General features: G+C 47.9%; 5 protein-coding genes across 7 annotated transcripts; 2 read left to right on the top strand and 3 right to left on the bottom strand.

The window, feature by feature from the left end:
• Positions 1-40318: 40318 nt before the first annotated feature.
• On the bottom strand, positions 40319-53259 carry LOC104348024 (lysosomal amino acid transporter 1 homolog). Its single transcript, XM_009953207.2, has 7 exons — positions 52922-53259; positions 51533-51662; positions 50354-50444; positions 48439-48563; positions 47435-47530; positions 46274-46459; positions 40319-40420 (listed from the first exon to the last, which is right to left on the bottom strand). Exons 1-7 carry the CDS (start codon positions 53257-53259, stop codon positions 40319-40321), a joined length of 1068 nt encoding a protein of 355 aa, XP_009951509.2.
• Positions 53260-69572: 16313 nt separating this feature from the next.
• Positions 69573-157513, top strand: VEPH1 (ventricular zone expressed PH domain containing 1). Of its 3 annotated transcripts, XM_086468201.1 has the most exons (15): positions 69573-69601; positions 72163-72233; positions 78395-78462; positions 80434-80649; positions 85068-85242; positions 99087-99253; positions 100784-100993; positions 109293-109513; positions 115769-115978; positions 116878-117272; positions 132998-133137; positions 136696-136830; positions 142109-142226; positions 153046-153182; positions 157277-157513. In XM_086468201.1, exons 1-15 carry the CDS (start codon positions 69573-69575, stop codon positions 157511-157513), a joined length of 2529 nt encoding a protein of 842 aa, XP_086324327.1. The 3 variants fall into 3 exon arrangements, with proteins under 3 accessions (XP_086324327.1, XP_086324328.1, XP_086324329.1); XM_086468202.1 differs by lacking the exons at positions 69573-69601; positions 72163-72233; positions 136696-136830 and having other exon boundaries at positions 78325-78462; XM_086468203.1 differs by lacking the exons at positions 69573-69601; positions 72163-72233; positions 115769-115978 and having other exon boundaries at positions 78325-78462.
• Positions 89756-94532, bottom strand: PTX3 (pentraxin 3). The gene is made up of 3 exons (XM_009957188.2): positions 94385-94532; positions 93451-93984; positions 89756-90369 (listed from the first exon to the last, which is right to left on the bottom strand). Exons 1-3 carry the CDS (start codon positions 94530-94532, stop codon positions 89756-89758), a joined length of 1296 nt encoding a protein of 431 aa, XP_009955490.2.
• A 26036-nt stretch (positions 157514-183549) lies between the features above and the next one.
• CCNL1 (cyclin L1) lies at positions 183550-197479 on the top strand. The gene is made up of 11 exons (XM_086467602.1): positions 183550-183843; positions 184070-184144; positions 184388-184497; positions 190748-190868; positions 191297-191361; positions 192692-192791; positions 192921-193025; positions 193302-193443; positions 194929-195040; positions 195188-195286; positions 196701-197479. Exons 1-11 carry the CDS (start codon positions 183550-183552, stop codon positions 197047-197049), a joined length of 1572 nt encoding a protein of 523 aa, XP_086323728.1. The 3' UTR covers positions 197050-197479.
• A 23213-nt stretch (positions 197480-220692) lies between these two features.
• On the bottom strand, positions 220693-282476 carry LEKR1 (leucine, glutamate and lysine rich 1). The gene is made up of 17 exons (XM_086468618.1): positions 282405-282476; positions 280822-280910; positions 280389-280470; positions 277259-277366; positions 276367-276461; positions 275809-275864; positions 269562-269778; positions 257541-257660; positions 256694-256869; positions 253149-253334; positions 234705-234786; positions 232812-232889; positions 232361-232564; positions 230486-230579; positions 225114-225266; positions 223779-224078; positions 220693-221103 (listed from the first exon to the last, which is right to left on the bottom strand). Exons 1-17 carry the CDS (start codon positions 282474-282476, stop codon positions 220693-220695), a joined length of 2523 nt encoding a protein of 840 aa, XP_086324744.1.
• Between the last annotated feature and the right edge of the window lie 2956 nt (positions 282477-285432).

Below are 285432 nucleotides of genomic sequence, written 5' to 3' on the forward strand. Positions count from 1 at the left end.
TTCTCATCACCTGGCGGTTACTGGATAGCACAGAAATTAAGCTTGGGTGCTTTTTTCTTTGCCACATGTAAAACTGCTCCACATTTTTTTCCCCTTAGAGCAGTCCCCAACGCTTGCACTTGTGGAAGGGTGCCCCGTCTTTGCCGTCCCTCCCTGAGGCCGTGAAAGGGGGGGGGGGGGGGGGGGGGGCAGCAGATCATCCCTCCCCCAGCCTGGGGAAAGAGCCAGCACAGGGAATTGCAGAGACTTCTAGCGAACCCTTGATGTGATACAGAATGATCGTAGCCCAGAAAATTCATAACCTACTGCTAAGAAGGGATAGAGAGGAAAAAAAAGGTACTATAGGCAGCTGCAAACCGTTTTTGCCTGCAGATCCTCCAGAGTGTGCAAGTCTTTGGGCCTTGTCTGACGAGAAAAATAATTAAGTAAATGGATATTAGGTAAAATGTACCCTGGTTTTACCAGGAAGAGAGGTATTCACTCTCACCCGACACATACCTTTCTTGGTGAGATAAGTGGTTTGCCCAACAAGGAAAATGGGGTAAGTGTAACCTAGTCCACACCTCCATGCCGCATTTGATGTGGTGCCACAGAAGAGCTTGGTTAAACCAGAGGATGAAGACCCCCATCGGGAGGAAGACCTTCACCAGGAGGACCTGGCTGGGCTGGAGGAGGGGAGTGTCACAGTATGACTCCTGGGCAAACTAGGTGAGAAGGTGCATGAAGGCCCAACACCATGACCACAAGGTGGCCGTGGGCCACCAGCCTGGTGTGGCCACGAAGGGAAGCAAGTGGGCTTCCAGGTGGCTCCCCAGGGACACATCCAGCCCTGTTGCAGGACCTGCATGCAGCGGTGGCAAGCCCTGCTCAGACAGGCATCGCTTTCAAGAGATGTCATCTCCGCCTGGCCAGCCGCGGTGGAGGAGGAGGAGGCACGAAGACCTGGGCATGGGCAAGAACCCAGGGAGGCCACGCTGGCTGTGCAACCCCACCAAGACAAGGAGCAATGCAGGCTGAAGGACGTCGCTGGCCCAAGAACAAAACGCCTACGAACCCTCTGAGAGGTAATTGGCTTTGAAACGGGGTTTCAGGTTTTCTGTTTTCTGCGATGAGAAGAATGACGCTCTGCGGCAGCCGCACAAACACGTGCGTGCGCGGGGGAGCGCAGGAGGAGGAAAGGAAAGCAGCCGTAGGGGGGTTGGATTGGTCTTGTCAAATTTATGGAAGGGATTATATCCTGCGGTTGCCTATGTACATACCATTTTCTTCCCCTGAACTCCAACTGAAATCCCTTAAGTAGAAATTGTATGCCCCTTTCTGGCTCCCACTGCAAATTAAATCAAATACTCGGACAATTAGTACAATCGTCATGTCAAGGGAACTGCCTCAAGATACAGTAAACGCACTGTACACTGAGAGAACGTTTGAGATATCTAAAAAATCTTTATAGTCAAGATATTTTACACTAAGCCACATTGATTTCCCGTCAATTTTTTTATATCAGTGTATGTAATACTGGTTCAGCAAAAAATACAATAAACACTAGAAGCGATATATCCAAATGGCATATAGCAGACATTTTGCAGTAACTCAGTTCATAGCCTCATCATAAATAAATCAAAATGAAAACAAAAGCCAGCACATAAATCCCATGTACAACCTACACCCTCACTGAGATGTAAAATACAGGGGGAAAATACAGCCGGACGGTGCAGGGCGTTCCGGCCGGGGAAGCTGCACATCTGGCAGCCTGGACCGTGGCTCTCCTTGCTTATCTGAGAATTTGCTCTTCTCCTTTCGCTAAATTTTGCAAACAATATTACAGCGTTTCATCTGTCAGTCCTAATACTGAAAGACCATACTAGCCGCCATGTTACCTGGTTCCTGTCTCCTGAAAACTTTGATGAGACCAGGCAGAAATAGCTCCAAAAAGCCACGTAATCATTTCGCGCTCTAAGCCTGGCTTTGGGGAAATGGGCAGAAGGAGCCGTGAAGGAGGAACGGGAGGGCTGGAAATTAAAAATACCTAGTGAAGCGGTAAAAATAAGGAGGAGGTAATGGAAGGGGTGGGGAAGCAAAGGAAAAAACGGACAAATGCTTGAACTGGGCTGAATGAAGAGCGGCGGCTGCTTGGTGCTGTTCACCTTGCTCAGAAGGGGGTAATTTATTAATTGGGATTGATACTCAGCGAACCCTGCAGGAGAGATGCTGCTGCGGCAGAGGAGCCCTGTCCCCGCGGCGGGGATGCCGGCTGGCAGCACACCTCCTAGGCTTCCCAGCCAATGCCATCCCCCTATTTTAAAGTAAGGTTCTTCTGGAGAGCTGCAGAAATACAGGACAAGACTAAAATTGTCTGCAAAACGGCTAAGGTGTTTCCAGGAGGAAACTTTTCTGACGTTAATCCAACTTAAAGGAATGGCACCTGCCTATCCGAGGGCAGAGCTGGGCCCGTGTGTGTCACCATCAGTGAAGGTCGGGCTCGGGGACAGAAAAAATAGTTTCTTTTTTTTGAGAGGACACTTAACGGGTGTTGTATAACATTCTTTCACATTTTTGCAAATACATCACATTTCAGTATATATACATGTGTGTGTGTGTGTGAATACGATGAGAAGCAGCACTGGATTTCAGGAGCAGGTGTGGTGGCCGGTCACACATCGTGTCTTATCAAGGCTCTGCGGAAGGTTTATGTTTCGCAGTATGATTAGTACCTCAGCCTCTTCCCCACTGATGCGTTTATGTCTCATTTACCTGGGGCTCTCCATCCCCTCTCCGCCTGATCTAACACTGCTGCTTTTTGGTGTGTGAGCACATAAAACCTCCACATCACAAGAAAGGAGAATTGCCATTTATCGGTATTTTCAGTGCAACGGTATCTTAATTTTGAAATCTATACTTAGCTACTTAATTAATGCCATGGTGGTATATTTTGGCTGAGTGAGTTTAAAGCCTTCATACTCAGTGTTTCATGCAATCTCTTGTAATATTTAAGACGTTGCAGAGGCATCCTTGTGGCAGATAGTGGAGCTCCTACAGTTCTCCGCAGCTGTGCGTGGAAGTTACTTTTTACAATCGATTTTTTAGTTAATTTAAAACAGCAAGACAAACAGCCTGTGCACTAAATTCAGTATAAGGGTGCATACTTTAAAATGGGGTTAATGCAATTTTAACTAGAGATGTTTCTTCAGTCTGCCTGTAGGAAAAAAAAATAAAGTCAATCCTAACCGAATTGGAGGCCACAAACTAACTTCCATGTTCACTGCTTGCTACGAGGAGCCCAGGAGGCTGTATTTACAAACAGAATTTGGAGCAGGGAGCCCAATAAGCCTGTTGCATATCAAGCAGTTTTAATTTTTGCTACTTGAAAAAGCCCGACGGCTGAGGTGCTCCCGTGGATTCGGGGGGCGGGGGGGGATGACAGCCAAAGCCGGCTGCTAGTTCAGGGGCTATGATTATGGACAGCAGTGCCGATAACCCCCCGAGACTCCCTAAAAGCCCCCTGGAAGTGCAAAAGATTATTAGTATCAGATCAATGCTCGTATATCTCCTCCGTGCCGTGTTTATTGTGCAGCTGCTGCTGCGGTGCCCGTGGGAATCAGGTACCAGATCAGCGGGTCAATCCTGCCCACCCGGCGCCGCCACCCCCTCTCAGCGAGCATCGCTCCCCAGGCTCAGCCCACACCTCAGGGGGGGGTCTGAGCAGGGCTTTGCACCCCGAGCCACACGCCGGGAGCCAGGACACTGGGCTGGTTGTGGGGCCACAACCCCCCCTTTGAGGGTTTGCAGCTCTGTGGCGAGGGCAGGGGCGGGATGGGGAAATCGAGTATTTTCTTTCCCAGCTCTCCAGAACGTAGGAAGTTTCTCGCTGAGTGTTTTATCCTTGCCTGCAAGTAGGGAGGCTTAATCCTCTTTGCATCCCCCAGATGTTACTGCGGCAGGGAAGCAGCAGCAGGGCTGCCGGGCACCGGGCGCGGGCGGCTGCCGCTGGGTTTATTTCCCCAGCAAAATAAACCCAAACGCAGATTACAGGTATATCGCGTGAAAAGCCAAGTCCAAGAGGCAAAACTTTCCACCTCATTATAGCCCCACTTCCAGACGTTACGTTTCAGTTTGTGGAGCAAGAAGTGGGACAAGGTTTCTCCTTTTCTCTGGAGGAGAGCAGGGCCGGCAGCGCCGCAGCCCGGCTTTTCTCTGGTAATGAGGAGCAGCGGCACCGCGCCGCGTCCATCAAACTGCTTTGTGAAATGCAACTCACAATGTCAGCGCAAAAAAACCAACCGGCTAGGAAAAAAAAAAAGAAAGGGAAAAAAAAAAAAAGAAAAAGAATAAAAATCATATTAGTGCTGGAAATTCAACTTTCTACTTTCCTTCCTATACCAGAATTTAATAAAGCCCTGCCCGGTCCCAGCGCCGCTGAAAGCTCCGCAAGCCCCAAGCAAGCAATCTCGCGGGTGACCGCACCGCACAGATGCCACATCAAGTCTTTATTAAACCCAGTCCTAGGGAAAAAAAGTGTATTTCTGCAAAACTGAGCAACCAAACAGGAGGCTCAGAAGCAACAAACAAAACCCCTCCAGAGATGACCGGCTTCTTTAGCGAGTCACATCCGCTTACAGGCAACTTAGAGGGGAAGAGAGGAGTCGCTCAGGCTGGAGGTGGCAGCAGCAGCAGCGGCAGCTGAAGGTTAGGCGAGGCAGCTCTGGCCAGCTGTGGTGGTGGTTTGGGGGTGGAATTGGGAAAAGCAACCAAAACCCAGAGACCACTGCAACAGGGTGGATGTCAGCAATGCCAAAATTCACCTTTAAAGATAAGCCGCTCCCCTCCTTCTTCCTCTTTTGGGGAATTCATCGTGGGTTTGTTGTTTTTTTTTTTTTTACTTTGTGATTTAAACCAGTCCAGGCATTTATGAGGGTTTAATGAGAGAAGTGCCACCGGCAGCCCTGCCCTGATGTGCTGGGCTGAGGGCAAGGGGCTGCTGCTGCAGAGCCCCCCCCAAGCCCTGAAGAGGAGCCTGGCAGAAGGGTCCCTTTGCTGGGTGCCCCTATGCAGCACATCACCCCACGGGAGGCTGCGAGCAGCATCAGTGCTGTCTGTTTGACTTGTCCACGTTCACAAAGTTGGAGCATGAAGCAGCAGGAGGATTCTGGAGCCCAGAGGCAGGTTGCACCCACTGTTTGCTCTTCCCCGCTGCAAAATACGCAGCCACAGGCAGAATTGTCCAAATGGGGTAGCCCAGAGGTGCTGCGCGGTGGCCTTGGCCTCGGCATTGCCTGGGATCCCCACGCTCGGGGTGCCTTGGGCTAGAGCAGGCTGGGGTTTGAGACTGGATTTGGATTTAGCTTGGGTTGAGGTTCAAGTTTGGTTTGGGGTTTGGTTTTGGGGAGGGGTTTGGATGTGTTAGGTTTGGTGTTGGGGTTGGGTTGGGGCTTGGGCCGGGGTTGGGTTGGGTTGAGGTTCAGATTTGGGTTTGAGTTCATGTTTGGGTTCTGGTCCAAGTTCAGGTTTGGGTTGGGGTTGGGGTCAGGTTCAGGTTTGGGTTGAGCTGGGGTTTGGTTTTGAGTTCATGTTTGGGTTTTGGTTTGAGTTCAGGTTCAGGTTCAGGTTCGGATTTGGGTTCATGCTTGGGTTTGGGCTGGCTTTGGTTTTGGGTTTAGATTTGCTTTTGGGTTTGAGTTCATGTTCAGTTTTTGGTTCCTGTTCATGTCCATGTTCCAGTCCAAGTTTGAGTTTGGGTTCAGGTTTGGGATACGGGTCCGGGCCCCTCCCCAGAGCTGCCCCCAGCCAAGGAGGATCTGAAGCGCAGAGCGATGGCGAGGAGCAGGCTGCACTAGCCGAGGGGCTGGGAATCCAAAATCTTATTAGGATGAAAGGTGTTTGCTATCAGAGCAGAACTTTCCCAGGGCACTTCTGAAGCGGTGCCTGTAGGAAGATGAGTTTTCTAAATGACTTTTCTAACTTCTTTTTTGGCTCACATTGGTAATTGGTTCATTTCCAGGTACTAGCAAGAATGTAAATATGGAATGAATCAACTTTTTCCACATTTTCTTTAGCAGCCCTTTTATGAAGAACAGATTTTCCACAGAGGAAATTAAAAAGTACATAAAACTGAGAAACCATGGTGTTGTTGAGAACAGCATCAGCTTTCAATGTCACTTTATAACTGGCAGCACACACTGTATTCGAATGGCATTAATATAAAGTACAAAGTTTGTTTCAATTAGCTTCGTTTTTCTTTCAGAAAAGGAATTATCATAAATCCCTGAAATAACATTTGTCCAAAAGAGATGTGTATCATTACTTTAGAAATCTTTTATGTCTGTTTTTAAATTACACTTCCTTGTAAAAATGACTATACATTGATTTAATAAATAGACTTGATTTGTGTATATTGCTTAAATTAAAAAAAGACGCTACATAACTCCGATTTCCTGTACAAGACTGTCAAATAGTTTTTCTGCAGTAAATTCAGCGGGAAGGCTCTTGCCGTGTTGTTCTGCGTACGGGCACGCTAGTGAAGGAGAAAGAAGAGGTTGCATTAGCATTTGGTTCGCATTTCTTTCTGGGCAGAATTCCTTTGAACAACTTCTAATACAATCTTCCTCCTCCGTGCGTCTGTAAACCTGTGAGGCCGCGGGACGCGGGCAGCTCGGAGAGCGGAGCTGAGGGTGAGGATGGCTGGATTGCCATCCCAGCCCCGTGCTTGGACCCTGGAGGGTCCTTCTGCTTCAGCCTGGGGCTGCACCTACACCCTGGGAACATGTATACATCTGCGTGTATACACGTATAGAGACGTGTGTGTGGGTAGACGTGTGTGCAGAGGGGGAAGGAAGAGGTGGTTTATACACGTCTGCATACACACAAGTATACATACGTGTATATACATGCATACACACACACGTATGTGTGATGCATATAGATTTATACACCTAAACCCAGTCCTTTTCTCTCTTACTCTCTTTGCTCCATGTGCAGAGGTGAGGCTCCGGGGAACTGGAGGTCTCCCCTGCCCTCTGTAGCCCCTCCACTGTCCCAAACGAACGTCAGCCGGTTCTCTGGAAAGCTTCCCTGGCTCAGTCTGCTCGCTGCTGAAGAAGCAGTTATCCACGCACGGGTCCCCAAGCTGCCTGCCAGCGAGTGCCCGGACACTGCAGCACTCCTCCTTCACACTGCTGCTCTTAAGCTTTCCCAAACGTCCCAGTTGGATGAATTTTAGGGTGGTTTTTTCACCACGGCACACCACATCCCCTAATGCTTCAGGTGCTCCGCGCACCTCTTGGCAAATCCTGGGGAGGAAGGGATGCTCCGTACTGCCTCAGGGCTGGTGGATATTCCTCCCTGCGCCAGGGGAAGCGGGATGACGGCGACAGATTGCCAGCGCTGAGCTCGGGACGGTGGCAGCGATGCACAGCCACTGCTCAGCACTGCCAGAGGGCAGGGAGCTGATCTGGGGAAAGCTCTCAACCAAACGTGTCCCACACTCAGCATCCTCCAGATACCTTTGAAGTTTGGAGGAACTTGGACCCAAACCTCATAAAAACCCTTATAAAACATTATAAACCTCATAAACTTTATGAGTTGCACGTGAGTCCACCCCAAAGGTGGTGTTCGCTTCCAGGGCAGTTTTCGGCGTCCTGTGGTCGCTCTGGGTGAGGGACCTGACCTGTCCTTGCTGAGGAAAGGGCACATGGGGCTGCCCCTGCCCCAGCACCCACCAAAGGGGTGATCGCAAACGGGGCCCAAGCTCCGGCTCCAGAAAAGGCCCAGGGAAGCGCTGAGACAGGAGAGACGGGGCACGAACCATGGGGTCAGGGCTCGGTATTGCCTCTCCCCTGGTCTGTGAAGTCACACTCATGAGCATCACCAAAGCAAAGGAGGGATATGAAAATCCAGGTACTTTTGTGCACCCGTAAAAGCAGCACGTTCTCAAGAGATGCTCCATAAATTTTAATCAACGTGACAGCTAGGTGCCTTGCGTGACAGCCAGTACGCACCTACAAAAGCATCTTGTCTCGTGACCGTTTGTACTGAAATCCAGGCTAATCCCAGCAGTTTATTTACATTAGCATCTAAAAATATTTGTCCTCTCCTTGCCAACATGACACATGCCTTGGCTCTCCGTGTCTCAACAACAAAGGTTTTCTGAACCACACAAGCTGCATCATAGTTAATATGTACGGCTCATCATTGCATCATGCAATGCAAATTGCAGGACATGCTGCTTTATCAGCTAAGCCGTATTTTAATGTTACTGTCACATTAAATATTTGTTGCTTCGAGTCAGTAAATGACAGAGTCATAAAGTGCGGTGATAGCCAGCATCTTAAGTGTTTTTGAAGCCTAATGTGGATCGTGATATTGAAAATAAACCACACACATTTAGCACTAATTATATGCAAGCTGTGATAACAGATTTATTTTACAAGTGCTGAACTGTGATCCACAGCTGTAATAACAAGCTGGGAAAAAAAACGGACAAGATGAGTAAGCATGGAGTCGTGAAGGTGAACTTTTGCTTGGCACTGGTTTGGGTAGTTTGGGGGCAGTTCCTGGGGTTTTAGGCCTCGTGAAGTGATTAAGGAGCAAGAGGCTCCTAACACGGAAGGTCAAAAATGTGATGGGGTATCAGCTGTGCCTCACAGCTACGTTGGGCACGATTAAGCCGATGAATCTACAAAGTCATTCAAACGGCTCGTATCGCACATGGGTTAATATGGGATCAGTGAAATGCTAGCCACCGATGCTCAAAAATGTCCTTTTCTAAGAGTCTCTGTTCTCTGGTTCCACGTGGGTCCTCGGGGCTCAACGCCTGCAGCAGGATAAAACAGGTCCATGTGCCGGGAGAGCGGGCCATCTCTCTGGTGTTTTACAGCATCTTTCGAGCTGTCTGCCTCACCCCGCACCTCTGGGGCTGGGCAGGCAGTTAACGTATTGCCTAAGAGAGGGCGTGTTTCTTCTGAAATATGCCACTGCAGGCATTTTTACCTCTTTATTGGAACTGAATTGTTGAAGCTTTAAGCCACGAAGCTGGAAATAGTATTCCTGTAAGGGTATAAACAAAAATAGCTTTCCTTTGGACTCCGTGTCTGGGATAAAGTTGCAGCATATTTCAACAGTTAAAGGTCATTTTTATGTAGGCTCATTATGTCCATTTTGGTGCTGCACTGTGGGCAGCTTCGATAGGAAACGCACCCTCCGAAAGTGGTGCCCGTTGCATCTAAAACATCTGATACACTTTCATGGTTTTGTTTCACACGAAACAAACACAGGTACTAATTTCTGGCGCGCCTGACATGAACAGAAAATATATGTGTTGTGGGAAGGAGATTTAATCACGCTGTTGTGTTGGTGACAGCACTGGTGGCTCCCAGCTCCTCGCTACAGCTTTGGTGAAGATGCACACCAGGCTGATGGAGAGCGTGGTTTTAATTAAAATACCATGAAGGTCTATAGATGCAGCTGACAACAGATATAATTTATCTTGTCAGCTCTCTCCACATCAGAAGCGTATTCTTTGAAGTAATAGTAATAATAATAATAACAAAACTCATCCCTGGCTACAACGTGAAGCAAGCTCTTGCCGCTCCTCTGCCTGCACCTGCCTGCTGGGTCGCTGTCAGCCGGTGCCAGGGGCGGTGATCACCTCACACATCCACCTTTCCCGGGGAAGGGAAGGCAGGAAAGGTCATCGCTGGGAAAGCTGGAGGAGCAGTGCCCAAGCCTGGCAATTTCAGGGACCGGTGAAGTTGGTGCTCACCAGCTGCCCCCAACCCGGCGATGGTCCAGGCTGGTCCCATTGCTGTGCATAAGCCCATGGTGTCTGGGGATGGAGCTCCCAGCGAGGCTGAACGTGGGGCTGGGTACCAGCCTCGTGCCCTGCCAGGCTGGAGCCCTCTCCCACAGCCCACGCCGGGGGGAGGCGATGCAGGAAAAGATGCAGTTTTGCCCCGATGAAGCAGTTTTGCCCTTGCCAACAGAAGGTGGGTACAGAGAGCCAGGGAGGGTTTCAGCCGGCGGCAGCGGCCAAATCAGCCGACCCAATAATGACGCAGCAGAGCCGTGGTGGCCGCGCTGGACCTGCTCCAAAGCCGGCTCAGGTTCCTTCTGCCGATGAGACAGACGCCGTGCGTTTCCCCATCATAGGACCGTGCATCTGTGCAGGGAGCCCAACATCGTCGTGCCCGAAGGGAAAGGCAGAACCGGCCCTCCCAGAAGACCTGAGCAGAAACGCACCGTGTAAAACCTAACGCTGACACTGCTCGTTAGTGTTGGTTTCTGTGAAACGCTAACCCTGCTGCCAGCCCCCGGCGTGCCCGCCGTGTGTCCCCCAGCCGCCTCTCCCGGGGAGACACGGACGTATTTCTGCTCCAGGAAAAATTGACTTTCCCAGGCATTTTGTGGCTTTTTTTCAGGAGACCATCCCATATTCCCTCGGCACACGCTCGCCATCCTGGATCGTCCTGCCCCGCACCGAGGTGCTCTGCAGCTCCTGGGGAAAAAGAGCGATAATTGTACGTTTGCTGGGAGTTACACAGGACAAAGACAATTGTAGCGTGAAGCAGATCTGATCCTGTTTCCTTCCATTCCCCGAATTCTATTTCCTATTTTACTTTTCCGTATCATTCCAAGTATGTCGCATACATAAAGTATTGCACGCGGTGTGGCAAACGAACAGCAAACGGGCCCCCCCTGTCACCCCCCTCCGTCTGGGAGTAAAATGAAAATCTCACAAAGGTATCTCTAAAACCCAACCACTTGTTTTCGTTTTCTCTTCCTTTACAGTGGAAAAAGATAAACACCTCCCCTTCGGTAGTGCCTCCAGAAAGTTTTAGAATTAAAATGCGGATCGAACTTTCAGATTTCGTTTCCAGCGGGAGCAGGAGGAGGAGCCCTGCGGGGTGCCTGGGCTGTGTTTCACACGGGCTTTTCCATAAACACCCCAGCGACGCCAGGCTGCGGCAGCTCCAGCCCGTTCCCCCCTTTCTCTGCCTCCATCGCCTCCTCCCCACCCCGAGCGCCCCGATCGCAATTATCATGCAAACCAGCACCTCGCGGCCTCGTTAATGCCTTTCAAACCTGAAGTTCCTTGAAGTTCTGAGGATTTTAAAATACTGACACCCATTAGCAGGGCGCTTCCCTGCCACACAAATGCACGTTCCGTACTTGAACGTGCTGGAAACAACAGCAGGCGCCGCGTCAGGAGTGTTTACAAGGCTGTTGTGAAAAACGCCGCTGCGCTAATATATGCCTGTTCCTTAAATTCTGTTAGCAGTTGTAAGACAGTCGGATCCCACCCATGGGAGCGTGTGCCCTCATGAAACACAATTACAATGAGAATATCTCATTATCTCATTGGCTTTAGATTACTCTTCTGTTACCATGGTTTCAAATACACAGAGGAGCCTGAAACTAAGAGCGCTGCTAACAAAGAACATCTCCTTGTACAATGACATCAGATCGTGTTAGACAGAATAGACTTAATTAAATACCCCCCGACGTAGGGCAAAATATAGAAGTTGTGGATACTTTTAAAAACGGCATCTTCCGGGTGTTTTGCGCGGCTGGAAAGCTCTGCCAAGGACCAACCCGGTGGTTCCTGACGGTACCGTGGAACAGCAAACACCCAAACATAGTTATGGCGATAAAATCGTTAATAAAATGATCTCTCTCCCAACCCTGAAGCCCTCCCACACCGCTCCATGCCCCTTCCCCTCTGGCTGACCGTGGCACCGTCCCACTCTGTGTGCGTGATGCTGAGTGACTTTGGGTGGCGCTCAGGAAAGGATGGCAGGACGCGAGTGCCACCGACCTGGTGAGGCTCTGCGCCGCCCCAGCCCCATGCTCCGTTGACCTTCTTCCCCCTCGGTTTGGCCCCAGCAGCGATTTGGTCCCCGGGGAAGGGCAGAGATGCGTGGTGCTCAGACCCCCCGGCCAGCCGGTCCCACCACCCATGTGGCTCGGCTTCGGGTTTCCAGCAGCGTCATTAAAAATTCCACAAATCATTTATTTACCCTGGAGTATATCCGGTGACATAATGTGACAATAATGACATCCCTAGTGGTGCTAATTGATTTTGTCCTGGTAGAGAAGGTAATTTGGCGTCCACGGCAGCTTCTAGATCACGGACTTACGGGTTGTCTTCCTAGGTAATATTACTGTTAATGAAGAGAAAACATGCTTTCCTCTTTAAAAGACAGTATGCTAATTATGACAGACAATAGAGAGTCAGGGGTCATTTATTATTTTTAAACAGAGAGTTAATGCTAAATGACTGGCATGGAAGTGCAAAACGATGGTAAATTAATAAGTGCATTTCCTAGCTCATAAAATCCAATGTCGCTATTAAATAAAAAGAAGAGCATTCATGAAATATTCTAACCGTCTGAGTACTTGAAGGTGTGAATAATTAACAGCCAGGAGTTAACATCCACGAGCTTGTAAGAGGTCTGATTAAAAGCAGTGTTCATCATCCACCAAACTATCACAGCTCATTGGGTCAACATCTCCTAATTAATGATTTCTTATTAGAGAGATAAAACCTATTTTCTCAGGATAATTATTTGTAAAAAGGAAGGACTGTTTTCAATGCAATGTCTAGAATAATTAAAACTCATTTAATGGGAATGAGACTTGCTGGGTTTCTAAAGGAGAGGTTGGTGTGGGCGCCAGTGGCCACTGCGTGACACCACCGGGTGTTAGTAAGGTCCCTAGGCAGAGGGTTCATCTAGAGTCTCCTACTCAGAGACGACCTTTGCTAAAACCCAACCCCAAAAGTTCATATTTTCAACTTCCCTGGAAAATACCACCATGGCAGCACCCAAGTCAGCAACCAGCTGATGCTGCAGAAATCTCTCATCTGGTCTCCCTCTATGGGTGACCCAAACCTAGACCCCGGGAAGGGTGAGGACACCCACTGCAGAGCAGGAGAAAGGCTCTCCTGCCATTTGGGTTCAGTCCCCGGTTTCTCTCCCAGCCATCTGACGACGGCATCTGGTGGAGATACGTGTCCTCCACCACGACGCAACATGGGGAGCTGCTCTTTGGCAAGGGGTTGTGGATTCGCGTCCTGAGAAGCAGCGTGGAAAGCTGCCAGCCAGGTCCCACTGCAAGGCAGGGGCTGGGGTGAATGAAATGGATGTTCAGGGGATGCAAAGGGGAGGTCATACGTTGTGGTGCCATCCTCTGGTTCCTCTTATTTAAGTTGCCATCACAAAAACACGCTCCTCGAGAGCCTCTCTCGAAAGCACGGTACTGAGTATGAGGTTAGAGCAGGATTTTTGGGCAACCCAGATTTCAGCAGTAACCGAATACACGCAGACTTGTCTCCTTTGCTATATGCATGTAATTTCAATTGGTATTAATAAAGTATTAGCTGAATTCAGTGGAAGGGAGCTGACCTTTATTGCTCTTTGTTGGAAAACTTTAAAAAATTCATTATAGGCCATCATCGGAGATGTCACTCTAACCTTCATCTAACTCTGCCTCTCCTGTTCCCATCTCATCTTGGCTTGTGTTTTATGTGCAAAACCATAGCTCACCTGGTGCTGCCAGCTCCAGACCTTGCACAATCAGGGGTCCAGCTAGCCCACATTCACAAGATTGATTTTTTTTTAGCTAAAGTAGTTTGAAACCCAAAATGTCCTTATTTTTTTATTTTAACTTTAGAAGACTTCTGAGGCACTTCTTTTACCATTTTACAGCTTTTCCTCATAGGAATGAAGGATACTATTTTGATCTGTTTTGACCTCAAGAGCTGAATTTGTATATTCACTTGCCTCCAGCGTAAATTGGCATCACTTAAAACTTGAGATCACCACCGAGGTGCAGTTTTCTTGACTTCTACTCCTTGCGCAGCTACATTTACATGAATAATTTATTTTAAAATATAGTATTGTTAAATGACTTCAGAAATGGGCTTAGTGTTTGGGACTTGTGTTTAAAGCTAGCCATTGTAACACTGTACAATGTCCCCTTGATAAAGAAACAGACCGTTTGGGTTTTTTTTAATGAAGAAAATATCCCTGGAAGGGTGAAGACAATACCCCATAAATTAGGAGCATCAATCAGTGGGTTACTGCAAACCACGTCAATCTGCATGTTGAAGCGCACGAGAAAATACTATTTTAGTGCGTTAAAAATCCTAATTAATCCTACAGGTTGAGTAAATAGGACCCTCGCAGAAAAGGATGACTATGTCCTATCTAACTCCCTCCCAGGGTTATAGGGCGATTGTAATCCTATAAATAACTAACTTGGAGAGACAGATTGAGACTGGTGCCGACAATTCTGCCCCCCCTGCGAAAGGGGAGACATCGCTGGGGTTGTAAAGGTGCTGCAGGGGCCAACCAAAAAGAGTCTCTGTTTTGGGACATGAATTATGAAGCAAGCTGGAGACACCCATGTCTGGTTAATCTAACAAAAGGGAGAGTAAAAGGGTAATCTCTGAGAGATGCGGAGTGTCCTGAAAGGGAGAGAATTAATGCGGATGGGATGTCAAAGACGGTTAATAATTTAAAAGCCGTAGGTAATGGGCTGGCAGTATTTTCTGGGGGTAGATCAGCTGATACGGGTGTCGCAGGAGCAGCCTGGGCTTTTGAAGGAGTTGGCCTCGCTTGTGGGCTTTGCTTTGCTTTCTCATTTTCTCGGAGATAGGGGTTAGTGCTGGAAGTGGGAAGAGATGCCCAGTTCCAGTGCTTCCAGGCGCGTACCGCACCCATCGTTCCCAGTGCCTGGAGTTTTCCCCACCGTTTCCATCGATGAGCACGGCATGGTGGCTCCACAAAACGTGTCTGCTCCAGGGAGGTCGTGGCTGGGAGGAATAAATAGCGCTGTTCTCCAAAACGAGCCTGCATCCATTGGGCTGGGCAAGCAAATCGGAACAGGGCAAGCTGCTGCCTGCACGGCCACGGGAGCCTGGGCATTGTGACCTTGGGGAGGTCCACCTTGCGGGACCGGGGGAGGAAAACCAAGAAGATTTCACCAGGGGAGCGCCTGCACCGGTCGGTGGCTTTTGCTGTGACCTCAAAACCATGGACCTGGTCATTCAGGTCTGAACACCCCCCCCAGGGGAAGGGAGGTGCTGGTTTCATTGTGGTCGTGGTGCCACTTAAACACAATGAAGAACTCCGATGACAGCACGGTCCCCAAGGTTTGGGGGTTTTGTTTTTAATTTACTTTTTAAACACCAATTTCTAAGCAGTGACCTTCATAAAAAGCCTCTCCTGGTGCTCATTTGCATTTAAAGAAGAGAATTTCAAGCTCTTAAAACTCCAAATTCTGCATGGAGTAGGGGCTGATGAATCAATATTTACACTAGATTCATTTTGGTGACTAAGTGGTATTTTAGCTCTTGTCATAATGAAGGAGCACTGCGCATGCTGCCTTGCTGTTTTTGACTTGCTCTAATGATCTGGAGGTGTGGCTACGCTTTAATGATATGCTTTAATAATTTATCAATAGAGTTTGTAAGTGCTAATTTGCACTTTTAGGTGCATATTCTCCTTTTGAAGCCGTCGTGCAACCCCCTATTAATGTTAATGGGAATTGTGCTCGCATTAAAAGGAGATTATACCCCTTAGGTGTTTAACATCTGACTTATCTAGGTCTTAAATTGCATTGCTGAATGTCACTTCTTTCATTTATCAAGATGGCTTTTTGTTGCGCTGTCACCACACGAGTGCAAAGGCAAAGACTGCTTCAAGCGAGAAAAAAAAATTGGGAAGTGGTAAGTCAGCGCACCAGCCTTGACTTCTTAGTCTTGGGCTCAAATCTCTTTTCAGCACAAGGTGACGCGAGGCTGGCAACAGATCAGCTCCGTTTAGATGTTCGCCACCAAAGGAGATGGCATAATTCAGCACGGTGGCCACATGGCCACGGGAGCTACTGAGATGTATGCAGGAGGTTAATTTATGCCCAGGAAAAAGTAGAAGACCAACAGTCTGGAAGATGGATTTCCTCCACTGGCAAAGTGTTTAAGAGAGACTCTAATCACTTCTGGGGGCAATTTTTGCGATAGCATCAAATACCGGCTTTTGTGAATTGACATCTAATTAACGGGAAGTAGGTGAAGGCCCATATTTATCTCCTGACTTAACAAATCACTTAAGCAGAAATTTAAATCCTATTTACTGCGCTGAAATTAATTGGGTTAAACTACACATTTAAAGATCAGCGCAGCAAGTGTTCACCTCTTAACCCTTTACTAAGCCCACCCCTACCAATAACCAGGATTTTGGAAGACAAAGTGAGAAATGGGGAGTTATTTGGGAGCGAGAGCTAGGCAGTCTGATTTGCACAGGGATGCATTAGCTGATGCAGAGAGGAGTATGCAGTCCATAGGGGAGAGGACTCATTAGTTACTCATCTTCCTCAGAAATATGTAGTCAGGGCTGGTCCCAGCTCTACTGCTAACCCACATCACCCTGCTGCCATCTTCAGATTCACTCTTAATTCTTTTGGTGGTTTTTGTGGGGGAGATAATGATATTTTAAAGCAGATTTGGTGTGAGCACAGTGATTGCTCACCCGCCGCCTCGCGAGGGCAGGGCTCAGCAGAGCATCCCAGCTCGCCTGCCGCCTCCTTCCGAAGACCCCATCGTGCATTCAGCTCACATAGCACGTTAAAGCAAATGAACACACGTGAGAAATCCAAATGTGCTACAGAAAAAGCTCTTCACAGCTCAGTGTTGCCCAGCCGGCAGGCATGGGGCAGGGGACCCCCCCCGGTGGGCGCATCTTGGGGATGGGGCTGCAGAGGGTAGTTCCAATGTGCCCCCGCGAGCACCCTCCTTTGGGTCTCTCTGTTCACCAAGATCTTTTTTTTTCCCCAAAAGCTGATGGGTGGACAATTGGGCAGTCCCGGGACAGCACATTTGACCTGCACGTACTCTCCTAACCTGAAGGCAGAGCTTCATGCCTTGCGCGGATGGAAAGATGGCAAAAGGCAAGATGTTTCTGCTATAGATGTGGTGGCTTGTTTTGAGATCTGGGTGCCGCTCACAGGCCTCACGAACAAGCTACAGGGCCGAGCCTTTCTTGAGCTAGATTTTGTGTAGCACCCTATTTCATGAGCGGCATCACTCACATCCAGCCCCTGGGGCTGCTCAGCATCTCTCTTGTGGACACAGCGTTGTTTCAAGCCCGCTGGATCGCGCCCTTTGGGATGCAAATATAAAAATATTTACATTTTGGTAGTAGATTAGTGTGGGTACAGAAAGTACTGATAGTGTGGTTCTTGACTAAGACCATCCATGAGGCAGAAGAGCACGGGTGCAAGAGTCCTCCTTTCAGCTGGAAAAAGCAGGTGGGAGGTCTGCTTTTGTTATTTGGGATCTACGATGAGGGCTGTGACAACCCTAAGAAGATCCATCGGATGCTGGAAACAGCTCGATAAACAGGGTGTTTCACAGGTGAGGCCATGGCTGGTGACCTGTGCAGCTGGGAGAGCAGATGCAGAAGGATGAGGGTCAGTGATGCTCAAGGGTCTTGCAGCTTGAAGTCACCAGCATCTGCCTCTGTGTGTTGAGTGTTTGGAAGAAAAAGAGGGACAAAGGTGCCTTTCCCATGTCAGAGAGGTAATGGATGAGGAGTAAGATCCATTAGCACGTGGAGAGATTTAATTTTGCCAGAAAAGCAGAGAATAATGAAGTAGTTGTGTCACTTCTGGATCAGGCACCGTGTTCTGTGGCCCCACAGTGGATGCTGCCAGGAATGTAAGCAGTTTCCTTGGCCAAGTGCTGTTTCCCTTCAAGAACGTGTTGATAAGAGGGTGAGATGACAAACCCAAGCTCGCAGACCAAAAGAGCCGCTGGCAGGTTGACAGAGGCTACTTTGATGAATTCATGAGTGTATGAAGCAGGAAAAGCACCCGTTTCCTACGGTGAGGAGTGCCAGAGTCACAGGGTGACCCACCTCTGTTGCAGAAATCACCAGATTTAGGATTTTAGGATTCTGCTTGGAAATAGCCTTACTTTTTCCATCTTGATTTGAATATCAAGAGTTCTAATTAGTGGATATTAGTAGGAGAGACTAATGATTATATTGGGAAAATAAGTCTAAAATGGAATAAATGATCAAATATAAAATAAAATCTGTATTGCCAATGCTGCTAGCATACCCCTGTAAAGTCCCAGACCTAAGGTATTCATTAACCAACGATCTGTTAGTGGGTAGACACAAGGACAATGTGTTGCAGTCCAAGATGTCTGCTAGACAGGATTTATGATGGTGCCCACTGTGTATAACCTTTGAATCGTGACCAAAGCAGGCACAAGCCAAGAGCTTACGAGCCAAGGACATGTTCCTTGACCATACATGGTCCATTCGAGGAGTGGTCGAGATCTCCGACTCACGGACCCCTCACCCAAATTACACCCCCTGCTCACAAGGGAACAACAGAAGACCACGACAGAGGCTGCGCACGCTGATTTGCATCAGAAGCAAGGAAAGAAGAACCAATCAATGAGAGGATGATAATGAATATGCATCGTGTAGACTGAACAAGTATGAATTTAATGTATAAATATCTGCTGATTGCAACGTGCAGGCGGGCATCTTTGGGAAGGATCCCATGTCCCCAGTGCACATTGTTGATAAAGGACGTCTCTACTGATCTAACTTTGTCTAGACAAGTTTTTCTGACCACTGCAGATTTGCAACCCCTCTACCTACCCAACCCCAGAAACCTCCCGGTGCGCTACAGGGATGGAACAGCACTGGCTGGCCGCGGAGCGTGTCCTGCGGTGGAGCGGGATGATTTTGTATAACGCAGGTGTTTGGTATCCATCGGCATAACTTTCTACGCTCGTCTACACACCGGCTAAAACATATAATGAACGCCCTGCATGTTGTTGTGGTTTAACCCCAGCTGGCAACTAGCAGCACACAAGCAAGGCGAAACCAGGCATTCATCCCCCACTTCCCATCGGCAGGCAGGTCTTCCTCCATCCCCAGGAAAGCAGGGCTCCACCACACGTAACTGTTAGCTGGGAAGACAAATGTCGCCACTCCGAACGTGTCCCCCCCTTTCCTTCTTCTTCCCCCAGCTTTATATGCCCACCATGATGTCACACGGTCTGGGATATCCCTCTGGTCAGTTGGGGTCAGCTGTCCCGGCTGTGTCCCCTCCCAACGCCTTGTGCACCCCCAGCCTTCTCACCGGTGGGGTGAGGAGCAAAAAAAGCAAGCAGTGCTCAGCAATAACTGAAATGTCCCTGTGTTACCAACACCGTTTTCATCCCAAATCCAAACCACAGCCCCGTACGAGGTGCTATGAAGAAAAGTAACTCTACCCCAGCCGAAACGAGCGCGCAGGTTAATCACGAGAGAGACAGAGCAGTCAGAACGTGCCAGCTGATGAATTATGCATTTTTCCCCACCTGGGAGTTAATATTTACCGTATCTTGCTGAAATCCATTAGGAAGAACAAACATTGTATTTGTCTGACAAGCTGCAAAACCATTCCTTTGCAGTTTTGCCCGTGAGGAGAAGGTACAAGGGCCGCCGCTGGGGTGAGCCGGGCTCCGAACCGTGTCGTGCCTCGGTGCAATAACCTCCGGAGGTGGAGGCTGAGCTCTGGTCGCAGGTGCACAGCACCAGCCTCCTGGAAAACCCTCGGCTGTGGGATCTCTCGGAGATAACTCTAACTACAGCCCGAGGGGCAGGGAGGAGGCTGAACTTCTGCGCCAGCAGCACAGGGCTCAGCCCGGTGTTGGTGCACCCTGAGCACCTTGGTTTCCAGCAATCCTTTCGTGGTCACCGATGCTCGCCGTCTGTCCCGTCGCCCTCCGCGCTTTTCCATCTTCTGCTGCTTTCTCTTTGTGATGGCTTTGAAAGTAATGTCTCTTTTTAAAAAAAAAAAAAAATTAAATAAATCATTAGAGAAACTCCTTTAAGGTAAATTTTCATTTCCCTGGGGGATGTAAGAGATGTGCAGCGGATGGCTCGGTCCTCCAAACCGCTTGTGCGAGTGCGTTGCTCACTTGGAACCAGAAAGGACTACTCCCCCGAGGAAAATCCGTCACCTAACGCAGAAGCACGTGCAGACTCAGCGGTGACCGCTTTGCACAGACAGGTGACCACCTGGGGCAGAACGGACGTGGTGTTACTGACCCATCTCTCCGGCATCAGGAGGTGATTCTTTGCTTATTTTCACCCCATCTCGCCAAACACCCCCGCGGAGTTTGCTCAAGTCGCTTCGGAACGCAGAAGCAGACACGTGGCGCTGAAGGACCTCACCCCTGAGGCCGGTTCCTTCCTAAGGGATGACAACCAGGAGGTGCATTTATAGAACCAACGCTCTTCAGTATTTGCTACCGAGCCCACGGGCCGCCCGAGGAGGAGTGGGGAGGGACAAGCACACTCTTGTCAGGGTACCCCCAGCATCTCCAGCAACCCCAGCACCCCAATACCCCCAGCACCTCCAGCTCCACCAGCACCTCCAGGACCCCCAGCACCCCCAACACTCCAGTACCTCCAGCACTCCCAGCACCCCTAGCACTCCATTACACCCAACACCTCCAGCACCCCAGTACCCCAACACCACCAGCACCTCCAGCACCTCAGCCCTGCCAGCACCCCATTACCCCCAACACCCCCAGCACCCCAGTACTCCCAACACCACCAGCACCTCCAGCACCTCCAGCACCACCAGCACCCCCAGCAGCTCAGCCCTGCCAGCCCCCCAGTACCCCCAGCACCCAAGGTGGTTGATGCCTGTGGCCGGGCGGGTAGAAGCCTGGGCTGGGAGCCCCAACACCGCTCTCAGAGCCTCCTGCGCAAGCAAAGGACCAGTTTGAGAAGGGAAAGCAGACAAATTGTATTTTTAAAGAAATCGATGATGGGAGGCAGAGGAAGGAGAGGACCAAGCTTCTAAGGAGAGGAGCATATTTCATCTCTGCTCCCCATCCCAGTCCCTGCAGGACCCACGCCGGCTGTGGCTTCCGACAAACCGGCGGTTTCAATCGCAGCTGCGCCGCCTCTGCCGGCACCGCGTTTGAAGATGTCATGGGAGAACGGGGCTCTCTGTGAAGCCCGAGTTTCAAGAAAATAGACTGTTCCCTGCCCCTGTTCAGAGACGAGCTCTTTAAAGCCTTCAGAAACTCCACCAAAACGGCATCGCTCCCCTTCCCGAGAGCGCCGACGTCCCGCTGCACCACGGCTGCTCTCACCTGCCTGGCTTTATGCTTCAGCAGAGAAAGAGAGCGGTTGTGGGGAGGCTCAAGAGCCTGTAGGAGCACTTAAAGAAGCCTTTTCTTGCTTTCTTCCTATTTAAATGAATAAGAAGAAAACAAAAAGAGAACTTCTTTCCTTTTTTTCCAATAACATATTTAAAGCAATTGCAGTATTTTCTGCAAAAGCAGAAACTCCAGCATCCCCCAGGGTCTCCTCCCGCCCACCGAGGCAAACCCTGGGCAGGTCTATGCTGGGCTATACGGGGTTTTTTCCCGTGGGCTGATCAGGCAGGTTGGGCAGGGGGTGAGAAACCATCACAGGAGTTGCCCTGACCCGCAGCCAGCCCTGGCAAGGGGCATCTCCCGCAGCACCCACGCTACCCCCACACGGCAGGGCGACAAGGCACTTCTCCCACTCTGATCTTACCAGCACAAAACCTCATTTGATTTATTTTTTTTTTAAAGAGAAAGGACGGTAAAAGAAATTATTTACAAAGCTCATTAGGGTGAAAATTTAAATAGGTGTTTGCTCTCAGACTCTCCTTCGGGGAGATCACAGGAGCCTCCAAGTGTCGGTGGCAAGCGCGAAGCTACACGTCCCCACACCCCACGCCGTGTCATTTGTCTCTTTCCTAATGACTCCAAAATATCCAACACTTCCCCATGCAGAAAGCTTTTGCCGCACTGATTAACTTCCAGGGAGGGGGAGCCAGCTGATGGGGCTGCTTTTGCAGCTCTGGCCCACGGCTGCGGGCTCAGGCTGCGTGCTGTCAGCCAGCCCGCAGGGCAGCTCCTGGGTGGAAGCTGCCCAGGGAGATATTCTTTGGCTTAACTTTGGTCTTACTTTGGCTCAAGTGTTTACAATGGGAAAAAGGAAGGAGTTTTATGGAACTCAAACGAAGGACACTTCGCGTCAAACTTCCTAAAGAAAGCGAATGCAAATTTTGCTGGCAAATTCACTATTCATTAATATTTTTTTGCTATTCATTAATTTTTGCCTGCATGCCTGTACGACACTGGTGAGTAAAGGGTGTTTAATGTCACCTAATGAAGTTACACAAGAGGCAATAGCTGCCCCCAGCACTTCAGAAGACGACAGCGGTGCCGGGGTTCACAGGCTCTGTTTCCCCACCAGGGCGAGCACAGCCGCCACCGATGGGGACAAGGACAAAGGTGCCACATCCTTCCCACTCCTTTATTTCCCCACTCCCTGTCAGTCCAGTGCCCACAGATTTTTTTACACGAAGATCTCAGCAGTGGAAAAAACTTTAGCAAAGGGCTATGGTTAAAGGCTACTGAAGCTTGACTGAAATAATCTCTCATGCAGCCCAGGGAGGCTCTGTGGTGATGTGATGAGGAAAGAAAGCAGGAAAACTCCTTCCTGAATGCCAGGGATGTCCCATAACTGAGGTGGGGGTCTGTATATTGACAATGGTTTCAATAATCATCAACATTGAACCTCTCTGTGCTGTGGCTTGTGGAGATTTGAAACCGAGTAAGAGAACAGTGGGGAAAATCGCTGATAGTCCCACATTGCTGTGCAGAGGGAAATGTTTAAAACCTCACCCCAGCCCTAGGCTTCTGGAAGAGCTGATGGGTTTGTTCTGTTGGCACAGGTTGGTTTGGGGAGTTTATAATTTTCTTCTTATTTTCTTTGCTTTTAATCCAGACGTCGTACCTTGCGCTTCTTTCCCCGGGGCCAGGAGCACTTGCTGGGGGTTGCAGCATCCCGTGGCTGGTGTCGCACCATACTCACAGGTTTAGGACAGCTCCTGGTGGAGATGGGCTCGGAGCTGGTATTTGGAGCTACTCAGTATTCAGTGGCACGACTTACCTAATGCACGTGGATTTAATTCATTTCTGACTGATCCCATAATTACAAAATTTGTTTAAAGCTGTTATATTATCTCCTTATTTGACACAATATGGCACAATTTTGTTATAGTATTGAAAACCAAATAAGACAACTGCAGCTGGTAGCATTTCAAAGAAATATTCCCTTTAAGATGAAATCAATCCTGTTTCAAGTTTATTCCCTTGCTTTATGATCGAGGCTCTAGGGGTGTATTTTGCTGAAAAATGTCTTTTTGATTTTTCAGAAATTCTTTAGATTAATATGCAGCTGTCATTGCAAGGCAAATCCAGACCCGCTTTCATGTGCCTCCTCTCTCCCCAGGCTGCGGCGAGTGCCTACCCCTGCCAGGGAGGCAGCCGCTGTGCCGGCGGGCAGCACCGGCCACGGCCACCCCGTCCCCCACGCTCCTCTCGCCCCCCGTGCCCAGCAATCCCCCCGGTTCGTGCTCACCACCCGTTTTTAAAGCAGGCTTAAAGTCCGACCCCGTAACAATATAAAGGGAGTTTTGGTCCTTTGTGTTTCCCTCGGCGCGCCTTTTGAAAAGTTGTTTGACTTGCAGATCATGTCGAATAAACTTTCTAAGGGGATACTTTCGGGTAAATAGACGCTGAAGGCCGTAAGTGAAGTTTAAATATTTATATCGATATTTAACCATTTCTTCTTCCTTCAGTCAGCACGGCTGGGCGGACACATCCAACCCCCCTCCCTGTTTGCTTCAACCAGCTCCGGCGCACGGAGCTGCCCGCCCGGCTGCAGCGCCGGCAGGGATGGACAGCAGGCGTTGCTCCGCCGTGGGGCTCCGTCCTCTTCTCCAGCCGCTTCACCCAGCACTAGCAACTCTTCGCCAGCTGCCCGTTGGCAGGACATCCCCCAGCACCCACAGGGAGTTCAAGCTGATGGTGCACGGAACCTCTGGCTGCTGCTCTGCCAGCGCCGGCAGCAGCATCCGTTGCCTCTCGCCAGCGAGCGGGGAAGGGTTTGGGCAGCCGAGGAAGGTTTTTATTGCTGGTGATGGGAACGCCGATCCGACACGGTGGTGCGGTGGCGACACTCGGTCGCTCAGGGTGTTGTTACTGCATTAGTCCGGATGGTTAAAGGGTGGATGTGTATTCCTTTAGTCAGGTGAGAGGGAAAGTCACCTCCCAGGTAGCTCCGTTAAAGCAAATTATCAGCCAAAACCCACCAGGGAGGTGCTCGTGGCGGCCGGGGAACACCCCCGTGTGCCCTCCACAGCCGTCCAACTCCTGAGAATTCATCTTAGCCTTTTAAAATTTATGCCAGAATAGAATTTATCAATCAAGCAAGTCCAAATGCAGTCCCGTGTGCTGGTTTGTGGCCAGATCTCATCTCCCACGCCAACGAGGTTTGTGGCAAAGGCACTACGTATAAAACCGTATTAGTCAGTAGCAGAACTGATAAAAACCTGCAAAATGGGGTTCTGGTGCATCACAGAGATTATTTTAAGAAAAGACATATAAAGTAGTGCCACTGTTTTCATGAAAAGGCCTTTGACTTCTCCACGGTAAGATCCTCCCCGTCCACCACTGCCCTCCCTGCTCAGTGAGCCACTACCCAGAGATGCCACATGCACGGCCCGTCCGCTCCGGGCACTTAATGACTTGTTAATGAAGTTCTTATGCAAATGAGGCACCAAGCGCCCCTTCCACCCGTGACGGCAGCGGGGCGCAGGGTTGGCCTGGGGACCCGCGTGCTGCGAGGAGCAGGAGTGGATCCCAGGCAGCAGGAGCGGATCCCGGGCAGCAGGAGCAATGTGCCAAATCACCCCGCGCAGGTTCCCATGCGATTTTGCCAGAGATTAATAAAAACTATTATTTGGAAGAGCTTTTGCATATTTTATTTTCATATTGAAACCACAGCATTCCAAATCAGGCGTTTCTGCTGTTTCAAAGAATGAGAAGCGCTGTTAGGGAATAATACATTAATAGCTGAAATGCTACACACACTTGCTTTACTAAGGCTGTTTCTGCACTAGTTGAATAATTCTGTTGATTCCTCCACTTTAACATAAAATTTGCGTTTGAACTGCTTTCTCAGAAGCCTTCTGCCACAGCTGGAGTTATAGGATGAGTCAAAACAAGGATATCTGAACACAGAGAGCGCAGGAGCGGGAGCATTGTGCGCAGAAGTGCTCGTCTCTCCCTAAAATTTGTCTCGTCGTTTCTTTGTACTCTGTTTGATTTCCCTTTTCCCATATTTCCTTCATATTTCTGTTTTCCTTCAGGGCAACTGCAAAGAGCTCGGCTGGGACAGGGTTTGTATCAAGTATCAGGAGCCCAAGTTTAGCACGGCTGGAAAATGCAAAAAAGCCACTCGCTCCTTCTGAAAGCAAATATCAGCCGCGTGCGCAATCAAGCGCTGAGGAATTTTGAAAAAAAACCTTATCAACAAAATTTCTTGACGAGTCTGAACCTGGCTGCTCAAAAACAAGGGGTGGACGGACAGATCTTGGCTCAGACCCACCTTCCTCGCAGCTCTGCGTTTGGGCACGGTTCTGGGTTGCCCCGCAGAGCAGGGAGTCTGCACCAGCGTGAATGCTGCAGTCCTGGCCACAGGTGCTTTATCTTTGTGTCTCCTGTGCAAAGACATCATATCCCAGCCAGATTTACAGCTGTGGCCCTCTGAGCCCCCAGAGCCACAGTCCTGAGGAGTGGCAAAAATAAAGGTAAACCCTCTCCTAAACGTATTTCCAGCTGCGTCCTCCACCCTGAGCAAAGCCCAAGTACCCTTGTATCGTACCCAAGCTTGGGACCCAAGTACCAAGAGACCTCATCGCTCTCTACGACTACCTGAAAGGAGGTTGTAGTGAGGTGGGGTCGGTCTCTGCTCCCAAGTAACAAGGAATAGGACAAGAGGAAATGGCCTCAAGTGGTGCCAGGGGGCGATTTAGATTGGACATGAGGAAAAATTTCTTTACCAACAGAGTGGTCAAGCACTGGAACAGGCTGCCCAGGGAGGCGGTGGAGTCACCGTCCTTGGAGGTGTTCAAAAAACGTGTAGACACGGCACTTGGGGACGTGGCTTAGTGGGCACGGGGGTGTTGGGGTGACGGTTGGACCTGATGGTCTCAGAGGTTCCAACCCAATGATTCTGTGATTCTACCCAAACCCCAAGCTCCTGCTGTAGGAGGGAGGGACCGAGGGAGCGCCATACCCCAACAGCAGCACCACCAGCATGACGAGAAACAACGATTCCCAGAGATGCTGGAAATTTATTAAAGACCCCAAAATTATATATATATATATTTTTTTTTTTTTTTAAGCATTGAATCGTTTTTCCTTTCCAGGACAATGTCACAGGAAATTTCTTAGTGGAAGACACCACACATAAGGGGTATGAGCATACATTCACACCACCGACACTTTTTCCCTGCCTGACGTGTGGTGTTTTATATCAGCAAACATTCAGAAGGAGAAAGGGTGAGAGGAGCTTTGGGGTGCCCACTTGTGGTAATTAAGCACAGACTAACTGAAACTTAATAAAAAGAAATTAAAACGACTGTTTCCTGCGTCAGCATCACACATTGCACATCAGCCTCTGGGGAGCCCTGGTCTACACCCTGGGGCTGGATCCTGAGCGGGGCACTGCACCCCCCGCACCCCCAGCGCTGCTCACCACTACTGTAAAGGTCTTGGAGGACAATTCTGAGAGGAGCTGGATCTTTTCCAAAGGAATTTCCAAAACTCCTCCTCCTCCATGTGTTTTGTTGACTGTGGTCTCATTATTTAAAGTGATTTATGATGAATTTTGGCAGATGCTCCTCTCTCAGCAACACTTTCTAAAGATTTAATAATTACTCGCAAGACAAACCTCGCTTCCAACAGCCGTGGAAGTTCGCTTGTGCCGCGAACGGGGGCGTGCCGCGACCCCTCTCCTCCGGCTGACAGCTGCGGATCACTGCACTGCTTCACATCACATCACCATTTTGAGTAAAAAAAAGTGCAATTTGCAGTAAATGCATATTTGGAGTGCTCCTGAGGTGGGGTATCCGTAAGTGTAAAGGCTTTCTTTCTGAAACACTCGGAGGATGCCGGTCAGGAGGCAGCGAAGCTTCCCAGCCGGGGAGGAAGCCCTGGCAAACCAAACTCGGTTCACAGTAGGACTAATTTGGGGTGCGGCTATCGGTGGAGAACTGATTGCGTAATTATTTACCGCGCAGCGACACCACGAGCAGCGTTTCAGCGCTCGTGTGCTGATCGCCTGCGTTCCCGCCGGCGCGGGCGCAGCTTTTGTTTGCTGCCGGGGCCGCGGGAGCGCTGGTGATTTACACATGTTTCGGATGAAGGGTAGTCACGTGCATCTTGTGCTTACAACGTTTTACATTACTCTAGATTATACATCTGTCATGTTAGTTATTAAGTCGCAGCGGATTACATCGCATTACCGCTTAACAGGGAGATGCATTGCAGAGCAGGGCAGTGCCGCGCCTGCTCCAGCAAAGGACCTTTTTTCCCCCCATATTTCTCCAGGAAGATCACACATTGTAATCGCTGTATACAGTACACCATGTAAAATGATCCCCATTTATTTCGTACAATAGATACTGCGCCGTTTAATTAATTTAGACTAAAGAGGAATGATCAGCATTCACTAACAACTTTACCTTTGGGACCGTGAATGAAAAACCCGCGTTCTGCACAGCGGCCAGAGCCAGGAGAGCGCTCCTGGAGAGAAGGTTTGTGCAGAGAGAACGGCCCCTGCGCCCCGGGTTTTCCCCCCAAATATATAATGAATTTATAAAATTGATCTAGTGCATCTAGCGGCCACGAAAGCTACAGCGCCGCGTGGTACAGAAGACTGACCCACTGAAGAGATGCCAACGATTTAAGGAAACCACGCGCGACCACAGCTGCGCGTGTGGGAACCAGCCTGACCAGCGGCAGAACCAGTACCGGCACCGCTGCTTCCTTTTCCTCATATTTGTACTTTTTTAGGGTTTTTTGTTGTTGTTCTTAAGCAAAGCATGATAGGAAAGCACAAAGGTACACCTTGAAGGATGAGGGTTGCGGTGCACGGCGCACCACACCAGCGACTGCCTGAAGTGGTGATGCTGTCTTTTAGCATTCCGGTCCCTGCAGAATCCATTTCTATATTATGGAGATTTCTGCAGATCTTAGGCCATGAGTATTGAACAGTCCTCACCTCTCACAGCTTCTCATTGACCCAGAGTACAATACAGGCTTTTTTGAACATAAAAGCATCATTGACAACCCCTATATTACTCCCAGATACTGTTTACCCATGTGCTAGAGGAGGCTTTTAAACTTGCCGCTAATTAGGAGTACATTACCGAGGCCAAGCCTTCAGTCAGCTGTCACAGCTCCTTGGTCATCACTTCTCTTGGAGACAATCCCTCAGTCATGGGTTTGGTGAGGGCTGAGGCGGCAGCCTCTGCTTTGCTGTTTAGTCTGCCCTGCCCGACGCGAAGGAGGTGACACCACCACGACCGCAAACCCTCAGCAGACCTTATACCTCGCTCTAAGTTTTTCCTCTCACATTTATAGCTCCGTGCATTTCCCACAAGCCCTGTCTTCAGCACACATCAAGGGAACTATCTGAATCACGAGGAGCAGCGCTCCTCACTCCACAACAATTTTTCTTCTTGGGAGAGACGGCGTGCGCCGGAGGCCTGGGTTAAACTCCACGATGGTCCTCAGTAAATTAGCTGTGGAAAAGTCTTTCATTGCAGCCTTTAGCAGTTGGAGTATTAAAATATAACCACACAGCTTTCATTGGATGTAATAAAAGATTCTCATCTGTATTACTGGGTTCGATAGAAGCGGTTTGCCTCTCAAATGTATTATAGTTCATTTCATATTTAGTGATACGGTAATAGCTTAAACTGTGCGTTGAGGTCAAGGACAGACATTGATCCATCTAAACAAATACTGCTATTAATTAGAGGGGGCCTTGCACTGGAATACCTGGCCTGCGTGGGACACCTCAGACACCCCCGAAGAACGGGCATTGGCAGTTATCTTCCCGATGGCTCTGCTGCTCAAACCCTTTGCTCTGAACCACAGCTCGTGCGTGGCCCCCCCAGCGTTGTCCATCCGTGCCGTGGGGCTGGGGCTGCCCTGTGGTGTTGGCCCCATGCAGGCAAGGGATGGCTCCTGCCCCAGAGCCCACAATGGACCAAGGGTAACAACCCCAAGGACAACCTCAAGGATCTTCTCAGCGCCTTCGCTCCACTTCCCATCAATCCTCTTCCCATATCTTTTCCTTCTTTCCTTTCAAAAGCTATTGCCTAGCCAATTCCTTTTAAGTGAAGAAGATTTTACAAAGTCTCATGGGCCGTTTCCCATGTCTACAAACGTTTTATAACTCAGGCAATATGGCCAAAGCACTCGCTTGTCTCGTCTCCAAGACCTCAAACATAACAAAACCTCTCCCCTAAATCCTCACTCCCAAGTGCCCACTCATTGCCTTGCTACCACCAGATCACCCTAATGAAGTCAATGAGTTTATACGAGCAATGCTAAGCTGTCAAGAAAAGTCTTTCTGTATTAGAGCAGTGATTTTATTAAAACATTTCAAGCAAAAAGAAGCAAAGAAACAGATCTGGGGAGAAAAAAAGTCACGGACAAGAGATGGTGGAAAGTCTTGCAGTATCAGAGACCGCAGCTGCAAAGACCAGGGGCACAAGGGAAGTCTTGGCGAGGTCTGCTCTTGACCTAAAGGTGTTTGCCTATGAGCAACAGGCTCCTGAAAGGTTTTGCTGCTCCCAGCATCGTTTGCAAACAGTTTTCTCTGACACACACGTGGAGCTGTGGGCAAATGATCTCCTGCACTGCGAGCTCCCAGCCTTCTTCTACCCAAATCCACTTGCGAGAGCAAAACCTTGCCCAACGGGAATCTCTTGGTGCTTTCCCGTGTGGTTTCAGGGGAGCTTTGGGGCTGGGAGGCTGCGGGGAAAGCACTCACCTCCAGCAGCTGCCCTGGCCATGCTGCTGGTGCTGCTGGTGCTGCTGGTGCTGCCCGCGGTGGCGAGGCGGGCGTGCGAAGGCTGAGCGTATCCCCAGGTGGAAAAACCTGACACAAACACAAAGCAAAGGCGGGATAAACCAAACCCGCTGCTGAGAAGTTGCAGGGGTTATCCATCATTGTCAAGGCTCCCTTTGCAGCATAAGCCATCAGAGCAATTCAGAGCACTGGCAGTTATAGCTGTTGCTGTATCTTAAGGATATCCTTTTCAGAAGACACCAGTAACAACAACAGCAAGACCACAACAGTCCCTCTTTTTAAGGGTCTCATCATGCTGAAAACTTCCTTGGGTTTGTGACAGCACTTTTACATAAAGATAAAAGAATTCAGAGTTTCCCGGTGATATGGTACCAAAAATCACATTAGCAGATAGTTGAGCAAGAAGATCAACATTTAATATGCCCGCACCATATACCTGTTTTTAAGTACAAGATGGAATATTGAATAAAGACGGCTCAAAATAAAACCTGTCTCCAGCTCTGTGCTTGGGGCATCTTCACGCAGCGGTAGTAGCCGCCAGGATTGCGTTATATTTGTGGTCGGTTGCATCGAGTTCCAAAGCAGAACTAAAACAATTTGTCTCTTGCAGGTTAGGGGATTGAACCGATGCATCTTGGCGTGGGGAAGACTAGGAGAAAAGACACGCCTCAAAGCTTAATGCACCTGGAATATGTATTAGCATCTATTCTAAACTGAACGCTGTGTGAGTGCAGCAGTTGGAGTCGGCACCGAAGACCTGTAGACCTTGGTGCAACGCAGGACACCCCCCCCCCAAGTCCCTTCAGCTCACACCATTTCTGAATTGAGAACACCAGCGATCTGGGCTCAAATAAATCTCACTTTCTTTGGCTAAGGCGGGGATTTTACGCAGGACGCGGCCGGGCTGCGCTGTTTGGGCAGTGGGCGCCGGCCGAGCACGGCCTCATCTTGCCGTGAGATGCTCTGCCGGACGGCGAGCTCTTTGGCAGGGAGGGCGGCAGACGACAGCGCTCGTGCTGCGGGTTGTCGTCGCTCCGAGCAGCAAGATTTGGAGTTTAGCAGCACCTAGATCCATACTGCGGTACCCGGGCAGCACGGTAGGAATCTGTGAGCGCCTCTGCCTGCCTGCCCTGCCTGCTGTGTCCCTGCCGTGGCAGCTCCGGGAAAAGGCAGCAAAAACAGGCATGGGAGAGCTACACGCACAAGAAATGTGTGGGTTTCCATCAGTATCCTTTTTTGGGGGGGTCTTTCGTAGCAGTAGCAGCAGCAGCAGCTCGACATCCAAGCATTTTATTGCAAACGTTTGGCTGAGACGCCTCTCCAGGACAAGCCGTGGCTCCTGTCCCACTGCCGGCCAGCTCAGCTGCTCTGAGGTCGCACTTTGCGGAAGGTGCCGCAGTTTTATAGGCACAAATGGGCAAAAGATGTTGGTTTCCTTTGGAGAGGCTTTACCCCGTCCCGTCCCTCCAGCCCCCCGGGCAGGAGCGCTGCCTGCTCCCCGGTGCCGCCCACCGTCCCGCAGCAGGTCCCCACAGCCCCACCAGGAGCAGCACGGAGGACATTATCCACCAGGAGAGAGGGTGAAGCATCCACATTTGCGCAGGGAGAGAAGGCAATAAATAACAAATGAGATTTGATTATTTAACGTAATATTACTTCCAATGTAAAACTGAATTATGCTGCACGCAACAATAAATCATAACTTTACATTTCACCAGCGCAGAGCCAGTTCTGAACTGCGACACCTGGGGCTCAGGCTGAGCCTTTCAGCTTTTGGGGATAGCTGGACCCCGAGCTTCATCTCCAGCAGATGAGATGAAAAACCTGAGCCTGATTATCATGGAAGTACCTGCGTGCAGGAAGAAGACTCACCAGTCCATGGCAACACGCAAGCCTTCCGATGGGTTGGGAACAATTTATTTGAAGCAATAGCAGAGCAAAGTCAAAAAGCCCTAAGCTTGGGAATTTGAACGGGTTTCCTACTCCCATTGCAGCAGCACATGAAGGTACCAGTCAGTGATATGTGTGGGACCAGCACCATGGGCTGTCCTCCTGGGGAGCAGCATCTCCCTGCAGCCAGGGCTGGGGGAAAACTCCCCGTTTTCCTTCACAGGGCAGGTGTCAGATCCACGAGGAGCCAGGGCACGGGGTGGGATTGAGGGCAAAGTGCAGATTAGGTGGATAAGATCAGCACTGACTTTTTTGCAGAGCCTCCCGCAGCCCCAGGGCATGACCGTCTCTCCCCTCTCCCATGCGGAGACTGGCTCCTCAGGAAGATTTGGGTAATGAGGGCTTAAAAACCCTGCGGCATCATTCCTTCGGCGTTTCTATGAACAAGCACGCAGTTTGCAAAACAAGAAGAGTTTTGCAAATATACGGTCACCCCAGCTCTGGGGAACACACCCATCATGTCAAATACCCGACACAGCCCACGTCACGTTGTCGGTGGCATCCGTGGAACCAAAGAGCAACCTGGCCTGAGGCAGGGAGAGCTGCCAGATCCGTGCACCTCGGTCGCTGTGCCCTGGCCGGAGGCTGCCGGAGCTCTGCCGACGGGAGGGTGGCTGCTGCGTGTCTGCTCCCACCTGGGAAAGGCACACCGGGATCTACAGCCAGGTCACATTTTGCTTTTAAGTGTTGCGTGATTTTTAAGCACCTGTTTGGCATTTTGGCCAAACCAGGTGAAAAGAGGCAGTTTGCTAAAAAAAAACCCCAGCAATTCCCTGTGCCCGGCTTGCACTGCAAATGGCAAAGTGAGAAAAAAAAAAACATGGACAGAGGCTTGGGCACGCTCGGAAAGTGAGGAGCTGCCAAAAATCAAAGCAAAGGACCAAATCAGAGGCAGTGCTTCAGCTCGGCTCTTACAGCTCTGTGACTTTTGTTCCAGATTTACACCCCGGGAGCAAAGAGAGATCAGCCGGGGCGCTCGCAGGGCACTTTGTTGCAGGGTCCCTCCTCGGGGCCGGGGGATGCAGCCCCTCAGGGCCCCGCAGGGTTTGGGGTTTCACGGCTCGGCAGCACTGGAACGGCAACTGCTCCATCTGGTGGGAACGGCTCCGTCTGGGTTGGGACCGCGTGGACTTGCAGCTTCATCCCACCGAGCAGGCGGCCGTGCCCCGGCCAGCCCCGGCCCGCTGCGGGGCTCCCAGCTCTCTGCCACGGCACGACCATCGCCCGCTCGAGGCAGCAGGTCCCCTGACCTGATGCAGCAAGAACGGCCGATGGAAACGTCCTTGTTGATAAAGGAGATGCGTAAAAGAGGAGCGGAGCGCCGAGGATGGACCAGGGGTGAAACATCCACCCGGCAGTTGTGCTCACACACTCCGAAGGGGGAATGGAAGGCGATGTGCTGGAAAGCGGTGCCTCTTCCGCTGAGAACCCCAATGTCGAAGGGCTGCACCCAAGGGTGCTTGAAGAGCAAGGCCGGCACCCAACCAGTACAACCGCAGCCGCCAGCCGGGTCAGCCCCGCGAGACGGGCGCGCAGCTTCAGCGACCACATCCCCGGCGCGAGGGGGAGTCGCTGTGGGCACCTCTCCTTAAATAAACCCGGGGCTGGGCTGGGGCCGGGCTGGGGCTGGCTTCCTTCTGGTTTTAAGCCTACGACGTTACAAAGGTTTAAAAGGAGGTTTCAGGGGAGCGCGGCTCAACCCCGCGTCGCAGCACAGGGCAGGGAGGGAGCGCGCAGCCCGGGTCGGGATCTGCTTGTGTTTGCTGGTTTCCTAAACCTTAATATTTAGGAAAGAGACAACGAGCAAAGATAAAAGTGGAAGGCTCTGCTCTGCCTACAGCTCTGGTTCAACAACGTAACCCAGTTGTGAAGCGGTGGGGTGGTCTGGCTGAGCGGAGCGAGGTGGGCTCACAGCTCGGCAGCAGCTCTGCCCTTGCAGCTACCAGTAACTCAACAGCCCGTTACCATTTCATCCTACATCAAGCATTCCTTGCTTCTTCACTCTAAATATATAAACAAGACAGGACTGCAGCACCCTAGGACTTGTAGAAAGCTTCCAGCTTTCATACTTTAAAAAAAAAACAGACACAGAAATGCAGAAAAAAATTCTTGTTCACAATTTAAACTTCCCTTCCGGATGAGATTTTGCTTGCTCGCAACCCAGGGAGAGCGCTGAGAGACTGCAGGACTCATCTCCAAATTAATAATCATAGACATGCTTAGACATGATTGACTCCCTATTTGTCCAGGGCCAACTCAAACACTACGAAAGGGGTCAAAACGTCGAGCTGTGGGTCCTTAGGTGTGTGATGGGAGAGGTGCCCTGAGCCCAGCCCCGCTGGCCCCGTGGCTAAGAGCTCACAGCGGGTTTCTGAGCTAGCCAACACGCCTGGTGTGCTGTATGGAGACCCGCAAACAAGCAGAGGTGCTGGAAGAAGAGGGGAAGAAATACTCGCCTGCTTTCTAAGCGTGGCACTTTTGTACCTCAGCAAACTGGCGTAATTACAACTGGCAGTCCTTATTTTAAAATATGGGCGTTTCTCTGCTGGAAATGCTATCCTCCACTATTTCCTTGCTCTGAAAGCTGCAAGTGTCAATACATCAGCACTGAAAGCTGCTGAGTGCCTAGCAATAAGGCAATATCATTTCCAAAAGTGAGTGACCACCAGGCTGCCGTTAGCTCTGCCAGCGCAGAGGGAGAGACGGCTTTTTGCAACTTTGATTTACTGGCAATTGTTGGAAAAGAAGCAAGCAAGAAATGAAAACCCAATATTTCCATTACAGTTTACTTAATAAAAAAATATTGTAGGGAAGTCAGACATCATAAAATGCCCATCTTCTCTCTATATTTACAGGATCATACAGTAACTGGAGCCAGACCAGTCATCAATTTAAAAAAGCCCTTTGCAATTGAAGGCACAGACAAGTGAGCGTTCACCATCCCCGTAGCAAACCAGCAGCCACCCTTCACCAGAGCACCCCGCACACGGCCGGGCTGTATTACAGCAGAGGGTGGGGTGCAAAGTACCGACAAAAGGCTGCTCGCAGAGAGCTCCAGAGCAGGACACTGTTTCCAAGAAGCTGGTTTTGAACACTGAGCAATTTCTCCCCCAACGTGCTCGAGAATTCTTCTGCACCGTCCATTCTCCCCGCTTGCAAAACACCTCCTCCCGTTGATATGGAGGATATTTTTAACACCAAGCTCCCGTGTTACGGCCAATCCGTCAGGCAGCAAGTGGCAAAAGAAGATCAATTCTGACTAGGTGGATTCTCACCCCCCCTTCACACACACCTGCCTCTCCTCTCCCCCAGCATTACAACCCTTTCCTTGGCTTCTTCTGGTCCTTCCCATCATCTTCACTTACTACTGGTCCTGCAAAAGTCTTCGCTTTTGCTGTGGATACCATGACCTCAGTGCTAGGGGACAGTCCTGGAGAAGAGGGACAGCAGAGGACCATGTCACCCTGCCCAACCGCTCTGCTCCAGCATCCCCCCTCACACCACCCACACCAGGTGCTCTGCTCCACGGGCTGTGTTGCTTTGGGGAGTTCCCAGCCTGCCCTGAACCTGCACTGGTTTCAGCTCAGTGTCCTACCTCCTGCTGAGCCAATACTCCCTAAGGAGACAGCATTAGTCTCTGCAAGATGCCTGGCCCATGGGCTGGTGGGTTTAGGGCTACCTTGGGTCCATCTACACTCCACCTCAGATGCTAGGGCTTTGCTCAGGCTGTGGCCCCTGTAAGTAGCTCAGGCAGCTCCATATATTCAGCTTCACCAGCACAAATGAGTCATTTCGTGTACGAGTCACTGCAAGAACTTCCTTGAAGAGGAGAAAGTTCAGGCTGCTGCTGAAGGAAATGCAAAGAGAGCCACCGAGGTTGCACTGAGAAATAAAGGCTCGTTTCCCGGTGAGGGCCATTCCCTCTGGGTGTGTTAAGACCCTGGAAGACACCCTTCAGCTGAACTATGGCTTGGGCTCCAAGCAGGAGCGGGGACAAGCCTGTGGCCCACTAGCAAGTCAGACAAAACGATGCAATGCTTCTTTCTCCCTGAAGTCTGCAACCTGTCCTCCAAAGACATTTAAAGATCAAATGTGCTGTTACAATAGGTGCTAATTTTGGGGCACGTGATGCTCATGAAGAGCAGTAACTGGTACCTGCCTGAACCTCCACGTAGCAGCGAGAAGCTTCAGGGAGCAGGAGGGGCGCTGCTGTAAAGCCAAACCAGCACTTCTGCCGGAGCCAACCGGCGTTTCTTATTTCTCGGTCGATAGTTTCATCTATTTTAATGATTATCAATACTGATGTTGAGTGTAATCACCTTGTCTGTTACAATTGCTAGAATCCAAAAGTCAACTTGATTTTAATGGTTTATCATTAGGAGTATTATTTAGTCGGATTAAACCCATCTTAATTTCTCCGCAGCCATCATTTAAAAGCTGTTTGGAGCACATCATGGCGACCCCCCTCATCACAATATGAATCAATGCCCCATCTCTGTACCATATATTTTCAGCAGCACCTAGCAAGCAGCTACATGGACAGACACAAAAGTACTACATGCTATTAATATTCACGAATCGTCCCTACATCACTAAAATTTCCTTGAAACGCACCACAGCAGTGGTTGGATGCACCTCTCCTGGTGGTGATGGAGCCCATTAACCCCCAACTGTCGTGAGAATGGCTGGGAAATGCTCACGAACCAGGATTTGGAAGAGAAGCTGGAGCAGCCCTTGCTGCAGTACTGAGGAGCGTTCAGGGGACGACGGATCTTGCCTGGGCTCGCTTTGGGAAGCAGGTAGAGGCAGCATGGACGGCACGGACCTGCGATGCCCTGGCTCGGTGTCATGGCATCAGCTCAGTGCGGTCGTTGGCCCAAGCATTTTCCATGTCTTTTCTGTGTTATCCATTAAGTTGTCTTCGTTGTCTGCTACCTGAGTACTAATAAATGTCATTTGAAGGGACCCAAGCCCAGTTTCTTCAGGTTCCCTCAGTTAAAGCTTTGGTTAACTTAACCTGCAGCGTCTTACACACGGTGCCGCACAGATGTTTAACTCTTAAACATCCATAAACTTAAACCATCATGGATACGGTCCGTCACGCAAAGAGGCAGCGGCAAAGCAAGCGCCGCGAGGCACAGCTGCTGGTTTTCTCCAGCACAAACTCTGTTCGCAAAATGCTATTTCACATCCACAATAACTGCTGCTGCCACAAATAAAGGTTTTTCTCTCGCTTCTCTGTGGTTATGGAGGAAGAAGTGAGCAAACCGTGATGGAGTAATTAGAACAAGGCGGCTGTTGCCCAGTCTTGGATATTCTTGTCTGAGAATGTTGTATCTACAGCTAAAGTGGTGACCTTGCACGGGCTTGGTCGTAGCATTGACGGCACACGGACACACGTTGGCTTCTGCTCTTTGAACTTGAGAAGCAGCTTGTTTTTCTTGTTGAGCTTTTGGCACAGTACAACAACCTCCCTCGCATGGCATTGTACTAAAAACCTGGCGGGAGCATCTTTTGTTGCTCCCACAAGATGCTGCAGACCTTCAGAGCTGGTTAGTAGGATACGGGGAAGGAGATCCTGGAGCAGCCAACAGCAGTAGCTTTTGCTCCATGCTTCTTACTAGATGAACCGACTTTCTTTCTTTCAGACTCGTAACAAATGTTTTGTCTTGTGTTATACAAGAATACAAGCATGAATTTAGAAATAACTTAAATTCCAAGAGACAGTCAGAAGTGGGGAATTAAGTCCATATTTTTCTTAGTGAAATAAGTGATCAAAACCGATGTGCAACGGCCAGGAGTAACTTCATTCCTAGAGGAACCTACTGTGGGTGACGAAGAACTGTGTTACCTAAATTATTTTATTAATTTGTTTAAAAATAAAGCCCTGAAGCCATTTTAGATGTTTCCTTTAGTTAATGAGATTTCCATGATAGTTAACAAAAATAAAATTAGAGAACAATGCTGTTAATCTTGGATTACATGCGGCACGAGGGAAGAATTAGTAGCATAAAGCGAGAAGATTAAGACACTTTGCTTTCCAAGAAAGTAGCTGTGACAGAAGCTACGTGCCTTGTTTTCCTGAGATTAACAAAGAGGTGATCAGCATCTGCCTTTTAGTCTCTAACCCGGTATATTTGGGCACAGCTCTACCTTCTCCTTCTGACAGGGTCTGGTTCTGAGAAAGTAATTATGGGCTGAGCAAAGGGATGAGAAAGACTTTACATCCTAACAGGCGATAGGAAGCACCAGGGACAACTGTATGTATTGGATCAGCTCTTGCAGTCAAAGAGCTACTTGGAAATAACGTTTCCCCAAGTATTAGTATTCACCTAACCCATATACTAAATAGTACCTACATATGAACTACCAACAAATGATTATCATTGCTTCACATTTAAAAAGTTAAATTGTTTTCCATTAAAAGTCTCAGATTAAATCACAATAACTTTATATACCTCATATTTGGCTGTTCTAACAAACAGCAGTACGAAACAGGGATAAACAGCCATCCCGAAATAGGATTGCATAAGTGAGGAAATCATCTCTGAAGAAATGATGTAAGAACAAATTCTAAGTGCATTAAAAAGTGACAAGTCATGGTTTCAATCACCAGCCAGGCAAGGGCGTGACAATCTCACGTGTCCAGCCCGTAAACCCGCGGGTACGACAAGTTGCATTCCGATTTACGTGCTGGTGAACTGCTCGTTCCCCCCTGCCCGCTTCACAAACCAGGCGGACAAAGCAGCCGGCTCCGCTCGGCAGCTCTCGCGCCGGCGCCCCGCACGGCTCGAAACCATTTCGGAAGCGCTCGGCTTCCCGCGGCGCGGCTCTCCGATTCCCTCTTCCTCAGGCGGCCCTGCCTGAGCCGCCACCGCCGAGGCGGGGATGCCAAGCAGCGTTTTGGGCGGGTGACAGGACCGTAAGGCACCGGGGACTCACGGAGCCGCCAGAATGGGTTTGTCCTTCCACGGCACCTGGTGCCACCAGCACCCAACCCACCACCTCACCGTCGGTCATCGCGTGATGGGACCCAACTCGTTTCCAGCAAGAACACAGAATTCACAGTAAGCTACTGCTGCAACAGAAGCTGGAATCAAATTCCTATATACAGCAGCAAGGGCGAGGTTGCCCCCGACCCCTCCAAAACCGTCCCCCAACCCTCTTGCGTGGGGTTTTGGCAGGGGTGCGTGAAGTCCTGTGTAAGTTCAGAGAGAAAAAGGCTTAATTTTCAGTGAGCACTTGTGGCAACAGTTTAGGTATGACCCGTTGCACTCCGTTTCTTTTAGTATTTAAAAATAAATCAGTTTTTATTATTTAAAAACAAAGCTTAAATCATGTCCCTTTAACAATTACCTGAAATCCAAGGGAAGGGGCTTCACAATAAGCCCACAAATGTATAAAATGCTCTTATCGACCTTTTAAAAAAACCAGCCCTTTCGTCCACAAACTTATTTTGTGAATTCTTATACACATCTTCAATGGAACAGTAACAAGAAGTTAATTCTTTGAGATAATTTTATTAAAGTTGTCTTCGAACACAACATAGTTCTGCAAAACATCTCCAACGGCAAGGTCCAGCCTCCTCAGCTCCTCATTTTTTTTCCCCCCAGGGTACTTACCTAAACCAGAAGCTCGCAAAGAAAACGCGTGTTGCACAAAAACGTTGTGTGGGGTACGTGATGCCACGCAGGAATTACAGTCCTTGGAACACACAGGTATTGATGTATAAATGCTTTAACTCTTAAACCACAGTGATACGCTGCAATGAGCTGTACATCACGCTCCCACCAGGACTCTGCTTTTGCATCCATAACAGACCCTCTGCACTGAAATTATACTGAATTATAGGATGTTTCTTTTTCTGATACATCCAAAATTGCGTTTGGAGGAAAAAAAAAAGGCCGAATCTCATCCTGCAATGCAACGGGACCGAGCAGCCCGTAACTCCAGGCTGGGTCCAAGGCACCGGGGTAAATCGCATCCGTTGCTGTTAGACCAGCCACACCACTGGTAACCAGATGCACGTGTTCATCTAAAAATAAAGAGTCCTGCCAGGATAGGCACTGTATCACATGTCAAATAAATATCTCTACAGCACCTATTGCTGCGACTCTGTATCACACTTTGGGGAGAAACAGCTAAAATCAGCAAAAAAAAATTGTATCTATCCTGAAACAAGACAGTAAATATTAAATGTTTTATTATTGGCACATGATTTGCAAATAAGTAATGACAAGTTGATGACAAAATAAATAATAAAGAATAAGGAATAGCTTTGGTACTTAAGCAACTGCAATCTTAACTGTTTGTCAAAGTCACCCAAGAGCAAACTCCAAGGGAAACGGGCCGAAGCCAGCCCGGCACTAGGCAGTCTCCTCCTCCACCAGCAACGGTTCTGCTTCCAGCGCCGCTAAACCAGGTTGTCTTTCCTCGTGCTGACGATACAGGACGAATTGCACAGTCACCTGTTATTTTGGGGTAAGGACGTAGCTAACCAGGATACAGAGGTAGCACTTGCAGTACTCACTTTCAATTAAAACCAAAATAAGCTGTGCAGAACAAAAGCAGCCATCCACTTCCTTCTGGCACAGACTCTGCATACCACAGTCCGCAGAGGAAAGCTTAAAACTTGCTTTATCTAATTCATGTACTGTAGTGTAAGCATTATCCATTTATTTAATCCCGACTGTGGAATTCTCTCCATTACCATATAACCTTTCCCAAATCCTACTTAACGCTCATTTTCCGTACTTCTTCACGGCAAAAAGTTTACTCGTATTCCACTCGCAACACTAGAAAAGGGAACACGCGGAAAAATTCCGACTCAAAACTTCAGACCCTCTTGGTTAGATGGTTCAAATACACACAAAAATACCCTTTACGACCTTTGCGAGGGTCCCAAGCGGGAAATTCATTGGTCGCAGGGGAGGAACAAGGTTCATCTAGGAACAGCGTGGAGTCAAACCTACTGCCCCATGCTACTCCAGCCGCAGGGGTCTGAGCGCTGCGGGCTGGGCTGAGGGCGCGTGCCGGTGAGGAGGGGAAGTTCTTCCAAACCTTTCTTAGCCATAGATCAGAAAACAACATTCTCGTTTCCTGCAGAATTCCAGGTGGTTTGTTATTCACAGGCCCTGACGCGCAGACACCACCATGACTCAATATTTAATGCTGTTTTCAGCACAGAATTGTGCAACTAGACATAATTACTTATTTCTACTGCAAACCAGACCACGGGAAATACTGCTAGTGTAAAAAGATATGTACGCACTTACTTAAATATGTACTTGTCCCTTTTCCTGATGGTGCCAGATCTTAAACAAAATTATTGACTTTGAGCATAGATAACCTTAAAAAAACCATCAGGGGTGTGCATCTAGAACGGACAGGAGATGCCCTACCCTTCAGAATTTGTGCTAGAGTGGGGTTTTACACCCGAGCACTGAACTTGATACACAAAGATACCATCCTAAGCCACAAAGATATTGTACAAACTTGTCCAGCTCTGTCCTTACGTATTCTTGTCTGTTCTATTCTCAGAACAGAGTAAAGATTTCCGACCCGCAGCAAATCGACATGGAAACGACGTGAGATGCAGAGCAGCCAGTACCCGAAGCCTGTCTCCACCACAGCAAACCGCCACCAGCCAGCAAAGTGGCTCCTACATTTTTCACTCACTTTGGGCACTTTTTTTTTTTGTCCCCCTTTTGCTAAAAGATGGAGCGATTTCAGCTAAGCCCAGATTACTTGCTACCCAGCTTTGATGACGGAAGTTAGAAGAAGGACATTAGATGGGTGGAAGCTGGCGTAGTAGATGAGGTCAAGTTGGGAGCCTCCAACATCAGGATCTGCAGGTTTCAAGGTATGTGGTGGAGAAAGAAGCGGCCATCTGCACACCTAGCTACCTTGTACAAAGTCCAGTGAATGCTCATGTCACTGCAGGTTTCACAGAGCCTGGATCAGCACTACTGTTAGACGTAAAATCCCATTTTAAAAATGAAATAGTTTCTCTGAGAGGAAATTTGACATAGAGAATTCTACCCGAAACACTGAATTGAGCTATTTAACTGAAATAATCAGTTAGAATAACTTGGCTGGTTGTGAGGAGTTTGAGGCTAATGTATGTAATTATTTATAAAAATTAGGAGAGGGGAAAAAAAAACAAAAGAAAAGCTTTCTGGGAGGCCTGGATGAATGGAGAGGAAATTCTCTACATCCTAGGCAGAGCCCCAAGAATTATCCCACCTTCCCAAAGCTTTCCAGCGTCCCACCTCTGAGGCCCCTCAACTAAAGACTAGACAGGATTTCCTTCAGAGACAGCAGGTCAGCACTCGTTTTTTAGTATTTCTATAGTATTATGTGGGGAATGCTTTCTTCTTAGAGCTTGCCAAATTAGTTTTATAGCATATATAGCTACCACTTAAATTTCTTGCCTTTTTCTTTTTTTCTAGGCCTTATGTACTTGCAGCTCCCCAAGTCTTAATAGTGGCACTGGTGGAAAAAGACACTGTGAATTGGGAACCAAACCATACTGTGGGCTTGGGGCACATCCCTCTTAGCCACCAAGCCAGCAACAGAGCTTTTAAGGAGGAATAAACGATAAACACAAGTTATGTGGAGCTTATCAAACAGTATTTCCAGAATATGTTTTTGTAGCGTATGTACTCAGCTGCTCATATTTTTTAAAAAGAAATGCTAAACGGCCAAGACCACTTAATACAGAAACTAACTTGCTGCTCAAGCCTGACTTTCTGGAGGAAACTTTTAGACTTCAGCATGCAGACAGCCCAAAGTGGAGGAGACAACCAAACGGTCTTCTCAGAGTAAAGTTTATGGCAGTCACTGAGCTACAGTGTCAAATATGTTTCATTAACTTAAACAATTTAATGACAATTCAAAAACCGAAACAGTTTTGAGACAAAAGCGGGCATTTAGAGGAGTGCAGAGAAGTTGTATGTTTGGCTGGGAAACTCTCCCGGCTGAATGGTCAGGTCAGACTTACATTCTCTGCGCAGTGTAATTAAGTTACAAAGCGTGATGTTTTGTAGAGGTATATAATGGACTCCAAGGTTGCCCTGCCAATCACAAAAGGGGCACAAGAAGGGTCTGTGTACAACAGCTTGGCTGTTGCTGGATTTACTTTGGCCAGCTAGTAACAACCTGGCTCCACTTAATGAAAAGAAGCACATGTGGAGGATCTGAACACAGTTCTCTGACAATAGGGTGATGTCAAATAATAATAATAAAAAAAAAAAAAGGGCAAAAATCTTGGTAAAGGGCTTTGTCTGAACTAAACACACAGCAGAGTTGTTTGGTTTCGGTGGGAGCAGGGGAGGAAGGAAGCGGGGTGAAAGAGGGCAGCAGACTTACAGAAAAGGATAAAGTTTTCTGGAAAAACTGGCGCTAGATTCAGTCTCTGAGAAACTCAGTGACGGCTGCTGCTACACTCTAAGGGCACAACCGCTCATCAGCCGGCTTCAAAAGCTGTGGTATTGCATCCTCGTGTGCTGGTGCAGCTTTGAGTAAGCATGCACGTAAAACGAAGCTCTAAGAAGGTCCACCATGGAACCCCACAGCAGGCAAACCTGGAGCGAGCGTCTCTGACTGACCAGGCACCCGGCCAGGCCCGTTTAAACCCTGAGCTCCGCGGTTGCTTGAGAAAACCCAACCACCTTCCACTGCAAAGCATCAGCTGGAAGGAAACATGTACTGGAAAAGAAAATCGTGTCCCATTTATGATTCAAACGTACAGTGCTCTGAAACTCCTCTTAAAACGAAAAGGATTCAATTCATACTACACAAGCAACTGGACGCTTCCATTATTTACCGAAAATAACTGGCTTATTGTGCAACCAAATAACTTTAACTGCAGACACCAAAGACACAGGATGACCGTGTTACCCTGTTAAACCAAGCTGAAACAACTCCAGGGTAATCCTGCACTAGGTAACGCTGGAGCTGCTATTCCAGCCATGACCAGGAGTCCATTTGTTTCTAAAAATAGTCGGTGCCAGCCGTGTCAGATGGAAGCAAAAGAATACTGCAGCAGACACAGAGTAAGTGAACCCTTAATCCTGGCTTGGACCTTGAGAAATGAGAGTTTATTTTCCACCTAATGAAACTCTGGATGCTATCAGGAATCAAGTCTACTAGAATTAGGCAATTTCTGCAACGACTCCTCAAAACAGAGACAGTCTGTTACAGAAATGATCAATTATGAAACACCTCCCTCTTAGAAATTACGACTTTTTGGTTCAATTCCTCTGTTTTGCAAAACCCAGGCGATCCCGTTCTTCGTTTTCTGGTCTAACATGACATATCAGTTTGTCAGATTTTATTTTCTTGCTTGGCAAGAGACAGTAACGAAGCTCTCTCTTTAAAAGCACTGACTTCCTTACCTTCAGGGCTTCTCAAAGCAGGAGGTCTGCTTTTGTTTTCTCTTGATTACAAATACTTCATACATTTTCAGCTAACACTATATACTTGACTAGATTCCTATAAGCTCCTCAATCTGATTTGGAAGCATCTGGTTTCGATATAATTTGGACTGGAGGACTATTAGCAAGATTGGATTCAGACTCCAATCAAGACAGAACCCAGAAATGAATGTCATGTGCACGTTGGCCCTGCAATCCTGGGGCCGGGCTCGGCGAGGGGGGAGGCGTGGGGCCAATATAAAAGTTCCTTTTCAGAGCACATCACAGACAGGCATCCACAAATATGCAGACGATGCACCGTAAGGGTCATCAAGATCAAGTTCTAGGGTTTTTTTTGGGTAAATAAATACTGTCTGGCTTATGTTTCCAGCTGGGGGAGGAAGAAAGAGTCACTATTTGTTCGTGGAACAAGAGGCCTGAGTGCTCGGCCCAGCCACAGGGGCCAGCAACCCCGAATCCCTACAGGCTGCCCCGGCAAAAGAAACTGCACAGGTAAAACTCCCATTTATTTCAAAATGGGCCACGGACCACAGTTCAGCCCTGGGGTGCTGTGGTCCCAGGAGGCAGCACGTTTCACTACACTGCCCGCTCCCCTCGCCGTGGTGGAGGTGCGAGAGGCGCCGACGGCTGCTCTGAAGGGCAGCGTGACTTCACAGCCCGGCCCGCGGCCGGGGTCGGCTGTCCCATCGCTCGCCTAATTGGAGTGGCTTATGAAATGACTTTAATCAGAAAGACAAGGCCGATGCCTGGGAATCATGACTTCTGGAGCCGTTCCAGGTAAATCTGGTAAAGAACTTCCTTTTAATATGGAACGGATTAACACAATGTGCTTCAGCACGGCCCTGAAATCACTCTTCATTTTATCCTGTTTTATAGTTTGAGCTCATGGAGCTAAGTACCAAGATGTTTTCAGGTACAAACCTAGAAGTCTTACTTCAGGAAAAATCAGCAAATCTCCTCTTTACACTCTTCTAAGTGAAAATACCAGCTATAGTAACAAGACAGGTGACTGTAAACCTATAGCGAACAGTAAGACAAGTACCACCACATCACAGCTCACTAGGCTTTTAAAGCAAAAGCACAGTATTACTTTAAACGTTTTGCTTTCGATTTCTTGACCACGAAATGCTAATGCTCAATCTAGCAAAATCAGGACTAACAACAACTAACGTACTGTGGCCATCCTAGGTATGTCCCCTGAATATAAGAATAAAAAAACGACAGTGTTTTAAGTTTGCTCAGGACTTCCAAGAAACTGGCATCCTGATCCAGATAACTGCATAGCTGGTTAGCCCTTCGCACGGCTCAACGAGCACAGCTGCCGATTTTCAGAAGCACTCGGTGTCTAAACGCATCTGATTTTGCCCCGAATTACGCAGTTAAGGGTACCTGCAACATTTCTTTGTTAAGTGCTATTTTCTGAAACGAAGGGTGCCAAAACCTCACTCTTTGTCTCTGACCTTAACGCAATCTTGCACTAACACTTACAATTTAACAAAATTCTCAAAGCTATAATTCTGTATTTGCATTTCAAAAACAAGCAGGTTTGGGGGTTTATTGTGTTTGTGGTTGTTTTGGGTTTGTTACATTTATCAGACAGGAAACCCAAGAAAAACAGCACAATCCCCCCCAACTTTTAGCATACGACAAGATATAAATTAACCTGTGCAATGTAGCTTTAACGTAGGTATTTTCTATAAACTTGCTATTCTTATCAAGAAATACTATTACAAAAAGCATAGAAGTTACTGTTCAGGAAGAAGATTTTATGATCGGGTTAGAATCAGAAAAAAAATTGGATTAAAAAAGAAATTCACTTAATTTCTGATCTACTTATTAACAAGCCTATCCTGAGAGAGTCTAGCTGTAGCAGCAAAAGGATACAAAAATGTCTAGAAACAAAACTCCAAAGCTCCCAATGAGCCACGGAAGATGGTGTAAAAAGTAGAGGGCCCGGAAGGATTCGGTAGCTGGCATCTTGAAAACAAGGCTCAGTCCATAGGTGCAGTTTCCCATCATGGCTAATGCAAACAGCAGGTAAGAGCTGCCTTCTGTCGATCTTCTTCGGAACTAAACACAAAGAAGTTTTTACAAATACAAGGAAATGTTAAAACACGTATCACAGCAGCCAGCTACAGATAATTTTGGCATTTTGTACTATCACACATCCAAAGACTTTCAGTCATTCTTGTCCATCTCGTCCTGGACTCTAAATCCTACAACCTCAGTACTTTCAGCACGTTTCACTGAAAACTACAGAAATTGCTGCAGTTCTTAGAAGCAGCTCTGGTTAATGTCATTTTTATGTAAAGTGCAAAAGCAGCAAAGATAATCTGCTTTCAAATGGTATTTAGTTCTTAAGAAATCCGTTGCTCTGTTTAGTGGACCTTTTTGAAAATATTGTGGTATTCCAGCTGCGAAGGAAAAGGTAGAGGGGGAATATAAATAGGCTTGGAAATGAACTAATCGTTTCCATCATCAATTAAAATGCCTGTATTCAATTGACAGTGTAAAACCTTCTGGTCTGGTGTTGTGTTCGTTTTGGTTGGTTTTTTTTTTTTTAAATACACTGATAGTGAAGAGGCTGCGAAAAAGAAAAAGTCAGTAATGGCATCTTTGTGAAAAGGGGCTAAAATTCTAAACTAATTTTCCTCTAATTCTAACTTTTGATCCCACGGTTGGTTACTTAAGGTAGAATAGTTTGGAGAAAGAAAAGGGGAGATATCACTTGCTCATGACAGTGATCACCCCGAGCATGTTTCTGCTCGCATCTGATAAATCCAACTGCAAACGCTTCCTCTTCCTCTGCCAAATCAAACCTCTTCCATCAATCAAAGACCATAATTTTCCTAAAATTCCCACCATCCTCCTCTGAATGGGAAAAAAACAACAAACCCTTTTTTTTCTTTATTGTTTTAGACAGTCACAAAAGCAAAGTAGGCTTTTGAGTTCAAGAGGGCTCACTGTTAGGGAGACTCCAACATCTAAAGCAACAGAGAGTGTTCTGTAAAATACACAAGTATACTTATCCAAAAAGCTACTCACATTTTTATACAGCTGAGGAAATCTACTTCCCAAGTAAAACACACAGGATATATAGCCACAAATGAAACCTGACATTTCAATCATATCCAGAGAGTTCTGAAAAAGAAAGGTACATACATTTTGGCAAGAATGCTTTCAGGCATTTCAGAGGATTAAACTGAGAGTCCACTGGCTGATTTTTTTGGACAGAACTCCTTTCAAAGCAGTCCAGTGCTGCTCTTCAAATGACCAAAGAGGGCTAGAAGGGGTTTAATCTTTATCTGACAACAATGCACACTGCTGCGTCATAGCCATGACCAGGATCAAAACCAGGGCTGGGCTTTAGGATACGACACTAATATCAATCCAGTCCTCCTGCTAAAAAACCCTGGGCACAACAATTCAAACCCAAACTAAGAAGTGTAGCTAGGGCCACTAAAAAAACGAATCATCCTGTCTGGAGGAAGCAAAATACTCGTTTTTCACAGCTCAACGGTTTTCTCTCTCTCGCTGTGTTTTCAAAACTAGCTGCTTCCCCGCTGGGCAATGTTGCTGGACTACAATTATTTTACTGGTGTTAGTATGAAGGCCACCAAATTGCGAGGAGAGCCTGTGAACTTTCCTGCTGAAACGACAGCAGCAGCCGGTACAATTGCAACCTTCCACTTCCATTGATTTCACTTGCGGCTGTGCAGTCTCCACACGGATGCCTACAGTGTTTAACACAAGCAGGAACACAACACGCATACACGGTATTTCGCAGAGCGGCACATCCTAACGACCCAAGGGACAGAATAAGCCTGAAACACAGGATGCTGCCAAAAGAAGCAATTTTGTAACTTTTTTTTTTTTTTTTATTTTGGGATGTACGGTCCATAGTTAAAACATCCACGTAACGCCACAGTTATGGTTTCTGAATCATTGTCAGAAACATCATCCCAATTTCTTTAAAGCTCAGAGTACACAATCTTTTCAAGAGACTTTTGGGTGGGTTTTGTTCGGAACGGCAGCAGGTAAGAACTTACATTATTTCTTCCCATTACTGTACTCTGGTCTTGGTTTCTCAGCAACAGCTGACAGAGGAAAATAACACACAGCGCTACGCACACCATGATCCAGGTTACACAGAAATTCTTCAGGCTTTTGCTGCCTAGAATGACATACAAACAAATTAGCTGAAAAACACCATCTGCTGTTGATTTGAGGTTACTTTTTGTTTGCAATATAAGCATGTAAATTTAAAGGCACAATTACATATATCTTTTTCTTGGCAGCAATGTAAGTCCACCCCTTTCTTCCGGGCTCTGTGCCCACCCCTGCTCACTGTCAGAGTTGTGCTGTGTCTTTGTGCAACAACTGAGGGTAGCAGTGCAGGAACAGGAGGGGAACTTGTAAATGGGCATTGCTACCGAGAGAAAATGTTCATGGTCAGCTTCTGTCCTGTATTAACTCCTAATAGTTTATGATTAAATAACAGCTGATAAACAGAAAACTGCTAAGTAAATAGGATGTAACGGTTTATTTCAACATACCTGGATTAAAAACTGCAAGAGCAAGGATAATTGAAGTTTAAATGAACAAAAATTATATTTAAGATGAATAGGTAACCTAAGTGCCGTGCCGGACCAGTCTCTACGTCCTTGGTCAGCCAGATACCAAGCCTTACCGCGAGTCACGTATTCAAAGGCACAGGCTCCATCTAGCAAGACACCTACAAGACAACCCGAAAACAGCAGGCAATCCCCCAGAACTCTGGAGCTACGCTGCCTTCGGCACCTCCAGGACGCCGGCGAAGCCCCGCAGCCGCTGTCAGCAGCGGCCCAAACGGCTGGGCGGCACTAGCAAGCCCGCCCTGAAGACCCGTAGCCTAAATAACGCAGCCTCAGCAGCGCTCTTCCACAGGCTGCCCCGCGAGCCGCAAAACGGACCAACTTCCCTCGGAAAAGCCCTCCGCCGCTGCGGCTTGAATCGCGGTGCCGATCCTCCCTCTCCAGCTGCGCAAACCACGGAGCTGAAACAGGCCCTGGCAGTTAGAGCGCGCAACAGCCTGTGTTTGTTTTCAAGAGTAGGCAGCAGGAAGGAAATATCTTCAGCACTGACCTATCTCCAGGTTTATTATCGGTTCCATATTGAGTGGATCTGCCTTATCCCTACTCAGGCTGCCGGGCAGGCATCTGTTTCACTTCAGCTTTTTGTTACCTCTGCTGTACCATGGGTTTTCTTTTGATTTTTTTTTTTTAGATGGATGAGTTAATGTTTTTGATTTGATACCATGTGAACAGAGGTTTCTGTCTTCCATTTCAGTCAAAACAGTAGCCCATCGGTAGGCTGAACACCACCACCACCGCCAGGGTTTTAGGAAGCACAACTCAAGTAATTTCATTCCCCTTGAGTACGTTTTTCAACGGCATGGATTGAAACAGAACACATGAAGATGTCAAGATATTTTATGCTCTACGCAAATAAAGTCCAGTTTCAATCAACACGGAGGAAACTAACTGAACCACGTGAAAAATAATGCTTGCTTTCAGCTTACACATGTATCTAGATAGCCGTAAGCAGAGAGTAAAACCACGGAGTAAGTTAAAATATGGAATGAGATTCTGCAAAACTATTGCATTTTGAAAGTACTACATGGAAAATATTTTATGTTATAAAATATCCAGATATTATGTGGATTATAATGTTTTATATTATAAAATATTCAGATATTATGTGGATAAGGAAAGAGAAAGGCAGAAAGGATGAGAAAACAAAGGGCAGGATTTTCACAAAAGCCTGAGAAAACTGGAAGGAACAGGGCTAACAACTTCAACCAGAATCTGTGCACTCTATTTTTCAATCCCTCTGAAAAAAAAACCTATTTAAACGCTGTAGAAAATACCAAAGCAAAGAGTGTGCAACATTATGGAGAACACTTTAATTGCTGAAAAACCTTACTTTTTGTCATCTTCTCATTCTTGAGCTTATAGTAGACAAATTGTGAAATCATAATTATATCCATGTTAACATAAAAAATGGCAGTGACAACCTGAAAGAGAAGACACATTTGCTTGTTCAGTATACAAATAGTTCAAAATACCTTCACTGCGCGGAAATTTTCCTTCATAATCTTAACGTGAAAGAAAAACACCAAAGCACTGCCAAAAAACCCAACCAAAAAAGCGCGTTTCCAGCACAAAACAAGTCAGACCACTGCAGATGAATGCGGTGCCAACCTTACGCAAGAAGGGACTTGCTGCCACAACCACCGCAGCCGGGCATTTTCCAGCCTGCCTAGCACCAATTCCTTCCTGCCCAGAAGCTCAAGTCTGCTCCACCTACTTTCCCAGCACTTCGGAAGCTCCCAGTCTTACTCAGGGCCTCTTATCCCAGTCAGAGAAAACCAACGTTCTCTCTTCCCCTTTTCAGAACGGGGAGATGGAACAGTTGGCACCACACGTTACGTTGTGAAAGAGAAGACAACTCTGTCTGCCCTTGGGTCCATCTCCAGCTGGTAAAAACTTCTGCAGGCAGCGGTTTATTTTTGACTCTTTTAACTAAGAGTCAAACAAAAACCGCAGGTAAGAAAGTTTCAGACACAATCAACGTATCGCTGAAAACGACTGTTCCTTTCAGAGGAAGCCCTCCCCTGAATGAAGAAAATATATTTTCAAATTAGTCAGACATTGACAGCTTTGAACTAGTATTTCCCTGTTAACGAACAGTTTTCTTAACAAAAAAAAAACCGCAAGGGAAAGTTTAAAGAGTAGCTGCCCCCAAACAACTTGATCTATTACAAGCTAAAAAACACAACTTCCTTCCAGCCCTATTTGCTCGGCAAGCTTTAAAGGTGAAGCTCAAACGAAAATTTCCCACTTTGTTCATCATTGAGTAGCACCCAGTGAGTCTCTCTGAATGCTAATTTCAAGCGTGAAACGGTTCCTATGACACATAACAGTATCAATGTAAATATTTGGGAAATTATGACTTGTTTTGTAGATGGTAGATCAGTGAACAGAATACAAAACTCTTTTCTTTCCCAGTACGTACTTTGCTATGCAACATTAAGTTATCCTAGAGTTCAGAGAGGCGGTTTGACAAGGACAAACCAAAAACGTAGGAATATTGACAGATTACCTGAATTGGCAGCTGATTCGTTAAATAGCAGCCTAGGAAATTTGCAAGATCTCCAGCTATCCAACACAGCAGAAAGCCCAAAGACAGCGCTTGATCCACTCTTCCACTCTGACAGGCGACGCAAATTTGACTGGCACAAATTCCAGAAGTAATGGTAAAATAGCGTAAGCAAAAAATGTTTAATAAGCTCGGAAGCACATTTTTCAAAATCTGAATCAAGAAAGATTAAAATTCTGACCACAAGAGACCTATCACAGCAATACCCCACTTACCTTTTGAAGAAGAACTCGGTATGACTATAGCTCACCATGTCTTACTCTAACATAACAAAAGGCTCAAATCACAACCTCATTACCGCTTGCATGTGCTTCTTTGTTGTGGCCTGCACTGAAAAACCATTTTCTGGACACCAGAACTATGCCTTAAGCATTTACATTCATCTGCTGTAAGTATCGCGCTTTAGAACACTGAAGGAAGAAAAGCACTAGAATTAACGTAAAACGTCTAAGAACGAACAAAGCTTCTAAAAGAGTTGACAACTACACTTACGCCTCGACATCGGAGAGCCCTTACCCAGATTCACAACGCGGACTACCAGTCAATCCCAAACGTGAGCCCACTAGCCACACCTCGATGAACTAACATGCTCACTAACATGGCAGTTTTAACGCAAAGCCCCCTTTCAACTGGCATTTCAACTAACATTTCTGAAGCTCATCAGCTTCCTAAGAGTGGTTTTATTTGGCTTGATTTCCACAGCCCTTTTACGAGATCAGTAAGTTATAGCCCCCTTACAGGGACAGGCTTTGGAGTCAATCCCATTTTGTTTCAGGCATTTTCACCTGCTGGGAGCATTTCTACTTTTCCTTTGTCATCTCCTACCCACCGATTTGAAACCTGAACCCAAGGCCAGCGACGAAACGGCAACGGATTTAGCACTAACTCATGCGCCGCTTCTGACCTCTCCCCAAATCCAAACGTCACCGGCAGAGGCCAGCCCAACAGCACCGGTGACATCACGTGTGGTTTAAATAAACCCCGGGCCAGCTCCTGCCCCAAGTGTGCCTGCGCGTGCACACGCGTCTCAGGGTGCAGAAGATGAGAGAGAAGAGGTGATTTATCCTCATTTGCTGTAAGTGGCAGAGATTAGTGTCAAGTCAGTACAACGGAACAGCACATCAAGCTCATTTGTCAACCACCAAATACTTTTGCAAACATGAACATCATCCTTCTCTGGCATATTGCATCTGTATTATGCAGATAGAGAAACATATCCAAGATAAAATTGAAAAAAAAAAAAAAAAAAAAAAAAAGGGCAGCTTTTGAAAAAGGCTTCAGGCAAGATTACTCATGTTTGAATCTGAGGACTGCTTAAGACTTTAAACTTACGGTAGCGCAGCAAACAGAAAACAGACAATGGAAATCAGTCCTATGACAACGCTCCAATACTCCCACGCATTCTCGACACATTCTTCTAGGAGATGCCAAATCCAGGGTGTTCCATTTAAGCACAATCTCCTATTCTCTACCGGGGAGATATTGAAAGCATGTGTGTACAGCCGAGAAGCCATCATTCCTGGACCGAGATTCAATTTCAGAAGTTTATTTCTGCCTCCGTTTTTACCCCATGCAAATCCGCAAATCCGTTTACCAATGCTGAATATCCTCTGTGAAAAGACCTCTGCATCCAGACGGATGCTTGATAGCACAGTTATTTCCAATCCCATAAACGAACCTGCCAAATTCAAAGAAATAAATATAGCCTGTGTGAATAAGACATTAAACGCACAATGCCTGCTTATGTTCATTGCTTACAGAAGAGAAGTTGGACTTCCAAGAAAGAAAAACACTCTGTAGTCCGTTGCATTCATTTGCTCTTGACAAATATGCAACACTCCAGATATCGCTACAGCACTGTAGTCTGAGGGTGTGTTAGACTGAGACTGCCAGTGACACTGAGGTGTCAGCAATCTGCTACGGGGTAAAGTAAACCAAGCAATTTATTTGCACTTCAGACCAAAGCTCCCGTTTTCACGTTCAGCATCACGCCAACAAAGTAACAGGACCTTCCTTAGGGGTACCAGCCCAGATTCTGAACACTCTACTCACACTTGCAAAACACAAATGTAACGTTGCTTTCTATGCAACTAATTTCAGGATAAGGTTATGAAAAAAAGTCACTGATGGCTCAGGTTCCAGATGAGCTCTAAGGTCTACTCACACCTGGCTAGCCCGTCAGACCAACTGGTGATTCAACCCAGCATCAAACAGTTTGCGCTATTCAATACCCCAGAGGAAAGACGGAAAGCCTAAGAAACTCGCAGAAGGCAAATGTAGGGTATTCCCACCCCCAAAATCCCCAGAACAAAACAAAATAGTACAATAGGGCTTAAATCTTGAAGCAAGGGAGGGTCGGTTTGACCTTTAAAAGTATTTTCTTGTGGCCAGTCATAATAATTCTGGATATTTTTTGTTCCTGCTGAAATATCCATCCCGTTTGAAAGCTCAATACTTACTTAGAAGGCTAACCACTACAAAACTGAAGAAAATTTTAACAAAAATGCAGAATTATCTATTATGATTCCTCGAAACCTCCTGCTGACAAAACCCAGCCGATATCCTACTCATTCTGATGACAATTTAAGTCCTCTGAAGGTTAATAATTCCCCATACAAAGGAGTCTAAAATCAACTAAAGAAAAAAGCCAGAGCAAATGCACTGTTTAAAAAGAAACCCCAACAAAATAATTACTATACTAGTAGGTTCACCCGTTTAGCATTTAAAGCCAGAGGTAGAAAATTTTTAAGACCATTTGGAACATCGCAGATGCACAGCAAATTCAGGGAACGGGAAGATGTAACAGTGAGGTACGAAAGCATCCCTCTAGAAGTGAACAAAGTTATGCAGTATCTCGCAGAGAACTGTCCCCAAAAGCCTGACGTTCGTGGCTGGGATTTTTGACGTTCCTCACTCCACGCGCAGGGGGACAGGGCTTGGAAGGGCGGACAGTATACCCTTTCTGCAACGTTACAGGTTGGAGCCACCCTCGTTATGCACCAAACTACTTTTACATCTTGATAAAGTCTCACAAAGTTTGTTTTCCTAGAGCGTGGCTCGCTGTAAAGTTAGGACTCACTTCGCTCGTCATCGAGAAAACTGCTTTTTCTTTTCATGAGGCTTCAGGTACCGGCGGCATTAAATGCTGGAAGAAGTTTTCTGCAGAAACTGGCTGCCTCTCAAGAGAGCTGTCATCATTGGACCTAAACCAATTAAATGATAAAAAAAGAACATGTATTCACACGCTGAGAATTCACCTTAGCCTATTAGATATTTTCAGCTTATTCAGCTTATACTGGTGAAGTTATTAAGACTTTGTGGCCATCTTGGAAAATAATTTTTAAAGTTTAAAAAAAAAGTCGCAAGTAATGTTTCATGTAAGCTGTCCTATTCTGGTACTCTGCAGCTGAGCAGGGTTTTACCATCCACTAAAAAGGGAGAAACGTCAAAGCACACATACTGCTGATGAGGCAGGTTTTACCCATGAATTTCCAACCATTCGTAAACATTGTAACAAAAATCTTAGCCATTTTATTAAGCTTCATCCCAAAATGCCCATTTCCAGATAAACAAAATACATCAGATGTAAAAAAAAAAAAAAAAAAGAAAAAAAAAAGACTGAATATGGTATTTTATAACTATGTCTGAAAAATCAGGCTTAACGTGGTATTTAAACCCATGTCGGAATATTGTAACTGCAGCTGGACTCACGCGTGCAAACGCTCTCTTGTAAGACCAAGGACCATGTGGCAGCAAGTCTAAACAAGGCAATTCAGACTCAACCACCTGATCTCACGCTGCACCCTGCTCCAAAACCCTGCAGTTACTACGGAAAACCAAACAGTTTAAAAAGTGGTAGGAATTAGACAGGCCACTTACACTTCCCAGATGACTGAAGGCTTGAGCTTTGGCCTCCTGCCACGCAACACGCTTAACACATTTAGAGCACGTGGGTACTCTTGGGGTGCTGTTACTTAACTTTTTTGTAGCAGAATAACGTTTGTGTTGCCAGTCCTCGTGACTGTATTTTTAATCTTACAATAACTGCTATTTTTCTTAAATCCCCAGCAAAACACACTGTCCCAGCAGAGCCTGATCACCAAAACCAGCATTTCCACCCGCGGCTAGAACAACTGGATGCCGCCAACTAAACGGGTCGGCTACAAAACCTGAACTCCTGCTGCCACTGCTGGGAGGGCAAAAGGCAACGGGGTCAGGGTCTGATCGTCAGTTATTTTCACTCCTGGGCGGCCTGTGCCATATCAGGATAGACCCGTCACCGAACAAGCTACCTCTTCTGACACTGAAGTACTTCATAACTACACTTGCAGCTCAAAATAACAATTATGTTTGAGCTAGACCAATACAGATGGTTCCCTCCCCCGATATGTACAGTCTTGCACTGAGATTTGAATTTTCCACAATGTTTAAAAAAGAAACCTTTCACCCTTTCACTTTTCTTCTGTTGCATTAAATGCCTTCCACCTGAGAAGAGGATGAGGAGACTGCTATGACATTTCTTCCTGTAGAATTTAAGGTGCCAATGATGAGAAGAGAATATTAAAAGGTGATTTATGCTCCTATAACAATTCCTTGTCTGTAACCTCATGTTCTTTCTTAGATTATTGCCCAAATACTAGTTACTACCATTTGGAAAAGTTACAGTAAAGGTATTATTTTCACAGAACAGTTAACTTGGAACCCTGACGTTGTATCTCTCTGGAAAGGTTTAGTGTTTTTCTAGCTAGAAATAAAAACTGTTATGGTGTAAGATATCTAGTAATAAGGAATCAGTAGCTTGAGACTCCTGTTCGGGCACTCCTTTTCTTATTTTAGTACCTTATTCTGGATGCAAACAGAAGCAGTCAATGGTTTCAAAGTGAAACCCACTTCATGAAGAATAGCTTTCACAGCGCAGATGCAGAAAAGCAAGCTTCCCCTGGAACTTGGGAGACTGGCCACAGATTCTCTGCCTCTCCAGCTGCCGAGCTGCCGCGAACATCCACGCGTTCTGGCTGCAGCGTGTTCCTGGATGTCAAATAACGAGACATTGGTAGTAATGTGTAAAGATGTCAGATGTGCGTGTTTGGCAGATTTGCGAGTTCTCCAAACAGCAGCTTAGGACAGCTTGAAATCCAAAAGGATGTTCGGTTGTATTCATAATTCAATTACTCCTTGGGGAAAAGAAAAGAGAAAAGTGGAGCTAAGCTAAGGAGTGATTCAGGGCTTCTTCAAATACTTCCCGGTATCAGCCCGGTCATCGTGTTCTGTCTGCAGTTATTCTCTAAACACATTTTTACACGCTCCCGGTTGCAAATGCTCCTCTAATTCAGAGCTGAGGGTAAAGCATGACCAGGAAACCAAGCCCAGGTCTCACAGAACACTTCCAGATTAGCTTATATATATAAACCCCCCCCCCCCCAACCCCAGGGGGCACCTTCCTCAGGAGAGCCCCGCAGGCACCCGGGGAGCCCCGTCCCTTGCGGGAAGGCGGCTCCCAGGGGCGGCCGCTGCTTGTGGCCTCCTGCGGACCCCGGGTGCCCCGGCGGGCCTGGCCCCCCCCCCCCCGCACCCCAGGCGGGGACAGCACTCGGGTCATCAGCGGAGAAACGGGAAGGGCCACACGAAAGGCTCCGTAACTCCGAATGGCGTTAAGAAAGGGCAGCGGCTCTCCGGCTCCGCGGCCAAGGGGGCTCGGCACGGAGGGGGCTCGGCCCCGGGAGACCCCGGCGGGCCTGTCTGGGGAGGCGAAGACACGCACCCGAGCGCGGCAGGCACCGACCTGGCGAGGGGCTCCTGCTGCTGCTGCTGCTGCTGCTGCTCCTGCTGCTCCGGGGATCCGGCTGGGCGCGGCGGGCCCGCCCGCCCGGCACCGCGCACCTCGCCCCGCGCCGCCGCCGCCACCGGAGGGCGGTTTCGCCGCACGGAAGAACCTGCGGGCAAAGCGGGGAGGGGGGGGACACACACACACGACATAGGACCTGCAGCGCCCTCAGCCACCCCTCCTCCAGCACCCACCCCGGGAAGACGGGAGGGAGACGGGGCCGCGCCGCCCGCCCGCCCGCGCTGCCGCCGCCCGGCCCGGCCCGTCCCCTCCCCTTCGCCCGGCGCCGCCATGAGCCGCCGCAGCGGCGGGGCCGGGGCGCCCCCTGCGGGCGGGTGGCGGTGGCGGGGCCCGGGCGCGGAGCGGCCTCCCGCCGGCCGCAGCTCGCCCTGAGGCAGCGGATGAGGGGGAAGGTGCCGGCGGGGTGTGAGGAAACTGAGGCTGAAGGAGGCTCCGGGTCGCCAGGAGGGGACGTCCAGAGGCGTGCTGGTGGGGCAAACCTCGGTCACCTCCCTGGTGGAAGGCCGGGGGAGCTGCTCACACGGCGGGCGAGGCGCTTGCGGCGGCGCTTACGCTGACAAAGCGTGGGATTTGGAAGAGCCGGGCAGTTCTGTCGGTGGTGCTGCCCCTCTTTTATGCAAAAGCATCGCTTTCAGGCCTCCGAAAGCGTGAGCAGAGCGGCCGTGCGGAGAAACACCGAGGTTTGGTGTGGAAACTCATTCGTTCGCCACAGGGTGGAAGGCGATGTGCCCTTTGCCAGGCCGGCCTCTGCTCTGGGCGCCTCAGAAACACCACGGAGACCTTTCCACGGCGCCGTTAGCGCCCGCGGGACTTGCCGAGCTTTGGCAGCTCTTAAACGGCACCTTTTAACGTGCTCGGTAATGGCGGTCAGTGGTCCGCCGTACGGAAGAGTCTAATGCACAGTCCTGGGATCCTTGTAGGACATGTTCTTCTGGACATGAATATTTTAAAATATTTTTATAGGAAAGAGTGTTGTATAATTTACTGACTTTTTAATCTAATTTTACTTTTTATTCTCATAATTTCTGTAGTTACTGCAGCCTAGCTAATTAACACAGGGTTGGGCGAATGATTAAAGGAAGGCTCCGGGTATCTGCATTGTTCTAGTTTAATTGCTGCTTAAGCGATGATTCAGTGTTGCTTTTGGCAGTTGAGCGGCGTTTGTCTGGCCCTGTGAAATTCCCTGTTTGCGTCCACGAGTCTTGCCCGTTGCGGATGGGCAGAAGCGTGTGGATGTGGGGGGGGGGTTTATCAGCACACGGAGCTGGGGAAGGAACAGGTTTTGTTATGTGCCTGACGGTGGTTTGGCTGAGGTGCTCGGGTGGTGCCTGTCGTTACGGAGCCTGCTGGAGTCCCCTCGCCTGTGTAGGCAAGAGTGGGGTCTGGTGGCTGGGGCAGAGCAGGAGAAGAGGGGAGCGGGCTGGAAGGAGCCGCCTGCAGGACTGCAGAGGACTCATCTCCCACACCTCCCCAGTGCCTAAAGAAAAGCCCTCTTGGTGTAAGCAACCCATGCAACACCTAACGCAGAACGGGCTGTGAACCTGAAGCCTGCAAGGGCGGTGACTGGAGAGACCGTGCAGGCGGCTGGTGAGGACAAAATAATCCGCAAATGCTCCTCATAACGATTTGTGAAGGGGAGCAAAGTTTGAGCGAAGGGGTGGTGGAACCTGGAGAGTGTTTGTGCTCTGAGGGCGCTGACAGGCCTTGCTGCCTGTGCTGAGATGTCTCTCTGCTCATGGCTCGCCTCGCTTTAGGATAGCAAGTAAGAGGGTTTGAGTATTTTTATTGCCAAGGTCGAAACCCCACATATCATTAAATACACGAACGTAAGTCTGCTCATGATTAGATACAATTTGCTGCCCTCAAATGAGTTAATACATTTAAAAATACATAACACTAATCGTAACGAAAAAGGAGTAAAGTAGCAATTAATATGTGGGGAAATGCTGTAAAGGTACCTCCAAAATCCTTCCAGAGACTGGAAAACATTTGCAGCAAGAGAGGTTGAAATTCTTTGGTTTATCCAGGCCAGTGGCTGTCTCCGTTCCTGTCATGAACGCATCTTCTGTGTCACGAACTGCCTTTTATGACATCCACTTTAAAAAAAAAAGTGAGTAAAGAGAGGATAATGTGCTGAAAGACAGCCAATTATTTCATAAATGTAAACTACATTAAAAAGTGGTGTACAACATTATATATTTATGGATACAATTTTGTTCTGCTGTCACATAACAAAATGAATAATACATTAGCCCAAGAACTTGTCATTAAGTGAATTTCTTTGTTGCCTTGCCATTAAAATAAAAAAGTCCTTGGTCTGTATATATGCATGACATTAACCCTTTTCTGGGAGCATACCGTAGGGTGGGTGAAGGTGCTGTTAGACTGCAAATTTGAAGTAGATTTTGTATTTTTTTATGGTGAAATAATGCTAACAAAATTTGTCAGAGAGATTTGAAGACACTCAGGACTGCTTGACAGGTTTTTTTTCTGTTAATGTGATGTGATAAATGGGACTGAGATTGGGTATTATTTAGACAAGAGAATGCTGTTCTTTTTTACCCTCTCTATTGTCAGAATGTTATTAAGGTAACCAGTCGGAAAGAGTTTCTTTGCAAGAATTAATGAGAATATGGAATTGGGGAAGATTTATTTAAGCATCAGAAAATTTCCAGGTAGGGCTGACAGTTCTGTTTGATCAGTTTTGCCTCTGGAATACCAGTCCTTTTTTGCTTGTAAGTCACGGTGTATTACAATACCAATCTCACACTTGGGTCTGTCTTGTCGTAACGAGGTTGAGTCCGGTTGTGACAGCCATGACTTTTCTCGGTAGCGCCTGATTGTATTGTTCTAAAGCCCGATTCTCGAAAGTAGGGAGTGAAACGATTTGAAAACAACGTGTGGAAAGCTGAACCAGCGTCTGCAGAAGTTTGTGGGAACAGAGGACTTCCAGTGGCCCGTGAGCCTGCCACGTGCCCTTGCAGCAGAGGCAGACGACAGCACACCTCAGGCAGAGCACTGCTCGAGGGAGGAGATCTTTCCTCTGCTCAGCACCGGTGAGACACGTCTGGAGAAATCCAGGGACGTGCTGAAGCGAGTCCAGTGAAGAGCCATGAAGAAGATTAGGGGGTGGGAGCATCTGGTACAGAGGGAGAGGCTGAGAAAGCTGAGCTGGAAAAGCGAAGGCTCGGGGAGATCTTATCACTGTATCCAGACACCTGATGGGGAGGAGTGAAGCCAGACTCCTCTCAGCAGGGTGGTGACGGGACAGAAGGCAGTGAGCACCAGCACAAACACAGGCAATTCCAGTTAAATGGAAGGAAAAACTTTTTTACTGTGGGGTAGGTCAAGCACTGGAACAGGTTGGCCAGAAGGGGCTGTGCACTCTCCGTCCTTGGAGATGTTCCAAGTCCAACTGGAGGTGGCCCTGACCAACCTGCTCTGGCTCACCCTGCTTTGAGCAGGGGGGGTGGACTTGACGATCACTGGAGGTGGCTTCCAGTCTCGGCCATGCTGTGGTTCTCTGACTCCGTGAAATGGGGCAACGAATGATTGAAAAGAACGAGGCTGTTACTCGTATGGTTAAAGTTAAGTTCAAGCAGCTGTTGATTTAGTGTCTGGTACCTCCTAACAACGCCTCCAGAGTTCACGGTACCTACTTCTAGTTTGTAGGGCTTTCAGGTTTTTTCCATCTCTTTTCTTTCTTTAATTCTTGTCCTTCCAAGAAGAGAGAGGAACATCTATTTACAGTCTGATGAGGAAGACTAAAGGGGCAATCTAACTTGACTATTAGGAGAAAATTACCTTTACGGTTAAAGTCAGTTAGACTCAATGTGGGAATTTCAGGCCCCAGCCTAAATTCTTGTCTAGTCCCATGAGTCCTGCCGAGGGAAAAAAATTTAAAAATACAGTTAGATGGTGATGTAACTTTTTTGGTGTTGAGCCCTCTGGGTGTTCTGCAGAGTTCTCCATGTACAAGATGAGTTTGCACCTTTCAAAAGTAAGATTAAATTTATCTGAAATACCATTTATCTCAGAACGCGTTAATCTGATTTTTTTTTTTTTTCTGTTTTCTTCTTTTCTCCCTAATGTAATTGACAGCAAAATTGAATCGGTTTGCTACTGCGTTGGACTTGAAAGGTGAACACTGAATTTTCTATTGCTTGATTTTAATGCAATGTGTACACCTCGCTTTTTGATAAATTCAGACCTGCTGGGGAAAAACGGAGAACCGCATTTTGGACACAAAGGATCAGATGTTGGCTTATGTTGCAAAGGCTGTTGGTTTAAATGTTTATTTTATGAGGGAAAAATGGTTTTTCTGCAATACGTTTTGAAAATTCAGGGAGTCGGTTTCACAGTGGAGCCCCTGCTGTCGGCTGTGTGCCTTGTCTGTGCAGCAGGAGGTTCTCAGGCTAGGGGGAATGCTTAAGGAAAAAGACAACAGGTATAGCAGTACTGCCCCAAAAACCCCCAAGCTCACAAATAAACCCAAACTAACAAAAAAAAAACCCATACAAGGAAACTTGGTAAGGCAAATTTTCCTCAGGCCACGGCCTGAGGTTAAGCCAAATCACTTGGCCAGGCAAGTCACTTAACAAAGCGAGGTCATTTAAACACTTAATATAACTTTTCCTCAAGTAGATAAAGACAAATTTTACTTAGAATTAGAATGTGGTGGGTTGGAAGGGACCTCTAAAGGCTGTCTAGCCCAATCCCCCTACAATAGGCAGGGACATCTCTAACTAGGTCAGCTTGCTCAGAGCCCCGCCAAGCCTGACCTCGACCTTAGCTGTAGGTTCCTGCAAAGTTCGTTTCAGTTTCTGTAACTCCTGTGTGTTTATCTCAAAACGTGTGTGAAATCGCCAGATGTGGCAGGAATCGGTGTGAGAAGCTCACAAAAGTTACAGGTCTGGGGGAGGGCTGGGTTGCCCGGCTGATTGAAAAAGGGGCCACTAGGGAAACGATCAAACCTCACAGGTAATTTGGGGGGAGTACTGGGGACTTTCTGGGGAGGGGACTCTTGCAAGGCCAGCTACATCTAGACAACTGTAATACCGTATCAAACTGAGTTTACCTGGATAGTGGTAATGGAGATACTAGTTCTGTGTGCGGAGAGGCAAACCCAAAGGAGAGGAAGGGAGGTGAAGAGGATGGCCGAAAAACAGGAGAGGGGGCTGATAAAACGTGCTGGCTCGGGGGTGCCTGTCGGCAGCCTTGTGCTTGACCACCGCCGCTGGTGCAGGACAACAAACCAAACTGGTTGTTCTGACCGTGCTGCAGGAGCCGAAGCTGCTTTTGTGGCCAGGGAGGCTTCAGCTGGGTGTGCTGGGTGGAGAGACAGGCGGCTAGAGCACCCTGGTACCCTCCTGGTGTCCAGGCCAGACCGGCTGCTCCCTGGTGGCAAAAGCACCCTATGGAAATGGGCTGGGAAATTCCAGAAAAGAGAGTCCAGAGGGAGATTCAGCAAGGATGGGGAAAAAAAAGCAAGAAAATAGGAGAAGAGTGAGAAGCTGTGAAAGAGATGTGTGCTCCAAAAGGGGGTGTTTGAGAGAACAAAGAATCATAAAGTCAAACACCGTGACGAAACAGTCATCTGTTGTCCTCTGTTTCTAACGGAGTAGGGAGAAGTCTTTGGCTACTGGGTAAGTTCCTAATTATGAAGTGTTGAAAAGCTTCGCTTCGGGAGGCAAGATCAGAACAAACGTCAGGTGTGCCTGGACCTGACAGCTCTTGCCTCAGCGTAAGGAGGGAGGTCAGAAAATCTCTTGAGGATTTCCCAATCCTATATTTCTATGGTTTCATGCTCACTTATTTACATAGAGGCTTTCTTCTACAAATCTAGCAAGCAAAACCTTGTCCTGGAAAGCCGTTTGCACCAGCCCTATGGGTGCTGATATTAATTAATTTAAATAATTTGTCCCATGAGGTGCTGCCTCCCTTTTTATTTTTCTGCTGTCTGGTTTCCTTAAGCCTGCAAATAACTGCCGCTCTGGTTGAGCTCTGATGCCATTGTTGAAATTCGAGTTTCTGGTGGAAGTCCTGTTCCTCCTGTTTGTCTTTCAAAGCATTGTGCTCGTCTGTGAGGTACAGTGTTAACACTGGTTAAGCTCATTAAGCATCTGAACAGATGTTTTAGGTTTTTTTAAATACTGGCTTTTGCTGTGGTATCTATCCATGGCCAAGAGGAGAACCAATGCAGAAGGAAGGTGTGAGCACCTTGTGTCGCCTGTACTGCTTCTCTTTCTTGTAAGTTAGCATAAATGCCTGTATTAATTCTGAATGTGGATCTATGGTACGGATTATCTGGTTTCATTAGTAGCTTCAGAGGGTAGGTGTTTAATATTAATAATCACTGTTAGCCTATAGACTTAATTAGGATGAGAAACAGCTGGATGCTGTGCAGAACCAGCCTCGGCTCCAGACGCGTGTCTCTGCAGCAGGCGTGCCCTGATTGCTGAGCTCTTAACTCACGGCAGCTGAGGACAGCACGTCCTCAGGGTTACTTGTCAATACTGCTTTTCCGTCCTGCTTCTGGGACCCTTTTAAAGGCTCCTGGCTCTTCACCAGGAGTGTGAGCACCTATTGGAACAGTCCCTTGTGGTCAGGCAGGTTTTTTTTCTGCGTGGGAGTAGCTGCCTGTGCTCTCCTAGGGTAAGTTTTCTCGATCCGTGCTCTCAGGGACAGAATACAAGGGTTACTTGGGCTGTTATGAACAGTTTAATTCATTTGCCCTGGCTATCCTTAAAAAAAAAAACCCTTTTGCTTAAGCCAGAGGCAGATTTCAACCCGTTTGGGTATTGCAAAGTAGGAAAAAACATACAGAAATCGAAGAAGTGAAAAATACAGCAGAACTGTTAAAGTGCTCCTCAACTTGCAGAGCTTGTAACTCCAGTGGCACAAATCCAGCACTCGATACGCTGCTTGGTGCAGTATATAAAAGCTCAGCAGTGGAGTTATGCGGCTCAATTAGCACAGTTCATAAACTATGCGACTCAATTAAGAAAGCCCTGTATGTGGGAGACAAAGTGAATGGAAATAGATGCCTGAAGTAATAAAATATGCAGTTCAATTGGAAAATGATGCCAGTGGTTAACGAAAATGTTATCTGATATGCAAAATGTGAATGTGAGAGTGTGTGTGCATATGTGAAAAAGCGATGGAGTGTGTTTGCAGCTTGTCCATCACCGCAAGGGAGGCTGTGGAGCGCCTGGAGGACTGTCAGGTGGACCCGCAGTGACACTTGTTTGTTGCCTGTGAGTATTTTGGAACCGTCTCCGAAAGAGCAGCGGCTGTAAAGAAATGACTACGCAAACTTCTCCTGTTTCTGCTATACTTTATCAAGGAGAGGGCACCTAGATGCACAGCAGATGTTGCCTTTTGTGATGCAGATGAGCCTTTTGGAGCAGCGCAGCTGATAATGAGCTCTGTGTATTGTTACGAGATGGGGCTGCCAGGCAGTAACCACCTACCAACCTGACTAAGGAACAGCTACAGTGCTGAGGCAGGGTCTCGCTCCTCTGAGACAATGGGTCAGATCCTATAGTTTTTGGACTCCACTCGGGGAAAGCCTCTTTTAATTTCAAGAGGAGCTTTGGCTTTGTCTGGCGCCCAGGATGTGGCCTTCAGAAGTAAACAGCTATTCTGAAAGTGTCAAACAAGATTGCTGTGCTTCGCCGGTAATTGGAGTATAAGCAATACTTAGTACGGAAAGAAAAGCCGAGAGCAGTTAGAAAATAGCTTTTATAATTAGTATGGAGTTTGAAAGAAATATTAGGTTGACATCTAACGGTTTTTATTTGGCAGGACAGTTTACAATCCTGAATAATCCACTTAGCGCATGAAACTATGCAAGTACACTAAATACTGGGCTGCTGCCAAATGCGTGGCCCAGAAATGCGTCTTGTTACCTGGTCCCATATAGAAACCAAGGATTGCTTCATAAATGTCTTTGTCATTATCCAGTTCTTTGTCTGGGACAACAAATGGGCACAAGGTGACGTCAGGAAATACCTACTGGGCAAGCAAAAGGCTATAGGTCCTTGTAATGACAGCAAGAGTCTCTCCATTAATTTCAGTGGCCGTTTGAGAGGCTCTGTTATTTCTGGGGGGAAATTTTTCGTCCTCACAGGAATGGAAAGACCAGGATGTGTTATCTGAAGGGAAAAAAAAAACCCTATCAAATTGGATATCTCATACCATAGCAGAGGAAACACTGCATCCAGTTCTACAATTCTTGGATGAAGTTCCTAATATGTATGTAAAAGGCGTAGCTGTGAATTAGTGAACTGTGCGGCTTGTGATAGGTAAAGAACTTGCTTACACGGGAAACACTTTCATGGCCTTCAAGGTATTTGTGTCCTTGCTGATTCCATCAGAATCGGAGGAATGTTGCCAGGTTTTAAAAGTACGAGTGGATTAGGGGAACGTTCATCAGTGCCTTGCTTGGCAAGGCTTTGAGAGGCACCAGTGCACGTGTTTAAAGGGCAGTAATAGGTAGTGCCCCATCCTCTGCTGGGTCTGTCCTCTGGGAATGCCACCCCCAGTGACTGACCACCAGGTCCTACAACACAGAGCACAACTTTGCTGCGTGAACTCGTTATTTATCGCAACGCGGACTTCAACTTCAAAATCAGGTAATTATTAGTCAGACATGTAAATCATTTGGAGGTTATGATCTGTGATTTCTGTACTGTTCTCCTTGGTTTTCCATGGCTGACTCTTGGCGTACAACAGATTTTTGGCATTGAGACAGACTGCAGGAACGTAAACCTGTTTTTCCCATTAGCCTTTTATGTTAGTAGGTTGGGAGGGGGTTGGATTTTTATGAAGACCCTAAATTAAAGAGACTCCAGCCTGACTGTGAAATTAATAGAGCTATCAAAAAACCCACTGTCATTATACAACAATTGTTAATTATTTACAAGCAAACTTCTGCACGAACAGTATTGTAGCTATCAGCGTTGTCGTTATTAAAATTAAAATGCTTTGTCTGGGTAGAAGATAACATGACTCATTTAGGCTAAATGCAATGAATATGGAATATTCCGTTTCTCTTCACCAATTAGTCAGAGAGAGAACAATAGCATGTCTCTTTCCTAACAAGATGTTTATTTTAAAAAGTCTAACAAAATAAATATTTTCAGGGCCTTGTTTAAAAAGGACACAAATTCATCAGAGCTGTTATAAAAGTAAAACCCCAAGTTTGTTCTAGGATGTGAAAAACTGTTTTCACAAAGTAAATTCTCCTTTTTCACAGAGTGAAATGTACGTGAAAACCTTCTTGCCTTATTATCACAATATCTTGTTTTGCCTTATTATCACAATATCTCATTTGCTATGTGCACTATATGCTTTAGAGTTGTGAGTTGCCCCAGTGTTCTTTGCTCTCTCTGGTTTCATTTGTCTTTCCAAGCATATCCTGGTCCGGTGGTAATTCCTTGGTTCTCTGTGTAGTTGATTACTGTTTTTATAAACAGCAGGAGGAAAATCAGAGAACTTCTAAGACGACTGCGCTGGGTGCTTGAGTCGGTCTTCCTGCTCTGTTCTTTCACGTGCCACCTTGCATTAGCTAAGATTTCATTGTCTTAGTGACATTAATGGTTTATAGCAATGAATCCATCAATGAAAAAGCAGAAGCCAAAGAATTAAGGTATGACTATGTCAGGGTTGTAAAGGGTGATGCTAGCATGGCAAACCTCTGCAGGGAGCGTACAGATTGGAAGGGATCAAAGTGCTTAGCTGGGAAAGGGCCACGTCACTGTCTTTCTCCATGGTAATGCCATCAGTCTTCCTCACAAAGCTTGTTTGGGTCTCTCTCACCGGTCCTTACTTTGCTGCCTTATGTTCCCCAGCCTGCTGTCTGTCTTGGTTTTCTCATTGACTGGACAGATGATTTTGGGAGCAGAGTGCATTAACGTTAGAATAAGAGGAACCCCTTTCTACTGCCCACCTCACGACCTTAAGAGAACGTGTTGTCTGAGAAGACAGTCAACACTGGTCTTATCCTTTCAGCATAGTTATCAGAAAAGCTTTTCCATGTGAATCTTCTGAGGACTGTCATTAGCTACAACTGTAGTTGTCTTTGAGTAAGTATGAAACCAGCTTGTGTTTCTACTTTTCCTTCCACATAAAAAATCAGAAGATTGTCAGACGCTAGGGGGAAATCACAGAGTCACAGAATGTCAGGGGTTGGAAGGGACCTCTGCAGATCACCTCGTCCAACCCCCCTGCCAGAGCAGGGTCACCCAGAGCAGGTCACACAGGAACGCATCCAGGCGGGTTTTGAGTATCTCCGGGAAAGGAGGCTCCACAGCCTCCCTGGGCAGCCTGTCCCAGGGCTCTGCCACCCGTAATGGAAAGACGTTTTTCCTCATGTTGAGGCAGAACTTTCTGTGCTCCAGTTTGTGCCCGCTGCCCCTTGTCCTGTCACTGGGCACCACTGAAGAGAGCCTGGCCTCGTCCTCTTGACACCCGCCCTTTGGATGTATATAAGCATTGATAAGGTCCCCTCTCGGTCTTCTCCTCTCCAGGCTAAACAGACCCAGGTCTCTCAGCCTCTCCTCATAAAAGAGATGCTCCAATAACCAAATGTAACTTTGATTGCCATTAGAAGTCAAAAGCAGGCTCGCAGTGAGTGAAGGAATTAACCTCTTAATGCCTACTGTACAATGACATAAGTAGTTATTGGAAGCAGAAGTAAAATCCAAGACCCCCGTTTATGCTCTCCTAGTTAGACCATGCTGCCTTTTGAAACTTCTATTTGTAAAAAATCTCGTTTAGAAAATTATCTTGCAAATCTCTTACGGTCTCGTAGAGGTAGGAGCGAAGCAAGCTGTGTTCTTCATGTCCATGCTAAGTTAAAAAGCAGATGTAGAGAACTCTCAATTGCATTTTATTTAAAAAACAACAGCTGACTTAACATCATTAAAAGTATGTGTTCACCCATCATTAGTTTTGTATTTGGTTGTAGAGGCCATGGTGGCATGAACAGGAGCAAACCACCTATTTGGAGGATTTGCCATCAAAATTGAGGCCTCATGACTGAATGCATGTTCTATGGAGCAGACTTCTTAAAATTGTATAATTTATAAATCCTTTCTGTATTGCAAAAGGACAAAAGCACTAACAAGAGTGGTACAAACACGCCTCCACGTTATCTTTGGGCAAACAGCCTTTCTTTTCTTCCAGCAGCTGGCTAAGAGTGCTTGACCTTACAGTTTACTGTTCTGAGAGCTGGTTCATTTGCTATTACTTTGGCCGTTACTAGAAAAATGTCAGTGCTGGGACACTCCCAGTGTGGATTTGCTCCTATGCTCTCCCAGGAGAGGAGGACATAGCCAGTATCAGTTCCATCAAGATCCTTCGGGTCTGTGCATAGGGTAGGCTTTAATTACAGTTGATTCGCTGGGAATCTGGAAGAGGAAAAGTATACAGACGTGCTTAACGTGGAAGGAAAGCGTGTTCAGAATGCCGCTGGAATGATTTAGAAATCATTTCTACGGCTGCCAAGCTTTGGAGGTGTTCAGGTAGGTCCTGGGCGCTCGTTTCACCTGGGCAGTTACACTCTGTAAGAGCTGGCTGAAGTTCTACAATTTGGTGAGATGCAACGGGTGTCAGCTGAAAGGACATGCTTCATCTGGTGTCCTACTCTTTCCTGATTTTTCTTTCGGCTAATGTTCCTCCAAAGACACTGAAAGGGTCCAGCCTTCTCACCAACTTCTAAGAGGCCCCATAAGTAATATTAACTTCTACAATTTCCTTGTTACTCTTAAGCAAGTTATTAATTAACTGAATGTAACCACTGGCTGTTGATAAATCCTTTTAACTAATCCAAATTCCATATCAAGCTCAGAGCATTTTCACTCAAGCAGCTGCTGAAGTTAAGCTTTGTGAAGAATTAGTTCTGATCTGTTTTTGAGTGCCAGAGTTAGGGAAAATGGAGAGAAGATATTTGTTTGCTTGATTCCACATGACAACTCCGGGGTAACTGAATAGACTGTACGGTTGGTTTGACAAGGCTGTGCACCGAGCCAGCAGCCTCGCATACCAGAGACAGGGGGATGGAAGGGGGACTGACAACTGTAGTGGATTTTTTCAGGATTTCTCTGAAGAGCGACAGTTTGCCTTCAATTATTAATGTTTTTCAGAGGTTTCTCTTCTGAGAGGTATGAATAACTAACTTAAATATGCATTCATGTAACATTTTCAATAATGAATAAATGACTGCATGGAAAGAAGTTGAGGAGCAGATCCAAATATTAAATAATGGAAGAGGTTTTCGAGGGTGTAGGAAATGTAGTCTTTAATAGCGTGACTGTTACCGGGTTTTCTGTGAACTCAGGACCTGTGCTTGTTACGTGCCTAAATGTCCGACAGTGATGTTTTTGTGAAAGACGTTGTAAGTTAGCGTGAAGTGCCACGGAGGGGAAAAGCAGCGCCTGCGTGTTGTGCTGTGTGACAGCACGTCCGTTGATCCTGCAGCGCTCTCAACTCGGCCGGCGTTTCGCTTTCCTCCCCGTGCTCAGGAGGCACTTTGTGCCCAGAGCTGTAGAATTACCGCCTGACGTGAGGGGAACTTTGCAAATGCAGGCTAGGGAAGCTGTTGGCCCTGTGAAAACATGCGCTGGGGAGAAACTGGAGTGGATTGCCAGGTACCTGGGAGGAACCTTAGGGCGTTCAATGGTTGTGGGGTGACTGCTGCTTCGGGAGACTTTGGGGGACAGTGACGTTGCATTGGTTGATGGCTCTAGTCCAGTTTGCACTTCCAGAGTGGCATTCTTCGAGACCCTATCCTTTAGTCCCTCATGCTCTGTTCCATGAAGCCTCTCACTCTCTTTAGACAGAAATACGTATTTATACATCTTGTAAAACTTTATAACAAATCCTTTTTCTGTAATTTCACTACAATCTTGAAAACTTGTCGGAGGTATGAAAGCTCGTTAAGCAACACTTGAAAATGAGGAGCTTTTTACAGCATCACCATGACCATGAATGTATTGGTATTTGTTAGACGAAGCAATTTATTCCGTATTAGCAGTGTGATGTTTATTTTAGCATAATATTTTAATACCATGAAGATATTTGGAGATGGAATTCTTACAAATCTGTCTTACTGAAGTTAAAAAAAAAAGGCTAAGTCTTATGAAGTGTTATATATAGTTGGTGTGTTCTAAAACAGCAGCCAAATACAAACCTTTGTGATTTCTTATATTCTGAAAATTGTAGAAAATGGTCTCGACAGCACATTAGTTATCAAGTAGACAGATATAGATATATATATATATAAAAAAAATTGGTCAAGTTTATAAACTGTTTGCAGAAGTAGCACTTAGCACGTTTGTGAGTATGTTCTTACCGCTCTGCATCAGTTGGGTTCTGCACGGTTTGTGCAGCCAAAATTGCCTCGGAGATCTGTGTTAACTGGTTCACTTAAAGCAGCACCTGACCTATAAAACCTACTGGTTAAGCCAGTTTATCGCAGGGGAGAATGTTTACAAGCTGGTTTGCACATCTAGGAAGAACACTGAACTTGCTTCAAACTGAGGACTGTAGCGTAGCCCTGCAGGTCTGGTAGGAGAGCTGGATCTTAAGAGGCTGTATGATTCCTCTGATTATTTTGCAGTTGCCTCCAATAAGAATACTGCTTCCTTGTGTGTAAGAGCTGGATGTTGAGAGCAAGTCAGTTCACAGCTCCCAGGACTGCAGCAAGGTGTTTCATTAGCAAAAAACCGTTTTTAACCCGAGCCTAATTAGTAGACTTCATAATTTATTGTTTCATCATCTGGTTGAGCATCCATGGGGTTTCTAGACGACATGAAGTGTGGAAACCTGTCATGACAGAAAAAACCAGAGAGGCTTGTAGGAAACAATGGTTGTCTTGTGGGAAGAGTTTAAATATATGCAGCTGATCCCATGGGAACTGCTGTAGTCTATTCACCCTGTGTGAAAATGATGCTCTTTCAATATAATCTTTAATCCTTTTCTTTCACTGAAAAATGTGAGGACTTTATTTAAAAGTTTTGAAAGAGTGCTCTATTTTAGTGAGTAAATGCTTTTCAAACATAAAAATAAATCAAATTCTTAGTTAACAGGGAAGGGAAAAGTTCTCTGAAATATCTTGCAATATTCTGTCCATAAATCGCGTATGTGAATGTTCTTGGGAAAGTTTCAGGCTGAAAATAACCAGGAAATGTGTCCAGGCTTTCTTTTTGTCCTGGATGGGCACATGTGGGGAAGGAAGTATCCAGCAGTCTTGGAGATATTACAAACTTCTGTAACTGTTTGAGACCTACTTTTTCTAATTAGATAAAACAGATTTTTCCTGTGAGATGGGGGGAAGGGTTTCAAGAGAAGGGAATCCTATCATATGCACAGAATAAAAGTTTGCTTTGAAGATGATTCTAGTCTTCCTCCTATTCATAGAAAAGTAAACTAAATATGCAGTTGTTGAAAACATTTGTCCCCACCCCCAGAGAGAATGGAAATCTAAACCTCGCTTTTTCCAATCCATGCGTGTGTGAATAACATCACAAACTCCCACAGGGTTTAGCAGAGCTGCTGTCCCGTTTGTTTTTAGTGGGACCATGTCCTAAATATTAAACCCTGTTTGATGAAATACACCGTTGTACTCCTGGAGGTATCGTGTGGCGTGTATTTTATAGTCTGCACACAGAGTGCTGAAAAGGCAGAGGGTTATTAATACTATTTTGCTTTTGCTTTCCTATAGCGTCTTTCATCCAAGACATCCAGAGCACTTCATACAATCCAGTGTATTAAGCATGGCTACACGTCTGCGAGGTAAGGAAATTGATTTTTTTTTTTTTTCCTTTTTATAGATAAAGTAGTCAAAGCATTGGGCCGTGATTTGCCCAAGAACACTGTGGTATAGCAAGATCTGTGGCCTCCCAGTCCTTTTACACAAGTCTCTCTATTTAAGGGGAATTCTCAGATCACCTTCCTCTCAGGTATTACAAGGATGTGTAATTTACTTGACACTTAAATCGAAGTTACTTTGTTGAACCGGGTGCTCAGTTTATACCTTTTAGATTTCCTTCTTTAATATCTCAGAAAATGCACGTTACATCTGATTATGGCAGAGCTTTGGTGCCTGGGGTAGCTTGGTCCTTCAGCACAGAGCAAGAAACACCAGCTGGATGTGCTGCCGCTGGGAGCTGGGCGGCAGGGTTTGAGGAGAACCGTGCGTGGTGCCCGTGGCAAACCGAGTGTTACGGAGGGGAGTGAGGTTTGGGAAGTGCTGAGTGAATCTTTGGTTCCCTGGGGAGCCCTGGCTGCTCGCTGGGTTTGGAGTATCACCTGTCCTCGGTGCGGCTCCAGCGAGGGGATGGTTTGTACTCGCAGCCCGTGGTCTCTTGATGTGTTCAACTGCAACTGGCCGGTGGCTTTGAGAGCCTGCAGGGACTATCCCTGGTGGCGGTGCGTTACGGGTTTTGCTGCGGGGGTGAGTTAGCTCAGGACTTACTGCTGTGCCTGCTTAACCTACCTCTGAAATGCAGCGTCATGTAAGTTCACGTACAAGATTGGTTTTAGTTGCCTCTTGCTTTGCAGTGAGCGGACTGTGAGATGCTACAAGGTTCACTTGACATGAAATCTAGGTGGCCTGCATTTCCTAAAATTCCTTAGATATTCGTGAGGGCTTTCTTGGTTTATGTTGCTTAACATGGAACTAGATTAACAATATTATTGCACAGTTCTTTGAAAGTTGTGCTTTTGTTTTTGGTGGGATAGCACCATCTGGTAAAATCAAGCAACCATACTTAAAGTCTCTTGAAAGTTAAAGAAATTATTCTAATTTCTTGTAGAATTTCCCTCACTGTAAATTTAAACATTTTTATCCTCTCCCCTTCCTCTTTGATTTAAAAGAATTTTTTTTTTTTTTTTTGTCCTTCTAATGTCATTCTGCAGAATCCGAGTTCCTGATAAAACTGTAAGACTCAGTCTTTTAGCTCAAAGTTCAATTGGCTTTTGGATGCCCTTAGGTCCAACTGCCCTTTTACATGGAACTTTTATTGTTAATCTTCTATTATTGGGGGAATTATTTTGCAAACAGACCAATTCAATTGCTTCAAGCTCTGAAACCTGTCAGGCTAGCTTTTATTCTGATTGCTTCTGATAAGGAGCTTTGGTAAGAATGCTGTGCCTCCAGCAAGTTAAGAGACTCACCTTGGAGGGGAACAGCTTCAAGGTCCCAGGGAACGTATGGTTCTTTCAGCCTGTCATGAAAAGCAAAACTAGGTGTTGAAAATCAGAATCAAAACTTTGAATTAGAGGTAGGACTGCGCCATGAACCGGTGGAAATGGCCTGTGTTATGAGCTGAGTCTTTTTTTTCTTTTTTTCTCCCCCCCCGCATAATGATGAGTTGAAGTTTGTCACAAGAGCTGGAGACCCGGCTTTGTTTCCTGCGTTTGGACTGTAGGAAGGTACAGACCCCTGCTGTGAACCCCCCCAGACGCTGTGCCCACAGGGGGTGCACATACTTTGGCAAGACCCTTTGCCTCTTTTTTCCATTGCTCCTGCGTGTGGGACACAAATAGAAGTCTGGTCTGTCTCAGATGCTGATCTGACAGATACAGTAGTTTCTGCCCTGCCTGAATGAGAACACACTGATAGGTGATGTGGTGTCAAGGTGATGAGGCATCTCGGGAACCATACTCTGAAGCAATTTTATTGTCCAACTTGAGCCTTTATAAAAAAGAAATTTAAAAAAAAAAAAAGATATTTTGGAGGGCATATGTATTATGTTTTTCCTTTCCCTTAGTGCCAGCTACTTACTTGTAGGACACAGTATAATCTTGTAGTGAGCTAGGAGATGCTTAAAGGACAATTTTCTCCTTTTAAGACCTATGCAAGAAAAGTACTTTCAGCACTGTTACATAAGGTAAATATTAAGAAGATTTGCTATAATTCCATTTCAAAGCGCTTATAGTAAGTAAATATTTTTTCTGCATTGTCCTTAGCACTGTCTATAAAACTTACACAAAACGTGCCTGCTCACCAGGTAGAGAACAGGGCCTTTCTGAGAACCCCCTATTCAGCAGAAGCACATCAAGCGGAGTATCGTTTGCAAAAGGCCAAGAAGGGGCTGCTGTGTTTTGGGGCAGCTGATCGACGGGAGGGTTCAAGTGGATCTTCGTTCCTAAAGCATTTGTCTAAATTATGTGTGCAGGGTTTGTGCTACTTACGAAAGTAATGTTAAAAGCCAAAGTTTTTTTGTGCTCATGTAAAGTGTTACAGAGCAAGAGCGTTTTATTCCTTCGGACGGAAAATCTCTTCTGGAGCAAGTCTGTTCACTTGTCCTTTTTCTCTCAAACACTGTAAGCTTACTGAGGTGGGGTTTTTTCCCTGCCTTCTTCCCAGGGAAGGATAGCTTTCCACTAACACAGAGAGGTCTGTTTTCTCTATTAAAAACAACTGCCCTCAAGTGGAGCAGGCTTTGTATTTTGTCCTAGGAACAGAGCGTTTCATTCAGAGATAAGGCCTCTCTGCATTTAGGTTCCTGTAGTCACCTGACGGAGCCCTTGGTAACTTTTAGGCTGCTTTAGTCTGCATTCCTGAAATGCCTTCCTGCTGGCACGGCCGCTAACAGCTTCAGGTTCACTGCTTGCCACCCGGCTTTCCGCTTGCTGTGCCCTCCGATGCTGCCTGGGGTAGCAGGAGAGCAAAGCAAATGCTCAGGCGTTGTTTCCAAGAACACCAGCCTTGCACCTGTAACCCTCATTGGGGATGTCGTCGTGGAATCGTGAACAGGTAAAAAAAAAAAAAAACCAAACCCAACAGTTTGTGTCTGTGGCTTTTTGAACTTTTAGTTTTGAATTTGAGAGTTGCTGAGTACGGGTGTGATGGGCCCAATCTCTGTGCTTACACCATCCCCTTCAGTTCGGTGACGGGTGATTTGTGCCATGGCGATTGTCAGGAGGATCTAGCCCGTTGTGCTTCGGGGTTTGCAATCTTATTAGCTCCTTTCTGCTTCTGTCTAGTTGCAGATACTCAAACTGAAAGTCCTGTGTAATGATATTGATAGGTTTGGGAAAATTAAGAAAACCTTACAATCAGGCTTATGGCAGAACAAGTGCGAGGTACTATCTATGCTATTAAAATAGAGGTTGTTTCACTGTGTTATTGCCAGGAGGATCTCAGTGTTTTGCATTGGTTTTGCCCCTTATTTGCCACTTTGTGTATTTTTGTTTCCTGAAAAATAGCATAAAATAAGAGTAACAGGGGTTAAGGATACTCTGTACGACGAATAATAAACGATCTAGTTTGTGACAACGTAGTGCTTTGCTCATCACCTCAAGAGAAGAACCAAGAGGAGCTGGCTGTGAATCCACATGGGCCATCTGGAAGACGTGCTTGGTTGATCTCTTCCTAGCCTCAAAATCAGTAAATAATCTGTGTTAGATGAGTAAGTGAAGACAGAGGGAAAGTTTTCGTTTGTGACATAATGTTTGCATTTTAATACATGTTCTCATGTCAGGCTACGCCTGGGTGAGACAGACATCCGCACAGATCTGCAGGCAGGCCGCCACGTGCTGCAGCGGGCAGGAGCGCCCTGCCTGCCCCGCTTGGCACGTGCCGCCGGGGTGACCGTGGCTGCGCGCTCTGCAGCAGGTTCCTCCAATGCCAGCCTGCGTGGGGGTGGTGGTGTCCGAGTCCTTCACTCCTCACGCTTACCCAGCCCCTTCGTCGCTCTGTCCAGATGACAAATAGCCTGTTTTGACAAGATTCCCGTTCCTCCTATGTTGTACTTCAGCTAATGTATGTGAAATCTCAGACACTTCTCTTTCCTCTACATAAAGCTTCGGGAAATGTTACTCCTTGGAAATGCAGACTGGGTCATTTAGGTGATGTGCACAGACAAAGGCAGACTGATCCAGTTCTAGCAGCTGCTTTTCCAGTGTAGCATTTGAAGATAACTTAAACTCTTTAATTAACAAGTATCATATTTAGTGCATGCCTACCTTAATGTCATAGTTTTGTCAGCTAGACAGTCAGGTATGTGTTGTATTCCTACAGAGACAGCTGCTAGTGGCTAACCTCAAACTTTGTTGTATACTTAAATGTAAAGGACATACACACACATATATATACACATACACGTACATTATATGTATGCCCTGTATGTTTAGGTATGTTTACTTCAATTCAGAAAGACATTTTGATTCACAAACGGGCAGCCCGCTTCACAGTTTCTCTGAATGATGCTGTGTTTACCTCCACGCGCTTCACTATGGAGAAAATATTGATGAACTGGAAGGAGTTGGTGTTGAAGGAGTGAGAGTGATCACTTGTGTACTAAAAGGTGGCCAACACAGATGCAGTCAAAGTGAAAGGGAGCTTGAGGTGACCATCGAGCAGAGCGTGTTTGGTGTGAGGTCACTGAGCTACACGGCAGCTTCCCGGCGCACAGAGGCATTCCCGTTGATAACCTCCCCTTCCACGTGCATCTGAGCTTACCCAGAGCCATGGCACTGTGTGTCTTTGTGTCCCCTTTGCCTGGAAGAAGCTCAGTGTGCTTCTGGCCAGCGTGGCTGCTATGAGTGCCGGTGAACGTGCTCTGGGTGGGTTCACCCCTTTCTCAGTCGGGTGTCAAACAGCAGGCTCTTCTACCACCCCGCTTCCCTCGCAGCTCTGCCTGAAGCGCTAGAAGTTGTGGCTTGCTGGGTTTATTTGTCATCGTGAATAGCGTTGCTGGGAAAGGATGGAAGGACTGCAGTAGGATTGGGGCCTGAGGGAGGAGGGACTGCCCTTGTCCTGCTCCTACTGGTGGGGCCATCATGGAGACCCTTGGAAGACTCAAGGGCAGACGTTTTCTGCCTGCATGGGTTCATCCCTGCCTTGGTGAAGTCCAAGGAGGGTGTCCAAGCCCTGTGGGATGTTCTGGGCTTGAAGGATCCTGTGCAGTTGGTCACTTTCTCATGTGCACTGAGGTTGGCCATGAAGACCCTCACTTCAAAGGTGTATGAGCAGAGGGACCCATGAGCACCAGGCAAGTCCTACAGTCTTGGAATAACAAATAGCGCTTCTGAAATGTGGAAAAAACCAAACTTCTCCTATAATTAAGGCAAATGTCTCCTCTGCAGATGCTTTAAACACCAAAGTTTTGGGGCACAAGTGCAGGACTGTCCTCTCTCACGAGTGTGTGCGTGGTGCCGATCCCGGCCCCACTTGGCTCGGCTTCTGTTAAATTCCCCGGCCAAGGAGAAGTGAGTAGTTTCAGCTCAGCTGAGTGTTTGTTTTGCATGATTTGAAAAGACTGCAGGGATCGTTTTGGCAACAAAACCGACTGTTTTTCTAAACAAAAATATTTATCTTCTCGATCTTGCTAATAGTGTATTTCTGGAGTCAAGACACATCGACCCAGAAAACAAACAAAGCCCCTTCACCCGCCTCCTCTATCTCTGCTCTGCTCCTGACCACAGAAAGGTGGTTTGTAATCCTTACCGGTTAGTCCAGTCACCAGCCTGCTCAGATGATATGCATTGAAATGAACGAGCTTGGATTTATTTGTTAAAAGTTACGTATTGTTTAGCTAATTTTAAGCTATTTAGTGTTGGAGGGCAAAAGGTCCTTCAACGTGCAGTTTGCTTAAGGACATCCCTTGGATCAGGGGATGCTGGATGCTGCTTGCTTACACTGTGTATAAACCTTTGCTAAGCTGGAATATGACAGTCAATGCATTTGCTAGTTTTTCCCTTGATTTTTTTTTTTTTTCCTTTTAGGTTGGAGCCAAGGAAGTCTTGGAATATGCCCTAGATTTATTCTTCGTATTAAATTGACAGCTAGTCCACAGGGTTGTTGCTCTGCCCTCATCTGAGTCGTTCATGCACACGGTGCATGCAGAGGTCTGGCTGAGTGGCAGCGGGCGCAGCCATGCATCATCTGTTTGGGCTGGTTTTGGCACAAAAGGACCTTTCACGTGCAGGGGACCTTTTCTCCTTAGAGGATGTTGAAATCGAAGGAAGCCTCTCAGAAGCTCTCGAACAAATAAGAATAATTAGTTCATCTGTGGTAAGTGAAACGCTGTCCTTAATTTTTCATGAGATTCAATGTATTGTGTAAATAAAATATTAAAGACGGGGACATACACAATTTAACTTTTTCTAAGAAACTCAAGAATGGCAAGCAAAGCATGAAGTTTATCAATGTGGTAACCGAATCCAGTTCCCACTAGCTGGAGTTCCTTTAAAGATAATGTTTATTAAACAGTAATTTAAGGCATATTAAGGATTAGCAGGAGGTTACACTGCGTGTATAGTGTGTATTCTGCTTGCAGCAGAAAGTGTTCTGAATGGTGGCAGGCTCGTGGATTTTGGTAAACTCTTTACAAGTGCTGTCCAAACAAAAAACAACTCCTGCTTCCAGCCTGCTGAAGGGAAGGGAAAATCTTTTTGGAGCCTTAGGATATTCAGTTAGCGACAGGTAACTGTTCTCACAACGGCACTTTTGTGACACTTCGTGTAACATGTGACTGTAGAAATCCGTTTTGGCAGCGTGCAAACCTCTGACTCTCAGAGCATTGATCACGGCGTTACCGGTTGAAACAAGGACTGACTCGTCCATCAGGACAATCACTGTACACCAGCTCTTCTCTTTGGTCATTTCTTTGACAGCAATTTGATCTGCACAGATCATGAATCAAGTTATTTTGGCCCTTGCCTCTGCTGTTTGGGGTGTAGTTTGACTCGCCTAACTGCAGATTATCAGGAGTTTTACACAAATTCCCCCTAATATACTTTCTGAGAGAAAATGCCTGAATTGTCTGTTTATAAAAATATTTTGTAGCAGAGTCTGCATTAAGCAGCTGAAGCATCTGCAGAGCCACCCCCTGCCTCCCAGCTGCTCCGTGGCCATTCCCACCAGAGGGCTCTGGAGATCGGGGACCTGCTCCAGCGCTGCCCCGATCCTGCTGTCAGAGCAGGCGGGGGTTGACCCACGGTTTTCCCCAAACATGAGGGATTTCGCGGCAGTGCAGACAGGACCGCTCTGCTCTCCATGTCCACCCACAGCCAGCGACCGTGACTCTCTCCAGGGCTTTGCTCTTGAGCTGTCCCAGCCAGCGGCTGTTAGCTTCTTTTCTCCTCTATCAATACATAACCTGATACAAAAGAAAAAGTGTGTTTTCTTGTTAGAATAAGCACGTGGATTTTTCTGTCACGCCAAGCAAAGCTTGCAGAGGGCTAGCTGTGAATAAAGGCGGAGAATTGCTTTGAGATGGACCCAAACGTCGTGGCTTCTCTCTGGGACGCGCTGTCGTACCACGCTGCAGCGCGGAGCCCCTGGAGCTAACGCTGGAGCTGCACTTCTGCAAGCTGGTGCTGAACTTGGCTCCAGCCCGTTAAACATGTACATGCTTTAGCTAGCCAAACCAATGAGTTTTGATTAATGCTTCAGTCTGTCTTTCATCTTCGTTATTTTTTAGGGTGGAACAGCATAGGTTGGGCTGAGGGACGGTGATTGTGGTGGCATCTGTGTCAGTGATGACGGGGGATTACAGGGTTTTGTGCTGAAGCCTATTTAATTAACTTTTATTCGTGTTGCATTGATACTAATTGAAACTAACGGTGTTTACATCAGGGACTCGATGTGATGTGAAATATCGGGCACCTTGGCTATGTCTGTTGTGGATGTGACAATTCCAGTTTTAGTTTTAGGGCAGTTATGGGAGAAGAGGCCTGTGCGACTGGTTCTAAGGTGTGCGGCTGCAATCCCCGGTCAAGAAGGCCACACTTCAAGACATGTTCCTAAACATCATTTGACAACATAATCCAATACCTTTACAGTAATGGAAAGACTTAAAACAGTGAATTGTCTATAGGATGACTAATTTCTGTGTTTAATCACACAAAACTTTTGTTGTAAAGGTGGAAGTGAGAAAATGGACACCGGACAGTCACAAAAACTTCACATCTTCAGGTTAGTTTTGTGGGGTCCTTGAAAAGGATGGTCCTTCATTGGCAAATATCTTTTCATTTGAACCAGGACTACCAGACCAATGATAATGACCAGGCTGTGGTGGAAATCTGCATCACTCGCATCACCACTGCCATCAGGGAGACGGCGTCCATAGAAAAGCACGGGAAAGCCCTCGTAGCTCTCTGGGAGTCCTGTCTAGAGCACAACCTGAAGCCTTCTGGAAAAGATGAGGACACTCCACATGCAAAAATTGCATCTGATATCATGAGCTGTATCTTGCAGGTGAGACTGAGCTGAAAGCAAGGGAGAGTAACGGAGTGGGTCTTCGGTTTATCTTTAAGAATGCGGTTGTAGCTTCTGTTTTCTGAGGCTGCATTTGTTTAAAACCAAGAATATGACCTCAAATGTTAACGTATGTTATTACATGTATATGGCATCCATTGCAGTGAATCAAAAGTTTTGGCAGCTTCCTTATCTTTGTAAGTGTCTTGACTGTTCAGTGCCACATTTCATTAATTCTCCATGAATTCTAAATATTTGCATTTCACGTAAGTATTGAAGTGGGAAACGTGGGACTATAATTTTCTGTGGTTACAGAAAGATTCATTTGAAAGCAGAGGGAAGAGGTTATTCTTTCGAATCGTTCTGGAAGGCAGCAAAATGCCAAAGAGGTTTTAATGACATGAAATTTAGGTCTTTTAGATATGCTGTCAGTAAGGAGGGTCTGCTTTAACATTTTGATTGTAAAAGCTGAGTCCAGATACAACACAGAAAACTGACTCCTGGACTAAAATCTGATGGCTGCTAATCTAAATAGAGGGCTAGGAAGAAGTTGGGCTCTGGCCAGGAGTGTTGGAATAATTTCTTAGAAAATTTTACTAAACGTTGGGGACAGCAACAAGATCGAAATGGTATTTAGGTCCCAAAAACATTTGCTAAAAGAACAGCTGAAATTGAGTCCTATTCGAATTCAGTAGTTTATGAACTATCAATCCCCAAGACTAAGAAGATGAAGTCTCAGTACATAACAGCCTTTTTGGGATAGGAGTGGGTTTTTCCAAGGCTTTCTAAGAAAGTGAGCTGAGGGTGAAAAGCCATTTAAAGGGAGGGGAAGGGGGGGAATCTGGTATTAAATCAGGGTGAGTTTGGGGGTGAGGGTTGGTTTTGTTTGTTTGTGTTTTGTGGGGGTTTTTTTTAGCCGTGACTGCAGGCAATATCATTCCTTGTTGGGAAAGGAGTATGATACACTGGAGAGACCCACAGAGAAACCTATGTGCGAGTTATCCAAACGGAAGCAGAAGTCAGGGCTGTTTCCTGCAACAACGGTGCAATTCATGGGGACCAGCTCCACGATTTCTCCATTTCTCACAAGAAATGTTTCTCAAGAAACAGTTGCTATGAAGTGCCTTTCTACGCAGACTGTCCTGGGGTGATGTTTGCAGTACATCTGCTGTTCCATTGTTGCTTTCTTTGCCTCTTAAGTCAGATGTGAGGGTTTTTTTTTTTTTGTTCTTTCATCATAAAAATTCAAGCTACAGTGGCACAAGTATGTCACTGTCCCATGGAAGGTACTGCTTAGCCCCTTGTAGGGTATATGGCTCATAAACTTATTGAGATTCCTCCTTCAGTTTGGCTGAAAGTGTTTAAAGTCCAAAAGAAACAAAGAATTTCAGAAAAAATAACGTCAATTCTGCTCTTGCCTCAATGAAATTTTACTTTATAATTCTTTAGTGTGGTCGGTTCTGTTTACCCCCAGTCTGTCACTCTGAAGATGCACAAAAAAAATGTATTACAGCAAAATATTAGAAGAAGGAAAAAGCTCCTTTTCTAAAGCCCAGGTTTTTGTTGATTTTGGTTTGGGAAGCATAGAGGTTTATTCTAGCCGTACATTTGGTCAAGACCCTGGATGAGGCTCAGCAAGATTTCTACTGTGCTACACTGGCTGTTACTGCAGGGCACAGTAACACACCCTGTGAAGGTCAGTGGTGTATCGGGGGCTTGCGTCCCCTCTGCCTTTCTCTGGGGATGACTGGTTTTGGCAGGATCCACGCTTTCTGATAGCCAACACCTTGCTGGAGGTGTTGGTTATCCCCTCTGTGTCTCGTGTCCCTGGAGGTGAGACAGTAACTGGATTTGGATACCGGTAGCAGCACATCTTAACCTTCCAGACAAGAGGCTGTACACAGAAAATTTATATTTTGTCTTTGCTGTACCTTAGAAATTATATTTCATAAGATTGCTAAAGTATGCAATGGCTTGTGTAAGCTTTCAGTTTGTGCTGTTGGCAACTGTGTGCCTAACTCAAGCTAGCTCATATGCAAATGCTTTGGGGATTGGGCTGTGTTGCAGATTTCCTCAGAAAGGAGTTCATTGAAATGAAATGAGAGAGTTGTAAAAGTACAGTTATTGCTCCCTGAAACAGAGCTATTATCAGCAAGTTCCTTTGCATAAAAAAAAAGAAAGAGGCATAAAATGAGTTTTTATACAGTACGTGAGGGATAGTTGAAGTAGTAATGAATATCTGACAGCTGGGTTGAATCTCACAGCGTGTTTCTGTTGATATTAGCAGCAGGGAGGTCCCCTCAGTTTGCAAACATCACTATATCATATTATTGAAATCTGGTTTTCATTATCACCCTCACATTTTCATAAGTATGCATTCACGCTCTGATATTTATCATGGAACAAATGGAGCCTTTCGTCTTTCATATGAATTCAAACCTTTTCTCAACTAAGTATTTTATCTCTGCTGTGGGGAAAAAAACAGAGTTGTTCTTTGGAATTTTCTTAGGTCTTTTTAATCCTTGTCAGAGGTCCAAACCTTATCTTCCCATTCTTTCTGCGTGGAGTCCTAGAGTATAATTTGGAGGCCAAATGTGGCCCCTACTTGGTAGTGCCTCTCGGGCAAATATAATGAGGCATTACGTTGATTTAAACGTGCTGCTGCATAAAGCTCCATTCATTTTAAGGGCTTTTCTCATTAAAGATACAGCTTTTGGTCCTATGGCAGTTGTCACGATGACCTACCTTGACACCTAGGAGTTGCTGCAGCCCCTTTTTCCTCGGGGGCCAGCAGAAAGGGACTGTCCCGGAGCTGCTGCAGCGCCCCACTGCTTGGCAGGTCTCTGTGGCAAGGAAAGACCCTCGTAGCCGCTTAAACTTGGCTCTTTTGTAGTGGTTGAGTACCATGATGCAGCCTTAAATAGGGTCAGTCCTGCTCTCCGTGAGGCTGTTGGCAAAGGCAGTTACTGCTCACGGAGGCAGAGCTGGCCTAGGAGGCAACGTAGCAGGGTATATGGAATAACAGATTTGGGTTTTCTCAGGTTTAAATTTAATTTTTCAGTGCTGCTCCGAAATGAGCATGTGTTAAGCCTGGGCTGCCTTTCTTTGCGCTATTTCGTTGCTTTCTGAAACATCTGGGTTCCAGTGGTTGCCTGTGATTTCAGATGCTAATTAAATATAATCATATTGCAGGATTATTTTCAAAAACAATGAGGTACTGTATTTTCAAAGAGATGCTCAAAACTGAGTGAAGAGGAGAGAAAAGCACTGATTAAGGAGGCTCCAGAGAGATTGTAGATCCTCAGTTACACAGGAACGTATCCTGCTAGTTTCGGGGGCAGTGACGTGTGGGAACTTAACGGGCAATAGGTGTGTATAGCCTCTGCATGAATTGCACGTACACAAATAGTTGCAGAAAAGCTTTTCTGACCTTAATGTCAAAACCTAAGCATAGATCCAGATACCCCTGAGCTGAAGCTTGGTGCCATTTTGAGAACAGAAGTCTAAAAAATTTCGGTTGACCCTGGTGTTCAAAGAAACTGGCTGGAGTTTAAAGAAGGAGACCTTGATTGTTACAGGAAAACTGATGATCAGCGCTAAAGCTATTATCCTGTGAGCAACTCTCCCAGTACACTTACTCACGTGGACTCTTTTTCTTCATTTGACCAGTTTGCCTTTGATTTAGCCCCAGCGGCTTAGCATTTCTGGGAAGAGAGGAGTCCTTTCTTTGCGTGGTCTCTGCCAGCACAAAGATAGGCCAAAACTCAGAGGAGTAGCACACCTCAGTTTAGATGAGGGAAGCCGTGACTTGTGCTGGGGAAGATTTACCTGGGCTTGAAACTGTTCCCCTGAGTCTTGACGGTGCCTGGACGCTGGGCTGCCCTGCCCGGGGGGGTCATGGGCGCGGGGCAGGTCGCTGCGACGCAGGAACGAACGGCAGCAGTGCCTCTCTTGCTGCAGGGAGCAGTATTTACCCGTCAGCGGCACGAGCGACTGCTCCGAGGTGTTTCCTATGCTTTGGGATGAAAATTACCTGCTCTGTGGGGATGGTGGGTGCAGCTTCTGGTCTCTTCTTCGAGAGTAACCAAACACAAAACGTCTCGTTAGGAAAGTTACAGCAGTTAACGTTTAACTAGTGCACTTCATATCATGTTTTCTCCTCCTCTTGCAGAAGACAAAAATAGGAGCATTATTAGTGTTTCCTGGGGCAGTAGTTTTAATTTTCTTTACTTGCTCTTTCCTTGAAGTCTGCCTTCAGTGCTGTTACCAAAACATAACCTTTCTTGACATGTGTTTTGCTTCACAACCCCCCCCCAATGTTTTGATTTTTGCTTTTCTACTCTGATCGGCGTGAGACTTTATTTTAATCATTTTTTTTCCAAATGCTTGTTTTTCAGTGCTTTTTCATGTTTTTACAGAATTACAATCGTCCTCCAGTAATGGCCTTAGCTGTTCCAGTGGCAGTGAAATTTCTTCAGAGGGGCAATAAGGAACTGTGCAGAAACATGTCGAGTTACCTGTCCTTGGCTGCCATCGCTAAAGCAGATCTGCTGGCCGATCACACAGACGCCATTGTCAGAAGTGTGCTTCAAGGTAGGAACACGCCGAGGCTTTGGATCTGGTCCTGTGCCGTGCCCACCGTCAGATTAGTTAGGCTGTGTTAGGCATATATGCAAACAAACATGTTATACATAAAAACACGTATGAGGCATGTATGTATAAAGCAGGCACATGGACATATCTATAAATATGTGATAAAACATGTTAGAGACAATCTAATAACAGACTATATCAAGGAAGACCCTTCAAGAATATGTGAATTTGCTGAACCTGGACGACTACAGAAGTTCTGTTATGGATTGGATGACCCATAGGGCAGGAAATAGATCTACACTTGTTGGTGTACCGTGCTAATGGACGTCAAATTATAAGCCATGATATGAGACATTAGTTACTGGGCTCTTATCCTTTCTATTAGCGTCCTTGGCAATACTCCAAAATACAAATGGGGGTGAAATTAATCCCATTCTGTGGCAAAATAGTCAGATGTAAGATACAAAAGCTCTGTAGTCGTTCTTTAATTTTGCCTACATTATTAGCTTTACGTAGAATACTGTTGCTAAACTCTGTACGTTTTACTTCTGTGGTTTAAAAAGCCCAAAATATTCATTCCTCTACAAAAGGAAGTCCAATTGAGTTGAAGTAGGAAAGTTCCCAGTATTTGTTGCAATACAGTGCTACTGCAATAGTAAAACTACTGTTTGTTTTTCTTCAAGTATGGGTAATAGCAATAATTAGCGATTAAACTGTTTCAAGAACATTGTTATGAAGATGTTAAGCCCTCCAATTAAATATGTGCATTCTGTATTTATTGAATATAACCGGAGTGTATTATAGCAGGATAGCTAAGCTAGAAAGTAATTTTGTCCTTAAGACTTTATGGTAAGAGCTTGCATCTTTCTGTCTGCTTTGTTTAAGGACAAATGTGTGATAGACACGATAAATTCCTATGAGCTATGTGATAATACTAATTGAGCAGAGTCCAAGAACAGAACATCACTAACAGCTTACGAAGCCACGTGGATAATTCTTTTATAATTCTTGTGACATTAGTATTTATGTGTTGACATTGTGCATTATCACGTGTAACTCAGCGCTATTACTAGGAAGAAACAGAATGAAACAGGTTTGATGGTATAGTCATAGGTTTGGGAAAAGTGATACACAACTGAAGGTTTCATCATGACTGTGCCTGCTCAGTTTTGTGTATTTATGTTGTTCTACCAGCAGATGTTGCTGTGGACATCAGGTTTGGAAATTTCAGACTGGAAGAAGGCAGTCTGAATTGGCAAAGTGCTTTGTTTTGCGTAGTGGCTTGGCTGCGCTGTACATAATTCGTATTTCAGGCATGAAAAGGTTGGTTTGCAGCAGGCTAAGAACCGCGCTTAAAGACTGAGTGTTTGCTGAAGGGAGAAGGGAAGCAAGAGGATAAGCTGCTAAGGATGAATTTACAAAGCATCGTGCAGACAAAGGGCCTTGTTCTGGTGCTGCACAGACAGGGCTCAGCCTAATGGCACCAGCGAGACTGATAGTAGACTTTGGCCCGTTGCCTGCGAGTGTTTGAGACTAACTGGATTTTTTTGATTACTTGGGGCAACTGTTTGGCTGCATAATCAGTTTCTTATCTTATTAGCTAAAAAAGAGCTCTTTAGAAAGAGTGTTTAACTACTCTGTTCCAGTTAGTGTGAACTCAGCTTTCAAACATGCAGATGTCCGTACCATGCCCGCGATGCTGACAGCCCTGTGCTGGCACCTTCCCTCAGCAGAAGGGATCAGGCAGTTTTATTCCCCAGGGGACAGCAGCAAAACTACCCTGCAGTCACTGCCATAATCTGAGTGTCCCACGGCTGCTCCACCTTCCAGAGGAGCTCAGGCAAGGGATGTGGATGTGGCGTTCAGCAGAGGCTTGTTAGAGAGCCGAACTGGGCTCAGCAGCGTACTCCAGGCATGCGTGTCTTGCGCCTGCTCCTTCGTTTCTGTGCTTGCAGTGCAAGAGCTGGGGTCACAGTGGCTTTTTTTTCTTTCTGTATTTGGAGCCCAAGCTCCCCCAAAATACTATTTACTTGGTGTTTTCCAAACAGGCAAAGGAGCTGTTGAAAAAGCAAAAATATAGTTAAGGTAGGAAGGAGAGAGAGAGAAGCCTACGCTGATGGAGGTGACTTGTGGTGTGGGCAGGAGGCGACTAGACTGTGGGAAAGCTTTGCTAGGCCACAGAAGTGATAAGGGAAGGGCAAAGCAGTTGGGAAGAGGTGAGTTTTCCAGCTGAGTCAGTCAGAACGAAAAGACTGGGTTTGCATTTGGTCATCTGCCAAACCAGAACAGAGATAGGAAAAGGCTACTTTCAAGATCAAGCATTTCAGGTATCAGGTACAGTGAGAAGAATAACCAGGAAGGACTTCTGGTAAAGTTTTTGAGGATTTTGCTTTTTCTGCTGTGTTTCATGGACATCTGTTTTCATTTAACGGAGGGCACTGTATGGAAAGAGGATTTGAGAGCGGTTTTGCCCTTGCACAATGTTGGGACCTCAAGTGTTTCTTTTGGTAACTCTGAAGATCTGTTTTCTGGCCGACAGCAGATGAACGGAGGTAATCTTTCAGTGTCCTGTAGTTAAGGTTATTTGCAGATACTTAGGAAGGGATTTTTGTTATTCTTACTACTAAGCATTTGTAACTTAGATACATTTTTATTGCAGGGTAATAGGAGAAAATTCAGAAATTGGAGCATTTTTACCTTAAATAAACAGTGGTGTCAAAACTTTGGAGCAGGTCATGTAACTTTAGGCATGAAGCACAAGCCCCCTGGGTGGCCTAGTGAAGTAGAAATTACCTTGTCATAGCTTTTTCTTACTACTTTTGTTTTGTGGAAGGAAGGATCTGGTAGCTACGTCGTGTTCGGGAATAGGCATAGCAGCAACATGTCAAGAAACTTTTCAAAGCGCGTCCTTAGGACATCTGTAGAGAATGAGAAAGACAGAGAAACATGTGAATAGAGCAGAAGGGTGGACTGCTTCCAGTGGAAATAAGAATTGCTTTGAATAAGACATTCTCTGCAATAACTTATTCAGAGGCTTCAACAGGTAGTGAATAATTGTTCTTGTCATAAATGGTTACATAGCCAGCGAATTACTATTCATCATTGTCTACTTCTGCTCTGTTTCCCACGCCCAAATCACCACCAGTGTCTCAGCTCTCTACATCTGCTGCTTATGCACCATATTGAGCCCCATGTTTTTATTGGATTTTGGATAAGCTTGTGAACGCGACAGAAGAAGAGAAACCGCTGCCACCAAATACTCATCAGTTCTGCCTTGCACAAACCTCCCGTTAGCATCAAATAAGTTGGTTGCTTTGGATATCTAAGTGTGTCCTAAAACTGAGTGCGCCCTTCTCAGCTGGGCAGCATTATGCACGGGGCACTGATGGATTTTTCTTTGGGGGTATCTCAAACCATATCTTTCCTTCAGCCTCCAGGAGCCGTGCTAGCACAGCCTCAGGACAACGCACATGTGTCAGGATGTCGAAGCATCGCTTCTGTACAAGCGACCACATCCACGTGGGAGAACTCCTGGAGTGGCAGATCCTTGCAGGCATCAGCATTCACAAGAGGGATTGTTACCGTGACAGGCCTTTAAAGCTGTCTTTTGGCTAAGGCTTGGGTTTCAGCCCTCTGAGGGTCTCTCTGTTTGTACGAGATGTTGATATTTATGTTCTTTTTCTATTAGCAGCTAAAACTGCATGGTTCTAAACATGGAAAAATTCCCAGTTGGTACTTACTTTCAGAGTTTCAGTTCACAAGAAGCGTTGAAAGTTTTGGTTTAGTAAAGTATCTTTATTTACAGAACAACTTTACAAAAATAATTTCAATAAAATAATTACAAAGTCAATTTACAATATAATACAGCTGCATCTTCTCCAAATGTAACATCAGATTATGATGGGGAATATTATTTTTATATGTTAGATCAATCTGTGGCATAAATAACGCTTTAAACAAGGAGCTAGTTTTGTTACAGTCTACAAATTACTAACAAGGATTAATAAACAACACATTTCTTGGCTTATGTGGTTCCTCTGTACAATTCACATTAGCACTATAAAAACCCATGACTGGAGGAGCCTGGAAGATGCACAGCCTCACGTCTGTTCTGCAGAGACTGGTCAGCCCGGTGTGTTCGCCTCAGGAGGGATGCCAGGAGCACCGTTCGGCTCCAAAATGTCCACCGTGACGCTCACTTTTATACATCAGAAAACACCGCGCGAGAGAGACGGCAGTCGTCTGACCTCAGGAACAGCTTTCCCAGCGTCATGCCTTGATGTGGGGTTGGTTTGGTTTGGGGTTTGTTTTTTTTTTTTTTTCCGTGTTTTGCCAAAACAGCAGGCAGAGATCAAATCCCGTCTCCCCAGGACCGTGTTCTGTAAACTTGCAACGCGAATCTTCCTTGGGAATTTGAGCAACACGGGCTCCTACGGCTCTGTTTACTTGTACGTGTTGGCGTTCAGCTCTTCATGAAATACGTTCTCTGCTTCAGAAACTAGCTTGGCAGGATTTAAGAAACGTACTGGGCTCCTCCATATGGCAAAACTTCTGTGACTCCCCACCCGATGATGTTTCCCCTGATACTGCACGCGTCTTCACCGCTCTGCGCTGCTATCTCTTTGGCGCTGAGCACTCGGTCCCACATGTTAAAGCCAGTTAATCTTCCAGAGAAGGCTAGAGCTTCATCAAATCCACCTCCAATGCAGCAGCCGTTCTTTTCTTGACCGATCTGCAAAATTCCTCCATCTGGAATGGTGTGGGCAGTGGCCATGTCCGAGGCGGTGGCTGCGAGCTCTCCCTTCACCCACAGGGATGCAGATCCGTTCCCTGAGCTCCAGGCGCCACAGAGATGGATCCACTTCCTGGGAACAACGACGTTTTTGACAGCTAACTTGTTCTGGTCGCCACCAACAACAAGCACTGCAGACTCCCGGCTGAGATAAAACTGGATTTCGTATGGATTTAACTTGGTTCCGTAGGAGAAGACAATAGTTTTGTCCAAAGCCTCGGTCACCTTGATCCAGATACAAGCAGTGAAGGAGTGAAGGGTCATTCCAGCTGTTGGGTGAACACTCCCAAATATCTTTTTTGAACGCATGGGGAATAGGATTGCTGTTTCACACCCTGAAAAAGTTAAAAAAGAGTGTTAGGCAAATAAAAAATAGCCTCTTTGTACACGCACCGTTAGGACTCACTTGACGTACGCTCACTTCTGGGCTTCCCCAAGGGAGCTGAGAGCTCAGCTCCTCCAGTGGGATGTAGGACGCTTTGAAGAAGCTGTCAGATCCGATGGATGGGTGAACCTCGAATGCTATGGCAATGGGTCTAGGGGCTCGCTGGGCTGCAGGCACGAGGCTCGGCTCTTCCCTCCCTGCAGCAGCGGTGTATTGTACAGTCCTGTGCAAAGCGACATTTAGGTGCAGTGCTGCCTCTCTGCCCCGGTGCTTGCCTTGGGAAGTTGGGCTTCCCCGAGGGCCTGTGTGGGGCAGGTGCCTTCTGCTCTGCTGCGCCTCCTAGGAGACCGTCCCTTTTGCTGGGTCACCCGGAGAAATTAGCACTTTACATCAAGTAATTACGTCGGGTAGCCCTCTCTCCCTTTCCTTTAGGTCTCTTTTAGCCTCCACGGTCTTCCTCAGCGTGGAGTGATGAACGCAGCAGCGTTACGGTGAGGGGAAGGGTTGGGTGATCTATCCAACGGCAGGTTTAGGTACCGCGCCGTTCCCGGGGCAGCAGTGTGAGACAGCGGCTGGGGAACGGAGCTGTGAGGTGGTTGTGTCACGAGGGGTTGTGTCTTGCGGTTGTCCCGGGGGTAACCAGGCAGCAGAGGAGAAGGGGACACGGGCTGCTGAAAAGCAGGCGCAGGGCTCGTTGGCAAAAGCATGCCAAGGCGTGCTTATTTATTTATTATAACGACTCCCTTTGCCGACCCTTCCTCTAGGGCTGTTGGTCAGTGACTTCCACGTGCACTGGTTGAGCACGGGAAATATAGAAGACGACTGATATCTTTAAAACAGTTCATCTCTCATCTCCAATTAATCAGTACGTTGATAATAGGCACTAGATTAGTTAAAACCACTAGCAGAAATCTATGAAACTTGGAAAAACAACTGACGCTCACTAAACCCAAGCCATTTTTGGTATCCTATGTACTGTTCCCTAGTTGCGTATAACTTAATATTCTAGGTGACACGGGGGAAAAAGCAGCCCCCTTCTACAATTAAGCTGGTTCATTTCCTGTTTAAACAAGCTAGAGGATCTAAAATGGCTAAAATGTGTGTGGAAACTTCTGCTTCAGTGAATGAAGGACCCTTTGTGTCCTCCAGGATTGCGATGCTGTGTTATTTCAAAGACTGCTTCCTTTCAGCTTTGAGCAGATTTTACATTTCTTCATTGGCCCTTTCGAGGAGGGGCAGGGTCAGCGACCAACTGTTGGGGATGCTCCTTAAAATGCTACTTAGGAACACTCTTGTGAAAAAGCTTTTAATTAGCAAGCTTTCAGGCTTTATTATCAAGCCCAAACAAAATTAAAACCAGCCTCACTGAAGAACAAAAAGTGTTGTAGAAAGTCCCTCAAGAGCATGGCTGGCAGTAATTCAAGACGTGAGAAATTAAAGTCAGTTGCTAAAAATTCCCTTGAAAAAAAAACATACAGAGAGACTCTGGAAGTACTTAAAATGTATCCTTTAAATTAAAAAATAAGAACACTTTCTACAAAACCATGTAGGAACCAGTAGAAATAATCTGGATTTCCAGTGATGAGACCAAGATCCTTAATGCTGGTCAAGTATTTTACTCTCACCTAGTGCAGAGTAACTGAGTGTGAGGCTGGCCGCGTTACAGGAGGGAGATAAAGAATGAGATCATGCTTTCTGGAAGGCAGGATTCATGTGTTTGGTGAAAAAAGGAATATGCTGTAAGAGCTACCCCCAGCACACAAAGATTACTGAAGTGTTATGATAAATACAGCAGTAAAAGCAATTTACTTATAAACCTGAATCCATGCCTTACATGAGAGGGGAGATTCCTGTTAGATGGTGAAACACTGACGTAAACTGTTGTTATGTTGTGTTTGTACCGCACTAGGCTCGTGTCAGTCGTTGCCTGTGCTTTAGCAGTTACAAGGGGTGCTCCTTCCTGCTCGCCCGTGCAAGAGCTCACGCTGGTGGTGCTGCTAAGGGTTGCTGGCAAGGCTGGTGTAACTGCCCCCCTAACGTCCTATGGGCACACACCCGCGGGATTTGCGTGGGGTTTAAGCTGCAGTAGCTTACACGTGTGGAAAATACGGTTGTGAAAGACAGGCCAACGTTTAGAAGACAGGCAGCGATAGCTATCTGGTAGGCAGAGTTATTTTCCATGTAGTTGTATTGTGCACGTAGCAATTTCGCGCCCACACTTTAAACGGGTGGGGGTCTGCTCTGCCATACCCAAGCTGCACTAGTTGCTTTTGCCTCTAACTTTTGCAGCGCACAGAAAAAAAATGACACGAAATTTGAAATGCGAGCTCATCTTTCTACGGCCACCTCGCTTGCTGACCGATGCAAACATTTTGGAAAGGAACAAAAACCCCCAACAACAATAGCACAGCGTTACTAACGTCTCTGTGCTCGAGGAAACATTCCCTCCTGACAGTTGCATGCAGTGAGTGTCCCCTCCCTGCTGCGGGGAGCGTGCTTAGCTGGTTGACATCAGCAGCGTGTCCTCGGATCTAGCTCTGCTCTTGGGCAGTTGGAGTTGGTGAGGAGAAAATGTTTAGCTTAGGAAGAGGAAGGAGTGGGTACATGCATGAAGGGAACAGGAGAGCTCAGTGCCTAGTGCATACGCGTAGGAGTTACCAGCTGGGAAGGTAAAAGGTGAGGGAAAACAATCAGTATGGTTAAAATACGTTTGCTGCTCTCTTTGCTGCAACTGTTTTGGTCTGGGAGAGCCTGCAGGAGGTGGGATCCTCGCTGGCTTTGCCCTGCGTGAGGACTTTGTTTAAATCCTTCTTTGATCCCACGTTTGGAAAGCTCAGCGCCTCTTTTTCGAGAACAGTTAATGCGTTTCCTCCCTGTCGGTACAGACTGCTCAAAGCTGCGGGGCTGTTCCTAAGATTGCTTTGGAGTCCCCTGCAGAGGAAGGTGCTTAAGAGGGGTGTTTATAGGATGTCTGTGTGGACAGGCCCCCCCAAGAGAGCTCTCCCGTAAAGCATAGCGCACGTGGACTTACCGGCTGGCAGTAGGTGCTGAGCTGCCCATTTCTGCGACGCCTTCAGTTCAGCTCTGGTTTGCTGTAGCTCTTTCCACAGAGAGTTCAAAATGATGTTGTCTCCTCTGGTGGGACTGGATTTGTCCTGCTGAAAAGCTGTCTCCTGAGCCTCCACCTCGGACCTCCTGAGCCAAACGCTCTCCAGCCGGCCGAGCCTGCTGGACACGTTGTGGCTCAGCAGCAGGACGTGCTCGAGAACCTTTCCTTGCTCAGCCTTGTGAAGCCTCTTGGCTTCTTCAGCTCGGTCGCTGCTCCTCACAAGCGCCTGCTCCACCTGCGACACCACGTGGGAGGCGACTTTCTCGACGGCGGCGGCGAAGGTGCCTGCGAGGTTGGTGGTGAACTGGCTCAGCTCTGCTTTCAAGGTCTGCAGGTCCCCCTTCAGGATCTCGTCCATCGCCTGCAGCATCATGTTCTCTTTCATCTGCGAGTTCTCGAGCATGATGAAGAGCTTGTCCCACTCGGTGTGCTCTCGCTGGCAGTCGCACGAAGCAGCTGGAATGGAAGATACAGATGTTGCTATTCCTTTGTACTTACGTTTTTAAACAGGAGGAGGGTTGGACAAAATCTGGCTCCGTGCAAGGCTTACGTGCTCCCTTCTGCCAGTGTTTCCCTCTGTATCAAAACAGAGGAGTAAGGTAGTATGTGTTATAGCAATTCTAAAACTGTCGTCAGCTGTCTTTTGCAGGAAAAATGAAAAATAGAGTATAAAGCAAATTCTAAGGCACACCACCCAAGTGCTTTAGCGTTTGCTGTCCATATTAATCTATTGGTACAAGCACATGCTTCTTCCTCTGGAAAAAAAAAAATTATTGTTTGTAATAATGATTACAAGAGCCAGGCAACAAAGCATGCAATTCTGTACTTAATGCAAATGGAGTTTAAATGTACTTACTCTCCTCAGTACCGAGAACTGGACCTTCAATTTCGTTATCCAGGTTCACATACATGAGATCATAGTCATCATCTTCATCCAGAACAGCAACAGAAGCCCTGAAAACACAGAACAGCGTAAGCAGAGAAAGCATTTCTCGGGGCAGCATTCTCTAGCTGCTTCCTGAAAAGAGCCGGGCTGTCTGGAGCTGAAGCCTGCGTCGGACTTCGGCAGAGACAAGACTGCGAGTGAGACGCAGCGAGCCCCTAATAAACGCTCCGAGCGCCTCGGCTTGAATGAATGAGCGAAGCCAGCGCCAGTGTTGTAATAAGAGCACTTCTGACTGTTGGTTTTGGCCGAGAGGAGAAGGGGGCGTGCAGCTTGCTCAATTCCAGCCTTCCAGGTTTGCACTGGGGGGAGACGTGCTGCCTCGCGGAGGGGAAGAAACAGGGAAAGCTGCTCTTGCGAGCTGCCGCGTCCCCTCCGAGAGCAGAGCGCCGCAACGTGCGGCAACGCGAGGGTGAGCGCGGGGGGTGAAATCCCTTGGAGTTCGCTGCCTACGAGCAGTGGCTGCATCAGTTCTGTCGTTTGGTGTTATTTGTGGAAAGGAGAGTGTTGTCTGCAAGCTCATTTTGTAGTTGGTACGTGCCAGGGCTCTGGAGAGCGGCGGTAGAAAAGTAAACGTACCTGGAGTTGGTTTGGATACGTGGGTATGGTTTAACCTAAATATCATAGCGTTTCTTGATAGTTATGTATAAAAGCTTCTACTATACGCTGACAGTTTACTGCTTTAGGCAATAAAGGAGAACTCATAAAGGCAGCTCGTTAGACTTTCGCTTTTCTAGCCCTAATTACCAACAATGACATCATAACTACGTGGGTAATACGTTACTGCTAGCATCTTGTCCCGGCAGCACGTAGATTAGCAGCTGCCTGATTAGAGTTTGTGGCTCTTAACCTGGAAAAAACAAAACAAGGCACTCTTGGATTAGACATTAATCTAGTGCTAAGTATTATTGGTGTTACTCTGTTTTAAATTCTGGAAAGCTCATCAGTTCAACGGGCCGTTAATTATTTCAGAGATGCGTTGCCAGGTGAGATGAGGGGCAATATGGTACAAATTATATATAGGCTGTGAAATATTCAGAGAATAGCAAAAAAAAAACCCACATAATTGCATCTGACTTGCAATCCACGTTCCCTTTCCACTCGAGTCTGGTTTAGCCTCTTATCGCTGCCCACGGGTGTGTGTAAAGAGGGTCCTGCGCTTCTGCACGGGATGCCTCCCAGCAGCCAGCCTCGCTCGTGCGAACCCGGGCTACCTGTGCGTTGGGCTGCTGGCCACGGCGCTGTTTGGCTTGTTCCTACAGGCCAAACTTTCTCTCGCTGCTTCACCCTGTGTGTATATGGGGTTCCTGCCACCGCGGGGCCTCCAGCTGCTCTCCTGCAAACGATAAATAACAACATCAAAGCAATCTGTTAGAAACCTCAAACGTTTGGCAAAGTAGAGGCGAATGTTTTTGGGGAGGTAGGTACCTACTTTGAGTCTTCCCAGGGGAAAAAAAAACTAGTCCTGGTGCATGGGCTCTTATCTTGGAATACTCAATTTGGAGCGACTGTCAAAGCACCCCTGTAGAGCTTCCAGGGCTCCTTCCGTTACGTTTGCCGCCTGCTACCAGGCTCTTTTTTTTTTTCTTCTTCTTTCTTTCACAAGCTCTCCGTGCTGCTGGGCTGGGCAGAGCAGAGGCTGAGCACGAGGCAACCTTTGCCATTCGTGTGGGCAGGGGGGCACGGCCCAAGTGTGCCCAGGGCTTGGTCCTGGGGTGGCCAGGGCGGGCTGGTCCCATCACAGCACGCGGTGGCGGTCGCTCCCGCTGTACGTGCCTCCTCCCTGCCTGACTTGCAGCCAGCGGTGCAAAGCCACCGAGCGTCCCCAACCCTACGTTCGTTTCTGCCTGAATTGTGTAATTCCCAGTGTGTGGTCTGCCTGGGAAGTCTGAGAAAATCTGATCTGGAAAGCACTGGGGGTAAGGGTGGTAGGGGAAGGAAGAGGGAAAGGAGGTAATTAAGGAGTTGAGTATAATGTTTTGCCATTCTTAGACAGCAAACATACTTTTCAGGCTCTTGGTTTAGACTGAGACAGATGAAGCAAGATGGAAGAAAGGGAATTACTCAGGAAATGGGCACAATATTGCCTCTGACTGCCCGAGCGCTGCGAATCCAGAGGTCGGTGAGCCGCATGTGCGTAAAGCCCTTAGAAACTGAAAAGGTGCGGCCAACAAACGGCAAGAGGCACTCGGAGCTAACTCGAAACGTGAAAATACAAGAAACCAGTGAATTGGGTTGTGCTTCGTGACCTTTCTGAAGTCACACGAAGAACAGACACAAACCGTGGCATCTGCTTGGGTTGTTTACAAGTCCGTATACACGGGTTATTCCATTAAGAGTAATTCCATGACAGTGAGGTCACTTAAATATCACTCCAAAGTGGTGGGGTTGCTTCTAAATTGCCTTTGCTTTTCGTTTCTCTTGGCTAGTGAATATAAACCCAGCAATGTTCGCTGCAGGAAACTGCCCAAAATTGTGTTTGTACAAAGTATTTCTGTTCAGTGAAGTTTCATGGCTGCAGTCCGTCATGTTGCATCATGTCGAATTGCATCGCTCCTCTGTTACATCCAATCCTTCAAATGCTTGTTTTCCCAGACTGAATAATTAGTATCACTTTCCAGATACTTTCCTATCTGTGACATCCCAGCTTAGGCAATTGCATGGCTCGGGTTAGTGGATGTCTTTCCTTGTTTAAAGCTGCTAGGTTTTGTTATTCTCTGCTGAATTCCTTCCCTCTATACTTTTACAGCTGAGAGGAATTTTGCCCATCCAGGAACATGGGAATTCAATCTTTTGCAATTGTTACCATTGCTGAAATTCGACTGGAGCTTCAGGGCTCTGTTTCATATGGACAGAAAAATTCCAGCGGAAACTAAACATGTGCAAGTGCAAAGAAAGGACTTATTTCTGTGAGCACCAGATTATCTGAAGGAGGAAATAATTGTTAGTGTATTCAGTTACACAATTGTTGCACTTCAAACTCAGGTGTGAGTCTAGAGAAGTTGAGGTAAATACATCCTCTCATCATTTTAGTTCTACCTTGGGGCGAACTGGTGCTTTGCATGAATCCTGCGGTACGTTAGCGACACTCAAAAAAAAAAATTTACTCTTTTTTTACAGTCTCACTTGTAACATCAGGAAGAGATTCGCACAAAGAACGGGGCTAGAAAACAGCCAGAACTGAACAGCTTGCGAACTTGTTTAGGGTAATTCATCAACAAATCCCTTTCCTTTGCAACTGGCCGTTGTGCTTTATATAGAGAGCAAAACCAGACAGAAATTCGCCGTGTCCATGGGACCGGAGGTGGGGACTGGACCTTGCCTGTAGCACTGCCGTGGTTGGACGGAGGGCTCAGAGCTGCCTTCGGGGAGAAGCCAACGATTCTTCAAGCAGAATAAATGCTCCGGGATAGGATGCAGGAGTGTGGCTGGCCGAACAGCGCGGAGGCGCTCCTCCAAAGCGCCCCTTCGGGATCGTTACAAGCCGTTCGACTAAAAGTTGTCTGAACCTGCAATGAATTACGTGTTCGTTCCTTGGCTCAGTGATGTTGCAAGACCTAACAGTGTCTTGGGGTGTGTTTTCTGTATCTGGCAAGAGCACGATGTAGTCCAGTCTGAACCCATATATCCCTTTCCTACCATCCATGAAGTGACCTGCTTATCTTCCAAATTTATAAGGCTCAGCTTTAAATGGGAGAAAAAGCAGCAGGCCAGAGGGCTAGTTCCTATTGGAAACCAAATCCAAAGAGACCGTAAGGACTTTCAAGGGTTTACAAAAAGGAGCCATGCCGCATTGCAATAGGCAGATGTTTTCCATATGGTCTTCAAGTGAAACTTAAATATATTGAGGCAGGCATGTACAGCAATGTGAGGTTATATATTTTGGTATGAGCCTGGGCTTCAAGCTGAATTATGCACAGACATCTTAAGAAAATGTGTGAGAGAGGGTTTTACATATCTTTGTCTGCAGTTGACTCTCTCTGGCTCCTTTCTATTCCTGGAAATGGGATCCTTAACTATTTATGTTCAAATTTACTGTCATGCATATTTAGTTCTCTTAATAACCAACTATGCTTTCCATATGCTGCTTATTTAATTTGAAAGGCTGAATCTCAACAAAGGAGAAATACAGCTTTTATGTGCTTTCTGGCCTTCTTTTTCCCTTTTTTTCTTTTCTTTTTTTTTTTTTTCTTTCTTTTTCCCCCTTTTTTTTTTTCGTGGTTAATTTAAATCACACTTGGTTTGGTCCAGGATTCAACAGAGTATCATCCAAATCTGAAAGCTCATTAAGCAGCCTTCTCATGATATTGTACTTGAGAATAAAACGAATTAATAAGATTTTCTTTTTTGTTTGTTTATTTTACACCTCTGCTGTCATACCTCCAACGTTTTGGATGTTTTAAATAACGTTTTAATGTTTTAAATAACCTATTCAGGTTATTTATCGGGCTTCTTGGCGCAGTATGTGGCTTTTCTACAGCATGTTTTACGCCTCCCTGGTTCTGTACTGCCGGTGGATAACAACTGGTGTCTCCAGGCGCGTGCTGGTTTTCTCGGGCTCTGCAGGGTGTGGGCACGCAGCAAGTCACCGGTCTCTCGTTTGCTCTGTTCCCAGGGAACTCGATGCTGCTGCGAGTCCTGCCTGCTCTGTACGAGAAGCAACCGCAGCCGATAAACCTCCGTCTGCGGGAGCTGGTGGCACTGATGGCTCAGCTGGACCCAGCCGAACAACACCACCTCCTCAGGCTCTTCCAGACCGTAGCGCGGAAGAAAGACCTGGGGGTAAAACCGTGTTTGAAAGATCTTTCTGCTCAGTGCTGCACCTTCTTTTGGAGGAGTTTATTCGTTTCAGATGCCTTGGCAAGGTCTCTCCGCTAGCCGCTCTCCAAACAGTGAGGAGTCCCATAACATGCATGACAGTGCTTTCCTATGCTAATTCCCTGTGAATTCTTTAATTCCATTCCAAATTCTCCATCTAATCATAAAGAGAACATAACAATGACTCTGCTGGACCAAAAAGTTTGTGTTAAACCAGAGCTGTTTTCAACTTTTTTGGCTCTTCCTCTGTCAGCTGAGTCTGAATTCCCATAACTGCGTTTCTGTTAGAATATACGAACTCTATTAAATTACATATCAACGAAAATTAAAATGAGTTAGGAACTGATTAGAAGCGAGCTGGAGACTAATTACCTAAGGCAAAACATATCCCGCTTTGGAAATTGCATGTCATTGACAGCACCCAGCGCATTAGAACATGGCATAAAACAACCTGCTTTGTGAATTTATGAAATTTGGAAAAGATCAACGGTAGTTCGTATCTTCCCCCGGCTAGCAAAGGAAACTTTATCCTAATCCACCGTCCCAGATGAAATAGAGCTCCTTTCGGAAGCAAGGGACTCGTCAGCCGGAGGGGGCTGGGGTGCACTGCTGGCTGTTGCGGGGCTGGAGCCGACCCGTCTGAAGTTGTTTTGTATTCTCGTTATTGCTGTTGTTACAGTTTATTAACCCTAACAGTTTATTTGGCCACCCACCTGCAGTATTTTGCCAGAGCGATAGGTATCAACTTGCCAAAACTGATAATCCTCAAAAAAATAGCAGAAGAACGGGTCACTTTATGCCCCATTTCTGGGCTGAAGTGTCTTTCACACAGATGCAACCGTTTCACTGAGTCAGAGGTGTATTCGTGTACATGTGTGTTTATATGAAAAACAACTATGCGGTAGATAGTTGTATACACTGCATCCTGTTTGTAAGATGATTTTAAGGACTACGCCCTCAGCCTCTGGGAAGTTGTGGTGTTACAAGAAATGGCAACTTGCCTGCAGTGGTTTTTTTGAGCAGTGAGGGTCTTGCCTCTTATTTTTGCCTCAGTTCCAGCTATTAACCTTGTCACGTTATTTAGTTTCCAGTGGAAACCAAAAATGTCTACTACTACTTTAATTTACCGTATCATTGGGGAAGGCTCAGTCTTGTGTTGTTTTAATCAATAAAGTACAGGACTGGCCCAGAGCAAGGGAAATATCTGTGAGGGGTTTTTTTGTCTTTTTTAACAACTGTGCGTTTCCTTACTTATATATGCATAACTGCAATATTTCAAGGCTACAGCCTACCCTTATTCCATATGTTGAGATGAACTTCGATCGACCCCAGCGATAGCTCTGTGCAAGGGTCAGCAAAGGTGGAAAACTATTTTACTAAATCGAAGTCCGCTGTTTTATTTTTATCACTCCGATGTACGGTGCCTCTTTTGGTTGTATGTGTGCCCAGTTTAAAAATATATTCACAATTTGTTTCTGTCTGATTGTTTAATAGGTGCTGAAAGAGTGTATACCAGTTCTGTTTGGACACTTGAGAGACCCCAACCATAGTGACATTATTCTAAACATACTTATAGAAATATCCAGCTATGGACCAACAGCCTTAGCCCCTTTTCTTCCGATGCTGAAAGAAATTGGTGAGAGTTTTCCAAGTCTGATCGGGCAAACAGCGAAGATCTTTGGAGCTGTTGGACATATTGATGAGGCAAGTTTAAAAACAAAAGTTGGTTGGTTGGTTGGTTTTGGGGTTGGGTTGTTCAGGTTGCGTTGTTTTTTTTGTTTGTTTTTTCTAAATCTTGTGTAAAGTAATAGATCTAAGTAGTCCTTTCTTCACAAGTAACCAGGCTGCCCTACCAGAACATATTCCTGGTCACAAAACCACAATAGGTCTAGACTGGAATGCCACCAGTGTGGCTAGGAGAGCAAGTAGCACAAAAATCAGATGTGGTGTTTCAGTGGCTGAGACTGCCCTCCGGCCTTGTGACCGAGGAACAGTCAGGTAGTAAAGGGTCGCTGCAGAAATGGGGCTTAGCTTAGCGGGAAAGAAAGAGACTGTCTAGAAGAGATTAATGAGCGTGAAAAAGAGAAATACTTTAATACTTATAACTGTAAAGATAACTGTTTCATTATTATTAACTGTGTGTCTGGTCTGTGCGCATACATGTTCTGTTTATATGAATTTTTATGGAATGGCTAAAACTCCTACTTGATAAAAGCACATTAACTGCCATTATTCCAGGGGCTTGGCTAAGCTAGGTTGCAGTGTACCTAGCCGTGAAACGAAAGGCAGAGAAAAAGAAAAGCATGTTTTGCGCACCCGCCATGCGATATCATATTTTAGACGCATGTAGCCTTCAGGAATGTTGAAATCATGCAGTGAAATATGAACTTCCTCATATAGTGTAATCCAGATATTTTGGCTTTGTAGTTAATTGGATACTTGAGACGAATGTCTTTATAATGAAAACACTCCGTGGTGACACTGGGCTCAAGCCTCACCCCAGGAACATCTTGGTTTGGGATCTGACCCAATGGGAACATTATGCCTAAAAAGGATTTACAGTGACAAGCTCCTAAAAAATGACGGGAGTTTCGTGGCAGCGTAACGAGTTTGCACTGAATGAAGTTTTTGCTTTAGTCGTAACTGTGTGGTCTGGATGTCGGAACGACGCTCACCTAATGCAGGTGCCGTGAGCAGAAACCGTTGGGCAGATCTCAGGTCCTGGAGCCCCCTGCCCTCCCCAAAATACCAGCTCCGAGGAGCAGCCCAAAGATCCCTGTGTCCCCCGCAGTGAGGGATGCTGCTGCTGAAGATCCCATGTTAGCTCTGTCCTGCTGGGACTGGGAAATGCCTTAGACCCCGATGAGACCCTTCTGGCCCTGCTGCTATCCTCAGCTCCTAAAAATCCCACCGGGAGGAGATTACCACCGCGAGCTTGTGAACTACCCGATTGCTCAAGACCTTGGGTGTCCTGAGGACACCGAAGTGTTTAGACTTATGACACATCATGATTTTTAATGGGATTTTATTTTCATTCCCAGCTATGAGCTTACGTGCCTTTCACCACTGTTAATAGATATTTTCATTCCACCTGAAATCGCGGTTCTGTAAAGGCAAAAATAACGTTCTGCTGAACTCAAAGTGTTTCTGGTAAATAATTCAAATTTTTATGGCTGGGACAGAACTCGACTATATAGCAGAAAATGGATGGGATGTTATAAATCTAACCGTTTGCTGAAGTGTGGCACTGAGGCCTGCCATACAGTAACCTGGGTGATTTATTTCAGCAAGGAGCTGAATCCTGCAGTTTCCGTGTCCTTTCAGTGATCCTTGAGGCAAAACTCGCGCTAAGTCAGCCGGAGTTTGGCTGCATAAAGGCTAGAGATTGCGCTCTAGGCTTTGCCTTTGAATCAGACCTTTTGCTTGTCCTTCCTCTGACTCCGCTGGAGGCCAGTTTGGAGGGAGGAGGGGAGAAAAGTGGCACCATTTTGCTGTGCGGGGGAAAATCCTCCATATGTTCATCTTCTGCCTTTAAGATGACAGTTCTTCTATTTACTTGCTTAGATACAGATCACGATGCGCTCTCATCGATGGTAGTGGTCATCAGAGAATCTCCGGAGAGACTTTCCTCTCCAGAGAAAATGGTTTCTTTTGGCCCCTAACCAAAGTTAGTCCCTTGAACCGCGGGAGCGGGTGTTGTTGGGGGGTTAGGCTCTGCGCCCCGTGCTGCAGCTCGCTGGCAGCTGTCGGTGCTTTCGGGCAACGGCTCTGCTCGACGACAAAGGACCCGCGGCGCAGCTTGAAGCTTATCTCCTACCCCGGTGTCGGGCAAAGCCATCGTAGGGCGTCAGGGTGCGTTATGCCCGGTTACGTGTCGCTGAAGGTAAACCAAGACACATGAGGAACACGGGGAAGTTTAAGGGGAAATGTTCCTTGGCAACCTTTTGCGTAGTTCAGAATTGTCTCGTGGTGCTGTGCGCTGAGACGGTTGTGCTGATTTAAGGGGATGCTGTGGAGTGGGGGAGCCTGGGGGGGAAGCAGGGAGAAGCTGCGTGGGGCGTTGGGAAGAGGGTCGGGAGCAGCCCCTTCGCTGGCATGGAGGGGTGTGGTGCAATAAGGGCAAGCCTTTCTCCTTTGGCACTGAGTTTGGAGCGTGCATTGGCTGGGCAACGCATCACTGTGGGTGCAGCACAGGAAAACATACACTTGCCGTTTCTGCTGATCTTGAGCTTTATATTCATTTAAAATGTAATTTATCTTGTATGAATCAAAACCAGATCTGGTTTGGCTTTGTTAATCTTATTTCGGGGCGGGGGGGAGAAGCCAAAATCCCATGGAAGACTGTGAGCTAAATGAGGCTTTCTGTTCTCTCCTCGTTTACTTACATCACCCCAGCAAAATTTACCTTTAGAACAACTGCAGCTGACCACAGATTGTTCTGCGTTTAGTTCTTAAGGGTCAACGTCTCCTAGAAGCTTTACAGGTTATAACTAGCAAATCCTCAAATGAGCACAGCTGGGATCAGAATTTAAGGATTTTAATTCGGATTCTGTATTTTAGCATGTTGGACCAGCTCTTCCCACGTGAGTGTCTCCCCTTTTCTGCTGTGTTCTGCTACTTAATAGGGACTGAATTTATTTTGCCTTTTGTTGTTGTTATTGTTTTACACCAACACCAAGAACAAGCAAGGGCAACTGGACATGTATTTCGTATATTGCCGGAAATTATAGCCTACAGTAAAGTTTACAAATAAATGATTTGCAGAACATTTTCTCCTTCTATTTTTTAATCTGTTGTTTTGTGCGGATACATGTAGCTGCCAAGTGTTACACGCGCAGCCTGGGCAAGCCTACATTGAATAATTAATCTCCAATGTCTCCCTTGTAAGTGTGGGGTAACCAGCACTATGTCCCGTGTCACGTGTCTTATTTCCCTAAGAAGCTGCCAGCTGCTGACTCAGCAGCAGGCTGCATTCCAGCCTGCTCGGCTGCCACGGGCACTGCGGGTTTGCAGAGATGGCACGGGTTTGTCGGGGGCTCTGTGTGAGAGGCAGCCGGGTGACCTTGCGCTAGATAATCAAAAACCTTGACAAAAACAACGCGCAAAGGGTGGCAGAGGTGACTTTTCTAACGATGAACGGCTCCTCTCCTCGCTTGTTTTGCTTCCTGAAAAGACAGCGTGAATAATTCTGAATTGTGGAAGATCTGCCCTGATTGAAATGTCCAAGTAGTTACCAGTGCCCCAGTGACTTGATTTTGTTTCTGCAGTCACCTTTGAGCTCCTGACTTCAGTGGTAGGCTTGCACAACGCTGTCCCCTGGACGCAGGTTACACGCCCTGTGACACCTCAACGCTGGATCTTCTCTGGAGGTTGTCCCCACTCTGTCCTGCCTCCTTTGGGCTGGGCAGCAGGGCTGGGGTGGCAGAAAGAGGCTCTTAATGCTGTGCCTCAAGCCAGGGAGAACGTGTTGGTGTGAAAACAAAGGTAAGCTCTCCAGGTGAGGAGAAGGCCAAGCACCATGTACAGGAGCGTTGGGGCATCCTGAGGAGCAAGTAGGTCTTGAAGCGCTGATGTCCCAGCCCTGCCAGTGAGCCGCCTCTGCCAGCACCGCTGCTCTCTGCTGAAAGACCTGGTGCCTCCTGCCTTTCCTCGGTGGGGAGCAGTGTGTATTCATCACTGTGGCTCTTGAAGGGCTTGGATGTGCTTCCGGCAGTGCCATGCTGCCCGTTTGGTTGTTCCCTCTGGTGTAAATAGTGCAGGAGGAGCCTTAAGATGTGCTTGGGTGGTGGCTGGGCATTGCACGCTGGAGCCAAGGCTAGTCACTGTTTTGGGTGCAAAACTTATGCTAGAGTTGCATAAGAAGTTTCCCATTTTATCCATCGGACACTTTTGTTTCCTGGGGCTTCTGCCTCTTTTGTGATGTGGGGTGCGGTTTGCTGCCCCGCGTTCACGTAGCCAGTCCCCTCTTCCTTCACACATGTTACCACTGATGGTCTTTCTCTCACCTTCTGCTTGTGAGTTCTGTCTCTTTACCCTAAGGATTTTTTATTGTATTTCAGGGAACTTGAGTGCTTTGTGGCCCACAGTTTTGTGGGGGTATGAGGAGCTACTTTGGCAAGACACTCGTTGGCCTGCAATTGCCTGGGCTTGCGTCAGATCGGATGTGGTGACCGAAGGGTCCTTGTGATTCTTGTGTTTAGTAATACAGTGGATCTCTCGTAGTCCTCCTTTTCCCTTGTAAAGGTTTGTTTGCTTTACTTTGGCGGTTCCTTTTGCAGATTTCGCCCCCACCCTACTGCGAGCCAAGAGACAGGTCGTGTCTCTGGGATCTCCCATGCAGATCAGGCTTCTTGAGAGGTAAAAACAATGCCACGGATTTCTCTGATGTATGGGGCATCGCTGGCTGCAATGCAGACAATCAGCCTGCGATAAAATAAGCAGAAACGCATTTGGCATCGTAAAAGCTGGATGGATCTTACAGGCTTCGTATATAACAATGAGCACACCCACAAGAAAGAATTAAAACAATACTCTGATCTCAAAGCGTAACTGCGAAGTTCCAAGCATCGCAGCAGCCAGGTGATTTGTGTAGATCAGGTCCAGGTAGAAACGCGCAAGCAGCGAAATGGTCCCTGTGGGCACACGCACTGCTGATGGTCTGGCCTTGCAGCCCACCGTGGCGATGCCTTCCTGAAAACCTCTGTTGTCACTTCTCCCCCTCTCCCTATTCCTGTAACGGAGCCGTGTTACAGATACGCTGCCAGTTCTTACTTATCGATGTGAACCAGCATCAGCACCCCCTTCCCAGCCAAGCAAAACAAGTGGGAAATGAAACGACAATGGTAACGTTGGAATTTTCTTTATTGGTATTTTATTTCACTGGGAGGTTTACTTGGGGAAAAGAGGTGGCAAGGATTGAGGCTTGGCCCTTCATGGTATAGACTGCAGATATGAGCAGAAAGTCCTTTCTGCTGGCTTCTAGAAGCAACCTCTTGTGCTTTCACTGAACTGCTCTCTCCACCTTGGCAGTTCAGACAGACCCCTGGAGAGATGAGAGGTTTGGCTGAAAAGAGATCTCTTTATTTTAAAGGTTGCCCCCTTGTTTATACACGCCGCTTCTGTTGATGTCGGGGACAGTCTCATGGGTGAAGCTGAAATCAGACCTTGTCCCTTAACCATAAATTTGTGCAAAGCAAAACGCCGTCTTGGGGCATAGGTCAGTGGAACATTTTAACAATTTATTTTCCAGTATGTTTTGAACCAACTGGAAATCCGAGTTACTTCTGAAAGCCTGGTGTTCTCTTTTTGTAGTCTCCTGAGCCTGATTTTAAGATAAAGCAAAACACTTTGCCACACCTCGTTGCTTGTATTTTAGATCTTCACCTACTGGCAGAGGCGATGCCATAAAATGCAAGGGATGCTTATGAAAAAAATACATAAAATAAGCATAGTTAAAATAACAATGGGTTATGTACATCCAAATAGGCTTTCTGAAATTTTTTTGGCTAAAAATTGTGGCAGGGATAATGACTGCTTTCATGTTGAGCTATTTTGCTGTAATTTTGTTTTGTATAACAGTTACATATTATATTACTCAGTAGAGTTTATTGTTCTTTTACCTCACTCCAGGCGAGTAGCAGCATTTCAGCATGGCTGGAGACACTCCAGCTGGATCAAAGTGACATGAAAATGGTCAAAATTTCTCTTCCAGTTACGTCTGCTGCACAGTTTGTTTAGGAAACAAAAATGTGTTTTAAATGTTAATTGAGCCTGTGTTTATCTCTTGGAAGGAGGATCGTCTTCCAAATAAACTGGTGAATATGTACCAAAAAGTCAACCTCTTTCAAGCCATTGAGGAAAAAGCTCGTTCCGTCACACCAGCCCAGCCCATCCGAGGCTGGAGCTGTAGTTTTCCCCCATATGGCTGAGGCGAAGCAATTTGTCTGAAACGCTTCTCTCATTTATCTCTGTCATGGCACGGTGTGGCAGATCCTCTTTTGTTTGAAATAAGTTGACTTTTTTTTTCAAAAAATGTCTTGCTTGTGATGCTCGGGCCATGTTCTGCCAAAGTCCCCCATGTATTTTTATGGCCCAGCTGTATTTGGAATCAAACTTTCAGCAATTTTTTCTCTCCTGTTACAAGGTCCCAGAAGAGAAGAGGCAATAATGCTCTTGCCCCGCGGTGTTTGGAGTATGTGTATGGCACACAACTCCCCCTCCTTTCCTTGGGAAGAAGAGGATTTTTTTATTTTTGCCATTGCTTGCATTTCAGCACAGGCTCCAAAAGCAAAATATCTCCCAATTTCCTTAACAGTGGGTTTCACTGAGCGGAGCCATACCCGGCTACCCCAGCGGAGGATCTGATATGAGCTCCTCAGTTAATTGCTGCTTGCTCTGCTGCTTTCCCCACTTAGATATTTTTAGGACTGTGGAACATGATGCACTTAGGGCAATTAAAACAGAGGCACCCTAATGTGCTTCTTCACCTTCGGGGTTTCTGTTTCATATGTGAATTTGTACACGTGCCTACGGAAATAGCTGCAACTGGAGTCGTGTGCCCTTGCCAAGCAGAGATGATAAAGTATCTTCCCTAGAAAATATTTGCATGTTTAATATTATGATCTGAAACAGCCCCTTTAATCCTGATTTGGGGGGGGGGGGTGTCATCTTGCTGATGAATTGGCGAGATCACATCCCCCTGAAAAATTGGCTAGCAAAACTTTGGCTACGGAGGGCATATCAGGCTTCAGCGCGTCGGTAGTGATGGATACAGCTGCCAGACAGCGCCTTATCGCGTCTGACGAGATCTTAAAACGAAATCTCATTTTAAACTTCTCTTTGTGGCAGTGTTAGCCGTGGGTCTAATCTGAGGGTTGCTCCTAAATGAATTGCTATGAAAGGAGAGAGCCCCTGTGATTTACGAGGTACTTTAACCTCTTGCCATTAGCGAGGAGAGATGCTGATAGTCCCTCCGCTCCTGCCCGCCGCACCTCGCTCCGCTGCCGGCGCCGTGCCGGAGGAGTCCCGCTCGGTCTGGGTAGCACCGGTGACGACAGGCTCTTAGATGACACTGCTAAATATAGCAAATCAGCAACACCCAACCGCTCCAGAAAGGAAGTCCTGATTGGGAAATGTTTTATGATCTGGAAAATAGATCTTCGCTCCTGGCAAAGCATTTGTAACAGCTAACAGCATATGCCGAATTCACTGCAATTGCCCGGTGACCCTTGGTTATTTACAGTTATGGAGCGGAGAGGAGCAGGGACAGAGCACAGGTCTGGACGTCAGCCCGTTCCTACAGCGAAGACACAAAACCGCAGTCGGTCATGGGTCGCCCAGTGCCACAAACCAGTGCAGACGTGAGCCGCGGGGTCTGCTGAGCTGAGCTCTGCCGCGGGCTATAACGTCTTTGTGTCCGTGCCGATGCCTGCGTCAGCTCAGTGTGCGACACGTTGGGTATGGGCGTGAGGAAGAAGAGTCTGGGGTGAAGACCCTGTGAACTGGAGCAGCGCAAGTGCTTGGCCCCTTACAAGAGTGTTTGCCTGCCACAAACAGCACAGAATAAAGCGAAAAAAGGGCACAGAAACTGGATCTAGGGAGGTGAAGTAGCTTGGCCAGGCTCGTAAGGCTTATCAGACGAAAGGGCAGCAGCGAGGTCTGCTGCTGGTGCTCTGGTCGCTGAGCCAGGCTGATCTACCGCCCTAGAGCCACGCAGAGCCCTTCAAAGAGGCTGGAGGGACTCTGACTCTAGGTCTGAGGAGGAGACAAGGTGTAGTGACGTTAGGCCGGGTTAGGTAATGCCAAGAGGAATAAATGGAATGTCAGTAGCACAGAAAAGTGAACTCTGGGTTTGATGCAGCTGCCTTTTCGGTAGTTCTCGTGGGGTAGCCGCTATTGCCCAACGACAACGCTTTAATCAGCAGCATGCGCACAAACCTCCCTTGCACCAGCAAACAATGAATTCCTTTGTTTAAAATTGTTCTTATTTCCTCGTGTCGTCTAGGAGCGAGCCAGAATATGCCTGATGTACTTGGTGAACCAGCTGGCCAACATGGAGCACTCGTTTCACCATATTCTTTTGCTGGAAATTAAGAGTCTCACTGACACCTTCTCGAGCATCTTGGGCACCCAGAGCAGGGATATCTACCGCATGAGCAACAGCTTCACTGCCATAGCCAAGCTCCTCGTCCGACAGCTAGAGAGCGACAACGCGTCCGGAGCTAGGTAAAGCTAGTTTTTGTATGATAAAGCCACAGCCATCTCCACGGCTGTGGGAGGCAGCATAAATTTATATTGAACGTATTCCAGTTGCTCTGAATGAACGATCAGCTGAAAGCAAGATGTACTGCCGTTCCTGCAAGTGGCTACGTTGCCATTTTCACGTTCGTCTTGATATCTGTCTTGTGTCATTCCAGTATACGCTCACTCAGCCTTTGGATTGTGTTATTTACAGGGTGAGGGAAGCATACAAAACAGTTTACAGACACCTGATGGGCAACACCCTTACTTGTAGAAGTAACCTGAGGTATGCCTTTCAAATGCAAGCGTAAGGACGACTGACACTAAAGCAAAATCTGTAATTAAAGGCTGGCGGTAAGAGCTGTAGGTGCTCTGCAGACACCAGCTTCATGCTACCAGGCAGAATGACCTCTGAACATCGTGCAACAGAAATTGCGTCATTTGGCACTGAGCAATAAAGAAGCTGTTCAAGTTTTAGCACTTAAAGCATAGGAAGAAAGCCATGTGTCAGATAAGTAGACGAAGGCAATCTAAAAAGCTTCAGTTAAAAATAAATCGGTGAAGTCAGGCTACACAATTATCATTGAGCTTATGCTGGAAGATAACCGCTGAAGCTGGTGAGAACAATGACTGGCGTAGCTCCCTGATAAAGGTTTGCTAAAGAAAAAAAAAAAAGTCCAAAAAAAATTTCTCAAGCTTCTACAAAAAGGTGTTCTGCTCACTCAGCTTCTTTTAAATGCGGATCCTAAGGTTAAAGCATTGCGAGCCTTGCTGCATTCATCAGAGTACGAAAGTAAGTGTTAATTAAATATATGGTGGTGGTCACTTTTAACTAGGGGGAGACTTATAGTTAGCATCGTGTGTACTGAAATAGGTCAAGAGGGCACAAAGGAACAGTAATTCTTTGAAAAAATTTAACACAGATGTCAGAAAACTCATAACCATGAAGGACAGCCTTGGAGACAGACTTGTAGAGTTGGAGCCAAAACATTGAGGTCATTCGAGAAACAATTAATTGGTATCCTGGAGAGAGTTAAAAATGAAAAAGGAGAGGAACCCTGATATAGTCCCTTGTTTTACAACAAGGCTGTGAGAAACATCCAGACTGCACCTGGTGGCAGAAACCCCAGCTGACATCGAGCCCTCGGCACTTTTATGGAATGTGAAAAAACCCACTTGGAGATAGCAAAGCGCGCATGAAATGGCATACACATTTCAGCTGTGAGGAAGGGTACGCCAGATGGCACTTAGTGAAGGGGACCAGAAGGGTGTCATGTATTCTGGGAGCTGCCGTGAAGCAGGACAGGAATTGAGGCTTCAGTAACAAAGCATAACTATTATTCACACAGCCCATCGTGGTCGCTCGATTTATGGTAGAAAAATTACTTTATTTGCTAAATGTTGTGCTATTCCTATTCTTTATTATCTTCGGTGCTTAACATTTATCTCTAGAGCTGATAAAAAAGTGGTAAAAGCAAGAAAAGGTTTTCATTAAAATGTTGTTGCTGCGTTTCCCCCTTTCTCTCTAAAACTCCCCATTGTTAAGGACTCGCCTTGCCAAGGAGTAGAAGCTTCTTCATCTGCGTGAGTTTGGTCACAGATGCAAAATACTCTTTGGGTGGAGAGTCTGGGGGAGGAGAAGGGAGGGAATGATAATATTTTTCAGTCTCCCATGACCTGGCTGCTTGCAGCTGCCATCATCTTGTGATCTCAACGTGGCTACGGGAGATCACAGTGAAATACTGATTTTTCACAATCATGCTTTTTAGGTATTTGGTTTTACTTTTCAGGCCTGTGTCAAGCAAAGTATTGGCTAAGTCGGACAAGAATAAGTATGGCGCAGCAGTTAAGGCTAAAAATGAGCGTTCTGCACTGATTAAGCAGAATTCCTTCTGACTTGTACTAGCATAAATACCCTCCTAGCTCCAGAGCTGCTGCTGTTACTGAACTGCAGTGGTTTTTATAGAGCAGCAATCCAGAGTATTTATGCTGTGAAAGGAAAACAGGATTTTAAAATGTGTGGCTGGATTATAACCATCCCTTCCAGAATCATGTGTTTACATAAGAATAAACTGATTTCTTCAGAGCGATGGCTGGCTTGGAGTTGTTTGACATAGGGAATTTTACATGCAGTTAGTGAAGAGCGTAATTAAAACCATGCGATGCTCTGTTGCCCCTTACTGTCACAAAATTGCAAGTTATTCAGTCTCAGAGGTGCTTTTTAAGAACATGTACGGCTTTTTAATGGACTGATCCAACCTACAAGTATAGCACGGTCAATTAAAAGAAGGCAAGAAAGGAAAGAAAGAAAATTTGATGACGCTTCCAAGCCCTCGTTCTGGGTAAGAACATAACGTGACAGGCTATACCAGTGCTGGTTGTTTTTGTGTAGTGGCTGGTTGAAATTATCCTTTCTTCTTAAAGGAGAGGACGGGTCTAGCACATGGCATCATTGAGCATTCCTTTATCATTCCTTTGCCTTTCATTTTCCTACAGTATTTGTCCTTCTTTAAATCAGCATTTGTAGTGGTGAAGAGAGGTGTAATAGCATCTAAGACTTTCCTGTGTTGGTAAGGGACAATCGTAGAACCACAGAATGGTTTGGGTTGGAAGGGACCTTGGAGACCACCCAGTTCCAACCCCCTGCCATGGCAGGGACACCTCCCACCAGACCAGGCTGCTCCCAGCCCCATCCAGCCTGGCCTTGAGCCCTGCCAGGGAGGGGGCAGCCACGGCTGCTCTGGGCAGCCTGTGCCAGGGCCTCACCACCCTCACGGGGAAGAATTTCTTCCTCATATCTCATCTCACTCTCCCCTCTTTCAGTTTGAAACCGTTACCCCTCCTCCCATCACCACGTGCCCTTGTAAAGTCACACTACGGTGTGATTTAATTCAGTGCAGGCACCGAGAAGTCTTCTGCACGAAGCATCCACACCCCTTGCCGCTCCGTGTCCTGCCTGTCCCCTCGGAGCAGCGACCCCGCAGGCAGGCCAGCTATTAAACTGTCCTGGGCTCCCCCATTAGCACCCACGAGTGCGGAGGCTGCGAGCGGTGCTGCCTGTGACGTGCCGGAGGATGCAGCCTCCAGCTCCCTCTGGCACCTCAGCCTGGAACGTTATCTGGCTGACGATATCTCTGCGATCGTTCCTAGCAATATTTGGAAGCTCTTGAGGGGCTTCCCAACCGTGAGCCAGAGGTTTTGAGATCACCATTGCTATCAACCCCCTGCCTTCTTCAAACCTGCGTGTCCATGGTATTTGAGGAGGTGATTATGCGTGTACCTTGACGAACCACAAGACCCCCACACTTGATCTACTCGTGTTGCCTCCGTCCACGCAGAGTTGAAGGGCTGGAAGCAATCCCATCTCGAGTGTATTTTTAGCAATTTCTATTTGTGTATGCCCTTTTTCCGATTTTAAGCACCTGACCAGTGATGTTGATAATGGCGCTGGTGGCCTGGAGAAATGGTCTTCAAATCACTACAACACCCTTGCCTTGCTGACCTGTATACTTAGATCTCTTTCTACAGAGAATTTAAAAGCAGCAAAACGATGAGTAGCATGGTACTATCTTTGCAAGGCTGGTCCTTATGATTTCTCAGTAGGTTTGTGCATCCTTTTCCTCTTGAAAACAGGCTGAGCTTTGGCGTCAGCTGCTCCTGCTCCAGCAACCTCAGCAATGTACCGAATGTCTCTTGCCAAGGTTTCAAACAATAGTTTATTTTACTGTTGCTGGAAGGGCAGGCCAGCAGGAAGGCCTGCCAGGCATCCCGTTGGGCGTGGGGTGGAGGCTTCATTGAACATTTCGCTTGGGGGTATGTGCTTTTGGCTTCCTGGGAACTGAGGGGAGCCAAATTAGTACACGTGAGAGCAAGCGGTCCGCTGGGGGCATGCCCGGGACTGGGTGCTCTCCCTCCCTCCCTCCCACAGGGCTTGCAGTTGCTCTGAAATCCCGGGCACCAATGGGGTCAAAACTGAGGTGGTGGCTTGAGGAGCACCAGGCAGCGATGGGCCCTGTACGCGCTGACTTACTGCTGCGTTCCGTGGGGCAAGCAGGATTTGTTAACGTGACTCTTTAGCAGAAGCGTTTTCTTGTATTTCTCTCACAAAGCCATCCGAGCTCAACGGGAGAATGGTGGAACGAAAGGTGCTGGTATAAAAGCCCATTTTTATTTCCTAGCACCATCAAGGCTTGCTTGGGTCTGTCATTCATAAACCCCATCAGTCCATCAATCCCCTCTCTGTAGCCAGAGGGCTTTAGATGTGTTTAGGTATGTTACAGACATTTTTCTTAGCGCTTAGTTCCCACAATGGGAGCAGTGTTGAGAGTTATGTTGGAGTGACAGCTTTCTAATAAATTAAATCTTGTCCCACATCTCCAGAAAGATTTGTTAGTAAAGGTCATACCGAGGTTCTTTATTACAGAAGAATTTTTTTTTTTTTTCAGTGTTCTGCAGTGTTAATATATTATGAGATCCTGCCTACATCAAAAAAAAAAAACAAGACGAAACTTGCCAACTCCCCTGAGAAATATCCTGAACTGCCTTTATCAAAACAAATGAGAGAGTGCATTTTGTGGTGCAGTATTTGTGGCTGGGTTTGGGTTTTTTTGGGTTTTTTGGGTTTTTTTTTAAAATGTGCTTTTTTATTTCTACGATTAGTAATTTGCAGTATTTGTGAGTTTTTAATAGGCTTCCCGACTGTGAGCATGACTTGTTGGGACTCCACTGCTTTGAAACTGCTGTGTTAAAACTCTCATTTGTGGCTTTCCATATCCATATTTTACAGATTGAGCTATTCAGATGTTTGCTAGTCAGGAAAGAAAAAACAACCAAAGAAACGGTCGGAAGCAAAATGAGCTTGTTTTAGAGCTGTGGGTAGGTTTACAGTCAATACTGTCAAACACCCCTTAATTCTCCAAGAGATTTCTGCTTGCCTCTGTACTGCCTTCCTGAATTTTTGGTCCAGTTACCGCACAGTTGCAGGAGTAAGGCGGGAACGTACGAATCCCCAGCAGAAGGCACCTCCCTGAAGAAGGGGGGAAGGAGCAACGGTGCTTTTGCCCCAGCGTGCAGTTGGTCCCCGGGGAAATTCTGTCCTGCTGCTGCTGCAGAAAGGCCAAGCAGCATCTTCAAGGGGGAGCACAGGCACCCAAGGTTTGGGTTTCTGGCAAATGGCCCGATATTCAGCGGAGCTGAGTCTCGCTGGGAGCTGCGCAGGAACCCAGCAATCCCCGTTTTCCGCAGCCCTGGTTTGGGGAAGCCAGCGCTCGGGCTGGACGCCCTGATCTAGGAAACGTGGGTTTGGGCATGGGAACACTTGGGGCAGGGTGGGGGGGACACCAGTGTGCCTCCCCTTGCCCTGGGTTGGCGTGGTGGACCTTGCACACCAGGACCCTGCTGCAGAGGGTTTCTGCTGCGCCCTAGGGCTTTGGCTGGTAGCGATTACTGCCCCTGCGGCAGCACGGCTGGGCCTCCGGTGAAGACAACATTTTTCACTGGTCAGAGGATATTTTGATCGCTAGAAAGCAAATTTTGACCAGCAGCAGCATATTCGACAGCAGATTTCTTTTTGTCCTTTAAGATTAACAGCTTCCCTTCAATTTATTTTAAAATTATCTTTGAATTTTGCTACTAACGTAGCAATCCAAGTTAAAATAAACCGACTTGTCCTGCCGTGCTACAACTCCATTTATACTCCTTAATTTCTCTTTTGCTGAACTTCGGTCACATCGCTTAGCACTTTTCCTGAGCCTGTTTCTGTCCATGTGCTGAGTTTTAAAAGATGTTTTTCTTACTCAGAGCACAGTAATTCAGTAGGAACCGAATGTACTTTTGTCAAACCTTTAAAACCACAGACTTCTATAAACGCTGCAATTAGCTCTGCTTTTGGTTTCTGCAAATAATGCAATAAGCTGCTGTTTAGCAAGCTTGGGAGAATGGTTTGAGTTCCGTTGAGAAACTGGGCTATGGGACTATCGGGAGATGAGCTGCGTTTTGCCTATGCAGATATAGCACAGGCAGTTTGTAACCCAGTGCTGTCAGAGATGCTCCATGTTTCTGATCCGTCTGGCAGAGATGTTGATCTAGAAGGTGTTTCTGAAAATGATTCATGAACCTCTAAGAGAATCTCTGCTGAAATATAACTGTTTTACCAGAGACGTAATATAGGCAGAAATGCAGCATCAGCGTGGCTGTGAACACAGTGTGCCAGAGCTAAACCTCTGCTTTCTACTTCCTTAGGATGGAAAACGATACTGAAACAGAATCTCCTGTGCCACTGGATGATTTAAAATCTGTTATGAATGGAAACGAAGAAGATGAAAAGCTTCAAGTTAAAATACAGGCTTTTGAAGAGAAAATAAACGTCGACAACAGTACTCCTGGCTCAGTGCGGAGATACAGTTTAGGCCAGGTTTCTAAAGAAGAAAGGAAGGATATGAGATTTAACAGGTATGGCTCTGTGAAATGTGTGAGTGGTTTTCATGAATATCAGTTTTCTAATAAAGCTTTATCCCAACATTGAGAGTTTGCTCTGCTTGCATGATACCTATGGGCATCCTAAGTCTCGTTTTAACCAAGTCTCATATCCCTGAATTCAAAGGCTGGATAAAATCTTTCTAAATTATTTATTTAATCACTTCTGTGCCCTAAAACAGCACAAGGGATGGGAAAACATTTGCATACAGATATTGCTAGAAAGGAAGATACAGAGACTTTTCTTGGCTGTTACCGCTAACAACACCTATCAAACGTTTGAATCAAATTTTGCCCCTGTGCTGCGTGAGATGAGTGTGACCCTCCCGGGACCCTGGGTGAGATAAGGGCTCAGACAGCAACGGGCACCCACGGTGTCCTTAGGCTGCCTGTGCTCCGCAGCTTCACAGCAGAGGTCTTCTCTTCCTCCTCCAGTGTTTGCTCTTTCAGTCACTTCGCTCCTATCCTTGTCATACCGCCTACCTTCACCCTCAGCATACAGGTACGGGGCAACGGAGCACCGGAGGTTCAGTTAAGCGGCAGCTGGATGGCATTTTTACGATGTGATCAATAAAGCGTATACTCCAGTCCTGGGGTTAGGGGTTTCTTGCAGATAGGTTGCCTAGCTCCCTCCACAGCATGCAGATTTCGTGATATGTGGGTATTATTGCGTTTCATTTGTTCATTAAAGCTGTGGCTTGAGTTTTGCTTTTGAAATGCCTATTTACCGCAAGATACTTGCCTCTGGCTACGTGAGCGCCACGCTCAGCTCTGAACCAGCTGCACAGAGGTAACTCGGAAGAGCACGTGTTCGGGTGATTTCTGTGCCCTGCCTCTATTCCAAACCATTTTTCCTTTCCTTAATCGCCTGCCAGGTCCAAAAGCCTTGCTCTGCATGCGGTCCGCACGAAGGGGGTAAACTCGGAGAGTGGACAGGACGAGGAGAACGGGGAGATAACTGCTGGTATCTCCTTCACCGAGATCTGCATTAGCCAAGAAAACGGCAGATTGCCTTTTAGCGTGGATACTGAAGCAATGCAACTGGGAAACTCTTTGGTTTCGCACCAAAGTATCGATTACCCGGCATCAGCAAATTTGCCAGAATCTACCGAAGAAAAGGCCCTCGAAGGAAGCGCAGAGGCAGCGACAAGCCCCGTGGAATACCAGGACAAGCTCTACTTGCACTTGAAGGAAAACCTGGGTAAAGTGAAAGCGTATGTCACAGAGATGGGGAGGAAAATTCCTATCCCCGATCAGTGTGTTATTGAAGGTAAGAGGTCTGAGCCTTCCTGGTTACGAGAACTTTAACGCTACGCTGAAACCCTCCCAGGGTTCCAGCTAATGGGTAGCAAAGATGCTCTAGCACGGAGCTCGTGGCTGGGGAGGAACATCGGTTTTCCAAAACCAACGTCATTCACAAATTGCAGCATTTTGAAATCTCCCAGGGCTGCTGTTCTTTTCCTTCAGGGATATAGTGCAGCCCTCACCTACCCCAGACACCCACGAAGGTTAACGCGAGGGCTGCCTTTCGCTGTCATAGGGAACGGACCCCGAGCTCTCTGGAAAAGGGCAGGACTGTCACACTGGGCTGAAGAGCCGTGGCTCTTGGCTAGGGCTGGCTATGCCTCTGGGCACGCCTGCAGGGCAGGCAGGCGAGGGGAATATCGCCCAGCTCCAGGCCGTAAGTTACGGAGGAGCTGCAGGAACAGTCGTGGGGCGTGGAGTGCAACGGAGTGCCATGGGTTGGACTCGGCCACGCAGGCATGTGGGTAAGCACTGCTAATACTTGAGCCTCCTGCTCGGCCTCCTGGGTTGGTCTAGAGCAGATCTGTGTCTCGTCCTCATTATCACGGTATTATTAAATCAGTTGACTTACAAGGTACGCCAGAAATGAAGCAGGTCAGGACCCTCAGGTCAGCACGTTCCCGTCCGGACACAAAGCTCCTTGAAGGCCCAACAGAATGAGACCCTCCGTGCTTCGGGTTGGGTTGGATCCCGTCTCACCGCTTCCCTGGGGTTGTTTAAGGTTTTCTGCTTTCACCAACGGTGGGTACTTGTTTTCAAGAGCGAGACAGCCGGTTTCGTGAGGCTGTGGGGGAGGTGGGCGATACGCTGCAAGATGGGTCTTTGATATTTCTGTTTGAAGTCGATGCTTGAGGTTGGGTTGTGAGCCTCTTGCTTATACGGAGCGGCAGTCGCCTCCTTTAACGTGGATTTGTGTTTGTCTAACCACTTGCTGGTGGCCGTGAGCTGTTTACAGCCCAGCCCTTCAATGGGCCATGTTGATTGCAAAGAGTTGCTGTCTCAGCAAATTGAATTAATTCGCCGTCACTTAAAACATCATCTTCTAATACTATGTAACTTCAGGTCCATCAAATACCAACTTTTGTTGATAAAATATTGGTTTACTTTTTCAGTGGTCAAGAAGTTGAAAAGCAGTTTCCGCTCATCAAAGGGATATAACTATATATACTTTAAAAGCTTGCGTTTCTGAAGAATTTCCTAAATATCTTAAATTCCAGGTTTTCTGTTTGAAATAGTTATTCAGCAGAATTAATGATAAAACTTTTGCTTCATAAACTTACAGTGGAAACATGAGAGCGAACAAGCTGGCTTCTGAAGTGCTGAGTGCTATGACCTTGCATTTGTCAAATACAATACGCTGAATATTTTTAAACGTATTGCTCAGTTTCCTTTCTGAAGTACCTATTATGATATGTTCTAAGCATGTGACTATTTCTAAATTCATTCAAACTATTGTAATTTCCTGAAAACCCTCAGCTAGCATTCTTAGGGAAATTCTTTGAGTAAGGACACATGTGCAGAACAGGAGATTTATGTGACTCATTCTAAAGATGTTGAAGAAATGCAGTCTGGCTCATTACGCAGGGGACAGCTTTGTCAATATTTCAGATATTACATAAACCACTCCATCAAAAACCTTGCAGTTATTGGACTCCTGTGATTCCCGCACACTATGAAGGCCCATTCAAATGTATCTGGTTTACGTTGCAAAGAAGATGTTTAGAAAACGGTTAAAAAGTGTTAGAAAATATTAATATACATAGTTGGCAAACTTTGTGTGGGTTATGTAGGAGTTTGTTGAACTGGAAATTTAATATGTAAAACATGGAAAATACAGAAAGATAGGCAGTTCAGAGCAATCTCCCCTGAAACAAAGAACCTGAAGGAAATAGTGGCAAGATGTGCTGCACTGCAGTGTGCTAATAACGGAGAGTGGGAGTTTCCCCCCACACCCTTGCAATAGTCTTGCCTTTCCTGGGCTTTCAAGTGGCAGCTCACACACAGGTCAACAGAGCGTTGATGTTGGTTGTAAGAATTTTTAAGTAACGATGGGCCAAAGTCCGTTCACGTCCCTTAAACAGAACTCGAACCCTCGCTTGCATTTCTGCTGCTGGGGCTGTCTAACCTTTGGGCAGGCTGTCTGCGAACGTGGTGAATCCCTTCTTGCGCAAAGCAGAGACTGGGTGGCATCCCCAAAAGGATGACATACCGAGGACAGAAGCAGCTTGCGTGCCTTTGGGTGCACAGCCAGATCTGGGGGCACTGATACCCGCGGCAGTAGGAATGAAAGCAAGAGGCTCCTGAAGGTTTTCCAGGTATGGAGTCACTGCCTTGCAGAAAGACATTCAGTTCAGTGCTCAGCAGCCTGTTGGAGCAAATGGACAAGAGAAGAATTATTAGGAAATACAGATACATCAAATGACATCGTTATGTCATTGTCTGCATTCATCGGAGCGTGAATCTTGAAGGACAAAGGAGACTGGTAGCAGCAGGATGAGGGTAATCAGAGACCTCCATATGAAGCAAAATGGATCAGGACTCCACAGTCCAGAAGAAGAGACAGCTGGTAGAGATCTGCAATGTCATGAATGACTGAGAAGATTAGTTGGGAGTGGTGTCTGTCCCAACAGAGGTACCGGAGAACGTGTAACGAAGTTGTCGGGAAGCAAATTCAAAACACACAAAATAGGCACCTCTTAACACATAACTAGATACACGGAATTCAATGGCAGAGCTGATTGCTGCAGTGCATTAAGTATGCTGAAAGGGTACCTGGTTTCAAAAGTGATGAGGTAAACTCATGGATTAGAGCCATTCAAGGGTTATCAAAATAATACTAGCCCTGCCTCTGGAAACGCTGGAGCCACAGATGGAGAGCAGGAGGGAAATGACTGGTGTGTGCTTGCGCTGTTCTTGCGCTCCTCGCTGACAGCTCTTTTGCTTGCCCTTTGCAAGCTAATACCAGGGTAAGGCACTGGTGGGGCTTCCTGACTCGAATCCGAATTACCATTCCGACACCCCCTGAAAGGATGAAAATTGCGAAAATTTAGTTTCTTAACCAAAGTAGGGGAAAACCGAAGGAGGACTTGATAATATTTCTCAGTGATGTGCAAGACAGCTAAGGAAACAGCCCATGCTGGACAAGGCAAGAAATAATGAGCTTAAACATCCATTAAAAAGTTTCCGCTTAAACAGTAGAAAAAGCTCTCCAGCTTGCGCTGGCAGAGGAGGTTGTGGAGGTTAGAAGGATGTTAGAGAAACCCGGAAAGCTGGGCTAGGCCAGGCAAGGCTGCGAGGTTTGGCAGATCTGAAGAAGGGTTGGTGCTCCCTAAAACACTGCCCACACACATCTCTTGATTAAATGTAAGGGTTTACTTCTTCTGAAGCTTGCCTTACCCCGTCAGCCAGCGGTACTGCTAGCACAACCCCCAGTGCCATGGGCACTCTGGGCAAGGGGGCAGATCCGATGACCGCTCCAGGTCGCCTGCGTGCCTTTGGTGGCATCCTCCGCTCCCTAACATGGTCTGTGATTTGCAAATTTTCTTTAGTGCTATCAAGTCAGGCATTTGCCGTGTCAGTCTTAGCCCTCACAAAACAGTTTTGCTTTACAGGGTCTGTTTTGTCAGTCTCCTTGTTGACGTATAAGCTTATTTGAATTACACGAGATGCCAAAATTTATAAAATATTAGCTTAAGTGTCAGATTTTACAGCCATGAAGGGATACAGGTTAAGAACTGTAAGGGTTGCTCCATGATCCATCTGTGACAGTTTGAAGATGCCTCCTATACACATTGAAAAAGTGACATGTCCTCAGCTCTGTTATCTCATTCAGTATTTACTATTTTTGGCTGCTTGTGCTTGAGGCTGAGGAGAGTTCTGAATCGGGCGATGATTCTACAGCAGAAGCAGGGTTAAGACGGGGCTGTTGGCCAGAATGTCTTATACTAAGAAAATGGTCCAGTTGAGGGTGTTTGAAGAACAGGCAGGCTACAACAGCTTACCAGATGCATGCGCGTATGTGCATAAGTGAATCTTTCGGAAGTAGCACTGCCATCAAAGAGGGGATTTAAACTGGGGCAGAAAGAAGGCATCTGAATCCACAAAAATCCATTTGTTTTAGCCCATTTCAGTTCGGGGCTGATGGTCTGCTTCAGCCCCCGCTTGGTTTGAACCACTGTGCCCAGATTCGCATCTCTGCCGTACTTTAAGCAATTTGAGGCATTCTTTCATGTCACGTTTGTCACTTTAATCTTCTTAATCCTGTGGATCTTTTTGTCAAAAACAAAAAAGCCACTATACTCGTCAGGCACTTTAGCTTCCATGGAGCTAAGCAAAGTAGTTTTCATCAGCCCATATTTTTCCAGATGGTTTGTGATCTTGTATCTTATCGGTACCTCCAGGATCTCGCAGATGGCAGTGGCCCAGACTTGTGCATCTACAATTTCCTGAATACTGCCGGGTTTGGTTATTGCTTTTCAGCATATGCTGGGCAGGATTTCTGCTGCCTCGATGGAATTAAGAACAAGAGGCCACGATCAAGATCCCCGTGTTGCATTTGCAGTTTCTCCACTGGCTGCTCTCTGAAAGGTCCTTCAGCCTTTCTGCTTTTCTAGGTCTGGTGGAGAGACAGGGCTGGCGATGGTTCGAGTAGGTTGCTTTGAAAGGCTTTGGGTGAAGGATGGCATTCCCATGTCAGGCAGTATTGGTGTTATGACCCGCCAGAGTTGGCTTCGGGAGTGCCGCAACGTCCAGCTGAGACCAGAGTCCACGCTGGTTTACCTGGTGTAGCCCCGATTACCCCTGCATGCAGCACAGGGCTCTCGAGCAGCTCACAGGCTCCTCCTGCTCTAGCCTTGCTGGTCTCACCTTGAACCCTGCATGTCGGATGATTTTTTGACTTATTCTTGTTTCCAGACGCGTAGGGATGGTGGATCAAATGCACAGCCATGTGTATCCTGCCTCCAGGAGTGGCTGGTGTGTCAGATGGTTCCCAGACACAAGCCTGTACGGCTGCTGGATTTGGTTATAAACCGAGGGCAGATCCTTGTTTTCCATTCTAGTTCTACTTGCTCTTTAGATAACGGGGATGAAAGTGCCACCGTTAGTGCCTACAGCTCAGAGCACTGAGTGTCCAGTGAGCTGTTGGAAAGAAAGCGTTTGATAATATCTGTGTGTAGGGGATGCTGAAGGATTTGCACATCTCCAGCCTGCCTACCCTCCTTTTTTGAAGGGATAGAGCCCAGGGAGATCTCGTGCATCATTCAGTCCTTGGTCCCTGAAGCCACATTCAAACTGCAATACCATCCAACGAACAATATTATAACCATTTTATAGTAGTAAGTCACTCCGGGCTTCTCGGTGCCCTACAGGAGGAAATACAAACAGCAAACATTTTCTGGAATTAGTGACAGAATGCTGAAAGAGGAGGAGGCGGCAGGGGAAACAGGTTGCAGTACGCTGGCCCTAAATCTGGTTGTTATTATGTTTTATGCTGTACCGAGAGATAATCGGTACCATATGATGGTGTAGATGGAAAAGCTCATTGCTCCCCTGCAGTGCTCACCCCTGCACCGGTCTGATAAATTCCAGCATTCCATAAGCCAAACGTTGATTTGGAACAGATGGACCTCGGGTCCTTCAGTGGGATCACAAAGATGCCTAGGCTCAGGCCAGCGTTTCCAGACACCGACTCTGCGGCTAGGCCAAAAAGAAAAAATAAAAATTAGTTGGCATTTTATTCTACAGGACTGGTATTTCAAATGCATCCCAAACGTGAGGGCTGGCAGCGAGAGGGGAAGTGCTAACTCACAGGGTGGCCATCGCGCTTGCAGTGATGTGCGGCGTCGGAAACTCCCAGCGCCGCGGGGAGCACGATGGGAACATGGACACGCTCGGAACTTGCTGCCCTCACGTAGGTGATAACAGCAAATCCCGTGTGCTTCACGCCCAATCTGGGAGCATCAGTTGAAACAGGCTGGTCTCCAGATGCGCTTCACCTGGTAGCTGGGAGATTCCCGGTGGGGTGGTGTTATTGCTTTCCTGGGGAAAAAGCCAAACCGGAGGACTTTGTCTTCTGAGCTTCTGGGTTGGACCAGGACGGACGTAACGGTTCCTCCAGGAGGTGCCTGGGCCGCTGTGCAGGCAGGGTGAGGCAGCAGCCTTCTGCCAGGCCGGGGGTGCTGGGCAGAGGCGGCTGAGGGGTGCGGCTGGGATGCAGAGGAGCCAGGCAGCGGCAGGAGCGGGATGTTTTCCCAGGACCCCCCTTTCCTGCGCAGCCCTGGGGGCTCCTCGCACTTCAGTCCTCGGTACAGGCAGCCTAACACAGGTAAACGCGCCCTTGCTTCTGAAGACGGGACACCGTGGCAGCGGTGGTTTACTCTTGTGCCTTCCCAAGTGACACAAGCTTCTCACCGCCCTGCTGGCAAAGGGAAGGAAGGCAGAGGGTTTACAAAGGTAAGCCGATCGGTGTCTTCTCAAAGGCGGCTTTTGCCACTCAGATTTGGACTCTGTGTATTAAGCGCGTTGTAGTGGCTGTCCAGACCCCGTTATAGTTGTGCCTTCTCCATCCATTTTTGTGTAACTTACTGGAGGTGAGATCTGTTGGGCTGAGTTATGGCACGCATGCAAAGCTGGTAGTGTTAAAAAAAAAAATAAAAAAAAATTAGCATTTCTTGAAGCTGGTTGCTTTAAAAATGACCCTTTTATCCTATAAACATACTTGTTGTTTGCATACTTATTTAGAATCCAAACTGAAGAGATCAGGCAAAGGAAACTGAGGAAGCTGAAAAAGGCTTGAAACTGAAATTTAAAAAGTCATATCCATCTCTTAGTCCCTGGTTTCATGTTTATGGGTGGCTTAGAGTCTTTGGGAAATTTATGAAAATACTTTTACTCCTATTAACAGATTTTACTTAATAGTAAAGGATTACTAATGTAAATCAAATAACACATGGATTGTTCCCAGAACCAGTCGCTCTTTACCTACTTGCCTATGTCCCTCCTGGTTTAGGCCAGCACGTTAAGCTGGAATAAACAACAATTATCAACTCTACTGACATTCCTCTGTTTATGTTTTGTTCTTTTTCTCCAGGCACAATTGCTTAGTAGCGAACTTTAAAACTGCAACTTACATTCTCTTGTTTCCTGTAGGAAAAACAAGTTGTGGCTTATTCTCTTGCTAGAAGTTTCAGACTTGCCACAGATGTGACGAGAAAAGTTTGTTGACTGGAGGAGCATTTCCTTGGGGTCCTGATCAGTCTCTGCCATCTGGGGCATCTGGTGACTATGTGGGGTTGTTTTGTGCCTTGCATTGCCTTTCACACATTCTTCACGTTTTAAAATCCTTTCCTTGTGCTGCTCAGACTCTCCTTCTAAGCCAGGTCAAGGAGGAGAACTCATCCTTGGTGCCTCTTCATGGAGAGGATGTGCCCGAGTGTCACCAGCGCTGCAGGAGAGCAGGATGCAGGCACAGCCGGGTACGATGCCCAGAGGGATGCCGAGATGAGGAGCCGCTTGAGTGGAGGGATGCACAGAGCTCTATAATGTCTTGGCTTAGCTTTGCTCTTAAGCGCTTGTCCAGTAGGGACAATTCACAGTGCTTGGATCAAACGAGCACTTGTCTGTTCGGAGCGTTACCCCAGATGCTGCACGGCTGCTACCGAGATGGAGCAGAGCTATGAACTTTTCTCCTTTGCTGAGGTAACTGAGCTGGTGCTTAGCCTGAACAAAACTCTCAGCAACATCCACAGCCTTCTCACTAATAAACCTGCTCTGCCCCAGAGCTCGCTGGCCTCTCCCCGCGCACGGGGTAGGTCCAGGCTGGCCACCTTTCCCCCTGCGTGTGGGGCCACAGGCTGAGATCCCAAGGGCTGAGAAATTGGTTTCTCTGCCATCACCCACGGGAGTGCTGACAAGACGTACAAAATGGGCTGTAATTCTCAAGTCAGAGCGTGGCTCAGCCGACAGCGGCTCCTGGGTGCACGAGAAGCTCGTCGCTCACGCAGGTCGCGGAGCCAGCAGCAGGGCTACGGGGGTGTCTGGCGTTCAGACCAGGGCGGTGCGTGCGTTTACCCATCACTGCCTATACTGAGTCAGTGCCACAATGGAGACATACCTGGTGTCGTGTCATCTTGCCCCTGAACAGTCCCTTTCCTCCTCGTGAACTATCTTTCAACGTGTTGACACATACAAGGGATTCTCCTGGCCCAAGCAAAATGACTGTATCCATCGCCCACTTCCAAGAGCTCATGCTCTTAAATAGTCATAAGGCAAGTCTGTCCCTGCTTCTTTTTCTTTTCTTTTTCCACAATCAAAGCCTCTATGAGCCCGTAGAAGCATTGTAGAAGTGCTATTAGAGCGATAGATCCGGTGGTTGAAACGGTATTTCCATAAATCCCAATTTAGGTCAGACGGGACAGGTTACTCAGTGAAACAGAAGTTGGCGTAAACGCCCTGCTTCAAATTTGCTTTCCACATTTAGAAGCGACAGTAGTTTTTAAAGTACAAAACTGGTTCTAGAGTCCGTAAATGTGTAGCTTAAATGTGACCAACGTAATAGGCTTAATGTCCTCAGGGAAATCAGTTAATTTTTTCCTTCCTCTCTCCCTCACATACTTTTGACCAATTATTTTAAAGAGTTGCAGATCCATGTTCGCCGTAATTCGGACTTCATTGCTTTAAATCACATCAAAAGGACCTTTAGTCAAGCTTGGATTACCAGCACTCACCAAGACATGCCGTGTGCTGGGGGAGCTGTTGCAGAGCAAGTAGGTTTTGTTGACAGGACTCTCCTGTGTGTTGTATCTTACTGATATCCTAAAAGTTTCTTGGGGATAAATTAATCTCTTCTTAGCAGGCGAAGTCAGGGTGAGTGGTTACGTGTTTCCACACGTGGAAGTACACAGAGATTCAGGGAACTAAGTTGTCTCCACCTTCAGAGGCTGAGACTGGTTTCTCTTCACCTTCAAAGCTTTTTCGCTACCTCAAGCCTGCAAGCGATTTGGTTTTGTTCTTCCTAGCAAAAATTTTTGTATGTTGCCCTTTCCTAGCTAAACCTGCAGACCCGATCCCTGCTCATCCATCAGATCCCCCTCTTTTTGCACTGCCAGGTGCAAACGCGGTGAGCTGTTTTCCCTAGAAATGGCTGCCTTCGGGTCTCACAGGGGTGAATAGGTCTTGCTATGTTGTCTTCTCTCTGCTTTATCTGCTCCGAAATCTGTTGGGACTACACACGGGTGATACTCGGTTCGTAGTGGTTTGTATAACTTGCAATGATGGACTGGGAAAAGGATGCACCACGGCTTCCCAACGGCTCAGCCAATTTATGTACCTGTGTTTTAGGAAAGCCTCAAATGTCCCTCCTTACACTGCATATCATATTGAGTACGTAAGTACCTGCAATTGGTAATCGCTGCAATAATTTTAAAAGCACCTTTTTCATTCTCGGTTAGAGTATGTCAGAGCCCAGGTGTGAACACGGGTGTGTGACACACGTGCTTCGCTCCTAAACGATCCTGCCACGCTTCTAACTTATCCGCAGCACAAGTGACCTGCTGCGATGGACGTTTTGAGGTTTAAATAATGGTTCTTTGGGATCCTTGAACAAGATATTATAAAAGTGCAACATCCTACTGGAAATATCAAAACCCATGGTGAAAGTTATTACTCTGCTACAGTGGGACACAGTGCATAGACTGAATCAAAATCGCTACATGAGCGGGGAAATACTTGTAAAGAGTAATATTGTCACTTCTAGAAACGTGCAATGCTTTGGTTTGGCTTCTTAAAAGTGAAAAAGCAGCACACGAAAGTTAGGGTCTAAGAGCCGCTGGGTTAGGATAACACTTGCCATATATAATACAGACATTTGGGGGGATATTTTGAGCGCCACAGACTCTGATAACCCGTTGAAAAATATTTACAGCATCTGCAATGTTTTCAGATGGGATGTAGTAAGAGAACTCTACTGACGAGGTTACTTTGAGTGAAAGTTTAAACTTATTTTGTTATCACAGTGCTAGAAGGAGAAAGCTGCAGGGGTTAAAGACCTCTCAAAACTTTGGCCGGACACCTGAGCGCCTGTGAGCAGAAGCGTACGTTCCCAGGTGGGAAATGCTCCGGTGGGCAGTACTGCAGGAAGGCGGTGCTTTTAGTTCTGCTCCTTCACCTGCAGTGGATGCTGTCAGATTTTGGAAGGCTGTGCCTCGTCCTACGTGACTATTACAATTCCTATTTTTGGTTAGAGCTCGGTCTCGGTGCGGGAGTTAGCGACACAACAGGCCGCCGGTTGCTCTGCAGTGAGGGTATAGCCAGTGTGCCAGTCTCGCATGCTGTGGGTCAGCCTCTGATGGTGCTAGTCATTAAAATGATTTTATTTTTTTTTTTTCCATTTCAAACATTTTACGAAATGGCACAATGTAAACATTTTTCTGACACGTCGTTCTCCTGAAAATGTGCCCAGCTTCGTTCTGGGCAGCCCCATGTGCCTGGATGATGGCGAGAAGTTCATCTTGCCTTGCCTAGCTATTTACAGGTCTGCCCTCACCATAACAGTGCATTCCCATGGTCCTGGCCTGTTGGTTTGCACTTGAGTGAAATACAGTGTAAGAGTGCTAGATACGGGTCAGGGTCATCTTAGCCTTCATCAGAACAGGTTTATTATTTAAATGCCACTTCCCACTGATGTTGGGATCACTGAGGTTAGCTGTTACGTGTTCAAACTGGTAGTTCACTGCAAACCATTGAAAAACGCACGTGGTAAACTTTGGCTTGTTATCAGACATCGCCAAATTCAGCGTATCAAAGGCAGCAGAAATGGCTATGACTACTCGCTCATCTCATACCAAAGGTTGGAAGATTGTCTGAGTAGGAGGCTTTTTCCAGTTGATATTAACAAACAAATGCCACGTTTTTCCAGGAACTAACTTTTTGCCCAGCCAGCGTGGACTCCAGCACTTGAGCCGACGTTTATTTTGGCATGTATTATCAGCCTCCGTAATTCTTCTCAGTGCCATCCACATTGTCTTGCTAAGCAATTTGTTAGGTTTTTGTGTCTCTCCCTATGTCCTTTGAACTTTTTGGTTCTGCAGCATTCAGGAACTTCCTTCCCAGTCCCATCAAACACAGTCCCACCTCGCACTGGGCACCCTTTCTTAATAGCTGACCAGGGGCTGGTATCCTGGAGCTCGCAGCTACGATGACTTCTGTGGAAGACTGCCCAAATTTAATCAGCTTGGTGTGGTCTTACTGTGGGTGACAAGAAATCCAGCTCTGGACTCTGCTGCCTTGCACGGTTGTTTACCGCACTCCAGTGTTTGCCTGCAGCCTTTAAGCACCTCCCAGTTTTCTTGTCAATTCACGCATTTGTAACTGAAAAAACAACCACCCTGCTCACTGAAGAGGAAGGCCCTGACTTGACTGCTAGCGCCTTTTCACCCTGGCACTACGTGGTTTATGGTCACTTTTAGCTAAAAGTGGTTTCCCATCACGAAGCACTAAACTTTTCCCACACACGGACCGAGGCCAAGCCTCTGCTTCTGGTTGAGTGTGTTGAAGTTAAGGTTTTCTTAGCACCTGTGATGCATGAACCAGGGGTCTTCAGTTTGGACCGTGCTGTTGGAAGAGCATTCTGTCAACAGCCTCCTTGGAGACATCATTTAGTTTTGTGCTTTAATATGTCCCAGGACTTAGGGTTGCTCTAATTAATCCCTTCAGTTTCTCAAACTCCTCCTTTATATTGAACAGGAACACTGGCAGGTTTGGATATGAACGGGTAGGTTTGGGTAATTAGGTTAAACTCAAATTTTCCCCATAGCCACTAATCCAAGAGTAGTGGATTTTATGCCCCATCTTTTTCCTGCTAAGGTGAGCGTGTTCTTACGGGCATGGTGTATCTGTGATCTGCAGCTAAGTTAGATTTCTTTCCAGAACTCTTATCTCAGTTCAGCAGCATTTGCATCTTTGTTGGTTTAACTTTGAGGCCTGGCTTTCTACTGCTGAAAACTTACGGTCATCCGCATGCTTCTAAAATTGTCCTACTGTAGCTCTTAGAGTACGTCTGCGCTCAGGCGACTGACACGCGCCAAACAGCACTTCCACCTTCCCCAGGACTTAGTCAACGTGCACAAATCAGTATCGTCTTTTTCGAAGAGCAGCCTACAAATGCCCAATGCTTGTCAGCAAGCCACCACTTTGTGCAGGTTCTTCCCTTCTTCAAGGCAACGTTCTCCTGTAATAATATATCCATTTTTTCCAGGCCTACCACAGGGAGAAAGAGTGCCATATTTCCTAACGTGTTTGGTATATTTGGTGAGGCCCTGCCTCAGCTCCTCTTTCCATCGCTGTCTCAAAGCAAAGGAAACATCTTCAGAGTTGTCCTCTGCTAAATGCACTCTCTAGAGACAAATACGGATGGGTTTTCTTGTTGGCTGACCCGTGGGTTAGTAGAGCTGGGGCTGGTCTAGGGCCTTCCTCCCATCCTTTTGGAGGGGAGTCATCCGGGTGATGTTTGTAGTCCTGTTCAGCTCAACACCGAGTCGACTTAGTTCAGGAACACCCACTCCAGGAGGAAAGCTCACCGCCTGGGCTGACCCTCTGCCCTCCTAGTGCCTGTGGCTTGTCTTCTGCTTTCACTATCGCTCCTTCTGGCCCCATAGTGGCTTATGCACCTGGCTGAGATGAGCGGTTCATGAACACCCACGGGGTTCCAGATAAGGCAGGCTTCATTTGCTGTGATGTTGCTGATGATACCATGTAAGTGTTCCTCTGAGGAAGGAGTGCTGTTGTCATCCTTTGTTCGGTGGTCGCTACCATCTGGTTGGGTTCTGGTGCTCGCTTCCAAATATTATGCCTTGCTTTGGCTTGTGCGTGTTGCCCCACAGTATGTGTGGTGACTCTACTGGGTTTTGTGAACTCTGACTTTAATCTTCCCGTGCCTTTACATCTCAGATCCCTTCTCCTGTGCTGCAGTGGAGTCTCAATGAGCTCTGCAGACCCAGCTTGACATGGGTGCCTTCCTTCTCTCAGCAAATTTGAACAGCTTTGCCAAAGGATAATAAAGTGGCTTCCACTTGCCAGCTTCTGAAGATTTTTCTCCCAGCCTAACAGCCATCTGGCCTCTCTGCAGCATCTTCAGCAGATTCTAACATCCCAGTTTTGAATTTTCTGTGTTTTCAGTGATGATCAGATCTGTTGCTACTTTTGCTCTAGGGACCCACCCTTTTGTACCTCTGGTACACTCATTCCTCATACCTCGTGGGTTTGTGTGAAACACTGAATTTATTACATTTCTCTCCTATGCCTTCATGTCTTGATTAGATGAAAAATGTTAAAAACGACAAGTATTTCAAGATGGTCTGTTGTTGGACAGAAAGGCTGCCTTCTGATATCAGTCTTCCTTGTTGGTGGCTCTCAGTAGATCCAGAAGGTGATGCTATTTAAACTGCCTCCCGCCAGCCACATTTTTAGAAAGTTACAACTCATTTTTCCAGTTTGGATGTTTTCTTAAAGCATTTCGTTCCTACACCTTCCCTGCACAGTGACTCACCAGGAGAGCACGAGACTCTTGAGTAATGCTCCCTGCTCAGCTGGCCCGTCTCAGCCTTCTCAACTGCGTGATTCATTTCGGAGATGCTGCGCAGCGAGACCTGGCTGGCCGACTCCGCAGGAGCCCACACTGCTCTCTCTTCTCCTTGAAAATGCTTCGGCTTTGACCCTGCAGGTGCTGGCAGGCCAGGACCTCAGGAGACGTGAGCAACGCTGGCTTCGTGCACGGATCAGCCCAGTGGGCTCATCAGCCGCTGCAGGGTGGCTTGTCTGGCTGTCTGGCTTTTCTGCCTTTAGCTAGGAAACAAGTGTGGCAGCAGCAGCTGCTGGGATGGGTTGTTCCCCTCCCCTCCCAAGTTCAGCCCTCCAGCTGGGCGAAGAAGGTGCAGCTCTCCCCTGTGTTTGCACCAAGGTCGTCGTCGAAGGATCTCCGTCTTTTGTTTTCCTTTTTACCTTGCATAGTCATTTGTTCCTGTTCAAAGGGGCCATAAAATGGTACCACTAATTTAAGTTAATAAAGAAGTCTGATTAGGTTATGCCTAACATGCTGTTATCATTAGGAGTAGTCATCCAAAGGCAGAAGATGAGGGTTCGAGGTCAATATTTTTGCAAAAGCAGAATTACGCATCTCAAGGGCTTAATTTCCAGTTCAAACCAGCATGGGAAGTTCAGAGTCAGGTAACATTACGTAGCATATAAGCTTTTGCACTGAGCAGTTGACCCCAAAGGACACTTTCAGACTGCATGTAACCGCTGTGGGATTTTTATTACCAGATGACATGATCGCAGATGGCATAAATGGACGGTATTCGACAGAGCAGCGAGAACGGGAGGTGCTTTGTCTGTCTGTAGTGCCCCGGAGCTGGGACTGTGAGTCAAACTGCGCTTTTGGAGGAAACCTCTGTGTTGAGTGGGTGACACTGAGTCACAGCTGTGAACGGACACATCCCACCTTTCCCAGTGGGTAACTGTCGATGCATTTGCAGCCTCTTGTTCCTCTCCATGTGGTTGTTTTTTGGCTGCAAAGCCTGCGACTGGGCTGGCAGTCGTGGCCCGTGGGCTTTGCCAGTGGCTGCCCTTTGCACTGGCTTGCTGATTTGAGCAAGTCGCTGTGTCACGTTGTCCCCTGCAGTATGGCAGCAGCAGCAATTCCTGTCCCTTGTGCATTGTGCCCCTCAGAGAACGGCTGCAAAAGCTGCAGCTCCCTGGCTTAGCGTGTAAAAATCAGGTGTGAGCAGCAGACTTGTGCATGTGCTGATAAGAAGCGGGGTTTGTAGGACCTGGAGCCCCCAGAAGCCCGGCTGTAGCCAGGGCACCTCTGCACGAGCACCTCCAGGTGGACCTGAGCTCTGGGGCCGGGGCTCCTGGGTGGACGGGGAGAGGGGCTGCAGCTGGGAGCGCCCCCCCGGCACGGGGCAGGAGTGGGGCTCCCGGATCCCTCGCGGGCGCTGTTCTTCAAAACTCTGGGATTTCTGGTGAGGAATTTCTAAAACGGTCTGTGCAGCAAACACGCTACACGCACCGTAGTGTTGTAAATCGATTTGTGGAGCTTCTGGCTCCCGGCGGATCCATCGCGGAGGGGAAGCACCGCAGATTTTGCCAGCGGCCGAACGAGCCCGTTCCTGGCTGGGAGCCGCGCGCTCGCTCCTCCGTCCCTACAGGCACCGGCTTTCCGCTGGGCAAAGTCTCGGCAAGGATCCCACAGCTGTCAGGCCCCCATATGGCCGTTTCCTAATATGGGATGGTTTTTTCCAACAAACTCTTTAAATAAGAAGAAGCGATGCAGAGTTTTGACAGGTCTGTCTGGTTCGATAAGCGAAGCGGCGGTACCCGACGCGTGAGAAGGAACGAGGAAGATAAAACAAGCCTGACTGCACTGCCTTGCGTTTGGGAGTAAATGGTCGCTATGTAAGATTTAAAGCGCTGGGGACTAAATTTCCCTAGTGCTGCCAGACGGTTTGTGTTTAATTTAAGGGCGCAGACACAGCAACGTCCTCCTGAATGTCGCAGGAGTTGCCCCAGACTGAGATACCCCCGTAGGGGAAAAATATGCCCACGCGCTGCTCGATTGCACGTCCCCTGGTAACGGACGGCTAGGTGCCTGCCTTTTACGTGGCTGATTTTAATATTCTGTGTATTTATTTCTAGATACTGTCAGAAGCTGCGTAGCAAAGCTGTTCTTCAGCTGTCCCCTGAAGGGCCGTTACTGCTTGTACAGTAAATCCAGCTTTACCCTCATCAGCCGGCAGCCCCCGCTGTGGATCCACATCATGTTCCTCTTTCAGCAGGTGTGTGCGATACCCGTCACTGGCGCCTCTATATCCTTCACGTTGTACTGGGAACCAGAAAAAAAAGTTTAAATGGTTAATGTTGCTAAATACGCTTCTAATCCACGGTGCTTTGTGACCGTTGTGACTCCTCAGAAAGTCACTATAGTAGGTTGAGGCGATTTTGCAGTTTCTAAGTTTTTATATTTCTATTAAGCGCAACAAATCGAAACTGTCTGGAGAGATTACAAAGTCTGGGGACAAAAAAGTGGGACCAAGCCTTATTGTCCTCGTTCAGGCAAAATTTCCAGTAAGTCCCAGGTGCCTTGCAAGCGAGCAGGAGCTTTGCAGTGGATTTGCAGGAGATGAGAGTCAACCCCGAGGCTGCAGGTGGAGGGCAGAGGTGCAGCACCCCCTTGGGAATTTTACTGCAGAAGTTTTGACTGAGCAGGATTTGCAAAGTGGATCGCTGCTGTTCTCTTACCAACCCTGAAGCTATTTTCCCATGTTTAATAGCGTTTCCAAATACAGCCCAGTATTTGGGTGTATGTGGAACTTCCTAATAGGTTACAAATAGTATGAAATTGTAGGAGAAAACCCTTCATTCATGCTTCAAGGTGAAACAGATGGCTTTTGTGTTAAAATAGTAAGGTTCATTTTCTTAACCTATGTAGAGCCGTTCACCACAGCTCATCCCACCCTAATGTGACCTTAGAAATACGAAGGATTTATCTGAAATTTAAAACATGCACGGCGGGTTGCGCTGTGAATTTAACAGCTCAAATCACTCTTCCCTGTGTTTTCTCCTAGAAATAAATACAAAAAATGTGTTTCAAAAACGCAGGCCAGTAGGAGGTGGTCAGGGAGGGAGGGGATGGTGACAGCAGAGAAAAGGAAGCAAAGAGCAGAGGCAGAAACAGGAATGAGAAGATGAAAGGGGAAAATGAGGGAGGGGAATGACTCTGTAAATGAAAACCTGAAGAAAGAGGTTGAATTTTAACAGGCCCTAGAGAGAATAAATGAATTATGTTAGAAATGTATCATTTCGTTCCCGATGAGAGGAAGTCAGATGTTGAAAAACACGGACAAAAGTACCAGCCTGCGCAGAACCGAGGAAGGAGGAGCGGGAGCAGAGGAGCGGGGTGGCGGAGCTGGCACGCCTCGCTGCGTTCAACACAACGGCCTCTGCGCTGTCTGTGCTTCGGGGTTTGCATCGGTTGCACCGACGATGTAATCACTGATCCACCTTTAGTCCTTAGTGCCTCGCCTTCTCCTGATACATTTTTCATTGGAAAACCTCTCCCTTTAATCCCTTCCCAGATTATTCGGAATTTGGCCCTGCCACCTCCAGCTTTTATCAGGATTATTGAGCTCCGCACAGTCCCCAGCTCACAGGGGCCACATTCCTTCTCTTCCCCACTCCTCTGCTCATTGCCCCCCTTCCCCAGCCCCACGTGCCCCTGTCTATGCTGTAAACACAGCACTTAATATGCTTTTTTTAGGGGGAAAAAAAAAAAAACAACACGGTTCCACTGAGCATTCGAGCCTGCTGTGCAACAGGAGGGTGTTTAATGTCTGATAATTTATCGTTTTCTTTTGTTCGAAATCCTAAAGCTTTTAAGTACTGGATATGTAACTATTCTAAAATTAAATACAGGGCACTAAATTCAGCCCTGGGATAATGTTATTTAAGCCTGTGAAATTGTACAAGAGATAGGTTTGACATAAAATGTATTTATAGCGTGTTAATAACAAGTTAAATGGTGATAAAAATGTAGTTTTCAGCAGATCTGTCAGGGATTCACAGACAGACAACTAATATACAGTTTCTGCAGATTTCAATACTAGTTCCTGTAGTTTTATTCCTTTTTTGGTGGTTGCTCCATGTTCTGTTTGACACTGCGTTCTGCAAAAGTAAAAGCAAGAGAGACTTTTTCTCTCAGGTCTCCAGAACGGGTCCTTAACTTCATGACCCTGCTTCCTATATAATTTTGAAAGTATCAGTGAATAGTTACATCATCTTTTGATGTAACTTGGATGGAAGCTGTGAAATGGCAAATTGTTCGTGTTGGGCAGTAGGGAGGGAAGCGTGTGTCAGCGGAGATCTGAGGAATTGTCTTCCAGTTAAGTGATGATTAACAAAAGGAATAAAATTACAATAAGGGGTGATGTTAGAGAGGTTATTCCACAGACGGGATGCTTAGTTTCACAAATTCATTCATTAAGATCATCCTTTAGCGCTATATGATTTATGGTTTAATTTCCCTCATCAGGCGGGACAGCAGGACCCCGCTGTGGTGGCACCGGCGAGCAAGGGGCTGCCTGACGTGTCCCTTTCTAACACCTTCTCTGTTGCCGCTCGTAAATTTGCCAAACACGAACTACTAGGGCTGCCATTTTCTCGTGCCAGGCGGCTGCGTGGGGCTGACCTCTTCTGCCTTTTAATTTGGGCAAAGTGACCCAGCTGTTCCTGACAGCTTAGCTGGAAAGAATGCGTTGCCTCGGCCACGGTACAAGTCCTGGTTGAGCCTCACTGAAGCGTGTCTGTGTCAGCTGGATGCCAGACACTGGGATTAGGACTGTTGGGCTTCTGCTTAGAAAGAGAAGCAGGAATGTCCATCCAGGAAAGCTCCGTTAAAAGGATGCCGTTCCTATTGCGAAATCAAATTCGTGAAATACGGAAAGCCAGCTCTGCTTGTGCACTCTTCGCTTGGCTCCTGCATGCAAATGCATTTTTTAATTACAAGGTCATGCAGCAGATAGAGCAGAGGCAGGAACGTGGAGCTCTCTCTCGGCTGCAGTAGTGTTCTCGTAGCGTTGGCCTTGTGCGCAGTTTATACGCAAAGAACTTAACGCTGTTGAAGTATTAGAATAACTCCAGGCAGGATAAGGCTGTACCCTCGCTGTCCTTTGCAACAGGGAGCTTTGGAGGCGAGAGCACCCAACCCCACGTTTCATCTTGCTTTGTGAATGTTCAGGGCATGAAAATTCCTGTCCTCTGCAAAATCCGTGTTGAACGCGTTCTCTGGAGTTTTTTCTCCGGCATTTCATCCCCCGCTCTGTCCAGCGCAGTGGCAAACGGGGCGCTGTTACCCTTCCCGGCACGAGGACCGAGAGCTGCAGTCAGGTCCGGATAAGCACGTACAAACCTGCAGCAGTGCGAAGCGCCTCTTCGCGTTAGCTGGTAAATGACGCGTCTTTTCCAAAAGGATGCGTGTCACTGAGGTCTGCACCCGGTCCCCAGAGGCCAGCGCTGCTAACCTTTTGATAAAGTAGCGTTTCAAGACAAAAATGACATGCCAGTTGCTACGCGCGCAGTGGGAGCTGATAGATAATCTTCGGTGAGCCACAGACCTTAACGACATGTCGTGTACAGTAAAAAAAAAAAAAAAGCCCCAAAGGAAATGAAATATCTGAAGATTTATGTAATTGTCTGCATATTGATCCATCGTAACTCCTTATGGAGAAATGAACTAATCCCTGGTTATTGGCATGGCTGTCCCACTGTAAGAACAAGATGCTCTTTGTTAATGGCCCAGTAAAAAGTGCTTGAAATCCTGTTTTCAACGTTTTCTTCAGAGCTTGTTTGCAGAACCTTTGTCTATACAGAGTAGTTCTGTGCAAGTCCTCAAGGCCCTGTGGGAGAAGACACAGCTCAAGGGGACGCACAGTTTTGAAACTGCCATGATCCAGTCTACGTTTCCACACCAAAAGGTAAGCTTTTGCTTTTTCTTCCTCAGAAATAAATAGTAGAAGAACTTTGCCCTGACTTTCAGAACAGCTGTACAAGGGCCTTTACAATAGCTACAGCAAGTCTTTGCTGTGCCTAAATCGTGAAAAACAAACCCCCTTTCCCTGCCCCCTTCCCTTTGCCTTCGCTCCGAGCATTTGCACGTACCGCCACGCCAAGCCCTCTTCTCCTGGATGGCCGTGTGGCAATCCGCAGCGCGTGCCTCTGACCTCCCTTTCACGTGAAGCACTCGGCTTGTGGCGAGGTCGAAAAACGTTCACCAGCCATTACATTTCCAGCCTTCGCAGAGGGTCCACAGTGCGGCTTTGCACTGCGCTTTGAAAGGACTCCAGGCTTGTTCTCCACCCCCTCCTACATGCTTCGTGTGGATTATTCCTGACGTGATGAAAACTAGTGATGCTACATACGGATTTTTTCCTGCTCGCAGTTTCAAACTCAAGACTCAGGTTAGCTGCCGCTATGGACTGTTTGGCAGCCACTTGGAAATCCACCTAGTTAAACACAGGCTTGGATTTTATGAAAATGATCGTTTGCACATGCACCATTAGTTACCCCCATCAGTTTAAAAGATTACCCTTTCAAAGCTGTTTACTGTCTCCAGGATTTCAGCGAATGCTATTTCAAAGCTATTAATCAGGCTTCTTGGAAAAGGACGCTGTAGGATTGTAAAACAAATACCTATTTATTCCTGAACATCTCCATCCAGCTCAGTTGGATGAAATGAATTGTCAAACATGATTTTAAAATACTCTCTCTCAGAATATCGTTAAGCATGAAGATGCCTGACTGAATAAGATTAATTTACTAAGGTTATGGCTGATTTAAAAGCAGGACTTTTGTTAGAAACACCTTCTGAACCCCCAAGATAATGTTGCATTGAAGTAGGAACTCCTGCTGTGGCTTGCAAGAGGAGTCGGGGATCCCCACATCTGAGACCCAGCTTATGGGCCAGTTTGACTTAGACACAGTGGAGCTTGCGCTAAGTATTTTAGCTGCTATTGAAATCCTTGCCTGACTCATCCGAAGGCATTAGAACTGCTTTTCTGTCAATACTGGCTTAACTGGAGTCCGTGGCAAGATCTACGAGTCGAAAGTCGGAGCTGGTGGAGTGTAAAAGAGTTTGGGGTGAATAAAGAGCTTAGGGAAGAGCATCCCTTCACGGGTGGGATTAGATGTAGTGCCGCGTGCACACAAAGTCTACAAACATGTCCAACACCCTCGAAACGTGATTAGTCCCCAGCGCATCAGTGGCCTAATCCTACTACGGCTCAGATACTCGCATTTGGCCTATTTTGGGAACTTTCATCACTCCACGACAGTAACAATATCTCCGAGTTCCCAGACTAGCAGAGCTGGAAAACGAGATGCTGATCTTCACTGATTTCATGAATTAAGCAGTGAACCGAAGCTGGGAAACCCCGGGAGCTGGAGATTGCCTAACAGCCTTCGGAGGGGGAAGACAGTCAGGCAGATGTAACACATCTGAAATGGTGAAAGACTTCAGGAGGCAGCCTTGGTCTCACGCATGCTGCTGATTTACCTTCTCCGTTTTGGGGTTGCTTATTGATACAGAACCTGAGTTTGGGTTTAGTGCGATTTTCATTCAGTTTTCTGAGAAAAGTCCTACTGAGTTTTCTGGGAGCGGGACCTAGCCCCGCCGTAAGGAAGCTTTTACGTTCCCAAAAAATCTAGCTGGTGCATTCCCGGCGTGACCTAGTCCTTACTTTGAAATTTCCGTTTCAGAAGTTCTTCCCATTGCTAATAGAACTTCAAATATTGTGAATAATTTGACAACATTATTGCAGTTGTTAATACTATTCCTCTGCCAGCAGTGCAGGAGGGAAAATTATGGGGGTGTGGTTGTTTCAATAAGCGCAGCGCTTTGAATTTAAAATATTTTGAAATCTGTTGATATAAATGCGGTGTCAGCATCCTCTGTTATATTTTATATGAAGTTTTATGCGTCCTGTGACAGCAACATTTGAAGGCTTTATCGGAGCCGAGGAATTTCTGTGCTGTGAGCGTGCGGGGAAGGTCCGACCCCCAGCAGCCAACGGGAACCACGGCGGAGTCAGGGCTGCGCCACCGCTCTGCAATCGCTCCCCCTTTGCCCGGTGACCCCGGGGCTCATCCAGAGTAAACGAATTTAGCCTGTTTCCCAATATGTGTACTAAAGCATTTTGCAAACCTGGAGAAAAATCGATGACATCAATGACTTATTCCGGAGTAAATTCGGAGAAATAGTCTCGGAGTTCCATCACCGTAAGCAATTCCTGAATTTGGCCCAGGAGGAGTGTGCAAGGAGCTGCAGCAAATACCTGGCTTGCAGAAAGCACGTCGTGTTTCACTGGGCAGCCTGCTCATGCCACAAAAAATATTTATATAACAGGGCTTACGATGTGCCAGAAGTAAAGCGTTTCCAGATGTACATCCTTACAGATTTCCGTTCGGTTGCTTCATAGTTCTTTATCGAAGTACACGCAGGCCCCGTTACAAAAACTAAGCCGGTTCTGAGCTCGTTGCTGAATTCTTTGTGTTGACTCATGCTGTGTCAGAAGAGTGAGGGGGTGACTGCTTTACGAGCCCCATGTGATGCCTTAAGAGAGTCTTTTGTTGCGCAGCTTTGCGAGAGAATAATTAACATTTTTAAGCCATTGTTAGTTCTGTTCTTCCCTTCCTTTTGTTTGCTATCTCAGTTTACGCAGCAGAAAGAAGCGCCACATTTTCACAATGGAGTCGCTGAAGTTTTCAAGATGATGGAGCGCGGGGATGAGCTAAATCTCTCCTCTCCAATTAGGCTTTTCCCCCGCGCCTCCTTTCCTGAAATAAGTGGCTTATTGCGGATTATTTCAAGCGCACTGGGGTGGAGAAGAAAGATCGCCGCGTTGATATTTCAATGGTATTTGTTCTCTTTCAGCCTAGAGGTGGCTTCTTGCAGCCACTAAAAGATTTTTTCACAGGATGGAGAAGCTCCTAGGCTTTCTGTTCAGCGTCATCCACGTGCCTTTATAGTGTCTTGCACAGACCCGCCGAGAGCAGCGCCATCGTTGCTATGTGCCCTCCCAGATGCCGCAGCGGGAGGAGGATCGGGGCACGGTGGGGCAGGGCGTGTTGCTGGCCACGCTCTGCTCTGCTGTCCGCTGCTTGCAGGGACATCGTCCCCTCCACCAGGAGCCCGCAGTAGGGAAGAGACCCCGGGGGGCTGGTGTGGTCTGTCCCTCCTGAGGACTCAGCTCTGCCACCCAGGGAGGATCCGCTTGGGATCCCACGCCCCACATGAAGTACCTGGAGCCTCAGACTGCCAGATCCACCGTCGACCGACCAACGGGAGGAATACGGAGAGAAGCTGCGCAGCACAGCAGCCAGCTCAATTTCTCAAATGTATGAAATTCCTCTTTGGAGGAAAATAAGAACTTCAGCAATGTGTAAAGAGCGGTTACAGAGCAAAATAATCACATTTTACTCACGATCCCCAGTATGAGCCAGTCTGAGGGTGCTGGGGCGGCGCAGAGGTACGGATGCAGCCCTGACGCCAGCGAACGGGCACACGAGGCATACGGAACGGTCCAGCCGAGCGCTACGAGGGAGCCCACCGAGTGCAGGGGACCCCTCTGCTGCAGCCTGGCCGCTCATCTCCCACGCGAGGACGGAGAGAAGAGCTGGGCTGTGGGGCTGCTGCGCCCTGCGGCACCCTCTTGCCAACAAAGCCAACGCGTGTCCGAGACCTTTGTTGTGTGACCATTGGCTTCCCATGCGTTGTGAAGTCCATTTCCCTGCTGGAAAGGGAAGAAAATATTTGACATTTGGAGCTTCTCAGGTGATATGAGTCGTGCTCCCCGTTCCACCTTACCATCCTTCCTTCAGACAGCCTAAAATCCACCGGGAGATGGTCTCCAGCGTGCAGGCACCCAAGAGCCCCCCGTTTAAACTCAACGTTTGGCTCAGCCAAGCTTGTTATCCGGGGTGATGGCCAGAGGTCTGAAGTGGTCCCGGGTGTTTCGGTTCTTGCAAAACCAGCCGTTTCCTGGCCATTTCCCGGGTTGAAAGAGGCTGAGGAGGAGAGATGCCATGCTGGCAGCTCTCCCCAAGCCAGCCAGCCTCCTGCTGCCTCTGCTTCACTAAAGCCTGTCTGAAAAGGCTCGAATCGGACAACTCTGTCCTTTGCACAGCCTCGTTCAGCGCGATGAACCAACGTCCCTGGCAAGGGATGGTATTTTCCCCACCGACTGCGTAAATGGCTGTTTTCTTTGGGCTGCTGCGTGCGGCGTTGCAGAGCTTTGAAGACCGCGTGCAAATAAACAGGAGTGTTCTCGGAGTGGTCCTGGCAATCCCCTTTGTTTTGCAGTAACTTGGTTGCTGTTACTTAACACCAACATTTATTTAAGTGTGAGATCACAATCTGTTTTGAAATTAAATAACGGGGCTAAAATACACTGAATTAATACGGCGTTACTAATCACCTCAAAAGGAGCATCCTCTGGCTTTTCCCATACTTGAAGCCGCAATTAAAATTTCTGTAGGTTTCTTTGAGCAAAGCCAGACATTCAGTTTACTTTGAGGATGCATAATCCTTACTTCCCTGCCTTGTCACTGGCAGAATAACGTCACATTTACCTGGGTGTGTTTTGTTTGTGAGACAAATCAGCCCTGTTGTCGCTCATTTTTTGGAAATATTCAGATTAACATCCACATCAAATATCTGTGCTTCTCACAGGCAGCTGGGTTCAGAGCCTCTCTTCTTTCTTTCGAAAAGAAAAAGATAAAAATAAAGTGGTCCCCAGCCACTAATTGTTGCTCTGATGGGGGATCCAGTTGGAAAGGAGGAGGCTCCCAGCACTGCAGCGCGTTCGCAGAGACCACTGCCTCCTGGATCATTGAAAAAAAAAAAACCTGAGAGAAGGCTGGAGGTAATCAAGGCGGTTCAGCTGGTGGGAACCGTGCTGGGCAGGACTGCCGAGCACGCTGCTGGCAGCAGTGTTGGAGAGGCAAAAAACATCCCAGAGCAGTCCTCTGCCTCCTGCAGACTAAAATATAATTTATATATTAGCTGCTACTGATGATAAAGAGATACGTCCTGCTTAGCGCCTTCGCCCCGGCAGGCTGTTTGCCTGCAGGAGACGTACGGAAAAGGACGCTCGTCGGCACCCGCCGGGCACCCCTCTGTGATTTCGGTTTACGAGCTGTTAACCGTGCAGCGGTTCACCTCGTGAGTGAGTTTGGTTTTTCTCATTATTGGCCTAGGACCTGGACCACGTGCAGATGCACCTGGAAGAAGTGAGGTTCTTTGATTTATTCGGCTACAGCGAGGAAGCGGGAACTTGGCAGTGCTTCATGTGCAACAACCCTGAAAAGGCAGCGGGTAAGTGGTCCGCCTTCGTCGCTGGTGGGCTGCGCGTGGTGGTGGTGGAGTGATGGTGGGTGGAGGCTGGAGCGAAGCTCACAGATAACGCTGGGTCTCTGGTGATGGTGGCAGAGGCTGGGGAAAAGGTTATAGCACCAGTATAGCACAGGTAGTGTCTGTTTTAATTTGAATTCCTCATTAAGCTCCTCTCACCTCAGCATCTCTGGTGAAAGAGTCAAGCCCAAACCCTACTTGGTGTGTGCTTAGAGGGATAGAATCCAAAATTAACTCAGACTCATAAATCTGCCTAACTACTCACCCCTGGGGAGTGGGAAGGATCTGCACCCATCCTGCAGTGTCCAGCTAAGAGAGTTGCATCTGCTGGACCATGTCCCAGGTCCCCTGGAGACTGCACCAGTGCCACAGGTCAGGGGACATTGGCGTAGATACCACACCCGATTCATGTCGCCTTTGTTCGCAGAATTATTTGCTCTAATATAACTCAATCCATAGTACACAGCTTCTTAGGAACAAGGCAGTGCTTAAAAACAGCCACAATACTTCAGCTGCATTAGAAAATGGGGTGGGTGGAAAATACACTTTTTCCCGGGTAAAAGATCCTGGTGACCTTTTTATTCGAAGTTTTCTGATACCCATGTGTTTTAGATCAGTGCACCGAAATTTAGAGGGATGGCCTTTTTCTTAGATGATTTTTGCCACTCTGTAAAACTCGGCACAATTCTCGCCAAGAATTTTGAATATTTTGGCCAAGCCTTTGAATAATTGGCTGTTTCAGCTATTTATTTTAACAGCTAGCATCTCTTTATATTTCATCAACCCTGAATTTAGTAAGTCTTGCAAGACTGGCACAGCCTCTGCTGCGGGCCGGGCTGCCTGTGCTCATTTCATGAGTGTTCGACCGTCTTCCTTCTTCCACAACTCTCGTGGGTCTCAACGACCATAAAAGAAATCACGCTTTGAGCTGAAATTTCATCTCACTACCTTGGTCTTGCTGTGGTTTGTCCATCACATCAGTGACAGATGTATGTCAAGCTACAAGGAAAAGGAGTCTGTCTTACTTAAAATTGTAAAGCTTAATGAAATAGCTTTGTTTTGACTTTTCAAAGACATTTAACTAGTCCAACAAGAGGAGTGTTTGTGGCAAGCTATTGGTGATGCTGGTAGGGCAGCTGTTTTAGAGCCAACAGACCAGATGAAGGTGGCAAAGGCAAACCTTGGGGGTGACGTGAGGCACCGTTTCCTTATTGATGCCGTGAGTTTTGCTGGTGACACTAGTCTGGAGACATCAAAGGAGAGCTGGCGCCTTGCTTCCCTGTTGCTCTCCTGCCAAAGCACCGTGTCCTCCAAGGAGAAGTCGAGGGAGGGCTGAAAGCAGGATGCGGTGCGGGGGGGTCTGTGTGGCACAGCACCTCATCTCTGCTGCCAGGTGTTGGGACCGGGATCCAGACCCCACCAGTACGACCAGGACAGAGCTGGTGTTTTCAAATGGGTCTGAACTCAAGGCAAACGGCCATAAAAGACCGCGACAGCAGGCACCAGTTCCCGGTGAGCTCTTCCGCGCTCTTTGGTGAGCACAAGAAAGCGGGGGCCGCCTCCGTGCCGCTGACGAGAGGCTCTTGAGCCTGTTTGCAGAGCACTTGAAGCGACATCCCGAGCAGGGTGAGCTGTGTGCTCTGCCTGACACGGACGGCCCTCGGGAAGTGGGAGCTCAACGCCTGCCCTGGCGCCCTGCGGCAGGGGGGCCGGCACGCCGCCCCTCGCTGATTCAGCGTCACTTCAGGCTGGCGAAAACTCACGTCACAGCGTCATAGGTTGTAGCTTTGGCGTCGCGATACCCCACAGAGCCGAGGGAGGAAGGCCCCATCGCTCCCAGGGGCTCGCCGTTTCCCCTGGCTGCTGCGACAAGGCACGTGCTGAGCCCGCGTCCCCGCCCCGGGTTGCCCGTTGACACGCCGGGGTCAACGGACGGGACTCGGTGGTTCAAAGCGGTTTCCACCCAGCAGCACAGCAGCTCTGTCCTTCCCAAAGAAGAGCCAAAATCCGCTCTGCGTGGAGATGGGCGAGAGCAGGGGCACTGGGCGAGGCGGGGGCTGCCCTCATCAAGCTCGCCCAGCTTTCTTTTTCTGGACTGTAACTGTCCTTTTTATGAGCCATTACTCCCTTTGTCTCAGTTTAAAGAAAATTTTGTGAGGAAGGCACGCTGTGAATATCGTGATTTCCTTCTCAGCTCTGAAAGCCCGTAGAAGCCCAAGAACATAAAGTATTGAACGGGTCGTATGAAAGCTCCGGCGTAGGAACGGAGTGTGGGAGATAGCGCTCAGTGGAATAACAACCTGCAGGTGAATGACAGATTCGCCTTAGCGGTGGTGAAGTTGAGCTGTGGCAACTGGGAAAAGTCGTACCAGAGTGGGAGACGCTCCAGGGTCTTTGGGTTTATCAGATCTGACAGAAGAAAGGAGACTCCGAGGTCTCCTTGAATTGGTAAGAAATGTAAAGGCTGTAAAACATCTTTTATTTTCATACCACAGTGGGACAGACCATTTGAAACCTCAAATACTTTTGAAAGACAAGAAAGTCATTTCTCCCTCTCAGCAATGCTGTTTAGCAACCAAATTCTTCTTGAAGAAGGAATTCGGAGGCAAATTCTTTTTCTATTATTGTCTTTTGTGTTTGGCTAATGTTGGGTTTTGTTGCATTTTTTGGATGCCGTGTTGCAAGATGCCATTTACCCCCCAGACTTAGGAAAGCATTATGCCTTAAAGCCTCAGAATGCCAGATCCATGATGGTTTTTTCGGATGGAGCTGGGAGGATTTTTTGGAGCTGGGCCACCCTTGGAGGCTGACTTTGTGAGGAGAGAGGCACTTATGCTTAAGCAACGTGGTGGATTATGCTTAGGTGGAGGCAGTTATGCTTAAGCAAAGTGCCAATTAACCCCGAGAAAGTCTGAATACCTCTCATGCATTCTTCTGATTGCAAAGCATTTCTTATACAGCCACATTTTTCCAGAAATGCTGTTAAATCATCCCAAATTCTTTTTTCCTGCCACCCACGAAGAGCATTCCCACAAATCCCACTCGTCTGCTCAACGGCATGATGTGCCCTACGTGTCTCAGAGCTAGGAAAACCAGGTTACACTATTTTTTTTTTCTTTTAAATAATGACCATTCAAGCAGAGATGCAAGGCGTTTGGAATGCTGGTCAACGCAGTGTGTGCCTCTTGTCAGGAAAAGCTGGCCTTTAAGAGCCTCATTTCAACATAACCTCCTGTATTGACAGTTGGCTTCACAAGCTCTTACACACACACACACATACACACACACACACAAAGAATCAGTAAAACCACTTGATAGCCGGAGAGGGAATTGCACTACATTCCCTATTCTGGAAGCTTACAAAGAAATTGCAGTAATCCCTGTGGGCTGCAGAAGAGACATTGTGCCCATGGGCAATGATTCGGGTAAAACTCAGGGGGTTTTTGTGAATTCCTCTTTTAAAAAAGCAATTCACTCAGAATAGCCGACACCATATTAACTTCTGAACACATTTATCTTTTGCTAGCAGTGGTGATTATCCAGTGAACTGAAATGTCCCAGCTATAATGCTTGCTTGAAAATTATAAAAAGTGGCGTTCGGTAATGTGTCCTTTCCAGGTTTTCACCAAAACCAAATGTGATGATTAATGAGAGAGAGGGAATCCATATTCCCTTAGGTTAATTGCATTTATCTTCGTCTGCTTGCCACCCGCACATTCCATTCTTTCAAGTTAAGAGGAGTTTGTTATCACTGAGATCATCCATGATTGGACTGAATTTCTGTGGGTGATTCCATGTTTCATCAAATGCAAGATTTAAGGCTTTGTTTTTTATCCATCTTGAGTTCATCTTGGAAGAGTTTGGAGGGGTTTTTTTACTTTTTCTTCAGTACCCAAACTACTTAATGCTCGAGGCACTGCAGTTCTGCAAAGAAAGCAAGATACAATTAATAGAAAATAATTCCAGTGGACACTTACATCAATGGGTACTATTCAGAGTTAAATTGATTTTGGAGTTGGTGTCTCTGTGTTGAGCTGGTTTAAGAAGCAATGGATATTACAGTAAAGAATTTTTCATTTTGAGTTTGGGTAATATTTTTAGCTTTAATGTCTGTTCTGCAGAAGAAAAGAAGCAATGACAAATATATAGTAAATATAACCTTTTGAATCCTTTAACTCCTTCTTTCAAGCTGAAGATCTCATCACGCATGTCAGCATACCACCCCACAGAGCGATTCCAAACCCAGCGATGATGTGATCACCTCGTTTGACCTTCCATAAAACAACAGTCAAAGAATCTAGTCCAATAATGCTTCTATCAAAGCAATGTTTTCTCTTTGATCTGTATTACTTTTGCATGTTTTTCTAAAGATGTCTAAACCTGATTTTTAAAAGTCAAGTGAAGGAGAACCGTGACATGCCCAAGTTGTTGCTCAGGTTAATTTAACCACGCTGTTAAAATGCGGGTTTATTTCTTGTCTGTAAACACTGCATCATGTTATGCCCTGCCCTGCTATGCAGAAAATCTCTATTTGTAGACTTTGTCATGTCACATCTTGACCTTTGCTTGGGCAAATTAAGGAGAATCACATTCGGGGATGATTCTGTGAGAACACACTGCAGTAGTTCCCCATGATACGAATAACCGTGTGAAAGATCAGTCTTAAATCATTCTTGTATCACTTTTCTGAGGTCTTTTAACTTGTCCTTATTCATGCAAGGTGAAGAAATCAAATCCAGACATGATTTTCCAATACCTAGTGTGTGTGTAAGGACAGCGCTCGCTCCAGTTGGCAGTTGATTGCATTTTTAAAGAAACCTTCGAAATGCGTTAGAAGTGCAGAGGCCTCTTTCCTATAACCCTGCCCTGCCGTGGAAAGCAGTGGGGGCCACCAGCTCCTGAACTGGGTTTTGGGAAGAGTTCAGACCAAAGGGTGAAGCTCTAAATTTCCAAGGAAGTACGGACTTAATCGGGGTGTCCCTTGCTAACAGGGCTCCACGCACTTTGTCCTGCTCTGCACGCAGCAGGTATCGAGCGGCTACAGTGGTGACTGCGCAAAGTCCTCCCCTAAGGGTTGGGACGGGCTCCACCAAGATGTTTGGGGGCTGAAGCTCTTGCCCTGGGAGGAGGGGCTGAGGGGGAAGGGCTGGTGCAGGCAGAGCTGAAGGGGGACTTCACAGTAGTCTGCCCACACCTACAAGGAGGTCACCAAGAAGATAGATCCGGGCTCTTTTCAGTGGTGTGTGACCGGAGGGCAAGAGACAACAGGCCTAAGTTGGAGCAGGAGAGGTTCAGACAGCCTACAAGGGAAAGCTTTCCCACCACGAGGACAATCCAGCATTGGAGCAGCTTGCCTAGAGATGTTGTTGAGATTTTCAAGTCCCGGATGGATAAATCCATGAGCAACCTCGTCTGACCCCACGGGTGACCCTGCTTTAGGCAGGAGCTTGGATGAGAGACCCCTTGAGCTCTCTTCCAGCTGAATTGTTCTGTGATCCTGTGAAGTGAGCCGCAATGAAAATAAGCAAAAGGACTTAGAAAAATATTGGAAAAGAGCTTCATTCTTATCTTGCATGAATCTTTTTCTTCTAATCAGACCCTCAGACATACTGGCATCAGATTCATTATGACGACTTTGGAAGCTGACATCAGAATTCCCCATGGGCTTCTTTGTGGATGTAGATGAGAAGTGCTCTGCTAGCATTGCTTCCAGCCACCCGGTGCTTAAAGAGAGACCAGCGTTTCTTTAGTAAATCCTGGTTTTGGAAGATTTTGGCCATAAAAATCCACTTTAGGCCAAAATTGCGCGTTCACTTCCTTTGTCATGTTGCATTTCTGAACACCAACCATCTCGGTATCTTCTGGTCCCCAAACTTTTTGTGCTTTACACCTTCTTAGTTTGGGTTAAAGCATGTCCCTACTGCACTGGAATCGGTATCAAAGCCATTTCCGAGGGACCAGGAGCCAGGCAGACGCGCAAGACCCAGCCACTGAGCAATTGTTTGTTCACATCAAGTCCTTCTTTTCCTGTATCCAGATGTTTATGCAGCTGAAAGTCACTGGGCACATTACGAATTCTTTATTGTTATCATGTAGGAGTAGAAATTCTTTTCCTGTCCTATCTTTGCTGTTTTTTATCAACCTGAAGTTCTCTCCTTTTTCTTTTACGCACGCTCCAGGAAAGTTTGCTACTTGGTGCTGCTGGTTTGAGTTTCTCAGATTCACAGCTTTTTGCTCGCTGTCTCTCACTGGGTAGACTTTGTCGTAGCGGTTCTGACACTTCATCTTGGGAGACGATATGGAGCCATGCCCTGTTATTATCACCCACAAGCTACTGAGATGGTCATTTCCTGACAGCAAACTGAGTATTCTCATGGTGAGAAAACATCCTCCACCAAGGAAGCGCACGTGTGAATGGCAAATTATGGGACTGACAGGGATATTGCCCTGCACATCGTTAAGTCAGAAATTTGATGGGGCATTTGCACAATAAGCAAGCTATCCGCTTAGATGCTGTTTAAAACTAATTGTAAAAATTTGAAACTTTTAATCTGTTCTCACAAACTGGGCACATTGTAATGCTGGTTGTATAAACAGGGACCAAAGGCACCAGTGGGTGGTACGAGAGCACGAGGACGGGTACTCAGACCTGCTAGACAGCCGCTGGCCCCATGGGACTGTCCTTTTGCTCAGCTCCCAGAGAGAATGACTCTTAAAGATGACCACAATGGGTATCCCAGCAAATCTCAGCTGCAGAAATGCCAGATAATACCTGGGACAGCCTTAGAAAGCTGTTCAAAAAGAAAAACAGCCCTTCTGTTCCCACTACGTTTCCCCCATGAAGCTGCCGTTGGCAGACGGTGTCCCTTCTAAGGGGACATCAGCGCCGTCACAGGCAGAAGTGACCTCACGGTCCTGCTGGGGTGAAAAAGCCAAGACTCAACTCAAGTCCGATGGACTCTTTTTTTTTTTTTTTGCAGAAACAACTTTATCTGAAAAAAAAAAAACACCACCACCTTTTTCCTTGCTCAAAATGGATTACTATTTTCTCCAGCACTTTTTTGTTCAGTGGCATTTGATGATACGTGGTGTGCGTCACGTTACCTGCGTGAGCTGGATTTCAGCTGCTTTCTGCTCCATTTGCACAGGGTTAGTCGTTATTAGGGAGCTTCGCTACAGGGTCTTGTTTCTCTTGTCTAGAGAAATGGGGAGTGTGCCTGTGCAGGGTTGTTTTGCCATGGATTCATTAATTCTACATGTTTTATATGAGTGTAAATTCAGCGTAGACCACATGGCACGAGGCTCCTTCACGAAGGCACCTGCCCTGGACCAGTGCTTCAGAAACCCACGTCAGGGCGGCAGAGGGACGTACGGCCTTCGGGCTGCCCCGCTTTGGGTTTCCCTGCCATAGAGCAGGGAGATTCCCCGTGGCCTTTGCCATCCCCCTCTGCACAGCCCGTTCAGCAGAGGGTTTGAAAAGCCCCACCCCAGCGGCAGTATCCAGCCCCAGATCCATCATTTTGGGTGTTGTCCCTGGGGACACCCCCAGCAGCAGATGAGCGTGCGGAGGCAGGACGGAGGCTGCCAGCAGCCTCCCGCTGCAAAGAGCTATCGCAGAAGCACCACATCACCGCACGTTGTGACGGCCTCATGGCCGAGGAAGACTCGAAATCCCCTCAGGTGAGCATTTTCCTGCTCCCATCTCCAGGATTTTCACATCAACTGAGTATTTATCTGAAAACAGCCCCCACCCCAGCCGCGCTCTTCTGAAAGGCAGCGGAAAAAAGACTGCCCGTTGAGGAAATCTCTAAAATAAGCGAAAACATGTATCCATAGCTGTCCTGACAGCAATATTTAACACAATTGTGAGGTTTTTATGAAGGAGCACACTGTAAAACGTGGCTCTGTGCCGCTAAAGAGTGTGTTGTGGAAGCGGTGCAGCCCCAAACCAGCTTCCCCTGTAAATTTGTGCTATTTTGCAGTGACAAAAATGATGCAGGGAGAAAGCAAGCCTCTGTTTTACTTTGTCCCACGCCAGGCTGGGTGGTGTAACGCATCGGTGCTGGCGTGCAAATATACAGAAAAGAGCTGCTGCGTCGAGCTCGGGATGCAGGGGGCTGCGAGGAGCCGAGCGGCCCGTTTTTATGGTGGATAAATCACAGCTGCGGTTCCCCATTGAAGCTGAAACTTGGCCACCTCCCCCCCTTTTCATTCAGTCCATCTCCTTCCAAAAACTCCCTATCTACAGAGACGGAAATATTTATAGTCTTTCTTGAGGAAATTGCAATAATACGCACTGAAGACCCCCGAAGCCTGCCTCTCTGCCAACATAAACCACGCTGGGGAGAAAATACATTCTTTATCTAAATCTGATGCATTGTATTTGCATTGTTTGGTTTTCCTCTACCAGACGGGAGGTAGTGAAGAGAGGTACGTGCCTAAAAAGCTATAAATCCTTTGAAACCCCGGGTGCTACCTTTGGTGGCTGCGCTTGGCCACCCCACTCACCTCGCGTCCTCAGGATCCCACCAGCCTACTGCGTTTTGGGTTCTGAAAGGCTCACGCACAGATGATGGCAAATACTTTCAAGAAAAGGCATTCCTGGATCAACTTTAATGCTAAGGTATGCGCGTATGGCCAGCCAGAGGATAACTGACCATCTGACAGATGCTGGGAAGGGCTCCAAGTCAAACATCACACCAGAAAACATCCGTTCTCAGGCTGCTTATGCCTTGGACTGGTCTATCTGATCCATCGCGTCCTGGTGTAAAAATAGAAGGGAAAGGAAAAAGAAACCCAGCCGTGGTATGAAAGAATTGTTAAATTGTTTGCTCTGAACGTGAAGGGCGGTGGCTTGAGGTTGCTCTGTGGTCATGGTTTAAAGCCCATGGTGATTCCCCTTGGTTGCTGGGCTTTTCTTGTGCTGGAACATTCCTGTTTGCGTGCAAGGTTTTGGGAACGCTCTTCCAGCTCCCAAAAGCTCGCATGCTTCCACCACTGTGAATGTAGGTCCCAGGTGACCACCACGGTCACAGGGCTGGTGGCAGAGGTGGCCACATCCTTATAAACACGCCGTAAATGAAAGCGCAAGGCTTCCTAATATTCACGCTGTTCTTTGAATTCTGAAATTAATTTCAACTTTAGCAATAATTTTGCACTAAGGGGGGAAAAAAAAAGGTTTTCCTTCCCTGGAGACTTCATTTGTTTTTTACTTTGAAGGGAACCGACTGAAGGAAAATCTATAGTGACAAACATAAGGTATTTTCCTAAGGCAAATTGAACCACGAATGGAAGATGAATGGACTGGGAAGTGGCGGAGCTGAAGGTGAGGCAGCTGAGCGTGCCTGCCCTTCTGCTTCCACGCTGATCGCCGTCATTCCGGGTTTGAGCTCTATACTGTACACTGTGTCTTTTTAATGACATTTTAGATTATTCTTGGGCAACGTGCTGTAGCTCAGGTGACTGGGGGGGACAGAAGCTTTCGTGTCTCTCCCTCTCCTCCTGCCTCGTCTTTGGCTTGGGCAGAGTTACCCACCTTGTATCTGAAGCAGGCTCTCTGCACACGCGTGGCAGAAATGCTGGTTTAGCTCTTACCACCCAGGGTACAGGCGAGGCGGTGTTATTGGCCAACAACACGCTAATAGTTTTAATTTTGCCACAAGACGGTAAAAACATCGATGTCCTCAGTGGGTAACATGATGAGAAGAGTCTGACTGTCCCTGAGGGAGCAGGACAGACACCGGGTCCCTGGGGGCTGAGCTCTGAGTTGCTCTGGCATTTGCAGCGCAGATGTCAAAATAAATTGTGTTATTTTAGAAACGCAGAAGCGATAGAAAACATCACGTTGCCAAGCGGTCAGTGCTGTGAGATTTGCAGGACGTAAATAACTCTGGGTTTGTTGTAAGGATTATTTTGTGCAAAATGGATTGCTAATGTGAAATGCCTTTTGAAACATCCCTGAAGAGACAATAAAGATGTAACAGGGAGTGACCTCTGCAAAATGGAAGGCTAAGTTATTGCTCAAACACTGGAGGAGGGAGGGCTGATCATAAACACATCCCTTTCCCGAGGGAAGAAGGAGTTGTGTCTCGGGAGGGTGAGGAAGGGAAGGGTCATGCCTGGGAGACAAAGCCCTGGGACTCACCAGCCCCTTTCTCAGCAAAAAGTCACGTTTCTGAGCTGAAATTACCTATGAGAGGTTGGCAGTCGTTCCAGTGGGGGGGCGCTCGGTCTCTCAGCCCCACGTGGACACCCCACTTGAGGCTCTTAATTCCTTCTCCCTTGTGCTGCTGCTGCAACGAAGCAAACTACTGCAGTTAATGGAGAGCAATATCCTTAAATATTCCTATCCAAAACACGGCACAGCAGGAATGTAACTGTACTGAGCTCTGTAGCGTGCATTAAAGCCTCAGAGACAATAGAAACGCCTACTTTTAATTGCATGAAATTATAAATGATTATTGCAGGGCTGAGGAACGACTGGGAGGCGTAACGGTGGGGAGAAGTAGGGAATAGAAAGGGAGTAGAAGAAGCGATGGACGGAGGAGCCCGAGCTGTCAGCTCCATCTGCTAGGCCTCCCAAGCAAAACATGACTAAGGGCTGACATGTCTTTCTGCAGTGACAGCTGAACGCTTGCGGTCGGGAGGAATGTGGTCTTGGAGCTGACACAGCTAAAAACTGCAAAAAAAAAACCCCTTCTCCGCATCGCAGCAAAAGCCTGGCTTTCGGCTGAGGCGAAGGGAGGACAGAAATAACCCCCTCGTTGTGTGTTCACCTCCCCAGTTGTAAATCAGGATGGCCAACCTCTGATGGAAGGCAAGCTGAAAGAGAAGCAAGTCCGGTGGAAGTTTATCAAAAGGTGGAAAACGCGCTACTTCACTCTGGCTGGCAACCAGCTGCTTTTTCGGAAAGGCAAATCCGTAAGTCAGAAGACCATCAATTTGATTTCTCTCTTTCCCTCCTCCCCAACACCATTCCCCAGAGGCTTTTACCGCTCAGCTTTGCCCGTGGTCTCTGCGCCGCGTGGCTAACTTCAGCCAAGGGGTTGCTCCCCGGCTTTAGTTCTGTTTTTCTCTCTGGATCAAAAGCGTGAGGTTTTTGAGAGTGCTCGGTGTCAGACTGGCCAACAGGTGGCCAGGGCTCAGCACCGCGACTTGGTCGTCTGTACCCTGCTAGCTGGTGACCTGTGCCTGAGCATCGTCCCCTCTGCCTCGAGGCATCCCAGGGTCACCTCTCGGATACTGCAAAAGCTTCTGCTCCTGAAGGAATTAGAGTGGGTTAAAAAACAGATTCCAGCCTTGACCAGAGATTCTTTATTTCCTTGAATAAACACAAATTCAATAAATTCTGCACAGGTAAACAGATAATCCAAAAAATAACAGCGTCTTCCAACTAAAGCCAAACCTCAATACTCCTGATAAATAATCTTTATTTTTATAGAAACCTAGTAAAGCTCCTTAAGCTTCCTAAATGTCTTCCCGAGCCCTTTCCTATAAGAAATACAACAGGGTGTCCTGCCTAGGAGGAACGTGTGCCCTTCATGGGACAACACAATCCTTCTGAAAGCAAGTAGTTCTGGCAACAGCTCTTTCCTTACTTTCTAGTGGCTTTTTCTGATGTTTTGGTTGAGATTCTGAAGACAGTTTAACCCACACATGTACCATAGCTGCAGCTCAGTACTGGCTGACGCTCGCTTTTGGAAGTGTTAGAATAATTGTCATTTTTTAGTGAGTCGTTTGCCTTGTAGAAATGTATTTAACAGGATGGCGGCTTTAATTAGCTCTCCCAACGAGGCAGGCATCAGGCACATCAGAACACCCTGATTACTCCTGGGATGCGATCGCCTCCTTCGATTCGCATTCTCAGCGCTCCCCCTGTTCCTGAGGGGGACGTACAGCGCGTGGCCGGCGGGGGAAGCTGGCAGCTCAGCTTGTTGAACAGCAGGTTTTGCCCAGCTGCGTCATTCGTATAGATTAACTTTCCCTTTTTAACTGGCAGACTCAAGGCTTCTTTCCTTTTTTTAACGTGGAACACAAATACCTGGACTGGTTCGTCAGCGAAGCAGGCTGGCGTCCAGCCCCCCGGGGACAGCAGCAGGGTTATTGCGCCCGGGTAATCAGGCTTTCGAGCTGGTGCGTTATATCCTGTTACTTCTACATTTTTGGCCTAAACTCGAGAGTCAAGTCCTGCCGTTAACCATTGCTTGGGGTGCAGCCTGGAGCAACCCTGAGCCCACCAGTTTCGGTTGCACGCGCGCCCTGGGCTGACTATTGCAGGCGCCGAACGCGGGATTTTCAGCCCTTTAAGCAGAGCTCGAGGTGTGAAGCCTCACAGAAGTGGTTTGGACAATGAAAGCGTGATTTTTCAGATCCCACGGGAGGTCTGCTCCTGCACACCTCCGGCACCCGGCGGGAGGACCAGCCCCGCACCTCGCTGGCTGGGTGTGGGTACCAAAAGCATTGCAAGATGGAGGGCTACAGGCTGCGGCCGGCTAAAGCCGTGGCAGAGGCTCCTGCCCAGCTGCATCTGGTGCTTGCTTCAGTCTTCGAGGCCGGACGGTGCCTGCCTGGCTGAGCCCAACGGCTCTGCCCCGTCATCTCTGGCGCTGTGGAGCAGGGCTGGGTGCTGCGTGGGTGTTTGGGCTTGACATGCTGCTCGCTTAAAAATACAAACCTCACACAGAGGAGGTATTGTGAGATGGCCAGCTGGCTGTGCCTGCTTATTCCTGGAGCCTCACCATGAACCTTCCCTTCGTCAGAGTAACCACGCGGACAATATTCGCTCTGTGTAAGCAACTGCACGGCCAGTGGGTAAGGGGGAGGCAGGAGAAAACCACGATATAAGAGGTCTGAAAAAGAGCCACATCCTAAACTCCTGGAAACTTGTGGTAAACTCTTTCCACAGAAATGTGCCTAGGGTACAATCAACTTTCTTTAGCAACTTGAGGTCAAAGGCTGTGTGGCAACGAAGGGAGTACCTCATTTTTGCTAGATGGGCTTCTAAGCGTAAGGGTCAGGCTCACGGGGTGCAAAGTTTTGCTTCTCGAGTCTATTGTTGCTTTGCGTTTTCTGTGATAAATTTTTCATCGTGGTTACCCCAGGCCAGGTTTCAGTGCAGAGCCAGCTCGATGCTGTCGATAAACCCTTAATTGGTGCTTGTGGAAGCAGGGGAGGGTGAGCCACTGCTGTGGTCCCGTGGTCGTGCATGGGGAATCAGCGACAGCTCTGGAAACATTTGTTCCCATGTGAAGCTGGAGATGAACCTCATTGTTGATGGGAAGTCATTTGGTCAGAACTGAACATTTGAGAGGGATGTTATCCATTTAAAGAAAACTCCTCAGGTCTGGAATGGGGTCGTTGATAAAAAAAATGAATGAGACAAACAGATAAATGTTCCATCCCAGAATGAGCAACAGCAACACCAGGGGATGGAGCTGTGCTGGGAAGATGACGGCTCTGTGTAGTCGCTGCTGTTTGCAGCCCACGGACCTCCCGTGTCCCAGAGGGGTCTGTCTGCTCACCCAGCCGCTGGCCCTGCCGAGGGATTCATGCCAAGCTCTCTTGCTGGAGAGCGGCTCCAGTCAAGGGATGGAACTCAACACCATTTTGAGTCAGAAAGGAGGGCAATGCCCGGGCATTATGGCACTTCAGGAATGTAGGAGACCTTGACTGCAAATCATACGTATATATGCAACACAGAAGAGCTCCAAAAGCTGGGAAACACATCCTGAGTATTTATTATGGATGTGGAAAAATGGCAGATCAGTGGTAATGGTAGGGGACTATCAAACCCCAGAGAGGAATCACATCCATTGATTGGGCTTGGGACTTCTTTTGGATGGTCTTTTCAGATGAGCTTTTCCTTAGAACAGGAAAACGTTCCTGGTTCTGTCCCAGAAGGACTGAGACATTATTGCAGGAGAAGTCTCCCTGCCCCGTTCTGGTCCTGCGTTTCAGACCTGGCCCACTGGGAAAGCAGATGAAGCTGGGGCAGGCGGAGCAGCTCTGGAGACAGCAGTTCCCACACTGCAGCCTCTCCCGAGTCATGCTCAGCTCCTGCAAGACAATTAACCGCTAATTCTCACTCAGATCAGTCCAGACCTTTCCTGTATGATAGCAGCAGAAAGCTTTCGGAAAATCTGCCTTACTCCTCTTGGTAAAAAGTATAAGAAGCTCAACAGGAGAAGCATAAATATTTTTGAGGAATCAGGGCCTTGGGCTTAAACTTCTCACCTGGAGACCCAATTCGTGTATTTTTTATGAGCTCACAAATCTCTTCTCCTGCAAGAAACTCTCATGGTTTTGTACAACTATCTCTAACGCTCCCTGCATCGTATTTCTCACAATGACTCTAAGATTTCCTAGGTGTACCTACTTTATGCGTTTTCAAACAGAATTGCAACTGAGCTGTCCTGTATTCTCCATCCGCACTGAGCAATGCCATGGTTTCCCTCACATCCCTGGGTCAGACTCAAGGTATCTGTTCTGTTTGCAAAACCAACAAAAGGAGTCGCTGCTTCCATTTTTGGGTGGAGACTCTGAGAAGGGGAACAACTTATCACTGCTCAAGAGAAGAGAGGTGTCTTCAGTCCCCCAGGACTGGCTGATTTTTGTACCTAGGATGCATTTGCCATTGGCACTAGTTGTGCCTGGCACCGTTAACTGAGGGCACTGTCATTAACAGCCAGAGAAAGGAAAATCCACGCCCGTGTTAACACCTGGAACTAAAAAGCACAGATGCTGAGGGGGAAGAGCTCCTGGGTGTGGACCCTCGGCCGATGGGTGCAGTAGACCGTGACAGCTCAGGAAACCCGATGGTGTTCAGTGGGGGAACGTGGCACTGCATGGGAGGGGGGTTTCTACCTCCCCTAAGGCTCTTTTAGGAAGTCCCCATCAGGGCGTTTGCCCGCACGAGCACTGTTTACAAGCCCAGCTCTAGAGACATCAACTGTTGATTAAGATGGTGGAAGCTCTACCAGATGAACTTGGTTCTGTCTGTCTTCCCTGTGTTTCAGAAAGACGACCCCGACGACTGCCCCATTGAGCTCAGCAAGGTGCAGAGCGTCAAAGTGGTGGCAAAGAAGCGCAGGGACCGCAGCCTGCCCCGGGCCTTTGAGATCTTCACCGACAGCAAGACCTACGTTTTCAAGGCCAAAGACGAGAAGAACGCCGAGGAGTGGCTTCAGTGCCTCAACGTCGCCGTCGCGCAGGCTAGAGAGCGGGAGAGCCAAGAGGCCACCACCTACCTGTAGAGCTGCTGGCACCTTCGTGGCCGCGCCAGCAAACCAAACGTGGCTGGGATCGCTCCAGCGCAGAGCATCCCACCGCCAGACCGTGGACCTCTTTTACCTCCAAAAGCTCCTGAACCATGGGAAACTGCGGGGAAGACCACGTGTTAGCGTGGGCCAGGGGGAGCTTTGTGCAGTGCGAGGGGTCTGAGGCATCAATAACGCTACGAGGCGATGGGGTGCCACCACGCGGGAGCTGGGATCGTGGCTGGTGTAGAAGGAGTTTCCATGTCCACGTGTGAAATGCAGGTTTTTTTCCTTCAACCTCAGCCCCTACAAGCCAGGAGACGTGGTTAGAAGCAAACCTGGACCCCTCAGCCTTTGCTTCTGAGATGCACAAGGGCTCGGTGGCTGTAGTAGACACTGCTGAGAGCATTGGAGCGCATACGGACTTTCCGCTTTCCTGAATCACTTTCTGGCTGTAAAAAGTTACTTTTCCTTCTTATTTAATCTCAGTGTACTTTATCCTTTTACTGTTTAGAGGTGTCTGCGGAAAAAAAACAAATTTGCTGCTTCTTTCAGGTTTGAAATTGAGCAATTTTAAATATTTAATACTGCTGGAAAATAATTTTAAATATTTAACTGTTTTGATTTTCCCTCTTTTTCCTGCTTTTTCTCCCCTTTGTAACTGAATGTAACTTTTAAAATTTATTTTCCTTTCTTTTTTTAGTTGTCTTCTCTGCTCTGTAACTTTTCAAAATTCCTCCAAAACTGGAAAATTCCCAGTTTGTTTGATTTTTTTTTTTGTGTCACTCTCGAGTGATTCCAAAGTGGAGGAAGTACTGCAGAAAAGACTGAAAGGAAAAAAGGAAAAGAGGGAGGGGAAAAAAAGAATGTGAAGTCTGCAAGTGAAGAAATTAACTCAGGGATCATTGAAGGCTGAGTAGAAAAAAATATTTGAAATTTTCCAACCTAGAAAAATGTATTTTTTGCAAGAGGTTGTTGCCAAATAGAGGGACTTGAGAGTGGGGGAAAAAATAAGGAAAACAATTAACTGTAATGCTCTTTACTGTGATAGGTATCTTCCACTCAGTAGCAGAGGGAGCCCACAGCTTTTCTGAAAGTTCCCTGCAGAGCATGGCAATATCATTGGCTTTCTGAAATATTCTCTTGTCGACTTTCTGTCGTGTTTGCCGGGTGAGTTTTGGCCGTGGCTTTGCGGCCGGGAGGGCAGCTGGGGCTGGGGAGGGGGACAGCCCTGCTCGGGCGGCTGTGACGGCAGGGACCCGCCGGGGCTCATGGAAAGCACTTGGGGCACAGGGAGCGAGAGGGAGTAAATTTGGATTAAATCCTATTGGGTAAAGCTGGTGCTGGTGAGTCAAGCCTGTCCTCAGCGGTCACCATGAGGTTCGTGTCTCAGGTCACCGCGAGGGTGCAGCTCAAATGCCTGCATCCCTCTGAATTCACCATTTTTCCACCATCCCATGGTCCCAACTCTCTTGATTTCACTGGGGCTGCTCGGCGGCTCTGAAAATGGGGCCAAGGACAGCTGAGAAATGTTCATTCCACCCGCGCTCAACTTCTCTTGCTTTGGGAAAGAGGGGCAGGGCTGGCACCATGGGGCGAGGATGCTCGCGGGCAGGCCAGCTCCCTCGCCGTACCCTCTCCCTGCTGCACTGTGCGCAGGGAGGAGAAGATGGGCATGAAGCTGAGCAAGGGCTGGAAGAGGCGTGGAGGGAGCGGGATCCGAGTGATTTAACCTGATGGTTTGGTGCCGGCTTCCTTGATGCCGATGTTCAGCGGGGTTTACGGCCCAAAGCTTGGAGCCTTGTAGATAAATATTTATCTCTGGCGTTTGATAACTTGCAAGCTCCGAGCGTTGCTGGTGTTTGTCTCGCCGGCTGCCAGAGCTCTGTGATTTGTTACGCTGACAGGTAAGACGCTAGCATTTGGTAATGAGCATTTACTTGAATTAGAATGAGAAAAAAATTAGTTTATGGTACTGTACAAATACCTGAGTTCTGCTGCTGGAGCTGGTGGCTCCAGAGGAGTATTTCTTAACCTGATCCATCAACGCACCATCAAACCTTTTGGGGAGAAACACCATGGACCTTGGAGCAGTACCAGGGCAACGAATTTCCATTTACAGTGAAAATCAGGCTCAACTTTGACAGGCCGTTTGGCTATTTCTGGGTCCCCCTTTTTAGTTGCCTGCACTCGTGGGGATGTCTGTGTTTCTTCGCTTGTTTTTTTTCCCCATTATTTTTAATCATTTCCCGGACCCAACAACAACGTTTATGGAGGCGCTGGGGGACAGTGGTGGACCAGGGAACTGGCAGAAAGACGCTGAGACCTTCTGCGCTGTGGCGCTGCTGTAGCCTCGCACGGGCAGAGTGCGGTGAGTGCAGGGTGGGAAATAAAAATAAACAAGCTCAAAATCGGTTTGGAGCAGGATTAATCTGAGGTGACCGAGCTCTGATGGTGACCTTGGGGTGGCAGGGATGATGTACCTTCCTGGTGCCACCACGCTGCCCGCCCGTAGCCCTGATAGCACTTTCCAAACCATCCCTCCAGCCCGGAGAGGTCCCTGTCCCCTTGCCTGTGCTGCCCAGCTGTCCTCCTCCTCCTCCTCGGCCACCGAGCACCAGCTGGACCAATCCCAAATCACCTCTCTTCCAACTCTCCGCATTTTCCCCAAATCCTCTTTGAGACAGTAAAACAAAACTGGTAATTCCTTCCTTATGTTCTCGCGCTCCTTCCACGACTCCTGCGGGAGTTCATATATGTTTGTTTTCTTTTGCTCGAGGGTCTCCAGTATTTCCTGAGACCTGGTTCCTCCCAACGCTGATGGGCTGGAGCTCTCCTCCAGCCCCGGGGACCTCCTGCCCCGGGGACCTCTCCAGCCCGGGCTCCTAACGCGTGTCGAACAACTGACCTGGCACCCGTGCCCTGGAAGGTCAGCAAGCCCCGGTCTGAAAAGATAATATTTTATTTCCAACATTCCCATGCTGACTGGAGAAGGAAGCGCTGATAGCTCACACCACGCAGCCAGCAGCTGAGAACAAAGCGGTTGCTGAAGCGTTCCTGGATGATGGAAAACCAGGGAGGGCTTTAAAGCCGGCCATAGGTCCGTAGATCTAAAAGATAAATTTGCATTAGCACTAACGATGTCAGAGGGGAAAGAGAAGCCCTCTGTCAGTGGCCCGTGCAATGCCTTAACCAGATCCAGGCTTCCCGATGCTCTCGGCGCTCGGGAGAGACACTGAAATGTTCAAATTCCTGAAAATTCTTTTCACAACTAAAACGGGGAGATGAGCGTTAGATCATAGAATGTAGCAAAGTGACCAGCACGACTTTGTTAAAGCTCAGTTTAGTTACGGAAAATATTGAAAGCCCATCTGGGACCAGTCTATCCAAGCTGACCCCTGCAGAGTCCGGCTTGCCCGGTACAGAGCTCCATCCCACTCCCTGTGGCTTACAGGGAATCGGCATCGTGTGCCCTGTGCCAATAATACATTCTAATAACGTTTACAACATCTATGACACTTCATGCGTCTAAAACACATGAAGTCAAGCCTGACGCTGAAGACCAAAAGCGGGTTTTTTTCGGGAAGGCGTGCGCTTTTCATCCATGACCCTTTATTTACTGTTCTCTCAGTGATGCGGGACTGTTTGTTGGGGGTTGCTCGCGCACGGAGTACGAAGCAGGCTTGATGCAGACAGCCTGCACTCCGGGACATCTCACAGCACGTCAGCAGCGGGGAAGAAGTCCACAGTAAGCTGGGTATTATGTCCACCCAAATAATGCAGGTCTGCAGACCGGACTGCCGCCACCTCTGCTGCCTCTGGAGGCAAACGAAGCCGTGGAGCCAAAGGAAGCCGTGGAGCCAAAGCTCAATTTGAAGGCAGAAGTACAAGGGTAAGAAAAGACATACGATGGGAAATGTCCACAGCCTCTCTGGCAGACGAGGAACGGAGACTTCAGTCATTTAATTTTCAATACCTGGACAAATAAATCCTTAATTTACCCACAAGATGCATCATGGAGTCTAATGGGAATGAAGTTAATTCATAGGCGTGAACTTGTGGATTTATGGTCTTAAGTTCCAGAATTAGACCCTGCACTAAACCCTAAACTCACCCACTGAGGCACATCACTGGAGTGCAAGGATACAGTAAGCTGGCCATTAAAAACTTTTTTTGACAGACGAAATAGTCTGTATTTCCTAACCTTGGTGCCAACTTTCAGCCTGCCACCTATGCATTTCGTCATCAACTTAAGGCACCTGCTTCTCCGTGCGTGTGTACGTACGAGCACGTGTTGTCACCCGCCTGACAGAGCTCAGGGGTGCGCAAATCGGGGCTGAGCATCCACGTCACCGTCAAGTGATTTCCAGGTCCGAGTCTGAAACTCGTGCGTGGGGGCAAACGCAGCTCTGCTTCACCTGCCGTCGCAAGGCTTTGTCATCAGCTGTCACCAGTCACTTACATCCTTCCTGTCAGTCTCAACGTGATTGAAACAATATGGGATGCATAGCTGTGTAGTTAGAGAGACCCCGGGTTCTGTGCCAAAAAATAATTGCATAAAATAAGAAGCTTAGCCACACTTCTCCTGTCTTAAATTAAAACTTGGAATAAAATAAAAGAGAAATTCAGCTGGCGACTTATTCTAGTCATCCTCCTAAAAGGAGGAACACAGAACTCATCACTCTAGTTATGATGAGAGCAGGGAGATTTAAAATAAATAAATAAAAATCCCACTGTTGCAAATTTTCTTCTCAAGCAAATATATAAATAGTTTTTATTTGTTCTTTTCAAAATACCATGTATCGAAAACACTGGATTTAAATAGCTGCTGCCCCCCGAACAGGGAACATGTTGGTAGTTCCTGCTGCGCTGCATTTTCTGGGTTTGTTTGCTCGTCCCTTGCAGGAACCACCCCAGCCCCCCACGGAGACGATGCGAGAGCTCCCCGCGGCCTCGGTGGAGGGTCCCTGGGCACACACACGCGCGTGTGTGTGGCAGCACTCTCGGAAAAAAAAAAAAAAAAAGGGATGCGAACGCCCTCCTGGGCTGCAGCGCCGGGACTCTGCCGAGCGTCCGCTGCTCCCTGCCAGGAAACAATCTGCCTTCGGTCTTGCACAACTTTCGGTACAAAAGATGTCATTGTCTCTCAGTGGGGGGGGTGAGTTCACCTTCACTGAAGAATAATCCTGTTATTCAGCCAGTGTTTGGCGGAGGGAAGGAGCCTTGCTCCTATGGAGAGGGGGACAAGTCCCAACCCCGGCCGCACGGGACCCTAAACCCACCTGGCGCATCGGGTACCACACTCCCCAGGGGCAGCAGCAGTGCCTTTTCCACGGCGTCCGTGAAAGCAGGCAAGCTTTGGGGGGGTCCTGGCTGTGATGCTGGGGCTCAGCCAGCCGGTCCGCCCCCATGACAGCGCGGCATTGACCCCCCCCAGAGCCGTAGCACAAGGTGGCCTGGAGCCCAAGGTGCCAATGGGGAAAGCTCCCAGCCCAAACCAACACCCTCCAGCCCTCTCTGCATTTTGGAGGGACAGACCGAGGTTCAGGAGCTAAACCTGAGCCCACAGCTAGACCACCAGACCAAAACCCCAACCTGAACACGCCTAAGTGCAAGCAATTTCCAAACCTAACCCGAGTTTTAGAGATCTGAGGATGACCTCCCGAGGTCCCTTCCAGCATAACTTCTCTAGGAAACGCAATTCTTCAAAGTATTGGCTCCAGCTTTACACGAACATTTTTATATAAGGAAAATAATCCACTTTTTCCTGGAAGAGTTGATGTCCACCAGGATTTCTGTGCCACATCACACGTATCTTTCAGGAATCCAAGTCTGGGCAAGTGTGTGGCCTCACATTACACTCAAGAACAACTGGTACTTCAGCATCACTTCTTCGCCCGTCTGACGATACGATGACAAAGGGGAACAATCCGATGGTTTTGGCACAGAAGAGCTGGCTCACACCTCGCGGGCCGTAGACCAGCCTCGTCACGCAGCACTTCTGCAGAGAGGACAGGAGCGTGGGCCCCGTCTGTGGGGTAACGTGACATGGGGAGCAACTCTTCTGCTCGCAGGGTGGGAGCTGGCGAAGTCGGAGCAGAGTGGGGTGTCCAGCGGCGGGATGAGCTGGCTTCCAGCTGTGCGCAATGGCAACGGTCTGCAGTTGCTTACAGCGCTGTCCGGTGCAACCCACAGCGGGACCAAAGCCCTGCTGCGAATGGGAGTCGGGCTGGATGACCTCCAGAGGTCCCTTCCAGTACAAATTACTCTAGGATCTATAGCAGAGCAAGAGGATTGCCAAAAATGTATCAGCAGCTACCATCGCTTCTTCTAAAGCAAACTGCAAAGCGCTGCTGCGGCACCGCGTAGCCCCTGGGGCCTTGCTACGCTGCGCGGGTATTCCTCTCGTGATGACTGCTAAGAGAAGACCAAACAAAGAACAGCCTTCTCTGTAAGCAGCGTGGCTAGCGATGAGCTGCTGTGGAAAACTTTCTCATGGGAAAAGTTCTTCCCCCTCCTTCCTTCAAAACCGTGCTGCCATGACCATCTTTCTCCCTGTGCTTGTTTTGGTTACGGCTGTTTGCCTCTCCAAAAGCCCGAGATGAGTTTCTCCTGTGCTGACCCACGCCCCTGTGAGGACTCCCATCATTGAGACATCCATCTGATCGCAAGGATCGACCCGTGCCCTGCCTGGGTCGGAGCAGGGACCCGCACGCGCCCGTCTGCCGGCCGTGCAGGGCTCGGGGCGGCCGCTGCACCTGAGGTGCGCAAAGTGCGGGACCCCTTCTGCTGCTGGCTCCCTTCTCCTTCCCCTCCAGAATAAGTCAATGTAGGTATTACAGACTTGCCTCACGAGTGACACCACTGGTTTCAACAGCTCAGGGGAACATGAAGAGCGAGGTGGTTCCATGGTAAAAGGTTTGTAAGAGAAATACAAAGATTAATGCTATTTAGCCAGGCAAATGACACGTAATCATCGGTTTGTCTAACAAATTTAACTATTTCATCTATTTTTCTGTCGCTCACAAGCAAATCGTTCTTTGTTTCAAATATATTTGTTCTATTATTCCCCGAAAAATTCTTGTATTCCTTCTCGTGAAGTTTTTGCAAATGGCTGTTTCTGATCGCTTGACACCTACGCTGTGCCCGTCAGTTCTTACCGCCCAAGCGGACATTTCTGCGCCCGGACGGCAGGATCGTACCTTCTGGGGTCAGACGACAAACAACAGCGGTCTCCCACAAACCTCCTTATTAAATTGTTGTTTCCTCCCCAGTGCTAAACTGCCTGTGCTTGAAAATTCAAATTAAAATTTTGGACCTTTTTGCTGCGTTTACTAAGTCTCAAGAGGATGGCGTTCTCAAAACCCACGATTTCCAAGGAAGCGCTGGGGGAGCGTGCCGGCAGGGCTGGCTGGGCTGTAAGCTCTCCAAGCCGTTGGGGCCGTTAGTAGCTCTGCTTGACGGTATTTCCTAGAAATATGAACCATAGGTTGTACATCGAAACTGCCTTCCCAGGGCTTGTTTATGAGAGCTGAGCCCAGTTCTGGGAAGTTTTCCAAGGAAATTTTACCCTACAATTCCCTCCCGCCTCCCCGAACAAAGCGTTCCCCAGCGTGTTTGACAGGAACAGAATAAAACAGGCGATAAATGCTTAGGTATTGCACACAGGCATCGCGTGCATTGTGGGTATAAATGGAATAAGCTGGACATTATTTTTCCAGCTTTTCCGATCCCAAGCTCAGCAGCCCATGGGAATAACTTTGCCTGCTTCTTGTTGACAAGTTGTCTAATTCATCTTGATACTGATGACTAATACTCCTCGGGTAAAATCCTCGGCCCCACCGAGGTCAAATGCAAAACTCCTGTTAACTCTAATAGGGCCAGAGCTTTACTCCAACCGTTGCCTGTCGCAGCGGAACCTTCACAGCTTCCTACAACCACTGGACCTGTCCAGCTGCGGAAACACAAACCCTTCCCTCCCCACCGACAATCCTCAGGCACCAGGTTTGCAGCGAGGAGTATTTTGGGGAGGAAAAAAGCTGCTTCTCTCCCTCCTACCAGCACCGAGCATCGCCCGTGGCTCGAGCAATGGGCACGGGGGCTCCCTCGCACCGCGGCTGCCCCGTGGGATGTGGCCACTCTGGAAGGTCGCTTCTCCTGCTTTGGGGCAGTGATGGTACTCCAGCTGGCTTTTCATGCTGAAATGGTAGGAGGAAGCAGGAAATTAATTTTATGGGGTTTGTTTCGGGTTTTTTTTTTCATAGAAATATGGCTGCATGGGTTAGGAAGTATTTATCGTGCACCTGTGAAGGAACTGGACATTGATTAATTAGATGTCAAATTACAGAAACATTGATTTGGCTCAATTATACCATAAATCTCCCTGTTGTCTAATTAGGTGAAGAAAGAAGCAAAACCAGACTTGATTCATTTGACTGCTTCGCTAAAACGACCCAGAGCTTTCTAAATTGTTTGTTTTGGGGTTGGTCGTGTCAGGACCTGGATGTCCCCGGCCAGCCCCACCTGCGACCTGCCCCTGCCCAGGACCCAACCCCAGCCCAGCCCGGGGCCTCTGTCCTGCCCCAGCGATGCTGTAGGAGCCTGTCCCAGTCCCAGCCCCACTGGGGGATCCTCCCAGCCCCACTGGGGGATCCCCCCAGCCCCAGGGAGACCTGATAGGTTCACACAGCTTCAGGATATCAAAAAATTTAGATTTATTTGCTTCTATAAATGTGGATGCTCTAGTATTACTGCCCTGTCCATCTTCTGTCCCTATAAGGCATTCAAAAGGTAATCCTGGCATTTAATGGACGGCAACTTTCAGCACACACTGACATCATTTGGCTTTTTTAGGACAGAAGCACCAATTAGTTTAAGCAATAGCTATGGTTTAAAAGTCAAGTTTTCCCCACCGATCTCTGCCCTCCACCCCTGCCCTTCACTTCTTCTGGCTCCTCCTCAGCCTGGACATGCAATTTCTGTCTGTCTTGCAGATAAACCATGGGGAAACGGGAATCTGAGGGGGTCCTGACAAACCAGGCAACGCTTTTGCTGGCAGTAAGCCTCAGAGAAGATCACTCACTGAGGTCGGTGGCATTGCAGCCCACCGTCACCCCCCGGGTGGTGCCGAGCGGCTGCCTCTTCCCTGATTTCACCGTGCAGTGCGTGGTTAAAGATCATTCAAAAAAGATGAAGACAGAAAGGACGGCAACGCCTCCAGGTTAGGAGAAAAAAAGCCTGTTTTCTAGTTACTGGCAGTTATTCATGGAAAATCTGCGTGTCTGTAAGAGGGTCCTTTGTTTTTCCTTATTTTTTGCAAAGGATCGCTTCGCATGACCACGTAACGCTCTTGTCAATGGCTACAAACCTGCATTGGGTGGGATGACTGTTTAAGAGTAAACAACAGCAGAAGGCCATGTGTCACAAGGTGCAAAACAGATCTGCAAGCAAAGGTCTCTGCCTGGTTGTGGTTTGGGGCTTCCAGCCCAAGGGAAAACATTCGTGGCAAGCGGTGTTGTTTTTTTCCTTTGAAGGACGCAAGTGTGAAGATCCTTTGCTTCAATGCAGGTGGTGTTTAGGCAACGGCAGAATATGTTTTTCCAGCTGTCCGTGACTGTGCCTCAGTTCTGACACGGAGAAGCCACCACCGGGTTTCGGATGGCCCAGCGCCACGCCAAGGGCAGCGCTGAATCCCGGCCATGCGCTCGCACAGCCTGCCAGGCTCCGCTTTCCCATTTGAGGGATCACGAACGCACGTGGTCTCAATTCCGCTCTCTTGTGTTAGATCTTTGTGATGTGTCATTCCTGCTGCTGAAAGAGTTCTGTGTTGGGTTTAATGTGTAGGAGTCCTCCTGTTTTCATTTTCCTCAACTCGTTAACTTTCGTTAAGGCCCGCAGTGCTCTCTGAATGTCGGTGCTACCGATGTTCAATCACCACACGTAGCAGTGATGGGCAAGGCTGTGTGAGTGTCCGGTTCAGCAGCCCAGTACAGCCGCTCTTCTCTTTTGAAGGGAAGAAGTGAATCTAAAATAGATCAGGAATTCAGCAGGAAACAAAAAAAACAAGATCCCTTTCATTCCGGCCGTGTTTTAGCCAACCTGCTGTGGCCACTGGATGAAGTCCCTCTGCATCCCACTGCCCAATCAGCAAGTGATCAGGACCAACATCAGCATCAGAGAAACGGCAGAAGCACATTGTCCACTAACACCTACAAGGTATGTCTTTAAAACATTGACCTCAACCCAAACTACAAAGAATCAAAGGTGCTTTCTGAACACATCCCACGTGTGCACGGGGCTGTGACCGCCACACTGGCTCTGCGCCGGAGGTTGTTCAGGATCGGGTTCATTGTGTTTTCACCACATGCCTTGCAGATCTGGATCTAGCACGATCTGTCTCTAGGATAATGGGGCCCAGCCAGTTCAAGATTTCCATCAGCAGGACAAACAGGACTTCAGAGGAGCTCCACAGTCCTCCTGCTCCATGGCAGGGGGGTCCAGAGACTAGCGCTGGTGGCACTGCACCAGGCAGATGCCTTACATCAATAAAAGAGGCAGATTATGTGTCTAAAATACCACAAGACCTCTGACAGACCTAAATTCTATCCCCAAGGCTCAGGCCTTGAGTACTCTGAAAGACACACATCCATAACCCGAGCACTGGCTTAGCTGTGAACCTCTGACTGTCCCGCCTTCCACACCGCTGAGAGCACTCCCCCAAAACAGGGCTGAGCGCTGAGCCCCAGCAGAGCTCGCTGCCACACCACCAAGGTGTCCTGCTGGGTTTGTACCGAGGTTAGAGCCATTCGAGCCCTGAGATGCTTCGCGGGGCGATGGCCAAAGATTTGGAAGTGCCTTTCTTCCTGCGACGCGGGCGCGGCAAGAAGGGGCTACAGCAGCTGCCTTCATCTCGTTGCATCAGCCAAAGTCATTCGGATGCTGCGAGGACAGGCGGGTGGCAGCATTGCTTAGAGCCCAGTGCAGGGCACCTGCAACCTCCTTGAGCATGTCTGGTAATTTTAGGGGACAAATTACTTCACGCTCTTCACTTTTCCAAACATAATACCGGCCACTTGCTGTTGCTTCTGCTTCTTGACCGAACGGCTGATGCCGACAGACAGGAAAAAAAAAAAAAGATGGATAGGGAGAAACATTTGTCCTGTGCAAAGTTATTCCAGCCAGAACTCATCAATAGCTTGGTAAACACCTCGCAGCCTTCCAGATACTTCTGTGGGTAAACAAAAAGCAGCAAACTGGACAGAAGCCGAGTCTTCCAAACTGTTTTTTGCAAACTCTTTCAGCTCTGTTGAGTGCCTCACATCTGGCTGTATCCCAGTCCATTTAACGATGAAGGGGAACGCATCTGAGAAGCAGTTGCCCTCTTCAAAAAGCTTATTTCTGCTTTTGGGCTTCCCTTTCTGCTATCTATTAGCTCTCCATATTCACAGCAGCTCACTTTCTCACTCGCAGCCTCCCGCTGCTCTGACTGTCTTTGACAAGGGCGTTGCAATGGGGGTGGGGAAGGATGATGGAAAACATGACAGTTTTATCAGCAGCCTGTTGTACAGACTATTATGAAATGAGAAATAAAAGCCACGTGCAAAATATCAGTATTGGTACTAAACTATAAAGCCCATAAGCCTGTTAACTGTAGGGAAGGCTGTGATGGGGTGGATCGATGTCTCAGATGCAAGCCAGCTGCCCAGCATCTTGCCTGACAGCAACCAGTAGCAGATGCTCAACGTAGGAGAAGACAAATATCGAGTGACCCCCCTCTCTGCACCATCCTCTTTGCTATCACCTGGAGACACTTCAGGGACCTCTAACACCTTCTTCCTAATCACTGCATTTAGTAATGGGATTTTGCCCAACCCTTTTCAAAGCCATCCATACTCTTGGCCTCCACAACATCATGTGGCTACGAGTTCCACTGTTTAATTATGTGTTGATCGTTTCAACATCCTCATCTGCAAATCTTCTAATAGCAGCACGAAGGCACTGGAGAGCACTTAAGTAATTCAGTTGCCCAGCACGGAGGTTTCCTGCCTCCTTTTCCTTACACACGAGCCCAGCAGGCACTACGAAAGCTTTTTGGGGTATGCACAGCAAGCGTGGCAGGCAAACGGGAGCTGGTACGTGAGCTCCTTGACTCACCGCAGAAGAGTCGAAGGGAAGGTGACTCTTTAGGCTTATCTGAAATCTGCAGTTGCACCTAAGCACTTAAGCACAACAGGATCTTCAGGACTTTTCTACTGTTTATTTCTTCTGGCCCTTTCAGTCAGAAGCGGCAGTACAGAGCCTCATACCATCCAGTGTGACGGCAAAGTGGACCACAAGTCCATTGAAATATGAGCAAAATAGGTCTTTCCCCCCTCAAAGCAGCTAATGGGCCTTCTAAACTTTCACAGCTCCTGAAGAATTCACCATGTACATCCATCTCAAAATCCTGTCAGCTGCCAGCCTTAGCCAAAGAGCCTCAAGCAGATGAACGGCCGTGAGTGGCATTTGAGGGCTCTGTGTGTGTTATATTTTGCCTCTTCCTTTCAATCTTCCTTCCTTTAAATCTATAGCTCTAATAACGATATAGCAAGACCTTTCTTTCCACTTCTGCATCTACATCAGTCACTTTCTCTAGTTCACTCCTCTTTTCATTTTTCTTGGAAAAAGTTCATCTCTGTTCTTTCCATCTAGAAGATTGGATTGTGATTAATGGAGGCAACGGGAAAGGGAGCACCCGAACACGTGGGATTAAAGTGGGATGTAGCGGTCACCTATTTGCTTCAGGAAAGATCAGGCTTGCCAGAGCAAATCCGCTGGCAGACGCCTATTTATATGCAGACATTGTCTGTTTATTTGGTAGGGAAGGTATTTAGGCCAGATCTTAATGAAGCCGCTGCCACACAGCTTTTCAGAAGGAAGCTACCACCAAGCAGGTAGATGACTGCAAGGGCACCGGCAACAAGCAGACTTCACGCTTGTCTGCAGCGCGGCGTCTTTGGCAGAAGGTCTCACCCATCGATGGCACTTTGTGGGATCCACCAGCCTGCAAGGAGTTCCCACTGTGACAGTGGTTTGAATTTTGCAGCTCCTTTCTACCAACTTTACAGTCTCCACGGGATAAAGTGTCCCCGTGGCGGAGGTTCCCTGCTTCCAGGACCCGAGTTATCTCACGTGTCCCCCAGCACAGCGCTGTGACCGTTATGAAGTGGCAGGAGGTAAGTGAGAGAAAAGAGAGAGAAAAGAGGGAAGGAAGAAGTTTCGCGGACGTTCATGTAATTCTGAATAAGAAAACAACGAGCAAAGTCTCAGCGGGATGCGACTCGATGGAGTGTGTCTCTGCGCGCGTCGTAAATCATCGAGGAGGCACAGGCACCGCTCAGTTACTGACTGCGCACCCGAGGCTGCTGGAGTAACAAGTTGCCTCCTGCAGAGAACGTCACAAACACTACGGATTCACTGCATTTCCCACCGGGCCCGGTAATTTTAGGGAAGGTCTAGATATATGCATGTTGTTTTGATCATTACATTTTGGGTTAACAAATACAGCTTGACATGAAGTCCAAAAATGCCAGAAATGCCTTTTGTCCACCAGTGGATTTCAGCAGCTTGTTAAATGTTAACAGATTGTTTAGGCACGCTAAAATCTGACAGGCCCTGAGAGGGCCCGTTGGAGACATCTTTCATTTATTTGGCCTGATGCGTGAGCTTACGCAGCACACTCTCCCTTAATCATAGCTCCATCCCAGAAATGTGACTTGGGAAAAAAGCCATGGCAAAGCGGTCGGCTGGACTTTGCCAAAACTGTCTGGAAAGTTCCCACTAATGATCGAGCAAACCAGGTTTTCTCACCTCCTAAGGAGCAACTGAACTTGAGGTGGGTACACAGAGGTGAGTGCCTGGGCTCACAGAGCTAAGGGCAAACCGGCTGCCGGGGTTTAGGTAATGAGCTGCAGGTGGCAGAGGGCTACAAAACGGGTGGCTGTGGCAGCTGGGGGCATGGAGGGTGTGAGCAGGGTTTGCCGGTTGCTGATGTGAGAGCGTGGTGGTGTCTCAGGGCTTCCTTGCCTCGTGGTGTGCTGGGCGGTGACATTTCATGCAGGCTGGCAGACCAGAAACGTTCAGGAGGAAAAGTCCACCCAAAAGTACGAGGTTATTGGCTCTAGTCCATGAAGAATTTCCTGGAAGCCGGGTGGTCACCTGAGGAGAGCCATCGTGTGGCCTTCTTTGGTCTTGGACTCTTCAAAAAGAGACCCACTGCTGCAGGGAGCAGGATGCCGAGCAGCACGGATGGTACAGCCGGGCTGGAGTTAGAGGTAAATACCAGAGCTGACCCCCCCTGAGCTGGTCCGGCCAGTCTGGAGTTACAGGGGTAACACCGCAGCTGACCCTGTCCCCTCGCAGGGCTGCACTTGCAGACGCTCTGAGCAGCGCTGGGTGTTGCTGCGGCTGCGCGAGGGGAGCGGGAGAGCGTGCGATGGCTGGTTTTCAGCCGTGCTATGTGCTGAGCTTTGAACGCACGGTGGGTTGTTTCAAAGGAGCAAAGACCATTAGGGGAGGCCTCATCCTGCTCTGGAGTCCCTAGAGGGAAGGAGCAAAGGTTTGGGGGAGCACAGCCTGTGAAATACATCCAATTTGGAAGCCTATCTTGATGTGGTGCGGGCATGGGAGAATCAGAGCTGTCCAGGTACATGGCTTTCAGCTGACTGAATCATTTAGGTCTTCTAATAAGCTCCAATGCAGTGAAAATTATAGTAAGCAGTGAATTTTCTTTTGATCACGATTTATGCAAATAGGCTTAAAAGGGAACAATTGCGTTATGCTGATTGCTTCTGTGGCTTACACTTGTAACACCAAAGCAGACGTCTGGAATTTTTCAAGAGAGCGTAGAATCGGTGTTAAGTCTCGTCCTGCTGCAAAATAAAGTCAAAAGGTCTTTCTTCCAACTCTGCTGGTAATGCTTGCAGGCACAAAAGGGCCACAAAACAAAAATGATCACATTTTGAATCTGATATTATCCATTATAAGGACAGTCCTATTTGCAACTAATGCAGGATAAATGTGGAATTCCCTTCTAAAGATCTCTGAGCTTCCCACCCTCTCCACGTAGCTGGCTCAGCACCTTCTGCCGCCCTCCCTTGCTCAGGTGCAGGATTAGTACTGCAGGATCCACTTGTAACGTCTGTACAAACCTCTATCAAAACTAGTGGAGACAGGCATAAGATGATGGGTGCTATTTTGAATTTTATTTTTTTTCAGTTCAATTCACTTCAAAACTTAGTTTTACCCGAGGTCAAACACAGATGTTCCGAAGTTTTGGTTGGTTTTGTAGTAAAGTGCTGCCTCCTGCTGGGTTAAAGGCCCTATAATGAAGCCTTTCTTCAGTAATTTACTGTATTAAAGTATTTCTTTCAAATGAAGCCTGGGAAAGGGCTTTGCAGAGCTTGCTCCGTTGGCAATGAAACAGGATATCCATTTTGCAAACTATCTAGCACAGAAGAAACCAAAACTTCCTGCGGGCACGAGAGCTGTGGGAGAAAATAGCCTGGTATTTCAAGGCAGTGCGTTTGTTCCCCTGAACGCGCAGGGACACCGTCAGCGGCCACCGACGAGGGGGTAGAGAGCCGGGCTGCTGCTCTGCTGCCTCCCAAACCGCTACGGTTCAGCCCAACCCTCTTTGCTTGCGCCCAGTTTGGTGCAAGTGGAAAGGCGAATCCCTGGGGGAAGGAACGGGGAGCGCCAGCTTTTCCCGCTGCGGCGCTTCGTGCGGAGCCGCTTCCGAGGCGGTCACTGGAGAAGGTGGAAGATGCGCTTGGGAGCAAGTGCAGGGTGTCCCCCCCTGCACTCCCACCCTTCTCTAGTCTTCCTGGCGCAGAGCTGTCCTATGTCTCCGCACCCGTGTCCGCATCAGCGGGCACCTAATGCTCGTAACGGGGAGTGGGCGCTGAGAACTGGTGTTCTCAGTGCACCTTCCAGGGGGCTGAAGTCCCCCTACGCCGACGGCGGGCTCCTGGAGTGCTGCCTCTGGTGCAGCTCCAGCCCAGAGGAAAGAAGGCGAAAACAGAACTTGTCCCCAGCACCTTCTCTAGCAGTGGCCCCGGCTCCAGGGTGCCTGTGCCCCCTTCCCCCCCGCTCAGCCGGGGTGCTTGGGTGCTGCAGGGACTGGCGCTGGGCTGCAGCCCCCTTGGAGCATGTCGGAGTTCCAGACCAGCACCGAGGCCTCTCTGGGCAGTCTTGGGTTTGATATCCAAGTATTATTATTACATATATTTCCCAAACCCTGGTTTTTATTAATTTAAGGAAATGGCATCAAATGATATTGTCAGGCTTTCCAGAAACTAGGTAAGGCTTGGAGCATCTTTAAGAATCTCCTAGTTCAGGCTGTGATCTGTTCCAAAAATAAGTCCCAGATTTATTCAATTATGTTGACTAAAAGGGGAATTATATTAAACAAAAGCCTTACTTTAATTTACAGTACTGTACAGCATGGGGGACCTTGTCTTGTAACGGTAGAGCTCCCTATTTATGTCAATCATTGAACAAGATATGTCCACCTACAGTCATAAGTGACCTGCTAACATGAATTTTCAAATCTTCCCTCATTTCTAATTAACCGGGACTGAAAATGTTCTGGGATGTTGGTATCCCAGTCTACATTTATTTGCCAGCACACCCTGACGACGTGCACCCTGTCCACATTTATACACCAGTTTTCTCAGCACTACGAGGACAGAGAGCTTATTGATGACAGCTACAACTAATGATTTCAAATTACCAGTTTATTTTATTTGCAAATGACTTTTGGTCCATCAGTGGCAATATTGCTGTTGGTTATTTCAGTAAGGAAAATCTTGCCCGCCTTTTATCCATTTAATTTCCTCTCCCTTTGCTAGCGAGGCTCTTGGTATCTCAGCGTCCCTTCTCCGCTTGTTTTGCTGTGCCTGATCCGGGATGACACGCAAATAACCCCCCTAAGGCTTTTCTGCAAAATCGCATCAACCCACTAGATGGCAAACAACCACTTACAAAAGCCCACAGATACACAGTTGTCTTAAACAAACAAAGCCACATCAAATTCACCACTGGTAAACAGCTCAAGGAATTCAATTTCTGCTTATAGTTAACCTCACAGGGTATAGTGAAGCTTGTCCAATAACCACTAGCAAGATATATATTATTAAAACCTCTTTCACATCCTTAGTGAGCTACAACGTGAACTTCCACGTAGCTCAGAGCACGAGCTACGAGGAACAGCAGCCTGCTTAGCATCATCTCCCTCTGCCAGGAGTGCTAAAGATCTCTTTCTAATAAGTCTCCCCTTTATCCAGTGAGTTACTTTTGGCGACATGATATACAGGCTCTAAGAGGCTGTGCTATTTTTCTAAGCTGCCCCGCTATGCCCATAAGGACAGAATTTCACGCTTTACTGCAATTGGTGGGAAATTTGCCACTGACTCAGAGCTCAGCAGAGATTTCACTGAGATGCTGTAGGAGAAATAATGTCCCTGACAGAGAAGCAGAGATGAAGAGGCAAGGACCTGATGGGCCTGATCTTTCTGCTTTGAATCGTTCTCTGGGGAGGAAAAAATAGAATAAAAGACCTCTCGAGGTTAATAAGACATTTAGAAATGCTTTAAAGGCAGAAAAAGCTTGCAAAACCATGAAGAAATGCTTGACGAGCTCACAGGCCATTACAGCAATTCCTGCAGTGAAAGATGACATGTCTAACTCGCCCCCAGCACCTCCGCCGCTCTGCTCCATGCCCTCCTCTGTTCGCCAACTGCTATTTTAATGCTCGGATGCTAGCGGTAATAACAGCTTGTTCAATACTCAAAGTGGCTTTTTCTATTATCTACACAAAGGGCTTCTCCTCAGGCTAATAGAGCCGTGGAAGTTTTTGCTGAAAAAAAAAACCCACAGCCGCAGATCAGGAGAGGGTGTGCAGCCCCTCGGGTAACCCTCGCAGCCCTTTCAGAGAAGTTTTGAACACCCCAAAAGCCCTTTCTGGTCGCTCCTGCGTGCACCCGAGGCCGGGCGTGCAGATAGCGCTGCTGTCGCTCACCTTGCCTTGTACTCCTCTTGTGACGACCCACAGTTCAGTGAACACAAAATACGCAAATGGACGAAGCGGTGAAAGATGTGCTTGATGTTTACACGCGACGAAGCATTTCTGTACTGACTGGATCTTTGTCTGGAGGGGAAACACCTGGTGAAACTGCTGCCTGATCGCAGCTCGATGTTTTCCAGCCTGCGCAGCTGCTCCCGCAGTCTATCAGATAACGTTTGGGGAGACGGCCACCCCCCAGCCCCGTCCCCCGCAGCAGGATGTGGTCCTGCGGCCTCAGAACGCTCGCTGCCGTAGCACGGAGCCTCTCTGGGGCTCGCAAACACGTTCCACAGCCTCGCCGTGCCCCAGGAGCCCGGCCAGGCTGGTGGCAACAGTCGGGCTGGGGAAGTCACCTCCGCCTCCCGCTGCAGAGCGAAGTGGCTGCGGGACGGAGCCGTCTCGCTGCAGCTGGACCAGGGCTGCTCTTGCAATCCGGACGGGCAGAACACGGGACAAAGCTCCCGAGGCTCTGAGCCTGTACGCGTGCCTCTGTCAGGCAGTTCCCAGGTAGAGCCGTTCGCTCTTCAGCAGATTTCACTAGGAAATGCTCGCCGGGGCTCAGGCTGCTGGTTAGGTTGCTGCTTGCATGGCCCAGGAGGAGGACAGCACGTGGGGGACGCTGGGGTTTGCAGCCTCCGAGCGTCGCAGCTCGTAACGATAAAACCAGACGTTGCCCTCGCCGCAGCACGCGGTGGCTTGTACGTACTGGCACGTGTCCCTCGGCTTCCCGGGGCTCTGCTCCACGAGAGCGGGGCAAGCCCTCCCCAGACAAGGTAGCCTCATCTTTCTTTTCCTGTCCTTTAAAGCTGCAGACTCATGATGCAACTCCTAAAAATACTTCAGGCCTCTCCCCATAGTGACAAATATCCTGCTGCATGAACCAGAGCTAAATCGGTCTCTGCCGTGTGCCTTTCAGGATACAGCCTGTTCTTTTCCATCCCCTCGGTGCTTGCTTCTGTTCACACTCTGCCGTGATTTATTCCAGGTGAACGCCGTGACCCTGCACCTCCTACAGCTGCCACCCCGTTCAGCTGCGATGCGTTTGCGAGAACCACCCCTGCACACAAGGGGGGTTGGCGCTGGGGGGCTGCCCGCGGAGGACAAACTCGGGCACATTCCCAGTTCAGGTCTTTCACCATCACGAGGACACAGGGTGCAAGAGGCTCTCGCTGAAGCAAGGGGCTGTGCTGTGAGTGGGGGGAATCTCTCCTGTGCTCAATGTCATGCTCTCCCATTCGCTATTTTCCCAGTTTTCTTACTTCCAGAGATGGAAATACCATCAGACGCACGGTAACCTCCCCGGGACGGATCCGAGGCAGATGTTTGTACAGGCATATCACTTCTTTAAAGTGCGTGGTGACCAGCCTGGTGGGGAGAACATCAAGCCTGGTTGTGCGTGTCCCCTGTCCCCAGAGCTGGCCAGTGGCCAGGGACAGGCTGCCCCGAGGGACAGGGAGAGCAGAGCTCGCTGCCTGCTCCTGCAGTGCTCGCTGCCTGCTCCTGCAGTGCTAGCCGCAGCACACCTCAAAGACATGAAATAGCCTGTTTTTTTCAGGTAATACCCCTCCACGGTTTTGGGTGTTGCCTAATAGTGCTGAGTCAAACCTGAGGAAGAGCAGAAACCGCCTGGCAGCAGGGACATCATCTTACCGCTGTCACGCATTTTGGGTAATTCTCTACACTAGAGCCAAGCAATCGTCGTGCCCTCTCGGATCCGCCTGCCTGCGTTTTACGCCTGACTCCAGCTGCTGGTGGCCACCTGAGGTCCCTGCCATAGACACACATGACCCGTGGAAGACCTAAGCCTGCTAAGCTGCTTGCATCCCGCCTCACAAGAGGCTGAAGCTTGAGTGCGGGGTTTGAAGAACACAAATATTCCAGTTCAGCAGCGTATTTTTACATTCTAGATGACAGCATCCTTGGGGGAAAAAGAAAAAAAAAAAAAAAAAGGTTTTCACATGGGAATAATGTTTTAATCTTTTCTTCATAGAGGCTTAAGCCAGTCACCAGAGTAGCTCCACTGGAGTAAGCAAGAAATGAGTCATGCCAAGAGGAACACCACTGAAACCACCAGAGTGAGAGGTTTAGGGAGTGGAAGGTAAAGAATCAGTTAGGGTGAAACAGAGAAGCACTTCTCTAAAAGGCTGTATTCATGACACTTCTGGTTTCAGACTGCTATTCATGGTACGAACTGCAGGATGTAACTTAACGCTACTGAATTCCTCTTCTCTTTCAAAACCAGTGAGTAAGAGCTTAAAGAAATCACCCTCTGGGAACGATTTCAAATAATCTTCATTGTTCCTCTGAGCTGTTAATTTAGAGTCCAAAATTAGAGTCTCTATAAATCTTTTATAGAAGTACCTAAGTAATTCCTCGTCAAGTCAAAATTGGACAGAGTAAACCACTGTTTCTCCAGCCTGAGTAAATTTCCCTGCCAAGTCTTTTGGTGCCAAACTCTTTATATCAATGGAAGCCCAGTATTCGACCCGTACTGGAAGTGTCCGTGCAATCAGAAGCCCTATTAGAGCTGAAAACGCATGTTTTTACCACCGAGGTGGCAGATAATTCCAGATTCTCAGTTAATTTATCAGATTCATTCAGCATAAAGAAAGGAAGTCAATCTCCCAAATTATTTGACTAAAAAAAAAAAAAATCAACTTTCGAAAATCTCCAAAGTAAAAAACCAGTTGAATGCAATGAGTAAATTGATTTAACCATAATCTCTGTTCTCTTAGCCCGGCCTACTTGCTGTGACAGCAGAAACTTTCAGATACCAGCTCATGTCAAAGCATTTCACTGCCTAATTTCCTACCGTACTGTTTTCTTCCATACTGACATCTGTTATTATTTAAGGAAATTGGATTTTTCTGTCATCACAGATTCTTGTTTTTCCAAACAAATCTTTTCCGTTCCGTTAAGGTAAAGGCACGTTGCAGTTCTTTGCCAAGAACCTGTTCTTGTGTTATTTTTTGTGAAACATTTGCTGACAAACCTGTACAAATCATCGAGGGATTTTAGGCACTGAGGTGGGCTGATCACCCCCTCGGGGAGCGGCTTCGGGATATCCTAAAGCCCCCTTCCCACAAGGCTCACTCGGCAGCTGGTGCTACCTTCTTTTCAGCCCAGCCATCCTCTGCCAACGCAGTTTATCGCTCAGCTTTGGAGTCCGTGACTGCCACCAGAAGCCTGGAAGAAGGAAAAGAGCATCGCCAGAGGATGCAGAAACGCGCCAAGGCAGGGATGCGGGACAGACGCCACCGATTCGGAAGCCGGGCCGCGCTGCTGTAACCCAGCCCCAAGCGCATTCGCTCGCTGGGGTGAGCCAGGAATCCCCAGGGGCCAGCAGTGGGGCTCGGGCTCCGACGGTGCCTCCTGGCAGCCCCGTGCTGCTCGGGGCGGGAGCCTCAGAGCTGCGGGTGCTGCGGTGGGTGAGGCAGAGTGCCTGGGAAAGGCTGGAGGCGGCACGGCGGGGATGCCCAATCTGCGGGGACACCAACGCCGCAAACGCTGTACGGGACCGCAGGCCGGCGTTGTGCGAACCTGTGAGCCCCACGCAGGTATTTCAGCACCCGTTCTAACGCCAGCAGCTATCGGCGTGCGGCTGATTTAAAGAAAGAGCTTCCACGAACCGCACAGTTCCAGGCCAAAGGGCACAAGAGCTCACGCTCGGGACTCAACCAGCCATTCCCCAGCGCCGCTGGTTTCCAGCAGCGTGCTGCGTCCTGGCAGCGAAGGGTGGACTCGTGATGCTGCTTCGTTACCAGGTTCCAGTGGTCTCCTCGGCGCATCTGGGCACGCTGCTGCAGCAAAGGGCCCCGCTCAGGCGGGCACCACCTCCCGCGGGTTGTGTGGCGAAAGAAAACATGAACGTCACGCCGTGTTTACCAGGCTGGAGACATCGGGTTCCAGCTCGCTGGCTACCCCAGGCTCTTTGCACTTGTTTGTAAACACGCTACAGCAAAACTTTCCGGCACAGCCAAGGCTTCCAATTGCGTAACAGCTGATCCGCTTTACTGAATTCAAAAATACAGACACAAAAAAACCACGAAGAATTGGTAAGAATGGTGCAGGCAGGTTGAGCCACCTAAGGAAAGTTCTCCTCAGGTTTTTAAAACGTCAGAGTGTAACCTGGAAAACCAGAGCAAATTAAAATGGGTGTGTGCATGGGGGAAAAAAAAAAAAAAAAGCGGGCAAATTCCACTGCAATGAGTGGCACCTGCTGTTTGCATGACTCGTGTTTTTCTCTTTCCAGCCCATTTTAGACGCGTTGCTAACCTCTATGAAAAGGGAAAGAGCCGTTTGCCTTCTGCATATACCAAGGAACCTCGTATTTTCAACTTCAGAATTACTTGAGGGTTAGAGAACTGAGGCAACCATGGCATTTTTTTTCCCAGTTCCCCGTTTTATTACTATTTCTTTAATCTTCAGTATGTTCAGCGGACTGTAGGTTGCTTTTGCCATTTCAGAGATGCTGAGCGCTAACGTTGTGGGTTCACTGGGCTTTTCTTGGCTGCATGAATGCCACACAGAAGACTGTTGCAGGCTTCTAAAAGGCCAGTGATGTTTGCCGGTTGGTGGTGGGATTTTTTTTATCCATGTAAAGTTGTTTTTTAAAATCTCAGTGACGGCACAGCACACGGTTAAAGGGAGGGAGCTTGTGAAAGGACGAGGGTGAGCACACTAACCCTTCCAACTAACTAGAATCCCTGCCGAGTCATGAACCTGCCAGTACATCACCTCCCAATTACATGTTCTATTTCTATAAAAAGCGCTATTTCAGTGATAGTTACAGACCAGCTCCCAAACCCCAAACTATAAACGGAAAGGAAGGCTAAAACCCGAACGCTGTGTACTGTGGACTCGGCAATCTTTCTAAAAGACTCGCTTGTAAAACTAGGCAAGTTTGACTAATCTTTGTAACCGTGACAAACAAGGTGCCGCACCCAGCCACGCCGCTCTGAGGAAGAGCAGACCGGGCCACGTGCCCCTCAGCCTCCTTCAGCCAGGCCGTCCCTACGAAAGCCTGGCAGACGAGGCTTCTGCACCGAGTTTTCTTGTCCCCTGATTAAAAATCTTGGGTTTGTATCTCTCTACAAACGCTTTTATCTTAGGCTCTCTTAGCACAACAAACCCCGGCAGCAGTGAACCACTCCGACCCTTTGCTCAATTAATTATTAGGCTGCAGCCTGGCCTGGGTCCACAGGCGTTAGGCAACCTCACGTCCTGCAAGCCCTCTGCTCCCATCAGGTTTGCTCATCCTCAAAAGCCAATGGGAAGAAAAAAAAAGAAAAAAAAAGACTTAATCTTCCCTCGGCCCTCTGCTTCACTGCAACCTCACCCTCCCTGCAGAGCGCTCAGCCTGTCCCCCCAAGGTCAAAACCGCGCTGACGAGCCCATCTGACTGTCAGGCGGCCCATGTCCCATGGTGGCTAGCTAAGAGCGAGCACGACCCCTCGAGCACATCCCGGGGCTTTCCTCTTTGAGATATCCCCTGCTACAGCACAGTCACGGTCTCTTTTCTTGATCTGCAGCCCCGTCGCTGTTGGGAGAGTTGCTGCTGGATCACGGATGAGGCCAGTGAGCGGTCAGACGTGCTGGCTTGGGAGAGAGGGGTCACAAGGCATTGCTGGGAAGGTGCGGGACGCCAGGCTGGGAGAGCACGTGGAGAAACCAGCATGCCATGCCCAGGCTGAGGAGGAGAGCTCAGAGGGACCCTTGAGGAGAGCTCAGAGGGACCCTTGAGGAGAGTCGGTCCCTGCTCCAGGCAAGGCCTCGGCCGGCCGGCCCAGCCTTAGCTCCTTCTCCAGGCACAGGGGCCCTGGGGAGGCAGTGACAGGGCCGCGCTGCCGGCGGGAAGGGGAGCCCGATCTCCACAGGACCCCGTCCTGCCCGCCGGGGCCATACCGGCCGCCTTCGCCCGCCCACAGAGCCAGCTCAGCCCCGCGGCTGAGGGGACACCCGAGGACACGGGTGACGGGAGGGCAGCCAGCCACCCCCCCCCCCAACATGGCGGACGGGGGCCGAGAGGGCGCTCTGCCACTCAGGCCGAGCGAGCCAATCAGGTTCCGAAGCTGCCCGCCGGGGCGGGATTTGCCTTTCAGTTAGCGTGCGGTGAACGGCCGCGGGGAGTTAGTCCCGGCCGGGCGGGGGGGGGGGGCGGCCGCGGAGGGATACTTCCGATGGGGCGTGGCGCGGCCGTTCCGAGAAGTGATGTCAAGCAGCGGCGGTTTCCCGGTTGCCGCCTTCCGCGGCGGTGGCGACAGCCGGGAATCGCTGCGGGGCCGCCGCGGTGGTCGGAGGCAGCGGGGCGGCAACACCCCCCCCTTCCCGGGTTTGCGGTGGCCCCACCGGCCTGAGGGCGAACGGCCGTCGCCGGATCGGCACCGCTGTCTCCGAGCGCCGGGGCCGCCTCCCCGCTCTCCTCAGCGAGGGACGGTGAGGGCAGGCCCGTGGGGTCTCTCCCCGAGGGTCCCGGCCCGCAGAGGGCCCGTTTCCAGCCAGCTCCCTCAGGGACGGGGACAGCGGGTGCCGGAGGTGGCGGGCGGCCGAGCTGCCCCTGCCAGAGCAACGCACGGGTTGCTTTTCTTCCGCACGGTTGGGAGCCGTGGAGGGCGGGTGCCCCTGCTGCTGCGTTTGGGCCCTTCGCAGGATCGTGACCCGACGATCCGTGTTTTGTCAGAGTCAATTTTTTTTTCAGGCAGCGCACAAAGTCGCAGTGGAAACACTTAATTAGAGTAACAACGCCCCAGCCCGCTGAAAAGAGGGCTGTTTACCGGTCTCAACCACTCTTACTGGGAATAAACACATCGTCTGCGGCACGTCCAGCGTCAGAAACCAGCGGGGCTATCCCTGGCCTGACGTCACGGAGCTGAGCAGCGGCGCCCTGTGAAAACACCGCACTTCTCGCCAACAAAACCCACCGAGTGTCGATCGTGGCCCAAGGAGCCCCCGATCCTGTGCGTTGCGATGGGCTGGTTATTCCACAGCGAGCAGCTAAACGGGGGGGGGAAAAAACCTCCGGATTCGGTCTTGCACCTCGGGCGACGTGTTCTGCGGGGTCCGAGGAGCCAAGCGCCCGCGGGTGACGCGGGGCGACGCGGTAGCCACTTTACAGACACTGATGTACGATGCTTGAACCATTTATTTTTGTTTTAATTTATTCATAAATGGAGGGGAAGGTACCTGGTGTCCTTCCAGCCTGGAAACCTTCCATCAGCGTGGCACCACCGCCATCCTGTTTATTTCCTTACCCAACTTTACGGGTATTTTCCCCCCGGTGTGACACACACCAACCACCCAAGGCCCTACGGCTGCGCTTGCGTCCGTGCGTTAACCCGCAGGCCCTTTAAAAAGCAGTTTAACCAGAATAATTTCCTTTCCCTCTGCTGCTGTCAAGCGTACAGCGTCGTCAGTTGACTTTTACCGTTGAAAACCCCTTTTTTTCAGTGGATTTTTATCGTTTAAAAACCTTTTTTTCAGTGGAAAGGGTTGTAAGAAAACGGAGTAACGCCACCCGCCGCTCCCCTCCACACCCGGAGCCGGGGCAGCCGCGGCGCAGCCGTGCCCTCACCGCCTTCCCCGCTCCCCAAAGCGGATCTTCAGGCGGGGGGACGCTTCCCCCGGGGCGGCCACCGACCGCCCGGGCCAGGTCCCCGTCCCGCGGACAGACAGCCGGCCGGGACCGCGCCCGCCTCCTTCTGCCGACGGCCGCAGCGATCGCGACGGGGCGGGCCCGGCCGCCGCCCGGGGAACCGCCGGGCTCGGGCTCCAGCGGCGCCGCAGCGATCGTTGGCGGCCCGGGGCGGGGCGCGGGCGGACGGACTTTTTTTTCCCGGCGTGCCGCGCGCAGGCGCCGTTCCGTGCTGCGTCACACGCCGGGCCGCGCTAGTCTGTGCGTGGCCGGCTCCGGGTGCGGACGCGCTCCGCCATCATGGCCTCCACCGCCGCACACCCGGCCCCCCCCGCTGCTACTGCTGCCGCCGCCGCCACTGCCGCCGCTACCGTCGCTGCCCCGCCGGCTCCCGCCGCCCCCCCGGGGATCCTCATCGGCGACCGGCTCTACTCGGAGGTGTCGCTCACCATCGACCACTCGCTCATCCCCGAGGAGCGCCTCTCGCCGACTCCCTCCATGCAGGACGGCCTGGACCTGCAGTGCGAGACCGACCTGCGCATCCTGGGCTGCGAGCTCATCCAGGCGGCCGGCATCCTCCTCCGACTGCCGCAGGTGCGTGAGCGCCCCGGCGCCTTCCCGGGGCGGCCGGGAGGGAGGGCGGGAGGGCGGTTGCCGCCATTGTGGCGCGGCGGGAAGGGCGTGTGAGGCGGCCGCTCGGGGGGGGCGGTGGCGGCGGCGGCGGCGCCAGCTGGTGCCTGACACAAAATGGCGGCGGCGGCGGCTGGGCCCGGTGATTGACTCCCGCTCCTTCTTCTTCCTCCCCGCTTTGCGTTCGTAGGTGGCGATGGCGACGGGGCAGGTGCTGTTTCATCGGTTCTTCTATTCGAAGTCCTTCGTCAAACACAGCTTCGAGGTGAGCGCGGCACACGGCCTGCCGGGGGGGAGGGGGGGTGCGGGTGGAGGGTGAGTGCTCTAGGCGTTGCTCTGGGCGACCGGTGGATTTGGTCACGCAAACAGGCTGCTCTCTTGGAGCCTTTAGGCCACGGGTTTGGGTTTTTGGTGTGGTGTGTTTTTTTTTTTTTTTTCCTTAGCTGTGTAATTCTAGCCTTATCGGGGTTAAAAAGCATTTTCTTACGGAAACGGGGCTTCCTTTCAGATTGTTGCTATGGCCTGCATCAATCTTGCATCCAAAATCGAAGAGGCGCCTCGTCGTATAAGGGATGTGATCAACGTGTTTCATCACTTGCGTCAGTTAAGAGCAAAAAGGTAAGATTAGCTTCGTTACGAACATACGCATCCCTTGTCACTAACGTACGCTGCAGTTTTCAATTCACAGTATTTTTCCAGGCTAAGTTCAACGACCTAAAATTGAGAAGGGAGTGCTCATTGGCTGCTGTGTAGGCAGTACAGTTCAATGCTGACTTCTTCTGCCGTTACTTTTGTTTACTTGGTAGACCCATTTTCGTTATTTACGTAGCTACAAGTCCTGAGTATCAGCTCTAGTTTTAGGTCCGTGGTTGTGGGTTTAGCTCTGTTGCTAATTGATTTTTGATGTCTTGTAGCTCTCGAGAGGTAGTCTTAGGTATGAGTAGCCAATTAGTGGGTTGCTGTATGCTCTCCAGACTTTTAACCACGTTCAGCAGTCTTAATGCTTTTCTCTTGTTAGTGTGTAGCCATCCAGATGCGGTTATGGTGCCAATGAAGTGTCAGTTAATGAAAGATGAAAGCTGAACTTTTCCCAGTGGTAGTAGTACTGCCTTTTAGAAAGTGTCTGGAAAAAAAAAGTGTGGTTTGGCCTACAGTGTTTGCAGCTTTAATGACACCGCTTCGACAAGGAATGTGTAATTGAGTCTTGGAAGCTGAAGGCATCTGTAATTGCAAACAGTGAGACTTGTGTTCTTCATGGTACCGTGTGCTTGTGTCGGTGAAGTTGGAGTGTAAGCTTACCTGATCTGTGTGCAGGTCTGGGTAACTGTCGGCTGAGTTGTAGAGCTGTTCTCAGCTGCGAGTGCCTAATACCGCTTTTTTTGTGTGTAAAGCGATGTATGTGTCCGTGTGTAAAGCAGATTAACTTGAGGGGACAAGGAATGGTTGAAGGGAAGGCGTTTCCTAAGTTGCTGCTAAACGCAAAATTTCTTTAACTCTGTCGTGCAGCAGTGTTATAGCCTGGGAGGCTGCAGACGTCAGCTGTGATGAAGTAGCTTTACTTTTAGTGGCCAATTAAAGTGTGAGGTGATCCATAGTTACAAAAGGACTTTGTTTTCAGCTAGAGTATTAAATTCACACTTTCATTTCTCTGCTCTGTATCACCAGGTTACAGCAGGAACTTAAACTTGAGAGTTGTCTGGCCTTTTCTGAGGAGTAGAGTAGAAATCCCTTAAGGAAGCCAGCTGTTTCTTGGTGTCTTCACCCTGGTTGTGCTTCTTTGGAATCTAAAAGTTCTGCTTCTACTGCCTCGTGCTTGTGTTTTCCCAGTTAGTTTTAGGGAAAGAAAGAATGATTGAGTGTTGTTGCACTTTGGAACTTAGCTTTGTTTGTTAAAGTTGTTGTCCCTGAGGGAAGTTGGTGCCGAATGGGAATTCGGTGATATTGTTTCCTACCGCAGTTATGATAAGGGAGTCTGGTTATTGGAATTATTGAAGCTGGTTCAGTGATTTGTAATGGTTTGGCCTTGATCCAGGCAGTGAAGGCTAATTAATCATATGTGATGCTTTTCTTTGCCACGAGAATACAAACTAGTTGTTTCTTTGTGCTGTGCGAAGGATCAGAGAAACCGAACTCGACCTGTGAGCTTAAATCTTTCCAGCTAGCCTGTTCCAACTCAGTGTCCCTTGTGCATGGCACATGGTGTCTAAAGTGCATCATGTCGAGAGAAACCGTGCACTTCTGCCCATTATTTTCTGGAGAAATGGCTATTGTTGCTCTGAGATTGAGTGAATCTGCATGAAGTTAATCTTAAAAATGCTGAAGTCTGACATTCAGACTCACCTTTTTTTTTTTTTTAACAAGCAGGATGTAAACGTTTTTCTGTACTTTTTACAAGATTACAGTTACATAATCTGTACACGTTATTAACTTCAACTCTTTTTTCCCTTGCAACCGACTATACAGCGACCAGCTACATTTACCAAAGCCTGGGTGATGTGGAGTGGTACATAAAGATGAAGCTGTCGTCATGGCAACAGTGAGTGAAGTATCGAAAATCCCCAAGGAGAAGCCAGTGCTCTGAGAATAGGTCACTGGAATCGGGGGACTAACAGGTTGGCCGCTGGTGAACCATTTGGAAGAACTCCTGTATCTTGTTATAAGCTTTTTTCTTTGCTGTCCAGGTTTTTAGAATACTAGCTTAATCTGTTTTTTGTTTTTTTGTTTTTTTGTTTTATCTGAAGCTAACACTTAGGCTGTAGTTAGTTTCTCACACGCAACCCAGAACTGAAACAGTCAGTTAGGCTGCTGTACTTTCTTTTCGCCTCTAGTTTAGTATCTCTGTTAACTGAAGCTCTTAACCTGCACATGAAGTCGGAGTAGTCTGAGTAGGCTTGCTTTCTTTCTTAAACAGTTTTGGGTTCTTGGTTCCACTTTCTGGCTCTGTGTAATTGCAGTTTGACTTCACAGTAAAACGTGCCTGCACAAGGACACGGCAGTCTTGAATTTGTAAAGCTATTTATATAAATGACGATGTAAGCAGTCCCTGATATGTATGTGTGTGCAGAACTGGGAATTGCCTTGGAATTTTCTTTTTGTACGTCCTTTTTGTAGTCAACAGAGTTACTGCTAGGCAGTATTTCTAATACTGAGAAGTAAGAAAAGCTAAAAAAGTGTTTTGGACAAGCATATTTTCTTTTGCATCTTTCACGAGCATATGTCATGTAGTACTGCATGTAAAAATGTTTGTGTGCATGGAGAAAAGCTCGTATTATGAAAGTACTGCTTTTTAAAAAACTGTGTGCCAAAACATCTGTGTTCTGAGCGAAGTGCAACTGTTGTTTAACATGTAGAATGTAGCTTGAAGTTGATTTTATTTACCTTAAATGTGCCTGAAAGCTGCAGAAAGTCCTTATGAGACTGGAACCAACTGTGAGTCCTGTCATGATGTAATCTCACAAATGTCGGTTGGAGATGCTCAGTCAGCTGTTCTTCCCTTCTGTTGCAGCCAACAGGTTCCTGCAGTTGTGTGGAAGTGGCCTGTGTTAATAATGCACACTGCTTAGTGTTCCTCAAACTGTTCTATCCATCTACGGTGCTTGTATTGACAATGTCGGAGACAAACCTAGAGCTTGCTTTTTTTCTCTCTTACTGGCTGGCGTGAGAGATCTGCTCTTTGAAATGAGATGCTGATGTTACGCTGTACTTGTTCAGTACTTGTCGCATTGTGAACCAAACCACGGGCAGGGCACTCTTCCTCCAAAGCGGTAGACGTTGCAAACATGTCAGATTGGAATATTACATCAAATGAAGCTGTAGCTGTGTTGAGAACTTAGGTTTCATTTGTCAGAGGGATTTACAAAAAGGGTATTTGGAATTTATCGTTACAAGCACGTTGCAGTGTGTGTTAATCTTTTGGGTTGTTAACACAGGCTCTGAATCCCGATGAAGTTTTGCAGCTAAGTGTTGGGTTGACTTACCGAAACGGGCGCTGTGTGCTCCCTGCTCTGAAATCTAAAGCCTCGCCTGCAGCTCTAGTGCTGATCTGTAGGAACAGATCCCATGTAAGAACTCGCAATAACCTCTTGGCTGTATAGGGCGTCAAGCTTGTATTTCATATATAAGCTTATAAATTATTTTTTTTCTGGTTTGTTACTTGGACCTGAAATGGTTACTTCTTGGACTGAGACCTAAGTGCAGCAAATGCAGTAGCAAAGTTCCTCTTTTTTTTTTTTTTCTTTTAGTAGGAAAGCTACACAGTCTTCCAAAGGGAAATCTCTGAGATTTTCAGCTTCTAAATAACTCTGCATACCAACACTTTGGAGTTTGTGGCAAAAGTACTAAACCAGTAAATCTTAATGCAGTGAGGAACCTGACTTTTGCCAGTAATAAGGTGCAGTAAAGTTTTCTGCAGACTTTTATTCTAGCATAAGTGGATAAAATGCTGCATTTGTCTATTTCTGGAAATGTTCTCTGAATAAACGGATGCTTTTCATGGCTTCCTTAGAACTTGTATGGCCAGAATCAGGTGGGACCACAGAGTAAAGCGTGCTTTTGAGTGCCTTAATTTGGAGTTTCCAGCCGCTTTGCTGTTGAACGTGTACAACCAAAGTACGAACGGTTTGTGCTGATCCCGTGGCCCTGCAGCAGGACAGTGAGAACTTAACATGCAGTCAGGCTCACGGTCCGTCCTGTTGCACTTCAAGCCACCTTACTGTGTTTTCATAATACCGACTTCCTTACCTAGCTTTCAGAAAATGCAGAGACACGTGGAAGATAGCAGTCCTCCGGCAGGTTGTGGGATGAATCCTATGCAGTCATGTCCTGCTGTTGACTTTTTTTTTTTTTAGACTGGAAGTCATAGCTGCCCTAACTCTTTCATCCAAGATTTGTCACCTCTGATGAAGTGTTCTGCTAACAAGATAAGCTGAGCCTGGACACCTAAACACGCTCTGAATGATGCCTTGCAGATCTTGTTAATGCCAGTGATCTCTAGATAAAATTGGGTAAAGCAACATTGGAGGAAATGTTCTTGTACAACCCAGTATAGCCAGTTGGAGTTGATTGGAGGTGAATCGAGTTTCACTGATTTGAAGAACTTCAGCTTCGTTCTTCCAGTCTCCCACCCCGGGGCACAGCGGGGTTGTTCAGAAAAAATCATAGCCTCTCTACTAAACAGTTACCTCAAGCTTTAAAAGTTGGTTTTTTTTTTCCTGTTAATTTACAAAAACAATCCCAACTGAACAAAAACCCATATTCTGACTGGGTTGTATTTGGAGTAGCTGAAATCCCAGACTTTGTAGACTTGCCCTGATGAGTGAGAGTAATGCTTATCTAGAGGGGTTACTTTTATGCAACATGAAAACATGGTGGTTTTTTAGGAGGCAGAAGTAGTAAGGCTTGTAGCTGAATTGTAGGTCCTTCCTGGCACCCAGAAGCTGCAGTAGTTCATTTCAGACCTCCTGGGAGCTGCTTCTCAGCCCCTTGGGAAGAGCAGGGGGAGCTCTTGCTTCAAGTGCACGGTAATGCGACATGATGCTTGTGTTAGTGAAGTGGGTGGCTTGTGTCCTCTGATCGATGGTAATGAGCATCCTTCCAGGTGACTGCAGAAGTCTTGGCATAGACTGTGGGTTACTGAAGCTGGGAGCCCTTCAGCTGGCCTTGTAATTAAACTGACCCTTTCTTCCTGGGCTGGGAACCTCGTTTTTTCGAGTGTTTTTTCTACTGTGTGACCTATCAGGGAAGAAGAGAAGTGTGATCCATTCGAGGAACTTGCATGGAATCAAAAAAGACAAGTCAGTTGTGAAATATATTGTCTGATGAAACAGAAGCTGCATTTTGAATCCATTTTGCATTACTTTTTTTTTTTTTTTTTTTCTTTTGAAGGTAATGTGAAATAATTTGTCACCAGTGCTCGGGGTGTACTAGGTTTATCATGTAACCAGGCTGTGCTTTATTAGAGTGTAACAAATTTCTGTGGTGGAAAGCATGTGCAATATGTGAGGCATACTACAAATGGGGGAAAAGCTGGTCTGTCTTTAGGAGGAAGTGGGTGAAAATACACAGTCTGGACTGTTGAAAGGTCAAGTCTAAGCACGGACAAAGAAAAGAATATGAAATGGAGTGTGGTGCTTGTGCACAAAGCAGGCAGCAAGTTTAGTTAAAGTTTAAAGAAATGCTTTGGAGAGTTCAGGTGTTGGAAGGAATTGGGACTTGATAGTGCTACACTTGGGAATCTTTCTTTGTGAAATGAGCTCTTGTTTTGCAAATGCAGATAGCAGGAGCGACATGGTGTCCACTGATCGGTGGGCGCAGCGTTCGGCATCACAGGCACCGTTTCAGAGGTTAGGCTCTTTGCTTTACTGGGCTTCTGTGTATCACGGTAGCAGGGCTGTCTTGTTCTCTGAAGATCTGAATCGTCTTGTCTTCCAGCACGTAGGAATCTACGACTTATAAAGCACAAGCTTGCTACTTGAATATCAGTAAAACCACCTGTTGTAGCTTACTTTGGCTTCGAGGTCCTGCCTAGCAGAGGTAGCTGTATCGCACTCCTTCCCCCGCCTCTGTCAAGAATCTTTGAGATCTTCCCTGGGAAGTTGACTTCCGTTCCAGCAGCCGGAGCAGCGTAGTTTGCATACACCAGAGCAAAAGATTATTTTTTTTTCATCTTGGCCACCTAATCTGTAGCTAGTCAAAGGCAGGAACTAAACTAGTTTATCTAAACTTGGACAGCACAAGATTAATGCTTAAACTTGCTTGCAGGAGTTGAAAAACGGTTTCTGTTGCCATTAGTTGGTTGGAAGGGAAAACAGAGATGCCGCTATTTTTGGATATGCAAAACAGTTTTGATTTTATTTCTTGCAAACTATAGGACTCCAAGCCCCCTGATACTTGATCAGAACTACATAAACACCAAAAATCAAGTAATCAAAGCAGAAAGGAGGGTACTGAAGGAGTTGGGATTTTGTGTTCATGTCAAGCATCCACATAAGGTGAGTTATTGAAAATAATGTAGTTGTAAATACTGTCCTACCGTGGTGGCATCATTGTGAGCTGTGGAAGGAGAAACACGGGTGTAAAAATGACCTGAGCTCTTCTCTTTATTCCCTGGTGGTTGTGACGAATGCCTTTGCCAGAGTGCTTGGGCGAAGGGTCCTATGGACTTTGGTGGAGGTTGCTTCCTTGGGAAGTGTTAAAGGGGACTGGTTTTGAAAATTGTAGAAAAGTAGTAAAATAAAGAGTTGTCTGAACATGATTGGATGACATGTGAGCTTACAGTGTATCAGAAGAGGAGGAGCTTTTAGAAAAGGAGACCCCATTGTTTTGGAATACTGTTTGGCTATAGATAGTTCCTTACTGTTGCTTTATATGTTAAAACAGTCTTTTTCTTCCCCCTCCCCTTCCCCCCCTTATTCCTCAGATCATCGTTATGTATTTACAAGTCTTAGAATGCGAACGTAATCAAACCCTGGTACAGACAGCCTGGTAAGTTGTTATTTTCCATTCTTTTTGTAGCCAGGAAAATAGTAGCAGAAATAACAAGCCTGATGATCCATATGCAAAGCAATGAGATGTAAGTTAGTACACCAGTAAATACTTTAAAAATATTTTAGTGCTTGTTTCTGCTTACTATTTTCATGGCTTGATTCCAGTACAGTAATGGAGAACTCAATTTAACTTTGTTCTTTTTTCTACTCTTTAATTAAAGGGTAGTCCATGATGGTAAGTCATAGAGCTCTGCCCTCTGCACCTCAGCCCATGACCTGGGGATGGCCTGTTTGGCTGCCCTTCTCTCCAGCCAACCCAGTGCAAGCTCTCATCCGAGATTCACTGAAGTGGTCCATATCCATCGGGCAGCATCTTCTAGTTCTGTCTGGGTGTCGAAAGGATTTGTATATTTGTTTTCAGAAGTAAATGTTAAAAATGTTTCTAAATGTATTTGTTGCCTAGCTACTGTATGCTGTAGTGTGTTTAAAGGACACAGGGGGTAGACTTTCTGCCGACATTGATTTAGTTGATTTAGCATTTGGCTAAAGTTGAGTTTAAAAAAGCAAAAGAATGACAGTGCATGCAGCATGTTCACTTAGCGGCCGTATTGGGCATGGTTTTCTGTGGAGTCAATACTTGCTGACTGCTGTTCGTTTCTTTCCTTAGCTCAGTAACGTAGAAATCGATGGAGGTCTCTGCTGTGTAAACGTATCTCGTGGCACCTGGTGCTTGGCAGTGCCACCATGGTGGAAGACCAGTAGCTTAGTGAAGTGGGAGACCCATTACTAACTTGCAGGTCTTTTTCCAACACTCAGTGAGCAAATGGGATGCTTCTCTCTCTGGATGAAGTTAATGCGACTTGAGGCACACGTAGGATTTAAATGCAATGTTTTATGGACTTTGTAGGTGGCGTCTAGCCTCTGGAAAATGGTAGGTTAAAACTATACCATGCTTTCATCCCTGCATCCGAGTCTTGAGCCTGTTGATTTCTTTTTAAATACAACAACATTGGTGTTTAAAGCAAACAGCTGGACAGATGAACATGTGATTGTTCACTCAATGGACACTTCATGGTCTAACTTAACGCACCTGCCTGGCATTCCGTGCTGTTGCTTACATTGGGATTTCAGAACACTGGCCATGGTGCGAACTTTGTTACAGAAGTAACAAATGTAAATGTCAAATACGATAATCTGAAAGAAAGTGAGTGTTTACTGTGATAACGGAAAAAATAATAAAGTCAATTGAGTCTCCAGTATTGTTACCCTCTAAATAAAAAGACGTAAACCTGAGATCCAACCTTTCGTAAATGTTTGTGTTTGTTTAGGAATTACATGAATGACAGCCTTCGAACGAACGTGTTTGTTCGCTTTCAGCCAGAGACTATAGCGTGTGCTTGCATTTACCTCGCTGCCAGAGCTCTGCAGGTGAGTGTCCGTCTGTCTTTGCGTTGCCTTTTATCGCTGGTCGTTTGGTTTCAAGAAAATCGGTGAATGTGTGTTAAGACAAAACCTGTTCTGTGATCTCTGTTAAGCTTTTGGTGGTTTTATTTTCAGATTCCACTGCCTACCCGTCCACACTGGTTCCTGCTCTTTGGCACCACGGAAGAGGAGATTCAGGAGATCTGCTTAACAACTCTCAAGCTCTATACCAGGAAGAAGGTAACCTAGAGATCTTTGCTCGTCCTGTTCCATCTTCAGCGCAGCTTGGGCTGTCTCACGGGTGTCTAAGCGTGTTTGGGAGCACCTGTGTACAAATCTGCTGGTTGGAAAGGCTCTGCTGCCGGGCTGCCCCTCCAAGGGGAGGGGGCGAACCAGTTATGGAAGTTAGTCACATTGCTGGACAGATGATTAGAAGATAATTGAGTATTTTTCAGAAATTGGATGGAAATACAAATTGTGTTAGTTCAGCTTCTTACCCCGTTGTTACTTTAACAGCCCAATTATGAATTCCTGGATAAAGAAGTAGAAAAGAGGAAAACAGCACTACAGGAAGCTAAACTGAAGGCAAAAGGTTTAAATCCAGACGGAACTCCAGCACTGTCCACACTGGGTGGCTTTTCTCCTGCATCCAAACCATGTGAGTTTGTTTTCTGAACAGAAATTCACATAATACTATCTGACCAGCCTTCTAGCTGTGTCCCAGGGTGGGTGTTCAAGTGGCTTTGCTCCTTGAGCTGTTAGACAGTTTAGACTTTCTCACAGGACTAAGCAGCAAGACAAACCTTTTTTTTTTTAAAAAAAAAAAAAACACAAATTTTGGAACCAGTTTCAGTACCTTGGGAGAGCAGGTTAGAGGGAAACAGAGTGCTTTCCTCCATGCTTCCACAGACGGGAGCGATCTATAAGTGTGCACCCGTACAATAAAGACACGATGGAAATGCCTGGACCCAGGAGTTCAGCGTATGTTCCTGTGTGGTGGAAAGAGACTCTGGATTTACTCGGTTGGGGGGTGTTGCAGTAGCCTTCATGGTTCCTTTTGCAGCAGGGACCTGTGAAAATGGCTTCCTCTGCTTGTCAAGTGCTCAGGTGTTCACGTCTGTCTGCACTCTAATGGCACAAAGAACAGGCAGTTTTGTCTTGGTACCTTCAGTGCTGCTGTTGATCTGTAAACCACCCACCAGATTTAAAGGAGATCGTGAGCATCGGTCCGGGGATGGTGGGTGAAGTGGGAGGCACAGGCCCTTGTTTGTTACGTGGCTGCTTCAGGATCTTAAGCCCACCCTCTGAGAAAGCAGTGTTTGTAGCAGTTCTTTCTCCTCGAGAGCAATCCATCTGCCTTTCCACAGGTCTGTGAGCTGGCTGGCATAAATTTCTCACTAAGCAATGAAAGCTCTTCCTTCTGTGAAGAGGGAGCTGTGGTGAGAAAAGTTGGAGCGAAGGCAGGACCTCTGGTGGGGTTTTGAAAGACTTCTAGCCAGCTGACAAATGGAGGGAAAGCTGCTGGCAGGGTTCTTCCTTTCTGTATCTGACATTGAACCCCTGAACCCTATTGAGGGGGGAAGGTGGGCTGGGTGTAAATGCCTTGTTCTTGCATTGTAGCTCTCCCACGACAAGGTGGATCCACCTCTGGGCTGTATCAGCTGACTGTAGTGACAGAGTGACTTCCAAACCGAGTGAACGTCTTGTCACTCGTTATATTTGTACCACTGGTACCAAAATGAAGTCTGTCGTTTTACTGTCCAGTCTTAATTCTTTCCATGGCATTGGAAATTTAACTGTCAAGGTGACAATTTATGTATTTGTGGGCCGTAAGGGCAGCTGTTGTTTTGTACCCCTGGTGGATGAAACCTCGGCTGAGCCTGGCTGCTTGGCCTGAGGGTCACAGTGTTCTTCTCCCGCTGCCAGCAGTTGGCTTTAAACTGCTACGCATCTCCCGTGAGCATCTCACTCCGGTGGTCTCTTCTAGGAGCGTACTGTAACTGGAAAGGTGGAATGAAATAGTAGCTGTGGAGTTCACGTGTACATTCTGTGTAACTGCTGGTAGAGGTGCACGAAGGATACAGCATGTTCGTGACAGTCTGTGAATAAAATACCTCACTTTGAATTTCAATTTAATTCTTAGCTTCCCCGAGAGAAGTAAAAACGGAAGAGAAGTCTCCAGTATCTCTGAATACCAAAACCATTAAAAAAGAGCCAGAAGAGAGGCAGCAAGCTTCAAAGAGCCCTTACAATGGGTAAGTAAAAAATCTCTTCGTGATGAAGAGAACACTTCTGTAAAACCAGTTTCTTGCACTGAAGGGCAGTGAACTGCTTTTGAGCTACTTCTGAGGTACTCGTTACTTCCACGGAAGGGTAACCCTATTGTTTTCCCCCCCCCCAAGCATGAGGAAAGAAAGCAAGAGAAGCAGAAGCAGCAGAAGTGCCAGTCGGTCCCGGTCGAGGACAAAGTCACGGTCTCGCTCTCACACGCCGCGGCGGCAGTAAGCAGCGGGGTTTTGTTGGCTTGGGGAGCGGGCGGGGCTTCTGGGGCGCGTGTCTTTTTTGGTCACAATTAGCGTTCTTCGGCAGGGCTTTTCCCTTCTTCCGAGGAGTGGGGCCCCTCCAGGAGCTGGTGGATGCTTAGCACCAGCTTCTGACTGCCGGCCAGCAGAGGGGAGAGGCTTGGGTCTGGCTTTAGGCGCTCGGTTCTTGGCGGGAGGCGGTTCTGTTGGTGGCCGTGCTGTTAACAGCAAAGTTTTTACACCTTGAACTGCGAGGTGGAAGCGTCAGAGTATCCTCCCTGTGCCCGTGCGGTCATACCCCGCTGGCTGGCCTTCACGTGGTGTCCGTGGGGAGCCGTCTGTCGGAACTCAGCCCGCTTTGGGGTAGCGAGAAGCGCCGCAGGAGCCGGTTTGTGCGCCGCAGCCTTCTTCCGCGCGCCTGGGAGAGCGTGTCTCCTGTCGGTGTTACACCTTGTCTGGCTCTTCAGCTCCTCCGCCTCTGTCGTGTGGCTGGGGAAGAGGGGGAGCTGTGCAGGGCGGCGCAGTGAGAGCTGCTGGCGTTACCTGTGTGTTTTTAAAGAATCTTTAGGCTGACACCTAGACTGCCAACTTGGGTCTCAGTGCAGTGCTCCCCTCGCTGTTGCTGACGGTGGAATTGAAGGAAAAAGTGGCAATAACCAATTTGATGTCTGGCCTCGAGGGGAAGGTTCTTGACAAGGTGGAACAGTGACAAAAGGCGCTGCTGGGTTTGGTCTGGGCTGTTTTCAGAGCCGCTCAAAGGATGGGCGCTGTCATTCACCACTTATCCCTGTGGGAGAAATAGTCCCTGATTCCTTCCAGTAACTTGGAAGCTCCTAAGCAACTGAATCAAAGAAAACTCAATAACAACTCAGTGATATTAAGCAGGTATTCCTTATTATGGCGCCAAGCAGCACGGGGGATGGCTCCTTCCATCCGTGCTCCAACGAGCTAGCAAAACTCATCAGTTCATGTACACAAAAATCATACATATCCATCAGATTTCCTGAGAAGGGCAGTCTGGTGGTGATGAGTTCCCAGCGTTCATAGTCTTCCTCATGCTGTCCACTAGTTGAATCCTCCTTCTTCAGCACAAGCCTGGGCCCCTTTTCTGATGCCACCTCTTGTACCAATCAGTCGTGTACTAGAGGTGTCTCCTTGATGTCTGGAGCTTTGTCTCCTTAATGTCAGGCAAGATGTTACCTATTTATCAGCTTTGCTCAGCAAATAGCTAAAACCATCCTTGCAGGGGAAGAAAAACTCAAGAAAAACGCAAGTAAAGTTTTTATGTCTCTTAGTCAGGGATTGTCAGGGGTTGAACTCTTTCACAACGATTTATTTTTTTTCCCCTTCCGTGTGGAAGACATGTTTTTAACTTCCCATGCTTTTCCGTCAGCTACAATAATCGCCGGAGCCTGTCTGGGACGTACAGCTCACGGTCGAGGAGCCGGTCCCGCAGCCACAGCGGCAGCCCTCGCCGGCACCACAACCACGGCTCGCCGCACCTGAAGGCCAAGCACGGCAGGGAAGAGCTGAAGAGCGCCAACAGGCACGGCCACAAGAGGAAAAAGTCACGCTCGCGCTCGCAGAGCAAATCCAGGGAGCATTCTGACGCGGCCAAGAAGCACCGGCACGAGCGGGGACACCACCGGGAGCGGCGCGAGCGGTCCCGCTCCTTTGAGAGGCCTCACAAAGGCAAACACCACGGCAGCGGCCGGTCGGGCCACGGCAGGCACCGGCGCTGAGGGCTGCACCCTGTGCGGGATACAGTCAGTGGACTCTTCCCTGGAGAACAAAGGAACCGAATAGGATTTGTTTAATTTAAACCCGATACCTAATTTTCTAAAACAAGTGTAGAAGACTTTTCATTTGGGAAAGAAACTGTTACCGACTTTTGCACATAATACCGTAGCAGTATGGGATGGGCGGAAAACAGCGATCAGGTTCAGTTGTATGTATTGGAGTTGTGTATTGTTTCTGGAGGAGAGAACTGGAGCAGACTTCTGTAAAAAGGCAAAGCATACCTTATTTTTATACAAGTCAATTGCAGACACTTATATTTAAGTATAGTTATTTGTTTAAACGATGGTGGATACTTTCTTACACTGGTTTTAGTCTGCATGTGTTGAAAGATTTTTACAAGAAATAAAATATAAAGCTTTTGTTTTTTTTTTACTGCCTGTTGGATGTCAAATAGATTGAAACTGAACTGAATTGGTGTCCTGGAGCTGTACCCAGCGCCCCAAAGCTGCGGGTGGAGTGGCAGGCGAGGGGGGGCGGAGGGCTTGGCTTTGATTCTTGCCGTTGCCGCTCTGGTAGCGACAAAATCCAAAGCCTGCGGGGTACGAAGGTGCTAACGCAGCGTCGCAGGACCTTTGCTCTCCCAGTTTAACTGGGCCGGGCCTGTTCACCTGCAGCGGGGCAGAGGGCAAAGCCTGGGGCTGAACGGGGCGGTGATGGACTGGAGTGGGTCTGGGATCCTGTGGCGCTGCAGGAGGGAGTGCTGGTCTGTGGCCACAAGTTCTGCAGACCTCGAAAGGGAAAGGGAAAGGAAAAAACAAAAAACAAAAAACAAATGTGGTTGAGCAAAAGCTTCGCTGGAACTGGGACGTTGTCGTAAGCAGCTCCCCAGCATCCTGCCAGGGCCCGTCTGCGTCGGTTCTCTAGAAGTACAAAAGGTGAGTATATTCTTCTGAAAAGAGGGGGAAAAAATGAATGTTTTCCTCTGTTTCGTGGTTACGTGCGTTTTGGGGTTTGTTTTTTATTCTGAGTAACTATTTCATGCGTTTGTTGCTTTCAGGAGAAATTATTTATTGCTATCGAAGCTTTTTTTTCTCCCCTAGATACAAGTGTTTTGATAGTCTAGTGATAAACCCCGGATTTTGAAGTAGCGCAGATCACTCGAGTGCTGTTGAATGTCACGAGTTTGTGCATCGCGGTGAAACACGAAGAGGCCTCGGCCTCTGTGTTTGTGCTTCTGCCTGAGCGCTCATGACCCTTCTGTGCTTCCAGTGCCCCTCGCTGCGGAGCTGGAGTCAACTTCCACGGGGAGCTGGGGCGTCTGGGGATGTCGGACGCCTGGACACCCTCTGAACTTGCAGGCGGCTGGCTGAACGGCTGTAGCCCCGTTAGCGTCCCTTGCCTTGGCGAGAAGAAAGCTTTGGGGTAAGAAACACTTTTAATAGTTAAATACGTGGCAGTTGGGGTCCTGCTGGTGACCAAGTTGTACCCTGGAGCCAGCCGGGGCTGCTCCACCAGGAGCACCCGGGGTCTGGCTGTCCTGGCTCCGCCTGGGCCGCCCCTTAGTGAGAACTCCCCCTCCTCTGCCGTACCCCGTGGCCACGCCGTGAGCTCCTCAGCCTCTGTGGCTTGAGTAGATGGGAACAAAGCTGCTCCCCCAAACCTGCTGTCCTGGCGGTGACGGGGCGGGGGACAAAAGCGGTGACAAAGCCAAAGTGCCAGCTTGCTTGCAGCAGGTCGTGCTGGGAAGCGATGCGGCCGGCTGAGGAACTGGGTGACGCGCCGGGAGCGGGCTGGCACCGGGGTGTCACACGCCGCCGCTCGGCCCGGCGCGGTGACCGCCGGCAGCGCCGTGAAGCACCAGCCGCAGCCCGCCTTGAAGGAGGTGCCGCGTTGGTTTTCCAGCTCAATCTCCTGTCTCTCCCAAGAATTTGAGGTGTTCTGCATTCGTTAAACTCTTAAATCACAAGAATTAATTAATTGAGAGCCCTGTTTGACCTTTAAGCGTCTCTGCTGCCCTCCAGGAGTCACTTGAGGCTACGCTGACCCATCTCAGTAGTCGAGAGGCATTTTTCTTTTAATGCTTGTTATTTTTAAATTCCTCGGTATCTTCCGTGCGCCTGAGTCACCCAGAGGAACGCTTCATCAGCTGAAACTTACCTCTCAAGGATGTGGTGGCTTTGGTGACCCGGCATTGACATCCCAACGCCGGAGCTCCCGAGGCAGCAGTGCCTCGCTGCCCCTCCCGCCCCCAGCCCACGCCTCGGCCCTCGCTGGCACCGGGCGGTGGAAACGAGACGGACGTCTCCGAGGAGTGAGCCGGGGTTTTGAGCGCCCCGCACGGGTCTCTGGTTTCTGACCGAGCTCGTTGTCACCCGTCCAGGCGCTATTCTGCACGGTGGTGTCTCGCCCTTCAGAGCAGAAACGCTTTTGTGGTAAAACCAGGCTCTGTAACGCCCCGCTGCAACACCAGTTCGAAGCGAAACCCCCCTGGGAACTGCGGTGGCTTTCCTGGCTCGGGCTGTACCGCAGTACAGCCCCCCTTTCCCTCTGCCCCATCCCTTTATCCTTCATTTACCACGCTTGTTCTCTCACCAGCGCCAACGGGAGTACCGGGATGCCAAAGAAACCAGCGATGGAGCGTGCGGCTGAAGCGCAACGAACGATATTTTGGGAATATCTTTCCACTTTTCCCCCGTTTTCAGCGGTGGCTGTCTCGGCGCACAGCCTGCTGCTGCCGTCAGGGCAGGCAGGAAGGTTGCTGGGGCTGCGCCGCCCAGCCCAGATGGCCACAGGCAAATGTTTGCTCAGCACCCGCAGAGCGAGCGCTGTCCTGGCCGCGTGGCAGATGGCAGCCGGGGCCCAGCAGGAACGGGAGCTACACGTCACCCCGAGCCACAGCCCCATGGCTGTGTCCGAAAAAAAAACCCCACTGCTCTAACAGCGGCTGCAAAAGCTTCCAGCAGCCCACTCTGATCTGGGACCCGAAGCAGGAGGAGAGCAGGGGAGGAGCGTGCTGCCAGGGGGGTGCTTTCCTCGGAAACGGGGCCTATTCCTGCCTCGCCGGGTGCTGCCGCCGCCGTTAAAGTGCTGTGGTGGAAATAAGGTGGTGCCGCTGACCTTTGGAGACCTGAGACCCCTGGAGAGGCTCACAGGAACCGGTGGGAAATGTTCCAGCTGACCAGTTTTCCCCCTTGGTCGGGTCCGTCTCGCCCTCAGAATCGCTTTTCCTCAGAAAAAGCGTTTTGTTAAGATGTTTTGTTAAGATGTTTTGACTAATTTTTCAACAGAATGATGCGGATATTTTGAGCTGTTGTAGCTGTCCTTCGCTTTCACCTTTGCTACAGCTGTTGCAGGATGGATGTGGACCAAAAGCTTTGGAAGGAAAAAAACCAGTGAACAATCGAAGACTAGTCTTGATGGAAATTGGCCCAACCGGTCCTCAGCAGGGCTTTAGGCACCCAGCACCCCCCAGCTTGGGGGCAGCAGGTTCAGCCGCCTGTGCCTTGCCCGCGGCTGTTAATGGCAGCAATCGCGCCCCTTTTCTGAGAAAATCTCCCCCCTCGCTGCTCCTGCCAGCCAATGTTTGTGAAATCTGCCCTTTCCCCTCCTCTGCTCCTTGCTGCTCTCCCCCCACCCCTCCCAAGCACCAGCTCGGTGCTTGCAGGCTCGCTGCTGCTCCCTGCGCTCCCCTCTCTGCTGGGGGGGGCTGACGCAGCGCAGCGCTGGCCATTACACCCCCCTCGGGGGGGAAAAAAAGCTCCCGTAAAGGAAATAGCTTTGCACAGCGGGGCACTTTGGAGAGGGGGGGGGAAAAAAAGTTAGAATCAGGAAAGCTGGAAAGCTGGCCTGAAAAAGGATGTCTTTTTGTTCCACTGGAAGGAAAAAAAAAAAATTGTGAAAAAATTAGCATTTTTGTCCCAGGGAAGAGAATCCCTCTTCCTGGGGTTGCTAGGGAGGACGAGGGGCTCACGCACACGCCCTGCAGCCGCACTCCCGGTTCCCCAAAGCAGCCCCCCAGGGGTTTATTCTGCACCCAGGAGCTCCCCGGGGCCGCCGGTGGCTGCTCCCGCTGCCGTTCTGGGGTTTATTCTGTAGGTGGAAGTGTTGCAAAGCGGACGGGAGCATCCCGGCTCTGCTGGAGCTGGGCGCCAACCACCAGCCCTGGGACACCCCAGTACCCACCGGCTTAAAATCGGTGTAAAAGCAGCTGCGCGGCTCGGCGACCGCTCGGGGCTTGAATTATCCCTCACGGACCGACGGCAACCGCTGCCGGGGTGGGTCAGGAAGCCAAAACGGGGTTCACACGCCGCAGCCCGAGCTCCTTCGGGCCCCTGTACGTGCGAAAACCTTCACAGGACGCTCACAAATATCGACTGGTAGAGCTGGTGGGTGTCTCAGATAAATATGTAAGTGGTTTGACGCAGGAGGCGATGGATTTCGGTTGCTTTGAGCCACGCTGACTGAAGGCTCTCCCGGGTTTTCAGGAGACGAGAGGCAGAAAAGCCCTCCAAGGCGGCCCCACGCTCCACGGCCCTGCTCAGCTGCCGCTCCTGGGCGCGGAAAGGTTTGTTATCTCCGCGGGGGCGACGGGCACATCTCGCTGCCCCACACGTTCCCCTAACGATCGCGCCGTTCGCTAAGTGAAACCCCAGATCCCGCCATCCCCAACACCTCCCCGGGCCTGGCGCTTGCACCCCGCTCCCCGGGGCCGTGCGGGTGTCCCCACGCAGGGGTGCGTGTTCCTGATGACGGAAGGAGGGATTCACCAGCGGATCACTAACCTGTTTTCCGAATAATGGGAATATCCACTCCCCAAGGGTGTCTCAAAGCAGCCGGTCACAGCAGGGCCACGGGCTTGCTGAAGGGATCAGAGGAGCTTCGCTGTCCGCCTCGCGGTGGCATCGGGATGCCAATACCGTCCGATAAACCCCCACCGGGACTGTGCCGTCCCCAGGATTTAAGGGAAGGATTTCATTTGACGGTGACAATGGGAGTTTAGCAGAGCCAAATCCCTGTCCTGCAGGCAGAGCAGGCAGCACGGGAAGGGGGAGGGAGGCAGAGGGGTGTTTCAAAAGCCGCTTTCCAGGGGATGCGCTGGGCCCTTGGGGCGGTAGCAAGAGATTTAGGGCTGGGAGGACGAGCCCCGCTGCCTGCACTCTGCCTTGCCTGGAGAAAGCTGGGATTTCTCAGGGATGCTTTTAATCTCCTCCAGCACTTCACTCCACAAACCACGTAGCCAAAAGTGCCGCCGGGTGCGTGCTGCTCCCCACGGCCCCCCCCCCAAAACGCCACCCTTTCTGCAGAGCCACCCCAAACCCGAGCGCCGACCTCGCGCTGCTGGGAGGGTGGGAACTCCCTGAGGTTTTCTGCTTCTGGGAAGAAGAAGGCCGAGGCTGAGCTCCCGGCTCCCGCTCCTCCGCCCACCCCGCGGCGGCTCGGAGCCTCCCGGAGCCCCTGGCCCGTGGATGGGGTGGCGACACACACACACCCCCCGTGTGGGGCCGTGCTCACCGTGCTCCTTCTGTTCACCATAATCAGTTTGTCACCAAGTTTTGACGTGAAGTCACATCTCAAAACGTTCAGGCGGCCTCGCAGCGATCCCTGAGGCGGGCGGCGTCGCCGCGGTCAGAATTAATTACCGTACGGACACGGAGCGAGCGACACGACGAGGGGCCGTGTGTGAGAGCTGGTTAACCCGTCAGGACCAAAGAGAGGAGGAAAACGTTGGCTGGTGAAGCCAAGACGCGTCCCGTTGCGGCGCTCGGCTCGCCCGTGCCGTGCGGCAGCTGCCCGCACCGGTGCCCGCGGCACCGCCGGGGCCTCCAGCCCTCCCGCAGCTCGAGGGTTTGTGCACCCCATTCCTGCTCACCCCAGCCAAGGTTTTGCCCCCCCCTCCCCGCCCAGGTGACACTGGGGGTCCGGGGAGCGGGGGGACAAGGGCGTGAGGTGATGGCAGCGGAGCGCGGCGAGTGGCGGCAGAGCACGGGGAGCGAGTCCCTTCGCCTTGGGGTTATACGACCGTACATCTGAGTACTTGTGAAAGCAAACTGCGGTGGGTTGGTGAGCAAGGCCAATGGCCTGAGCTTGTCAGCTGCTTGGAAGGCAAAAAAATTCATACCCCTTTCCAGGGTGCGCAGCCTGGGAGGGCTCTGCCTGCTCCAGAGGCTGGGCCACTTCAGCTATGCCTGCCTTTGAGCCCGCCTTTTTTTTTTTTTTTAATTTGGTAGGAAAAAAAAGAAAAAAGTAAAAGCAAAACACATGCAACTCCAATTTGAGCTTTTTTTCCCCGAGGTCAAAATTGTTCACTTAGCCCACAAAGTGCTCTGGCTTGGAGGGAGCCGAATAACCCGCGTGGGCTTGGCACAGAGGGAGGTGAGGGGACGGGGACAGCAGCGTGCTGGGGGGGGGGGGGTGCCGACCTGCGCATCCTTCCTCAAACAGCGGCGTGAAACGGCTCCGAAGTGCCATACGTGAGCATCGATCAAAGAAATTGCGTTTACCCACCAACTATTGCACAGCCGCTGTGTAAATATCACCAGGGATTGACCAAGGCAGGGTTATTAGACCGGTACCGCTGCTCCCTTCTGAAAGCAGCGATATTCAAGTGAAAAACAATCATGTAAAGAATAATTAAGGTCTCCCGTCTCCTGTGCGGTTTTTGTGGTTCTACAAAACGTCCACGTGAGCGAAGCAGCGGCTGCGCCCGTTTCCCAAACCGGGGGGGGGGCTGATCCAGCCGAGGTAGGGCAGGTCCTGGGCAGCCGAGCGGCCCGTGCCCTGTGCTGATAAGGCATCAAGCGAGGAAATCAACAGCAAAATGATCTGAACCCCAGTGAATCTACTTAAGGGCTTGTGCAGATTCAAATCATCCATCCAGGGAAGCGGTGCAGCTTTCTAAAACACCCACGTGACGCTCAGGAGCCTCAGGTTTGTATTGATTTAACCAGGAGTCAGGTACCCGAATGCCTTTCACAGCCAGTCTCAGGTCCTGTTTTAAAAAGTCATTCAGAGGCCGAGAAGCTAAAGTTTTTGGTCAAAGCCTGTAGGCTTTTGTACGCCACAACACCTCTGGAAAAAAAAACCAACCAACCCAACACCAGCCCTTAAGCATCTTACGCCAGTTGACGGTGTTTCCGAATTTACCCCCCGCGCTGAGAAGACACCTGGCCTGACAACACACAGATCACCGAAGGAGAACACACTGGAGTGGAGAGGACCAGAGCCATCCCAGGTGTGATTTAGTCACGAGCATAAAATCCACGCTCTCCGGGCGAAGAGCATCCTCCTGCCTCCCCACGGGCGCCTCTCCGGGCGCTCTGAGCCCTGGGCCAGCCCAGCCCCAAGCAAGCACTCTCGGTATTTCGTGTTTTCATCCACAATGATTTTATAAACGAGCCGGACACCAAAGGATTATAGCACGGTAGTTTGCCATCAAGGAAACCGCAAGCAACAAACAAAGATGTTATCTCGAACATATGGTTCGTGTTTCAGGAAATATGTCTGGTTACATTAATTGGCACAATATGGCTCGGGGCTGGGTTTGGTTTTTTTTTTGTTTTTTTGTTTTATAACTACTTGTGGGTTCCCCTAGCAACAGCAAAGCCAAGGAGACGCGGACACCAGAGCTGAAAACACAAAGGCGGCACCCGACGCCCTTCCCCTCCGCCCCGTCCACGTCCTCAGCAGCAGCCAAGCGACTGCGGGTTGTGGCGCCCCTCAGGCGAGCGAATGCTGGGGGGGGGGGGTGGTGAGCCCCATCCACCCTTTTCAAACACCCCCCCCTCCCTGTATCTGAGAGCTTTTAATCCCGGGATAACAGCCCCCCCACGCCCAGCCAGCCACCTCCGCTCCAACCCCTGCCTGCGGGCTGCTGAGCATCCCCTGGAAGCGGCGCTGGGCACGGGGACAAACTGGGAGCAAGAGCTCATGGCTCTCTCCGGCGTCCTCACGTGCAGACGAGCGAGGGCCTGTTTTTTTTCCAGAGAGTTTAGGAAGCTGCTGGGATTTTGACAGATTGGCAAAGACAGGGTTGGGTACCGAAAGGCAGAGGGGGGAGTGCTGGAGCTGCTCCCAGCCGGCCACGAGCCACTCGAGTCCGCCCTGGATCCAGGCGCTGGGCGCTTTCAGCAGCCCCAGCGTGCGCCAACCTGCAGCTTTAGGTCCTTTATGAGCTTTACAAAAATCGGCCGAGCGCCGGTGATAGCGTCGTAGGTGCTTCAGGAAGAGGTGGGCACCGAAATACCTCCAGGGATCTGGGCTGAAAGCGGCGTATTGCTGTGCATTAAAGTGGTGGTGCCTGGTAAGCGTGGGAATTTGGTTCCTGCGTGGATGTCCCCCTCCACAGGTGACTTTACGAGCGCCACGGCTGCCTTTCAGCAGCGCGACGGTCCCCAGCATCCCACCTTCCTGGGGCCACACGCCTGCAGACCGTGGCGGCGCCGCCCAGCGCTGTGCAGGCAGGATTACTCGCAGGATGTGCCTCGAGATCAGCTTGAAATGAGCACAATGATGTCCCGGAGCAGGGTTTGGTGAACTGACTACCCCTTAGTCGCGTTTGGAGACGTGCACTTCAGTATCTGAACAGAAAGTGGGAGCTGCGACGCCCTGGCCAGACCTTCGGGCTCGACAGGCTGCAGTCAGGGCTTCTCAGACCGTGTTCAGACGCCGAAATAACGCAGCCTGACCTCCAGACAAGCCGAGCAGCTGTAGCCTCCAGTGGTTTCATGGAGCACTGTAGCAAATACATCTCCAAAAAACCAGCTGCTTCCATGTGGGCACCTAAGCAAGGATCTGGGAGGCTGGCTTTGGGAGCGAGACTCCAACAGTTTTGGTTCAAGTGCTGGAAACGAAAGGAGGGTTATTAATGACTACGCTGATGTTAATGGAGTAATTTCTCACCTGAACTCCCCCACCCCGGCTCTGCTGCAAGCAGAGGTGGGCATAAGGGGTTGGGATGCCCTTCTCGGTAGGGAGGCTGGCCCAAGAGAGGACAGGGTGACACAGCGACGGGGTGAGTGGGGCCAGGGCGGTTGCAAGTAAAATTCTCAGCCTAGAAAAATGGGAAGCAGAAACAGCTGTTAACACGAGGCAAGAAAAGTAAATAATGTGAGCAACTCCATGGCAACAAAATAAAAGCAAAGGTAAACGGTGAGAAAGCATCTTCTGGGCTTCCTCAGCCAAGGATGAGCCAGGCTCGGCGAACGCTGAGACGCTCGTCTCGAGGCGGGGAAGGACGGGAGCAGGGCAGCAGGGAGGGCTGCTGTGTCTCACCCAGCATGGAGAGAAGGCAGGTTCCCAGGGCTTCCAGCTTTTCAAGTGGCAATTTCTGTTTATTTCCTCACCCTCCGACCCGAGTCGTACGAAATGAAAGGGTGTGGAGCGAGAAAATGTGGAGAGTCTTCTAAGGATCTCTCCAGGAGTGCTTTCCTTTCTCCAGCCCCCCCAAGGGAGCTGCTTGAAAAATACGCTCTGAGAGCGAACACTTTCAGGTTACTTCTTGCCGCATCCTCACCTGTGTTTCTGGGGAGGTAATGTGAACTTCCAGCTTTTATATTAAATGTTTTCATCCAGCCTTTATGTTAAATGTTTTCATCCAGCCTTTATATTAAACGTTTTCATCTTATAAGGCTAAAACCAGGTTGCAGACGCCGAGCACCGCCTGAGCTCAAAGATTTATGGGTTCGTCAAGCTAATGCGGGGAGGGGAGGGGAGGAAAGCACCAGCACTGCCCCAGCCAGCCAGGGGTGCGATCCGCAGGACTGCAGGGGCTCTCGCAACAGCTTCGTGGCACCTTCTCCAGCCTCGGCACGTTGTCTCGCACGCTCCTCACTGCGTTGCGCCGGGAGGCTGGTAGACGACGCCGAGAGATTCGATCGCGCCCTTTGGGCTCTCCTTCCACGCGTAGAGACTCGTTAGGCGCCAAAGTCAGGTGGAAAGAGGAGAACAACTCCCCTCATTTGAACTAGGGGATGCTGTTTTCCCAGCCCTGGCTCGTCTTGCTGCACTCGCATTCATCCAGCCCTGGGACCGACAAACTGGTAGGCAATCGATGAAGATGACGGCACACGAGCTCCCTTCGCGGGATGTCCTGGAGGCTGCCTGGCCGAGGCGATGGCAGGTGAGTGAAGAGCAGGATGTCCCTTCGACAGCAGAGCCCCTCGGCTGGGAAACCCTCTGTCATTCCCGGGCTCAGCCCCTGGAAGCGACCGGAGATTAACCAGCACAAGGGCAGGCGCAGAGGGAGACCGAGTGGGTAGAGCAGCCTCCGTTTTACCAAGATAATGACAAAAATAGGTGGCATAAAAGAGTATTCAGGCCGTTGAACACGGCACGTTTGAACATAATTTCCATTGCAGGAGAGTTGGGTGGCAATGAAAATTGTTTAGCGCCACATTAAAGCCCAGGGGGCCTGACTTACAAAACGACCCGATGTCAGGCTCCTTTTTTTTTATTGTGCGGGGTAGTAGGCGACCTGCACCCCACTACCTGTCACACAAAGCGGCCTAAGATGGAGTTTGGAAGGTTTAAGGTCGGGACCGTGCAGCGAGGAAGGCGCGACGCTGGTGTCCTCTCTGTGTCCGAGTGGTCTACGGGGAGGGGGGAGGGAGAGGGTGTGGAAAAGGGGATGGGACCATTGCCAACTGCGCTGGTTTATCCCTTGCTTAATTACGCTTTTGCTGATTACCACAAGGCCAGGAATGAGTTTTCACCCCTAGACGTGTTGTTCCACCGGAGTCCCCAGAGCAGACGCTGAGGTCGGGCACGGCTCTGGGTGAGAAGTGCCAGCCCACGGCCGGTGTGTCCTGCTCACGCTCGCAGGGTTACGCTGAGCATGAGGTTCCCACTCCAGGAATCATTTTCCCCTGGGTCAGGCTAAAGTGGATCACTGGAGACTTTTCCTTTCGGGGTCTGCCGTAGCCAGGTTTCTCCTGCCCACCTCCACGAGGCAACCTCTTCTGTTCCAGGAGCCTGCCAAGGCTTTTGCTCCCCCCCTCCGTTATTTACGGTGCTGGTTGTTCAGTCCCTCCTGTAGCTTTATTGCTTATTCACCCGACGTGAATCGCGCTGTGGTCACGGCGAGAGGATGTTCTGCAGACCTCCTGCACCACCCTCCCCACCCGCCGGTTCCCCACGTCCCCATCACCGCAGCTTTCGCGCAGACAGGGCGCCCCGGGAGCCCGGCAGCGTACGTTCATCTCCTTCGATGAAGCCCTTCGGGCAGAGGGCTGCTTCCTTGGAAGATGGATGCACAGCAGGTTTGTAACAAAGACAGCCAGAGGAAAAGATTTCCGTGAATTTCTGCGAACGCCAGTTCATAGAAAAGCCTGGTCTTCAGCAGCGACTTTTCATCCTTTTGTTTTCTAGCGCAGGAACTGAAAATCCAAGCGCTCCCTGTGCACAGCTTTGGCAGATGAATTACGGCCTCCCTCGAGCTCCAGTAACTGCTGCCATCACCCTCGAAGGAGGTGCTATTGTTATTTTTAGAGGGAATCTACGGAAACCCAAAAAAGACATCGGCAAATCTAACGCAGTTGGCAACGGGGGAATCTATGAAAGCACTGAGGCGATGCTGCTACTTGGTTACACCCACAGCACCCATAAATCCTTCCCCACGTCCGACCTCTGACTGGACACCTTCCAGCTGTTGCTGATGATCCCTTTTTGGCCGCTTTTCCCAAAAACGCACATGTGGTTCCTTGTTCAGAACTTTACAAAGATTAAAATGACCGCTCAGTCCTGGTAACTTAAAACAAACACCGCAGCAGCACAATGCTTCCCCTCGACGGGAAACAGCTGGATAAATGGATGCTGAAAGGGATTTCCATAAAAGCCAATGATTCATGAAAACCGGTGTTCAGCGAGCAGGGGTCAGCTTGGGGTTCCTGAGGAGCTTCCTCGGCCGCAGACAGACTCCACCGCCCCATCCCCGGCTCCGCGTGTCGTTACCTTAACGCCCACCCTCAGCAGCACGCGGGATTTCAGCAGAATAGCAGGAATTTACAAAATACAGCCTGGGGGGGGATGTTTCATCTCTATTTTCTGCTGCTTCTCAGTTAAGTGAAGTGCTTCTCAGCTGGCCTGGACATGGAAAAAAAGTGATCTCATAAGTCAAAAGAGGGCAACCCGTGCGTTATTAACAGTTCCAGCTGTTTTATTTCTCCGGGACCTGTAGGTTGACAAGGACATTTGGGCAGGACAGAGAGCAGGACCCTCAGACCAACCCCATCAGCAAAGGAAAACCTGCTGCACTCACCCGTGGCTCTTAGGGCTCCTCTCTTAGTGCCTCCGTGACCACCAGATTGCTTCAAGGACTCTCTACCCGGAGTTCAAAGCAGGTACTTGCCAGCTGGGCGTTATTCACCGCAGTCAAGTGGTGGTCGGCCAAGATAAATCACTTTCCATGTCGCATGAACTGGGAGATGGAAAATACCGTTTCGGTCACACGGTTGATCAGCTCCTGCCAGTGCAGGGCTGCTCCCGGCAGTACGTTTTTCCACAGCTTTTTTCCTGTCCACTCTGAACGACCCAAGCACGGGGGCTCCACCGCTCCCCCCCAGGGATCTTCCATGGCTAACACAACCCCATGTGAGGACACGTTCCTCCGCAGCGCGCGGAAACTTTCCCTTGCTATATATCATCCCGTTACTCCCGTCGTGGACCACCCTGAATTATTCCGCCCTTTCGCTGATGTTCACCACCCTCGGTTTCTCTTTTGTGCCTGTCACCGCAGGGTCCGAGTGCTTCTGAGCTGCGGGCACATCCCACTGGAGCCGAAAGGCGCCTGGTGCTTGGAGAGGTGGCCCCAAAGACATCTTGGGCCAACCATCTTCAGTCCAGGCCCCATGCAGACGACAAACCCAGACAACCTCTAGATTAACTAAAGCGACCAGCGTGGCGTGGCCGTTGCAGGGGAGGTCAAACACCTGATGCCCACCTGAATTTAGCAAAAAGAAAACGAGTTGCCTGAGCTGCTACGGCCGATGAGGAGAGCGAGGGAATGGTCTTCATCCCACTTAGAAGTCTGGTGGCACTCGTGGGACGTGTTTTCTGGTTGTGTGTAAATCAGGCGAAGACGCCAGCACACGTAACCCATCCTAATCAAACTGCAGGGAGGCGGGCTTCGTCTGAAAAATCTTACCTTCGTAAAACAAAAAGGTGGGCGTCGGGATGCTGTGAAAACCGGCAAGCGCTCACGTAGCAGCTGGGTGCACGGCCCTGAACGAACCATTAGTTTTACACGAAAACCACCAGAAACTTGGCTTCGAATTGTTTCTTCCGGCGTGCCATCCCGGGAGCCGAGCGCTCGCCGATACGCCCACGGGACGCCTGATGCCGAGCGCGCTGCGGTGGCGGGGTTGAGCGGGGTGCCAGCGAGCCCGGAGCGGTGCTGAGAGCGGGACTGACAGCGAGTGCCTCGGCCAACGGCTCGGCCTCTGTCCGTTGGTGTCTGCGTGGTGGGGTGAGAGGCGTTACAGCCCTACGCTGCAGCCGAGACAGGCGGGGAGACACGAGCCCCATCACACCCTCTGAGCACCTTCCTGCCACCTCCTGAAAATGAATAATTCTTCTGCAGCCTGCTTTAAAAAACAACAAAAAAAAGTTAACAGTTATCTGTGGGGTTTCGGGGTTTTTTTTTGGCAAGAAACACGACTGCAAAGCTGTGACTCCTTGGCCACAGTCAGGGAAGAAGCTGCAGGGCTGCGTCGCGGCAGGAGGCGCAAGGCTGGGCGAGGATGCAGACCCCGAGGAAGCCAGAAATACCCGCTGGCCTGGTAGCACAGGAGGGCTACCAGCTGCTCCAGCCCTAAGTCACGTCCTCCCAATGGCACGTCGGAACGGCAACTCGCTTTTGTGTCCATGGGCAGCCGTCAGCGACTGCAGCCCGTGGGCTCCAGAGGGGCTCTGCACGGCATCCCCCCGCCCCAGACTCACCCTATAGAGACCCGTGGCGGGGGGGGTGAGTGTTTCCAGGCAGGAGCTGGCAAACTGCGGGGAAAGATGGGTCACGGCAGACCGACGGGGAGAGGAGGAGAAGGAAATAACTCCCGTCTGCGCGGAGAAAGGCGGAGAGGTGACCTGTTTGCGCTAATCCTCGGCGGCTGCACAGCCTGTCCTACGCCGGGAGAGGAAAGGCAAACCAAAACCAAGGCCTGAAAAAGACGTAAGCGACCCAATTTCACTGCTCAGCCCCGGGTAACCTGCAGTGCTTCACCTCGCAAGATCCTCTTATCTCGCTCCGGGTGCCGGCGTGACCAAGCGACCCGCTGTGGCCGTTTGACCGCTTGGGATCCGTTTCGCCCAGCCGCCACCAGCGACGCGTACGTGGATGCACCGTATTTGCCCTCAGCCATAGCTGCAGCGAGCAACACGACTACAACAGCTTCTGGGTGTCGGCAGCAGGGAGGTGGCGGAGCCTCCTCCCGCGTCGCCTGCTGGCCCCGGGGGCTGGGACACGGGCACGGCGGATCCCGCAGGGTGACAGGAGCGCTCAGACTTCCCCCAACTCCCAGCCCAGCCTGACACGGGGTTGCGAAGCTCGTACCAGCGTCAGCAAACGGGGCTCTCCAGCCTAACTGCCTCCTCGCGGGGAGCGCGCACCAACCGCGACCTGCACCCAAAGCCCGTCCCTTCACGGCACCAACCAAGACGTGGGGACAAAACACCCGGGACAAGGCACCTCTCCTTCTGCGAGCCGACGGGACGCGGCCACCGAGACTGGAGTCGGTCAGCGATGCTCACGTTTTCCAAAGCTTTGTTTATTTTGAGGTCTCCTCAGCATAGGGCAGATGTTGTTGCGTTCAGCCCTTCTTCCCAATTTGCAAGTTTGCTTTTCTTTTTTTGTTTTTATAAAAAAAAAAAAGAACAAGCAGGCAGCTGTATCGCCGCAGGCTAACCTAGCACGAAACTGTGACCAGCCAGGGCTCAGCCAGCGACAGACATAGCGAGGATTTCCCTCTGGACTCAGCGACAGGCAGGGGAGAACGCTGTGAACTCCAAAAAAAAATCCGGACCAAGCTTCCCTCTCACACCCACGGGAGGAAGGCGCACGCTCGGCTGTCAGGCTCTGGGCTGCCCCTGCTTGCTGCTTCGAACCTGGAGAGCTGCTGAGCCCCCAACCTGCCACGGCCCTGCGAAAGGGCACGGTGCGTGCAGCCAGGCTGCTGCACGCCGGTCAAACCCCACTAAATCCAGCTGCTTGTGGGTTTGTTTCACTGTTATTTATTATTATTATTATTATTATTATTATTAGTGTATGTCACACGGTGTTAACAGAGGACAAAAAGGAGAGGAGCTTATAGACCCTCCTCTCTAGGAGCGTTTACCCCTGCCAGCCTGGCCCTCCCTTCACCAGCAACAACCCCAGGGAGGGGGCACATGCACTGACGGGGCTCCCCGCCGCGAGGCTGCGGCACCCCCCGCCACCAGCAGCTCCCCAGGAGGTGCCTCAGCCGAGGACTCAACCCGAGAAAGCGCCAGCCGGGGAGAGCCAAGCTGGGTACCGGGCCGGGCCGGGCCAGCAGGGACGCAGCGCCCGGTTGGCGTTGCCAAGCCAGCAGAGCCGCCCGGTTGGCATCCCAGTCCAGGCAGATCCGGCCCCAGCATCTTCCGTGTTCCACCTCCCCTTGCGACAGGACTCGGCTGCGCTTTGTGAAGAGCAGCAGCTTTCCCACAGCCGAGACATTCCCGCCCTTGCCCCTCGCCGGCCGTGTCTCTCGGAAGAGCGACCGACGACGGAGCGAAGCGTTTCTTGGCACCTTTCTGGTTAGTTACAAGCAGCGTATCTAAGGTCCTGCTTTCTGCAGAGGTAGGAGCCATTCCTTTGGTTCTATTTCCAAGCCTTTACCCCTGTGGCTCCAACTTTCCTTACCTTTTCCACAAAGGACTTCATTGTTTCCTAGATGTACCATGAACAAACAACACCGGGACCGCTGGAAGCAGGAGAAGGGGCCGCCGCGTGCCCGTGGCTCTGTTTTCTCTCTTCCCGCCCAGCGCAGCTTTCAGAGAGCGGGTGGCCTGGGTCAGTTGATGAAGGAGGAGGACAAATTTAGCCACTTCTGAGTGCAAAGATGCAGAGCCGAGACGCTGCAATTTCGGTGCACGCTGCTTGACTGTACCTGCAACAAGTTGTGGCAGATACAGGACAGATATCCCCCCCCACCCCCAGCTTTTAAAAAGCTCTGAGAAATAGTATTTCACACATGAAAGCCATTGCTAAAGATAGTAGTTAGGTAATAACTAAGCAATGCCAATTGCATTGACTTTAGAAACGACTGCCAAGCTGCTTGAAGTCGCCAAGCTGCCAGCGACAAGGTCAAATGCTACAGTGAACCACCGAAGTAAACTGAAGAAGGCAGATACCTCCAGATTACTCTTTTGCTATATTACAGCAAAAATCACTTATTCAGATGCTTACCTTTACCTGCAAGTGAGGACTTTTGCCCTTTCTGGGACGCGCAGAGGATTAAGTCACTAATTGGGTTCCGAACTGAATAAAATATAAATGTAACACTCACTAGCGGCGGAGCAGGGTATTTAATCAACTTGAGGAACATTAAATGTCTTTCTGGACATAGGAGGCTCCCCAAAACAAACCATTTCCTGTGAATGTGTGGGTCTGAGGAACCAGCAAAGCCAGGTTTTGGTAGGTTAAAAGGGCTCTGTGTCATCACTTGTGTGTTCCTGACATTCAGAAATCGAATGGTTTTTAGGAAACGTGAGAATCTACACAGCTTTCAGAGCAGCCAGCGTCACTCCACGCCCTCTTAAACGAACAAGCGCAGGTAACAGGAGGGTAAGAAAGAGCCGGTGGCCGCAGCGCGCTGTGGGACCGCTCTTTTATCCTCCAGAACGTTTGGTTACGACTCACACAAAAAGATGATAGTTTTGAAGGGGTTTTTTTTTTTTTTGGAAGAGGCTGGTGCAGCGCTCAGACCCGAGGCAGTGACAGTTTCTGGGGCGATTAGAGAAGCTTCACGACCGAAAGGGCTTCTGCATTAGCTCATCCGTTTTGTTCCTAGTTTTGTTTAGTGTGTGACAGCAAATAGGGGATAAATTAGGAAAAAAAAACACTAAGTAGACGCTCTGTTTATTCACGGCCTGCGGACGTGGGGCTCTGCCGACATCCCACAAGCCCACAAAGGGCTGCGTAGGGACGACGACGAGCGGCTCAGCGCCGCGGCTCAGCCTCTCCCCTCGCTCTGGCCGGGGGCACAACGCGAACACGCGGCAGCGACGGGCCCGCAGCGCAAAACCTACGATTTAGGGACTACGCCGGGGGTGGTCACGTATAAACCCCCCCCCCGAGGGCAAAGAACAAAGGCAACGTGCGCCCCAGTAACTCCCAACCCGATAAGGACGTCTCTCTCTGCCAGTCGCTCCTGCTCCCCTTGCGGTCATGATGGAGCCACCCACCCACGGCCCCCGCACACGGCCAGGGTGGGAAGGCGCGCGGGGCTCGTCCCGCCACACCAAGGTGCTCCCTCCCAGCTCTTCCTCGCTGCTCGTGGACACCTGAGCCTTCGCTCAGCACCCGACTTAGCTCCCACCTGCCCCCTCCCCTCCCCAAACTCTGCTTTGATTCCTCACGCCCGCGTCGGGCCAAGCCCCCAGGTTGGCTGCCGCAGAGCAGGCCCCCGCGGCCCTGCGGGGTGCTGCGAGGTGGTGAGGGCAGACACCGCGCCCCTGCTTCTCGACACAGCAATGCACAGCAAGAAGCTCTCTAAAGCATTCTTGAGAGAGACGGGAAACCGCCTTTGTGCCAGGCGAATCGCTGAAGCCGAAGGTGAGAGCCGTCGAGCACAAAAAACAGGGCTCCCCGTCTCACAAAAGGTGTGAGGATAAGGGATGAGTATGAGGATAAGGGATGGGTATGAGGATAAGGGATGGGTGTGAGGATAAGGGATGGGTGTGAGGATATGGGATGGGTATAAGGATAAGGGATGGGTGTGAGGATAAGGGATGGGTGTGAGGATAAGGGATGGGTGTGAGGATATGGGATGGGTGTGAGGATAAGGGATAGGTATGAGGATAAGGTATAATACGCATTATAGACACTTTTTATCTTACTATTTTTTAAAAGCAGGATTTTTTAAAAGTTCTAAATACTCTTTTACAGATTTTTTTCCCCCGGGGAAAAAGTCCATCTAAACTGGCGCGAAGCAAACCGTAACGGGCTGGTGTGATCGACGCCACCCAGCCAACGTCAAGGCTCGCCTGGTGCCAGCGAAGCGCTGGTGGAATCGGGGTCTTCACCGCCCAGCTGCGGTGCGGTGGGACGCACTTCGCCAGCGGGAGGCCTTCCCTCGGTGGGCTGCTCGGCGTTGGGCCTTTGGCTTACTGGGAAGAAACAGAGTCACGTCCTGGCACTGACCTTGGTTCACCACTCGCTCAAGGCTCCAGCTGGAGAACGGCGAGGAGGGAACGTTGGTCGCACGGTTTTCAGAGGATCGAGGGTATCTCTGGAGAGACAAGCAAAAATAATCTGCGGGAACTGGCCCTGCTGGCTTGGAAGGGTTTGGTGGGTTTTTTTTTTTCTTTCATTATCTGGGAACAGTTCACAGCGCAATGCCAGATGCTCATATTTTCCATCACACAAATTATATTTCCGGTGTTAAAAATCTCTTCAACATTAATCTTTTGCAGCACCCTTTTCATTATGCTATCAAAATTAATTTTGTACTAGGCTTTGAGGATGAAGAAAACCCCCACATAAGTGCTAAGCACATTTGCTTAGACTGTTTCACACCATTACAGCTGCATATGGAGCTTATTTTTAATTCAGCAGAATACCCTTAACCACCTATGACAATTAAAGATGAAATCAAACATGAAATTTTCATTATGTAAATAACTCCCCATTTTAAATAAGTAAAAATAAAGATGCGTGGGTTTTGTCAGAGAAAGACATTTCCCCAATTTCAGTCTTCTGCTCTTTCTTTTGCATTAAAAAGGTACAGTGCTTCTGCAGCCTGCTGCAGGCCGGAAAGGAAACTCGCTGTAAAACACTGGGAGCCAAATCAAGAATTTAAAGCAAAGAAAAATCTCGCAGCACGACTGTTCCTTTAAATGAAAAGAAAGACAGCTACCTTTTTTTTCCCTGATTAATAGATTTTAATGGCATCAGTTCTGGCTCCGGTTCCTATTTTCATATACTTTTAACGCTGCTAAGATACCGAGATGCTTTTTTTCTGGAGTCTAATTTCTTCCTTCGTGGAAAATATCCATATGTGAGCCCCAGGCCGGGATCCCAGATCACACACACACACCAACTCAGTTAAAGATCTATTTATCATTTTTAATTCACGAGGCACATCACTGCTTTATTTCGTAATATCCTATTAGGAACGAAAGTTTGCTACACATGGCAAGCACAGATATCTGTGACACCCAGAGCAAGCACTTTCACACACACACACACACACACACACACACGGCAAGCCGCCGATTTGCAGTTGTGACACGTGTTTGAAACAACACGCCTGGCTCCTGCCGTACACACCGCGGGCTCGGATGCTCATCGACACTCGACTGAGGTTCGGCTTTCCCAAGGCAGCCCACGGGCTCTACGTGCCGGCTGCTTCCAACGCTGCCCGAGAACTCCCCGACCTCCCGGGAGCCCAGCCCACGTGCCGGTCCCTGATCAGCCTTTCCTGCTGGTTTCCACCCCTCTTCCAGAGCGATCCAGGCAAGTTCCTCCCGCGATGAAGCCAAGGCACAGCTCCGAGCACAGCCTGTGCCCGGGACTGCCCCCAGCAGAGCTCCTGTCCTGCAGGACGCCCCCTGCTCAAAGCTTTTTCCCCCCCTCTAGACTACACCAGCCACGTCCCCCTGGTCTCACCTCCCGGGATGCGAGCCTGCAGCGAGAAGAGGACAACGCCTGTTGTCAAAAACCCCGTCCGCTCGGTCCGCCACGGCAGCCCAGCCTCACGGGGGGGATACACGCTGCTTGGGCGAGACCTGAAGGCCAGCAGCTCCAGCCCCAGCGTCTCCCCTTGGCGGCCTCCGCGGGGACGCGGGCGGAGCGAAGGCCTGGCCCGTGCCTGGGGGGGCTCTCCCGGGGAACGGTGATCTGGGGGGCGGGGGGGGCAGCTCGGCAGGAGCATTCGGGAAGCGCACGGCGAGCTTTGAGGCCTCCCGAAAGGACTCTGCCGCTGCTTCGCCGGCCAGAAACACCGCGATGGCTCCGCCCGCCATGGCTTGGGAGAGGGCCCTGTGCCTCCGCTCCATCCCACGCGGGCAGACGCGCTTCCCCCGCAGGAACGACGGCTTTGCCCTCAAAAAGAGACACTCGGCCAAACCACAAACGATGTCTGACGCTCACGTGGAGCCTCCTCTAAAGCATCAGCCCTTGGCACGCTGGAGCACGGGCCAGCACAGCCCACAGCGCCCGGCTCAGCCCCACCAGGGGACCGACCTGGCCCCGGTCCCCTTTCCACCCCCCCCCAAACCCACGAGCTTGCACCCAGGCACCTCTGCTCCCTCCTCCCACCGCTGTGCTCCAGCGGTGTGGGCAGATTCTCTGTGGTTCACAGCCAGGCACTAAATAGCGGAAGCTTCTCTGGAAGTGAAGATTACTGGGGAAAAATACAGGGATAAATTTGGTCACAACACAGACGCAAACCGGCCGCCCACTCGTGGGTTTAATACTTTACAGAAAGATTCGGGACCGTACGAGCTACTCTCCTCGATCAGGCAACAATATCAGCTCTGTCAAGGCAGAAACAGAAGCCTTTGCATCAGGCAAGGACAAGACAACCCGTTGCCAGGCGATGTTTTCTTGCAACCCTGAGGAGCCAAGGGTGGCTGGCTGCCGGCAGCCGGCGGGGCAGCATCCCACAGAGGCAGATTTGTTTCAAGCTTGGAGATTTCTTTTTTTTCTTTTTTTTTAGTATTCCCTTGTGCCATGAGTCCTAGAGTGCAAGGTCCAGCATCCGAAAAACCCCATTCATAAATGCCTCCGCTTCTACAAGACAGATTGCCTCCAGGAAGTTTTATTTCCTGAAAGTGAGGGGATATAATGAGGTGTCTACGTTCTCCGTCGGTACTCGCTGCTGGTGCGTTTCATCCCATTACGAGAAATACCCTGTAAACTCTCCTTGACTCTGCGAAATTGATTGTTTTTAAAAGCTGATAAAAAAAGGGTTCCTGACATTCACTTATGATTGCTTAGCAGCAGGAGTTTTGTAAGGGAGGGGGGGAATTAAGGGAAATACTTGTCCTTGACTTGGTTGGGATCCACGATCCGTACACTCCCTCACGCTAGAAACGTTATTTCTCACCATTCTACGTGCCACCCCTCTCTTTACCGCTAATGACCGCGCAGTCATTCTTTACTGCTGCTGCTGCCACAGGACATGAACCCCGAAGCAGCGGGCAGGAGCCCAGAAGTTCAAGCTGACCTGCTGGCACGGCCCCAGCAGCAGGAGGGGAGGAACGGCCGCTGCAGCGCGGCGCGGGGGGTACTCCGAGGTACCCGAAGGTACGAGCTGGACGGGGCCAGGCTGCTTCCCACATCTGGCTTTGCTTTCAGCGCGGGGCTGACCTCCAGCCAGCAGAAGGGTCCCCAGGTAAACGTCCCAACCTCTTCTTCGACACAAACATCCCAGTGTTAAACTCCAGATTGCGACACCAGCTACCAAAGGATTCACCGGGACGCCTGTTCCATAGACACACGACAGCATAAAATCATGGAACGGCATCTACTGGATTTATGCTATTTAAAAATTCTTGTAAGACTGTAAATACAACTGAAGGTCATCTGAAAATTTTATGAAAACTCTACGTAATAGAGCTCTGGAGCTCAGAACTTTCAGAACTGCCTCCACGAAACCCCGTTATGCACAGTACCTACGCCAGCTCTCTGCAGCAGCAGCTACCAGACTAATTTTTGTAACACTGATTTTGTTGTTGTTGCTGCTTTTGGAATTCGTGAACAGGGGGTTTTTGAGCTTTTTGGATAACCTCCGCTGCCAGTGAAATCAGGTAAGGCTTGCTGACGGCTTCAGTGGGAACAGAAGCTGACCAAGACAAAGCCTACTTTCAAATCTAGCGCCAGTGGCTCAGCCGACAACGCCACTGAATGAAACACGTTCCCTGTCACGCCACTGGATTCAAGAAAGCTTCTCCCATTTTCTCCAGCGTTGAAGACGTGGACTGCTGCTGTCCTTTTGTCACACCTAGGACCGCCCCATCGCTCAGAGATAACGGGAAGGTCAAGCTTCATGGTGCAACTATAAATCTATTTGTGTTTACAAGAGTCCTGTGAAGCAGCTCCACGACTCCAGGCGAAGAGCGAGCCCAGTCCCAAAACTTCCAACAGGAGCGGGCCGTTCCAGTCATCCGGCTGTTCGCACGCACGCCCCGAGGGTCTCCGCAGTGGCCCCCTCTGACTTACCTCCCGTGAAGCTTCTGCCCACGTCAGAGCTGATGGTCTCAGAAGATGAACGGTGGTCTTTCAAGCGAGTGACTCTTGGGGCACTGGGGGCACCAGCAGGTCCGAACTGCTCCCCCCCTGTGCCTGGGGCTCCCACCCCCGCACCACTGCCACGGTCTAGGTGGCAGGTCTGCCCCTGCCCAGGGGACTTGCCAGCTCACCTGGGGCTGCTTTGTCGCCTCTGCTTGTCTGACGACCACTGGGCTGTCACCAGAACCTGTTACTGTCACCAAACTGGCCCTGTTTGGGCTTACCTGACCAAAAAACCTCGAGTATCTGGTGACACAGTTAAGTCAAACAGACTGTGCTGGTGCTGCCCATCGCTGTTTCTCTGACCTCCCCCCAGCGCTGCCACGCTGCCTCCCAGCAGAGCAGCTCCTCCTGCAGCACCGGCACGCTAACAGAGACAACCGAGACTTGTCCGGGCTTTTCGTGCTCCAAAACAAACCACAGCTCCACGTACCAAGCAGCAAAATAAAAACCTCGATCCTCCTGTGTAAGAATTTTACAGAGAACTCCAGCGTGTCCACTTTGAAGCTAAAAAATTCTGCTTAACTTAAAGACACTTTTCTGATTAAAGTCCTTTTGGACAAAAGGTATTACGTCCTCAGCTCGTTAATGAGCACAGCTTGCAGACTTGCACGCAGAGGAAGCGATGTCCCTGCCAACAGCCAGCCTACCGAGCACGCGGATCCGCCACAATTTCAGGCTCAGTGATACACACTCCGTAACTAGCGAGCCTCACTGACCTAAAGCGGAATTATCTGCAAATGTAACACTACCCAAATCATTGCAAAATGCTGATTCTAACCGAAAGAATCACGTTTTTACACCAGAAATGAGCCATTAAGTTACATGAGAGAACACATGAAAGAGGAAAATGCCAACAAAGCGGTGAGGGAAAACAGCATTTGAAACTGGCAATTATTTTAATTACACCTATTGAAGAGGGGCTCTTCTCTTGGAAGAGACTGTATTTTTTTCTTTTCTTTTTTTTTTTTTTTTTACTTTTCTCACCTCGAAATGTAGCTAGCATGTAATTACCTCGATACGCAACAGACCAAGAAGCATTATTGCATCCAAAAATATAACAAAACTAACTTAAGCTGTAGGAACGCACGAATTGCATCGGCCAAGGCGTGAGCCCCGGGGCCCACAGGCCGCCGGGCGCCCTGGCACGGCTTCCCACGGGCCACGCCGGCGGGTGGAGGGGTCAGAGCTGGCTCAGCTGCCGCCTCATCACGGCCGCAATCCTGCCCCTGGGCTCGTTGAGCGAGGCCGCCCTCCCCCTCGGCGGGGGCGGCGGGGTCAGAGCCGGCAGGCCCGCGCCGCCGCCGTCACGCTTCCTGGCGGTGGGTGCCTTGGCAGCTCGGGAGACACCAAACTGTCCGGAGAGACCCGTTTCCTTCCCAGCGCCGGGGCTCGCGCGGCTCTTCTGTCCGTACTCGGCGAGCAGGGCGGCGGGGGAGGTCAGGCTGCCCGGCGGCAGGGAACACGGCGACAACGGGAAGTTTCCACTGAGCTTTTTTAGTTCCAGGACTTGCTCCCTGGCTTGAGTCAAAGCCGCGGTCAGCTCGTAGCGCTCCTCACACTCTCTGCGCACCGTTTCCTGGAGAAGAGTGTTCTGCAAACAGAAACAAACCCTGGCTTTACAACGTGCCATCAGTCAAAAGCGTGAGCTGACCAAAGGCCCCAGGGTGGCTGGAGGGTACGGAGGCCTACAGACCCTTCAACGCTTCCCCACAGTTCGGTTTCCCTGAAGGGCGCTCAGGGGACGCACATCAGCGTTCACACCCCCTTCATTCTCTCAGGAGACAGTGGGAAATCCGAGGTAAGTTATCAGAAGTCACTTCTGATCTCCTGCCCGCCCTCCAGCTGGGGGCAAACAGGGAATGCTGCTCTTGGAAAGGGAAAAGGAACGGGCAGCGGTCGACTGTTACTGCACCACCTCGTTACGATCAGACGTCCAAGAAGTTCTGCTCCTCTGCAGTTTAAATAACGGCGCCCTGATTGTTTGGGACTGCCCTCTTTATTGATTATTACTTCCCAGTTAACTGGGATAAATGATACTCAACCTAGCGGTTTTCACAAGCTCTGCACTGCGACTCCTGGTACCTAAATGAGAAATGATCAAGCCTCGAGCAGACGACTGAAACTGCCTCCGTACCACACAAGTCCCCTTGGTTGGTACCTCACACAGCACTTAATTGTGATGCAAATTTTCCTGGCTTCCAGCTGAAACACAATGTAATTAAAACACAAGGGACAACATCACTAAAAGTCAGAACTACTGAAAGAACTAATACAAGCGGAAAATATCCCTTTTTTTTTTTTTTATTCTTCTAAGCAAGCAACTGCTGCTGACACCAGGAGGTCCACGAAAATGGAAGGGAAGCAACCCCCACGGCAGCCTCCAACAGAGCGTGATGACGGAGCCAAACGGAGAGCACCCTCAGCCACGTACAGCCTCACGGCCCGGACACAAAGATGTTGCTGTAAACCTCCTCAGGGCCAGGAGTGCGAGCTGTACACGGGGTCAGGCCACGTACCGCCTTGAAGTGAGGACAAACATCGGTATTTGAAATTCTCTACGTGATTATGACAGCGGGTGTGCACAGGGAAGAGAATGCCTAAGAAAGATAATCTCAATAGAGCTTTTTTAACATTTCCAAGAGCAAATACTGGTTTCAGTCAAGCCAGAGCACAGAAGGGTGCTCCCGCTGAAGCGGCAGGCGGTAAGCTCTGCTCAGCCAAGAAGAGGTTAATAAAACTACTAAGTTTTCGCACACGTGTTCCCGTCAAAAGTTGAAAACCGATGGAGAAAAGAACAGTCCTTTGTTGACCCATTTTTTTAAGATTTTAAAGTTTTACTTTGGTGAAAGCACCTGTAGGGGACGTAGGGTGGAAACGCAGCAGTTCTGCTCAGGCTGTCTAACCTCTGCGTCAAGCTGCTGGAGAAGGAACAGAACTACGTGCAGAAGTAGAAGTGGGAGAGACGTAAATATCCAAAATAACTTATTCTCCGATGACCTAACTCTGCAGACAACCGAAAGCAAGTTAGACCCAACTTTCCCTGCCACTCAGACGGTCAAGGACAGTCCATGAAAGCGTCTGGGAAGTGCTACCTGCAAATCTGAGGAAGTATCCTGGCGTCAAGTTTATCTTGAGGCCAGTTTCCATTTTCAACCACTCTTATCTCCCCACTTCCTAACGGAATTACATTACAGGAGGAACTCTGTTTCAGAGCGGGGAAGACTAAGAACACAAGCGGAGCTGGTGGAACCTCACGGCTGAGGATAACAGTGCGTTCCTCACTCTGCTGAAGTTCCGGGCCAATACTGGAAGAGGGCACGTCTTCCCGAGAGCCTTTTCCACAGGTACAGGACAGAACGACTGCCAGATCATTCTAATTTCACTAACACAGTGTTTCTGAACCTTTTTCAAGGAAGACATAAATATCAACCCGAGCCCCAATTCATTTTGAAGAGTTTCATTTCCACTGTTTCCCAGGATTTTTGCTGCCACTTAATTACTTTGGACATTCCAGTCTAATCTTATCTACAGTCCCCGACTCCACTGCTTGCACATTTCTCACAGAGCACTGCAGCGCTCTCCTCCCTTCCCATTATATTCCAAACATTCAGCAAATGCTTGTGGTAAGCACATCCACCAGTCAAATTTCTCTTCACATTCGATGGATTTTTATGCACTTCGCTGTTACGGAAAGCGGCTTTACTGGTGGGAGGCGGGATACGTCCCCGTTGGCACGGCAGGAAGCACACACACGCTCCCACGTTAAAGGATGCAGTCGCTGCCCCAGAAGCCATTCAGAACAGGACTGTGCCCACTCCCGCTCCTACCGACAGTACGAAGGGTTTTCTTAGGAGTTACTTCCAAAATAAGATTACTGGGAGGATTGCTGCTGTCCAGTTCAAAGAATGAGAAACGTCCGTGTCTTCTACTTCAAAAGCATGGAGGATGCTTTATTGTTTACTCGTGTTATGTCGCGTGATGGCAGGCTAGAGACTGGGAAAGAAAAGTCTTGCAGGACCTGAAAGTTTCTGTTTGGTTTTTTTTTTTTTTTAAAATAAAACACTAGTTTAAGTGCTTGCTGAATTAAAAATTTCACGTATTTGTGATACCTTGTATTTATGAAATTACGTTTTATAAATCTTTTCATTTCAATGGTTTTTAAACCAGTACAAAACGGGGTCAGAAACAGGGACACTTTGCGTGATTTTAGAAATCACATGTCTCTAAGTAAAAATAGCAAAAGCATTTCCTCGGTCATGTTCCTACCTCCTCTTGAACTTGACTCAAATTGTGAATCAGCTGTGTCCTCTCCTGGGTTAATTTTTCCAGTTCATCTGACTTGTGTTTAATTTCTTTCCTCATATTATCCAGAACTGATTCATTATTGTTCTTTTCCATCGTCAGCTGAAACTCAAGTTCAGCAATTAGTCTTTTAAGGCTCTGAATTTCTTTTTCCTTATCTTCATCTTTCTCTGCAAGTTTGATCTGGGCGTCTTGTAGCTTCTTTTCAAGAATTTCCGTCTCCATCCTCAAGCTGTTGGTGGCACTGGATATTAATCCTGGTATCTGCATTAGGTGAGACAAAAATTGCATTAGTCTGCATGGAGTGGGTACTGTTAGATATGTAAAATTAAGTATCAGACAAATGTTGACTTCAGGAAAAAAAATACAAATGCAAACATACATGTCCTCAGAGAGAAAAAAAAAGATGCTTTGAATTTACATAATACCCTCCAAGGACACCAGAGAGCTGCAAATGGATCCAAAGCCACTAAGAACGGAGAGATTAATTAATACATCCAAGACCAAACAGAGAAACAGAAGTAAAAATGGGAAAACTTAACTTCTTTCCTGCAGGCCAGTATTCTTCAGGGTTTTAGAATCATAGTCAAACATTTGTAAAGTGAACTAAGCCAAAGAGTTATTTTCAGCTCTTTAAAACACTGAGTAGTGTAGTGAATTTTAAAGAACAATATAATTTCATCACATTTCTCTGATTTTTCCAGAATTCTCAAGAAGTGCGTCAAATCTTTTGAAAACTAGGGTTATAGGTACAGTTTTCATACAATTCCATATAAAACGTGAAAACCCGTAGGTCTGGGTAGCTGGGAACAGCCAACTGCACGTGATGGAGCCACCAGGACAGACAGGAAAGCAGTTAACTGGCCGCTGGACCTCAGCCCACCAGTGCTGAACTCATTTGGTAAGGGAAAACCCAGCGTGGATGGCTTTGTGACAACTCCTCATCGTCCGAAACACTCCACAGCTTTTAGAAAATGATGTCGGTTTAAAAATAATGAACAACTACAGCCTGTGGGCACAGATGAACTCCGGGTAGAGAAAGTACCAGAAAAGAACGAACTTCCACGCCATTCCACTTTCACTAGAGCAGCGAACCTTTTAGCCTGCTCCAGTTAAACAAACAAACAAACAAACAAAAAAAACCCAAAAAACCCATTGTCATATACTAAGACTGGGAAAAAATACTGCATCATCTAGACACAGGAGTGCACAAAAAGAAGGTTTTATTTCTTCACATACCCTTTTTCAATAGTTTACATTATCTACTGCCACAAAACTCTTCTCTTGAGCGTTACACACCTTCTTCTGGAGCTCTTCGTGATCCCTCTGATATTTTGTGATTAGTTCTTGCTGTTTTTGTCTCTCCATGTCCAGTTCCGCTCTCGCTTCTTCCTTCACTTTAAGAATGGCTTCTTTGTGTCGCGCTTCACCTTTAGCCAGATCAATTTCCATCTAGGGAACAAGAGCTTTTTTAACAACATGCAGCAACTCATCTTAAAACGAGTTCCACGCTGCCGTAAGTGAAGCGATGTGAAATTTGGCAGACTGAGGCTTTGGGCGCTGAACAAACGAATGATTGCAACCGGCGGGAGCCCGGTGAGGGCACGGTCCCGCTTCCCGCTGGCTCCCAGCGGCGCGGGTGGCTCCCGCTCCGCAGAGCAGCCAGGCTGAGCCACAGCCGGCAGCCCCGGGAAGGCGTCTCACAGGCCCCGTGGTGTCTCGAGGGGTGCTGGATGCCTGAATTTAGGCATTTGAACTTCACGCTAAATCCCTATGAAAACACTAAATTACAGAATCCTCAGCTGGTTCTGAAGACAGATGACTCTTCTGCTGGAAGTATTTGCTCTGGAGGTAAAGCTCAGCTCGTGATTATTTTCAAATGCAACAAACCAGTAAATTTCACAGAAAACGACATCTCCTGTGCTAAAAATAAGCCATAAGCTCAATAGTAAAATACAAAGACCTTAACTCTTCCTTATAAAATCACTTTTTATTTATGCTCTGCCACTCATTCTTGCCAGGGAACAAGGACAGCAAGGGGCAGCTCCAGACAACACTGCACTGATGGTACATCTGCGGGACAAGCTTTGGACCAAAAAGTGGAGAAATGAAAGTGAAAAAGAGTTGGAAATTCTGGGTAAAATATCCCAGTCCTTAAGGCATCTCACATAAGCAGTATTATAAATTCAAATTTGAAAATTCAGCCATAATTTCCTGAAAACAAAAGCCTGGATTCGGGAGGAAATACTGAAGGCTGTATTTTGACAAATATTTTTCCCAAACCAGTATGCTAATGTTATATTTCTGCAGGCTGAATTCTAATGGACTTAATTGTAGCATGCTGAAAGAATATGAAAGCACATTAAACATGCACGACACTAGCCTAATTACTTAAAAGTGTTAAAAGCAGAAAAGCCCAGAATGAGCTTAATTACAATTATCTAATTTCACACGCTAGCGATGAGCAAAAGTATAACAAATCCCCCTAACTCTTTTTGGGGAAAAGATAAACTGGAAATATTTTCATTATTTTAAAAATCAAACATAGCCAATTCTGGGCATAAATAGACACAAATCTCCCACTAAGGTGTAGCTTAAAATGGGTCTATTTGTAAGATCCTCAATGCAAACTATTGTTATTATTGTTGTTGTTGTTATTATAGATATATCTTCTACGTTATTAGATATAGGAGTTCGGATTCTAACTGTAGAACCCCAAATTTATTAACTCTACATATTATTATAGAAGCAGATCACATGTTGGAGGCTACCTGATCACAAAGATTAAAAAAAATAAAGGCAGTATAAAAAAACCTGAGCTCATTTTGATGATCATACAAGCATTTTTCACATTTAACACTTGAAACTTATAAAGCTGATAACCAGAGCAGGAAATAAAATGGCAGCTGATCTTCAAAGAAAGCATAATGGCTACTAATTGCTTTAAAACCACTCAGATGCCCCTCATTAATTAATATTTTAAAAGTCCATACAACAAATGCTTACATCAATCTTAAAACCTTTTGTAAAAGATTTTTTTTGGTTGTTGCTCAACTGAAACAATTTAAGGTTTATCTGTATTTTAACTAGGAAACTGGAACACTTTATCCTTATGCAATGGCACATTGACCCAAGAAAAAGATAACTTTGTCACTTTGTCACATTTCTGATTCTTTTGTCTGACGAGAACATTTTTAGAGCACTTGCTGTTCACTGCATGTTAATGGCTGTGATACCCCAGCTGTAACTGCTCTCTCTTACGAGTAGCAGTCTTTATCTCGTTCTAATGTCAGGTTGAACAATACACTGTGATTACGCAGACAGCGTGACCTCATTCTAAAATTACACCCTGCAACAGAGAGGTTAAGAAGTTTTAAAAGAAATGTAACTGATCTTAATTGCTAGTAGTCCAAGACTGAGACTAAATAAAACTTTCAGACACTTCTCACGTACCGAACCAGAAAAGAAAAAGACAGTAATTTTAGTCACCAATTAAGGCTTCAATTGGAAAAGTCAGAGTTATTGTCCAACACTGTCTTCAACTCTTCCTTCACAGAATTTTTTTTTTTTTTTTTTTTTTAATTTCTTCTATTCAGTTCCCAGGTTTTTTTGGTCCTCATGTGAAAAAACAAAGTTTACAGCTCACGGCTGTTTATGATAAACAGCTTTCCAAGCCCTACTGGGAGACACTGGCAGCTGGACCCTCCAACCCCAGCTGGAGACTGAGTCTGAGCCTCCAGCTCAGAACTTCAGAGAGGCTGGGAAGCTGCCCGGCGGGAAAGGCCCTGGGGGGGCTGGTCAGCAGCCGGCTGAAGGTGAGCCAGCAGTGTGCCCAGGTGGGCAAGGCGACCAGTAGCATCCCGGCCTGTGTCAGCCATGGTGTGGCCAGCAGGAGCAGGGAGGTGACCGTGCCCCTGTACCCAGCACGGGTGAGGCCGCCCCTCGAATGCTGGGTGCAGTTTTGGGCCCCTCGCTGCCAGAAGGACACTGAGGTGCTGGAGCGTGTCCAGAGAAGGGCAGCGAAGCTGGGGAAGGGTCTGGAGAGCAGGTCTGTGAGGAGCGGGTGAGGGAGCTGGGGGTGTTCAGCCTGGAGAAGAGGAGGCTGAGGGGAGACCTCATCGCTCTCTGCAGCTGCCTGAGAGGAGGCTGTGGTGAGGTGGGGTCGGTCTCTTCTCCCAAGGAACAAGCGACAGGACAAGAGGGAATGGCATACACATATATATTTTAAATCAGCTGAAAGCATTTTTCCACAGAAGACCCCAAACCCAAGTTACCCAAGTAACAACTAATAAATTATAGCCCAACTTCGCGGCATGTAGTAATTACCGATGCAACTAGGGGTGGGAAACCCTTCTACAACAAGAAAACACACGTTAACAGGAGCTTACGCTCGTGGAACAGACCTGTGCAACACGTACAGCGCCGGCACGGCCGCAGCGAGGCGCTCTGAGGGCAGATGCACGGCTGGGTGCGCTGCCCTGCATCCCGGCTGGTTTTGTAACGCTGCACCCTACATCCATGGCCCAGGGCTAGACCTAATCTCTTTCCCGCTCTCTGCTCCCCAGCCAAGCCGGCGACCTCCCCGAATTCAGGGTGTCCTCCTGGCTGTATTTTAACCATCCTTCTCATCTATAGCCTTTACTTAATGTCTTTTTTCCTTCACTCCATTAAACAAAGGAAAAATGGCCGTGTATAAAGGAGCATGCATGTGTGGGAGGCCTATCATTCTCTCTCCCACCTTCCCCTTCCTTCTCACTGTGAAGCGAACCATCGTCCAATTACCGAAAGACCCCAGGCGGGAAAGGGTAAGGAAGTGGCTTTGCAGGCTTTTGTAGCAGTCAGTGAATAAAATAACCAAGGATGGGCCATTTCACAGAGGAGCCAAGTCTAGGAGCATCAGGTCTTTTCAAATGAAATACAGACATATTTTCCCAGTAAATTTCACCGAAGTCTTTATTTTCATAGTGCTCCAATTTGAAGGGAAGGCAAGTAAAAACAACATTAGAGTCATCAGCAGGAGCCTATTTGGCAGAGATGTGACTGCCTGAAAGGAACTGGTGTTGCTAGAGGTCAGCAGAAAGAGCAGGAGCCTTTCACACCCTCGAGGTCCATTCCAGCTCCGGGACCTTCACTGGGCAACTCCTCAGCTCTTTCATATTTTTAGGGCCCCCAGCTCAAGTGAAGGGACAAGCCACACGCCTTCTTCCTGCTACCGTGTCTTTCCCTTCCCAGTTCCCCAGTCTAACCACACCCGTCCACCCACCCGCCGTGCTCTAGCCCCCCGCTGCAGCCGACGGCCGCCACGACCCCCCTTCTGCTGAGGATCCCGCGCTGCAACTAGCCACGGGCTCGCCAAGCCGATCCCCAAGCCAACTGCTCCATCTGCGGGCGGGCAGAGCCCGCCAGGTCACGCAGAACGAGGTGCCTCTCAGGCAGGGAGACTGCCTGGAGGGGCACAGGTACCCCGAAGCCCGGGTCGCAGAAGCTCCCCTGCAAGCCCAGGCTGCAATCAAGGCTGGTTCCAAGTGCCGCAGATGCTCAGCTAGACGACCCCGCTAACCCGGGGCTGTCATCTTCCTCGCTGTACACGCAGGCACTTGTCCCGACACCAGCGAGAACTAGGGGCTCGTATCAAACCAACAAATTCCATGTATCCTTGGAAAGGACAGAACGGTCATGTTACTTCTTCACGTGCCTGCTGAGTGACGGAATCGTGCGAGGGATGGCCTGAACACGTACCCGGCATTCACAGCTGCCCTCAGTACCAGGCAGGGGATCCACGCACCCCTCTCCTGCCTCGCCAGCTGTACAGCCAGCCACCCCGCTGCCTTTCGCTGCCTGACAGCTTCCGAGAGCTCCAGAAGCGCTAGGCTGCAACGGCTTGTTTGTTCGGCTCTGCTTTCGTTTGCAAATACCTTCTAAGGAAAGCTAATTTTTGCTCATTTGCTTATTATTTATTTTATAGATTTGTTTTACAGATCGCAATCTTCAGTTTCGGTTCACCGAACCTGCAAGCAGGAAGGCTCTGCGTTCTCTCCACCTCGTCAACAACGCCCAACCTTGTTTTTACTGGGAAACTACTTCAAATATTAAGTATGTGCTTTCCTACGCTTCCCTGCCAGATGTGTCAGGGAACAAACGCAGGCACTGGTGCACCTCCCCCTGCAGAACCGCGGTGCAGGGTTCATAACCCGGGCTGTCGCACACAGAACAGGGTGGGCTCTGTCTGTTCACCTCCTCGGAGCTTGTGCAGGACAACGGCCCGTGAGATTGGGCTTTGCCTGCGGCACCCCCTCCTGCAGAGCCCACGGAGCTTGGAAGATCAGGGGCTCAGTGGGCTCAGTCCTGCTCCTCACACCCAGGCTTTCAGGGGACTGCGCCTCTACCACCGGCACTTCGCAAATACCCCGAAACCTGGGAAGTCCGGATCAGACCTGAACATCTACCAAGTCTGTAAACACTCAGACCAAACACCTTTTGCATTCGGTTCCAACCTATGTAGAGTGAGATCACCCACCAAAACCTCTCGTACAGAGATTACTATCGACAAGTTGGCACTGGAGGAGACGGGGATCTGGCGCACTGTACTCCTTTGTGACAGCTGACTACAACTGGAAAAAAAAAATATAGAGAAGAAACGGAAAGGGTGCCAACTGCACATCCAGTATTACCTTCTCCCTCCAGTTATCTTCACTCCACATCTTCTGTCTTAACGTTTCCTGCAGCTGCTCTGTTCTGTTCTGATGAGAAATCAGCATTAACTCCCTAGAAACCACAAAAACTCGTATGTAAATACATGCTCTGCCCAGATTGGTGGCATGCCGTTTTCTTGCAATTAAGTCCTTTGTGGCAAAAGCTCCTCTCTCCCTCTTTGTTCAGTATTCTGTGCAATAAGCCCGGGAATCCTGCCTGGAGCCCGGAGGCTCAGCAGTAATCGCTTCTTAGCATTTGCATAATGCCATCACATGCTTTATGAATTTTACGTTTTAAAGAAAATACTATAGTTGATCTTTCTTCCAAACCCACATATTTAAACCTCAACTGCTTTTAGTATTTCTCAAGTCAAATTTTGAAGAACACTGAAAACCTGTTATAATATTCAAACCAGAAATTGTTTGTATTTAATGAACTCAGAATATTACTATCATTAATTAACCAACTGTACTAGGTTTTGAATTAAAACCACCGAGTGCTTCCTGTTAGAGTTACTGTTTGTTATGTGAAGCTCGTAGAGCAAAAGCCCTGGAGAGTCTAAATTCTTGTAACTTCGGTTATTAGCAATGCACCAGCTGGAACAACTCATGTATCTGGGGTTTAAGTAGAAGGGAAATAGTCTTAAATTAACATGTAATCTTTTCATGCAGGTACTGAAGTACAGGGAATATTCAAACCCTTTAGATGTGAAAATAGCTTAATGTCTCTTGGTGTACATCACTCAAAAAATGCTTCTCCACTTTTCTGAATAAGTTTTCCATTGTACACAAAACAAACAAATAACGTATTGCCATGTCTTAAGTAGGGGACAGCTCTTCTATTTTGCCAATAAAAGACAAGCTACTTTATCAGTAACTGAAAATGTATCAGCAGGACACAAATACTAAAAGACTGTTAGGAATAAATCTGGATAGGTAGATTACACTCAGTTTTAAAAAGTGTAGATTTAGGTCAATAAGCACAGGAGTCTAAAACAAAGGCATTCAAACTAGATAGCACCCCAGGAAAGTCAAGCCTCAGAAGCTCACTGCTTTATTTCCCACATCTGAAAAGTCATTCCAGGGAAAACGGCAGCTCGGCTGACAGCTGAGACCCTTCAGAACAAGACTGGCCTGGCGGGAAGCTGCCCAAACACCAGCCCATACCCAGTAACCTGGCGGAGCGCAGTATTTATAGCCCTGTTACAGTTCCCAAGTTGCTAATAACTGAAGTTACAAGAATTTAAACTCTCCAGGGCTTTTGCTCTACGAGCCTCACGTAACAAAGAGCAGCTCCCACAACTGCAATAAACGGGGGTTTTGACTAAGCTCGAGCTGAAGCCCTGGATGGCAAAGCAGGGGGCTTTTTTCCTCTTTTTTTTTTTAAACAGGATTTTTTTTTTCTTTTTATTTTTCATTCCAGTTTTGTCTATACTGTAATCATATTAAAAATCCATCCATTCCAAAATTCCAGGGTATGAGCTGCGAGCTGCCAAGGCTTTTATGAGTTTTGCCCTAAAAGCAGGAGATGAGAGAGGGGGCAGTGGCAGGGCAGGACTGTCCTGAGCACGCAGGCAAGGCAGCGACTTCAGAACACTGAGCTGGGACCAGCTGGTCTCCCCCAGTCTGCCCAGTGCCATAGCCACACTCCTTGTTCTGCCCCCTCTCCCCCCGCACCCCGACCGGCACAAACCACCTCAGGTGCTTTACCGAATCTACCTGCCCTTTCGCTAACGGGGGAGAGGCTGAGGACCTGCCAGAGGAGGGAAGTTTTATTTCTACGAGGTTTCCAAAAGACAATCTAGGCTGAAGAGAGTCACGGGCGACTCCCCACGGTGACCCAGCTCCCGTTACCTTTCTTGTTTCAACATCACCACCTCTTCCTCTGTTTGTCTAAGAAGAGCTTTAAGGGCTTCCAGCTCGCTTTCCGATCGACCCGTTCGTCTCTTTAGATCTTCTTCTTTCCTTTCTTTCTCCGCCACCTCTTCCTGCAGATGTTTGCAGACTTGTTGGCAAATTAGAAGAGATTCCTCCTTTTCCTCGAGCTCTTTGGTAAGTCTATGCATGAAACAAAAAAGTATCAGCACCGTAGCTAGACAGAAACTGAAAGGACAGAAATAATTTGTGCCTGGGAAATAAAATATTAGACAAAACCCTGTGTGCTTCTTGATGAAGTTAAATCTAGTGACTTGCACACACAAAAATGAAAAAGACCGTATAAAAACTACATTAAAATCGTAATTTTTTTGCTTTTACCGCTCAGAAAAGTGTATGTTACGTTACAAAATATAATTTCAGCATTTACCTTGACTCAGAAATTCCATTTTCATATTTCATTTTTTTTAGTTCATTTTGACAGACATCAAGTTCCGTTGATTTCACCCTAAGAAAACATTTAAAACAACGCGTATTGTCCACAGAAATGACAGCCTTTGCTCGTGCAGCAACCCGAACATCATTTATCGATGTATTAACTCACTTGCATTTCCTATTTCACTTAAAAGGCAGACAACAAACGAAAAGCTCTTTCAGTTCCAGCTAACGTTTTTAAGGAATTGGAAGTCACCCTTCCGCTGTCACCTCAGCCTGCCCTAGGGTCACTCCAAGGTTAATGCTGCAGACAAGAAAGTGAGATCTTGCAACACGGGTGACAGTTTTAAGTAAGGTACAAATAAAAATGAACAATTTAGTAGGTAAGAGGGCTTTGGAAACTTTGCAGGTTTCTTGTCATTATGTCATCATTTCACCAATTAATAACCATGGTTAAGCTTCGTATTTACATTTAAACAGATAGAGAATATGTTATTTTATTAAATTGTACCCATATTACACTGAGTTTTTACTATTATATTTGGAAACCCTTTACCGTTTATTTAACCGTGTTCACGAAATCTGTTTTTTTCAGTCGATACTTGTTTTATCATTAAAACACTTTGTTGCTAAGCATTCCAAATATTTGCAGCTTCGTTACGATCAGACCCTCTGAACAGAGGAGCCGAAACCAGAAAGTACACATCATAAAAGAATGAATCCTTGTTTCAATTTCAGGAAAAGACACAGAAGGACCGATGATAGCTGGTCTCAAAGCTGGCAGCATTAGTCCATTACTCTTGAGCTTAATATCTGAAACAGTCATTTTTATTTTCAGCAGCGAGTTTTAAAGTGCTGCCGCCTCGAAACGATTTTCTACGCTATACGCAAGCCAAGAGGATTTTTGCGGATCCTGGCTCCCGCAGCTTTGAGAGGTGACGACCCAGGTCCTGCCGAGCGCCGCTGCGTCCGGCCGGGCCCCTGCAGGCAGCCGGGCCCCGTTTTGGGGGCCCGATACAGCTCCCACGTACGTCGTCACCTCTCAAACCTGCTGGGCACAGCCCCAGGGCACGGGGGACCTGGCAGCTCCCCCTGGCTGGGCCGTTAAGACTAACCCAGGAGAACAGCCTGCAATAGCACGACGGCGTTTCGGAAGAGGTGCCTCCTTTCCCTTGTTTCCTCGGGTTTTGACGGAGGACTCCCTTCTGGCTCTCCCCGTCATCTGTGGGCTGCAGCAGCGGCGCCCGAATGGGGGACGGAGCAGAGCAGCACCCGGGTGGGCTGGAGATGGAGCAAGCGGAGATCTTCCCCCCCGAGGGAGCGCTCCCTTTCCAGTCCCCCTGCCGCAGTTAGCTCCGAGCAGCACTTGGTGATGTTCTACCTCTGCTCTACGAGCTCGGGTTTTCCATACTCTTACTCGAAACCAGAGGCACGCCACAGCCAAGCTGCAGACCACAACGGCAGACTCGCGCGTGGGGAAGAGCGACGGCAAATGCAAAAGGAAATCATCGTCGCTGATTAAATACCACGGTTCCTGATGAGTTGCGCTGCGCCCTTCCCTCCATCCCAAACCTACCACGTGAAACCCGACTTCCCACGCACGCTTGTCGTCCAGAAGTTACGTGGCTCTCACAAAACGTACCCTACGCTTGTGTGTTAAGTGAAGTGTCGGACTGAGCTGAGCTAACCCTCCTCTTTGCTGTGTCATTAGATGCAGCTGGAAGAAGAAAGCCCTGCTTCCACAGAAATACAGAACATTCAACAGGAAGATAAAGCATTTTCTCTGCTGGCCATAACTTTCTCAAACTGCCGTGACAAGCAGCACGAAAAGTGGTCTGTTACAGCGTTGCGTGCAGTGGCAAAAGAGTCAAGCCAAGGGGAATCTTACATTAACAGCTTTTTGTAGTGGTCCATCTCGGCTGTTACTTTCTGGAGCTTCAGTCCAACTGTCTCTACTTGATTTGTTAAATCTGAAAATAAAAACACGGGTTTCAAGTCTGTGTTGATACCAAAATAATTCACTTTTATACATGTTGTGTTTTATTGGCATCCCAGACGTGCAGCTCCTCACTCGCCCCTCAAGCAGGCGAAGCAGTCCATCACAGCCCTGCCTCCCAGCACCGCGGAACGCCCACCTGCCACGAGTCCAGGTGCACGACTCGGAACGTTTGAATTGATTCCTCACTGCTTACAAACCCGATGAGCCAGCTGTTTCTATTTTCTTAAGAACAACAAATCCCTTTCACTGAAAAGGCTGGAATGCCGCTGCAGCGCCGCACGCTTCAGAACAGCCCTCCAGTCTCTGTTCATCCACTAGCAGACACTGGCTTTACAGCAAGAAGCTGGTTTGGTTTTGTTCGGGGTGTTTTTTTTTTTTTTAATCCTACCAGGAAACATCAAATTCAACTAAATGTAAATATGAAATGCTTTAAATCGTATGGTTTGTACACAACGCCGAGAGCAAAAGCACGCAGGAAGGCGGACCTGAAAACCGCCTGCTAACGCTGCTTCATGTAAAACCTCAACGCTGATTTAACGCTACTGTGTGTTTTGTCTTAGGCTCTCTTAGCTTTCTTGCAGAACACATCACCTATCAGTTTCAATCAGCCACTGCCTTTTTTCCAGGAGATATCCCAGTTCTTTTTGTCTGTGCAATTAGTTTAATCATCCCTTTTTTTTTTTTTTCCCCTCACTTGGAAAAAAAACCCTTCCAAACAAGATACTGAGCCAAGACAAAAGAACTGTTCAATATCACTCCTTCTGCAAGCCTCATGCAAATGACCAAGTGACAAGTTTACTCCCGGCGGACAACGGAACACTGATTTACAAGCCTTCACCCCCGGGAGCAGGCCGGGTCCCGCCAGCCGTGGCGTTGCCGGCCGGCCGGCCCTTCACGCTGGCAGCACAGCACCCGGGCGTTTCGCTGCACGCAGGTTACAAGCCCGTGCTGCACAAGCACACCGGCAGCTGAGAACCGAACAAGCATTCCCACCATTTGTAACTGAACCTGTTTGCTTGCTCACAGGTGCAAACTAAGTTTAAAAGCTTACTTAAAATCCCTTAGTGACACATATTAGACCGTTTTGTCCCAAAGAACACAACAAATAATTCAAACCTCGCAACCGTAAACATTTATATATCAGAGATATTTAGTTTTGTGTGGCATATCACCATCCTCTTTTTTTTTTTTTAAATCCTATGCATAGTCGTAGCTTCAGACTTGAAGCCCTACAGAGCGACGGAACAGCACATACCTTGATCTGATTCTCACCTCAATGAACGTGTCTCATATGCCCACGGACAAGGAGAGCTGGCTTTTAAGAAAACACAAGAATGACCCGAAATCACCGTTGCCTCTACAAAAGAGGCATCATCATAAACTACACTGAAAAAAGAAATGTACAATGGAATATCGCAACAAATTCAGAAGTGAAAGAAAAAACCCCAAGATTTCCCTCAAATGCAACAGCAAACTAAATGAGCTGAGTCCCTCTCTGAAGGTGAACAGCTACAAGGACAGTCCAGCCTCTCCATCTTCAAAGCTCTCCGATATGTCCTCCAAGAAGCCAAAGCTGTGATCCCTGCTCTTAAATTTATCATTTCTGACATCAGAATCCACTGGATTTTTGTAACTTTTCCTACGTGCCTATTCCAGCCACTCCCAGCAACTATCCTGCCGATGGATAATCCCAGAGTGGGATTTCTGCCAGCGATCCCCCACGCCACACCTTATCTTGCTAAACCCTACGACACGGAAGCTTCCCATGTTTTCAACAAAGGGAAAAGGAAAGCTGTTCATTATCTGAGACCACATGTCTCCTTGAAACAGTTCAACCTACTGCAGGGAACACGAGACATGGCAGAAGACACAATTTTGGAACAGGCTGAAAAGAACAGTATTGCTGGGGAAAAAGTAAAAAGCGCCTGTTGTCACCACGTATAGTTTATGTCGGTATCAGACTGAACAACAGTGTGTATGTGTGTGTGTATATATATATATACACACACACACAAAATTATACAGTAAGAAATCAACAGCGTTCCATGAGAACCGACAATTAGAGGGAAGGTCTGGAATTATTTACTTGCAGTCATTATTTTTCCTATTTTCCCCAATGCTTTTGCAGGGTATTAACTCACAAAATGTTAACACCGCCAAATTATATTGAAAAATGGCCAATGACAATTCACACGGAAGTTTTCCTGCCCCAGATTTGAAAATCTGAAAGTCCATAATGACATGCTGTTCTCAAAAAAACCAAAAGAACCAAATTCTTGAGATTATGCAAGCAACTTTTCTCATCTGGAAATACAGGTGAAAGCTCTGAGAGAAGAACTCAGACCCAAATGCTTTCCACGGGGACAAGCAGCCCCTTTCAGCAGGGCCAGGGCTGCGGTGGGAAGCACAGCAAACCTTCTCCAGCCTGGGGAGCAGACTTTTTTCCTTTTTACCCTCAGAGGTTCTGCTTCATCGGTGCCATTCCGTACTCTGCTGCTTTCCATTCCAGGGACTATTATATCTGAAGGAGCCTATTTTCTCACGTTGCTTTCCAGGTCTCCAACAATACCAACTTTTAACCAACTAAATGATCTGTCTCTCTTGCCCCACAGTATAGCAGGTGATGCTTTATAAACAAGTCACCGCTATGGCGAAGGAACACAGCAGTGAACGGAGCAGCCAAATGGAGGGGAAAATTCACTTCACCTTGAAAATGTAATGTAAATTTGCTCCAACTGCTTTTCCCCTAAAGAGGATGGGATTTTGAGTCCCTATTGAAAAGCTCTGCCTATCACCGGGTGACCAATTGTACTCAAAAAAAAAAATCAGAATCAGGAAAGTCCACTACTTAAATTAAAAAAGGTCTTTAATCACTGGCCAGAGAAAAACACAAGCTTCCCTTCATTGCTGCCGATTTTATGGACGCGCCAGTGCTTCTGCATTAACCAGAAGAACACAAACCCCTGAACTCTTCTCACGGATGCTACCGAAGAAGCAAATACACAGAAATGATCATTTCTTGGAAGACTCTTAAAATAGACACTTCGAAACCAAAACTTCCTGTAGTAGCAGCACAGGGGTATCGTCTCTAAAGTGATTTCACGCTTCTGTAACTGTACTTTTTCATAAAGAGCTGCTAATGTGGGAGGAGGGCAAGGGAGCCCAGTAACGACTGGGCACTGTTGGGCTGCCTGCCTGCGAGCTGGGACTGGGAAAACTGGAGGTTGCCCAGGAACCCTTTTGGATCTAGCGCAGCCGTGGCTCTTCTCCCCAGCACTCCTGCCTCTTTCTGAGGATGCACGTGGGAAGAAAGAAGAGAGCAGTCTGAAACCATTTTAAAAATACAAAGAGCATCTTATATTTTTCTTTGTATAAAATAAGCTTTCATGAAAAATATTTTAGTTCAAAGCTGTAAAAAGAATTACATGAAGCTGGGTAAGCTGCAACCAGCACTCTCATTTTTTCCACAGAGTGTGATCACAAGAGATTCACAAGCATTTCTACAGTTGCCATTATTTGCATAATATAAAAAAAAGAGTGAATATTCATGCACGTTTTCCATTCCCCAGAGTTTTTCAGCAATAAAGGGTCTACAAAGAGAAGAAAATGATTAAATATAAACATTTTTAAACTTACTGATAATTTTGTTTACAGGAATACAACAGTATTGCAATTAAAAATGATATCATTTTTATATATAATTAGAAAACCCCTAGAATTCACAGCTTAAGGTCACTTCTACATATATTCTGTTGCAATGTCTATTTAACTAATCTGAACTAAGCCCCTGAAGTTTGAATGGAGTGATTATTCGCTGTCTTTTAATATCTACATTATCCAACACAGACATCCACTTTGCACAGGAGGTAAAAACTCATCCAGGAATTAGGCCTTAGAAACATCAAATTATTTATGTTATTGGCTTTCCAATAATTTCTGGCATTCGTGGTTCAAGTGAGTGATCTGAGAAGGTTTGGGGGGTAAGTGATAACGACTATTGCCAGGTGAATCCCCACCCACCCACCTCCTCGGCACTCGCCATAAAACCGTCCGAAGGACCTTTCGGTCGCCAGCAGAGGCGGGAGGTCTCCCGCGCTCAGCCCGGCAGGCCCGAGCTCACAGCATTTCTACCAGTTACCAACTTGCAGGCTTCTGCCAAACCACACGCAACTCCATTCCTTCTGCAGTCAGCGGCTTTGCAGGCATTAGACAGAAATTTTCCTGAAAAATAAAGTTCTTTCAGAACCTGCGGTTTTTCAGTATTCCTCACAGTGCCACTTCTAAGCTGGGTATGACCAAGGACTAGCATTCAGCAGGAAAAAAAAGACTGAAGATTGCTGACTTTGACCCCTAGAGGACAAAAAAAAAAAAAAAAAAGGAGATGGAGACTGGCAGCTTCTCTTTTCCTACTAGAATTAGGGAACATTCCCAGCTCTTCGTGGCCGCACCTCTGTTCTGATGCTGACTGCACCCAGAATAGTATTTACTAAATAACCAGTGGCCTGCGTTTACCCCTTTTTGTCCCTGCCATTCCTGCGACACCAAGTCCTCAGGTGCTTTGGTTTGACTGTGCTCCTCAGATTGATGGAAGGTGGCCTGAAGCTCTTCCCCAGCGCTACTGTCATCAGTGCCCAAACTTCGATGGTGGCGCGTGACCACAATAAACGGTGAACGTAGCTCAACCGCTTGTCAAAGCCACAGGGTTATAATTTTTCAGTACCCTCCCACTGTTCCAGGTTTGTGCCAGGAAAGCCAACCACGCTTTCCCTCAGTTCCCTGGGAAAGAGCCACCGAGCACGCATGCTTGCTGTTGAACAGAACCCGTAGAGATAAATCACTGACACCCTACGACTATTTAAAAACCGTGTTTGTGCGGCAGCGTTCTTGCCAAAGCTTCCTCTCAGCCCTTTTAAAGACTCCTCTGACAAACTCCCACAGTAATCAAAGCCCTGCAGTCACTGCGTTATCTAAAACTCGTTATCTGCGTCAAAAAACTACCCAACAGACACCGGACCAAGCTGCGACGTTTGCTGCTCAGAGCTGGCACCTTCGCCTTCTCTGCGAACGGGAAGTCGGGGCCAAGTACACGGAGGACAGATTACACCACCTGCAGCTCCTTTCGTTTACTTTAGTTTCTTCAGCTGGGCATTCTCCAGTAATGTATTGTTCTGTACACTCTTCCAAAGCTAAATAATTCAACTTTAATTTCCTGTCATTCATCTCGACGTTGGCTTATGAAGTAAATGGCTCTGAATGCCTACAGGAAAAGGAGAAACTTTGGCTGCACACACCAAGCAGATGTTGGACAGAACACGTGGGAAGAATCTAACGTTAACAGCAAGTTCTACTGCAATGTGACGGCTTTGTTAGGACAGACCAAGACCAAATCACTGTAGATCGACACCACAAGAAGGAGAGTCCGCTGCCTTTCTTTGTATGGGGATGGCTGCTACAGAGAAGGTTTTCACAAACATCTCTTTTGGACAATTTAAAAAAAAAATTGTTATTATAGAAGATCTCTGGCAATCATTAATAACTGCGGTCTTTTTTCCTCTTCCTAGATGTAGGAGTACGGACACAAGATCTGGAATAAAGGAAAAGGAGAGGGATAACGCTTATTTTAGCTCTAGTACTTTGGGTGGTCTCTTTCAGCCCTGTTTCTTCTTTTACTCAGTTTGTTTTCAGAAGTTTTCATAATGACTGAGCATTGGACAGGAGTTTTTAGTAGATGGATTCAATTATATGGCTGGTTTCTGCAAGTCTTCTCTAGAGAGAGTTCCCACCGAAGCCAACGGGAGCTGGTTAGCAGAAAGTCGGAGGGACCAGACCCACGCCCACAGAGACTAAATAATACGGATTTCAATCAAGTTGGAAAAACACAGTAAAAATGAGGAAACTAGTAAGGAGAACGGTAACACAAATAGAAACTTATTCAGCAAGTCTTCAGCATAAAGAAAAAATATATTCAAATGCTTATGTAAAATATGTTCTCCGGTAATGGAAATAAAGCTTACTGCAAAACACGCAAAGCCAACAAAAAGCGTTCGAGCTTTGTGATACTGATACTCGTTTTAAAGCTTTAAGTAGCACCACATTTTAAATAATCTTCAGTCCAAGTCCATCTCGCTATCATTCACGTTTGATCTTTGTGATTCACCACGGATCTTACCATAGTCATAAACAGTCAACAGCGACCTCTCAGGAAGCCCTGCCTTCAACCAGGGCGGCACGTGCAATCAGCCTGCCTTCGACCAGGGACGAAAGCTGGGTAAGGCAGAGCCTGCCTCCCCTACACCCCTGTTTTAGCAGCATCACACTCTCCGTAAGGGGAGACTGTGGCCATAAAGGACAGAGACCGAGGTGGCACAGCACCGAGCAGGCACAACAAAAAGAAAGAGAACCGAAGTTGGTGACTGTTTCCTCTTCGTTTGGGAAAATTCCCACAGTTGCAGCCCACAGCATCTGCGCAACACTGAGCGCAGAGTCTGCCCAGCAATGGTTTTCAGGAATTTAACCACCCAGTTTGCATCCTCTCCAGCTGCCTGGCCAACGGCACGGTGCTGAATGAAGACTCCAGCTCCCGCTCTGTAAATAGCACAACTGGTAAAGTTGTCAGTGAAAGGAAAAGGAAAAAAAAAAAAGCAGCACAGCGAACTATATTCACATTGGGTAAGCGATCACTCTGGAAGCCATCAGCTTTGCAGCTAATTCACAACAGATTCACAGCGGTATCAGTTCAGAAGCACGCGTGATAGAACTGCGTAACTTTCTACTTCTCCTGCAAAACCTACAAAAAAAATCCAAGAGACTTTCTGAAAATTTTTGTCTCATCTAAATACAAACTCAGTCTTTTATACACGTGTAAGAAAGGGAAGACTACTTGCCAGCAGTGAAGACTTTCTAGAGAGGTTAAGATGCGGAGCTCCAACAGATACTGCCGCTGAAGACGTGCAGACCCCAGTAATTACTGGAGACCCTCTCTCCCTAGCAGCACCAGCTCAGCTGCTGGTGGACAGAAACTCAACAGCACAGCTCTACTTAGGTCAGTGCCAGTCATGGTATGAATCCGTTCTGTATCTAAGCCTCTGGTCTAAACCAACCGTGACTACCTGAGAATAAATGCAAGTCTACAAAGTTCATCTGCTTCCAATTTCAGAAATACAGCCCATTTCTCACCACCTGGCTGGGGACTGGGAGCAAGTGGATTTGCTACTTCTAACCCCCACAGAAAACAGCCCAGGGAGAGAGCAGTTTCATTTTCCCTGTGTTTAAGCGCAGTTTGGGGAACAAGTGGCAGACAGGCTGGTTTAAGCAAGACAAGCTCTGGCTCATCATACCGGTTAGCGCTGAGGAAGAGCTGCTGGGGCAGTCCCGTTCGCGCTCTCACTGCGAAGCAGAAAGGCTGCACATGCTGCCCTGCCGTCCTGCTGACCAGAAATACCCACTCTCCGTCCACGTGTGCCAGCAGTAGACAATTACTTGCAGAAGAATCACAGATTAAAATATTTTTTTAATTTATCAAGCTTTTTGAAATTCTCATCGCGATTCAGCCAGGTACAGACTGGACGGCTGGAAAGGACATCTGGGGGTTGCACAGTTCAACCTTCTGCCCAGAGCAGCACTGCTGACAAAACCAGACGAGGGTTATCTGCGGTTTTATTCAGCTGAGCCTTGCAGACCCCAAGGCTGGAGACCCCCCCAGCCCTCCAGGCAGCCTCTTCCCACGCTGCACCACCCTCTGCTGAAAAAGCTTTTCCCAATATCCAGCGTGAAGCTCCAAAGCTGTGGCCGGTGTCCCTTCCCTTATTACCAGGGCAGTTTGGATCCACCACCTTCCTCTCTCCTCTCCGGGCACGTCCCAACTGCTGCTGGGTCCCCTCCTGACCAGCTGGGACCAGCCCAGCTCTCACCATGATGCAGCTTCCTTTGTCCAATTAATCTCTTTTTAGGAACAACGTTTTTTTTAGAGACTTGGCCCACATGGACATGAATCCTGTGGGACACTCCCTGTATTACCTCAGATGAAGATAATATTTGCCATGCCGGTGGGCTGAAGGAAACCTCCCTGAGGCCGGTGGGTGTGAGAAGCATTCTCTGCTGGAGCAATGGCAAGCAGCAGCCAGGATCTTTCGGGCACAGAAGGGACTGGCTGGAACAGAAACTCAAACACAGGAGCCACGATATTGCCCTAAAGGAACCGAAGCAGCGGGGGGAGGAGGGCAAATGCAGCCCAGTATCATCACAGCGACAGGCAGAAAGAAACAGCAGGAAAACACTGGTAGCTGCAACTCGGAAGACAGTCAGGAGATTGAAATGCAGAGAGCACGCAGATCCCCGGCCAAGACAGACTGGAACCCAGCTCTCCTGTCGCTAAATTTCTCTGGTATTCTGAGAAACAGGAGGCTGTAGGTATTGTTTAAAACCTACTAAATAACTACTCCTTGTTGGGAGCAACCTATGAGGTCCTGAAGATTGGCTGAAGAGCTGTGTCAAAAGGGGTAAAAATATCAAATTTTTCTTAGAACATTAAATGCTACACCAAATTCAGATGTACACTTAAATATTTTTAAGTACATCTAAAAAACATAGTAGAGAAGCTGAGAAATACGAACTACATAGGTGAAAAATTACTGTGTCAGAGTAGGAATAATTTGCCTCACTGTGTGTTTCTACGGAGACCAAAGAAGTGAACTAAATACTCAAAGTCCTTGCACGCACAGAACAGAACTATTTATTTTTATTTATAATATTTCATGTACTACATTCTCTAAGATAAATTATTTTTTGTATACACAAGAAAGAGCTTCTTTCTATTTGTGACTCACAAGCATAAGCCTGCCTGGAAGGAGCCCAGGGATGGACTCCAGCCGTATAGATTTACATCCTTTCTGGAGACCTGACCAGCGCCACCAGGAAGTCTCTAAATCACTGAAAGCTGCCAGGAACTGGGAGGACGTGCCAGAAAAAGGAGTGCCTGTTTCTTATCTCCCCCAGCATATGCTGCTGACCACTGCCAGGACTGGGCTTTCTGGACCTCTGGTCTGAACCATGTTAGTTCCTTCATGCTCATCTATAAACCAAGCACAGAGAAAGCAAGAGGAGGGACCAGACTCTAAACAGTTTTGAGTGGAACAAATCTCAAACGCCCTCAGCACCCTCAAAAGAATAAGCCAGCAGCTGCCTACACCACCCAAACGTGACAGCAAGCTTTCCCAAGACCTTATGAACTAATGAATCAGAGAAACAACATGATTTCAGCAAACCCTGCTCCCCTCTCTCTCCCCCTACGCCCCGAGCGCACGACTGAGATGCCACAAGCACTCTGCAGCCAGAGGGACTGCTTACGTGGTGTCTGCTCAGCCATGGCCAGGGTTCACATGCCGGCGTCAAAGGATTTGGTCCTTAAGCCTGAATTTTCTGCATGTGTCCCTGCCTTTTTGAACCCAAGCTAATTGGGACATGTCAGAATTGTCCCTACAGACCTGCTTGTCCTGCCTGTTAAAACTGATTTGAAATACTGTCACTTACCTATTGGCTGGGAAAACTGAAGGTGAGGAAATGGAGCTTCTGACCTCAATTTTCCTTGGAGATGGATTTTTTTTTTTGTTTCCCTCCCCCTCAGTGTTTAGGCCAAGCAGGTGAAAAAAAAAAAGGTAACAAAAATATTTCCTTTAACATGGATTCCTGCTTTTCCTCAAGAAGGAAAGTGAGGCCCTTCTGTAACTAAGTCATACTCAAGCAGCGTCATCCCCACACCTAGCTGAAAACAGCGTCCTCGTTCTCCTTTCCATCGTATTCATCTGTTTCCTCTTCCACTCTAAGAGATGCTGAAAAGCGCTAATGAGCCATTGCTTCATCTAACCCATTTGTCACATTCTGTTCAAACACCAACACTGCCTTCCCCAGCTCTCACCCTTCAAATTCTTAGCACCGCAGCTGGAATTAATAAAAAAATATTTCAACAGTACTTGTAGCATGAATAGCTGGTATTTGAACGGCAGCCTACCTAAAACTACAGGAAACTATTCTCTCTGGATTTTCAAAGCTCTTGAAAGCAGTCTTTAAAGTGCCATTAGAGACACTTCATGTAGATGAAAATACTGCTCCTTCTCTCCATGAAGAGTGCTAACATTCCCCACTCAAACTACCCAGCTACTCCTACAGCTGCCTGCATTTTTCAATCATCTCTCATTAGTCTTATTATGTCAGCAGACCACTGCTAAGTTTATATTTAGTAACTTAAGTAGCCTATGAAGCTGTAGCCTCAAAAGATTTAAAAGACAGATTTCATGTGCATAGCCAGCAATTTAAACCCATACAGAGATAAACCTGTAACTATAAATGGGCTAAAGAAAAACTGCAATGGCTTTGTGAAGAAAAATTATTCTGTATCTGTGATTAGGGCGGAGGAAGGGATTTGCTGGTAATAACAATTAAAGCACAGATACCAGCTCCGCTCTTTGAGGAGCACGTGCTATTGCAGCTCTTCTGCCGCTCCCAACCCTAAGACTAGAAAGACACTATCACAAGGCATTATCGATTGGTTTTTTGTGAGTGTACTTGATTAGACAATTATTCACCAGACCTTAGCCCATGTTGAGTGCTCTCCAAGACCTGTCACCTCTAGCTAACCGGATGATGCACTGTGAGCCCGAAAAGTGGCATGAAACCAGCAATCAAACTCACCTCTTTGGCAAAATGTAACTCTCAAAGATAATTTTTGGCAACTCACGAGAAGCACAAGAACAAAGAAACAATAGTAGAAGCTAATGCTCAGCTTCAGCTCTTGCAAATGACTGCTGTCATATGAAATATTCAATAACTTACAATTCTATGGCAAATACACAAAACAAGAATCTTCAAAATATTGGGTGCAGAGATGAAAACCCTTTCAAAATATGTAAATCACAAATGCTGGTAGTTTTTTCTTCTGGAACATCGAACTACTTCAGTACCACAGAGGGATATTAGCTGCAAAGCAGTTTGTGGCAGGGAAAAAAAAAAAAAAGCAAACTAAAACAAAACCCACAAACCCTCCCAAACCGCGGACACTCTAGATCTGGCTGATTTCTTACACACTGACTTTATACGGTGTAAATCCACTAATTGGAATTGATTTTCACTACAATCAAGTGAGGCAATTGAAAAAAAAAAACCAAAAAGTGGTGTTTGTTCCTACTAATTAATTTTAACACCACAGCAAACTCATATAATCTTTGATGCTCGTTTCATGAAGAAAATAATGTTTTGCATTCCAAAGGGAACATTATCATCAGTGTGTTAGTTGGCTTTACTACCTCAGTCCAGCTACAAGTTCCATACAGACAGACCTCTTCAAATGCAATGGATTTGTCTTTTACTGATCTGTTCAGGAAGGGAAGAATAAAAATGCCTGAGCTAGCAGTCTTTCTGCCTTGAAATCCCCTTCTGGATATCCACATCAAACATTTAACTGCTTCTTAATAACTGATTTATTATTAAGTAGCTGCTACATTTTTTTTAATTCATAAAAATAAATTTTAAAAATACCTCACGTCAAACAACCTGCTCAGCTGATATTTTAGCTCTTCATTAAGATTCCGTAGTCCTATCATTCTGTATGAATTCCATATTTGATGTTTTATTCGTGTTTTCTCCACAAAATGTCTGCTATTTCAAGTTCTTATTATACACTGTTTAAAAAAGAAACCTGACATGTGCAAAATAAGTAAATAGTGAGTCAAACAGCACAGCATGATGAGCGGCGGTCACCGTGACCCTTCTGCTCAAGTATTCCACCGCCGAGATGCCTGAGAATCCGCACAGTCACACTAACCACCGAGACAACTTTCAGTGAACCCGTTACATACGCTTTTTTGGGGTTTTAATCCCTCTTCTCTGGAAACATGTTTAAAAAGGGCGAGTGAGCAGGAGAGATATTATGTCAGTGCACTTCACAGACTTCTTGAGGGAAGGAGTAGCTCTGTAGAGCATTGTAAATTTTCAAATCTCTTTATAAACACAAACAAGCAGCTTCCAAGACACTCCCTTGAAGTGGACAAGGAAAAAAAACCAACCAAAACAAAAACATAGATCATAGCTCTTGGCTAGGTCTCCTATCAATGCTAGGAGTGGAAAAAACTGATAAAGATGTAAGCCTGGATAAAGCTTTTTCAGAATATTATAACATTTTAGGCTTCTTTCAATAGTTATGCCTTCACTTTCAGTTATGTCACATCAAAGTGAAAAATGATAACTTATTTCAATAAATCCCCAGTTTCTTCTCTTGTCAAAACCAGAACTCCACAGTTGCTCATATTAAAGCTGAATTCCAAGAGCAGCGTAAACCGGTGAGAGCTGAATCACCAACGTCCTCCCCAAATTAACTCGGGGAAGCATTCAGGATGAAAGGGGTCATTCTGGAAAGTTAAGTTTACATTCCACCCTTGAGATGTGACACTCACCACCTGGGTTGCTGATTAATATGTCCTTACTTTGCAATTTCCTACAGAGGTCAACGAGCTAACTAGATGATACGCAATCTTGGCAATAGCGTTTGGAAGAGAAGGCAGTGAGCACTCTTCACTCCTGGAAGCACCCAGGATGGAAGAAATAAAGGCAAAAGGAGGCATACCCACCAACTCCAGTACGTGGTACCAGTTACAGCCCCAAACGCCCAGCCATCAGAGGGGGATTCGATCCCATCAGTACAGAAACTACAACGTACAGCTCCTTAAACCATAAATACGGAACAGAAACCACAAAAATGTAGAAACCAAATCCACCAGCAGCGCTGACACAGATATAAACCCACAGGATTTATGGGGACAGAGTAAAAATTTTCATCAGAAGCAGGTAAAGGGGAGACTTTCATTAGCTTTTCTTTTGGTAAAAACATTAAGAGCCCCTGGTGATGGCCTGGAGGTGGAAGCGAGCTGTGGTGCACGCAGGACTGAGATGCCAGGAGAGCAGGGGCAGAGGACAGCTTGCGGTCCCATTGCTACTGACACCTCTGACCTGCTCCAGTGAAACGCTGGGCACCACCAAAAGCCCCCTCTGTACGCTCCCTTCCCTCGATTCCCTGGCAACAGAAGAACAGAAACTAAAACTGAAGTGCCCGGGAAGGACACAGGAGCTGTTGCTCAGCTGAGGACGCCCAACGCAACAAACCATTGTTCATCTTAAGAGTCATCTGGAACCGGGCCAGAGGAGGAAAAAAGGAAAAGTTCTCTCGTTTTTTCTCCTGTACCTGCTGTGTTTAACCACACAGCAGCTTGTAGTCACCTGCTCCTCGCGCAGCACGAAGCCTGGGGAAAGCTGCGTTCCCCGGCTGCAGGAGAGATGAAGGACGCTGTCTCCAGCCACCCGCTCGTCAGCTCTTCCTCCACGGGCGCTGCTGAGAGCACCCTCTTCCCAGCCACCTCGCAGCACAACTGTCTTACCCCCAATCAAGTGACTTCTTTTAGCACATCGCTCCAGTTTCCTTCTGCGAACGCTATTCCAGAACATCCTGCAACGACCGTGGATTCTTGGATTCTGGTTTTGAGTCATCGCCAGAATGGGACAGCAGACTCTGGGTCTCACACCAAAAAGGAAACTGCTCTGATGATGCTTCTCACCGAGCAAGGACGGCGTGCAGGCCAGGCCGCAGGGTAAGCCACGTAAGGGCCACACTCAGAAACTGCACCAGAGATTGCGGTCGGTGCTGCAGTCAAACGTACCAAAACACCAGCTGCTGCTTCATGCTTTATTAACTACGCATTACAAGATAATTGCACACTGATTTTTTTTCCCCCCCTCACAGGATTCCCGAGTCTGTCGCCACACAGGACGAAAGAACTCCAGCGATTCAGGACCGGCGTGTCAGCGCTCGGGGTGCGCTCCCCGGCTCACCTCCGGAGCAGCCGGTGAGCCAAGTTCCCCGGGAGCCCTGTCACAACCTCCCAACCCCTCCAGGCTGTTCCCCTTCCCCAGCGGCCAGGGCACTCGGCAGCACGGGATGTGGGGCAGAGCCGGCCTCCTTGCCTGCTGTCCCGCCGCCCTGCGCCCCAGAACAAGCAAGGCTTGGGGAAGTGCTGCCCATCCCTTGTACCCTGGGGGCTCGTAAACCGAAATCACAGAGAGCTTTGTCACCACCCCAGCAAATATCTACTCAACGTTTGCAAAGGCTTATTGGTCAGTTTAACTTGGTTCTCTAGGTCAAGAACACTGTCAAACCTCCAGTCTCAAAGTCCTTTTTTTGGAAAACAGAAAGTTCATGGGGTTTTCAACTGAATTTTTGCAGCGTAAGATTTAAACACAAAACCCAATGGCTTTTCTGGCCATCCCACTCTTGCGAAAGCTGTGACCAGCTTTACTGGAATTAATATTCAAAAATCATTGATTAGTTAAGTCTGGTAATATTCTAAGCCACTGAAAGCCGTGATCATCTTACAGGAAGTGTTGAGCAATCTTGGTTTTCTCGTACAGCAGTACCCTGTACTAAAAACCACCGTGATGATCCACAGGCTGTTACAGGGCCTCTAGACCAGGCACTTCTTTGTAAGCTCAGATTTTTTTCAGCACAAAAAGTAGAGATGGCCTGTGTGATCTAGCCTGAACCTGCTCAGAATGCGGTACTCACATATATACACTACAGTTACTGCCATAAGTTATGCATCTCTATTAAAGGTAAGAAATGAGAACCTACATATAACTAACTGCTTGATGCGAGGGTCTGATGCAACATGCCAACTTAGGGAAGTAAATTCAGATTTTGAGAAGATGAGCCAGAAAACCATGCATGCATCACACCAAATCATCTCTAAAAAAAAAAATAATAAAAAAAATAAAATTAAAAAAAACTTTTAGACTGCGAGCATCTTTCTCTGGTCTTCTAACATAAGAACAAGGCAACTCTCCAAGGAGTTAAAGGTAGGCAAAACTGGGTTTTTTACAGCGCACATGAACAAACGATGAACTCACTGTTTACAGGAACCTCTGAAGTAAACAGCTTTACTACTCCACGGGTAGTTTTCCTATCAGCATAAAGGGAACAATACAAACATCTCGTGTTATGATATTAAACCACAGGTTTCAACTCTTAGAAGATTGCCTCACTAGCTCAAGGCCCCCTTAGATCAAGACGAGACACGCAAGGAAGACAGATTATCCTATAATTGCTCCTCTAGAGTTCCTGCTCCTGCCTTTGAACCGCGCCGTGTTTGTCAGCGGTGAGGACAGGATTCTGAATTAAATGGACTTTAGACTTTCTGCAACAGCAGCCAGTGCCAACATTCCAGCTCCCAAGAATGCCTGTGAACTACCGCTGGATTCACAGCCACCTCACCAGAAAAAATTAACTCGGTAATGTGCAAAATCGCCCGAGTTATATTAAACATGGCACCTTATAAAAAGGAAAATCTACAGTTCCAGAACTTGGACGAAGGACTGTTCCTAAGGAACTAAAACAGCCTGCACAACAGCACTGATAATAACTGATAATAACTTGTGTCACCTTTTATTTCACATGAAAAAAAATTAAACCACTTTTCAACACAAACGCAATGTCAAAGTATACTCTGAAGGAGCCATTTTTGCACTGAGATTATTTTACTTTGGCTGAGCTCCCCACCTAGAAAAACGCACGTCAAATTCAATTACATTTTCCTTCAGGCGGGCAGGTGGTAGATCCATTTCGAAAATTGCAGCAGCTCAGATTTCTAGAGAAAGGTAAATAATAAATGACTGCTTATGACTTATCACTACTTGTGTCTATTTATACAAAGACAGAAGACAAGATATTCCTAAAAAGAAACTGGAATCAAGTTTTCTCGTTATACTGCACACAGAAGAAAGCCAGGTATCAGGGCAAAGCAAGCATTTTATGCCCACTGCTTCTTAAAGAGTACAACAGCGTGACCAAAACATCACACTACATAAAAGCACGTACCAAAGCGTCGGTGCATGGATTCTGAACAGAGTACCTGTGACAACCACCACTGACACGTAACCCCCACGTAAATCCCTGCAGGTACCAGCCCTTGCAGCACAACCCCCAGACTGCCGCACAACTGAACTTTCAGACAGCACCGCAAGACCACTCTAAAGACCAAACGAACTTTCCTTCCCCAAGTCCTACACTACTAGCAGAGAAAAGAAAGCTTCACCAACTGCAATAAGCCATTGCTGCAGGTTTTACCGCAGGATCTGCGGCGCTCGCGCTGTTGCTGAGCCAGTCACCCTGGCTGTCGTCTTTCGAGCGATACGATCCGCCTGGGCGATTTCTAGTACAGGAAGAGCCTCTCAGCTCAATCTCTAGGGTTACTTCAGCATAAGTAAAGACAGAAAGGGAATGTTAAGAAACAAACCACACAATATTCTAAAGGATATGATTTCCAAATTTTGGACTGTGGCATTGTAACAGCAATTATACGCGTGCACAGATTATTTGGCTAATAATACGAATGCATAACGTGAATCTGTTAACGGAGGAGAAACACACTTCTCTCCAAAAGAAATGAACACCTGCTTAGAATCTTTTCCAAACAAGTTTCAAGTAAAACATGAGGAGTCACTGGCAACCTTATGCTCTTGGGACAAGCAATGCGATTTAGTTAACCAGTGCAACTAGTTAATTCCTTCAGTGTTCTCCCTTCTATCGATGTTATCTTGAGCTTATTTGGGATTTGGCTTTTTTATTCTTATTTTTTACCCAGGCACTTGTCTCCTATATGATACATATTATATGTAATGTACATATAGTATTGAGATTGTCTACTTCTCTCGCAAAAAATCAACACAGCAGATACCATTTAGGTACCAGCATTTTATTTCATGTCTCCTAAAAAAATCTCTCCTCGTGATTTCACATACAAGCCAAACAAAAAGCTACGAATTTTCACCTTGTCCAACAGTGTGTTCAAGACTGTCTTGAAAAAGGAAATTTAAATAGAACTGATGCATTTCTTTCCATTTACTCAGGTCTTCAGAGCGGGATACTGTGGCTGATGACTGACGGCTAAACACTTTTAATGCAACCCTCTCCCCTGATCAACCCAGATCTTGCCTGCCAGAGTTTACTCTGAACAGAGAACCGAGTACCAAGAGGTGGCTATATTCAGACAATGAGCCTACTGAAAAATGTCACGGGCAAGTTTTTGAGATGCCGGAACACTTAGCAGCTCCCCAAGAAAAAAAAAAAACAACAACCAAAACCAGAAAAGTGGATGCCGCGAATAGCCCATAGAAGAATCTCGTCAGAGCAAAACCTAACTGATTTTGCACTCATTTAAAGTTAGTTTTTTGATTAAATACCGCAAAAAGGAAGATATATTAAGTCTATTTCTTATATGGATGCAGTCTGGAAAATGATGTAGAGTTACCTGCTCATTTCTACCATTCAAACACGTCGCTGCTGGAGCTCTCCTAGCAGCATTGTTATACAGTGACAAAAATAAAGACTGTTCTCAGCAACACAGGTTGATAACTCACTGGATGGTACCTGCAGCCTTCTACTTCGCAGTCTCACATTTGATATTATCCCTGGTATTGAAGGATCAGTGAAATTCCTCCATCATGACTAGCACCGAGACCTGCTGCTTTAAATTTGACATTACACACTGCGCATAAGGCAGCATGGTAATTGCTGTGCCAATTTGATGACTCAAAACTGTGCCCGGAACAGCACAACCTCTGTATGGTTTCAAGGTCTTAAAATGCCTCTGAGCCAGCACTATGAATGCAATACTGCTTTAAAGCAAAAAGAGATTCAAGAGATACTAATATAAACAATCTTTTTGTAATGAGTTATTGTCTCAACAGAGCTCACAAGATATTATAATTTCAAGTGCTATTACTGCTCTTACAGTTTTCAAGAGGACTCTCTAGATTCTTGAGACGTCCTATCAAGGGCAAATCATCAGACAGATTCAAGTTTAATGAATATATGAGAAAAGAGACTGGCTTAGCATTGACCTACTTCTCAATTCTGCTGCTGATAGCTAAAAATCCTTCCTGGCTTTCCACTCAAAATGAGAGCCTTTCTTTTCATTTTAATCTCAGAGCCTTTGCCCTGACGTTTTACATCAGATTGGCAAGTAACAGCATAATTGCATTACCACCACCTTCATTGTTTTCCTCCCTTCCTTCATTCCCCCCACCACACCGCTAAGCTGACTCGTGTTCCCAGCAGGGTAACAGATTCCTCAGAATGACATACTGTCTTTTGGACTGCACAACATCCATATTTGATCCAGGCCCCAGCTGGGCTGTTGAGTGCTTCCACAGCACCAGCCACAACTGTGGCGCTTTTAAAACATTTTTTTGCATTTCATTTTGCTTGGAAGTTCGCTAGAAATGTCAGTATTCTCTTACCTAACGTTTCCTTTTGTAGTTCACGGCACCTACTTTGTAGCTCACTCCCTTGCTGAAGTGAAGTTTGAAGCTGCTGAGTTTTCAGTTCGACCGTGTCAGCCACCAATGTCAGGTGTTTTACCTTTTCCTGGAGGCATTCATTCTCTCTCTGGGATTTTGCCAATCTTTGATTCAATTTGGGTATTTCTGAGGAGGAAAAAAAAAGAAAAAAAATCATATACACTGTTGTCAAGTTTACCTTCTTCACACCTGATTTACGACCTCAGGACTTAGGCATTCTGTAGTCTCAGTTTGGGCATGGGTCAGTGTAAGCCACGCACACTGGCATCACTGTGGCTGAGAACATGGAGGGCCAAAAGAAGTGCTTTGTGCAATTTCTCTTTACACGGATCACTTGCACTTCGCCAAACACGTGTTATTGACAAATAATACAAATTTTATTCTAAACGACATGTATTTCCTTCAAGATCCCAAAACCAAATAAAAATACAAGAATATATTCCAAATGAAATAGCAATTGGTGACAGAAATGTTTGAATCCGAGCCTTTTATCTTAAGGAGACACACAAAACATTGCTGACATACAAAACCAACTGCAGATTCATTTTGAAATTAATTTGAGAAGATATCAAGGGGGTTAGCCTCTGCTAAAGCTCAGTTTGAAACTTTCGGTTCACAAGATGTTTGGGCATGTGTATTACATCTTATTTTCTCCCTCCTTAGATGATAACTGCTGTTAAAGTAATCACAAAGTGCATCTTCATTATATACGACAGGCTTTGTCACTATCTTTCATCAGCTCTTCAACCTGGAAGAGCAGCAGTCCCAGGAAGTTTCCCAGGTAGTTTTTCCTGCAAGGTAAATAAGTAAATCACGGGTGGGGTGTAGCGAGTCTCCTACACCCTCATAATTTTTCCCGAGTTCAGTTATCCTTGATGAGCGCATTTGAACATCTCCAAAAGTAGCTGCAAGTCTCCTCTAGGCCTTCTCCAACTACAGCCCTAAATGTTCAGCTGTCCAAAGAATTTGTACCACTTTTATTTACACTAATAATTACAAAGTTCAAGTCAGATGAAGTCTAATTCTATTGCCAAGTAGCTATTATCTGTTTTATAGGCTGCCCACATGCAAATTTTAAATTCTTTTTGTGGTGCAAATATCTTCATTATCTACAATCTTTCCCAACTACTCCACATTTAAATCAATTTATTGTTAGACTAAATGATGTAAATAATGAAAAATTTTAAGTTCTTATACTTCCTTCTACTTGCCATTAATTGAACAAGGCTAAATAACATACATATACAAGAGCTTTTATAAGCTGTTTTCAAACTAAACAAGCAAGCTGGTCTAGGCATGAAGAGCAGCAGCACCTCATGTAGCATTTTCCTTCTCCAAAATCTAAATGGAAAACAAGTTCTGAAAATCTGGTTGCAGAAACAGTAAGGTAAAATAGACAAAGAAATTACTAAATTAATAATGAACAACTCATAAAACAAAACACAAAAGCTTTTGAATAGTGTTCACAGGCCAAAAAAAAAGGATAAAAAATTATGTGTGACTAATTGTTTTGATTTAGAAAGCCAGATTTAGGGATGTACGTAATATTCACAGTGGCACTATTCTCAGTAGGATACACTGAACACGGTCAGGGATATGTAGCACGTACCATGGCACGTATCATCATTAAAAGGATGTGAAAGGCTGCACTTCTACTTCCATACAGATATTGCATATATTTGCAGTATTACAACAAATGAAACAAGGGATATGCCGGAAAAGCAGCCTTGAAATGCTATGAATCTCTTTGAACCTGAAGATGTCTGCAGAAACGCAAGCTCATATTCCCTTTATTAGCTAGAAGTAGGCAGAGAATGAGCACAGGAAGAGAGGAATCCTTCGGGACATGCAATACTCAGCCTAATTAGGAGATGAAGTCATGAATCAAAACGCAGGATATGGACACTGACATTTAAATTAATTGTTCTTACAAAAACCGAATACTAAAGAGTGACTTTTCTGGTCACGCTCCTCTCCAGCAGGCAGGAGCCCTCCCTTCTGGGCTCTCTGCTGCCCAGGCTCAGAACCCTCTGTTGGGAGCCCGGCGCTGTCTCTGTGGGATGCGTGCCTACCCGCTCCTGCAGCACAGCTGCCCCACTTAGTTCTTCCCAGTCTGAACAAAGCAATCATTGAAAACGTTAAAAATTACTTCTCATTTCACAGGAAGCATAGGCTACTGGGGAGCTGTTATTTAAAATGAAGCTATGTATTTTCTGAGATACTCCACGCACGCAGGTTTCATTTCAGCTGTGCGTTTGCCCTGGAGTTCACGTGGTTTCACCGGCAGAGTGATTTGGGAGATGCACGTCGCCCACCGTGCCCTTATATTCCTTCTCACAAGGACAGAAAGTGTGACATCAGCTCACCTACTTTGCTGCCTTGAAGCCCCGATAAAACTAACCTCCAGAGCAAACTGCAGCTCATCAACTCACACACGCAGAGCACACTGAGAAACCATAAGGAAAGGAATAGATACGTCCGGATTATGTCCAAAGGCCATTAAAGCTGCAAAAGCCAGCACAGGGCCTGTTTGGATGCTCGGGGTGTTGCAGTCTGTAATTACACTACTGCGGACTTTTTTTTCCAGCCAAACTAATCTCCTCACCGAGGCAGAGCCAAAACGGTATTCAAGGCTAAATCGGAGCTCCCAAGTCTGACCGCCAGCCTGAGGGCTGGGCACGACCTTCACAAACAAGCCAGCGGTTGTGACTCGCTCCCAGCTTCCCCTCTCCCTGAAGGCTGCCCTTGTTTGAGCAGGAAGCAGGCTGTGGGCCAAGGGAATTACCCTCAGCCCCTGGGCCGCTCCGTGCCCCTTTCAATTCCAAAGGCCCCGCAGATAAAGGCAGCTGTATGTCGATACCACTCGGTCGTATTCGGCAACGGAAGGAGGGAGTAGGTGCCACACGCGGGGCGCGGGCTGGCTCGCCCGCGGTGGCTCCCGCACGCGAGGCACCCCGAGGCGGGCGCCAGCAGGCTGGTGGAGTGGGGAGGCGCAGCCTGCCCACGCCACGGGGGGCAGCCTTGCCGGACCCTCGAGCAGCGCCACCAAAGGGCATCACACCGCTGCCGCGGAGGACGGCGCGCGTACGCCAGCGCGGGCTAAAAGCTGGCCACAGGAGACACAAGGCAAATGCAAGTAGCCCCAAGTCTTTGTGTTGCAGTCCTAGCCATACGCTCACAGAAAGCATTTATCAGCATCTAATTATTTCTGTTTCGAGTCACGTAAGTATTTATATCACTTCCATGTCAGCCTGACTTGGCCAACCACGCCCTTGGTCCAGCACACTAATCCGATCGGAACTGGACCGAGTTCAACTCCGTTCACACGGTGCCTCAGCAGTACAGGGTCTTCTAACACTTTGGATCTCGTCAAGTTAACGTGAGAATTAGAAATTGTGCAGTTAAATTTACCTTCTAATTTACTGTGTTACATTCAACTACCAAAAAATATTTAACTTGCCCGAAATTATTGCAAGATGATGTACCTGTCAAAGCTTCTTTGCTAACGGTTTTTATTTGGAGAAAAATTTCTTCTTTCATGGCAGCCCAGTTCTCCAGGTTACTGGAGATGACTTCTTTAATACTGTCTAGTTCGCTTCTAATCAAAGGAAAGAGTGAGACAGCCTTGTTCAGGGTTGAGCAATGGTGTTCCAACGTATTTCTGCAAGACAGAAAAACAGCCCCAGATGTACCTCTTTAAAATGAGAAACTACTGTTGGTAAACTCGGGAACTAAAGTAAACTCGACAACTACTTTTCTGTTATAGGCTAACTTATACTATATATCGGTCACAACAGTTTAGTGTATGAAATATGCTGTATATTGAACGTATTTATAAGAAGTTTCTCCCCTCTAAATGTTGATTTAGAACTTACATGCACAAATGAAGAAGACTGTACAGACAATTGTACACTCACTTCTCACTGAAAAATCAGAGAAATCGTGTTTAAATGACTGTATGTCCAAGCTTATGTTGACTCTTTACAAACAATATATGTAAGAATACTCTGTTTCCAACGCGTTACAAGCAAGTGGTACGCTCTTGTTGCTAACAACATCAGCGAGTTCCGCACAAATTAAGTGTTAATTAATGCCTTTCAATTTGTGCGGAACTCGCTGATGTTGTTAGCAACAGGATAATCAGCAGTGACATTTTCTGGTTACATTTCCTAACTCTGCAGCATCTCGCTATGTTCTGGAAAAGAAACACTGGGATCATTATAAACACTCCTCTCGCTCACAGTATTCCCCCCGCCTCTCCACTGAATCCTCTCGACTGACTGTACGTGTTCACAGGAGGCACAGCATCGGCATTTCTTTTTGGGTTCTTACCTGAGCGCCTGCGATTGCTTATAGGCAGCTTCCTTTTCCTCTTGGAAATACCGCAAGTCTCCTTTCACATTTTTCAATTCATCTTGCCTGTTTTTAAGTTCCACTGTTAGGTTTTTTATTCTAGAGATGTAAATAAAATAATCAGAAGGTATTATCTGTTATTCTAGAGATGCTAACTTTTGTTTCGGCTTCAAATTAAAAACATGCTGCAAGTCTTTTCAAAGATGATGATCACGTATTTCAGACCGAGGTATCAGATCTCCAACTTGAGAGAATTTAATCTTCTCACCACTATATGAGCCACTTGAGCAACTTTTTCAAAATAATACTCCTAGTACATTTGTAAAATAATGTGGAGGAGTGTACGTCCAATATCAGCTCATATGCAACGCTATATAAATATCTTCAGAATCCAGTGTTCATTCATAGACGCAACACAGAACTCATTCATCCTCCAAAAAACATACGCCATTATGAAAATCTCCGTTTGAAGTCCAATGTGGGGACCCAGCTTAGGGGTTGCCATACCCAAAAGGCAGCACCCTGTCCCAGCAGGGTGACGCAAGGTACCACAACGGGCTGCAAAGGTTCCACCCCCAACTGCAAGGACATGCAGGGAAGGGTAATGGGGAGCTCATCTAAGCTGAAGGGGAAATTCTCTGAAGTCAACCAACAGAAAATACTAAATATTTGGTTACTGTTACCATAATTTTTTCCATTCTGAGTGTTTCCCTATTCCTTCATTTCAGACATTTGCAAAAGATGAATCCCAATCAGTCACTCTTGTTTGCCCTCAGTTTCACACTCATCATCACGGAACTCTACTTCTGCACTGCTGAATTACTTCATGGTGCTCAGCAAATAACAATTTAAAAAGTACACATGTAAAATATATTCCTGTCCATTATTTTTACACCAAGTGGAATTTAGGCCTCTGTTGCTTGACAATGGCATTTTAAAGAGCTAAAGAGAAACTTTTCACAAAAAAAAAAGTTTCCACCAGATGTTACTTCAATGTATTCAGGCAATGACATTAGCATCAAAACAACCAAAAATGTCAAGTAGTAAGATCATTTTCCTACGTTTTTCTTAAGGAAGACTTAAGGAGAAGGCAGGGATTTCTAGACTAGAGCTAGGTTTCCATGTTCCCAGTTTGACCCACAACACATTTGTTTTCTGTACTTGCCCCCTTCCTTTCACCAAAAAGAAACACCCAACAAATTTTGGGCCCAGAACACTGTTGACCATGACGTGGGGTGGGAAGGACGTGATTTGGTGGCTCTACTTGACAAATCCTGGCTGGGTGTCGGGCTCCTGCCAGAGCCCCAGCTCTCCTTGGGTTCCCCTCCCTCTCCTAACGCCCCTCGGGACGCCTGCAAGCCATTGCCTTACAGAGGAGGATGGAAGGAGACACTGTCCCAACACCCTCTGTAAGTATTGGCCTTGAATAGATTGAAAAGCTTTTTCATGCTTCCTCCTCTTGGTCTCCCAGCGTGCTTCATCCCAACAGCATGTAGCAGATTTTTAAATTATAGCACGGGTGACAACCTTCAGCATTTTACTTCAAATCTCACACCAAAAAAGATCCTAAATCTGGGACTGGGGGGAAAAAAAAAAAAAAAGCTCACTGTTACCAGGACTCACAAATACATTGTGCACCCTCCCTCCCATTAAAAATGCAAATTAATGTTTGTCACAACTGCGCTTCCATTGTGCTTATTTAAATGAGATTATGACACGGCAAAAGTAGAATATCTGTGCTGGGGGAAAAGCGATCAGAAACCCATGACACGTGCTAAACACTCAACTCAAGATCTATAACCAGTATAAAGTGGGGGAAAACCATTCCTTCACCGCTGCGGACTACCAGCTCGCCTCACAGCCAGCAGACAGTGCTGCTTGACCGGCCCCTGCCTCGGCCGCGCAGCAGCGTCCCACGGCCGGGGAGAAGGGGCTTCGCTCTGTCCCCGCAGAGCTTCTGCAAAAAGAAACCACCCCACGGTAGGACACAGGAGAACCGACCAGTGTTTCTTTGACCACCACCACCACCTGCCCATGGGAGAGGAGGAGGAGGAGGAGGGGGGTGGCCCCTGGGAAGCAGGGGGAGCGCTCCCTCACGGCACAGCCGTGCACAGTTGCAGGCACTGGTCTCCCGCCTGCTCGGGATGTGACCCACCTTCGTGCTGGCCTCCAGGCCACAGCGACCACAGCTGCCCAGTTCAAAGGAGCAGAGAGCTGACCTGCAGGCTTTGCCTCTCAAATGTACCTTTTGAACTTTCTCATTCCAGCAGCGGTTCTGACCTGTTTACTTTCCAAGCACGGCTATCACAGTGTAAACAAATACATTTTAAACACTGTTCTTTCCACAACTCGGGACTTCTTCCCACAATTGTAATGAAATGAATGGAACCGTGTGGGACTAACAGACAGCTGAACCCAGCCCCCTTCCCGTGCGACACGCGCAGAAAGAACACCCCAGAGCACAGCACCACCAGTTGCAGTACAGCTCTTCCCTTTTCTGTCAGCTGCAGGGAACCGTTCTAATGTATTCTGCCGTCCCCAAAAGTACAGCCACAACGATATGAACTGTTAAACCCAGTCCCTTTGTGAGCCTTCACTTACTGTCAACCTACTGCAAGCAGAGTAAATGATCTGTTTCTCTACTGGCGACCCATCGTCACGAGTAAATTAATATTTGAATCAACAAATATTTTTCAAAACCAAAGGACAGCAGAAGCATTACATCAGCCTTTGCTGCAATTTTAAAAAGCAAAATGAGAGTGATTTATAGTTAAAAAAATTAATTAAGCCATAATATTAATGTGCATTAGTTACTGTTATCAGATAGATCATCTGTAACACATTTGTACCAAAATGCAAATTTAAAAATACTACTCCTTACTAATAATTATATTTATTAACAAATCAATAATTAATATTAAAGAAACTTGGATCTGTGGAGCTCTGAGAAAACCAAAACTGAACATTTGGTAGTTAAAAAGCAAGTTGTTTGGGCTCAACTGTGATCTCTAGGGGGGAAAAAAAAAAAAAAAAAAGAAAAAAAAAGATAAAAATGGAAGAAATTTCTGGCATTACCTCACTAGGAAAGTTTACCCATAGTCGCCTGCAAATTTCTTGGAGGTGGAAGGCAGGAGGAGAGAGAATAAAATCTGTTTGATCGCATTTGGGAGCAGAATCAGACTGGTGTCACTGACTAACAGGAACTGGCCATCCCCTTAACAGTTACATAAATTCAAATCTATTTTTGCAGATGATATATTCTGGTCAATGTGCCTTGAGGGGAAAAAAAAAAGTATCAATTTATCATTGAGCAATAACAAATCAAAACTTTGGGAACCATGGAAAACTGAATGCTCATTTTCTATTCTTACTCGTTCCAGAATCTGAAGATCTTTTGGTTGAAAAAAGAAACTTGAAAATAAGTACAGAGACACTTTCTTCCTCTTTCCATTCCAGAGATCTGATACAATGAGGTTAGCCCAGAACTGCAGCCTCAGAGAGCAAAGGGACATTATTGGTATGTTCTGGTCATTCACACACAAAAGAACCGGTGGAGAAGGCAAGACAGTTGCACTCTGTCTGCTATCATCACCCTAAGGAGGAAGAAAAATAAACATGTTATTTTGGTGATATTTAGCACAAAGGAAAAAGTTCAATGGATCATTAAATGCTGGCATTACGAGAGGATCGTGAGAACATACTGATCTCGTCCTCTGTCCTACAGTTCACACAAACTGTGAAAATTAACATCCTATCTCCGCAGCCAGCATACTTTCTTGGTGAACGCAGGAGGAAGCCAGCCCAGAGCACGAGTTGAATTACAACATGTTAACTACTAGTGCTGACAACGAAAAGAATAGCATGAGAAAAAGAAGCAGTTGCAAAGGATTCTTGCCAGCAAACAAACATACTCATTGTCCTAAAAGTAACGACAAGAGCAATTACTGTGTTTGTTCAAATTCAAGACCTTGCGCTTCTAAGAAGATCAGAAGAAATAACCTTCGCAGACTCCACGGTACACAGTCCCTCCAGGAGTCCCAGTAGGACCCATTTAAGCCAGAATGAACACCCGGTTGCCTGGAGTCGGCAGGGACAGTGTGCAGAGAGGAGGCTGGAACTTACTGTCCACGAACAAAGTTTCACTACAGTGTTTCCAGCTCCATGAAACTCTAGGACCTGCTCAGAGACAGTAGTTGCCCACTTTCATTTCAGCATGTTGTGTTCCACCCGGGCAGGTCAGTGTGCACCCCTACGAAGAGGCTGAGTATTCATTCACAAATTTAGCATAGAATATGTATAAAATTGCACAGTCTGAACCTCACAGCACGTATCATCCACAAACTTCATAACTGCCCGTATTTTGTTCAGCGCAGACTATTCAAGCTAAGGCGAGACTATTTCACAGTTTGCATGTGCCACTACAGAATCATTCACCTCTGGATTGCAGGTTAGCATATGGCCCAATTTGACAGCAAATGAAAATTACCTCTGACAACCAGTCGAGAGGCTCTTCGACAAGGTCTCTATCAACTCTCACGTAGGCTGACAGCAAATTCAAACCTCACATTAATTGTTACCTATCTATATTATCTCAGCAGAAATATAAGATGTATTATGAAGACAGCCTGGATAATTTTTGCTCCAGCAATGGCAAATCTCTGGAACAGGTCTGAAGACCAATGATAGAAAGATGACTGCCTTGTCACAGGCACTTCAAAATTTATCTTTGAAGATACCCCAGATTTAAGTCCCAGAGCTATCACTCCAGCTCCCAACTCCATCTACAGTAATTACAGTTTACATCAGCTCAGTCATAGCAGTCATACTCAGTACTGTCAGAGCAGTGTCACTCAGGAATAACTTCTTAGAAGTCAGTGGAGTTACACTGATTCAGTTAAAAAAAAAAATGAGATTACAGGTACGAGTAATTTGGTAATTGCATAAAAAAGAAACGGGGCCAAGGGAAATTTATAGGTGACTGCTTATTTATACTACAAATTTGCACCAGAAAATTCAAACAGAAGTTTCCCAAGGTGCAGCAAGTGACCTTCATCCATCCCACACTCGCCTCTTCCCTTCACTAGAGAATCCTTCAGAACACAGCCACGGTCAAAAGAGCTTACCCCAGGTTTTTTCTCTGGGTAGCCACCTCCCCGTTTTGCAGTCTTAAAAGCTGAGTCAAGTGCAAGAGGCAGTCAAAACCAGAAGAGAAAACAGGTGTCTCGGTATTCAAGGATTAGCCCAAGTTCACCCTCTGGTCCCAGCCAAGTGTCATTGCCACGTGGCCACACAGAACTCCAAATCCTAACGCCTTGGCTCTGTATGCACACGCACACAATACATTAACCCTCTTCAGTAAACAGCCACAAAGCTTTCAAATCTCACTTTGAAAGACAATACAGCAGAACCCCTGTGGATTTCAGCGAGACATTCTGTCTGAGCATGGACTGAACGAAACGGTTTCAGGCTCTGCAGTTACGCCCAGAATCCTTGCACAGCTCCGGATCAAGCCTACAAACCTCACATTAAATTATAAAGTGGAGGCATGAAAAACAATTATTTCATTAAAAACTTCTTGACGCATCATTCTTGCCTTCTTGCTTTTAAGCAGTGGTCACAAAACGGATAGTAACTCACGATACCCAAGCAACCGAAAGTTTTAACTTATAATGCGAACAAATAAATGACCACCCATTAGAAGCAAGGAAAAAAGCCTAAACACACGTGCATCACACCACTTTCTTATACCTGCCAAGCAACACAGGATATTAAACACTAATTCAATTCTCTGACAATTTATTAATACCGTAACCAGGTTACAACAAAATAATATCTAAGCATGACTTTAATCCCTCGTATGCAATTGCGCTGGCCACCGGGAGCGAAGCGATACAGCGACCTGCCGATCTCCGTCCCATGTCAGACGGGTAAATACGGCCTTTGCCATCGCACGTGATGCTGCGCAGGGCCTCGGCGCTGGAGCCCCGCGAGGGTGTAACAGAGGAACCGGTCCCCCTAATTGCAGACGGTTGTGAGCACTGAAACTGGAAAACTCGAGACCTGGAGATAGAAACCGTTGGAACAATAAGCAGAGAAGGAACTGAAAGCGCAGGCCTAACAAAAGCCTGCCCTGAGGGAGATGAACTACTTTTACTTTCCTGAGAAAAGTTAGCCAGGCACCCCCGGATTATGCGGAATCTTTGCCGGAGCCTTCCTGTCAGTAAAGACCTCTCGAGGCCATTTTTGCAGCATGGGGCACCGTTCTCAGATGCCAAAAACTGTGGTAACTTTTTAAGCGTAACTTCAAATTTTAATTTTACCCATTAAATATGAAAATATCTTTAATGAAATATACATGAAAAGTATGCATGGAAGCAAAAATGCAGAATTCATGTTGCCTTTTGCACTTTCCACTAACTGCTGTTTCAGCCTCTTCCAGATAAGGAATTTTGCTTTGCCAGAAAAAAAAAAAAAAAGTTCATTTTACCAGGAATTTGGGAAAAGGCTGAGCATTACTGCGGAGTTTTGCACCTCACGAACCACTCTTTCAAACTCCATCTGTGAACAAACTTGTCTCATTTATTAATAATTAATCTTGGCACTTAACCGTGTTAATAGACAAAACCTTGTCAAAACTAGAACAACCACAATTTAACACACCACGAGTGGGACTGAGCTATCGCCCCTCAGTAGCAAAAAGCATCTATCCCACTGGGAAGACGCTGGCTTCGACATACTTCACGTAAGATCTAACAGCAAGAGGTTATTTCCCCAGGGCACTGTGCTGATGGGCATTCTGAGACTGTGACAAGATTTGCCAGTGATTTTTTTTACATATAAAAGTGAAGTTCAGTGCTGTACAGAGGGTGAACGCAGGACCCGGGTGCCACAAACCCTGGCAGGCCTTCTGCTGGCTCTCTGCACAAGCCTGAGTCCCCACGACGCCATCACGGCAAAACAGACAGATCAGTTCGCAGCTATTAAAAAGAACACATTAAACCACTTCGGCATTATACAAAATTCTGCTTACTCCTGGTTAATAAGCACCTCCTAAAATTGTCACACAGCTAAGTAGAGAAGTACGTACCATTTTTTTTTCAGTAAAATTGATTAGAGAAGTACATACTGTTATGTTCAATAAAACTGACTCAGTAAAAAAGCTGAAGGCGCTGTTTCTTAGTAAACTTCATATCCTCTCATGAGAAAACTCACACACACGGCGCTTCCAAGAATAAAACAGCTCTTGTGCACTTCTAAACACTGCAACTTGAGCTACCCGAAAGTGGAATTAAATGCATAAAGAGCCAGAAAAATTCCGGCACTTATGGGCTCCATATTCTCCCTACGATGAAAAACCACTACGCTATTTCCTTGTGCTGGGAAATGACGAGTGCTGAACCCAGGGACTCACTGAATCCCATGCCCAGCTGGTACCTCTTGGCAGCTTGTTGTACTCACTCGTCTCTTCCAAGCAGCCGCTGAAGGAGCACGCGCCTGACGACTGGCACAGAACGTCTGTAGTGTGATGAAGAACACTCGTTTACGACTTTACGAACCTATTTCTTCTCATCTGTTAGGCAATAACCATTATTGTTCTGAAAACACCTCACAGTGCTGCAGCGGTTACGTGTCGTTCCTCAGTCACGCTGTCTAAACCAGCCGAAAGACGTGCAGCCTCCCAAGTGACCCCCGTAGGATGGTGCACAGTAAGAACAACCGGCTGTATGACCTAAACCCCATTCAGAAAAGGAGAGGCTGGTTCTTTACCTCTTTGTTTATTTCGTCACTAAATGTTGAACAGAAGCGGACGCACGCACACAAAACAATCCATTAAAGTGACCTTTTTGCCTGGTGTTCTTTCCCTTCAAAACTTATTTCTAAATGGTGACACAGTTCTTAAAGCATGCACCACTCCCCGTTTCCAGTACTTTCAGTCTCCATGGACAAGAAACCACACGTCATTTCTACCAAACTGCTGTGTCGGTTGGTAGCTATGGGTAGAGCAGTGTGCTGTTATCACTGCCCAGTCGCTTCGGTGTTTTATTACAAGTTCAGACTTTACCAAGCCAGGTAGTTGCTGTTGGCTGTTGGCTTTCCTAAGCAATCACGTCGCAAAACGGAAGAATTATTTTAGGCAAATTCAATGACAAAGCATTTTCCATGGTATTAAGTTTTGCCATTGTGGTAGGAACTAGCAAACTCGAGAAAACACACACAAAAAAGCAGAAATAGGGGAAAAACACAGTTTCCACAAAATGTTAGGTTCATCTTATCTTTAAGACTTTATTATTTATGGATAAAATTTTCAACATCTACATGCATGACTCGGGAGCCTAAGTCTCACGGTAGTAACCAAAAAGTAACAACTCCTGCTAAATTTGTAAAAAAAAGTTTTCAGGAATTTATTTACAAGACAATCTGTTTTGACATAGGCCTCACTAAGTGGTATCTATACACCTCTTCACTCGTCTAAACATCACAGAAATGTTTTGCTCCTTGTCACGCTCATGATATTCAGATAGAATCTGAGATTCACGATATCGTGATACTATACCTTTAAAAAGCATCTGTAGTTTTTAAATCTATTTTACATTTCTTATATCGGATAACGCAAGAACTACCAAAACTCACACCACAAATACAGTGTGCCCCTCACGCAGCGTCAAACACGTCAAAAGACGCTGCCAGAGAAAACCTGTTGTTAAACTCAGCTCTAGGGACCCCAGGAATCTGGGGGGTCCCACACAGAGACCCAGCTAAATCCAGTCCCACTTGGATTCCCAAGGAACTACAGAAGCAAGCCCCCAGTGAAAGCGCCTGTTCCTAGCGAGCCCAGGCAGGTAACAGACCGGCGATGGGCAGTCCAGCGGCACGGCAGCGTTCCAGCTTCACTCCGGGCAAAGCGCTGCTCTCGCAGGAGAGGAGCCGGCGGCAGAGCCCCGCGCAGCCCCGCCGCACAGCCTGCCTCGCGTCGGCACCCGGACTGACCCCCTCGGCCCTCCCCAGTTAGCCACAGCCCTTCAGGAGCAGCTCTCCTGCAAGTACGCTGGAATTAAAGCCATTTTAACACGGAACAAGCCTTGAATAGCTACATGGAATCGGCGTAGTTAACTGCGTGCTGGTTAGTTCCTCTTCTTCTCACAAAATCCCAAAGGGTAGGTAACTAATTTCTGCAAAAGCTCAGGTTCCCAGGTGGCTTTCAGGGTTAACCACAGGTATAAACAGCAGCAATACTTTAACCTAAAAGGAATATAAAAGTGAAACAGTCTGCAACTAAACTAACAAGAAAGATCAAATCTCTTGGTCTACCAGAGATTAAAAAAAAAAAATAAATAAAAAGGCATATTTGGCTTCTGATAAGCATTTGCTGTTTGGGAGGAATGATTTGTCAACGTTGCAGAAGATAGTATGTTGAATAGTTAGTTTATGCCAACTGCACAAGGTAACAAGAGAGGCCCAGGATAGTAAAGAGAAGATAAGGAATATTTAGACAAGTTACTTAACAAGGCACAATAGTTGATTTATGGCCTGAATGAAAGCCTACTGAAAGTATTCCACTTGATTTCAGCAGGTTTTAAATCAAGTTGAGCCTTAGGGGGAAAAAAATGCAGAGATAAAATTTTTATTAACAGTTCCAACTTTACTGCAAAAAGCCAGCTAAATGAAAATTTGAAGTTTACGTCTGGCAAACGATCCTCCACAAGAAGAATGTGCTGTCGCCGCATTTGCTAACACACCAAATTCTGCCACCATAACCGCCACCCAGAGCTGTTAAAGGAACAAGGAGCCCATGCACTCTTCAAAAATACGATGTCAAACCACTGAAAACACTGAACACTGGGCGGGTGGGGGATGTTCAGTTCAAATGAAAAAAATATTGCAAGAAACAATGAGTAGAGCGACCTACAAGACATACACGTTTTGTTCAACTTTGCGTGAACTTGTGTTTTAAAGTGAATCTTTTATTAGTAATATCACCAAACATGAGCCTAACTAAATCCATTAACAGCAATTCTTAAACTCTTAACAGTACTTGAGTGATACACAAAAAAATGAAAAAATTAATTTATTTGAGTGCTTCACCTATAGACAAGCTGCAGTTGTTTCTTCTGTAGCGTGTCCAAAGCATTCCAGTCCAATCTCTTGACAGCACCTTAATACTCCAAATGCCCCATATTATCAGTTCTAGATCACTTCCTACTAGGTATGAGCCAGTCATGCAAGAAACACCCCTGTTGGGGGTCTTCAGAATCAAAACGACTGAGCTGATAATTAAAACTATCATCTCATTTTTAACAAAAAGCTCCTGAGAAGCAATTCGATTCAGATGAGCAGGAAACTACCAAGAAGCTTCTGATGCCCTTGTTTGTACCACATTATTCTATCAGTTGTCAACTTTAGCAGCTGCATTGATAAAATATCTCTTATTAGCCAACTGTAAACATCAATGTTTATAGTCCTACTGTAAACAATCATGGAATATAGCAACAGATTCCAAAATACAAGAAGAGAAAATTAGGACACAGAAAACCAGCACACAGTACCCGTGATAAATCTGACTATGAAGAGTAGAAGATGAGGAAAAAAAAAAGGAAGGGCAGTTCTTCAGAGCTTCGGGTCTGGAAGCGGCCAAAACACTTGTATTTCTTTCACAGAACAGTGCAGAAAAGAGACACTGTGTTACCACGAAATTTGTCATATCGTCACGGTGATATTAAACAGCATAAACACAACAGAAGGTTAATCAGGAACCAGAAGTATCAGTCCAGAAACCCCACAGCAAAAATAAGACTAAAAAACCCCACCCATCATGCTAATCATAAAACGTTCATATCAACTACAACAATTTCCTTCTCAACCCGAGTTCTTTATACATCACAAATCACCGCTGGGGATGGGCAGATCAAAGCTAACAAGCCTCAAGTTCACGGCTGAGGACCTGATGGCACTCTCATCACGGTGGCCCAAACCCCAACCCAGGTGGACACCAGGCGGGGCAGCCACTGCTGCTGCCTGGAGTGCCTCCGGAACGTACAGCACCTGACTCGGCCATGTATTTTAAAGCTAGTTTGGGTATAGCTACCCAAAGAATAGGAAAAATATTAGAAATGATGAAGGAAGGAAGGAAGGAAGGGCAGAGGGTGGGGAAAAAAAAAAAAAAAAAGGTCTTTGAAACTTTCCTTTTATGCTTTGCTTTCTCCCATCTACCCCAAAATGAACTTCTGTATTTGGTGCACCAAGCGGAAGGTTTAGGAAGCAAGGCTGCTCTCTAGACCCATCAAAAGGACAAATATTTTCAAAGCATGACTTCCTGTTCCAAGTTCAAAGTTACCATGATGTGACAAAGCAGCAGAACACAGCAAAAGCACGAGCTGAACGAGAACACACTTGAAGGTTCTAAACTTTGTGCCCTAAAAATACCACTGTAGCGCTGAGGTCCGTTGTTAACTGCTGGAGTTCTTCACACACCTGCCCCTAAGCATCTGCAGGCTCCTATTTCTTTCACCACAAGCAGTACTCGAGATTTTCATAATGGCTTTAGTATTCTGTGCCATCCCTTCAGAGAGTGAAAGGTAAACCTCTCAGGGTAAGAACGCTGGTAATTTTTTACCATGTTACTGTGAGACTGTAAGTAAAAATTCATAACTGTGAAACTCCCAATACTGCAGAATTGCATTTAAAATATTACAATTGTATTACAGACTGCTAAGATGAAATATTTGATCACTTCCCCTCGGGAGTGTGTGCAGGGGAATACCTCTGAAATGCCTTCTGGCCTTTCTTTCACTTCACATATATCGACAGTTTCTAAACTACGAAGGAATTTAAAGCTTGCTTCCAGAGAATACTATGGAAGAGGATTCCAATTAAGTATTACAGCGTATATGCTACATCTGATAAAAGAAAGCTAAATCTCACTTGTATGATAAACTTCTTTGGAATGAAATTACCTATTACACACACAGGAGAATACCATCAGACCAGATCATATGCTCTGACCTTTCTGTTTTTGATTCACTGTCAGCTCGGTAGTGTTCAAGGCCTTGGTAAAGGGACTGCAGCTCTGCTTGAAGTCCTTTTTCCCGTTCTATGCTTCCTTCATAAAATTTAATCTCCTTTTCCATCGCTTTTACTTTTTCTTCCATCACCTTAAATTCATGGAGTACCAAATAGCTGACTCCGCAGTATTTACACACTGTCTCATCCCGGGACATCTAGAAGAAAAAATTGTAAGAAACAAGTTGAACCAAAAAAAAATCTGAACGACACTAAATAATAACAACAACTCTGAGCAGTTTAAACCATTTACTGCTCTGAAGCATTTATGATCAGATGATGTTACTGCTTTAACAAATAATGAAGACAAAATGGTACATTAGCAAATGAAATCAAGCTGCAGCAGTGCTTTTGCTTACTGGAAGCTTCGAAAGATACATTAACTATGCCATTTACTATGTGGGAACTCCTGCTGGAATTCTAAATAGAAGTACCTCTGAATTATGTTCGATGTATTAATTTAAAATAAAATGCTGTGTTTTACAAAGTTCTCTGCTTAACACATTTGCAATCGCCTGAGCCAGAAAAGTGTCATTTACTGCGGTTTTTTGATAACGCATATCCAGTTGAAGTAGGCAAGAGGAGAAGTGGAAAGTGAATACAATGATGTCACCCAGCAATCTTTATAAAAATAATTCAGATGAGTAAGGGACTAATTATGATGATGCAGCATCCATGGCACTGGAGTGTTGTGGAAAATGTAATCCATTTACTAGGTATGAGGTATTCATCACTCATTAAAAAAATACAGAGTAAGTACTACATATCTCGTTGAAAGACCATTTCTTAAATTGAGAAACATACTTTTCTAAGGGATCAAATGCTGAAGCTTTGCCGTAAGCCAGGCTCCATAAACAGGAACAGATGCACTCTTTGATACGTACTTGTTAGCGTCTCAGTTATCCCTGTGTATTTGAATCATTCTCACTTCCAGAAAAACACGCTCAGTTTACAAGTGGCGCGGAACTGAACCTGCACAAGCAAGGGATATTGAGTAAACGCACCAGCCCCCCCAAGCCAAGGAGGTCTGACGCTTCTGTAGGGGACATGCGAGCATCTGCTCACCGGCCCAGACCCCCGAACACGACAGGTATGACCCTGCTCTTGGGCGACAGCATAAACACACTCGAGAGGAGGAGGTTAGAACCCAGACTAGATCAGAGGGGCGCCCATAACCCAGCTAAAGAGACAACCTCAAAGCAACCAACATAGAAAGGTCTTGGTAAGCCTGGAGACGCGGAAGGTGGAAAACGGGCGGCAGCTGGAAGAGCAGTTGTGTGTTTGGGTATCGACAGCTTAAGACGCGCTTTAACCTTTTTTGCAATTATCAACTGTTACAAGGACTTTAACACAACGACTTAGGAAAATCAGAAAGCTGGAAAACTGCAAACAGTTTAGGTCAAAGAATGTAAGAATCCCTTGTTTTACAGAAAAGGAAAAAAAGAAAAGATACTTTTGAGACACTGGGATAAATCGAAAGAGATCATACTTAAAGAAAACAGCTTTCAAAAGTTATAACCTAAAGACTCATCATCCCATGATTCAATAATCTCTAGCACTTTAAATATAGCTTGATAAAAACGATATTTCAGGATGCTCTGGAATTACCAGGCCAAGCTTTATTTTCCGATTTCTTAGTTTCGCCCCAGTTTAAAATACCCCTAGTTACAGTTGCTCTGAATGAGCTGAAAATGCAAGTTTATTTTTCCTGGCAGCTGCAAACTGTGCTTGGAAATATGAAACTGTTATTCAGGATAACTACCATAAAGTTCCAAAGCACTAAAATTACTATATTGAAAAAGGACAAAATGAGCTGTTATGAGGAGCACAGGAGGGGGGCTCTTATCCCCAAAAAGAACACCGTGCTCTCTTGCAGCACCACCGCTGCTGTCTTTCAAATAAACAGTTACAGCAATTTCACTGGGTACTGGGATTAAAAACAAACAATTGGGGTCCTGAACTGAAAATGTTTTATGCAAGTACTGAACTTTTTCGGTTTCAAATTCAATTTCGTTACTGAACTTAAAAATAAATGAAGTCATAGAACAATAAATACTACCCATCTGGACTTAGTGGGAAATGGGTCCCGTTCTTCACGCCCATTCCTCAGGTTAAGTGAAAACTTGAAAGGACTTCAGATCAGGTTGGATTTTTCAAATACTTGCTATATAGTGAAAAAAAAAAAAAAAATCACAGGAAAGCCTGAGGGCTTTGTATTACTGCAGTAAGGAAAAAAAATCTTTTAATCAGATCCTTGCTTCTGTACAAGCACAGTTATCCTGCATCCACTGCATTATACGATATATAGACAAGAACTAGCTCTAAAACATCTATCCGTAGTGTTAGCAGCACTTTCTTAACACCAGTAATGAATCTGGCACGGGTTGAGCGATGCTCAAGAGGCAAGCTAGCCCACGCTAAATTCCATGCTGCAGTACTTTAACGTCAATAGCAAGCTAACTAATTTAAATCCAGTATGCCCAATATGCCTAGAAAATTAACAGCACCCACTTGAAAGCGAAAACCTCCAAAAAGCAAGGCCTGAACCGGGCAGAGCAAGGGGAGTACCAATGTGAATTCCCATCCTAAATCCAAGACTCCCCTCTCATGCCCATAGCGGTCAAATCACAAGCAGGACATTCTCTCTCTCTTTTTTTTTCCTCCTCCCCACCCCATCCCTCTCTTACATTGTCAACACCACAACCTGAGTTCTCCTCACTGATACTTAAAACACCTCCTGAAATTCCTGAGCTGTTTGGACATTTTTCAGAAGCTACTGAAGCTCCACACAGACGGGGACAGTGAACTGCTGTCGAGCTGTAGATGCTGGCTTCGTTCAGCCAAAGTAATGACAAAGCTATCTTAGGGCTACACCAATTTAAAGGTCAGGGCCAGAAAGCATTTTATAGCTTTGAAGAATACTGACAAGCGAAATGTTTTGGGGTTTTGCAGAGTTTCCAAATGAAATAGCATTACTTTGTATTTCTCTATTGTCACCCTTCAGTAATTTGTGAACCAGAATGATCGGTCCTTTGTAATCGATTCTGACACTGAGGGCAGAAATATTCAAGTGTCTAAAAGTTTTAGACAAACTAGGTAGGCATGAAACACTTCCTAAGTTCCCTGATGAAGAAAACTCTGGAGTGTGAGCGCAGTCCTCATCAGATATCAGATAATCCGTACAGAAGAGACCCTTACAAACGGTCTGTCCGGGAGAAAACATTCCATTAGACCTTCTATCTTGGACACCAAAGTTGAGCAACCATTAGACAAAAGTCTGTAGGAAACAGATTTTCATTAGTTCTTGTGCTTACAAAGCTACCTTTTCTGGAATGATACTATCACTGAGTAACCACCAAGAACACGTATTACATACACAGCGATTTCTGTTTTCAGATTCCATATTTCACTGTTTACTTTTGAGCAAAAGACTGTTGTCATCTTCTTAAATGCAAAGCAGAAAAAAAATCAGGGGGAAAGCAGAGTTTGGAAAGAATAGAAAAGGAAACTATCAAACTCTAACTGGAAAGGGGACTGTGGATGTCCCTAGCAGTGAGACTAAGCAGTGAATAGAAAAAAAAAAATCAATTAGGAATTAAAAAAAAAAAAACCAAACAGAAGGTAATTTTAGTATTGTGGTTTTGGTCCGCCTGGACAGGGAAACTCAGGGCAAACGGGACTTGAAAATAGAGCACAGGGATCCTAAAAAACCCTGCTATTTGAGTTAGCACGACTGCAGTACTGCGAGCACGGTAACAACATCAAAAGAAAAGCAAACTGACTGAGGACAAAGTGCTTGAACTAGGAAGAGATTTGATCCACGAGATTTTGAGCTACGGTTCTGATACACGTTACACCAGATGCTATAAAGAAAGGACAAGAGCCACGTCCAAGGTATCACAAGGCAGCATTTCTCGCTGCGATACTCCAGCAGCTGTTCCACTCCAGCAGCTGTTGGAGTAGTTTCAACTCAGAGCTGCGTTCGGTTTTGGAAGAACTAATATTATTCCATGGTTACACAGATTTCTTTGGGTACCAAGGGCAAGTGGAGAAGTGAGCCAAGATGGATAGTCACTCCAATTACATCTGTCTGACTCAGTACCATAAGCATCTGTAGAGCACAAGGTATAAGGAAAAAAAAAGAAAAAAGAAAAAAAATTACTTTGGTAGTCTGGACCATTTTTAGCCTTTTGAATGACAAGACAGGAATTTATATCCTTTCAAATTGACCAAATAACTACAGGGAGCGTCAGCTTGTGCACTGCTATTCTTCTCTGCTCTGTCAGATTCCACCCACAAAAATTACCACGATAAAGAGCTAAATTATTGTTAAAAGAAAAACAATCCACTTTCTCACTTAGCAGTGCCATGGTATTAGAACAACCAGCATATGGATCACTTATGCTAGAAATAGTCCGTTACAAGCAGCTAATAAATAGCCGTGACTCTTAAAAGCCAGAACTTCAGTCCTCAAATAATGAGATTCTTTCAAAAAGCTGTGAGTATGTTTCTGTGCATCACTGAAATAAAAGCACAGAGCCACGAGCACAGATGTACTCCTTGTACGTTCATTTTACAGCGCAGGGGAGGGGGAGCCTAAGGGAACTGCAGCACTCGCCATCCTCCTGGCATCACGCAGTGCTCCTCAGGCACATGACACAGTAATAGCTGCTCTTGCTCCCTCCCCAGTTTTCTGTCAGGTCTGAGACCGCTTTAGCAAGGACTGGCCAAATCACAAACAGAAAAAAAACCACCAAACACCACCCCCCCCGCATTTGTACTGGTATCCAGACTACACTTGTATCAGAACAATACAGAAAATGAAAATGAAAAGATCATTATGCTGCAGCTGGGTGCACTGAAATTATTTCTGTATATCGATTGCTCTATTCTGCCTCTGCTTGATTCTACCTTATCTACTTTCTTTTTGGCTTACCCCTCCTCTGCCACACTACTTTCGTTTCTCTCACACTGTTTATCCCTCTTCCTGACAAACCAGCTAATCCCTGTTAGACGAAAAGAAATCATTACTCAAGCCACACAACTGATTTTCTAGGAAGGAAGTGGAACCTTCTGCTGTATATGCAAAACTGAAGAGTTATTTGACTGAAATGGATCTCTTTTTTATTCAAAGAAAGATTTTTAAGAGTCTCAGCAGAAACTTCAAAACCTAAGTTTACTGTGAGTCAAGTTTTCAGGCAGCATCTACTCAGAAAGTCACACAGATTGTAATGCTAAGCCACGCTGCATACATAATTATTCACTCCACTTCCATAAAATAGCAGTTGCAAAATAAAAATCACAGTACTTGCTTTGAATACACACGAATAGTGTAGAAATAGCCTTGTAGTAAAAACAGCATGTCCTGCTCTCAAAAGTTTCATTCAAAACAAGCCCTGAAATACTCAGTTTGTCACGACAGGAAATAATACTCAGACTTCAGGTAGCTTTAATTTTTTCCTGCCTGTGAGTAAAGCAGACTAATGAATCATAAAAGGCTGCGTGGCACTGCTGGTAACTGCACACACTCACACAAGCCCTGCAGATATCTAACACGTGTCCCCCAGGCCACGCAGACCTTACTGGTACTCAGCAGCTCTCAGGCTGTGTCGCGGCACACTCCAGCTCTCCCACGCAACGCGGAGCAGGGAGTTCGTACCAACCGAACCGCAGGACACCGCCACCGAAGGCGATGCCTGCGCAGACGAAAGACCATCTGGCCTGTCGTTAACCGTATCTTCGCCCGACAATCGTGACTTTTTTGCATCTGCAGTTGGAACAGCCGGGAAGCCCCTCCTAGCTACAACCCAACTGCTTGTGATGCCAGAGAGGGCAGTCCCTCCGATCCCTAGCAGCACACTTGGATGCTGGTTGCACAAAGGGTACAGAAAAGCCTGAAGAAGTGAGTACCACCCTAACCTTAGGAGAAAAGCACGACTCCAGTCCCAGCCTTATGAGTACAGCAAGAGATCAAAATCCTTTGCTGCCCAAGGTGACCACCAGTGACTCCAGAATTCTCACATTAGGAACAGAAGATAATTATCCAAGTTTAGATCTGCTTTCCCAAATCTTCTGGTACCACAACACACAGTGGTAGCAAAGCAGGCTGCCTTTACTATCTGGGAACTGGGAACTATCAGCTACGGGTCCATGCCTAACCAGTTCACTGCTGAGAGCTTTCTTCAAGAGCTTTCCATCTCTTCAGGCTGTAACGCGTGGGCTCTACCAAAAATAAGCAGGTGTTTTCTAACATTTCCAAGGTGTATTACGGCCACTCAGAACGTTCACATAGCCAGAGCTAGTCATCCCAAATCAATCTTACAAGTTGAAAATTCTATAGCCAAACACTGAAAAATCTGAGCGGGCACAGGGGCGACTCACGAACATCGCCTTCAGAAGCGCCGCTAAGGGATGTGAGACCAGGCCTCTGAAGAGACCCCCTGCAGTTCTGCCTGCAAGTGTCACCCTGCTCGCCTGGAGGGCACCAACGGAATCCACTGCTGCTGAACCCAGCACTGGTACCCACAGGGCAAGTACCACGTTGTTCACCTCTGCAGAGGGGACAGATTCTGTAGCCGATTAACGCAACTGGAACTATGCAAGAACCTATTAAAAAAATAACCCGAGGTTCAAAGGCAGCAAGAAAAGTTAAAGATAGCACAAAGTGCTCATAAAGATACCATAATGTGCTCAATCTAAAGCACACGTGGCAAATCTAATGAGTAACCATTCGCTACTAGTAACGTACGTGATGTTTTGTGGCGAGCTGGACACCACGGGAACGTTCTGTACTGATGGATAACACAGCTTCAAAGTTCCTGCTCTGCTTGCTTTCTTAAGCTCCTAGGGTGAGAGAAGTACTCACGTGTAGGGGTATCTTGTGCTCAGTTAATTTTATTATTTATGGCCAAAGTTATTTATTTACCAAATAATATATAAAATCAAATACAACTTTTTGTTGGTTGCTTTGAGGACTCGGGGTCATTTTACTGTCTTATGTAGGTGGCTGCTGTTCTGTTTCCCATTTCAGCAAGATCTTCAGGGAAAAACTGCATCTTCCCATCTACTTACACTGAGTGGACAACAACACGCTGAAACAAACACAGAACTTTAAGAAGTTCACAAGCATATGAGATTTGTGTACTGCTAGCAACAGACAGCTAACAATGTACGATACGACAATCTTCTTTCTCTTGAGGGGAAAAACAACAACCAAACGGCAAACCAACCCCCTCCCCAAACAACAAAAAGATAACTCCCCAGAGATACACATCCATAATGTTGGAGTGAAGGATACGCTAACCTCTTTTCTACCACCCTGTGCTCTGTGACACCTCCCCGAGTGAGCTGGATGGCATAAACACCAAGACATGTAAGTACATGAAAACGTAGGCATCACAAGCCAGTGGTCTCTGCAGAGTCCCTTCGGCAGTCCTGGGACAACCCACTTCACGAGAGAACGTAGCGCCCCACTGAAGCAGACCAGCTTACTCCATTGCCTAAACCACCTGCTAACCGGCACACCAAATGGGCAAGCGTCACCCAGGCTTGTACAGTGTGTGCCTAAAACAAGGCTAAGCAGCAGGGAATATTCTCCCCCAAAACTGTCGCAGATGGCTGTGGCTTTGCCATTGACTGACAGTGATTTCGCTCCCGGGAGGTTCTCCTGTGTCTGCTGCCAAACCAACCGCAGTTTTCTCCCCATTTGCCATCAGCACCACGCCGTGTGGCACAGCTTCCTTCAAAACCTGCCGGGAAAGCGGACTTCTGCTGACTTCTAACATCGCCGAACGTGCTCAGCGAGGTAACCAAACTGCTAAAGGCACAGCTCCGGGGGCTTTTTAAAATTTTTTAGAAACAAACCATGATTTAGCTCTTCCCTTCCACGAATTCTATGAGAGTCCCTTCGCACCTATCATTCCATTAACAAAATACACAGAAATCTCTTCCCCTCTAGATTATAACTTCCTTTAAAATTCAACAAACACAGTGCACAACACCTGCTGGACCCAGCAGGTGTCAATTTATATCAACTCCTGCCACGTCATCCATGGCTTTACTCTAACGGGTCTTCCTCCCTGGCTGACTTTGGCAGCAGAACAGTCTGCAGAATTGGCTGTTCCAGGTCAACCCAAGGTGCTCCCTTCCCCTTCCCCTCCTGGCTCTATCCTCTAGAAGAGTGCCATTTGAGGCAGCTATGTCACAGCCCCAAGCACTGATAAACACCTTGTGAAGCTCCTCCATCCGCTAAGATCACGAAGGAGAGGAACGACGAGAGCTCTGGTCTGCATTCTTTCTTTTGAGACAGCCGCTTGACCCGTTGCCAGCAGTACAACCCAACTCAGAACGGCACCTAGCAAGCGAATATTCTCCATTCTGCAGCAGAAATCACAAGGCTTGACATACTGCCTCCAGACACACACGGCCCTTTGGCCTGCAAGCTGCATGTTGGGAGCACGTGCTCGGTTTGGCAGAGCAATCTGCAGCTGCCACAAATTCTGCTTATGTGAGGAGCGATCTAAGAGAAAGACTCCAAAAGAGAGGCTATAAAATCCAAGAAGCGGCGAATGTGAAGGGAATAGGAACATGTGCGCATGGAAGGTAGAAAATACAAGGACAGGAAATTGTGAGAATGACTTGTAAGCAAGCTCTGCATCTTGTAACTGTACTGCAGCTACAACGCGAGTCAGCTGAGTGAAGAGATGAGCAGCAGCAAAGGACATGTAAAACCCCAGCTCGTAACTGATCCCCAAATCTTGGGCTGTCGTTGCCTCAGAGCTCACAGCTCACACGGACGTGGCAGGGTAGGATGGGACAGGAACATAAGCCTGTTCACGTCTAGAAGTACTGATGTGCCTTCTGCACAGAGATCTTCTGGGCAAAGGTGTTACTGCAGGAATGAAAGGGAAGTCAAGAGATTGCCTGCCCAGTGCTCCACGCCAAAGCAAAAGCTTGACCCCCACAGCGCCGCTGGCGGAATTCCACAACTCCCCTGGGGGAGCTGCTCCGGTGCTCAGCCACCCCCCCCACCTAGAGTTCCACAACATTCAAACAAAGCAAGCCCAGAAAGGGGAGGATAAGGTTAATTTGCAGCTGGAGATGAAGGACAATCCCCATCTTACTAACACATGTGAATGCTGTTACTGTGCCCTCATCTCATTTTCTAGAGTAAGTAAACCCAGTTGTATTACCCTTTCCCAGAACAACAGGATTAAGCTCTTTCCTATTTTTGCCTTTTCCTAGATTTCCATCAGTCACGTTATTTTTCTTACGGCCTGCAGCTCAGAACTGAGACCTCAACAGCCCTGAACCGAGGAATAACGAAGGCCCAAGTTTCACGTGCAATTCCTATACCGACGCATTTAATACTTATTTTCTTTGTAACATCAGTTTGTTAATATTATTCTGCTTATGACCTGATTATAGACCTCAGTGCTAGTTCTGGCAAGTGCCAAGGAAACTTAAGCAGTTACTACGTATTTTGTATTGATGCACTGCACTTACTCTTTTTAAATATGCCTTATTCTTACTAAGAATGTAAAGTTTCATCCTGTTTGCATTAAACAAACCCTCCCAGCCTGGCATCAGCGTATTCCTTAGTATAATCCAAGATCCCAGCTCAGTGAAAACCAGCACTCCAACTGAAAGAAATAATGTCACCCCCTTTCTGGTCTCAGTTTGTGCCTGCACTCACACCTGCTTCCTCCTCGGGCTGGCGTACGCGTAGCACACGGATCAGGAACTGGTCCAAAGGAAAGACAGGCAGCTGAAGGGCCACCAAACTACAGCCTGAAGTCATTAACGGAAATATCGAGCAGTACCAGATTCGGAACAACTCCCTGATGCACTTCATCGAACAATGTGGCACAACTGTTTTTTCTGAGAAACTTGCACTGATTTTTGCTAACCACCTCATCCTGTTGAGGCTTGCCAACTAATTTCTAAATAAACAAACATCTCTGGTATCTTTCCTGCTAACAAAACAGCTGCTAACAAGTCTGTAAGTTTCCCAGGTTCTTCCCTGCCTCTTCTTTAAGGGCAGGTGTTCCTTTTCCCTTCCTTTGGCCATCTTACCCATCCTTGAATTCCAAAAACTATCATTGATGGCTCAGAAATTGTCTCAACAGTTTCCTGAACTATTCCAGGAAGAATTTCTCCAGGCTGTGTGAGCCCAAGTACATAAAACTTTCAAATTACTTGTTGATTATTAGACACATACCAAAAAGTGAGGAAAGCAGAGTGGTTTATTGCCAAAGCAAAAACTTCATAGTGTTGCAAAAACTTCATAGTGTTGCAAAAACTGACCCGTGTTCCACTCGTGTGCATCACCACATATAAAGAGCCTCCCCAAAAGTTAACCCCTATAAACAGCAGCGTTGTTATAATCTGTCTCCCAAACACGAGAACAGCGTCATGCACAAAGAGAAGAGATGAAGGGGAATGCTCTGCTCCTACTTGTGTTGACACTCCTTTGGAACAGTCACATGTTATGCTCTGCAGTCATTCCAAACTTACAGCAACAAAACATGCCACATGGGGCCAAACCTGGAAGTCACCTAGCAGTGACAAGACCCTTACAGAACGAGTATGTTCCTCGACAGTGTTTCTGTAGCATTAGTGGGTAGCTACACTTCACATATAGCGACAAAAAATAGAACACACCCAGTCTAAAACCAGGCCCCAAGTGTACCAGTGTTCAAAGGCCAGTGAAATATCCCTGTAGCATCCGCTCTCCAAACATGGGGGGTTTGTACTTCCACCGTTTCGTACCTTTCGAATCTCCTCGGGCAGCGCACGAGTGGGGCCGTGCCGCTCCATGGCCTCCCGAAACTCCGCGGCGGGGTCAAGGAAGCTGCCAGCGGTCACAGGGAGGGTCAGAACCTGCCGTCACCAGCGGGGCCGCACGTTTCCCCGAGAGGCCTCCCCACGCCCGCCCCCGCCTGCTCGGGGACAGGCCGTGGCTGCGGGGAGCGATCGCGGCGCGCAGGCCGCGGCGGGGGAAGGGGCGGGGAGGGGGAGGCGGGGATGGAGACGACGACGACGAGCCGCCCCGGGGCACGGCGGTACGGAGCCCCAGAGCCGGGGCCGCCCCCTCCCCCGCCACGGGAGACGCCGGAGCCCGGGGCAGCCGGGGAGGGGGGGGGGGGAGGCAAGCGGGGCGGTGAGGGGAGGGTAAAGCAGGCGGGGGCGGCCATTTTCTTACCGCGGCTTCCTCCGTAACCAGGGGAACGGCGCGCGGCCCTGCGCCTGCGCGTCACGTGGCTGCGCCGCGCCGCCGCCCTTGACCTGCGCCTGCGCAAAGCCGGCGGAGTTTAAGCCGGGAAAGGGGCTGGGGGTCTCCAAAATCCGCGCCTTCCCCCCCCCCCCCCCCCCCCCCCGTAACCAACAGGCCCGATTTAAAATTACTAACTAGGAACGGGAGGGGCTGCACTACCAGGGCTGGAGCTGGCTCGGGGGGGGGGGGGGGGGGGCGGCCGACATGCTTTCACTGCAACAGCCTTTGTTTTATTTGAGCTGTGGCCCCAGAAGCGACCCTCGCCCCCCGCGTGAGGTACATGGCAAAACCGAGGCAGGGGCTCAAGCTCCCGATGAACCGGCTCGGCGCTGCCAGCTCCCAGTGAAACCCGCTTGAGCTCCGCGGCAAAGCAATCCAAATAAATAAATGAGGAAAAGATGTGAGAATCGGGAGTTTTCAGTATAACCGTGTCTCAATGGAATTAATTTCACGTTCTGCCCTTCTCTCCGTTTCGTCGCTGGTTATTTTATGTGCGGGCCTGAAAACCGAGTGGCCCCGAGACTTGTTTTTATCGCATCCCGTCAGCCGTGCCGCAGCGGCCATCTGCTTCATCCCCGCGGTCCCTGGCACAGCCGCGGCCTCTCTCCACCTCAACCCGGCACAGATCTGTGATGCTGCGGATGAGGGGCCGTGAGCGCAGCAGGGCTACTCACCTCCCAAAGCTGATCTCCAGCCGGCCCGAAGCAATTCCTACATGCCCAAAGCATTTTCTGCAGGCCCAAACCATTTTCTGCATGCCCAAAGCAATTCCTATATGCCCAAAACATCTTCTGCATGCCCAATACATTTTCTGTATGCCCAAACCATCTTCTGTATGCCCAAAGCAATTCCTATATGCCCAAAACATCTTCTGCATGCCCAAACCATTTTCTGTATGCCCAAACCATTTTCTGTATGCCCAAAATATCTTCTGCATGCCCGAAACATTTTCTCTACGCCCAACCCACTTTCCGTATGCCCAAAGCAATTCCTATGTGCCCAAAGGATTCCCTGTAAGCCTTATACAAAAAGATACACCCCACCACCCAATAAGATAGGGACAGCCACTAAAAACTGGATAGAAAAACGAGGCGACCTTCCACCGGCCTTGTTAACCTGATTTAATTGATGCCTGACTCGCTCTTAGCTGCAAAGTTTCAGCCTCTGGGGCAGCTCCGTGTTGGGCAAAGCATCAGGAATGGGTTTTTTTTTTGTATATACAGCAGCGCCGAGCAGCTGAATAGGGATTTTTGGTGCAGTAAGCAAGAGGCGGGCGGGGGGTTGCTAGTGAAGAAGATAGTTAATTTTAGGGGGGGGAAAAAAAGGAAAATTGCATGAGTAGGAGCTGTTGCAATGGTAGAGGCATGTAAAGCCAGAGGGGGGGGGCGCGGCGAGGGAGGGCACCGGGCGCCCGGTGCCCTCCCTCGCCCCCCCCCCCCCCCCGGCTTTATATCATGGTCCCACGGTGAACCCCCCCCCCCCCCACGGCGTCTGTTGCCGGCGTGACCCGCTCCACGTTGCGTGCCGACCTCCGTGCTCCGTTGCCTCGTTAATCCCCGGTTTGGCAGCAACCGGAGCCGCATGCCCCAGCTTCCCCCCGCCCCCCCCCCCCCCCTTCTTTTTAACCTCTTCGTGATCCAACGCGAGGTCGGGGAGAAAAGGGGGGGGGGGGTGAGGGTGAGGGGGGTGTCATTGCGTGTGAAAGGCGACTCGCCCCCCGCGGAGCTATTTAATTAAGAGCGGCATTAACAGGGAAGGCAACGCCTTTGATCGGCGGCGGGAGGGGGGGGGGGGGGGGCGCCTGGCCGCGCCTTGTCGGCATATGTTCCCCCCCCCCCCCCCCCCCCGCCCTGCGTGATGGCGGCGGTGGCGGCGCGGAGGGGGGGGGGGGGGAACCGGCGGGCCGGGCGCCCAGCGCCTCTCACGCGATGGCCGCCTAACGTGCCGGGGAAGGGTGTCGTGCGGCGCGGCGATGAGATCAGCGCGGATCACCGCGGCGCTGCGGGGCGGGGAGGGGGGGGGGGGGAGGAATGGCGGGGAAGGCGGCTGTCACGCAGAGGACGGGAGAGGCGAGGGAGGGGGGTGGAGCGGGGACTGCTCGCTTCCCGCCTTCGGCTCAGCCCGCTGAGGGGGAGCCTCTGCTTTGGGGGGGGGGGAGCCTGAGGAGATCCAGGCCGGGGGGGGGGGGGGGCTGTGGGGGGGTGGTGAGGGGATCCAGCCCCAGGGGGGGGACTGAGGAGATCCTGTCCTTGAGGGGAGGCTGGACTGAGGGGATCCAGCCCTGGGGGGGGAACTGAGGAGATCCTGTCCTTGAGGGGAGCCTGGGCTGAGGGGATCCGGCCCTGGGTGGCAGCGAGGAAAGCTTGTCCTTGAGGGCACTGAGGTGACCCTGGGCTGAAGGGATCCAGTCCTCCTGGGGGACTGAGGAGATCCTGTCCTGAGGGGCTAGTGGGGGGGGGGGGGGGTGGTGTGGTAAGGGGATCCAGCCCTGGTGGGGGGAACTGAGGAGATGCTCTCCTTGGGGGGGCTGAGGAGACCCTGGGCTGAGGGGACCCTGGGCTGAGGAGATCCTGTCCTTGAGGGGGCTGACGGGAGCTGGGGCTGAGGGGATCCAGTCCTGGGGGGGGTGAAGAGCCTGTCCTGGTGGTGAGGAGAACCTGGCAGGCACCACGCTCACAGGCAGGGAGCCCTGGGGGCAGCCCAGCACTGGAGAGGCTGCTCCCACCACACTCTGCGGCAGTACTGCCCCCCTGCAGGAAGCCCCCCCAAACCCCCCACTCTGCCATGGCCCCCGCATCCCGGGTGGGCTGAGAAGGGTCCGTCTGCCCCTGCCTGCGGGTCTCCCAACTCCCGCAGGGCAGGGAGGCCGTGCTGGAGTCCGGCCACATCTGGCCCACGTGGCGTGGCGGCAGGCCGGTGTGCGTGCCAGCCTGAACGACCGGGACCGCTCGGGATCAGGTTCCAGGCGGCGCGAGCGGCTCCAAGGACAAACGAACAGGCAAGAAACGAGTGCGTGACACGCAGCAGTCATAAGCCAGCTATTTCCATTGTTTTCCGGCAGGCTTTGTACCTTCTCAAACACACGTGGAAAGCCTCCCGCTGCTTAGAAATCCCAACCCGGAGGAGCAAAGTCCGTGCCAGTGGGCAGCTGGGGAAAAAGGCTAATAAACTCTTTGCACAAAGCAGGACCAGCCAGGGGATGTGTGTGTGAGGGTGAATAGGTGTGCCTGCACCTGCAACGTTTCCTGGGTAAAAAAGAAATCATACTTTTACACGAGCCCTCTTCTTTTAGGCTGTCCTTTCAAGTCGTTCAGTGCCACGACCAGCGCAGGGAAGCGGTTTTGCAGCGTTGTCTGTAAACAACTCCTCTGGGAAGCTGCTGGCGGCTCCAGTTGTTATGCTGGGGCAGAGCGGAGCTGAAGCGTTTTATCGCTCCGACCTGCGGTGCCGTGGGTACGCGGGGGCTTTGCAGAGGAGCAGGAGGGGTCCCGGTGCTGGGGCCCGCAGCAGAGGCTGACAACGAGGAGGAGAGATGGCAGGAGACGTGCGGAGGGAGGGGTCAAGGGGAGGACAGGGCTCGCACGGCGTACGGCAGCGAGGTTATTTCTGGTGCTGCATGCACATCGTGTTAGTTCCCGTTTTCAAGCTATATCGCTTGCTAGATTTGCTTGGTTTGCTCTGCTCCCCCCCCCCCCCACCTCTTTGCAAATGTCACAAGGACGAGACCGGGGTGGGAGGGCGGCCTCTGTGGAGGGATGTTTGGAGAAGGGATCTGAACATGAGGGCTGCCTGGGAGTCAAGGTCGGGCAGGTCGTTCTGCGCCAAGGGACAGCAGCAGGGTAGAAACTCTGCAAAGCGAAAATGATGAAATCGGGGAAAGCACAAAGAAGCAGGGTGTTGGTGGTATGTGCCGAAAAGCAGAGGTGAGGCGGTGGTACCGGGCTGTGAGGGCAGCGCGATGCTGGCTCCAACAGCACAGCGAAACAGGAGCGTGCTGATGAGAGCGGGGCATGCGAGGCAGGCGTCGGATCATGAGGGAGGAGATCCCGGTACTCCCAAAGTCAAGCTTTTGGCCGCAAGAGCACATGAGGTGAATCAGAGAAGGAATCTGTATGATTAAGCAGCAGCTGAGTGCCAGAAGCGAAGACCTGTCAAGGACAGTATCAGGAGTGTACGTGTAGAGGACAGCGGGTTTATTTGCCGTGATAGAAAAGGATTTGAGAGGGAGTACGAGAAGCTCGTACTGAGGATGAGTTGGCAGCAAGAGAACTTGGGAAGGGTGCCAGGGAAAGCGTCACAGATACAAGGCTGAAGTGAGAAAGGAATACAGAGCACAGAGGCAGCTTCAGCAGTCGAGCGGTTAGGAACGGGCACGAAGGGCAAGAGGGCACGGACAGCCAGCTAGCAGGACGTGATTTGGCGAGGGAATGACGAAGCAAAAGCCCAAACCCCTGGGAGATTCATGCAGAAGGGTTCAAGGTTTTGTTCTTCATCTTTAAGGCATTCAAGGGCCTGGGCTCGGCATATCTAAAAGATCAC

Source organism: Leptosomus discolor, chromosome 7, assembly GCF_034619465.1.
Source record: "Leptosomus discolor isolate bLepDis1 chromosome 7, bLepDis1.hap2, whole genome shotgun sequence".
In the NCBI taxonomy this organism is placed as follows: Eukaryota; Metazoa; Chordata; class Aves; order Leptosomiformes; family Leptosomidae; genus Leptosomus; species Leptosomus discolor.

Coding starts and splice junctions, on each gene's coding strand:
- LOC104348024 (XM_009953207.2), bottom strand. CDS start 53,259: ATGGGATTGGAAATAACTGTGCTATCAAGCATCCGTCTGGATGCAGAG. Junction 50,445..51,532: donor CGAATCAGCTGCCAATTCAG/GTAATCTGTCAA, acceptor CTTCTCTTTCAG/GTTGTCACTGCCATTTTTTA. Junction 46,460..47,434: donor TTCCTCAGCTGTATAAAAAT/GTGAGTAGCTTT, acceptor CTTTGTGTTTAG/TTCCGAAGAAGATCGACAGA.
- CCNL1 (XM_086467602.1), top strand. CDS start 183,550: ATGGCCTCCACCGCCGCACACCCGGCCCCCCCCGCTGCTACTGCTGCC. Junction 183,844..184,069: donor TCCTCCTCCGACTGCCGCAG/GTGCGTGAGCGC, acceptor TTGCGTTCGTAG/GTGGCGATGGCGACGGGGCA. Junction 192,792..192,920: donor TCGCTGCCAGAGCTCTGCAG/GTGAGTGTCCGT, acceptor TTTTATTTTCAG/ATTCCACTGCCTACCCGTCC.
- LEKR1 (XM_086468618.1), bottom strand. CDS start 282,476: ATGCGGCTCCGGTTGCTGCCAAACCGGGGATTAACGAGGCAACGGAGC. Junction 280,911..282,404: donor AGGTCGGCACGCAACGTGGA/GCGGGTCACGCC, acceptor GGCTTTGCGCAG/GCGCAGGTCAAGGGCGGCGG. Junction 275,865..276,366: donor AGCTCGCCACAAAACATCAC/GTACGTTACTAG, acceptor TGGAAATGTTAG/AAAACACCTGCTTATTTTTG.
- PTX3 (XM_009957188.2), bottom strand. CDS start 94,532: ATGCTGCCCCGAGAAATGCTTTCTCTGCTTACGCTGTTCTGTGTTTTC. Junction 93,985..94,384: donor AGTTCTCGGTACTGAGGAGA/GTAAGTACATTT, acceptor CTTCCATTCCAG/CTGCTTCGTGCGACTGCCAG. Junction 90,370..93,450: donor TCAGCACCTACTGCCAGCCG/GTAAGTCCACGT, acceptor TAACTTTTTCAG/GGTGTGAAACAGCAATCCTA.
- VEPH1 (XM_086468201.1), top strand. CDS start 69,573: ATGTTTTTCAGAGGTTTCTCTTCTGAGAG. Junction 99,254..100,783: donor CGCGGAAGAAAGACCTGGGG/GTAAAACCGTGT, acceptor ATTGTTTAATAG/GTGCTGAAAGAGTGTATACC. Junction 100,994..109,292: donor CTGTTGGACATATTGATGAG/GCAAGTTTAAAA, acceptor CGTGTCGTCTAG/GAGCGAGCCAGAATATGCCT.